The sequence below is a fragment of the Pelophylax lessonae genome, assembly GCF_965119305.1.
Source record: "Pelophylax lessonae genome assembly, chromosome: 2".
Lineage (NCBI taxonomy): Eukaryota > Metazoa > Chordata > Amphibia > Anura > Ranidae > Pelophylax > Pelophylax lessonae.
The window spans coordinates 150174935-150463292 of NC_138769.1; the positions used below are offsets into that span (position 1 = coordinate 150174935).

A 288358-nucleotide genomic window follows, 5' to 3' on the forward strand; every position below is an offset into this window, starting at 1 on the left:
TTTATCAAGTGGTACTCATGTTTAGGGTCCTGTATATTCAGGGAGAAATGCCAGATGGCAGGTCTCCTGCTTTCCAGGCATTCCTCCTGGAACATGAGGCCCTAAATGCAAGTTCCACGAGATACAGCATTCAGCCACAGCCTGCCATTGACTTTGACAGGCAGCGGGCATCAGGGCTGGACACTGCACCTGTCCTTCACATGCGTACTAAAATGCCAAGAAGGGCTCTCAGCAGCTAGAAGCCCCTGTTTGCAAGGGTCCCAAAAGGTATACTATACGTTCACAAATATTGTATTTTTCCTAAAGGGAGCTATTTTATATTATATTTCTTGAGCTGCACCTGTTACTTCTATTTTACCTTATCTAACACTTGTTTTGAAAATGAAAACCCCCTTTCATGCACAAACGCGTGTTTTCAATAGCATGAAACTACAAGTACTGCTAACATTTTGCAGAACTGCCTTTCCAATTTACATTTTTTGCTTTCCTTCTTCTGCTAAATTAACTGAAAATGCTGTCTTTCACAATATGTCTTTTCTAGGTCCGTTTTTAGGCAATGTCTGTATTACATAAAGCAGAGAACTGTATTCTATCAGAAGAAATAACAGAAACAATAGAGCCAGCAGATGCAGATACACAACACACCTGGGTGCTTTGCATTGTGCTAGGACAGGCAGGAAATGAATTTATAGCAGAATTTATAGCTTCCTACTGTCAATGTTATTTTTATACTGTGATTGTTTATTCAGAACAGGGAAAGGTATTGAACCTCAATCCATTAATTTCACAGATCACTTTTGTAATAAGCATCCTTACAGTGACTCATCATATTGGTGGGGGCTTGATTTAGAGTAGTGCGTCTGAAGCTTTGTACGCTCCTACATTCTGCATGTAGTGGCGTTGCTGGACTTGGAAAGAAGACCTGGTTTGTGATGTAGCTGCAGCCTCAGCCAAGAAAAGAAAGTAAAATACATTAAATAATATACTGTACATGGTTCCTGCTGTTGTATTGGTGCACATACCACCAAGGTCAAAAAACATGTTTTGGATGGGTGTAGAGGCATGCTCGGCATTAACAGATAGTCGTGCTTGAGGTTAATATAAAACAGTTGATGTGTACCGCCAACACGTTTCAAGGGGGCCTCCCCCTTTGTCAGGCCTTGTATAAAAGGAAACATTAAAAGCATCATATAAGTATCTCAAGTATGAGGTAAAGTGATTTATGCATTAGTACAGATATATATATATATATATATATATATATAAGATAGATAAATAAGTAGATAAAAGGTACAGTAAAATAATCTATACAGTAGAAATCAATAGAGTCAACAAATTGATACAATAAAAAAATCAATGCAGTAAAAAAATCAAAGCTTAAGATATCAGGTAAATCTGGTAAAACCTTTTTTTTAGTTTTTTTCTGCCTAAGATCTATCTAAGCTTTAAATACTAAAAACAGCTGGTGTCTCCAGGTGTCTGCATGTTACAAACCTTTTGTACGACACCCCTATCCTGCACCCTCAAAAGTATAGAATGAAAATATGCACCTGTATGGGTGGGAGGGGGCAAAACAGGAAGCAGGAGGCTGGTTGGTTTTGGGGGTGCCTGCACAATAGTAAGTCTTAAAAAAATCTAAGATCGTTTCCCACAGCTAAAATTTACAGTAAGTAACCTTATCAGTGTATATTATAATTTTCTGTCTCTCTTTTCTGTCTCTTGTTGTTCAGGATACAGTTTTGTGATGAAAGCTACCATGGAAACATGTCATTAAGAATAGAGCAATAGAATAGTACGGCAGAACTATGCTGTAACCCACTAAAACTAACCAGTAATATTTTACTCTTTTAACTGCTCTACATTCATGCTGTATACACCCTAATTTGTTGCTTTGGTTTACTTATTATTAGGGATAGGCAGTACACCCCCCTGTTCGGTTTGTGCCAGAACATCTCGAATAGAGAAAAATTTCTAGCAAACATGTGAACTCTACTAAAATCTATGGACACGAACATGAAAAATCTAAAGTCCTCATTTTCAAGGCTTATATGCAAGTTATTGCCATAAAAAGTGTATGGGGACATGTATCAATGCCAATTTTTTTTTTTAAAACAATCAAGCAGTGATTTTTTGATGCTTAAAGTGAAACAATATAAATGAAAAATTCCTTTAAATATCGGGCCTGTAAAGTGGCGCATCTGTACAATGTATAGAGCCTGCTGTAGCAATACTGACATTTCTAAAGGAAAAAATGTAATTTAAACTTGCTTGCGGCTGTAATGTATTGCTGGCTCCCGGCAATACAGATTTAAAAAAAAAGGGCGTAGGGTCCCTCCTCAGTCCATACTAGGCTCTTCGGGTCTGGTATGGATTTTAAGGGAACCCCATGCCAAAATAAAAAAAATAAAATGCGTAGGATCCCCCAAAAATCCATATTAGACCCTTATCCAAGCATGCAGCCTGGCAGGTCAGGAAATGGGGGGGTACGAGCGAGTGCCCCCCCTCCTAAAGCATACCAGGCCACATGCCCTCGACATGGGGGGGTGGGTGTGTATAAGGATAATGTGATCTTTATTGATTCCTACATCATAGTGTATAATGATAATAATATATTTATAAATATATTTAGGATGATATATATATTCTCATGTATTTTCTATATTGATTAGTGAGACTAAAATGGCGTTTGTGAGTTTGTTAAAAACATGTTTTTACCAAGATGTTTGTCAGGGGAATACCACCATGGGTAATTGCCCCATACCAATGTCTTGATGCTTTGATAAGGAAACCCTATAAAAGGGTGATCTGAGATCTGTCAGACCAGAGCACATGTTGAACAGCCTGTTATGTGTGTGTGTGCTCTCCGTAATTATAATTTATAATTATGTAACAAATAAATATGATTTGGAACTGTATCTCGTCTGTAAGTATTTATACAGGTTTCCTGCAATTTAAGGAACTTGTGGTAATAATCACTATTCATCCTCCCGGCAATACAGATAAAGAAAGAAAAATGAAAAAAAAAAACAGTGTAGGGTCGTTCCCCTCAGTCTATACTAGGCCCTTCGCATCTGGTATGGATTTTAGGGGAACCCCATGCCAAAATTAAAAAAAAAAACGGCATAGGGTCCCCCCCAAAATCCATACTAGACCCTTATCTGAGCATGCAGCCTGGCAGGTCAGGAAAGGGGGGTACGAACAAACGTCTCCCTCCTGAACCATACTAGGCTACATGCCCTCAACATAGGGGGGTGGGTGCTTTGGGGCAGGGGGGGCTCTGCCCCCCCTCCCTAAAGCATGTTCGACTCGAACATCCAGCCCATCCCTACTTATTAAATCCGAATGCAGATGTTATTTTACTACTTCGGAGATCATTAGACAAAGTGCTTTAACGTACAGAAACTAATCATCTTTCATCCTTCTACCTGCTTGGGTCTGCTCGAGAATGTTTAGATTTGTCTGATGTTCCAGATGCCTCCTGTTGCAGTCCCCACAAAATAAAATAAATTAATAAATTGCATCTAATAAAACAAAAAAACAACAAAAAAAAAAAGGTGAGCTAAACAAAACCAAAGAAATTCGGCGCTTAACTTACTGACCAGCCTGCAAACAATCAAATCATCCTCTCTAACAATATGCGTTAAAAACAGGGGTTTAGATTGCACACATTTGCAAATACATGTGTAAGTTACAGAGCCCCGTCAAGGCACCCCAGTATTTTCTGTGGTCCTAACTCTAAATTTTTAGAGCCTCCACAGTGGAAGCACATGCATTATAATGGATAGGCAGAGGGCAGGTGAACCTGGAGGGAGCACACCCCTCCTTAAAGACACAGGGGTCACACTTGAAACCCAGCACATAGCACTATGGCACTAAGGTGTCCAGTGCATTCCCTTACCAATATTTCAACAGTACAAACAAATGACCACTGCCCTCACCTATAACTGGCTCCCTCCAGGTTCACCTGCCCTCTGCCTATTCATTATAATGCATGTGCTTCCACTGTGAAGGCTCTCAAAATTTAGAGTTAGGACCACAGAAAATACTGGGGTGCCTTGGCAGGGCTCTATAGCATGTATTTGCAAATGTGTGCAAACGAAGCTCCTGTTTTTAACACATACTGTTAGACAGGATTATGTGGTTGGTTGCAGGCGAGTCGGTAAGATGAGATGGGAATTTCTTTGGTTTTGTTTTGAATGCATTACCCTTCCATGTGCTCCTTGCTGTAAAGGCAAGATATAGGTGAGGGCAGTGGCCATTTGTTTTTACACACAAAATGTGAGCAGACACAAGAGTTTGAGTTCAGAGTTTTTACCAGTAGAGATGGTGAAATATCAGTTTTGCATGGCTGATGCATTAATGTTTGTGTACAAATTATTTGTCATGGAGTAGAGGTTTTCTTCTAAGATTGCCCCGTATTTGGCTCCATCCATCTTCCCGTGAACTCTGACCAACTCTGTAGATGCTAAAGAAAAGCATCTCTACAACATGATGCTGCCATCACCATGTTTCACGACGTGTTCAGGGTGATGTACAATGTTTGTTTTCCGCCACACATAACGTTTTGCTTTTAGGCCAAAATGTTCCATTTTGGTTTCATCTGACCGGAGCCCCTTCTTCCACATGTTTGCTGTGTCCCCCACATGGCTTCTCTCAACTGCAAATGGGACTTCCATAAAGGCTAGATTTGTGGAGTGCATGACTAATAGTTGTCCTGTGGACAGATTTTCCCATCTGAGATGTGGATCTCTGCAGCACCTCCAGAGTTACTATGGGCCTCTTGGCTGCTTCTCTGATTAATGGTCTCCTTTTTTGCCCGGCCTGTCAGTTTAGGTGCACGGACATGTCTTGGTAGGTTTGTAGTTGTGCCATACATGATCGATTGAACATTGCTCCATGAGATGTTCAAAGCTTGGGATATTTTTTTATAACCTAACCCTGCTTTAAACTTCTTCACAACTGTATCCCTGACCTGACTGGTGTGTTCCTTTGCCTTCATGATGCTGTTTGTTCACTAAGGATCTCTAACAAACCTCGGAGGGCTTCACAGAACAGCTGTATTTATACTGAGATTAAATTACACACAGGTGGATTCTTTTTACTAATTCGGTGACTTCTGAAGGCAATTGGTTCCACTAGATTTTAGTTAGGGGTATCAGAGTAAAGGGGGCTGAATACAAATGCACGTCACACTTTTCAGATATTTATTTGTAAAAAATTTAGAAAACTATTGAACATTTTCCTTCTACTTCCCAATTATATGCCACTTTGTGTTGGTCTATCACGTAAAATCCCCAAAAAATACATTTAAGTTTTTGGTTGTAACATGACAAAATGTGGAACATTTTAGGGGGGGGGGGGGTATGAATACTTTTTCAAGGCACTGTACTGTTCTCTGCTGTCCCATTACACATATACAATTGTAAAGCAGGGAACGTGAGGAACCCTCTAATAGAGGACAGACAGCAGTACCTGGTGACCTTAAGCCACCAGATCAAAGAGCATACCAGCTAACCCATTGCATGTATCCTCTAAAGGCCCGTACACACGATAAGAAAATCGGAAGTAAAATTTTGTCCGACGAACGATTTGCCAATTGTCGGATCGTTGGTATAGAGTTTTCAACAGCCGAATACGAATTTTTGGATGACAAAAACTGAATGTGCAGGTTATAAAATGTTTATTATACGTTAACACAATGTCCAATTTTGGTTTAATTTGTACAGTTTTCGTCCGAAAAAAAATCGTAAGAGCAAGAATAGGCATGATCGGAAAACAAAAGAATACATACTAAACAATTCGACATATCACATCACTTCTGAATTCGAATTCTGTCGTATTAGAATTTTGGTATGAAAGTAACCTCTTCTCTTTCGATATGAGACTAGCATGCAACTAAAAAACAGACGAAAATTCATCCAATAATCTGATCGTGTGTACGAGGCTTAAGGGTTTTTTTCCTTTTTCTAGAGGCAGAGAGTGCAAGAGTTTCCAATTTTATCAACTGTGGACAAAGATCATAAATCTTTAGGGAACAAAAAATGGATTTCTAATTTTATTAGGGATTTTATTAGGTTATATTTATTATATCTAATAAATATAACCTAATAAATAAATATCTCACCATTGTCACATCCAATTGCTCTATATGTAATCTAGTTCTATACCAATTAAAATAGGACATGATACCAGTGAGGTGCATAACCCTAACACTGAACCAATAATCTGAAGAAAAACTGAAAAAAATAGGGGCAAAACTGCAATCTCGAAGAGTATGTAAATAATTTATTATTACAAAAATATTGCAAAATACTCTGAGAACTTCACCCTTATCTGAAAAAAAGAAAGACACTTTTAGAAATGTTTTATAATGCCAATCTACGAACAGATACTTCTAGATCATTGCAGGCCTTTTATTCTTTGCATAGCTTATTTTTTTCCTTTTCAATCTTCTCTCAGTGGCCTTTTTACTAAAGCCCCGTACACACGTACCGATCGTCGGCCGAACAATCGGCCATCTTTTGTCTGAGGGCTGTCTTGTCTGTTGAAAAGTGCAAAAGACTGCACAAGAATTTTGTCCGCCGACTACAGCCGACTGCAGAAGTGATGTCATGTGATGGTTAACTTTCCTGTTTTTTTTTCTTTTCTGAGCATGCCCAGTCTTGCAAATCTGCTGTCTGTCGGCCGAAATCTGTACTGACTGGCGAACAATCGGCCGCTCTGGTGTCGGCATACAAAAAATTTAATGTTTGCACGACAGATTCTTTTCGACCGAAAGTGCGCTGTCGGCTGTCGGAAGCATCATACTAACAAGCCGAAAATCGGCAGATCGTTCGGCGGCCGAACATTTTCGGCCGACAATCTGCACGTGTGTACGGGCCTTAAGTCTGTTGTTTTTCAAAAGAAGCAGGGGTGCTTACAATAGTCAGCTTTTATTTATTTATTTATGTAAAACCTTTATCCCAAAAAAAACAAACAGTTTGCTGTAGCTGCTTATAAAGTATTCGCTGGAAATCGGCTTCAGTTTGTTAGTATATCCAAATCTGTTAGTCCATCTAACACTCCCCTCCCCCCCAGACTGACAATTCCGCTGTCCAAAGGTGCTCCCTGTGCTCATTTATCCAGAGTGGGGACACTGTAATACAGGAGGTGTGTTACAGGCCAGATCACCAGGTGAAAACAGAGGGAAAAAAGCTTTAAAAAAGAAAATGAATGCAGTCACAACATCTAATGATTGGTAAGCTGCAATATATTACAATTCTGGTTTTTGGTTTAATACCACTTCAATAAATGTAGAAAGGGGAAAGGTCCACTTTAATTCAAAATGCCCTAAAGTAATGAAATGTAAACTTTAATGAGTTGCTATGGGTTACTTATCTCCCCACCTCTATCGCTATATTTATATGCATTGTATAAATGTATGCATCCATGCATGTACAGTGTGTGTAAATCTTTCTACAAGCAGTCTTTGACTAGACACAGGAGACAAGCAGTAACATTTTACTGCTGTCCTATTTATAATGCATGTATTATTATCTCCTAAATGGAATATGGACAAGAAAACACACTGAAAAAGTATGTAAAGACTAAAATAATAAGAAAAAAATAAGAAAGAATGCAGAAGGCTTTTCTACATAATTTATGTCTAAGCCTGTTTGTGGTATTTCTAGATATTATCCACTTGACCTCCAGAAGATTTACCCCCCTTCATGACCAGGCTATTTTTTGTGATACAGCACTGCGTTACTTTAACTGACAATTACGCGGTCATGCAACGCTGTACCCATATGAAATTTATGTCATGTTTTTCCCACAAATAGAGCTTTCTTTTGGTGGTATTTGATAACCTTTGTGGGTTTTATTTTTTATTTTTTTTTGCGCTATAAACAAAAATAGACAAACAATTTTAAAAAGAAAACACATTTCTATACTTTCTGCTATAAAACATATCTAATAAAAAAATGAAAAATCCCAATAAGCGTATATTGATTGGTTAACTATTGGATTTATACTGGAATTTGTATTTTTTTATTTTTTTTACTAGTAATGGTGGCAATCAATGACTTATAATGGGACTGCGATATTGCAGCGGACAGTCTGATACTAACTGACACTTTTCACACATTGTGGGAACCAGTGACACAAATATAGTGATCAGTGCTAAAAATATGCCTTGTCACTGTACTAATGACACTGGCTGAGAAGAGTTTGAACATCTAGGGCGATCAAAGGGGTAATTGTGTGCCTAGCTAGTTTTTTTGTGTACTATGTGTGCTGTTTTTACTAAGGGATCTCATGGATTTTATTCCCTGCATTCCAGGGGAAAAAAAACATCAGATCCCTGCTGACAGAGCAGAGCTCTGCCTTGTTTACATAGGCAAAGCTCTGTTCTGTGTATCTCCTCGCCAAACAGAGTGTGCCGTCTGACGTCCATTGGCACTCGCCGATCGGCTTGTGCTCGCCGGCGGCGTGTGTGCGCCCCCACCTCAACTATATACTTGATTTTGCACAACCTTGGTGCCGCACATCTAAGTGATGCAGTTGGCAAGCGGTTAAATAGCAGCATGTAGTTTGGTTGTCTATGTGAGATCCAAGGTGTAAATCAATTGACATATTTGGAGTCATTAAGGTTTTTGCTTTCTGCTTTGAGCCTAAATTTGTCAAATATGTCTTTGGAGTCTTCTTTGTCAATCTTTGGATCTACCGAACAATAATTTCTAAAGTAGATCTCAGGGACCCTTACATACAGTTTTGGTGAATTCGTCAAAATAGTTCCACCTCTTTGGGATTCTTTAGACCTAAACTAGGAGTCACAATGATTTATTAGAAATGTTTTTTTTTTATTATTTGAACTACTGTTCTGCCTCTTCCACATATTAAAATGCAAAGTCCTAGGTAAGAGCAGACACCCCAAGATGCCTGCTATTATCTTTATTATTGATAAAAAAAATATTTTTGTACTGCTTCTGTCCTCTGCCCCCTCCCTCAAGGAGCTTAGACACCAGGCAAAAGGCTCAAGACGAAAGTTACTTGGCTTTAATAAAAGTGCAAAGGCTCAGCCACTTCTAATGGATATTACCTTTCACGTACTAAACAAACTCGTAAGTGAGAAACAGTAAACCATAGTAGGGAATAATCATTTTGAAAATAATCTTAACTATGAAAACAAGCCAACAGCAGAAACCCAATATGAAGGGGGGAATCTGTGTCCCCCAATTAACTACTGAAGAAAAGGATTTTATGGCAATAACTAACCACGGGATGCCCCCTTCCCATATGAAAACACTGCACCTGCCCCCCTCACCCAGGCCCTCAGTAGGAAAACATGCTCTGATACAGACACAGATGACAATTCATGAAGGAAGTGGTCCCTTCATGGAACCCTGTTTCCACAAACAGGTGTCTAAGTTGGAACATCTTAGTTAGCTTAGGTGGCAAACCCTGTAGCATGGGGGTAACTGAGGTGAACCAGATATACTAACTGCCATACCTTTTGGGCCCAGAGATAAGTCAAAAATGGAATCAAAGAAAGGTAGCTAGGGGGTGTGGGGGGGGGGGGGTTAGGTTAAAGTATCAAAAGTGATTTATCTTGTCCAAGATCAAGCTTGGATGGCACCTGTGGGGGTCCATAACATCAGCATAGTGATGTTCCTGTTTTTGGTATCAGACATGTTGTCAGGCATATGTAACAGTATAAAGAAAGCTGCAGACAGTATCTTCTTGCAACTGTAAGCTACTGTAATCCCCAAACCTGAGGGGGTTAAGTAGAAAGCAGAGTCTTTTGTCTCTGGGAAAGCAATAGGTTGCCAGGCTGTCTTTACAGAGGTGTGTGATTGCAACAAAATCCGAATGGTGCAGTCCTGCTGTATCCCAAGATCGAGTAAGAATTTTATTGGAGCAGAGATATGCAGAAGGCTCTCTTTACCACAAGATGGGCTCTTGCAAAAGCCCTGCCCACTTACTGGTAAAAAGTGTGGAGCTTACAGTAACTGAGAAACACTCCCAAAATGGCAGCGAAATGTCAGGAGCTATAGTTTAGAAAAAGTAGCAGTAACTGCACCAAGGCAGCAGACAATAAATAGGCATAAAAAGCCCACTCCTGTGCCCTTGGCCCTCGTCACACAACCAACTCGTCCACCGATCTCAGTGAATGCACAGTCCTGGAGTCTAGATATGGCACCAACACACAGTGCCTTAAAAATGTATTTATACCCCTTGAAATTTTCCCCATTTTGTCATGTCATTTTGTCAACCAAAAACGTAAATGTATTTTATTGGGATTTTATGTGATAAACCAACATAAAATGGCACAATATTGTGAAGTGGAAGCCCAGCCTGTGAATTTAGGTGGATGGCCATGTCTTGGTAGATTTGCAGTTGTGCCATACTCTTTCCATTTTCGAATGATGAATTGAACAGTGCTCCGTGAGATGTTCAAAGCTTGGGATATTTTTTTATAACCTAACCCTGCTTTAATCTTCTCCACAACTTTATCCCTGACCTGTCTGGTGTGTTCCTTGGCCTTCATGATGTTGTTTGTTCACTAAGGTTCTCTAACAAACAGTGGCAGCTGGTGCGTTGGGGGCGCAGGGGCGCCACCCCCCTATCCATGCGTCCGGCCCCCCTAATCTGCATGCGGGGCGCGGGACGCATGGAGCTCAATGGCTTTTTTTTTTTAATCACTTGATTAGAGCCAGAGGCTCTAATAGGCTTCAGAAAAGGGTGGACCCGGGGTGCAGAGCAGTGCGCTCCAAGCCCACCCATTGTGTGGCAATAGCGAATGAAAATTCGCTATTGTCACATGGATCCTCCTCCTGGCCAATCAGGAAGCGGGTCCGAGACCCGCTTCCTGATTGGCCGAAATGCAAAAACCATGCCATTGGCCAAGAGGCATGCTGGTCACTCTGCATTGAAAGGGGCACGGCACGCTGGTCACTCTGCATTGAAAGGGGCACGGCATGCTGGTCACTCTGCATTGAAGGGGGCACACTATACCTTAATTACTGAAGGCCCCTTTCACACTTTTGTGACCTCAAAGTCACGCAATTTTTTACAGCGTTTTTTGCCGCAAAGCAATGCCTATTACATTTTTCTGTTTTCGCCCCCCCCCCCCCAAACATTTTGAGCACCAGCCGCCACTGCTAACAACCTCTGAGGGCTTCTGAATTCTGGCAATTGGTTCCACTAGATTTTAGTTAGGGGTATCAGAGTAAAGGGGGCTGAATACAAATGCACACTGCACTTTCACATATTTATTTGTTAAAAATTTTGAAAACCATTTATTATTTTCCTTCCACTTCATAATTATGTGCCACTTTGTGTTGGTCTATTCCATAAAATCCCAATAAAATACATTCACATTTTTGGTTGCAACATGCCAAAATGTGGAAAATGTCAAGGAGTATGAATACTTTTTCAAGGAACTTTAGCATTTGTTTCTGCGTGCTAATGTGGGATGTTTGATGAACATTACATTTTACTGGCAGGAAAGCTTTGTTACTTTGTTACCAAAATGTGTTCCTAGGAATCTTCTAAAAGCAAAAGGCATTGATCAGCTGTGTGGTTTTGTAATCAATCCTATGTGCAAGTTAGTGTTCAGTGTATTGGATTACATTTCTCTTCCTTCCATTAGTAATCCTTTTAATTGGATAAGCATCAAGCATCACTGTTTAAGCAGGTTTATTTTGGAACAGAGGATGTTCTCAGTACTGAGCAAGGAAACAAATTTTGGACTTTACCCTGGCTTATATACTGTGTGTGTGTGTGTGTGTGTATATGTATATATATATATATATATATATATATATATATATATATATATATATATGTACAGTATATATATGTGTGTGTGTGTGTGACAACATTTTAGAATTTACACTTTGCTACAATGTAAAGTAGTGAGTGTACAGCTTTCATAACAGTGTAAATTTGCTGTCCCCTCAAAATAACTCAACACACAGCCATTCATTTCTAAACCGCTACAAAAGTGAGTACACCCCTAGGTGAAAATGCCCAAAATGGGCCCAATTAGCCATTTTCAATATTGCCATAAGTGTCAATATTTTGTGTGGCCACCATTATTTTCCAGCACTGCCTTAACCCTTTTGGGCATGGAGTTAACCAGGTTGCCACTGGAGTCCTCTTGCACTCCTCCAAGACAACATCATGGATATGGTGGCTGTTAGAGACCTTGCGTTCCTCCACCTTCCATTTGAGGATGCCCCACAGATGCTCAATAGGGTTTAGGTCTGGAGACATGCTTGACCAGTTCATGCTTGACCAGTTCATCACCCTTACCATCAGCTTCTTTAGCAAGGCAGTGGTCATGTTGGAGGTGTGTTTGGGGTTATCATGTTGGAATACTGCCCTGCAGCCCAGTCTCCGAAGGGAGGGGATCATGCTCTGCTTCAGTATGTCACAGTACATGTTGGCATTCATGATCCTCTCAATGAACTGTAACTCCCCAGTCCCGGCAGCATTCATTCAGCCCCAGACCATGACGCTTTCACCACCATGCTTGACTGTAGGCAAAACACACTTGTCTTTGTACGCCTCAATTGGTTGCCGCCACACACGCTTGACACCATCTGAACCAAATACGTTTATCTTGGTCTCATCAGACCATGGTTCCAATAAACTATGGAATCCAGGCTAACCCCCCACCGCTTCAACCTCTGCAGCAATGCTGGCAGAACTCATGTGTTTATTTCCCAAAGACAACCTCTGGATATGACGCTGAGCATGTGCACTCAACTTCTTTGGTTGACCATGGCCAGGCCTGTTCTGAGTGGAACCTGTTCTGTTAAACCACTGTATGGTCTTGGCCACCATGCTGCAGCTCAGTTTCAGGGTCTTGGCAATCTTCTTATAGCCTAGGCCATCTTTATGTAGAGCAACAATCCTTTTTTTCAGATCCTCAGAGAGTTCTTTGCTATGAGGTGCCATGTTGAACTTCCAGTGACCAGTATGAGAGAGTGAGAGCGATAACACCAAATTTAACACACCTGCTCCCCATTCACACCTGAGACCTTGTAACACTAACAAGTCACATGACACCGGCGAGGGAAAATGGCTAATTGTGCCCAATTTTGACATTTTAACTTAGGGGTGTACTCACTTTTGTTGCCAGCGGTTTAGACATTAATGGCTGTGTGTTGAGTTATTTTGAGGGGACAGAAAATTGACACTGTTATACAAGTTGTACACTCACTACTTTACATTGTAGCACAGTGTAATTTCTTCAGTGTTGTCACATGAAAAGATATAATAAAATATTTACAAAAAATTGAGGGGTGTACTTACTTTTGTGAGATACTGTGTACAGTATATAGTGTATTTGTAGCACAAACTTGCAGTTTTCGAAGAAGAGAATGTATAACTTCTTATTTCCCTTTTCCCTTCCCCACTTGTCCTTTTCCTCTTCCTTCTTTTAGTTTCATACCCATTTTTAAGTTTTTGGTTACTCAGAGTACAGCTCTAGATGTTTGGGAACTCCAAAAAGTTTATTGTTTTAATAATATTAGGGTTATATTCAGTGGAAAATGTTGATGTAAATGGTTTGTGATTATCAATGTATTTTCTCTTTTATATTATAAAAGTCTGGGTATGACAATGAAGGTTCTTTCCAAAACTAAATCAAGAACAAAAATGTAATATATTGCAGGGTTCTCACGGGGTCCTTTAGTCTTTCAGTGGAAGCATCATGGTGTGAAGGTCAGCAACAAGACTGGTTGTTGATTGTACAGAGAAAGTTGAAGCAACCTGGCAAAAAACATTTTGCATATAAAAAAAATTCTATTTGACCCATATTACCTTTGGTTTACCATAATCAGCCCTAATTGACTGCTTATTTTCCTTTTCCCTTAACTAATAATTTTATGCTGATTTTACTTCTTTATTCCTTTTTTTCATTTAGTTTGTTCATATTTTTAATTTTGCATCAAAAAAGCATTAAAAAAACTTTAGTTAATTTGTAGACTTTTTTGCAATGCTTTTTACCAAAATCATAATTTTTCTGACATTTCAAACTGGACAAATTATAGAAAAAAAAAATTATACTTTTTATCTACAGTAACTCTGTAACTAACACCGATCAAAGCAGAAAGCACTTTTTTTGTTTTATTCCTTTTTTGTGTGTGGGATGCATAAAGAATAAAATCATTTTTGCAAGACAAAATCACCAAAAGAAAGCCTTGTCTGTTCAAAGTCAGTAAATGACTTCACGTTTTTATTTCAGGTACTTTTATTATTAATTTTCTGCAGGTATGCTCTCAAACTAAACTGTCCAGCAAAAGTGACATCGATTGAACAAACTAACACCGCCGGGGGTTCTTATACTCATCACCTTTATTCCATTGGTTTAATTTTGCTTCAAAGAATAAAATCAAACAACATACAAGTAGCTGATGCTGCCACTGTTTTAGCACCCCTGGCAGAGTTATAGTTTATCTCAACCCCTGTCATTTCTACTTTGGTTGGACAGCTTATTCTTCCTGCAAATATGGAGCAAATATGGAGTAAATATAAATTAAAGGAATGTAAAATAAAAATAAGAATATAATGAATACTTTAAATACATGTAATAACTACACACAGTTATCAAAATACAATATTTTGCAGTAGTAGACTTCTAAATAAATGCTATTTAAAACATAAAGTAAGATAATAATGTTAGTTCAGATTTTTAATTAATCTGTTATAAGGAAAGGGTACAAAATAGATGTAAAAATGTAAAAATGTTTGATGTTGCGAAATAAAACCTCTTTTCGAATTTTTAATTTAAACAAATGTATTCATTTAACTTTATGAACTCAGTCTTCACTGAGTTATGCTAACCAGTGTTTTTCTTTGATGTTGTAATTTTACTGATTTAATTGTCAGGTTGTTTAATTAATTTTTGCATCCACAGGGAACCACCACACTTTGAATTCTACAGTTATAGGTCACATTTGATCAATGCTGCCAGATTACAGCAGTATGTTAAAAATAATTTTAAATTGCGGGCCAATGTGCAAGTAGTATTGAAGTATTTGGTACTCCCAGTGGTTACAGCACATCAGTGGGGATGTAGCCCCAAGAAAAAGACCACAGATATGGATTCACTGGGGATTTTTGTGTTTTACAACTCAAACTAAACCTGATTGGCTGAGAATCTCCTAGGCCTTGTGTCAGATGGATCTTCCCCTGGATCTGCCTCTGTGAACCCCCCTTCCTTACCCCTTTTGTTTTCTTACCCCTTCATGTTTTTTGGCACTCCTATTTTCACTAATACCCTCCCCCCACAACTTCACCACAAACTCTTCAAACGCACCGTGACCTTATTAACTTAGACATTGACTTCCCCTTTGTTTTCTTTCTTCTTTTTTTTTTTTTTTATTAGAAATGAAATAAGAACACAAGCAATAATTTATTCTGAATATAACTATCTCCTTTATTAGGTTTTCTCTTTGAACAGGACAAAATGTTTCACTCTGGACTCAATTTTCAAGACACTTTCCACTTGGGAAGAAGAGGACGAGACCCAGACTTCACTGTTGTACAATTTTGTTGTCAATGTACCTTTTCTTTGTCTTGTAAAAATGTAAACCTATGGGCAAAAAATGATATATACATATTTATATACACTATATTACCAAAAGTATTGGGATGCCTGCCTACACGCATATGAACTTTAACCACTAGGACCAGGCCAATTTCTGACACTTGTTTAAAAGTCAATTACAAAATCAGTATTTTTTCCTATAAAATTACTTAGAACCCCCAAACATTAATATATATATATATGTATATATATATATATATATATATATATATATATATATATATATATTTAGCAAAGACTCTGCAGAATAGAATGGCAGTCATTGCAATATTTTTTTTCACACGGAATATGCGCAGCGGTCTTTCAAACGCAGTTTTTTTGGAAGAATACATTTCACTGCATTTAAAAAAATCTTTACAGCAAAGTTAGCCCATTTTTATTCTATAATGTGAAAGATAATGTTACGCCAAGTAAATAGATACCCAACATATCATGCTTCAAAGTTGCGTACACTCGTGGAATGGTGACAAACATTGGTACTTAAAAATCCCCATAGGCGACTTTTAAACATTTCTACAGGTTACCAGTTTAGAGTTACAGAGGAGGTCTAGGGCTAGAATTATTGCTCTCGCTCTAACAATCACGGCGATACCATGTGTGGTTTGAACACCGTTTACATATGTGGGCGCGACTTGCATGTGCGTTCACTTCTCCACACAAGCTTGGAAGGACGGGGCACTTTAAATTTTTTTTTCTTATTTATTTTACCTTTTATTTTTTATTTTTACACTGTCCCTTTAAAAAAACATTTGTGATCACTTTTATTCCTATTACAAGGAATGTAAACATGCCTTGTAATAGAAATACGCAGGACAGTTCCTCTTTTATGTGAGAACTGGGGGTCAAAAAGATCTACACTAAAAAGCAAAAAAAAAAAAAAATGAGCCCTTTAAGGCCCTTGGGAGGAAGCAACGCATGACGTCACTCCGGTCCTCCAAGGCCATAGAGTTGAGTGGGGGCCAGCTTGCCCTCACTCAACTTCCTGCCTAGGAGGGGAAAGGACCGGATTGTTTTCCCTGCTAGCAACGGCTCAGGTAAGAGGTGAAAACGACCGGGACGCAGCTGGAGGGGGGGGGGGGGGCAGCTCTCCCACCACCCATAAAAGTGATCCCGCGAATTAGCCGCTGGAACCGCTTTTATGTGAAAGAGGACCGCCTGTCCAGTTATCTGCTGCCATAACTCCGGTATTAAACGTCAAAGTAGCGACGTAAAACTGCAGTGGGCGTTCTGGAAGTGGTTAATGGCGTCCCAGTCTTAGTCTATAGGGTTCAATATTGAGTGGCCCACCCTTTACAGCTATAATAGCTACAACTCTTCTGGGAATGGCGGCATCAGATGCAACATAAATGAGTGCAGCATAGCAGAACAGTGTAACATTTATCCAACACAGCCAGAGATTGGTGAGCAAGCCAGGGGTGGCCACAATGAGAGTGATTGGAGCTTGAAGCATTGATGTCCAGGATGGGCGGGGCCGATATGTGGGGCGCCGGTCCTTTGTTCCATGCATAGACAAACAACCGGCAACGGCGGTGTGTGTACATTGCTGGCAGGGGAGAAAGGTGGCAGGACCAATTGTAACTACTGTATGTGTACTCACAGCGGTGTATAATTCAGATTTATTACACACTGCTGTGAATGCACATACAGCAGTTACAACTGGTCCCACCCCCTGCCACCTTCCTCCCCGGCTAGCAGCTGCTTGTCTATGAACGGGACAAAGGGGCAGAGCCCTACACATCGGCTCCACCCACCCCGACATCAGTGCTTTATTTTGACAGCTCCAATCACTCTCATTGCGGCCGCCCCTGACTTGCCCACCAATCACTGGATGCAGGATAAATGTTATATTGCTGAGGTATTTAGCCTTCCAACCCCAGGCCTTGGGACTCGGGGGTTATAATTTTAAATAAGCAATATGAGACCTGGGGCTTTTTGAAGGCCCACTTGGGGCTACAGCCCTGTTCAGCCAACCCCCCCCCCCCCCAACGCCACTGGCTGACGCCTTAAGAGTTCCTTTCACTGTAACTAAGGGGCCAAGCCCAACCCCTGAAAAACAGCCCCACATCTTAATCCCCCTCCCCAAATGATTTGGACCAGTGCACAAAGCAAGGTTCATAAAGACATTGATGAATGAGGTTGGGGTGAATGAACTTGACTGGCACACTCCTAAACCTTGTGGACAGCCAACTTAATATTGAACCCTATGGACTAAGACTAGAATGCCATTAAAGTTCATGTGCGTGTAAAGGCAGGTGTCCCAATACTTCTGGTAATATAGTGTGTGTGTGTGTGTGTGTATATATATATATATATATATATATATATATATATATATATATATGCATAATGTATCATTGATTAGATCAATCAATATAAGTCAAAAACAAAAATAAACTGTGTTAGTGTCATAAATAATAGATAACCCAAAAAGATAGCTTATAAAAACTGGTGTGCTGTCTATTTGAATAAAGAAAAAATAATAAACAGCAGTGTATGATATGCTTAGTACATCATAAACAATAAATGACAATAGCTAATAATATGCTGTCTCGTTAAATAAAGTTCCGCCTGTGCTATGAAATATCATAAACCATAAATGACAATAATTAATAATGTGATGCTGTAATAATAATAAGACACCACCTAGGAGTGTAAGACCACCTCCAAAAAAGTGGGGCTGCTTACCAAAAAGCTAACCTTCTTGTTATAAAAAGTTTAAGACAGAAGAATTTATCGAAATACCCCAGGCATAAATTCAGCATCCAGTGGAACTCCGCTGGACCATACCGCAGACACCCTTCTCCTTATCTTCAGTTCCCGGAAACATGCCAGTATCACTCAAATGAAAAAAAAAACAAACACATACCATGGCCTAATATCTTCCACATCTAATATTTATTATTAAAAACGGTACTCACAAGCATAGTAGTATAAAAAGCATGCAAATGGCAACACCCACGACCAAAGGCGTGCAAAATGTATTTTTGAATATTTTATTTTGCTTTTTAGTTGGATGTCCTGTTCCCCTTACATTTGAGGGTTTGGTCCTGTGTTTTTTTTTTTTTTTCAACAATAAATTTTTATTGATTTAGTACACACAAACAAAATCAAAGAACAATTCCATTGTATTGCATTAGGTGTTAATGAAACAAAACCAAAAATACACAGGATAAGATTATCAAGTACAACACAGTATCTCCCTACAGTCCGTATATTCGTCTGAGTTTAATGTGAGTATGAAAAACATGTTATTATTACCTTGTCGATATAAAGCAGACCATTGGAAGGGCAGGGGGTGCTCTGGTCGATCCCCCGCTGTCCCATCTCCCCCCGCACCCCTGATGGGTACTAACTGTACGGGAGGGGAGGGAGCGGCGGTCTCCCAACCATTTCTCACCATGAAAAGATACACTCTTCCGAATAGTGAACTAAGCATTCAGTTAATTCTACCCTCTAAAAGTAACCCAGATCTTCCACCTTTCGTCAAAGGCTGCACATGAGCCTTGATTTATTGCAAGTAATCGCGCAAACAAGTGGTTGTGATTAACCGCTAATTTGACATCAGATAAGTTACGTGAATTTTGAGTACCCCAGTTGAGTAATATATTGTGGCGAGCTGCTAATAAAATGTGGCATACAACTTGTCGCATTGAAAATGGGAACTTATCAATTCCAAGGTTTGGTAGAGCCAAACCCATGGAGGGTTGATGTATAACCCCTGTTAAGGTGGAAATCGATTGAAAGACTAGCTTCCAATATCCCGTTAAACATGGGAAATCCCACATAATATGAGTCAGATTACCCACCTGTCCACATTGTCTCCAACATTGGTCAGAATGATGGGGTGAGAACTTAGAAAGTTTATGTGGCATGTAGTGCTATCTGTGAAGCAGTTTAAGTATTGTTTCCCAGTGTCCTACACATCTAGAAAATGATAGTTAGATTGAACAGCCCGTTACCAGTCTGTCAGTGAGTATGGCGCGTCCAGGTCTGTGTTCCATTTTTGAATGGCTACGGATAATTGGAATTCTGATTTATGTTGGAGAGCATTATAAACAAGAGAAATTCCCCCCTTTCTATGTGTTGGAAGCGTGAGGAAAGCCCAGATAGAAGGAAAGACGCATAGAGAAGGTAAGGGGTGTTTTGACAAATATTGTGAAATGCGAAAACAGAGGAAATATAATTTGGGGGGAAGGGAGAAACGGCGTTGCATTTCTGGCCACTTGCGGGGAGCACCATCGGAGTAAAAGTCCTGAATATATTTAATTTCGTAACTAAGTAAAGGTTTGGTGTATAGAAGAGGTATTCTGGATTCCAATGTTTGTATTGGTATGGGGGGGACATCAATAGGGGGTTCCCCATTGGCGTTGGTCAGGAGATGGCGCCAAGCTAATATGGAAGCTTCCATGGGCGGGGAGAGAGAGGAAGTATTGCCAGACACCAGACATTCAATATACAGTACGAAAGCCAGGTCTGGAACATTGCATAATGACCTCTCCATCTCAACCCAACCAAGGCCTATCGGATTTCTGAAACCAGTAACCCAGTTGGTCTATGATGGCTGCTAACCTGTAGTCATTAAGATCTGGAAGTCCCATACCACCCACTTTTTTGTGGGCGATAAGGTTCTTCCTTGCACACCTTGGTTTTTTGTGTAACCAGATGAACTGGGTCTGCGATTTTGTAAGGGTCGTAATATATTTTTTGGGAATAGAAAGGGGGAGAAATACAGAATCTGCGGAAGGATAGACATTTTATATGCCGCTATTCTACCTACCCATGAGATGGCGGAACGTGTCATATTGTTCAGTTGTGAGTGAATGTTATTTATCAAGGGTTCATAATTTGCACTAGCCATTAAACGTAATTTGGGGGTCAATGTTATCCCTAAATAGGGGATACTGTCCTTCGCCCATGTGAATGGGTAGGAAGACTGAAGGTGTAGTTTTACTCTAGGAGTTATTCCCAAGTCAAGAATGAGAGATTTAGAATAATACATTTTGTAGTATGATATAAGGCTAAAGGAATCCAGCAGACTGGTTACTGCAGGAAGGGACTTTTCTGGTTCGGTCAGGAGGAGGATCACGTCGTCGGCAAAAAGGCTGACCACATGATCCTCATCCCCGACCTGAAATCCAGATATCGAAGGGTGTTGGCGAATGGACTCGGCCAGTGGCTTGATCATGAGGTCGAAGATGGTAGGTGAGAGTGGACATCCCTGGCGGGTGCCAATGGAAATTTTGAAAGATTTAGAAAGCAGGCCAGACACTCTAGCAGAGGGGAAGGAGTATAAGGCCATAATAGCGGATTTAATCCCCCCACAAAACCCAAAACGGGAAAGCACCATGTTCATATATTGCCATTCCACTCTATCGAATGCCTTCTCTGCGTCAAGGGATAGCAACAGAGAAGGCGTTCGGTGGGTTTCTGCACAATGTATCACATTCAGGATTCTTCTTGTTGCATCTGAGGGCTGCCTCCCCTTAAAAAAGCCTTGTTGGTCATTTTTAATCAAAAGTGGCATGTAAGTAATTTTTAATCAAAAGTGGGATAATGTCTGATAATCTAAGGGCGATAATTTTTGCATAGATTTTGACGTCTGAGTTTAAGAGGGATATGGGTCTGAAATTAGCCGGTGTAGTTTGGTCTTTCCCCGGTTTGGGAATAGTTATCACATAGGCTTGCAACATTTCTTCAGGGAAAGCGGAAGAGGCAGCCGCCCGGGCAAACACCGAAGACAAATGGGGGGTAAGGAGCATGGAAAAAGATTTATAGTGCTCATTAGGTAGTCCATCAGGACCTGGGGATTTACCCTGTGGGAGAGATGCTTTTAGATTGTAAAAGGCACTATAATAATCAGCAAAATGGTCCGCGATATCTTGGGGGTTATACATTAATTGTTTAGACAATGTGTGTATGAGGTATGCGATTTTATTTTTCATTCTGGCGGATTTTAGGCGGTTAGCCAAGTACTTGCCAGCTCTATTGGCATTGGCATACGTTGTGAGTTTCAGCCGTCTAAGATGCACGTTGTATTTCTGCATAAGATGGAGGCGGAGTTCCTCCCTTAGTCGTAGAAGAGTTTGTGCATGCGCCATAGACGGTGTCCGTTTATTCTGTTGATCTAGGCTATGGATGTCGCCTAGGAGTGATACAAGATGAGAGTTATAGCATCTCCTAAGTTTAGCCCCCTGTTGCAACAACATTCCCCTAATATACGCCTTATGGGCATTCCATAACGTAAAAACATCAGAAGTAGAGGGGGTATTAAAACGAAAGTACTCATTATGATTAGCAGATAACTTCTTAGTACATTCAGGATTTTGTAACAATTTTGTGTTGCATCGCCACACTAGGTTGGGGTTGCCACCCTCTGGACCATCAAAAATCAAGATGGGTGCATGGTAGGACCAAGAGATATCAAATATTCGTGACTGTGAAATCGTTTGGAGCAGCCATTTGTCCGTTAGGAACAGGTCTATCCGAGAGTACGAGTTGTGTCTGGGAGAAAAGAAGGTATAGTCTCTCTCATTGGAATGGTGACATCTCCAGACATCAAATAAGTCTTCCTTGTGGATCAGACTACCAATTTCGTGGCGTCCCTTGGAGGGACCTTTGGAAGCATCCAGGAGTGGGTCAGGTACCACATTGAAGTGTCCGCAAACGAGAATATTACCGCATTTGACACATTGTATTTTTTTGAAAAGCTTGTTTAAAAATCGAATCTGGTGGATGTTGGGAGCATAAAGGAATACAATCGTATATGGCTTGGAATTAATGTCTATATGTGAAAAAAAGTACGCAGGATATAAATCAAGTAAAGCTGCAACCTTAGAACCAATCAGGGAAAATTATGTGTATAAAGAAGCAGGTGCGCTAAACTGATAAGTGACACTTATCAGTTTAGCGCACCTGCTTCTTTATACACATTGGAATTAATGTCGCATGTAAGTATAATGAATCTTCCATTTTCATCAATGGTGGAACTATGGAGATGAAAGATAACTGTATCACGTACAGCAATCAGAACTCCTTTTGTTTTATCACTTGCACAAGAGAGAAAAACATGGGGGAAGTTGTGATTGGAGCACGTAGGACTTTTAGAGGCTGGAAAGTGAGTTTTTTGAACACATAATATGTCCGCTTTATGTGTGACGGCTTCCTGCCACGTGGAGCGGCGTTTGGCGGGAGGATTCAATCCTTTAGCATTGAGTGATAAACATGTGATCAACATGGGAAAGGTGATGTGAAAGTACATGCAAGAGATATTGCTGACTTACTTAGATAGGGGTTCGTGGTGCAGGACTGCCCAGATGCGGCAGTCTGGTAGGTTCTTGACTTTGCTTCAAGGCTGGAGGCACATTAGATAAACTTCGACTGTAAGGTTTCTCAGATGCTCTATGGAAAGTATCCTGTGTTAAATAAAAGAACAAGTACAAAATGGACAAAAAAAGAAAAAAGGTAAAAAGAGGAACCGGAAACAGAACCGGGGATATACTAATGGATATCCTTAAATACATGGGGTATTGTGGAAAAAAAAACCACTAAGGACTGCTGAGATTTAGGTCGGATGTTGAGAGGTTGGAGAAGGGCCCAACTCGTGTCTCATTCTATATGGAGGGCTTCTTCGGGTTACAACTTGCCAGTCGTATTGTGAGGTGCTCCTAGGCTGGAGGGGCATGAAGTTAGGAGAGGAAGACAACTCAGGTATTATGTCCCATTGTCTCAAGAAGGAGAGACCTTCATCCATCGTGGAAACAGGGACAGTGGTACCGTTATATGTTATAAGCAATGTTGCATGATATTTCCATTTATGGGAAATTTGATGATTCCTCAAAGCTTTAGTGATACTGGCCAAATTTTTCCTACGTTGGAGGGTGTGACGAGATAAATCTGGCAGAATTTGGACAGATGCATAAGCAGGGGGTCTCTGATCTATTTTGCTAAACTGCTCCATAATCGCCTCTTTGTTTTTAAAGTAGTGAATCCGCAGCAGGATATCTCTAGGAATATCATTGGCCAGAAAGGAAGACTTGGCGATTCTGTGTACTCTATCCACAGTGAGATCTTGGTCGGTCAGTGTAGGGACAATTGCACAGAACATTTCGTGTACAGATTGAGGAAGCTGGGATTGCAGGACTGTCTCAGGGACTGTCTCCGCCAGCTTGTCTTTAATCCACAAAATATCTTCCGTTTGGGCACTATGGGCATCAAATAATGTATTTTAGGAAGTGGAGTATTCGCCCATTGCCTGTTCTACCTGGTCTACCCTGTCCCCCAGTTCATACACCTATCTGCGACATCTTGTGTCTGAGGCTGTAAGGTCATTGTGGATTGAGTCCCTGAGGGACATTAACATGTCTTTCAGCGCTATGTCTGAGACCGGCTGGCCTGTTGTGGGGAATCCAGCAATAGGGTCAATGATGGTGGTCGCTTGCTGTTTCTGAGGTAGAACACTGCCAGTCTCCATGTCAGGGTCCCAAGTGTCACCTGCGGTAGAGTCTAAACGCTGGCTGGACCTTGCTGTAATGTTCCGGTACCTTTGGTACCCTAAATTACTCTTTTTACAAGTGTATGCGCCCCACCATTCTCTTTTGGAAAGGTGCGCATACACCTTTAAGACTGAAGCTGTCATCACTCAGCGCCGGACTAGATGGCTATTTAAATCGCCGGTTCTCACTCACATGTGTTCGTTCAAACACCCTTACCTGGATGCTAACTTGGCTTGAAGCTTTCGTGCTTGCAAGCATACCTCGCTGACGGAACCTCGCTGCGCTGATCCCTGTATCCCGCTTCCGGATCATCCGCTCCTCCTGAACCAACCTTCGGCTGTATTGCTATTAGTGCTAAGTACCCCGCAGGCGAACCCTCTATAAACTTATACTAAGCTTACACTATCTAGCTCTGCATAGTAAAGACTATTTATCACATCTGCATATCTAGATTGCTAGCTCTTAAGACTACTGCTACTTATTCCTGCACTGGGTTGATCTCTCTTGTATGTCCACCTGCTACTCTGTCATCTGCTACCATACATGATTGCTAAACCTACCTGCATCCATCTGCTACTGTCTTACCTTCAAGTGTCTGTCACCTACCACCTCCACTCAACCTGTCTCTTAAATCTTCATCACTGTGTTACTACATACATAAAGCCACTCTAGGAACCAGCTTGTTGAGTGTGTGTATTTACTAGCTGAATTAAGACCTTCCACACATGATGAGTCATTGAGGTTGGGAATGGTATCTCAGCATCTCTCTTACATGACTACTGAAGTGGAATATTTCTGCAGCTGAAAATCCACACCATACATGAAACGCAGGAGCGTTACACTTGCACGGCTTCTAGTAGATGGAGAATTGGTCCCTGAGTGAGAGCCCTCTTCATTATGTGAGGTGGGAGAGGTAGTTGTAGTATTAGCCCCCAAAATAGATGTTACCTCAGGGCTCTGTCTGTGTGGGTCACCACCGCCATTTTGAGGCCTGTTGCGCGGCCCTGCTCCCTTATATTGCGGCAGCTTATGGGGTTGAATTTGCCCCCTTTCTTTTTTTGCGGCATACCGAGGGGTAATAGGAGTCTCACTGTCCGTTTTTCGGGTGTTTGTGAGCGGTCTGGAGCCCTCTGTGCGGCAGATAAGTCAGCGGTCTGGCGGAGCTCTGTGACTAAGCGTCCATCACAGAGCTCAGGGCCAAGTCCTCCCATGGGGTGCTGTGTTTTTGATGGGAGATAGTGGTGACAATTTAAGCAATTGCTATGATCTCATTATGATGCCCATCTCAGGACAATGCTTGTTCTGGCATAAATGAATGCGAGACATCCTGCAATAGGTCAGTTTCCTAGTAGACATGGCTTACCATGAAACGCGTCAGCAGGAGGTGGTCTTATACTCCTAGGTGGTGCCTTAGTATTACAGTATCAGTGGAGCAGTGGATGGACTTTTATATATGACCTGCATGGACATTCAAAATATGAATGTTGGACTTTATGCACTTATTGAGTTGTTTGATACACGAGACACTTTGGTGGATAATTGTAATCTTGTTTAAAAGCACAAATAGCACTTTATACAAATAGATAGCACATTATTAGCTTTTGGCATTTATTGTTTATGATGTACTTAGCCTATCATATAGTGATTGCAGATTCAGATATACATAGGAGCTGCAGTAGTTTAGACCTCTATTAGACACCAAGCACAGTTTGTTTTTGTTTTTTTTAACAAAAAGATAACTGCTAGCACACTATGAGACTCGCTTCTGGTCGTCATCATGCTACCTGAAGTTACCTGGAATCTAGTCTGTATTGCTGGCTGAAATCTCTAATAATACACAATGTTATGCTCTCTATAGGTAGGTGCAATGTAACATTTTAATAAACCTTGCATACGGGATTTACCACTATGTGGAGTATTTTGTTTCCTATTTGTCCCTGAATGTATTGGGACATGTGTGTTCTGACGGAGGAGTTTTGGAGATATTGATACCTTTGGTCAGCCATCTTATCTTGGGTAGTGTGGAGAAGACTCAGTTGTTACATGGCTGTTGATACCATACAGTATGCTGTCTATGACTTCTCTTTACCAAGAGAGTCATGGGTTTCTGGTAAGCCTGCATTTATAATCTTTGGTGGTGGAGATAAGACTTGGGTGTTAGTTTACCAATTTGATTTCGTCTGGGTTCGACTCACCAGTTGGAAGTTTGGGACTTAGTTTTTCATTTATTTATTTAATTTGCACTATTAACATGGACTCTCTGCACAAATGAACTCTATATCTATATGCGTATTATAAATGAGTAATAATATATGAGGGGACGCTAGCGTAGCGGTACTAGTACATGCAGTAGTAAGTGACTGGCAAGTGTGTCCCATTACTGATAAATGGCACACATGTTGCTGGCCACTCCAGAGACCAATAATCAAGATGGCAAAAAACAGTGTTAGTGAGTGCATGGAACAGCTCCACTACAGACTCACCACCACCAAAATTTTTTTTAACAATTGCGTCTGCATGTAAAGTGGTGGCAAATGTTTTCTGGGACAAACGTGGCATTATTCATATGGATTTTCTTCCCCGTGGTGCCACTACCAACAGTAAAAATTTTACTGTTGTGTTCTCAGTAATGTACATACACGCCAACGGAAAAAAAATAGCTTGGTTTGATCACTAAGGGTGTCCTGTTTCTCCAGGAAATGGCACAAGCTCATACTGCTCACTGCACAATGTGCACATTACAGCAACTTGGCCGGGTGTATTGCCACATCCCCCTTACATCCCGGCCTTGCTCTGAGTGATTTCCACCTGTATGGACCCCTACAAGTGTTCCTCGGAGGTCAGCATTTCAACACTGATGACGAAGTGAAGCAGGCTGTCCTAGGATAGTTCAGGTGCACTAACAAATCTTTTTATGCCGAAGCATTCTAGGCCAGTAATGGCGAACCTATGGCACGTGTGCCACAACTGGCACGCAGAGCCCTCTCTGTGGGCACGCCAGCTATACTGAGAAGCTGCCGCCACCGCTGCCTCTGCTCTCTAATCCCCCCCCCCCACACAGCGGCTGCACTGTGACAAGGGGAGAAGCGAGCGCGGGCTGTCAGTGTATTCCCCCGCTCGCCCCCCTTCTTCTGTTAAGCAGTGATGGACAGGGACAGAGCAGCGCTCGCAGAGATTGCCGCCCACTGTGATTCCTCCTGCCTCCCCTCTGGCCGCATCCAGGGACCAATGAGGAGCTTGACAAGTGCACCATGGGACATGTAGTCCCTGAAGACTGTGGGTCCATTTTAATGTCCACCACTTGGAGAGATAGAGTCATTGCTGAAAGGGAGAGAGACTGGGGCAGCACACTGTGAGCCATGGGACAGAGAGGCTGCGAGGATACCGCCCCTGCAGTGCCAGTTGTGGGTGTCGCCACGGGCAACCGAGTGTGAGTAAACATCTGTTCGGAGCAAGCATTGTTGCTGTGTCGCTGGGATTGGTGAGAGGCCGCTGGGGCCATTATCTGTGGCTGTTACTAATTGCAGTGTTGGCACTTTGAAAAAAATAAGCTGGTTTTGTGAGGCAGTTTGGGCACTCAGGCTCAAAAAGGTTCGCCATCACTGTTCTAGGAATTAGTAAAATGCTGGGATAAGTGTATAAATGTAGCAGGAGAGTATGTCAAAAAATAAATGCAGTTTCCACTTCTTGAAATGTGTTATTTTATTATATAAACTCAAAAGTCCCAGTTTGATTTGAACGCCCTTGTATAATAAATTATAAATGCAGTTATATAAATAGTTACAGTAGTATATATATTATACAAATATTTCTGTGGAAAACTTGTTATCAAACTTCCATAAACCAAAACTCAATGTTTAATCACTCAAGATATATAGCCGTTGAGAAGTCCTTTAATCAATGTGACCAACACATCCATTGGTGCTCTTTCTTCCCTTAGTCCTTCACCTCCGTACACCACATATGTAAATATAGAATGCTCACCAAATTTATTTGACCTCTTATTTCCAAGATGGTCATACAACACCTGATATTCATAGTGTTAAGTACCTTTTGCTCCCCTTCAGGTTAGGTCATTACTTTTCCAACCCTCTGCTCAGCATCAAATATAAAAAGATCCAATCACCACAGTGTAGCGTATCAAAACACATTTATTTAAATGTTATAATTGCACTCACATAAGAGCAGTAAAAATGAGATACCATAGGTACGCTGGCGCATGAGGAAGTACCTGTGACGAAATGCATTGAGGGTGGACATGACGTTAGATGCTGTGGGGAACCTGGAAGTGCAGGGTTTTTCTCAAATAGGGTTTAATTTTTACCTTCAAAATTTCTGTAAATCCTTAGATATAAATTACCATTCAGAATATCAAAAACATTAACCACTTGCCGACCAGTCACGTTAACTGTACTGCGGCAAAGTGGCTCGTTATCGTCTGGCGACGTAGACCTACGTCACCAGACACTCCCCGTTCTCGGCGGCGCGCGCGCGTTGCCGGAGGCTCGCTCCCGCTGTATTCAGTTACAGCGGGAGTCGGGCCAGGGAAGGAGCGGTGGTGATCACCGCTGCTCTTCCCCGATCGTCGGGGATCTAGTGTGGAAATCCGCCCGCTTGTGTAAACAAAGCGAAAGAATCTCCTAAGTGACAGGCAGGGTCAGATTGCCGGGTTCAGCATAGCTGAACCTGCGATCTGTCCCTGTGTCACTCAGTCACCTCCCCACACACACGTCAGTAAGCACCAGGCATACATTAACCCCTCCCCCTCCAATAAAAATTAACTCCTTCTCTGCCAGTGTCATTTTTACAGTAACAGTGCATATGTATAGCACTGATTACTGTAGTAATGTCACTGGTACCCCCAAAAGTGTCAAAAATGTCAGTCAGGGGTCCGATCTGTCCGCCGCAATGTCGCAGTCCCGCAAAAAAAATCGCAGATCGTCGCCATTACTCGTTAAAAAAAAAAACACCAAAAATGACAGAAATCTTTCCCTTAGTTAGTAAATGCAATAACTTTTGCGCAAACCAATCAAAATATGCTTATTGCGATTTTTTTTTTACCAAAAATATGTAGCAGAAAACAAATTGGCCTAAAATGATAAAACATTTTGATGTTTACATTTTTTTGGGGGGGAATTTCATATAAAAAAAATGTAAAAAAATATTGTTATTTTTTCAAAATTGGCGCTCTTTTTTTGTTTATAGCGCAAAAAGTAAAAATCGCACAGGTGATCAAATACCACCAAAAGAAAGCTCTATTTGTGGGGAAAAAAAAGGACATAAATGTAATTTGGGTACAGCGTTGCACGACCGCGAAATTGTCCGTTAAAGTAACGCAGTGCCGAATCGCAAAATATGGCCTGGTCAGGAATGGGGTAAAACCTTCCGGTCATAAAGCGGTTAAAAGTACGCTCATTGAGAATTTTTTTGTCAAAGACATGCAGCTAAATACATTTTGGCCTAAATATATGACAAAAATTGAATATATTGGATATTTTTTAACTGTCAAAGTAGAAAAATATTGTTATTTTTTCAAAATTGTCGCTTTTTTAAATTAATATCACAAAACATTAAAATCGCACAGGTGATCAAATACCACCAGAAGAAAGCTCTGTTTGTGGGGAAAAAAAGTAAATTTACTTTGGGTACGGCGTTGCATGACCGCGCAATTGTCAGTTAAAGTCGCACAGTGCTGAAACGCAAAAAGTGGCCTGGACGTAAGACAGCAAAATCCTCCGGTGGTAAAGTGGGTAAAGTCAACAGAAGAAAATGGCACTAATCAAATTGGTTATGGTCCATCTTTCTTCCCTTCTTCCCATTTAATAAATTCTTTATATAAAAGTAAAGTATTTAACAAAAATAAAGCTATCATTACTTACCTACCTCCATCTTGAACTGTTTACCAGTCTCTTCACTCTCCTGGTGTTGGTCATTAAAAAAAAGCATAAACAGCGGCAGGCTTCTTCTTCTGTCTGTTCTGCCATCCCACTGATGACATTTCCGCCTCAGCTCACGCATGCACCATAATGAATCGGTTGGAAAAAAAAACATTATTTTTCAAAATCTTGTTCATATTGTTAAATCTTGCAAAGTCATGGAAGGGTCAAATGTCATACAGCACATCTGCAAGATGAGGCACAAACTTCATGCACTTGATCTTGCGCATGAATGATGCAACATTTTACATCCCTTTTGAAAAAAAAAAAGTGTTATTTTTTTCAAATTTTTAAGCTCTCTTGCAGTTTTAGGACGAGATTCTGTGGGAAAGCTCTTGTGATTTAACCTTCCCAAGGTGCATCTGTGAGGCCCTGGCTATGTCACAAGAGCCTCAAGAAAACGATGAAGTAGGCTAAGTTGACTTTTTTTCCTGCAAAATGTTTGTTTACAAACTCAGTTCCTCAATTATTTCGCTTAAATAGATGCATGCATGTGTTTTTTTTTTAGTTTTAAAGGAGAAAGGCCTTTTTTAAGATTTTTTTTTTTTTCAACATTTTAATTCTGAAAAAATAAAAATTATTAAAAAAAAAAAAATTAATGGTTGTTAAACATAATGGTTAAAAAGTAACTCTTTCCTATATATGGGAAGTGAATAGTGCTTTTTTCAGTTGTACTGTTTACATGTACTGAATCGAATTATTCAAAGATAAATAGTGACATATGATAAGCTTTTGTACCCATCAATGCATCCTGTAACAAGGTTATAGATTTCAAGGAAAAATAAAAAGCTTTGTGATTCGCCACTTTTATGACCGTTGAAGGCCATTGCCATAGAGATACTGGATGTGATGTTCTATGTACCCTAACAGTCCATTCATAATTTCGTTGGCATTGTCTCATTCTCCAGAACTATCTATTATAAGAACTAAAAACATTTCAAGACTCTGTACCTAACAAATGTTTTTTTTTTTCTTTTGCTCCTAAAAGTCATACGTCACATGTTTTCTCTTTTCATTAAGGCTTCTATTGTAACACCTGCCACACAACAAATTAACAGCACAGGATATGAAAAACAATTCAATGGTTTCACTATTTTAAAGATGGCATTATTCAAAACTGAAAAAAATCTGAAAAATTCTCAGAACAGATCAACGAGCTGCAATAGAAATTGTTACTTATATGCCATTTGTTAGTTGTATTTGATGGTGGTCGTAATAAGGCTCCTTTCACACAGGCGGACCATTCAGATCCGCCTGTCCGTTTTTTTGGCGGATCTGAACGGTCCCCCCATGCATTCCTATGGGGCATCGGATGGCAGCGGAGACATGTCCGCTGACATCTGACCCGATCCGATCCATCAAATCTGGACGGATGGAAACCCTATTTTCCATCTGTTCAGCGGATCGGATTGGATGGGATCGGATGAGAATGGACCGACCGATTTCCCCCATAGAGATGCATGGGGAACTGACAGCTGTGTCTCCACACACAGCGCGGAGACACAGCTGTCATCCTTCTGCTCAGTGGGGGATCGGCGGCTCGATCCCCCGCTAAGAAAAACGGAGTCCGTTTGATGGACATAATGTGTGAAAGAGCCCTTATGCCTCATACACACGCAACGAATATCGGCCGACCGATCGGAGTCTTTTGTCTAGTGTTGTTGTGTTGGTTGAAATGTGCTCTAGACTGCACACAAATTTTTCGGCCAACAACAACCAACTTCAGAAGTGATGTCATGTGCTGGTTTACATTCCGTGTGTTTTTTCTTCTCTGAGCATGCCCAGTCTTGCTCATCTGATTTTTGTCTGCCGAAATCTGTACTGACTGATGAACAATCGGCCGTTCTGTTGATGGCCAACAAAAATTTTATAGCATGCACATCAGATTTTGTTCGGCCGAAAAGTCGCAGTCGGTTGCCGGAAGCATTATACTAACAAGCCGACAATCGGCCAATCGGACGTTGGCCGAAAATTCACGGCTAACAATCGTTGCGTGTGTACGAGGCATTAGTCATAATAGCTAATAGGCTGCAATCGCAGACAGGTGCTAGGTAAAAGCATCTATTTTAGTTTTGCCTGTTACATGTTTCCAGGTGTGATTCACTGGGTCTGAGGGAGTGTCCCCACTGTATCCAATGAGAAGGCTGGTTGGACAGTGGTGGAAACCCAGCCAGTGACACATACTGTTTCAGGGCAGTCCCAGTGGGAGGGCATGTTGCAATGCATCCTGGGATTGGCCATAAATAAGGGGGGAGCATTTGACAGGGCGTCTTTTGGTGGGAGCAAAGTCCCAGGAGGAGGTGGACGGCTGTCTCTCCTCCTACAGAGTGAGGAAGGTGGTCCAGGCGGTCGGCCTAGGGACCAGGAGTGGAGCTGGGCTGCAGAGGATCCAGTGTGCTGACCAGTGAAGCTGTTGGGCAGAGGACTTTTGGAAAACCAGTATCGTCAGTACCAAGGGATCTGCCTAGGGGTCTGCCTAAGACAGGGGACCCCCCCAGAGAAGTCAGGGGATCAAGGAGCCAGCTCACCCAAAATGTTACAGTAAAGGGGGTGCCGTGTAGTGAACCCTGAAGATTAGGAACAAAGGGGGTGCCAGGAAGGGCCCTGAAGTTGTTCAGCAGTACAGATTACTTCAGCAGTACAGTTCAGTTGCTTTAGAGTACAGATTAGTTCAGAGTACAAATTACCTCAGAGAATAACTTCAGTTCTGCATCACAGCTAGTGACAGACTGAAACCAGCCGTGACTGGCTCAATTTCAGTGTTACCCAGCGTTACTCAGCGTTACCCAGCGTTACTCAGCGTTAACCAGCGTTAACCAGCGTTAACCAGCGTTAACCAGCATTTACTCAAGCCTATTGTGCATAGTTTTGTTCAGTTGAGGTATCCCACTCATCCCTTCTCCTATCCAAGTTCCTAGTAGAGCATGAAAACCAAAAGGACTGGACTGATTCTTGTCTGAGGTAAAAGCACTTGGAATATGCCAGATTGTTCTGCTGTTGCTAATGGTGACCCAGGGGGACCCGTGACCAGCTGCTCCCTTGGGAGTAGTGCTACATGTGTGTAAGAATGTACACTATATTACCCAAAGTATTGGGACGCCTGCCTTTACATGCACATGAACTTTAATGGCACCCCAGTCACCCCAGTACACGAGTAGAAATTCGGCCGGGAAATTTCGTCCGACGACCGATCTGCCGATTTTCGGCTTCTTAGTATGGTGCTTCCGACAACCGATTCCGACTTTTCGGCCGAAAAAATCCTGGTGTGCAGGCTATATAATTTATATCGACCATCAAAACCCGTACGATTTTCGTCTCATTAGTACAGATTTCGATGGGGAAGGGGAAAAATCTTATGAGCAAGACTAGGCATGCTCAGAGATGAAAGAACACATACAAAGCAATCCAACACATGACATGACTTCTGAAGTAGAATTCTGTCGTGCGGGAAAATTCGTGTGCAGTCTAGAGCACATTCCAACCAACAGACACCACTCTAGACAAAAGACGGACGACCGGTCGGCGGAAATTCGTTGCGCGTATACAAGGCTTTAAGCTGGATACACACTATACAACTTTTGTTGTTTGATTTGCTTTAGATTTACCTTCAACTATGTTGTGCAAGGGCCTGCCTGATTGCATACAAATTGAAAGTGTTTAGGTTTGACCTAATATTATATGGTTTTGGTAAATCTAAAGGAAAAAACCTATAGACAATTGTATAGTGTGTATCCAGCTTTAGTCCGTAGTGTTCAATATTGAGTTGGTCCACTCTTTGCAGCTAAAACAGCTTCACCTCTTCTGGAAAGGCTGTCCACAAGGTTAAGGAGTATGGGAATGTTTGATCATTCTTTCAGAAACACATTTGTGAGGTCAGTCACTTATGTTGGATGAGAAGGCCTGGCTCGCAGACCCTGCTCTAATTCATCCTAAAGGTGTTCTATCGGGTTGAGGTCAGGACTCTGTGCAGGCCAGTCAAGTTCCTTCACCCCAAACTCGCTCATCCATGTTTTTCTGGACCTTGCTTTGTGCACTGGTGCACAGTCATGTTGGAACAGGAAGGGGCCATCCCTAAACTGTTCCCACAAAGTTGGGAGCATGAGATTGTCCGAAATGTCTTGCTATGTTGATGCCTTAAGAGTTCCCTTCACTGGAACTAAGGGGCCAAGCCAAACCCCTGAAAAACAACCCCACACCATAATCCTGACCTCAACCTGATAGAACACTTTTGGGATAAATTAGAGCGCAGACTGCGAGCCAGGCCTTCTCGCCAACATCAGTGCCTGACCTCACAAATGCGCTTCTGGAAGAATGGTCAAAAATTCCCATAGACACACTCCTAAACCTTGTAGACAGCCTTCCCAGAAGATTTAAGGCTGTTATAGCTGCAAAGGGTGGGCCAACTCAATTTTGAACCCTACGGACTAAGACTAGGATGCCATTAAAGTTCATGTGCATGTAAAGGCAGGCGTCCCAATACTTTTGGTAATATAGTGTATATTTGTGTGTGTATGTTTGCCTTTTTACGGCTCATTCATAATAGCAGAAAGAACTGCTGTCCTCCTAAAAGCTGGGTTGCTTTGCAGAGGCAATTGACAGGCAGTGAACAGACGATACTGCAGCGGCGGCTCGCGGGTTCTTCTCCGGCGTGGCGGCGTCTCCTTCCCAGCCAATGGCATGGGGTTTGCTTTTCGGCCATTCAGGAAGCGCTTGTCGGACACGCTTCCTGATTGGCCAGGAGGAGGATCCGTGTGACAATAGCGAATTTTCATTCGCTATTGTCACACAATGGGTGGGCTCGGGGCGCACTGCTCTGCGCCCCGGGTCCACCCTTTGCTGCATTGAACTCCATGCGTCCGGCGCCCCTGCATGTAGATTAGGGGGCCGGACGCATGGATGGGGGGGGCGGCGCCCCTGTGCCCCCAACACACCGGCCGCCACTACGATACTGTATGTTTCATCCTCACTGCATTCTTTTAAACGCATCACCGTGCCTGAAGCACATGCAATGCACAGGGTTGCGGGGGGTATAATTCTAGCCATGGTCACAGCATGTGTCTATGTCCCTGGCTGTTGCCACTACAAGGGGGTGCAGTTGGGGGTAGTAAAAATGTGGCTCAACCGCATGGTTTTACTGTTCCCTAACCTCATTGGTTTATTTTTGTGCAGCTCTATGCTGCATGTAGAGTAGCCCGGTAATTTCAATTGGCTTCCCTACTTGCAGAAACACAGGGAAAGAAGTCCCTGACCCTTTCTTTTTTTTAAAAAAAACCTCTCGAACTTTACCCATTTTTGTGCTGAAAACATACTAAGTTTGCCGATGCTCCAGGATACCGTTAGGAATGAATGAATTACTGACAGCCCTGCATGTTCTTTAAAAACACAGAATGCGCCTTTTTTTGTGTCTTCCCCTACCAAACTTTAGACTAAGAAGCCTTAAAGCGGAGTTCCAGCCATTTCACTCACCTGTCCAACGGTCCAGCGATGCGGCCGCCCGAAGCCTCGATCCTCTCCCTCGGCGCCGGAATCACTGCTGTGGGCACCCGGCTGTGACAGTTTGCGGCTTCACAGCCGGGTACGCACTGCGCATGCGCGAGTTGCGCTACGCGCCGTGATTGGCCGGCAATCTTCTGGGACCTTTGACATGTCCCAGAAGATTGCAGGGAGGGAGGGGGAGAGGAGAACTTCCGCTCAGTGCGCCGCTGCGCTCCGAGCGGAAGTGGGAGCGGCACCAGTCAAAACTAGGTACCCGCTCCCCCCCCCAAAAAAATGACATGCCAAATGTGGCATGTCAGGGGGTTAGGACCACCTAAAGCGGAAGTTCCACTTTTGGGTGGAACTCCGCTTTAAGACTGAAAATACTTTTCAAGGGCGCCCTGACTGTAAAAAGTTGAGAAACACTGGGGTAGACTTCCGGGAAAATCAGTGATCCGAGCACACAAGTAGGAAAACGCATTTTTGAAGGCGTTCTGTACACCTACTGTATACAGATCACCTTCAGGTAGCCATATTGCATTGCAGTTTACAGAGAATTTAAGTTGCTGCAGATTGAAATGGAAAGGTGATTTTTATTAACATTAAATTACAGTATGGCTTGTGTATCGATTGTACGTGCGAGATATTTTTTGTTTATTTCCTATATTTTTCTTTCGCATAATTGGAGTAACTCTTTAAGTATAATGGCTTGGGTTAGCTGTAATTCTGACTATTTTGCGATCCCGGACCAAGGGAAACTTCTGCCTTTACACAATGTTGAGAGTGAAAGCTTTCCTTTCTTCTCATGTATGATTCTCAGCCAGCTCAGTGAGTGACAGCCACTGCTGCAAAGGAATGATACATTAGAAGTGTCTTCCTGACCTAGTGGCCTCCGTCATTTACTGAGCTTAGAGCTGTGATCAGTTACACAGCCATACTGTAACTCTTCTGGACCAGAGATACTAGCACAAGCCACTGAAATTCCAGATGTAAGAGGTTAGATCCAGATTTGACCAAATGCAGAAGTAAAGAAGAATTCCATCCAGCAATGAAATTCTAGCAATTAGCTGCATTGCTGCATTCTCTTTTAGTTCTCTCGGCAGTTACTACAGTGCTTTTTTTTCACTAGTGCTGGTCCCATGCTTTTAAAAACCGTTAGACTATTCTTAATATACATGTTGGCCCATTCACACAGGCTTTCCGATCAGGTCCGCCTGTCAGTTTTTCAGGCGGACCTGATCGGACCCTCCATGTACCCCTATGGAGCAGGGGATGTCATCGGTGACATCTCCGCTGACATCCACTGCTATCCAAACCGATCCTGACGGATGGAAACCCTATTTTCCATCCTTCTGGAGGATCAGATCAGATAGGATCAAATGAAAATGGACAGGCGGTGTGTTTTCATCCAATCTCCCATAGAGAAGAGCGGGGATCTGACAGGTCTGTCTCAGCACAGAGAGCGGAGACAGACCTGTCATCCTCCTGCTCAGCGGATCGATCCCCGCTGAGCAAAATAGAGTCTGCCGGGCGGAAAGCCCGTGTGAAAGGACCCTTATGCTTTTGTAGTGATACCCCCAAAGGAGCCGCTGGTGAATATGGTTAACTCCCACCCTACACACACATTTTCCACACATGATGGAGTAAGAGATCAGTCCTTGCAGATTGTTTATTTTGTATTTTATTAGGGGGTTTGAACTTGGATGGGGATAGGGTTATTATGGGATGCCCACTTTATCAACAAGGAATTCTTCAGGAACACAATTATATACATCCAGTATATATATATATATATATATATATATACACTTCTCCTCTTCTACCTCCAGCACAATCTTGCTTGTAGAACTACATCTCCCAGGACCAGCGAGCACTGAAAAGCTGATCCAACACAGTCTCAGTCAGATCCAGAGCAAGTGCACTTTGCAGGCCGGAACCCCTTTGGTAGTGTAGCAGAAAATATTTAGCACTTAGCTGTCCTACTCCTGTGGCTATTGATCCCAGTACTACCTCTTCAGGCACTGCCAGCCCGCCTGGTTGCAGCTGCCCCTTTAACTAGCCCTCTTGGCTACTTCTCCACAGTCCTCCCAAACTTATTCTGCATCCATTGCAGATGGCTTGCGCCCAGTCCCTTCAGGCATGCCTCTTAGTCCACTGACTGCAACACTCACAAGCCCTCCTGGCTGTCCTCCTCCCTGGAGATTTGCCCGGCAGTTTTCTCCTGCTGTCCACTCCTTGCTCCTGTGCCTCCTGTCATGAAGAGGGGTCCCAGGCCTGAGTTCACCCCCCCCCCCCAGACTAGGGGATTACCATCAAACGCCTCTGACAGCCTAACACTCCATCTCTATTTTCCTCCCAAACTCCATACTGCCCCCAGCTGGGCTGACCCTGAGTATTTGTTGGGGATTGGTCAGGGCCTTCAGAATACTCTAGGCAGCTCCTCCTCCTATCCTTCTGAAATCATCTGCTAGTTTCCAGAAGTAGGGGAAGGTATTGGAGATACTGCCTGTGAGTCATACCAGCCTCCCTGAGTCACTAACTCGACCCAGATTAAACAACACATGCTTGGCTGTCAGCCAAGCCTGACAATTTACCTACACTGTACAAAAATCCTAACACCGGCACTCTAGCAACACTAGCGGGTGCAACACTTACACTTTGAAAAAAAAAAAAAAAAGATTGGTATAATCAAAGGGACTGACAGCCAACTTGGACCCACAGGGGGACAATTCTTCTGCCTAAATATTTATGATTGATTTTAAGTGTGCAAAAAGAGCACTTTAGGATGCCCAAAAAACATCTCTGTAGCATATATCATGGAAAATCTATACTGCGATTTGTAAACTATGGGAACATGTAACACTCACATTGTGCATCTAATTCTGTACATCTAGTGTGTGCCACTGTGATCTCTGAATTCTATTTACTGTTGCCATAAAAAATGCATTGATGCAGAAAGTATTGATTGCACAGTGGTATACTCACTTTAGCTAAAACCAAAACATGCACTCTCCTTGCACAAATACACTCATCTGATGGTACTGCGGGAACGCTATATGCTCTTTTCTTTTTTGTGTATTAAATGGGTACAGTAAACCCCCGTTATATCACGGTTCAGTTTTCGCAGTCCCGGTATTTCGTGTTTTTTTTTCTGTATGACCTATTAACCACTTTACCACCGGAGGATTTTCCTGCTTTACGTCCAGGCCACTTTTTGCAACTTGGCACTGCGCAACTTTAACTGACAATTGCGCAGTCATGCAACGCTGTACCCAAACGAAATTTGCGTCCTTTTTTTCCCACAAATTAGGGGGGTTAGTGGACAAAGGCCCTGTTACTGTGGTGATCAGTGAAGGGCCCCTTTTGGACTGGGGCTCAGTGAATAAGGGTCCTCTTACATCAGTACAGAAGGGCCCCTTACATTGCTCATCAGTAGAGAAGATTCTCTTTACATTGGTGTTCAGTGAAAGAAGCCCCCCAGATTGGTGCTTAGTGGAAAAGAGCCTTGCTTACATTGGTGGTCAGTGAAAGAAGCCCCCCAGATTGGTGCTTAGTGGAAAAGAGCCTTGCTTACATTGGTGGTCAGTGGAAAAAAATGCCTTATCAACATTGGTGGTCAAAGGAGAGTGAATGAAGGACCCTGTTACATTGGTATTTGGTGGGAAAAATGTTAACTTTACAGAAAGCTAAAAAGATAATTTGTGTTAGTAGTTATTTTCCTGTAAGAGTTGGAAGGGTAGGCACCATTGGTCCCACACTGGCAGTGCTGAGTGATGTTGATGCTTAGGGACCCTGAGGAAATTCTGGAGTAACACTGGTTGAGAAAGACTGACATAACCATACAACATTACAGTACAAGAGGGGCGCGCAGAGCAGCGATCGGGGACGAGGCTCGTCCCTCGGACAGAGTCGATCCCCGATCTAGGTAAAGAGCCAATGAAATTGGCTCTTTACCACGTGACCGGCTGTGTCCAATCACAGCCGGTCACAAATGTCAACAGAGAACACGGTAACTAGCTGTCACCGTGTTCTCCTCCTCACACACTGATCCTGTGTGAGGAGGAGATTGTGGTAACAGCTAGTTACCAACTACAGTGCACCCCAACCACACTGATTGCCCCCCCCCCCCAATAAAGAGCACCTGTCACTAGCCCATCAAAGTACCCGAGTACCTGTCATCAGGTACTCAGATGACAGGTACTCGGGTACTCTGATGGGCTGGTGACAGGTATTCGGGTACTCTGATGACAGGTACTCGGGTACTCTGATGACGGATACTCTGATGACAGGTACTCGGGTACTCTGACGGGTACTCGGGTACTCTGATGACGGGTACTCGGGTACTCTGATGACGGGTACTCGGGTACTCTGATGACGGGTACTCGGGTACTCTGATGACAGGTACTCGGGTACTCTGATGACAGGTACTCGAGTACTCTGATGACGGGTACTCGGGTACTCTGATGACGGGTACTCGGGTACTCTGACAGGTACTCGGGTACTCTGATGACAGGTACTCGGGTACTCTGATGACGGGTACTCGGGTACTCTGATGACAGGTACTCGGGTACTCTGATGACGGGTACTCGGGTACTCTGATGACAGGTACTCGGGTACTTTGAGTACCTGTCAACGGAGTACCCGTCATCAGAGTACCTGAGTACCTGTCACCTACCCATCAGAGTACCCGAGTACCTTCCACCTGCTCATCAGAGTACCTGACGCCTGAAGTACCCAAGTACTTGCCGCCTGCTCATCAGTACCCATCACTACTCATCAGTACTCATCAGTACCTATCACGTATCAGTACTGATCATCAGTACCCATCAGTACAGTATCACCTATCACCTATCAGTCAGTGAGTACTACTCATCAGTACCTATCACCTGCCTGTCACCTGCCCATCAGAGTACCCGAGTACCTGTCACCTGCCTATCGGAGTACCCGAGTACCTGCCACCTGCTCATCAGTACCAGAGTACCTGTCACCTGCCCAACAAAGTACCCGAGTACCTGTCACCCTTCATACAGCCACCATGTCCAAGTCCAAAAAGGTTTATATACGTCGTCCGTTTAAACCTAAATACCGGTGTTATGGCAGCAGATAGCTGCCATAACCCTGGTATTTTTTTAAACGGTGGACGGTTGGCTTTCCGATAAGGGTGGTCCCAGCGGCGGATTCGCCGTGGGATCACCCTTCCGGGATGGCGGAAGAGGCGCCCCCCCCCCTCCCGACGCGTTCCGGTCCTTTTCCCCGCTTACCGGACCCGCCGGCAGCGGGGAAAACGATCCGGTCCCGAATCCTCACAGACAGGATGTCGAGTGAGGGCAAGCTTGCCCTCACTTGACTCTATGGTCTTGGAGGACCGGAGCTACGGAAAATGTTGTTGCCTAGCAACCAGTTTAAAGGTCCTTTTTTTTTTTTTTTTCATTTTATATTATAATTATTTTTTTTTTTTTTTTTTTTTTTCTATCTTTTAGTGTACTTGTGAGATCTGAGGACTTTTTGACCCCAGATCTCACAAAAAAGAGGTCCTGTCGTGCCTATTTCTATTACGAGGAATATTTACATTTCTTTTAATAGAAATAAAAATGATCAATTTTTTTTTTTTTTTTTTAAACGGTGTAAAAATAAAAAATAATAAATAAAATAAATAGTAAAAAAAAAAAAAAAAAAAATTAAAGCGCCCTGTCCCCGTTAGCTCGCGCGCAGAAGCGAATGCATACAGAAACCCCGCCCACATATGTAAACGGTGTTCAAACCACACATGTGAGGTATCGCAGCGATCGTTAGAGCAAGGGGAATAATTTGAGCCCTAGACCTCCTCTGTAACTCAAAGATGGCAACCTGTAGAAATTTTTAAATTGTCGCCTATGGGGATTTTTAAGTACCAAAGTTTGTCACCATTCCGTGAGCGTGCGCAATTTTGAAACATGACATGTTGGGTATCTATTTACTCGGCGTAACATTATCTTTCACATTATGGAAAAAAATTGGGCTAACTTTACTGGTTTCTTATTTTTTAATTAAAAAAAGTGAATTTTTTCCAAAAAAACTGCGTTTGGAAGACCGCTACGCAAATACGGTGTGATAAAAAATAGTGCAATAATCTCCATTTTATTCTCTAGGGTCTCTGCTAAAAAAAAATATATAATGTTTGGGGGTTCTAAGCAGTTTTCTAGCAAAACAACTGATTTTAGCTTGTAAACACCAAATGTCAAAAATAGGCCTAGGCAAGTGGCTAGGATGCATGATGATGCTCCTTGGATGTTCGGCCCCTCTATATGGCTAGGCTGTGAAAAAGTCTCACACATGTGGTATTGCCATACTCAGGAGGAGTGGCAGAATGTATTTTGGGGTGTCATTTTTGCTGTGTACATGCTATGTGTTAGGAATATCCTATAAATTGACAACTTTGTGTAAAAAAAAAAAGTTTTCATTTTTTTCCCACATTTTCCAAAAACCTGTGGAAAAAAATGATATGTTCAAACGACCCATAATGCCTCATAGAATATACGTTGGAGTGTTTGCTTTCCAAAATGGGGTCATTTTGTGGACTTTTCCATTGTATTGGTGCTCTAGGGCCTTGAAAAGTGTGATAGGTAGTAAGAAAGTTTTATGTGTATTTATGCTCCTAGAACGCCTGAATGTGCTTCTTGGACGTGGAGTCTCTTTTTGTGGCCAGGCTGTGTAAAAGTCTCACACATGTGGTATCGCCATACTCGGAAGGAGTAGCAGAATGTATTTTTGGGTGTAATTTTTGCTGTGTACATGCTATGTGTTAGAAATAGCTTATAAATTGACAACTTTGTGGGAAAAAAAAGAAAAAAAAAATTTTTTCTTCATTTTCCCAAGAATTGTGGGAAAAAATTACAACTTCAAAAAACTCACCATGCCTCTTACTAAATACCTTGGACTGTCTACTTTACAAAAAGGGGTCATTTGGTCGGTATTTGTACTGTCCTGACATTTCAGGGCCTCAAGAAAGGAGATAGGCAGTCAGTACATCTGGTGTGATCAATTTTCAGTAATTGGTACCATAGCTTCTAGACTCAATAACTTTCACACAGACTAAATAATATACACTAATTTGGGTTAATTTTACCAGAGACATGTAGCAGTATACATTTTGGCCCAAATGTATGAAGAAAAATTTATTTTTTGCAAAATTTCATAATTGAAACTAAAAAAAAGTGTTTTTTTTTCAAAATTTTTGCTCTTTTTTTGCATATATCACGAAAAAAAAAAACCCCAGTTGTGATCAAATACCACCAAAAGAAAGCTCTATTTGTGTGAAAAAAATGATAAAAATTTTGTTTGGTTATAGTGTAGCATGACTGAGCAATTGTCATTCAAAGTGTGAGAGTGCTGAAAGCTGAAAATTGGTCTGGGCAGGAAGGGTGTCTAACTGCTCTGTATGGAAGCGGTTAACCACTTTACCACCAGAGGATTTTCCTGCTTAACGTCCAGGCCACTTTTTGCAACTTGGCACTGCGCGAACTTAACTGACAATTGCGCGGTCATGTAATGCTGTACCCAAACGAAATTTACGTCCTTTTTTTCCCACAAACAGAGCTTCCTTTTGGTGGTATTTGATCACCTGTGCGCTTTTCATTTTTTGAGATATTAATAAAAAAAGAGCAAAAATTTTGTGAAAAAATTGACATTTTCTACTTTGACAGTTAAAAAATATCTAATATATTAAATTTTTGTCATATATTTAGGCCAAAATGTATTTAGCTACATGTCTTTGACCAAAAAATTCTCAATGAGCGTATTTTTAACCGCTTTAAGACCAGAAGATTTTACTCCATTCCTGACTAGGCTATATTTTGCAATTCGGCACTGTGTTATTTTAACGGACAATTGCCCGGTCGTGAGACGCTGTACCAAAATTAAATTTATGTCCTTTTTTTTCCCCACAAATAGAGCTTTCTTTTGGTGGTATTTGATCACCTGCGCAATTTTTCATTTTTGAAAAAAAGAGCGACAATTTTGAAAAAAAAAAAACAATATTGTTTGCATTCTGATATATAACATTCCCAAAAAAAATTTTAAAAATCACAATTTTTTAACATTTTAGGCCAATTTGTTTTCTGCTACATATTTTTGGTAAAAAAAAATCATAATAAGCGTATTTTGATTGGTTTGCGCAAAAGTTATCACGTTTCTACGATTTTTTTGCGGGACTGCGACATTGTGGCAGACAGATCGCACCCCTAACTGACATTTTTGACACTTTTGGGGGTACCAGTGACATTACTACAGTAATCAGTGCTAAAAATATGCACTGTTACTGTAATAATGACACTGGCAGGGAAGGGGTTAACTTTATTGGTGATCAAGGGGTTAAATGTTTGCCTCATGCTTACTGATGTGTGTGGGGGGAGGGGATTGTGTGACACAGACACAGATCGCAGGTTCAGCTATGCTGAATCCTTTAATCTGTGACTGTCTGTCACAGAGGTGATCTGCCCGCTTTGTTTACACAAGTGGGCGGATTTCCACACTCGATCCCAGACGATCGGGGAAGAGTGGCGGTGATCACCTCCTCTCCTCCCCTGGCCCGACTCCTGCTGTGTCTGAATACAGCGGGAGCGAGCCTCCGGCGGCACGCGCACGCCGCCGGGGGGGGGGGGGCATTGTCCTGCGACGATAACGAGCCACATTGCCGCAGTACCAGCTCAGTGAGCGGTCGGCAAGTGGTTAATATTATTATATTAATTAATTCATTATTAATTAAATATGTTTTTGTGTTTTCCATTGCTCTTGCTCTCTCTCTCTCTCTCTCAATATATTTAAGGCTACATTCACACCTGAGTGTAGCGTTTTCGCGTTTTAGCGTTTTTCTACCGCGATTTTACTGCGATTTTTACAGCGATTTTACCGCGATTTTACCACGATTTTTACCGCGATTTACAGGCGTTTTTACAGGCGTTTTTTGTGCAGGCGTTTTTAGATTGAATAGAAACCAATGGAAAACGCCTGTAATCTGCCCAAAAAGAAGCTCATGTACTTTTTTGAGCGTTGGGCGTTTTGCTTACAGCGTCAAAACGCTCAGATGTGAACAGGGGCCATTGAAATGAATAGGATTTGTCTTGTTGGGCGTTTTGAGAGCTGATCCTAGAGCAGAAAAACTCCCCAAAAACGCCCCAAAACGCCTAGATGTGAACAGAGCCTTATGTGTTTAAATGTGTTTCTATTGTTTTAAAAGTGTGTTTAAAAACCTTAAAATACTTAAATACTTTTAAAAGTACTGTGAAAGTTATAAAAACATGCCTAGGGTGTATTTAAATAGGGTCTTTCTATTTCGCAGATTTTCACCTATTGCAGGTGGGTCTGGAACGTAACCCCCGCGATGGAGGGGGGGTTACTGTATTTTATTTTACAAGGATAAGACATCAAACATTTATGTACAGTTCAAATGTACAAGTCATGAAAATGACAGTTTATGCAATGTGCTCTTTTTATTTGGTGCACACATGCATTCCCAGCACCAATGGCAATTCTGCACTTTCCACCACAGCTTCATGCCGGACCAGTTGGCCCTTGTTGTAGCAGTACATCCGGAGAGGATGTGGACTCTTTCTCATAATAACAGTAAAAAGTTGAGGATAGGTATAAGTGTACAAGTTTGTTTTGTAGAGTGCACTTACCTAAAATGAACATCTTTTTGGGATCAATATTGAATTTTGCTATCACAAATGTTCTGCAGGTCACTTTCATCTGTTGTGATTTTCAAAGAAAGGGGAACTCAGCAGAATCAGATACAATATTTCACTTTGGCTAACAAAGTTTTAATCCAGTTTGATGTTCTGAGCTTATCTTTAGCAGAAATCTGTAATACACATACTTACAGTTATACACAGGGCCATATTTACCATAAGTCAACCAGTGTTTAGGGTAGAAGGGAAGGTGGTACAAGAAGCATAGTGTTTTTAAAGTGATCTTAATCTTGCCTTGACCAAATGAAAGACAGCACTGCTCACATGCTTTTGTCAGATACCGTCCAGTTCACGAGAAGCTGCTCGGGTGCTGGGTCACCGATAAGAGCCCATGAAGCTCAACCATAGAACCACAAGGGTTTCACAGGGCCAGACACCCAAAAAATTAACCACGAAACAAATATTCACAAACTAGCTTGAGTTGGTTCTCCACCCATCAGAAAAACCTCGCTAACGCATTTCACCCAAGTAGGGCTTATTCATAGAGGCCTTTACAGTTAAGTACCACACCCCCCTTCACACAGCATACAGAAACAGAGCTGAGACTTTCAATCACAGGCTGTGTGCTGGAGATCCGTCATCTGTCACCTTTTTTTTCTTAATGTCAGGAAAACCCGTCAGAAGCGACTCATGCAGATAGCAGAGGAACGACGCAGCAGACAGAAATGACACTTAGCGTTAAGGATTTAGACAACCGCACACCATCTAAGGATATGCTTTGTTCATCATTCATGTCAAAGGTTTTCAACTACTGTAAAATCACCTGGGTGATAGAACTAAACTTTGGATACTGTTTAAAAGAAGCAGATGAATACCTACCTTTCCAACAGGTATGAGGCAAATCTTCATTCTCTACAAGAGCTCAGAGCACCAAAGATATCTGGCACTTCTGGGTATGTTGGATATTATACCCTCCTAACAGTTACCAGAGGGGAAACACTATCTCCTGAAAGTGCCGGATAGCAGCCATATCCAGAGCTCTTGAAAACAAAGAATAGCCTTCCCAACTGCCAGAGAAGGGAATATTTATCCGCTTCTTTTAAGACTTCTCAATATTCTGTTGATTGTACTTTTTTGATTGAGCAATAAATAACGCGGGATTGTTGGTGCTTAACGCCAATATCTTTCAATAAATAATGCAGTCCCACTTCATGTTATTTATTTTATTTCAGTTCATGAGATCAGGCTAGGCTCCAAAGCTGTAGGTTACCAGTAAGACATTGGATAGGGAGGTTGACCTTTCTGTGGGCAGAAGCATTTAAATTAGCAGACAGAAGTAGTTGCAATTCAGATGGAAGATTAGTGCAGGCAGCAGACATATGCAGTTGGAAAACAGATGGAAGGTCAACTCATGTAGTTGGCAAGATGTGAGGTCAGTACAAACAACAGACATGTGTAGTTGAAAACCAGGAAGAAAATTTGAAAAGGCAGCAGACATTTGTATTTGGAAACAAGAGGAAATGCTATGGCAGGCAGCATACATATGTGTTTGGAGCAGGGCTTTTTTTCTCTGAAAATAGGTGCAGGAACTCAACCACGACCCCCTCCCCAATACACATACACCCTCCAAACTGCGTCAAATAGTGGGTGTGATCACATTTTACTAACAGTGAGAGGGTCACACAGGGGCATTAAATACTAGGAGTGCATAATGTGCAGAGTTTGTAGGGGTTGGTGTGTGTTACACACAGAGTGCAGAGTTTAGGGGTGTGCTGCAATACAGAGTGCAGAGTTCAGGATGCTCTACACAAAGAGCCGCCCTCCACAGCTGCCTACTTCTGCATCCCCCATCTGCATCTCACTTTTCCCCCTCTTCAGCTCCGACCTCAGCATGCACCCCCCCCCTCCACTGCCCCCATCTCCCCCCCTCCCTCTTCTTAAAAGCTTCACCATCTTCCACATGTCTTACTTTTGTTGCTGCATTAAGATTGAGCTTCCAGTCGGCTACAGTAGTACCTCCCCAAACACTGTAGGTGGTTCCGCCTCTTTCACTTGCAGGGAGACCATCCAATGGCCTGGGGGTGTCGGCATCCACACTCCTCATTGGGCACCTGCATCTCCCTTGTCCCCATCCTGAACCCAGTAGGAGACCCTGAGGAGATCAGATCTGTGGGAGCTGTTGGGAGACAAACTGTCATTTGTAAACACAGAAGCAGTACCTCTGTCTTTACAAGGGATAGTGGTGAGCAGGGAGCAGGGGCCCTGAGCCAGAGGTGGTGGAACTGAGTTCCACCAAGTTCTAGCATAAAAAAAGCCCTGATTTGGAAACCATACAGGCAACAGACATGTAGTTAGAAATCAGATGCAATGTCAGTGCAGGCAACAGACATTTGTAGTTGGAAACCAGGCAGAAGATCAGGACAGGCAGCAGACATATTGCAGTGAAAACAAGATGGAAGGTCGGGGCAGCAGCACATATCTGTCATTGGAAAACAGGCTAAAGGTAAGGACAGGCAGCATGCTTACAGTATATGTCTGGAAACAGAACAGAAGATCATGGCAAGAAGCAGACAGATGTAGTAAGGAACCAGGCGGAGCAATACAGCAGGAGGAAAACTGACCAAGAACAAACCAATGTCACTCAGGATAAATAGCATGTAAATCCGGAACAATACTGAAACCTAAAGGATCTGAAGGAAATCATTGCTAGACCATTGTCATGGAGGACAGATTTAAAAATTGAGTCACCTGGTGATATCATGCAGGCAACAGAGGCTAAAGAGGTATACAAAGAAACTGCATGTACTGTCTAAGTATCAAGATGCCAGTGAGGGAGCAGAGAAAGAGAGCAAAGTAATGGCAATTTTGTGCAAGTGGAAAATACTGGCTCCTTTATACTCTATATTTGACTCATCATGCTAATATAGGATGACAGTCCTAGAGTGCTATGGGTGTCATTTTCGCATCATTATTAACTATAGATCCAAATTTATTAAGAGTAAGATTTACACACAGCTGTACAAATAATTTTACAGGCTACATTAAAAAAAACGCCTTTAGTATGTTTATGTTCAGTAACTAAAGTTACTGTAATTTTTTATTCTATTGCTACTCTAAATCATCAGATTATGATACCGTTATTAAATAATTGCTCATTTGTGATTACATTAACCTCCCTGGCGGTATGATTATGTCAGGAATTACATACCAAAAGCGGTACAATTCTTTTCATGGAAATTTGGCGTTATGTATTATAGGCCTACAATTTTTAGTAATTACTGACTTAAACCTGACCAAAACAAGAGTCTAGTAGACATCCCAGATGTGATAAATTTGAAACACAAACACGTGAATTATAATCGAATCAATAATATTATTTTATTATTTAATATATAATATATATAATAAAATTATATTATTGATTAGATTATAATTCATGCATTATATATTATATATAGATATATGTGTGTGTGCATATATATATATATATATATACATATATATATATATATATATATATATGCATATATATATATATATATATATATGCATATATATATATATATACCGGTGTATATATATATATATATATATATATATATTTATATGCATATATATATATATACCGGTGTATATATATATTTATATGCATATATATATATATATATATATATATATATATAAAATATAAAATGTGTTTTGTGTTTTGTGCAACGTTTTTTTTTTTAAATTTCCCTCCCTAGTTCCGCTCCCATGCAGCATTGCTGCTGCAGGGAACGGAACTAGGAAGTGATCAGAGCGACGGAGACCGACGGAGGAGCGGCGGGACTCTCGGGTGGCGGTCACAGCAATGAGAGATCATCGCTGGAACGCCAGGATAAGGTAAGAGAACACCGCTGCGCTCTCTGCAATCCACCCCGAGCGTGACTCGGGGTTACCGCTCCTGATATGAAAAACCAACCCCGAGTCACGCTCGGGATTACCGCTAAGGAGGTTAAAGCGTAACTCCACTTTTTTTGAGAAAAAAACATTCCCCTCGGGGTGATCTATGTACATTACAAGGAGTTTAACAAACTTTTTTTTTAGATTCCTACCTTTTGTTATTCTGAAGAGATCATTGTTTGTTGCTCTGTGCCTCTGTGCTGAGTGGGTCAAATGGGAGTGGTTTCATAATAATCTATCAGCTGTGGCAGCTTCAGAGCTCTAATGAGGAAAGCTGCTGGGTCTACATCCCTTTAGACTTGTTCCTATTGGGAGTATCTCACCAAAAATGAAATTTTTGTTGCAGGGGATGCCTGAAATCTGACTTGTATCTTAGGCAGACTTCTGGGCAAATTGGTGAGCCAATCACACAAGCAGGAAATGATGTTTCTGGTGTGTGGTCAGTACACATTCTGTGTACAGAACAGCTCAGCTAGCCATATTGGATTGCATTTTCAGAAAATTCAACAGCTGCAGATTGAAAAGGAAAGGTAATTTTTAATAGCATTCAATGACAATATGCTTTGTGTCGCAATTGTATACGTTATATTGTTTTTATATTGTTTTTTTCTTTTTTTGTTTTTTTTTTCCTGTGATTTCAACCTCATCCACCTTGCTAATCTGGAAAAGGAGTTTTACTGATCATTAATAAAAATCTTAAACTACATTTTCCACCTCTTCATTCAATGTAATCCTCATTGCAAACAAAACAGTCATAAAAAATGTTATTGTGATGTAATTATTATTTATGATTGACAAGATCACAGACATTAGAAGCTTGTTTGTTTTATGATCTTTTAGGCGCAATAAAATAGGAAATAGAGAGCCCTATAGTTCTTCCTTTTGTGTTTTTTTGCTATACGGTCAATTTGGTAACTGAGTACGGTGTAAAGGGAGAAAATACGGTGGATCTGGATCAAGAGGAGGAGAAGTGACGAGTCCATACCTTGTTTGTAGAGAGTGTCATAAGCGATTTCCAGAGATGTATAGTAACTAAGTAGAACTACTTCACTACTGTACTTAAGTACCGAAAGGCGGTATCTGTACTTTCCTAGAGTAGAATTCTTTTCTCCTACTTCCACTTTTATTTCACTACATTTTTTCAATGATTTCAATACTTCTACTCCAATATTTTTTTTTTGTGCTGCATAGTTACTCGTTACAATTATAAAAATTACCAATGCCAGAACAGTAGATGGCAGGTTTCATGAAGCTCAAAACATGTGTATTATCAGCGCATACGAAAATAAAAGCTACTGTATGTATAAATAAAAGCTGCATTTGAAATAATAAAAAAACAATATGATGTTCAAACTTTTGACTTCTTTCTTTAATAACTACATAACCCAGTACTTGTACTTGTACTTTCAGTACTTGAGTAGCATTTTTTTTCAAAACTACTGGTACTTTTACTTTCAGTACTTGAGTAGCAAAATTTAAAAAAAAAAACTACTTGCAATACTTAAGTACAAAAAATGTTGAATACTTTAGTACTTCTACTCAAGTCACTTTTTGATCGAGCACTTCCACTTCTACTCAAGTCACTTTTTGATCGAGCACTTGTACTTTTACTCAAGTATGGGTTTCGAGTACTTTATACAACTCTGGCGATTTCTGACCCACATGTGAGGTCTTAGGAGGTGGGCAGGTTTTTCACCTATGGATGAAGGCATTTAAGGCACAAGATAAAGAGTGAAGATTTGTGAATCACTAGTCACCCCGTGTAGTTTTTGTTATAATTATTTGGGACTGAATTGATATGTCCTGTCATATGGGACTGAATCAGTAAACTAATGATTTATGTATGGTCTCAATATATAAGCATTGTAGTTTTTATGTATAATTTGTATTGTTGTGCTGCAATTTTTTGAATATTTGATTGACAAGTAAGTTGTTTAAACCTTTCCCCATTTTCTTGTATCATAAAAATGTAATGTATCAAATCACTTTATGGCTCTTTCACATGTGCAGGTCCCCTGCTGAATCAGAGGCAATTGGGAAGGAGGTCAGTTTTTTTACATCTTCACCTGTTCAGTTTGTGTCCGGTGGGTCTGTGATATCTCTAATGGTGGTCGGATGTAAACAAACTTGTGACCGTTTACAGCAGGCTACCTCTGATTCATCAAAAAAAAAAAAAAAAATATGGTGCAAAAAGTGGGTTAAGGGACAAGGAATGATGACAAGGAAATAAGCATAAATCCTGGACTAGTGAAATCACATATCATATAGTCCATGAGGTGTAATGTCATACGCTCCTGGCAGCTCCCTTGAGAGTGAAGCAATTCTCTGAAAGGCAAATGGAAGACAGCAAGGTGCACCAAACTAAGTGTAGCCGATCAAATCAAAAAAGACATCTAATAAAAGTTGTCAGCAAATTGGCTACTCACATGATGTAAGAATAAACAAAGCATGAGTATAAAATGGAGTTCGTGGTCACTTGGGGGGTCCCGAGGGTCTATAACAGCATAGCAGGCAGTGTACAGCAGGGCAGATGGACGAGACGGCCGGGGACCCTGCTGTACAGTATGGAAACCAGCGTGGAACGCACTCAGAGCCGTGCTGAAAGTGATGTCGGGACACATCAGATGACGCGTTTCAAAGCTTCCGCTTGTCTGAGCTCCTATGTGCAGTCGCTTTTGTGCACAGAGGAACTCAGACAAGCTTTATAAAATTCTGGACTTTGAATATATGTAGAGAATAGAAGACTGCAGATAAACAGCCATTTAGATCTGAAGAAAAAGCGGAAGCTTTGAAACGCGTCATCTGATGCGTCCCGACGTCACTTTCAGCACAGCTCTGAGTGCGTTCCACGCTGGTTTCCATACTGTACAGCAGGGTCCCCGGCCGTCTCGTCCATCTGCCCTGTTGTACACTGCCTGCTATGCTGTTATAGACCCCGGGACCCCCCAAGTGACTACGAACTCCCTTTTATACTCATGCCTTGTTTATTCTTACATCATGTGAGTAGCCAATTGGCTGACAACTTTTATTAAATGTCCTTCTTGATTTTATCTGCTACACTTAGTTTGGCGCACCTTGTTGTTCTCCATTTACCTCTGATTCATCAGGCTTAGGTCCATAAATGTGGAAAAGTTGACAGTCCTTTTAATTTTTTTTTCTGGATCTGAACAGACTCAGAGGTAGGACAAAAGTCAGTTTACATCTGCCTATCCGTAGGATTGCATTGGGCTTCCAATTGCGATCAGGTCTACCTAAAAAACTGACAGGTGGACATCATAGGAAAGCCTGTGTGAAAGGGCCCTTAAATAGAAAGGCTTCATGCAAATGTTATCTAAGTCTTTATAGATACCAGGGGAGGACTGGGCCAGGGGGCAGGGGGGCAATTGCCCCCTGGGCCACTCTGATGCCCTGTGAAAAGGCTGCACCGCTTCTGCCATAGATATGCCTAAAGGATTCCTGGTGAAGAGAAGTAAAAAGTCCCCATCACTGACATACTGAGTGTAGGTTGAAGACAAGGATGGAGCACAGCCCCTCCCCCCAGGCATTGATGGTGTAAACTGTATCTGAGCAGAGGCCGGTTCCATGCCCCACTGGGGACTCGTCTCCCCCAGCCAGCCCCAACCAAGCTGTTCCCCCCTGCCCCCCCCCCCAATGGTCCCCTGCTGGCTAGGTTGGGAACCCGGATTCAGCCGATAAGTAGAGTGTATCTGGAGCAGGGCTTCAGCTTGGAATGGGGGTCAGGAGGAGGATGGGAAGTGGGAGAGAAGGAGGGGGGCCGAGTCACTGCACCATGGGCCTCTGATTTGTACTTGCCCCCTGGGCCGAAGGTTGCCAGTCAGCCCCTGATAGATACTCACTTATGGCATGCACCTGACCTTACACAGTAGTAAAATTATGTTCTCTTCTCTACTTTGTATCAGTTCCTTATTTTATACCTCCCAAAACTACCAGCTTCAGCTACAGCTTTCTAATGTTTAGGGCTGACGCTCAAAGATCTGCACCCAAATTATAGTCTAGGACAGAGGTAGGTAACCTTAAAGAGGTGAAGATCTACCTTAACAACATGGGAGAAGTCAAAGATCACCGGGCACAGTGTCGCCTCCTCATTTAAACCTCTAATTGCTGTACTACCGTGTCGCAATGGCATGCATTGTACGGCAATAAATTGTTTAAATCAGGTGATGATGAACATATTGCCTTCTCCCCACCTGTCAAACACACTCGGATCGCTTTTCAGAGGAGCAGCAGTGCCTGTTGCACTTGTGAATGAGACCTAAGTTGCAAGCACCCTTAGTGCTCATTCATACGTAAAGTTGGGGGTGGTAAAACCCTGCAATTGAATCATGGTTTTACCCAGCCCAGACCCTATCCCCTTTAGCTACTCAGGCAGCAGCCAAAGGTGTACACACGACCCATTCCATTAAATGTTGGACTGTGCACCCAGGCACAGGTGGGGATCACAGTGCAGATTTCCAAGTGATGCCCCATCCTACACTGCATCAATATCTGCATTTTACTTGTTACTTACAAGTGATGGTGGTGAGCGGGGAGCAGAGAGCAAGAGCCGACGGTTGTGAAACAGAGTTCTACCACGTTCTAGCTAAATGAGGACCCTGGGTGTGAGGGCCACATTAAATGACTTGGCGGGCCAGATTGGGGCCATGTTATGCTTGACACGTGCTCTACACCCTTCTGGGAAGAGATAATCTAGAGAGATAATCTGAAAAATCCTAAAGAGATCCTATTAAATTTGAGACTCAGGCACCATACAAATACCCACTTGCTACTCCTACTTTTTACAGTGGGGCAAACAAGTTCTACCCAAAGATTAGTGGTCCTCCACCCCCTTGGGCGGTAGATGGTATAACTCGTTTTAAATGAAGAGATGTCTGCAAACCTTAGTGACAAATAACATAGGCTTGAACAGGTCTGGACCCCTTAGAGTGAATATGATTTACCCCGGGACTTTAATCACTCACTACTTATTATCTGACCACCTTTGTTTGACAGCTAGGCCATACTGCTTGGTCATTGAGTGGCTCATATCCACCCCCAGCAGACTTTCCTTCTCTACATACTTTACCCCTTGCCTCTACCGCCTTGTGTTAGGATGGGGTCATCTTAATATAAGAAGGTAAAGGTTATGGCTAAACCAGTTTTGGGGCCAGTCCCCCAAAACGTCAGCTGGTTATGTCATCCGTTTGTACCTATGAAGTTGGAGGGCAGACTTCTGATGTCTGAATCTATGTTACACCACTATTCACTATTGGTTATGGAGTAAAATTTCTATCTTTCTTCTTTTATTAAAGTGCTGTAGATAATGCACTAGGTGCTTGCTCCCTTTTGTTTTTTTGCGGTTTGTACAGCTAAAGATTTGCTGATCGTTGGAGGGCTGCAACACCATAACCATTCAGTCCGAGTTGCACTGTGGTCACCATATCTGTAAATTTGACACTTAGATCCTCTGCAAATTCTTATGCTGGCTATACACTATATGAAAAATCGGCTGAAATTCAGTCATTTGCCTGTTTGCTGGGTATATCAGATGAAATAACATGGTCTAGATATCACAAGATAATGCTTAGAGAAACGCTGTTTATGGCAAGGAAAACAATCACAGTTAAGTGGATTCAAGTGAAGCCCCCTGCTGTTAAGAACTGGATAAGAGCGGTAAATCAGATTTTACCATTTGAAAAAGTATTGTATATGCATAGAGGATGCTCAACGAAATATAATAAAATTTGGGATAATTGGTGTCAATCAACATTAACCAATGGTTGAATATAAGGAGATAACCAAGAGGATATAGAGGGATGCACATAGTATGATGAGGAAATAAATCTACGAATGCAATGGAGCAAGGGGTTGGGGCACACCAGGACAACGGCGATCAATTAAGCTAAATGGATATACCTTGGCATAAAGAGATTATGAATACTAAGTAAACAGATAATTATTTGGATATTGTATAATTATTTTATTTTATATTGTTTTGTCCCTTTGTTGAAAGGACGTTTGGAATGTTCGTTTTTATGCACATATTGAAATAAAAAGAATTTAAAAAAGAAATTCAGTCATTTGGACAGCTCTTTCATTTTTTTGGCCAGTTAACGGGCACAAAACTGTAATTAGTTGTAATGTTTTTGAACCCAAAAAACGAAGGAAAGGTTTTGAAGTTTTCTGCCGAACGAACGATAAGTTGAAAGGTTAATGTGTTTCTCGTTCAAACTGTATGCACTAGGTATATGTGAAAAAAACAAACAAAAAATGGATTCATTTATGTCCATTGAATGATTTATTGGTCATTACATGATGGCATGTTCGTTTGCTCTCACGGCCGAGCATTCGTTTTTCGAAAATGAGTTTGAACGATTTTTTGTATAGTGTATGGCCAGCATTAGGGATAAGGTGTCAAGTCTTCACTGTTCTAAGCTAACTATCAATCTGCACTTGGATCTGTACACAGGGAGGTTGATGTCATATTGCATTGTTTCATTATGTCTGTGCTTATGTAGTTTTTGAAAATACTTTTTCGCATGTATAAATTAGTGATCGACTGATATCGGTTTTTCGTTGCCGATACTGATTTTTTGGCCAATGCATATCGGTATCGTGGCATGCTAGTCTGATGTTGAAAGTGAAAGTGAAGAGGTTATTTTCATACAAATTTTACCATACGACAGAATTCTACTTCAGAAGTGATGTCATGTGTTGGATTGCTTTGTATGTATTTTTTCGTCTCTGAGCATGCCTAGTCTTGCTCTTAAGATTTTTTTCCGTCGAAATCTGTACTAATGAGACGAAAATCGGACGTTGTTTTGACGGACGACAAAAATTATATAGCCTGCACATCAGGATTTTGTCGGCCGAAAAGTCGGAGTCGGCTGTGGAAAGCACCATACTAACAATCCGAAAATCGGCAGATCGGTCGTCGAATGAATTTTCCCTACAGATTTTCTTATCGTGTGTACGGGCCTTTCCATCCTCTTATATATACAGACATTCATAGGTACAGGTGTGTACACTAAAATTCATTTATGGGTCTTTTTTCCTGAAAATATGTGTTTGATCAATAATTGCGCAAACATTGTGTGTCAAAAGAATTACAGTTATTTCTAGCAAAAAATACAGATTATTAACAAAAAAAGGGGGAATATAACCCTATAGACGGGTGGATGAAGTGTAAGCTGTGACTACAAATCTCCCTTTAATAAAATCTTATAGAAACAAAATATGAAACTGAATGCATCATCCTCAACAATCCCATAGAAATAAACATAGATGTACGCAATACATGATAAAGGGAAGAAGTGGCTCTTATAAATGCAATGATAAAAAAATCAATAAAAAAAAAAAAACGGATGGATAAAAAAAAAGGAAAGGAATGTCAGAGCCCCCCGGTCTATTTGTCTGGTGTCCATGGGATGGGGACGTGTGACAACCAGCACAGAGTCACCATAGCAGGCTCTGGCCCTTTATGAGCTGTGCGGTGATGTGGCCCCGCCCCCAGCTCCGGGGGGTGTGGAAAACAAGAAAGGGATGAGTGTGATGGTGACATTCCCCTCCATAGTGTGACATGGAGAGCGGACCATGCTGACTTCACAGCACGGGATTTACATCACCCGGAACAGCCGACACCAGCAATGATCCCCATCACACAGTAAGTGCTATTCTGGGAGGGGAGGGACACCCAGCCTGGCTCCTCTCCATAGAAAGGACTGCTGGGGACACATTGGATTGTCACAGGGAGGGATCGGAGGACAAGTGCACGTCTATACAGCTTTCTGATGATGGATGAGCCAATCATCCAAGCATTGTGTATACAGTGTGTGATCCCAGCATTGTGTGTATACAATGTGTGATCCCAGCATTGTGTATACTGTGTGTGATCCCAGCATTGTGTATATACAGTGTGTGTGATCCCAGTATTGTGTATACACAGTGTGTGATCCCAGCATTGTGTATACAGTGTGTGTGATCCCAGCATTGTATATACAGTGTGTGATCCCAGCATTGTGTACACGGTGTGTGATCCCAGCATTGTGTATACACAGTGTGTGATCCCAGCATTGTGTATACAGTGTGTGATCCCAGCATTGTGTATACAGTGTGTGTGATCCCAGCATTGTGTATATACAGTGTGTGATCCCAGCATTGTGTATACAGTGTGTGTGATCCTAGCATTGTGTATACAGTGTGTGTGATCCCAGCATTGTGTATACTGTGTGTGTGATCCCAGCATTGTGTATATACAGTGTGTGATCCCAGCATTGTATATACAGTGTGTGTGATCCCAGCATTGTATATACAGTGTGTGATCCCAGCATTGTATATACAGTGTGTGATCCCAGCATTGTATATACAGTGTGTGATCCCAGCATTGTGTATACGGTGTGTGTGTGTGATCCCAGCATTGTGTACACGGTGTGTGATCCCAGCATTGTGTACACGGTGTGTGATCCCAGCATTGTGTATATACAATGTGTGATCCCAGCATTGTGTATATACAGTGTGTGATTCCAGCATTGTGTATATACAGTGTGTGTGATCCCAGCATTGTGTATATACAGTGTGTGATCCCGGCATTGTGTATACTGTGTGTGTGATCCCAGCATTGTGTTTATACAGTGTGTGATCCCAGCATTGTGTATACAGTGTGTGTGATCCCAGCATTGTGTTTATACAGTGTGTGATCCCAGCATTGTGTATACGGTGGGTGTGATTTCAACATTGTGTATACAGTGTGTGTGATCCCAGCATTGTGTATACAGTGTGTGTGATCCCAGCATTGTGTATATATACAGTGTGTGATCCCAGCATTGTATATACAGTGTGTGATCCCAGCATTGTGTATACAGTGTGTGTGATCCCAGCATTGTGTATACAGTGTGTTATCCCAGCATTGTGTACACGGTGTGTGATCCCAGCATTGTGTATACACAGTGTGTGATCCCAGCATTGTGTATACAGTGTGTGATCCCAGCATTGTATATACAGTGTGTGTGATCCCAGCATTGTGTATATATACAGTGTGTGATCCCAGCATTGTATATACAGTGTGTGATCCCAGCATTGTGTATACAGTGTGTGTGATCCCAGCATTGTGTATATATACAGTGTGTGATCCCAGCATTGTATATACAGTGTGTGATCCCAGCATTGTGTATACAGTGTGTGTGATCCCAGCATTGTGTATACAGTGTGTTATCCCAGCATTGTGTATATACAGTGTGTGATTCTAGCATTGTGTATAGAGTGTGTGATTCCAGCAGTTTGTATATACAATATATGTACATCCTTGTGTGGCTGATTGGGATCTCTCCTGTAATCCTGTTTAGCACACAGTAGTAGCTCCTCCTGCCTCTATGGAGCTGATGAGGGGGGATCTGCCTTGCTCTTTCTGCATGGAGAAGGTGTCCCTGTGCCTGGGGGCTGCAAGTTTGTCCTGGATCAGCTGGCCCTGCATTATTGATGGCGGAGCTGCCAGTCCTCCCAGTCCCAGGCAGATGTTGGTGTGCCCTTGTGCTGGGCTCTGGGGGGGGGGGGGGATCAGACATGTAGAGAGAGATGTATGACAGTCACCATCGACCCTGGAAGAGATATGTGTAAACAGCACAGTGGGGATTCTTTACATCGCCAGCATTTCACAATGATGGGAATCATCACTGTACATAAATAGTGCTATCAATTTGTGTGATCAATGTAGTCTGTGTTTCTGATACACAAACTGTGTCCCTACAGAATGTGAGATGTCATACTTACTACAGTTCAGATTTGGAGATTTTATTCATGAGAAGCTTGACTTGATTTTTCAGACTGATTACATATTTTTGAAACAATATATTTTTTTTATTAAAGTTTAAATATATTTACATATAGGCATGAAAAAAAATGAATGAGTCCTAGTGTCCTCGTTGTACGATCTATCATAAGTGATCAATAAGAACGAACCATTACAGGAATGTTGTACAATAATTATATCAGAGACCAGTGGAGTGACTTTTGGAAAGATTTTGTTATTATTATTATTTTATTCAGGATTTACAATATATATATATATATATATATATATATATATATAAGTAGATGAAAATCAACACAACCAAGTGAACAACCAAGTGATCAATAAATTAACAATCAATAAGGTGCACAAATCCAAGTGCAGTAAAAAAATTATAAATATTAAAGAAATTAATATAAATGTATGTATATAGAATAAGCGGCAGCTATCACCAAGTATGTTTTCACTGCATACAATAATCAAATGTATAATCAAAAAGGTGCTGCGCCACTAAAACACTAGTGTATATCAAATAAATATAATAAATAATTAAATCAATGTTGCTACCACCCCTCTTTTGATTTAAAAAAAAAAAAAATGTTGCTACCACCCCTACTGACGAAGTCAACGGATGACGCAACGCGTATAGCGGCGGAGCCTGCTATCGTATGCCATTTCGCTGTCTGTGTTTCCACTGAGCGGATTGTCTGTTATAGCTTGCACAGCTGATTGTGCGCGCTAATGTAAGTGTATCTTTTACATTGCTTCTATTAAATTGTTATACGGAGAGCATTCGATTTGTCCTTCTTTCTTGTATCTCCATGGGATTTACCTGAGCTTAAATAGGACTGAGAGATCGTCAGCTATTGGAGAACGTATTAAACATTATCTACAGGAATACATCCCTATAAGGGAACTGCTAGTTCTGACCCATTGGTAACACATGGGTCAGAATTTAAGGTGAGAGACCATCCAATAGTGCAGTGGTGTCCAAACTTTTTTCGAAGAGGGCCAGATTTGATGAAGTGAACATGCGTGAGGGCCGACCATTTTGCCTGACATTTGAACCATTAAAATTAAACACACACACGCACACACACACATATACCTACATACATACATCCATACACACATACATACACACACACACATATATATATATACAGGGCTCAAAATTTAAAGTCATGAGCTACTAGCCAGGCCTTAAAAGTTACTCGCCACTTGTTGCCCCACCCAAACCCTACCCTGCTCCTCCCCTAAACACGCCCTCGCCAGAGTGACCACAGCGTGCCCCCTTTCAATGCAGAGTGCCCACGCCCCCTTTCAATGCAGAGTGCCCACAGCGTGCCCCCTTTCAATGCAGAGTGCCCACAACGTGCCCCCTTTCAATGCAGAGTGCCCACAACGTGCCCCTTTCAATGCAGAGTGACCACAGCGTGCCCCCTTTCAATGCAGAGTGACCACAGTGTGCCCCCTTTCAATGCAGAGTGACCACAGTGTGCCCCCTTTCAATGCAGAGTGCCCACAGCGTGCCCCCTTAAATGCAGAGTGCCCAGAGCGTGCCCCCTTTCAATGCAGACTGACTACAGCGTGCCCCCTTTCAATGCAGAGTGCCCTCAGCGTGCCCCCTTTCAATGCAGAGTGCCCTCAGCGTGCCCCCTTTCAATGTAGAGTGCCCACAGCATGCCTCCTTAAATGTAGAGTGACCATAGCGTGCCCTGTTAAATGCAGAGTTAGCACAGCATGCAGAGAGACCAGCGTGCACTTACCTAATGCAGCGGCGGCTTCTCCTCAATCCTCCGCGTCTCCCTCCTCCTTGGCCAATGGCAATTGTTTGCCTTTCGGCCAATCAGGAAACGGGTCTCGGACAAGCTTCCTGATTGGCCAGGAGGCGGATCCGTGTGACAATAGTGAATATTCATTCGCTATTGTCACACAATGGGTGGGCTCAGGGCGCACTGCTCTGCGCCCCGGGTCCACCCTTTTCTGAAGAACAATGCAGAATGGCGGCGGCGGCGGTAGGCACTACATTCCTTATACAGCTCGGGGGCCGTATAAAACTAAAGGACGGGCCGCAACTGGCCCGCAGGCCGGACTTTGGACATGACTGCAATAGTGGGTGAAGATGTGCACAGATACTGGATTGAGCTTTGAGACACTTGCACGTTTCCATTTTGGATTGGATCTGTAGTTTTTCACGAGTTTGTTTGCACCTTATTGGGACTCAATTTATGAATTATGGGATTTTTTCACTATATTTATGAATTTTAACAGCACGTTGATTAATTAATTCATTATATTTATTTAATATACACTAGTGTTTGAGTGGCACAGCACCTTTTTGATTTTATATATATATAAATATATATATATATATATATATATATATATATATATATATATATATATACAGTATAGGCCCCCGGGCAATGCAGTGCACTGGGGCCCCGCCTACACAACCACCCACGGAAATAAAAATGCAAATTATCGATAAGGCAATATTTATTGGTACAGCAGTGCCAGGCTAATTACAGCTTCCAAGTTGGGCGGCTGGGTCCGGTGAACACACACACGGACGGGAGTCAGCCTTGACTGTCCTGTGTGTGCCTGTTCCCGTGGAGACAGACAGGCATTCCTGCAGTTGTGGGCTCCCCCTCCACAGCAGTTCAGGGGCAATAGGCACTTGCCACCTGCTAAGTTCGGCGGCAGGAGGCACTTGAGAATCGGGACTAATGCTTGGCTGGGGCTGGGTCACTGGGCAAGTGGGGCCCCCGGGCAACTTCCCAGCGTGCCCATTTGGTAAGATGGCCCTAAATGTGATTACTTATAAAAAAAGGGAAAAAAAGGTATTTCTAATGTTTTTTTAACTATACATAAATGTTTTGCCTTTCCTTTATATTTTAGGGTTAGGCTCCGTTTCCACTGCTGCGGCTACGAAGTCGTGCTACTTCTAGCTCGACTTCGTAGCGAAAGTAAACTGCGGCTTTCAGTGCGACTTGTCCCTCATTATAGAGGGAAGTCGCACTGAAGCCGGCTCAAAAGTAGTGCACGAACTACTTTTGAAGTCGCCACAACTGAAGTCGCGGCAGTGGAAACGGGCCGAATTGAAATCAATGGCTTTTGACTTGCTGTGCGACTTGACATGTGTCAAGTCGCACAGCAAGTCGCACTAGTGGAAACCGGCACTTAATGGGTTGTTTGACAAGGTGATTGTTTACACCACTTACAGTTGGGTGAATGAAGCCTTTTTATAAAGCCTCCAGGCCATAGGTGTGTGCACAGGGTGTGTAAAAAATTTGTAAAAAAAAAATTGTAAAAAATAAAATAATAAAAATAAAAAACGACTGCCCTATTGACACCAATCTCTGCCCGATTGACACTGTCCACTGCTCTACCGACACGGTCAGTATATATACACATGCACACATACATATGTGTTTGAGCTTTGGGTGCACACCCTAATGCACAGGTGTCAAACACAAGGCCCGCGGGCCGAATGCGGCCCACCAGGCCATTTCTCTCCTGCAGCTGCAGCACCCCCCTTGTCTCTGCCCCCACCTTGTCTCTGTAGTCGGCAGCAGAGAGGACAGAACTCCTTTGCCACATCCTGCACTCTCCTCTGTGCAGCTGCAGAAAGGCTCGTCTTTGCCCCCCCCCCCCTTCTCGGCAGTCCGCAGCAGTGAGGAGAACAGAACTCCTACAGATCCTGCACCTCTCTGTCTCTGCTGTAACACCACCTTGCCTCTCCCTCCCCTGGTCTAAGCATTCAGCAGTCTCTGGAAGCTGACTCCAGCCCTCCTCTGGTTCTCCTCCAGACCCTACACTTCTTCCCAGATCCACCTGCATTTTCTTCCTGGCAGCAGCACAAGGTAAGGGGGTGCATTGTGTTGTAAGGAGGGGTGGGTGACTCTTGACTTCTGATGGCGGGGGGGGCTCTTGACATCTCATATAAGGGGGCGTGAGGTGCTCTGGACATCTAATCCTACAGATCTAACTGGCCCTTTGAGGGCAACCATAATGCTGATGCGGCCCGCAATGAAATTGAGTTTGACACCCCTGGCCTAATGCAATAGGCTGTGCACACCTATGATCCAGTAAAATACACAGATGAAATACATATATAGAAGATGGTTTACCTACCAAAAGATTTGTATTTCTATCCATCAAGTCCTGAGATTTACACAGCTCTGCCACACAGCAAAGCCCTGTCTAGTTTGGCAGAAGGCTTGATTTTTATTCTGTTGCAGTTCAGTAGCACTTACAGGTTTTGTCCTTCCCCCCAGCCAGTCTGAGCTCTGCTGTACAGTGGATTGCAAGATTCTGATACCAAGTCATATTCAGGTACCTGCACTGTTTGTAGGTGCAGGGTACATACAGTATAAGCCCTGGTTCAAACCTCAGTGAATGGATGTACTTTTTTCAGAATCGCTCCAACGCTCAACATGAGGATTCCAATTCCAGCTCAGAAAAGTCTTTGGGGGAGAGTCGCACATTTGGGTCCCTATATAGACTTCAGTGGGAATACCCAAAAACCCACATAATGTGTGCTCAGTTTCTTGCCTCTCTGTAATTAGCTTGCTTTTGGCTAAAACAAAAACCCTCGAACCTGAGAAAGCCATATAAACCAATTCTATAATAATAACCTATCATGTGTACAAGCACTGCATGGCCACAGTGGGAACTTTTAGAGCCTGCACAAGCATTGAACAGAGCTAAGGGCTTTTTTGGATGAGCAGCCAGGGAAGGTAAAAACAGGCAGCTGAGCCTTGATTTTCCCGGCCAGTGGAATGCTAACAATACAGCTGGACAGGGCTGTACACATGCTGTGGCTGCAATCATTTGCTTCGTGGTTGTGGCGATTCTAATTCGGAGGACAGAAGGACCAGGCCTCTATCTGACACTTGTTGTTTACAAGTTAAAATCAGTATTTTTTGCTTTAATATTACTTGGAAACCCCAAACATTATATATTTTTTTAACAGAGACCCTAGAGAATAAAATGGAGATCGTCGCAATACTTTATGTCACACTGTATTTGCGCAGCGGTCTTACAAAAGCAATTTGTTTGGAAAAAATACAATTTTTAAATAAAAAAATAAGAAAACAGTAAAGTTAGCCCAAATTTTTTCTATAATGTTATGCCGAGTAAATAGATACTCAACATGTCATGCTTCAAAATTGCTCACGCTCGTGGAATGACGACAAACATTGCTACTTAACAATCTCCATAGGCAATGCTTTAAAAATTTCTACAGGTTACCAGTTTAGAGTTACAGAGGAAGTCTAGGGCTAGAATTATTGCTCTCACTCTAACGTTCGTGGCCATACCTCACATGTGTGGTTTGAACACCGCTTACATATGTGGGCGCGCCTTGCGTATGCGTTCGCATCTGCGCGTGAGCTCGGAGGGACGGGGCGCTTTAATTAATTTTTTTTCTTATTTACTTTACCTTTTATTTATTTTTTTACACTGTCCTTTTAAGGCTGCATTCACATGTCAGCGTATTGATCGCGGGCAGAATCGCCGCGATTCCGCCCGCGATCCGGAAATCATTGCAAATCGCGGGACGCCTGTGCGTTGCCCGTGATTTGCAATAGCACCCCAAACGCTGTGCGATGTTTCCGCGATTTCCGCCTGCCGAATCGCGGTAACATCGCGCAAAAAAAACACTGGCTCCCCCTCTCTCTCCTCCCACCTCCACCTCCTCCCACCTCAGGCCAGTTGGGAAGTTGTCTTCCTTCTCCTCCTACGTTTTTTGGTAAGTGACCCACTCTTACCATTTATCACGGTGGAAATAGAAGCTGCACTGATTATCACAGAGCGAACTGAGAAATCGCCACACTGAGCACTTGCACTTACTGTTTGGGAATAAGCATTGTTTGCACAAGAGACTCACCATTTTATTTTATTTTGGACTTTTAAAATTTTGGGACTTTTCTATGATACTTTCACTACAGTCACCTTTAATGGATTTTTTTGTATGAATTTATTTGTGTACATCACTATATGATACTTTCACTACAGTCACCTTTAATGGATTTTTTTGTATGAATTTATTTGTGTACATCACTATATGATACTTTCACTACAGTCACCTTTAATGAAATTTATGTATGAATTATTTTATGCATATCACTATATATAACTAGAGGATTACTTATTTATTTTATTATCAACATTTTACTGATACACCTCTATTTAAATCATTTTTAGCAAGCGCTATAGGTAGCCTACCATAGACTACTTTCCTATAATCTGTCTACATGTAGCCTTATTCTTCCTGAACTGGCTGCCCAGGACCGTATGTGGAGGACATATGATTGTTTTCTAATCCTATTGTTATTGGTCAGATCAGACCCAGTTATTGCAATATATTGAATTTTTTGTAGGCTGTTAGACTGCAGTTTGTTGTGACCAAATATAACCAGAAGTGGAACCTTAGGCCCCTTTCACACACAGAGTCTGTCAGGCGGACTCCGTTTTTCTCAGCAGGGGATCAATCCGCCGATCCCCCGCTGAGTAGGCGGATGGATCCGCCGATCCCCCGCTGAGCAGGCAGATGACAGCTGTGTCTCCACGCTGTGTGCGGAGACACAGCTGTCAGGTCCCCATTCATCTCTATGGGGGAATCGGATGGGAACGGACATGTCTCCACTGACATCCGATGCCCCATATAGATGCGTGGGGCGTCTGTTCAGATCCGCCCAAAAAAATGACAGGCGGATCTGAAAGGACTCCCTGTGTGAAAAGGGCCTAAGGTCCCTTTCACACATGCTGTCCATTGTCCGTTGACGGATGAAAAATGGACATCACAGCATCTCTATGGAAAAACGGATGTAAATGGATGATCATTCATTTACATCAGTTTACATCCGCATCTGTCATCATCCGTTTTTTTAAACTGATCAAAGCTCTATTTTTCTATTAAAAAAAAAAAGGATCAGACAAAAAACAGATGTAAACTAGTAAATGGTCAGTTTTTCATCCGTTTTTGTATAGGTAGTGGATGTAAAAAAAACTGATTAATAACCGATGACCACTGATGACCACTGATAAAAAAACTGATTATCACTGATGAAGAACCGGCCTGAAGAAGGAGCGCATGCTCTGATAACACGTCGCCGGCGCCATTACGCATCCCGGAAGTGACGTCAGGACGGTCAGTGGTGTGTCCCCGCGATCGGGAAGTTCCGTTCCTCCATCGGTTACAACCCAACGCCCAGAGACCGCTCGAGCCATCCTGAATCAGGACACCGGGAGCTATTGCCTGCACACTATGATGTCTATTATGCTTCTTTTACATACATTCTTGTGAGTACCTTTCTGTTGGTCAACTCTTAACCACTTAAGCCCCGGAAGATTTTACCCCCTTCCTGACCAGGGTTTTTTTTGCGATTTTTTACTGCGTGACTTTAACGGACAATTGCGCGGTCGTGCAACGCTGTATCTAAACGAATTTGACGTTCTTTTTTTCCCACAAACAGAGCTTTCTTTTGGTGGTATTTGATCACCTGTGCGATTTTTACTTTTTGCGCTATAAACAAAAAAAGAGCGTAAATTTTGCAAAAATAACAATATTTTTCACATTTTTTTAAATTCCCCCCAAAAAAATGTAAAAATCAAAATTTTTTAACATTTTTGGCCAATTTGTTTTCTGCTACATATGTTTGGTAAAAAAATCGCAAAAAGCGTATTTTGATTGGTTTGCGCAAAAGTTATTGCGTTTACTAACTAAGGGAAAGATTTCTGTCATTTTTGGTGTTTTTTTTTTAACGCGTAATGGCGGCGATCTGCGTTTTTTTTGCTGTACTGCGACATTTCGGCGGACAGATCGGACCCTTGACTGACATTTTTCACACTTTTGGGGTTACCAGTGACATTACTGCAGTAATCAGTGCTATACATACGCACTGTTACTGCAAAATGACACTGGCAGGGAAGGGGTTAACTTTATTGGGGAAGGAGGGGTTAAGTGTGTCCCTAGGGGCGTGCTTTTTACTGTGATTGGACATGGCTACTAGTGTAGGAACAGTGATCAACGGTCCTACATAGTAGAACCGTATGATCACCATTCCTACACAGGGGAGAATGACAGGCGGCTTGTTTACATTAGCCGCCTGCCTTTCTCCCTCTCCACCGACGATCGCCGAGTGACCGGCGGACATCGGGTCCGCCGGTCACACGCACGGACTTCCTAGGGAGCGAGCCGTGGCGGGCGCGCGCCTCCGCGGGCGCGCGCTCGCCCGCTATTGGCTCACAAGGAAGTGACAGGCTAGTGACGTATATATACGTCACTTGGCCTGGCCGGGGCTGACTGCCGCCGTATATAGTCGTGCGGCTTTCGGCAACCGGTTAATAAATCTCGATATACTGCACTTAGATTGGCGCCTGTGTTCTCCTTTCAGTTCGCCACAAGCCCCTTCTACTTGCCATCAGAGCAGCCTACGGAGTGTGGTGGTTTGAGATTTAATTTATATGGACTTTATTATGGACTTTTAGTACAGTTAGCATTGTGATGATGACTTTACTGTATTAGTGCATGTTCCTGTGTTCACAAGTGGAGTTTGTGAGGTTTTGGACATTTCTTCCCCCGCTGTGCCCCAGTTTTTATCAATTTGATGAAGAACCGATGACCACTGATGAAAAACGGATGAAAAACTGATGACCACTGATACAAAAACTGATGACCACTGATACAAAAACTGATGATCACTGATACAAAAACTGATGATCACTGATAAAAAAACTGATGACCACTGATGAAGAACCGATGACCACTGATGAAAAATGGATGACCACTGATGAAGAACCGATGACCACTGATGAAAAATGGATGACCACTGATGAAAAACGGTTAAAAAAACTGATGACCACTGATGAAAAACTGATGAATACTTCATCCATTTTGACGTGACTGAACTGATGAAATGAACGGTCTGTATGTGTGAAAGGGGCCTTATTCTATCATGCATAAAAGTGGAATCAGCAGTTTGAATGCAGATTGTCGAATTTGAAAGGAAAGCTACACTGTAAGTGCAACATTTCACGGTCCATTATCACCATTGACTTGACTCATTTGTAAACCTCTTACTACAGAGTGCTCCTATTGCTTTCCTATCACCGCAGTAGGCCATCAGGATATCTATTGCCCATTTGCCTAAATGTATGTGAGATCGGTGCTAATAATACACATGGCCCAGTTCTAACTTTGTATTGAAAAATTGCTGTTCTGTACCAATCTCTGCGTTTTTTTTTCATGCGTACCACCAGGAGATACTGCCTATTTGTGCTTAGTTTGAAAACATCCCCTTTTCAATTGAATTAATGGCTGCAGTAATTCCTCGTAACTCTGCCATCCTGGGTGAGTGGTCGTTTAAAGGTTTAATGTATTTATGATAATGACTGGAAGGAGAAGGCAGACTCCACTCTGATCAGCGTACAGCCAGATGGGTCTCAGAGCTTATATTGTACACAGCTGCTTGCTGTACTGTACATCATAAAAGCTTATCACCATTCCAGTATTGACTGCGGAAGTGGAAGACCGGTACCGGCTCTGCGGTCTAGCGGAATGACTTTTCTAGAAAAACCTCCATAGGTGATCATGAATACAGATTTGCTTTCAATGTATTCATCACTGCAAGTATACAGTATGCGTCTTTTATTTAGCCATTACATTCATTTGAGTTATTAAAGTATATGTGAACTGTTACCTTTTAAAATAACCCATTCAGTTTAAAATAGAAATGAAAGTAAAACATTTCTATGTATATATACTGTTTATACAGTGTGTGTGTATATACATTATCTCACAAAAGTGAGTACACCCCTCTCACATTTTTGTAACTATTTTATTTTATCTTTTCTTTTTTTTTATATATATATTTTTTTATTTTTTTTATTTTATCTTTTCGTGTGACAACACTGAAGACATGACACTTTGCTACAATGTAAAGTATTGAGTGTACAGCTTGTATAACAGGGTAAATTTGCTGTCCCCTCAAAATAACTCAACACACAGCCATTAATGTCTAAACTGCTGGCAACAAAAGTGAGTACACCCCTAAGTTAAAATGTCCAAATTTGGCCCAAAGTGTCAATATTTTGTGTGGCCTTCATTATTTTCCAGCACTGCCTTAACCCTCTTGGGCATGGAGTTCACCAGAGCTTCACAGGTTGCCACTGGAGTCCTCTTCCACTCCTTCATGACGACATCACAGACTCGGTGGATGTTAAAGATCTTCGCTCCTCCACCTTCCGTTTAAGGATGCCCCACAGAGGCTCAATAGGGTTTGGGTCTGGAGACGTGGTTTGCCAGTCCATCACTTTTACTCTCAGCTTCTTTAGCAAGGCAGTGGTTGTCTTGGAGGTGTGTTTGGGGTCGTTATCATATTGCAATACTGCCCTGCGGTCCAGTCTCTGAATGGAGGGGATCATGCTCTGCTTCAGTATGTCACAATATATGTTGGCATTCATGGTTCAGTCAATGAACTTTAGCTCCCCAGTGCCAACAGCACTCGTGCAGCCCCAGACCATGACTTTCCCACCACCATGCTTGACTGTAGGCAAGACACACTTGTCTTTGTACTCCTCACCTGGTTGCCGCGACACACGCTTGACACCATCTAAACCAAATAAGTTTATCTTGGTCTCATCAGACCACAGGACATGGTTCCAGAAATCCATGTCCTTAGTCTGCTTGTCTTCAGCAAGCTGTTTGCGGGCTTTCTTGTGCATCATCTTTGAAAGAGGCTTCCTTCTGGGACGACAGCCATGCAGACCAATTTGACCCCCTTCAACCTCTGCAGCAATGCTGGGAGCACTCATACGTCTATTTCCCAAAGACAACCTCTGGATATCATGCTGAGCACATGCACTCAACTTCTTTGGTCGACCATGGCGAGGCCTGTTCTGAGTGGAACCTGTCCTGTTAAAACGCTGTATGGTCTTGGCCACTGTGCTGCAGCTTGGTTTCAGGGTCTTGGCAATCTTCTTATAGCCTAGGCCATCTTTATTTAGAGCAACAATTTTTTTTGCTATGAGGAGCCATGTTGAACTTTCAGTGACCAGTATGAGAGAGTAAGAGTGATAACACTAAATTTAACACACCTGCTCCCCATTCATACCTGAGACCTTGTAACACCAAGGAGTCACATGACACCGGGGAGAGTAAATGGCCAAATGTGCCCAATTTGGACATTTTCACTTAGGGGTCTACTCTCTTTTGTTGCCAGTGGTTTAGACATTAATGGCTGTGTGTTGAGTTATTTTGAGGGAACAGCAAATTTACATTGTTATAAAAGCTGTACACTCACTACTTTACATTTTAGCAAAGTGTAATTTCTTCAGTGTTGTCACATGAAAAGATATAATAAAATAGTTACAAAAATGTGAGAGGGGTGTACTCACTTTTGTGAGATAATGTGTATATATACACACACACACACTGTATATATATATATATATAATTATACACTATATTACTAAAAGTATTGGGGCTTCTGCCGTTACACGCACATGAACTTTAATGGCATCCCAGTCTTAGTCCGTAGGGTTCAAAATTGAGTTGACCCACCCGTTGCAGCTATAACAGCTTCAACTCTTCTGGGAAGGCTGTCCACAAGGTTTAGGAGTGTGTCTATTGGAATGTTTGGCTACTCTTCCAAAAGCGTATTTGTGAGGTTAGGCACTGATTTTGTACGAGAAGGCCTGGCTTGCAGACTCCGCTCTAATTCATCCCAAAGGTGTTCTATCGGGTTGAGATCAGGACTTTGTGTGGGCCAGTCAAGTTCTTTTACCTCAAACTCTTATCCATGTCTTAGAGGGGATCCAGAGATGTCCCTCCTGCCTATCGGATCCCCCCTGCACCGGCCTAGCACCCTCAATCCATCCCTGCTCCCACGGCATCCCTCCTTCCCCTCCCGCCGCCTACAGCTTCTGACCGGTACTGAGCTGCAGGCGAGCTGTCAGCCTGAGAGTGGAGGGGGGATGCAGGTGATGCTGGGGGTTGGGGGGGCTTGGTAAACATGTGTTTACCAGCTCTCCCCCCCCCCCCGTAGTACAGTGGACCGAGGCAGCGATCGGAACTGATCGCACCTAAGTCCAATGACAGCTGATCAGTGGACGAAACGCATCAGATCGAGCTCCCTTGTGGAGTCTCCCCGCACTCTGCGGTCTCTCCTCCTAAGTAGGATTCAAAGAAGAAAACTGACTACACTGGGATGGGTGAGCTTAGAAGTCTAGCATGGTCAGTTTGAAATAGGAAAGGATGCAAGGAGTTTAGTACACTTCACAACACAAGTACAAACATGGTACGACAGAAACGACATCAAGAGTATGAAATATTGGGGTAACATACACCTTTACATCCGTTTCATAAGACCGATGGCCATTGTGCCCTCTTCATCTGGCAACTGGTCTTGTAACTTCCCTGCTGTAATATCTCCTAATAGCACCACATAGAGAGTGGATGTGACCTATCCACTTCCATGCTACCTTCTCCGAGTGCCTGGTTATATCGGCATTTTTTCAATGGTAGCAAAGGCATCGAGGTAAATTTTGACAAAACAGGGCAGTTTTACTATAAATCTTTAGTTAGTAGTTTGTACAAATCTGACAGCCCCTATGGAGCAAGTTTTCACTTATCTCAAAGTTCAGCATTAAAAAACTGCTCAGAAAAAAAATTAATTTAGAGGCAGCCTTTCATTCCATTCATTTTGTTTAATGTGTTAGATTATTTTCCAATCCAGCTAGAATAATTACCTATACTTTGACTTTATATTTAGCTTTATAAATTAGATGAGCATCACCAGTATGATATTCGCTAGTAATTCTAAAGTTATCTATTGACACTAATGATATCAATAATAAGCACTTGTGCCAATATATTTCCTAGTGTGCAGCAACTGTCCCAAAACAAATGTCTAAAAGTACAAATAACACAATATAATATATGTGCTAGACAGGGCTTGCAAAATGAATCACTGCTACTATAACTGTGTAAAAAATCAAATGCTATCATGATCAATCTCAATTCATTTATAAAGTGCTCAGTCCCAAAAAAAAAATAATCGTCATTACAAAGGTTGTAAACCCCCAAATTTTTTATTTTTTATTTTTTTTTAACCTGCAAGAGAAACACATAATGAGCTAGTATGCATCGCATACTAGCTCATTATGAAATACTTACCTAAGAACGAGCCCCCGCCGTGCCGCCCGCTTACCTGTATGACGGGCGACATGTTCAGTCGCCCGTCTTCCGGGATCGCGGCATCCGGCCATCTGATTGGCCGGAGCGCGCGGGAGCCGAAGGTCACGGCACGGGGCTTTGAAGGAATGGCACCAGCGGCCGTTCCTTCAGAGCGCATGCGCCAGTGACGTCACTGGCTGCATGTAAGGTAAATATCTCCTAAACAGTACATGTTTAGGAGATATTTACAGTACCTATAGGTAAGCCTTATCATAGGCTTACCTGTAGGTACAACTTGCAGAGGAGGGTTTACTTCCTCTTTAAATCCAAGGTGAAAGTCCATTGTGACTGTGAAAAGATGTGCTGTGCCTTAACACCAAGATATTGCCCTCTGGTGCTGCTATATCACCGCATACTCTAATGAAGTTCCGCACTCACAAGATGGTGTTGACCCCTTTGTTATATAACAAAAATGGTCAACCTTGCTTTGTGCTCACCCAGGGACTAGATGGTGCCTCATATAATTTTTGTTGTTAAAACACATTTGCTTAACAAGCAAACACAATAAAAAAAAACCTTCTGAGGATGTCACATAATGACAAAATGCATTAAGAAGAACTCTTGGTGCGTCACTTTCGGTCTAGGCGGAATGCGCACGGATGCCCTGCGGCTGCCTGCATGATCGTATGGGTATATACGGTTGGAGATTTTTTATTGTGTTTGCTTGTTCAGCGAACATTTTTAACAATAAAAACAAATACATTTTTACCCTATGAGAGGTTTTCTTTTCTCTCTTTTTTAACTGATTGGTTGCTTTGACACTGGATCTACTGGACTACATTACCAGGAGCAGAGGATACCAGGCAACTGCCGGGATACACCATCATCTGGTCCCTGGGTAACCACAAACTGAGGCTGACCTTTTTGTCATATAACAAAGGGGTCACACCAGCTGTAAGGTTAGTAAAACAGCGATATCAAAATCGATTCAATCATACAGTTTGTAGTGTACATAGGTTTACAAAACAATGGGATAAAGGAATGTGCCTGAACTTTGTTTTATCTCATTGTTACTGTGAAATTGTGTAAATGCATTAATGCAGTGCCTATTATCTCAGCTTGCAGAGCTTGGATTAATTGAATGAGTTTACCAGAAATGTAAATATTGCAGAATATACCGCCTCATGCTACATAACTAAGCTCCTTTTCATGCTTAATAAACTAAATTATTAATGTATCTCAAATAGAAAACTAAAAGCATTTTATTAAAATAAATTTGATAAAAAACAAAAAAATCTGATTTAAATAAAAAAATCCAATGTAAATAAAAAAAAAATCATTTTTTTTTTAAATAAATCATTATTTTAACCACCCTGACTGGATACCAAAAGGAAATTCCAGCAGTTTAAACGGGGAGAGATTTAACTGCTCGTTTCTATCATCTTTCTGTCCAGATTGGTGGACTGTAAAATCCCAGTGGATATCTGCCCATAGTATGCTTCCTCCAATAAACATTCTGGCTTTATGTTTGTAATACAAGCAGAGTTGTATAAAGTACTCAAAACCCATACTTGAGTAAAAGTACAAGTGCTCGATCAAAAAGTGACTTGAGTAGAAGTGGAAGTGTTCAATCAAAAAGTGACTTGAGTAGAAGTACTAAAGTATTCAACATTTTTTGTATTGCAAGTAGTTTTTTTTTTTAATTTTTGATACTCAAGTACTGAAAGTTAAAGTACCAGTAGTTTTGAAAAAAAAATTGCTACTCAAGTACTGAAAATAAAAGTACAAGTACTGTGTTATGTAGTTATTAAAGAAAGAAGTCAAAAGTTTGAACATCATATTGTTTTTTATTATTTCAAATGCAGCTTTTATTTATACATACAGTAGCTTTTATTTTCGTATGCGCTGATAATACACATGTTTTGAGCTTCATGAAACCTGCCATCTACTGTTCTGGCAGTGGTAATTTTTATAATAGTAACGAGTAACTACGCAGCACAAAAAAAAAATATCGGAGTAGAAGTATTGAAATCATTGAAAAAATGTAGTGAAGTAAAAGTGGAAGTAGGAGAAAGAAATTCTACTCTAGGAAAGTACAGATACCGCCTTTCGGTACTTAAGTACAGTAGTGAAGTAGTTCTACTTAGTTACTATACATCTCTGAATACAAGTGATGTAACTGTGGCTCAAATGGGTGTATTATGTGCTGTATGAATGGGTAGCATAATTTACATGTGCATTTTACAGCCTTGCCAAAAACAACTGTAAAATATATGCACAACATTGTTAAACTATGGATTGAATTATTCAACGGTGGTTGACGTGTCCCCTATGTAATTGTAGACTATAACAGGAATTAGTATAAACCTAACCCAAAACAAAACCTTTTCCCACCTGTTGAAATTGTGAATACGTATTTTGTGTGGGGTGACTTAGATGAACAAGAAATGTATTTATCCTTTGGGGGAATGGCTCTGCAAATATTTAGTGGTGGATCCAAGTGTTCATTAAAGTTGTTTTTTGTAGTTTCCTATCTACACATATAATGTACTATATAAAGCATGCTCTGTTTTATGTTTGTAATGTACCAAGTGAGATAGAAATCATGATATCACCTTATTTTGTCTTGTTTTTACCACATGACAGCTGTTTAAGTTAAGGTTTGTTATTTCAGCCTGTACCAGAATCGGGAATTATTTTACATTGCATAGGGGAATTGATATAATGGTTTAAGTAATTGGATGTATTTAGAAAATGGAGTTGTGCTCCAAACATCCGTCCTTTTGACTGTCAGTAAAACAGCCTGTTTTATCTAATGTTGTATAATTAGTGTTGAGCACATATGCTTCGTGAATTTGAATTTACAGTCCCTCGGGGTCAACAACTGACTGGAGATTAAAAACATGAGCACAGACTAGATAGATATAGATATAGATATACACACTATATTACTAAAACTATTGGACTCCTGCCTTTACACACACATGAACTTTAACCACTTGCCGACTGCCTAACGCCGATCTACGTCGGCAGTCAGCCCCTCACAGGCAAAGTGACGTAGGGCTACGTCACTAGCTTGTGAGGGTCTAGGGAGCGAGCGCGCGCCGCCGGAGGCGCGCTCCCGCTCCCGCGTGGTCACGGACCCCCCCCGCGCGTGTGACCAGCGGACCCGATGTCCGCCGGTCACTCGGCGATCGGCGGGGGAGAGGGAGAATGTCAGGCAGCTTGTGTAAACAAGCCACCTGTCATTCTCCTCGCTGTAAAGACACTGATCACACGGATCTAGTATGTAGATCCGTTGATCAGTGTCCTTACAGCTCAAGCCACAGCCAATCACAGTAGAAAGCACGCCCCTAGGGATACACACAGCCCCTCCCTCCCAAATAAAGTTAACCCCTTCACTACCAGTGTATTTTTACAGTAACAGTGCATATATATAGCACTGATTACTGTAGAAATGTCACTGGTAACCCCAAAAGTGTCACAAATGTCAGTCAAGGGTCCGATCTGTCCGCCCCAATGTCGCAGTACCGCAGAAAAATCGCAGATCGCCGCCATTACGCGTTAAAAAAAAAAAATGACAAAAATCTTTCCCTTTGTTAGTAAACGCGATAACTTTTGCGCAAACCAATCAAAATACGCTTTTTGCGATTTTTTTTACCAAACATAGGTAGCACAAAACAAATTGGCCGAAAATGTTAAAAAATTTTGATTTTTACATTTTTTTGGGGGAAATTTCATATAAAAAAATGTGAAAAATATTGCTATATTTGCAAAATTGACGCTCTTTTTTTGTTTATAGCGCGTGATCAAAAAATCGCACAGGTGATCAAATACCACCAAAAGAAAGCTCTGTTTGTGGGAAAAAAAGGACGGCAAATTTGTTTAGGTACAGCGTCGCACGACCGCGCAATTGTCCGTTAAAGTCACGCAGTGCCGAATCGCAAAATACCCCCTGGTCGGAATGGGGGTAAAATCTTCCGGGGCTTAAGTGGTTAATGGCATCCCAGTCTTAGTCTGTAGGGTTCAAAATCGAGTTGGCCCACCCTTTGCAGCTATAACCACCTCCACTGTTCTAGGAAGGCTTTCCACAAGGTTTAGAAGTGTGCCTATGGGAATGTTTGACCATTCTTCCAGAAGCACATTTGTGGGATCAGGCAGTGATCTTGGACGAGAAGGCCCGGCTTGCAGTCTCCGCTCTAGTTCATCCCAAAGGTGTTCTGTCAGGTTGAGGTCAGGACTGTGCAGGCCAGTCAATTCCTTTACCCCAGATATTGTTGGGTGTCTATAGAAGGTCACACAGCTACTGTCTGGCAGAAAATGCTTGGGGGAAATTAAAATTGAAAGCAATATGTAGTTGAGATAGAATACATGTAGAATACAATATCTCACAAAATTGTGTACATCCCCCACATTTTTGTAAATATTTTATTATAACTTTTCAACTTCCCTCAAAATAATTCAACACACAGCCATTAATGTCTAAAAAGCTGGCAACAAATGTGAGTACACTCCTAAGTGAAAATGTCCAAATTGAGCCCAATTAGCCATTTTCCCTCCCCGGTGTCATGTGAATTGTTAGTGTTACAAGGTATCAGGTGTGAATGAGGAGCAGGTGTGTTAAATTTGGTGTTATCGCTCCCACTCTTTCATAATGGTCACTGGAAGTTCAACATGGCACCTCATGGTAAAGAACTCTCTGAGGATCTGAAAAAAAAATTGTTGCTCTACATAAAGATGGTCTAGGCCAGGCATGTCCAACCTGCGGGCCGAGGGCCGCATGCGGCCCAGAACCTCAGGCAATGCGGCCCACTGCCACCCTGCCACCTGACAATTTTTTTATTTTTGCTGGGGAGGAAGGAAGTCAGGTCGGGGGCACGGTCACAGCAGCTTTTAACTAACGGTAGGCAGAGGCTGCCTCAGAGGGGGGGGGGGTGGTGGGGGAGCATAGAGTATGCAGTGTTTCGTTTCTGACTCCTACCGCCATGACCACTTCAAATCATTGAAGTGGTCATGGTGGTTAGAGTGTTCCTTTATTATCGCTCAGAAGAAGTAAACATCTGTATACTGATTCAATTTCATTTGATCATCCTCTAGTTGTGTTAAATTAGTGTGGGGGGCGTGGGAAGGGCACGGCGGCATTTTATTACTTATATACCTTAACTATAGTATATATTTTATATGCGGCCCGAGAAAATTTCTCTACACTCAATGTGGCCCAGAGAAGCCAAAAGGTTGGACACCCATGGTCTAGGCTATAAAAAGATTACCAATACCCTGAAACTGAGCTGCAGCATGGTGGCCAAGACCATAGAGCAGTTTAACAGGACAGGTTCCACTCAGAACAGGCCTCGCCATGGTCAACCAAAGAAGTTCAGTGCACGTGCTCAGCGTCATATCCAAAGCTTGTCTTTGGGAAATAGACGTATGAGTGCTGCCAGCATTGCTGCAGAGGTTGTAGAGGTGGGGGGTCAGCCTGTCAGTGCTCAGACCATACACCGCACACTGCATCAAATTGGTCTGCATGGCTGTCGTCCCAGAAGTAAGCCTCTTCTAAAGATGATGCCCAGGAAGCCTGCAAACAGTTTGCTGAAGACAAGCAGATGAGACCAAGATAAACTTATTTGGTTCAGATGGTGTCGAGCGTGTGTGGCGGGGACCAGGTGAGGATCGAGGAATACAAAAAAAAGTGTGTCTTGCCTACAGTCAAGCATGGTGGTGGGAGTGTAATGGTCTGGGGCTGCATGAGTGGTTCCGGCACTGGGGAGCTACAGTTCATTGAGGGAACCATGAATTCCAACATGTACTGTGACATACTGAAGCAGAGCATGATCTCCCTTCAGAGACCAGGCTGCAGGGCAGTATTCCAACATGATAACAACCCCAAACACACCTCCAAGACGTCTACTGCCTTGCTAAAGCAGCTGAGTGTAAAAGTGATTGACTGGCCATGTCTCCAGACCTAAACCCTATTGAGCATCTGTGGGGCATCCTCAAATGGAAGGTGGAGGAGCGCAAGGTCTCTAACATCCACCAGCTCTGTGATGTCATCATGGATGAGTGGAAGAGGACTCCGGTGGTAACCTGTGAATCTCTGGTGAAATCAGTGCCCAAGAGGGTTAAGGCAGTGTTGGAAAATAATTGTGGCCGTACAAAATATTGACACTTTGGGCCCAATTTGGACATTTTCACTTAGGGGTGTACTCACTTTTGTTGCCAGCAGTTAAGACATTAATGGCTGTGTGTTGAGTTATTTTGAGGGGACAGCAAATTTACACTGTTATGCAAGCTGTACACTCACTACTTTACATTGTAGCAAAGTGTCATTTCTTCAGTGTTGTCACATGAAAAGATAATAAAATATTCACAAAAACGTGAGGGGTGTACTCACTTTTGTGAGATATTGTATGTGTGTTTCATAGTTTCGGTGTACTTTTTTCACTTATAACATTGTTCCATCTGATTTTTTTTGTAAAAATACTTGAAAAAAAAAAGATACAATATAAAAAAAAGTGCCAAAAGTATTGAACAAATGGCAATACTGTAGTCACATAGCTGAAGTTGTAAAAGTAACATCGCTACAAAAGCCAATAGACCATTGGTACTCTGTAACAGGAAGCACCTGCCCGTTATAACATTCATTTGAAATAAATCTATTCTTGTGTGCTCAGGGAGCCCCGAAATGTGGCTGCATATTGTTGGGATATCTGAACCCCAATTTACAGGCCTCAGACACCCCCCCACCCCATCCCATGCAGTTCCGTAGCTCAGCGTGGCCCCTCTCCGAAGCTCCTAAATTGAGTTGTAAACTTTGAGTCCAACAAGTCAATGAGTCCTGGAAAAATGTGTTACTCATTGGATGTCCCAGGATGAGCAGTTCTAAGTGTGGTGGAAGGCATCTCATGGTGCCTCCAGTTGGGAGTTGTGTTTATCAAGTTGTATTAACCACTTGCCGACCGCCGCACGACTATTTACTGCGGCAGTCAGCCCCGCACAGGCAAAGTGACATAGTACTACGTCGCTCGCCTGAGAGCCTCTAGGGGGCGAGTGTACGCCGCCGGAGGCTCGCTCCCGCCCCCGCTCGTTCCCTAACATGTCCGTGCGTGTCACTCGCAATCTCCTGGTGCAGAGGGAGAAAGGCAGGCGGCTGATGTAAACAAAGCCGTCTGTCATTCTCCCTGGTGTAACTGCAGAGATCATACAATCCTGCTATGTAGGATCGTATGTCTCTGTGGTTAAATCGCTAGCCACACCCCTTTACAGTAAGAAGCACGCCCCTAGGGACACACTTAACCCCTGCATCACCAATAAAGTTAACCCCTTCCCTGCCAGTGTCATTTTTACAGTAACAGTGCATATGTATAGCACTGATTACTGTAGTAATGTCACTGGTACCCCCAAAAGTGTCAAAAATGTCAGGCAAGAGTCCAATCTGTCCGCCGCAATGTTGCAGTCCCGCAAAAAAAAATCGCAGATCGCCGCCATTACTCGTTAAAAAAAAAACACCACAAATGACAGAAATCTTTCCCTTAGTTAGTAAACGCAATAACTTTTGCGCAAACCAATCAAAATATGCTTATTGCGATTTTTTTTTACCAAACATATGTAGCAGAAAACAAATTAACCTAAAATGTTAAAAAATTTTGATTTTTACATTTTTTTGGGGGGAATTTCATATAAAAAAATGTGAAAAATATTGTTATTTTTTCAAAATTGTCGCTCTTTTTTTGTTTATAGCGCAAAAAGTAAAAATCGCACAGGTGATCAAATACCACCAAAAGAAAGCTCTGTTTGTGGGAAAAAATATGTCAATTTCATTTGGGTACAGCGTCGCACGACCGCGCAATTGTCCGTTAAAGTCACGCAGTGCCGAATCACAAAATAGGGCCTGGTCAGGAAGGGGGTAAAATCTTCCGGGGCTTAAGTGGTTAAAGTAGTGGTAAAGGCTTTGAAAACAAACCCTGCAAGGTAAAGGCATAATGTGCTAGAATGCATCGGTGCACAGTCACTGCTACAGAGGCTTCCATTTTCACCTGGTCTTCCTTCCAGGTTCACAGGCTGCGGCTGCTTGAATGGCTGAGCCACGATGATGATGTCTCTACACGCTTGCAAGGAAAGGCACGGGTATGCTGCTCCCTAGGAAATCTCCTAAACGGCGCACATTTAGGAGATATTCATTTTACCTGCAATTAAGCTTTATTATCAGCTTACATGTAGGTAAAAATACTGCCTTACTACCACTTTAAGCACCACTGGGTCAATGTAAAGTTTAGCCATCACTAGTACCTGCTGGTGGTTGAGCTAAGCACACAGCTATCTTTGATAATTTGTCACATTTTTTTTACAAGAATAGCACGCAGGGCAAAAAGTATGTACAACCCATGGAAGTTGTTCACTTTTTCAATATTTTTGAATGGGCAGATGTTAAATCTTTGTTCAAACAGTCCCTACAGATAAAGGTCAGATATGTAACCTCTACCTGCCCAGGCCAATTTTCAGCTTTCAGCGCTGTCACACTTTGAATGAGAATTGCGCGGTCATGCAACACTGCACCCAAACGAAATTTGTATCATTGAGACAAAGTTTGAGACAAATAGAGACAGATAGAGGTTTCTTTTGGTGTTTTTATTTTTTATTTATTTTTTTTATTTTGGTGGTATTCAATCGCCACTGGGTTTTTTATTTTTTGTGAAACAAATGAAAAAAAGACCGAAAATGTTGAAAAAAAAGTTTTTCTTAGTTTCTGTTACAAAATTTTGTAAATAAGTAACTTTTCTCCTTCACTGAGGTGCGCTGATGAGGCTGCACTGATGGGCACTGATAGGCTGCTCTGATGAGGCAGCAATGATGGACACTAATGAAGCAGCACTGGTGAGGAGTCACTGATGAGGCTGCACTGATAGGCAGCAATTTTGGGCACTGATAGGCGGCAATGATAGGCGGCACTGGCAGGAAACACTGGTGGGCACTGGCAGGCGGCACTGGTGGGCACTGATTGGCAGTACTGATGGGGCTGTACTGATAACTAGGACACTGATGATCAGTGTCCTGATTATCAGTGTAGATGTTGCCTGTGTGGATTGCCTCTTATCAGCTCTCGCGCCATCAGTATGAAGAGGGGATTGCCGATAACTGGCAAAGCCTGCTTACACTGTGATCAGCTGTGAATGGACATAGCTGGTCACATGGTAAAGAGCCGCTGTGATTGGCTCTTTACCTCAATCTATGATCAGCTGTATATGAAGGACATAGCAATCACAGATTACTGCCGATGCCCGCCTGCAGAGGCCGTGCAGGAAGCGTGACCACGGGGGGAACGTCATGCGACGCTCTTCCGCCAATGTGCGACCGCACTGTAGCTTTCATTCGGCTATAGCACAGTTGTGAAGAGGTTAAATGAAAACAATACAAACTTTTTTGAAGAAAAATTTGCCTTTTCATTTGTTTATACAACAACAATATCAATAGGTAACATGGTGTACTGTGGGGAAAAAAGCAAGTAAACTGTATAACTGCCCATTAGTCTCTGACATGCTTCTGGGTTTCCTTGCATGAAATGCCATTTCAAAATCCACTACAAAATTTCAACGTGAAGCAAGTCAGGGCTTTGACTAGGCTAGTCTATAACTCATTATTTCTTCTTTTTCAGCCATTTCTTGATGGATATAATAGTGTTCTTAGAATCATTCTATCAACTTAAACTTTTGGATAGGTGGCCTTAGCAAGCATATTTTGACTTACTGCAGAATGTGTATTTGACTCGATGACAGTAAGCTGCCCAGCCCCCACCCCTTTGCCCGCAGGTTTCTGGGACACATCATAGTTCCCAGAAGGCTGTGGGACCATTCACAAAAAGCAGTGCGGCTCCCACATGCGTAGTGGGAAGCCGGCTGAGAAGCCACAAGGAGTCACAGCTTGCTTCTCTTAGTAAACAAGCCAGCACCAGGGACCTAAAGACTGTTAAAAAACTGACCCAGGTAAGGAAGGTGCTGGAACCTTGGACAGGTAAGTGTCCGTTGTTAAAAGTCATAAGCAGCTGGTTGTAATGTTCTGGTACCTTTGGGTACCCTAATTACTCTTTCATAAGTGTATGCGCCCCACCATTCTCTTTTGGTAAGGTGCGCATACACCTTTAAGACTGATGCTGTCATCACTGAGCGCCGGACTGGATGGCTATTTAGATCGCCGGCTCTCACTCACATGTGTTCGTTCAAACTGCTTTGTGCCTTGATGCTAACCTGTCTTGAAGCTCTCATGCTTGCAAGCATACCTCGCTGACGGAACCACGCTGCGCTGATCCCTGTATCCCGCTACCGGATCATCCGCTCTTGCCGAACCTCTCCTCTGCTACATTGCTATTAGTGATAAGTACCCCACAGGGGAAACCTCTATAACCTTTATACTAAAGCTTACACTATCTAGCTCTGCATACTAAGGACTATTACTACATCTGCATTATCTAAGATTGCTAGCTCTTGAGCCTACTACCACCTGTTCTTGCACTGGGTTGATCTCTCTTGTATGTCCACCTGCTACTCTGTCATCTACTACCATACATGATTGCTAAACCTATCTGCATCCCATCTGCTACTATCTTACTTTCAAGAACATTTCCTTTCAAGTGTCTGTCATCTACCATCTCTACCCAACCTGTCTCTTCAGCCTATCATCACTGTGTTACTATATACATAAGTCACTCTAGGAAACATCTTATTGAGTGTGTGTATTTACTTGCTGAATTGAGATCATCCACACATGATGAGTCATTGAGAGTTGCAAATGGTGTCTCAGCGTTTCTCTACATGCCTACTGAATATTTCTGCAGCTGAAAATCCACATCATACGTAAAACGCAGGAGCGTTACACTGGTATTGTATTCTGACAGCAGAACTCTCTGCTGTCAAGAAGACACTAATCATCAGCTGCAGCTGCTGATCGAAAAAAGTTTTCCAACATTCAGGTTCAACAAAAGTCCATTATTGTATTCATTTTATGCCTGCAGAACCAACTGAATTTCAATTCATTTATGGCCAGCTTTACCCTATTCCTCACTCATGCAGGCTCCCTCCAACTGTCCCCCACAGCTTTAACTCTAAAGCTGTCCTGACTGCTATTGCACACCTACCGCTCCACATACAATGCAGGACTAATAGTTCTGCATTGTACGCGATGATGCCAAAGCATGGCCTACAGCTCAAAGTAGAAGAGAGTCCTCCTAAGCGAGGGGCAAGGTTCGTCATATAGGCTGTTCCTCTACCCCTTATAATTAATGAAGATTCAACGCTTGCAGTGAGGGGGTGCCCTGCAAGGGTTTTTTGTGTTTACGCAGAGTTGAGCATTAAATAAATCCAGTTGCTGTGAATACACATTCTGCAAGTGTCTTCAGGGAACTAGGAGACTGTGCCTCGAGGCTTGCAGTCTTCTGTCATTAAGTAGATGCAATTTCACAACTCCAAGTGTAATCTCTCGTAAGTCATCAACATAGATCATGTGCATGAGTCACTGGACAAATTAAATTACTGGCTTGGAAATTATAATTGTAATTACTAATTAACATGTTATTATGAACAAGCCCGTTTCTGCAACAAAAAAAAAATTGTCTTATCCAGTAGAGAATTCAAAGGTTTATATTGGTCCCTATATACAGTATGTAAGATATTAAAATGGCTTGCACATCTAGAAATAATTTTTTCATGATAGATTCTAAAATGTCCCAAAATACAAAGTATGTCACAGAACTAGAACATTATGTTGTAATCCTTTTGATCTGAAATTTGGTTGGAGGCAAAGCACATCATCTTCAACTTAAAGAAAAACTATGTTTACAATGTTTTTTCATTGTTCTGCCAACACGCCACGCCACTTCTGACAGTCACAGGAAGGTTGGTAAATTCCCCAGAATGACTGAGGCTGGATTCGCACTGAATATGGATGCGGCTCACAGTCGTGGTCTGGTGCGTCCCTGTTCTTTGTTTCAGGGATGAATCTGGCCAAATTTTGGTTCCCTGTTTCAGGGATGAATCAGGCCTGAATTCGGAACTGAAGCGGTGCTAAAGACCCACAGGACCCCTGTGAAATCCGCTCCGCGGCCGCCAAAGAGATGTGTGAACTGGGTCCGTTGAGAGCCGGGCACACTCTCCTGTCATGCGAATTGGATGCGGAGAAACCAGGATCCAATTCGCACTAGTGTGAACCCAGACTCAATGTGGACCTCAGCATTCAAAATTGCTGTCAAATAGTTTTTTGACCATTCCCACATCTGTCACTCTCACCCCCCCCCCCTCCCCATTCAAGTAGAGGATAGAAACCCCTAAAAGCTGAAAGCTTGTGCTAAAAGTGTAACTTGTACTGCAAATGAAAAAAGTATCACATATTACAGACAACACTCAACATTAATAAGCTAGCTGACTACTGCTGCACTCTTTGTTCTGAATAGAGTAAAGAAGGGTAATAAACCCTGTCAGTTTTTTGTTTTTGCCAACTGTGTCCTATTTTGGGGCTTTTCCTTCACTTGCTGTCCCATGGCTGAAGCAGGAAGCAAGAGGAAATCCTTCCAAAGGGAGTTCACCATAACTAGTGTCCCTAAAGGAAGATTTTTCCTTCTGTTCCTGTTCTGGTGACCACTCAAAGTTTGTGATCTCCTTTCATCTGGACAAATATGGATTGAATCACTTTAATGGGGACACAGGCAGTAATAAAAACCTGACAGGTGTTCTAATATTATAATACCTCTCTGCTCTGATTTAAAATGTTTTGCCTTTAGTTATACTATAGGGCTTCATGCGCACAGGATGTTTTTTTTTTCCCTCCTGTGGTACCCAGTGGTAAAAATGCACCTATGGACAAGATATGGGATAAAGACAGTGAGCTCAGTGGTTGGAAATGGGTTACTGTTGATGTTTGAGGAGCCTAAATGCAAATAGCAGCTCCTTAACTTTTCGGCCCAATTTGAGACTTCCAATCTAGATGTGCGGGTTAGTAATCTGGAATCCTTGCTCAGAGACAAAGACCTCCCTAAAGCCCTGTCTGTTATTTTAAAACAATTATTCATAGATAATACCAAGTTTCTAGCCTCCTGTCACGCTGCATGGTTGTCGGACTTCCCGCAGTTTGATATTGATGATTGGGATGATTTATGGAACTCTACCTTACTAGGTTGGTGTCCGCACGGGATCACTTGATACAGGTGTGCTGCCCCTGGGGCACATTTTTTGACATTGTCCAACCATCCAGCAATTTTGGGCAGAGGTTATGGACTGTGTTACATCGGTCACAACAATTACCATGAGACCTTCCCTAGCATTCTATGATCCATTTGCACCCAAAAAGGTGATCCCTACGCTACTTAAACTGCTCCTGTACTATGCCCATAAAATAATTGGAAGAAACTGGTGGCCCCCACCATCATGGCCTGGAAGGCGTTGATAAATAATACTTTACTACTATACGAAGCTACGTATTCTTATAGAGGGGTACCTGATAAATTTAAAAAGGTGAGGGGGGGTTGGATAGATGATAATTTTCTACAGCATCAGTATAATGGTTCCTTGGTTAAAGAGGAAGTAAACCCTCATAAAAAAATGAGAAAAAAAAAACCTGTAAAGACAAAGGCATAATGAGCTAGTATGCATCGCATACTAGCTCATTATGAAATACTTACCTTAAATCGAAGCCTCCGCAGTGCCGCCCGCTCAGCGACAGGGCGGCCGACATGTCCGGCCGTCCTGCTTACTCGTTCGCGTCCTCCGGCCATCTGATCTGTTCTTCTGTTAAAGCAGAAGCATGACAGTATTTACCATAATGTGCAAATTGTACAAAAGACTTGCAGATTATAGTACACTTACCTCTGGGTGGGATATTGCCCAGTTCTGCGGGGTCCAAGCTTCACTCATCTACTCCATCCCTGCTAGTTCCATGTTCTTTTCTTCTTCTTATGGGTTCACTGTCTTCTTGCTGCACCCATTAGGCAGGTACTGATAATATAACACTTACCATGCATACTGGAGTTACATCATCTTGGCACTCGGCTCTATGACTCTAGTTCAGATCCCACTTGTTTAATCATATTACCTGGATCAGTACCCAACATCACCCCCCTTTACATTTAAAGCGGTTGTATACTCAAAGGGAAAAAAAAAACCCTGCAAGACAAAGGCATAATGAGCTAGTATGCATCGCATACTTGCTCATTATGAAATACTTACCTTAAATCGAAGCCTCCGCAGTGCCGCCCGCTCAGCGACAGGGCGGCCGACATGTCCGGCCGTCTTGCTTACTTGTTCGCGTCCTCCGGCCATCTGATTGGACGGGGGCGCGATTACATCACTCCTGCGCATGCGCGCGGGAGCCGCCGTTCACGGCATAGGGCTCTGAAGGTGCCGTGTGGCCGTTCCTGACGTCATCGGCTGCATGCAATGTAAATATCTCCTAAATGGTGCAAGTTTAGAAGATATTTATAGCACCTATAGGTAAGCCTTAATATAGGCTTACCTATAGGTTTAAGTCTTTAACGTAAGTTTACAACCTCTTTAAAGGTTCGTATTGTGGGCAAGATGCTAAATATATGTAGGCCTTGATGGGCACCTGACTGTTGGTATTTCTGGGGTGATGGGGTCTGGCCTTTGTAAATCTTACTTTATTTCTTTTCATGTACCTTTTTACAAGAAAATTGTCATTATTGTTGTTCTGGGAGCTGCGTTGTTCACTGGTGCTGATACGTTGTAGTGCTGAATGTTGAATATGTTTCTATGTTTGTAACTTTATTTTATAAAAATTTCAATAAAAATATAAAAAAAAAAAAAAAAATGCACCTAAAGCCACATTTTGCAAGCGTGTTTAGGGACATTTAGGCATGTCACGCGTCTAGGCGCCCATTCATTCTATTGGCCAGGAGGAATGCTCATTTATTCTGGCACCTGGAATGAAAGAACATTCAAGCGCTAAACACGCATTGCGCCTAATCGCATTTAGATTTATGCGCATTTATCTGCCTCTAATTGCCTGTAACAACTATGTGTGCAAGGATACCTAGGCTAACATGGAGGGGAGTGTAGAGGCTGAAAAAAACAAAAACAAATGGGAGACTTTCTTGAGGCAATGTTTGCAGAAAATCAATGTGTCTGATATCTTGTTATAAATTGTTGAGTTTCTAGGTTATACCTTGTTGGAATGGTATGTGTCCAATATCTTGCGTTAAGTGGTAATGTCTTGTAAGGATAGTATAATTAATTAATATTGTGTCTAATACCTCGTTGTAATAATATTACTGCTGTGTTTAGTGGTAATATCTTGTTCGAAAAGATTTTTTTTATTTATATGTCTAAAATCCTGTTGGAATAATGTAGTTGATATATTTAGTAGTAGTAATATCTTGCTGGAAAAGTATTAATTTATTGTCTAATATCTTGTAATGCTGTTTTTGCATTTAGTAATATCTTAAAAGAATAGTATTAATATCATGTCTAAATATCTTGTAATATAAATTTTGTAATGTTTATGCATTTAGTAATATCTTGATGGAATAGTATTAATATTATGTCTAAATATCTTGCTGTAATACTATTTTGATGAGGTGATATTACCACTAATTTTAGTGTAAAATCTTGCTGGAATAGTATTAATATAAAGTCTAATATTTTGTAATATTGTTTAGTAGTAATATCTGTAGGGATAGAAATATTATTTCTAAATATCTTGCTGTAATACTATTTATGTTGTGTTTTTTGGTAATATTGTTAAAGAATTCAAATGATTATATTAGAATAGTACTGTTGGGATCTTACTACTAAAATGTCTAGCAATGGTATTTTGCTCAAATAGTATTTTTGGCATGTATAGTGGAAATTTCTTGGTAAGCATGGTATTATTATCATGTTTAATATATTAGTGGAATTGTATTACTTTTAGTGATATCTTGTTTGATTAGTACTGTCAATGTGTCTATTAGTGATATTTTGTTTATAAATGAATTCCGAAGAATTCTATGCCCTGACTCCACCTCCAGGGTTTTGATAGTTTCCCAGCTGCGTACAAATTCCAATCTATATCGGAATTGTCCTGTTTAAATGCTTCTGTCCCTTTAAGGCACAAAATATAGATCAGTGCTTTTGCCATGTCAATTGTTCCTTTCCATGTTGTACAATACTTGGTTGATCCTGCCTGTTACTGTCTTCCCTTGTGTACTGACTACGCTTATCATGGCTGTTGATCCCTGGTAGCACGGTCAGATTATGCACCTCCATTATCCTGCTCTCTCCTTAGTCTCTCTGCATCAACTCCACCGTCTCTCTCTGTCATTTCCATATTCTATGTAAGCCATCTCCTCGCCGCCCCTCCCCTCTCCTCCTGCTTTGATTGAGTATTCTACCGCAGTTGCTGCTCCCCTTTGGTAAAGTGTAAAGTAACATCTATTATATACTTTTATCCTCTCTGTTTCAGGAAGTACAGTGTGTGTATTATTTTAAAATTTTAATATACATTCTTTGCCCAGGGCTGCTGTGTAGTCACATGTCCTCCCTCTGCTAGCTTGAATAAATCAGAGGAGAATCTCGGCCCCTCCCACTGTAGTCCTTAGATCAAGAAGGTGAGCAGAGGGAGGACATGTGACCAAAGAATGTACCGTATTTAGCTTTATAGTTTAAAAAAAAAAGGCACACACTGTATGTAATATGTTCCTAAACAGGTAGGATAAAAAAATATAATAGATGTTTCTTTACAATCACTTTAATACTTACTCCTACTCTGCTCCTCTATACTCGTAGCCTGCAGATAGCTCCAGCTTCCTGTCAAAAAATGGGATTTGTCACTTAGGAGCTCAGAATGGCACTGTGGGCCAAATGCATGAAAATGTCAGGTCATATGATGCCCACTTCTAGTACAGACAGCCCTTCTGAGACACTGGCATTTGATAATTCTGTGTTTCTGTGCACTTGTCTACAGCTACAGTCATAGTTATGTCATATAGTGAAACTATACTTTCAGCAGTTTAAACATTAGATACCAAAAATGACTGAGAAGCTGTTCTCCTTTCTGCCAGCACACACCCAGAATTCCTAAATGAAACTAACTAACATTTGAAATCTATACACTGATGTTTGAACTAAAAAAATAAAACTTCCCTACAGCTTTAGTCACATCAATTGTAATGAGTTATGTCCCATGATGTGCAGGCAGCTGGATCCTGGAGAAATCTTCCCTGCAGGGATGTCTGTCCTCTTCCTGGCTCTGATCTTCTGGCACTGTGGTGGTCATGAACTTTGGGTCTTCATGCAGAATAGTAGTACAGTTTGTCCAGTGTGGCCACACTCTTTCCTTTCTCCTCTTCCAATGAGAAAAGTTATTTTATAATTACACTGCTTGTTTCATGATCTGTGAATGAGGTAGAGTCTGATTAGTCTGAGGATTCTCTCTCCAGTTTACGCACTGTGTTAAAAGCAGTGTAATCAGTGAAATAACGTTTCTTAATGGGGGAGGATGCATGTCCCTTTTGGACCATCTGTACTGCTTTTCTGCCTGAAGACCCAAAATTGTTACCTGGTTTAGTCCCAGAAGTTCAGAGACAGGAAGAGGACAGGCATCCCTGCAGGGAGGATTTGTCCAGGATGCAGCTGCCTGCACAATGTGGGACATACTTCATTACATGTAAGTGATGTGACTAAAGCAGTAGGGAACTTTTTTTAGCTAAACTCCAGTTTAAGGCTGGGTTCACACTGGTGCGATGTCAGGCATCCCATGTGATTCGCACCACATTGCTGTGCAGATCACATGCGATGTCTGTGCGATGCGAATTCAGCCATACAATTCGCATCACATTTGGATAAAACTCGTGCAGGACCCTTTTTTTTGTTCCAACCAGAATTGGATCGCATTGGTGTTCACCAATGGTGTTCACCGATTCCGGTCCGAATTCACAGTTCACACTGCGATCTGCGAACCGATCTGGGGTGTCATTAACTTTGTATTGACACCCGCAGCGGTTCGCATAGGGCAGTGTGAACCGCCAGCAATTCAGTAGCGATGCCGGAACCGGCACTGTGAAAGAGAGGCATTTCTAGGAGAGGGTGAAACCAACTGTCAGTTTTTTTTGCAATCTATGTCTTATCTTTGCTCTCTCAAGTGAGAGGATATCTTTCTAAGGGCTCTTTCACACGGCCGCTCCGCTTGTCCGCAAATCATCCTATTTTTTTGCGGATGATTTGCGGACATAATGTAAGTGAATGGCACTGCGGATGTCAGCGGAATACCATCCGCTGACATCCGATTTTCCTCCTTTCAGTTCTGTTCCGTTTTTTGGAACGGAACAGAACCCTATTTTTTTTTTTTGTAAAAAACGGAAAGGAAGGAAAATCGGATGTCAGCGGTGTCATCCGCTGACATCCGCAATGCCATAGACTTACATTATGTCCGCATATCATCCGCAAACGGATGGGATGATATGCGAGCACACGGAGCGGATGACACAAATGTCATCCGCTCCGTGAAAAAAAAAAAAAAGTCCCGCAGTGGACTAAAGCAGCGGAGCGGCCGTCTGAAAGAGCCTTAATGTGTGAGAATTGCCTCTCAGACAGTCACAAGTGACCCTATTTAAAGATTTCCTCTCCTGGTGGAAACTCAAAATATTGGATTTACCCTAAAGGCCCGTACACACGATAAGAAAATCTGTAGGGAAAATTTGTCCGACGACCGACCTGCCGATTTTCGGATTGTTAGTATGGTGCTTTCGACAGCCGACTACGACTTTTCGGCTATATAATTTTTGTCGTCCGTCAAAACAACGTCCGATTTTCGTCTCATTAGTACAGATTTCGACAGAAAAAAATCTTAAGAGCAAGACTAGGCATGCCCACTGACAGTGGCTCTAGTCCCTCACCACTCTATCCAAAGCTAAAAAAAAAAAAACATCACCAAACCATCCTAAATTATAATGTAAGCATTGAAAAAGTAATATAAGCTAAATATGCACTGTACCAATATCTTACCATACAACACCAGCTATTTGAAATTTTATAACCAATAGAAGAAGAAGAAAAAAATGTTTCACACGTTTTGAATGCTCAGTCCAATTACTTATTTTTCTCAAAGTTCTACAAACAATTCCCAGTAATGACAATGTGAAAGAAGTTTGTTTAAAATCTTTGCAAATTTATAAAAAATAAAAAACCCAAAAAATCACATGTACGTAAGTATATACAGCCTTTGCGCAATACTTTGTTGAAGCACCTTTGGCACCAATTACAGCCTTATGTCTTTTTTGATTGTGATGCTACAAGCATGGCACACCTATTTTTGGGCAGTTTCTCCCATTCTTCATTGTAGGACCTCTCAAGCTCCATCATGATATGAAGCGTCGATGCACAGCCTTTTTCAAATCTCTCCAGAGATGTTCAATCGGAGTCAAGTCTGGGCACTGGCTGGGCCACTCAAGGACATTCACAGAGTTGTCCCGTAGCCACTCTTTTGTTATCTTGGCTGTGTGCTTAGGGTCAATGTCCTGTTGGGAGATGAACCTTCGCCCCAGTCAGAGGTCTAGAGCGCTCTGGAGCAGGTTTTCACCCAGGATATCTCGGTACGTTGCTGTATTCAACTTTCCCTCGATCCTGACTAGTCTCCCAGTTCCTGCCGTTGAAACAAAGCCCCACAGCATGATGCTGCCACCACCATGCTTCACTGTAGGGATGGTATTGGCCAGGTGATGAGCTGTGCCTGGTTTCCTCCAGACATTGCCATTCAGGCCAAAAAGTTCAATCTTTGTTTCACCAGACCAGAGAATTTTGTTTCTTATTATCTGAGAGTCCTTTGGGTGCCTTTTGGAAAACTCCAGGCGGGCAGTCATGTGCTTTTTACTAAGGAGTGGCTTCCATCTGGCCATTCTACCATATAGGTCTGATTGGTGGAGTGCTGCAGAGATGGTTGTTCTTCTGGAAGGTTCCCCCTCTCCACAGAGACATGCTGGAGCTCTGTCAGAGTTACCATTGGGTTCTTGGTCACTTCCTTGACTAAGGCTCTTCTCCCCCTATCGCTCAGTTTGGCCGGGCGGCCCGCTCTAGGAAGTGTCCTGGTGGTTCCAAACTTCTTCCATTTATGAATGATGGAGGCCACTGTGCTCATTGGGACCCTCAATGTTGCATACATTTTTCTGTACCCTTCCCCAGATCTGTGCTTTGATACAATCCTGTGTCTGAGGTCTATAGACAATTCCTTCGACTTTATGACTTGGTTTGTGCTCTGACATGCACTATTAACTGTAAGATCTTACATAAGCAGGTGTGCGCCTTTACAAATCATGTCCAATCAACTGAATTTACCACAGGTGGACTCTAATCAAGTTTTAGAAACATCTCAAGGTAGATCAGTGGAAACAGGATGCACCTGAGCTCAATTTTGAATGTCAAGGCAAAGGCTGTGAGTGCCGGTTCACACTGATGCGCTTGTACTGCGAATGCGTTGCGTTCTAAAAAGTCTCCAATCGCATGCACTTAAAAAATACATTGCATTCGTGACGGTCGTTCACATCTATGCGTTGCGATCTAGATGCGAATGTGATGTGATGAAAAAAAGGATCTTGTGCGAGTTTACAGTGCTGCGTTGCGAATTTAGTCTCCATAGACATCAATGTAAATCGCTCTGAACTCGCATGTACAGTTCAGATATGTGCGAATATGTGTATAGTTTGTCCCGACAGCTACACCCCCCTATTTCCTGTCCCGAGCCTGCATGTGACATCCACAAACATCTTCATCAACAAACATGGCACCCAAACGTGTTGGGATCGACAATGAGGAGCTGATCAGGCTTGTCCGTTCCAGGCCATATATATGGGACAGCCGTACTGCAGAGTACAAAAACAACGCTATGAAGAAAAGAGGATGGGAAGAAATTTGTGCAAGCCTGTTTGAGGACTGGAGTGGATTCACAACTCAAGAGCGCAAAAAGAAAGGTATGTGTATATATTCTCCTATGGGGGGGCCATGTTTTAAGGGGATCTATGTGAGGGGGCCAAGTTTTAAATGGGGATCTATGTGGGGGGGCCATGTTTTAAGGGGATCTATGGGGGGGGGCCAAGTTTTAAGGGGATCTATGTGGGGGGGCCAAGTTTTAAATGGGGATCTATGTGGGGGGGCCATGTTTTAAGGGGATCTATGTGGGGGGGCCAAGTTTTAAATGGGGATCTATGTGGGGGGGCCAAGTTTTAAATGGGGATCTATGTGGGGGGGCCAAGTTTTAAATGGGGATCTATGGGGGGGCCAAGTTTTAAATGGGGATCTATGGGGGGCCCTGTGGAAGACAATGCATGCTCAGTATGTAACCACAGACGAAAAGAAATGCATTACGCAATGTTGAACATTTGAACAATAGTTTATTTATTGAAACAAAGTACAGTAAAAATTAATTAATACTCTTTATTGTATGGAATCAAGCTGCCATGGCACTTGACCAGCAGGACTCATAAAGTAGTCAGTGAAATTCTCCCTGATGTTGGCCCCTCTGTAGTTTCCCCTGGTGTGGATCCACTCTGCGCCTTCCATATCATCCATCAGGGAGTCCTCGAAGAGGTATCCATCTCGCGATCTTACAAAGTTGTGGAGTACACAGGCAGCTTTGACGGCAATTATGGCGTTATCCGTGGTTAGAGTCAGTGGCGTGTGTAGAAAGCGCCACTTATTTGCCAGAATACCAAAACTGCACTCCACAACTCTGCGCGCTCTTGTGAGCCTGTAGTTAAACACTCTCTTTTCAACAGTCAGTGAGCGATTAGCATACGGGCGAAGCAGGTGTTCCGAAAGTGCAAAAGCCTCATCACCAACAAAAACAAATGGGAGGCTTTGCTGAGATGTTCCAGGCAGTGGTCTTTCATGTGGGAGGTCCAGGCTTTTTTCACGCAGCATTTTTCCAAAACTGGAGTGGGAAAAAATACTGGAGTCGGAACTGCTCCCATATGAACCAACATCTATGTAGATGAATGAGTAGTTTGCATCCGCCACTGCCAGCAAAACCAAAGAAAAATATTTTTTGTAATTGAAATATTTGGTGCCGCTACCAACTGGTCTCACAATCCTAATGTGCTTGCCATCTATAGCACCGACACAATTAGGGAAGTTGCAGCGTTGCCAAAAAAGATCAGCTACAGAGATCCACTCCTCTTTGGTTGGTTTTCTCATCACCACATCTCTTAGGACCTCCCAGATGGCAATACAGGTATCACGAACAATTGTGCTCACAGTGGATTTCCCCAATTTGAACTCGTAATGCAGGCTTGCAAAAGAATTACCAGTTCCAAGGTACCTGAAATAAAAAACAGAAAGTTATTATTAGTCATGTTTTTCTCTTACAGAATTACTAATACGAACAAGATGGCGTAGCCTCAAGGATACCCTGCAAAGGTACAAGAGACTAGAACGTGAGGCGAGAAGTGGATCCGGTGCCCCCCCTAAGCGTCCCTATGCCTTTGCCAGATGTCTGGATTTTCTGCTACCGGTTCTAGAAATGCGGAAGTAAGTTTATTGTCAAATTCTCTTTCACTATTAACCCATCCTTCCTTCCCCCTCCCTCTTCACCCCACCCCCAACCCCCTCACCTTCCAATCCCCACCTATCATTCAAATTATATATTGGAGCGGATGATGAAAAGTTGTTTCATGTTTGTCATTGCAGCACACAAGCAAGTTGGGAGGAGGTGGAGAATGTGCAGGAGGAAGGGGAGGAGGAGGAGCATGCAGCTCAAGTTGATGAGGAAGAAGGCGTCGCATTTGCATGTTCGAATAGTAGTTCAAATATTCCTAACGAGTCACAGAGTTGAGTCAGGATCCGCTCAAGAACCAGAACAGGAGTTTGAGGAAACTGACGTTTCCACGCCTTCCACCAGGCCTCAAAGTCGAGGCTCTACATCCCACAGGAGGAGAGTCAGCAGGGCAACTGCTGAGGCGGAAGACGAGCAGACAAAGCACTTAGTGGACATTATGTCAGGCATCAGCCAGCAACTAGATGCACATAAATGTCCTCACACATTATTTGCTCATAGCTTGGTGCCTCTTCTCAAAGAGGTCCCGTCTGAAAGGTATTTCGACATGAGAATGGCGGTACAAAACTGTATACATTCGTTCTCTGTACCACGACAGTTACCGCAAGACACTCCATGGTCCCCTCATTTCACACCCAGTCATTCTGCCATTCCAACAAACCCTTATCCGTCAAGTTTTGACCAATATCGGAGCATCCATGAGACCCCTAGATCCCAAATCCCATATCCTATTCCTTCCCCAATTCCCTCTGTAATCCCCCCCCACACTAGAACACCGGATGTCTCCACTTCTTCCCATTTCCCCCCCTCCAGCAGACCACCACCACCACCATCACAATCTAGTGCATTTTCCCCAAAAATACCTCCACCCTATCCACAATATAGGCCCCCAAGTGGACCGTCACATAGAACTCCATCCCCGCTTGTGCCATGGCTATATCCCAACACCGTGGATCATACACCCTCAGGCTCTTCAACACCACTTGATCTGGAGAGTTCACCAAATTTTTTGGATCTATAGTACACTTGCCACTGTATTGCCACGTTGACCTAAGTTGTCTTTTTTTACCTAATTTTTCTGGATTTTGTTCCTTTGTTCTTGTTACATGCAACAAAATAAAAAAAAAATAAAAACTTTTTTTGAAGTCAACTTTGCCATCATATCTGTCTGCATTCACTGTATTGCTAACTATGGAGAAAAAAAATACATGACTTTTCACAAAATATATCACACTTACCGTAATGTAACAAGCAATCTTTCAGCAGGCACAACACTGTTCCGGAAGGTGGTGTTCTGACGCTCCAAACGTGAAAAGAGCAGCCCAAGTAATTCGTCAAAACTAAAAAAAAACACAACACACGTAAGTGGCAAGCAAAAGGGGGGCGTGGGGAGCTTCAGGAATGATTCGGGGGTAGATATAGGTGAAAACAGAGAGAGAGGAAAAAGAGAGATGGGGAAAAAAGAGATATAGAGGGAAGCAGCAAAAAGAGAGAAGAAGAAGGAGAGACTCCCTCTCACATACTAACCTATTAACAGACATCCGAGTATAGTTGAAAAACTTCTCTTCATGTTGCCGGAGATCATGATAGAGGACATTGAACTGACCTCTCTCTTCCCTGTTTGAAATTATGGGATGAACCCAATACCTTCGTCTTCTCATCATCATCATCCTCATCCTTCTCCTCCTCCTGTCCTTATTGATCAAGACTGCAGCAGTGGCAGTAGCAACTGCTGCCATGACCAAAGGCAAATGAAACATAGTGGCAATACACCAAAATACAGCACACTCTCCACAACGTAATCTCCAAACAAAACCACAGCTCACACTCCACGGTGTACTCTCCTCATAAAGACCAGGAAGTCCACCGGAAGTTAACACCCATTTCATTTGGATTGGCTGGAGCAAAAATCGCACCTGAGCTAATTAACATGATTATACGCAATGCGATTCGCATTGCAATCGCGCTGTACTATGGAAAAACGCAAGGTAAACTCGCACCGCAAATTCGCATTACAATCGCAAGCGCATCAGTGTGAACCGGCACTGAATACTCATGTACATGGGATTTTTTCGTTTTTTATTTTTAAAAAATGTGCAAAGATTTCAAACAAATTCCTTTCATGTTGTTATTATGGGGTATTGTTTGTAGAATTTTGAGGAATATATTGAATGTAATCCATTTTGGAAAAAGGCTGTAACATAAACAAAATGTGGAAAAAGTAAAGTTTTTTTTTTTTTTTGGAAAAAGTAGTTACATCACAATCCACCCCTTTACTTTGTGCTGCTGCCAGGAAGAAGATCGGGTGGATCTGGGAAGAAAGTGCAGGGTCTGAAGGAGGACCAGAGAAGGGCTGGAGCCAGAGTCTACTGAATGCTGAGACCAGGGGAGGTGGAGGCAAGGTGGTGTTGCGGCTGCACAGAGAGTTTCAGGATCTGTAGGAGGTGTTTTGTCCTCCACTCTGCTGCAGACAGCTGAGAAGGGGAGGTGGGGAGAGACGAGCCTTTTTACATCTGCACAGAGAAGCTCAGGATCTGTCAAGGAATCTGTCCTCTCTGCTGCTGACTACTGAGACAAGGTAGGGGCAGAGACAAGGGGGGTGCCGCAGCTGCAGGAGAGGTGCGAGGGCCACATGAAATGGCCTGGGGGGCTGCATTCGGCCCATGGTTCTTGTGTTTGACACCTGTGCATTACATTCTTCCAAAGGTAGATTTCCCAATTAAATGTTGCGATTTTGGTATCCTGTACTGCAAGTCTAATTTCAGTTAGATTACTGTTCTGATCATGTAGTAGAGTAAGGCAATGTTTTACTACCAGTAAATATATTTCCAAAGCAAATACTATGGCAACAGATACATTTGGCAAACATTTTTTTTATGAAAACTAGAAATGATGTGTTAGCCATTGTTTGATGAATTTACTTCCTTCTAACCATCTGATCTGATTGTTACAATGTTTATCATTGTGAAAAAGAAAGAATTATTGAAAAAAGGAGCTTCTCTATTTTCTGTGAGAATCTGCTGACATTTTTTTTCACTTCCTTTAGGCACTTTCTTCGATATATGTGTTGTTGTAAATTGGCAGTAACCCCCAAAAAAACTAAAAATGTATTGCAGCTTTGCCAGGTAATGTGAGGGCTGCATTTTTTTTTTTTTTTGTTAGGCATTTTTACCTTTTTTTTACCTGGGGATCCAACCAGTAAGTCTGTTATGTTACAGCTACCTTTGACAGACAAAACTATCCAGCAAAAGTGGCAGTTAAAGTGATTGTAAAGATTGTTTTTAAAAAAAATAACAAACATGTTATACTTACCTGCTCTGTGCAAGAGTTTTGCACAGAGCAGCCCCGGTCCTCCTTTTTTTTTGGGTGCCCCAGTGGCGCTCCTGGCTCCTCCCCCTTCATTAGGTTCCCCCACGGAGAGCGGCTTTCCATGGGGGCACCCGTGTGAGCGACACGACATTGACACAGACAGCAGGACATAGCCCCGTCCCCCGCTTCTGTGTCACTGGATTTGATTGACAGCGCTGCTATCAATCCATCCATCGAGGACCCAAGACAGTGGCTGGAGCCGCTGGCCTCGTGCTCGTCGCTGGAACGTTCGGGTTCAGGTAAGAATAATGGGGGGTTTGGGGGACAGGTGCAATCAAGGCTTTTTACTTTAATGCATAGAATGCATTAAGGTGAAAAACCTTGAGACTTTACAACTCCTTAAAAGTGTTACTAAACCCAATACCTGCATTCACTATATCTTCTCTCCCACAGTACAAAGAACATGGAAATGCAATTATTTTTGTAAATATAAACAGATAAAAAACTTTTCTCATCAGCAGTATATAGCAGTCTTGTGACTTGTATCAGTTCCTAGTAAAGCTTGTAGGAGGAGTTTTCATTCTCCCCTGATCCTCTGTCTGGACATGTCTGGACAGTGCTGATTGGCCCTGTGCTGATCAAATGCACTCTCCCAAGAAAAAAAAAATCTCTCTAGCAATACACACCAAACTGAGCATTGGCTCTGTAAATATCAGGTTATTTTTTGGAGAAAGTGAAAGAAGAGGAGGATCAGAGAGACAGGATCAAACAGCCTTTATACACAATGCAAACAATTAACCCCTTAGGTTCCTCAAGCATGCTTTACTGCATATTCAGACTACTTTTACTGTTGTGGGTTTAGTAACACTTTAAGAACTTGTTTACTCTTGCAGTTGGAGGGGTAAAAATAGGCAGTTGAGTTGCATTTTTACCAGCATCCCCACACCCCTTCCCTGCTAAGCTTTAAAGGCAGTCAGATAGGGGTTTACACATGTCATGGCCGCAATGCTTTGCAGTTGCAATAAAAATGATAACCCTGTAGCTTTTGGCAGGCAGCAACGCTGACCAACGTGGCCCACTGAAGTGACTAGTCCCATGCCGCAGCTGCCCTACAACAATGTGTAATGCACACTATTTTAGCATGACTGTGCAGCATTTATCGGGTTAAACAGATGGTGAGAAGGTGATATATCTCCTCCTCACAGTCTGTGAAACACCTCTAAAAAGCTTTTCACAGGTGCAGCAATGTTAGCTGCATATCCAACGTAGCCTTAGAGGGCTAAGATAAACCATTTTACACTGACAGGAGGGCTTAGCTTGTCCAAAGATGCAGATCCACATCAATCATGGTTGGCCATAGTTTTTGACCTGGATCTGCTGGACATCATGTTTGTTGATGGATGTAAATCTTGGGATGAGGCCTGTGTGCTCAACAACATAGTGTCAATGTGAAAAGAGAAAACACTGCTCCAGGTTGGTCTACCTCAACTCCGCCGCTACCACACTATCCACGTGCCAGTCCAGCTTGCAGCTGACATGTAAAATGGAAGAAAAGTCCAAACTTTCTTAGAACTCGTTAATAACATCAAAAGCAGTACATAATACAAACAGCGGAGGAAATACAAGCGTTCTAATGCATTTCACCCCAAATTAGCGCTTAACCACTTCTGGACCGGAAGATTTTTTGCGATTCGGCACTGCGTTAATTTAACAGACAATTGTGCGGTCGTGCGACGCTGTACCCAAATAAAATGAATGTCCTTTTTTCCCACAAATAGAGGTTTCTTTTGGTGGTATTTGATCACTTGTGCGATTTTTATTTTTTGCTCTATAAACAAAAAAATTTGTGATAATTCTGAGAAAAAACAATATTTTTCACTTTCTGCTATATAACATCCCCCCCCCCCCAAAAAAAATTTAAGAATCAAATTTTTTCATAATTTTAGGCCAATTATTATGTTATTTAACAAAGTTTTTAATTTCTACTGGTTCCTTTAAGGCATCACTGAAATTGCTGCTCTCTGACAGAATTTTATAACTTTTTTTTTGCTTTTTTTTAACAGTTTACTCTCATTGAGATCTATGGGGTTTCGGTTTTGGCACATGAACTTTAGTGGTGTTCGCTTAACCTGTCTCAAACTGAAACCAGATATGTTTGGCTCATCACTAACAGGCATCTAGACTTGCTATTCAACATGAGCAGTTATTTTACTTTTATGTAAATTACATTAATCAATGTATGGTAATGTATTATAATATTATATATGCTGGAAGCCCATTTACTCATTACATTTGCAGGCTTTTTGCCTAATGTGACAGTCTCTTTTAATGGCTTGAGACATCTACAATGTACCTACTAGACCAGATATCACTTAATAGCGGACCGCGGACTGAGTTACTGTCCTACGTGGACCTCCGCGCTTTGCCCAGTTAGGGCGCAGAATGCACTGTGCATTTCAGGGTGTTCTTCGGGGGCGAACACCTGGCAAACACCCTGCAAATTCGGGTGTTCGACAAATGGCCCGAACAGGCAAATGTTCGGCCCAAACTCATGCTCAGGCCGAGCCATTCGCCCATCCCTACTAGACAGTAACCATGTGATCTAGGTTGCCTAGGCTTAAAGTGTAAGTTTAGCTTTTTGGAAAAGCGCACTATGCTGTCTCATATGGGTGTAGCAGCATTGAGTGATTAATCTACCAGCCATGGCTGCCTTTCTCTTTCAAAAATTAAGTCCACAATGACATTTAGAATAAGCTTCTTCAAATCCTTTGCAGCCAGCAATTGCTCCATCCTGAGTTTCTGTAAGGATGGAACAGTCATTGGGACCAACGCCTATTAGTGTAATGGAAGTGAGTTCCTTTCTTTTGAGCCACATGTGCGCAGTGTGTACTCTCCTTTCACCCATGATCTGCTCAGTGACCGCGTTGGGTGAGAGTACATGCTCTGCAGTCCAAAGAAACAGGACGGCTTTCCATTCCTGTGGCACAAGGGGGCGTTGGTACCGATGGCTGCTCCTTCCCTACACTAACTCAGGACAGAGCCATTGCTCGCTGCAGAGGAATTTAAGAATCTCCTTGTACATGAAAAAGGCTGGTGCACACAGATGCGGCTAAACATCTGGACACAGCAGCACCCTGTTTTAGAGCTAAATACCAGCGGAATGATTTGCTTTGGCCAATTTGTATGCAGCCAGAAACACCGTCCCTGAACTCAAACTCTCTGTGTCTAGGGCCGGTCAGAATGTCAACAGCAGTGGCACTGGCCATTAATTTGTGCAGGGTACAAATCTGGGTGTGCCACTGCTAGCTGCGGTTGTTCGCACAACTGGGTGTGCATGAGGATGAATCACAAATTCTGGTTGGCGGCTTCATGTGTGAATGGGCCCTTAGGTGTTACCTACGGTAACCAAAATGGAGATTGAAGCACCAAACCACTGCTAAGAAGTCCAGATACAACGCTATTCCAATTCTCGTCAGGCCTGCGTTTGTAATCACACTGGAAGAAACAACAATAAAGGTCCAGCGCATTTCTAGTCCATTCACATAATTTGTGTTTAATTAAGCCCTGAATAAAGAGGTGTTTTTGGACTCCTAAAATTAATTGGCTACTCTTTGGATTGTCCCCCCTGACTTTTATTGGAAAAAAAGTTTTATCTGGGCCTCTTAGCAGTGGTGTGGCTCTTTAGTTTTCCATTACATTTCAAGCCAAAGAGATCATGGAGATCCTCTAGGGCAGCCGTCACTAAATGGCGGCCCGCGGTCCAGGAGCGGCCCGCACGATGCTTCCGCCCGGACCCGTCAGGCCGCCACTGTAAGTAGTTATTAGTTTGCTGGGACCGCGGGTGTCATTACGTGTGTGCGCCCCGCCCCCTGCTTCTTTCTTTGGCTCCCTCCCAGCCAGCCGCGAGTTGGGGCGTGACGTCACGAGCGGGCCCTGCCCCCCTGCTCGTAACTGCGGCTCCTGACTCTCACACTCAGCCTAGAAGCGTGCTCGCCCTGCCTCTCTGATGTTCGCTGCTCCTGGCTCCCGCATTTTCTGCTCCCAAAGGTATGTGGGGCACATTTTTATAAAATGCAGACTGATGGGCATATTTTGTTAAGGGGCACACATTTGTGTCCATTAGAGTGCCCCATAAAATATGCCTATTAGAGTCCCCCCTAGCATAAAATGTGCCCATCAGCGTGCGCCTTATTTTATGTTAAGGGTCACGCTGATGGGCAAATTTTATGTTAAGGGGAACTCTAATGGGCATATTTTATGTTAAGGGGAACTCTAATGGGCATATTTTATGTTAAGGGGAACTCTAATGGGCATATTTTATGTTAAGGGGAACTCTAATGGGCATATTTTATGTTAAGAGCAACGCTGATGGACACGTTTTGTTTTGCCCATCAGCGTGACCCTTAACATAAAATGTTCCCATTAGAGTGCCCCTTAACATAAAATGTTCCCATTAGAGTGCCCCTTAACATATGGGGCACTCTAATGGGAACATTTTATGTTAAGGGGCACGCTGATGGGCAAAACAAAACGTGTCCATCAGCGTTGCTCTTAACATAAAATATGCCCATTAGAGTTCCCATTAACATAAAATATGCCCATTAGAGTTCCCCTTAACATAAAATATGCCCATTAGAGTTCCCCTTAACATAAAATATGCCCATCAGAATGCCGCCTAACATAAAATGTGCCCATCAAAGTGCCCCTAACATAAAATGTGCCCATCAGAATGCCCCCTAACATAAAATGTGCCCATCAAAGTGCCCCCTAACATAAAATGTGCCCATCAGCGTTCCCCTTATTTTATGTTAGGGTCACACTGATGGGCATATTTTATGTTAAGGGGCATGCTGATGGGCAAATTTTATGCTAAGGGTCACGCCGATGGGCGCATTTTATGCTAGGAGGCACGCTGATGAGCAAATTTTATGCTAAGGGTCACCCCGATGGGCAAATTTTATGCTAGGGGGCACGCTGATGGGCAAATTTTATGCTAAGGGTCACGCTGATGGGCACATTTTATGTTAGGGGGCACTCTGATGGGCACATTTTATGTTAAGGGGCACTTTAATGGACATATTTTATGTTAAGAGCAACACTGATGGACACGTTTTGTTTTGCCCATCAGTGTGCCCCCTAACAAAATGTGCCCATCAGAGTGCCCCCTAACATAAAATGTGCCCATCAGCGTGCCCCCTAACATAAAATGTGCCCATCAGAGTGCCCCCTAACATAAAATTTGCCCATCAGCGTGCTCCTTATTTTATGTTAAGGGGCACGCTGATGGACACATTTTATGTTAGGGGGCACTCAAATGGGCATATTTTATGTTAAGAGCAACGCTGATGGACACACTTTTGTTTTGCCCATCTTTCTGAGTCATAGCTCAGACTTCTGATTCGGACCTCGGCCCAAAGAAAATTTTAGCAACCGGACCTCCTTGAATTTTAATTCATTACCCCTGCTCTAGGGTGAAGAAACCACCTGCCCAGGAACAAAATTATTTACAATAATATTTTAAGATAGCAATACCAATAAGATAACCTGACGGGTCCAGCGCTATTTTTCCTCTTTCCTCAACTCATAGCAACCAGTCACTTCCTGTTTGCTGATAGTGGTCACTGAAACAGGAAGTTAGATTAATTTTTCAGGGATACCAAGGAGTGGGTTTCACTTGTGAAAAGTCCAGTCAAAACCTCATGCTTATACTTACCTATTGCCTGGACACTCTGGACTGGTCACCTGAGCTCCCCAGGGGCCAACATCAGTGAAGAGGAGAGATCACCAACAATGACTGCAATGCCTATACGGTAATTTCACTCATAGGCTTACTATGGGGCATCCATTGTCGGCTGTCCCTCCTCTACACTGAAGCTGGTGTTGGGACCCAAGCATGTGACTGGACTAGTACGGCCAGAAAATAGGTAATTATAGGCCTCTTTCCCCTACAGGGTAGGTAGTATATGGCTTAGAATGGGGGTGGGAGCAGGATTAAGGCTTGGGCTGGTCTTGTGCTTTAATTTGGCATTAAAATCGCAAAAACACATATGACAAAAAGTGGCCACTGGCCTTACAACACTAACCAATTATTTTGATAGAGTAAAAACATTCATAATTATATACAGAATAAACATACCTAAGTACTGCGTGGCTGAGCACACACACCCACGCAGATGAACTGAGCCCACAGTTGATGTTCAGGGCAAAATATTCTTGAACATTTTTGTTCAGCTTGAAAAATGTCTTTTTTTTTTTTTCAGTATGCATTAAGTGTTTCAAAAGCCTAAAATAGTTTTTCTTTCCTGTTTTATATTCCAACTACTTTTTTTAAAACATTTGTCTTCAAACCTTACGTAATAATGGTGTTTTTGCCTGGGTGCACACCGCCTGCATTATTTTATGCTTAAAACAGACTTTCAGTTCCACTTCTTTCTTGGCCGTTGGGTTAAAAAAAGAATCTTTGCCTTTTCTCAAGTCATGCATAACATATAAAGGCAATGATTGTTAAATCCTGTTATGTGGTCTTTACATATTAATCTTTAGAGCAGCCGTCACTAAATGGCGGCCCGCGGTCCAGGAGCGGCCCGCACGATGCTTCCGCCCGGACCCGTCAGGCCGCCACTGTAAGTAGTTATTAGTTTGCTGGGACCGCGGGTGTCATTACGTGTGTGCGCCCCGCCCCCTGCTTCTTTCTTCGGCTCCCTCCCAGCCAGCCGCGAGTTGGGGCGAGACGTCACGAGCGGGCCCCGCCCCCTGCTTCTTTCTTCGGCTCCCAGCCAGCCGCGAGTTGGGGCGTGACGTCACGAGCGGGCCCTGCCCCCCTGCTCGTAACTGCGGCTCCTGACTCTCACACTCAGCCTAGAAGCGTGCTCGCCCTGCCTCTCTGATGTTCGCTGCTCCTGGCTCCCGCATTTTCTGCTCCCAAAGGTATGTGGGGCACATTTTTATAAAATGCAGACTGATGGGCATATTTTGTTAAGGGGCACACATTTGTGTCCATTAGAGTGCCCCATAAAATATGCCTATTAGAGTCCCCCCTAGCATAAAATGTGCCCATCAGCGTGCGCCTTATTTTATGTTAAGGGTCACGCTGATGGGCAAATTTTATGTTAAGGGGAACTCTAATGGGCATATTTTATGTTAAGGGGAACTCTAATGGGCATATTTTATGTTAAGGGGAACTCTAATGGGCATATTTTATGTTAAGGGGAACTCTAATGGGCATATTTTATGTTAAGAGCAACGCTGATGGACACGTTTTGTTTTGCCCATCAGCGTGACCCTTAACATAAAATGTTCCCATTAGAGTGCCCCTTAACATAAAATGTTCCCATTAGAGTGCCCCTTAACATATGGGGCACTCTAATGGGAACATTTTATGTTAAGGGGCACGCTGATGGGCAAAACAAAACGTGTCCATCAGCGTTGCTCTTAACATAAAATATGCCCATTAGAGTTCCCCTTAACATAAAATATGCCCATTAGAGTTCCCCTTAACATAAAATATGCCCATTAGAGTTCCCCTTAACATAAAATATGCCCATCAGAATGCCGCCTAACATAAAATGTGCCCATCAAAGTGCCCCTAACATAAAATGTGCCCATCAGAATGCCCCCTAACATAAAATGTGCCCATCAAAGTGCCCCCTAACATAAAATGTGCCCATCAGCGTTCCCCTTATTTTATGTTAGGGTCACACTGATGGGCATATTTTATGTTAAGGGGCATGCTGATGGGCAAATTTTATGCTAAGGGTCACGCCGATGGGCGCATTTTATGCTAGGAGGCACGCTGATGAGCAAATTTTATGCTAAGGGTCACCCCGATGGGCAAATTTTATGCTAGGGGGCACGCTGATGGGCAAATTTTATGCTAAGGGTCACGCTGATGGGCACATTTTATGTTAGGGGGCACTCTGATGGGCACATTTTATGTTAAGGGGCACTTTAATGGACATATTTTATGTTAAGAGCAACACTGATGGACACGTTTTGTTTTGCCCATCAGTGTGCCCCCTAACAAAATGTGCCCATCAGAGTGCCCCCTAACATAAAATGTGCCCATCAGCGTGCCCCCTAACATAAAATGTGCCCATCAGAGTGCCCCCTAACATAAAATGTGCCCATCAGCGTGCTCCTTATTTTATGTTAAGGGGCACGCTGATGGACACATTTTATGTTAGGGGGCACTCAAATGGGCATATTTTATGTTAAGAGCAACGCTGATGGACACGCTTTTGTTTTGCCCATCTTTCTGAGTCATAGCTCAGACTTCTGATTCGGACCTCGGCCCAAAGAAAATTTTAGCAACCGGACCTCCTTGAATTTTAATTCATTACCCCTGCTTTAGAGTATATGTAAACTCTAACAATGAATTTTGCTCATTTGCTCCCAATGGGTCTCTTAAAGTGGTTGTAAATCTTCGATTTAAAAAAAAATATATATATATATAAAAAACATTGGTTTTGTCAATTGGGGTTTTGTTCTCGCCATTACACATTTGCTTGCATTAATTGTTTTTAATATTCAATTATTGTTGTGATTTTTGTATTCATATTTTCTATTTATCTAATAAATTAATATTTTATATATATATATGATTTACGATTTACTACTGTGCCTAAAAAATCCCACCCCCAGGGGAATTTTTTTTTGCCTACATATTTAGGGATGCGGCACACTCTATAAGAGACCTCCCGCGGGAACATACCACACTATCTGTGCAATGGTTTTACACAGAGCAGCCCCAATCCTCTTCTAGGTTCCCCTGCCGGTGCTCCATGCCCCTCTTCTATCGGGTGCCCACATGGAAAGCCACTTTTCCTGGGGGCACCCATGTGTGCTCGCTCTCGAGTTCCACTGCTGCGTCAATTGACACAGAGAGTTTGACTCGGCCTCGGCCCCTGCTCCCATATCGCTGGATTTGATTGACTGCAGTGGGAGCCAATGGCTCCTGCTGCTATACATCTGTCCAATAAGGAGAGAGACAGTGGTTTGAGCAGCTGCGCTCGTGCATATCGCTGGATTGGATCTGGCTCAGGTAAGAAAAGGGGAGGATCTGGGGGGGGGGAGCTGTAGCATGGGAGGTTTTTCACCTTAAAGCAGAGTTCCACTTCCTCCCCTCCCCCTCCGGTTCCTCATTTGGCACCTTTCAGTCCCCCCCCCTGCTTTTTCCTCCGCCGCTGGGCCAATTACAAAGCGCAGCGCGCTTTGGCATTCGCAGTAGGGAACCAGCAGTGAAGCTGGAAGGCTTCACTGCCGGGTTCTCTTACTCTGGATGGCGGCGGCACCCGAGAGCCGATACGTAAATCGGCTTTGGGTGCTGACATCGCGGGCTCCCTGGACAGGTAAGTTCTACTATTTAAAAGTCAGCAGCTACAGTATTTGTAGCTGCTGACTTTTAATTTTTTATGGACTTTTTAATTTTTATGGAACTCCGCTTTAAGGCATAGAATGCATTAAAGCGAACTTTACCCATAACAACTTGCTTCTTTCTGGAGGCTGCCATCTTAAGCTCAGAGCCCCCAAACAGTAGTAAATCATAAAGTGGAACTAAACCCATTGGTTTCGGAAAACAGGTACATTTCTGGAATGCTGGCATTGCTAACTGTTACATTGGCTTGTGTTCTCAACCAAACAGTCAAACCATCACATGGCTGGTGTTATAACTGATCATATGTGCAGCACCATGGCAGTAGCAGTTTAAACAAAACTAGCTTCCTTGGCTGTAAAGGATGGGAGGGTTTAAATCTTGCTTTAAGGGCTATAAGCAGATTGTTCTCTACAAACTCAGCAGTGCCTAAAAATGACTAAAGGGTAACTCCACTTTTGTGGGGGAAAAATCAGCAAATAAAGAAAAAACAATATATCAATATAGAATATACAATTGTGACACAAATCATATTGTAATTGAATGTTATTAAAAATGACCTTTCCTTTTTATTCTGCAGCTGTTGTATTTTTCTGAAAATGCAATGCATTATGGCTACCTGGAGCTGTTCTGTATACAGAATGTGTACTGAACACACCCCAGAATCATAATTTCCTGCTTGTGTGATTGGCTCACCAATTTCCCCAGAAGTCTGCCTAAGATACAAGTCAGATTTCTTGCATCCCCTGCAACAAAAATGTAATTTTTGGTGAGATACTCCCAATAGGAACACGTCTAAAGGTATGCAGGCCCAGCAGATTTCCTCATTAGAGCCCTGCAGCTGCCACAGCTGATAGATAATTATGAAACTACTCCCATTAGACCTTATAAAGTATACAGGCAGAAAGGTGATCTGGCTATGTAAACAAGGCAGATTGCCGTTCTGTCAGTAGAGAAGACATTGATCCTGTGTGTCTGCAAAGCAGGAACAAAGATCAATGCCTTCCCCTAGTCAAAGCACCTCCCACTCAGTGAGAAAGCCCCGGCCTAGGAACATGGTTTACCCTTTGATGTTAACCCCTTCCCAGCCAGTGTCATTAGTACAGTGACAGTGCAAATTTTTTAGCACTGATCACTGTGTTAGTGTCACTGCTCACCAGAAAGTGTCAGTTAGTGTCCGATTTGTTTGCTGCAATATCGCAGTCCCGCTATGAATCGCTGATAGCCTCTATTACTGAAAAGGTATCAAAGATCCAAATCGGACAATTTCTTAATATGTAACTGAAGCGCGGAAGGAGCATCAGCAATTGTACCTGTTACGTTGCTCGTCACTATGCCCATCCTGTCTGCCCTCCTCCTTCATTCTTAGAAACTGTAATATTGGTTCCCACAATGAAAAGTGTCCTATGAATGGAGTACGGGTGGGTGGGTAGGTGAATGAAAGATCTGCCCCCTCTATATGCTTATAGCTGTTTGTATCAACTTCTGCAGCACCAGAAGATTAGGGGATTTATGCAAGGGACAGACACCTGAAGATTTCAATTAAGAGACGCTTCAAGAGAGATCAGAGTGACAAGGAGATGATCGCATGAGTGTGCTGCTTCTCCTTTCACTGTCAAGTCACAGACCGGGAAAGGAAAAACCTAGTTGAGTTCTTTATTTGCAGGAAAGAAAAATAGGATCTCCTGCCCTGCAAGACAGATGCTGAGTGTCACAGATGAAATGTAAATTTCATTACTAAATAGAAAATACTCTACAACAGGGGTGCTCAACCTATGGGCCTCATTCCCTGCTAAACAGCTTCTGGGCATGCCCAGAAGCTGTAGAGGGATGACGCGCCCGCACCGGAAGTGACGAGCGGGGCTGGTGCAGGCGCATTCTGGGAGAAGAGGACACGGAAGAGGACGCAGAAGAGGATGCGCTGGCTTCAGCTGCCCACACCTGAGATGGCAGCGCTGGAGAAGGTATTTGCAAGGTAAATGCGACCCGGGACAGTACAGAGGCTATCCATTGTGGAATGTACTAGCCCTGACTGGGGGTATTTTTAGCTAAATTTCACCCCCGAGGCCGGAACTCCGCTTTAAAGTGTTACTAAACCCACAGCAGTAAAATCAGTCTGTATATGCAGTAAAGCATGCTTGTTATACTCACTGTGGAACCTAAGGGGTTAATCCCTTGCATTGTGTATAAAGGCTGTTTGATCCTGTCTCTCTGATCCTCCTCTTCATTCACTGTCTCCAAAAAAAAACGTATATTTACAGAGCCAGGGGACGGGCTGCACATGCTTAGTGTGGTGTGTATTGCTAGATAGTTTTTTATTTTTTGGGAGAGTGCATGTGATCAGCACAGGGCCAATCAGCACTGTCCAGGCATGTCCAGACAGAGGATAAGGGGAGAATGAAAACTCCTCCCACCAGCTTTACTAGGAACTGATACAAGTCATAAGACTGCTATATACTGCTAATGAGAAAAGGTATTTAGCAGTTTATATTTACTAAAATAATTATATTTGCATGTTCTGCGTACTGTTGGAGACCAGATATAGTGAATGCAGGTTCTGCGTTTAAAGGGTGACATAAAAAATGCAGTCCAGGGTTCGTCCTTACATCGTAATAAATTAGCAAAAAAAAAAAAAAAATGGCAGGCCAAAATATGTTAAGGGATTCAACAATCTAAGCTCACATTTCTAAATTTTCTAGAGATTTAGATATTGTATGTTTAAAATTCCATTGAAGCTACATTTGGAGTGCTGGGTGGAACAAATCATTAAATCACTTCTAAACTAATGTTGATGTACACTCTATCTTAAGAATAGTAGCCATCTTTCTTTGTATAAATACAAGTTATGAGTCATGGGCTTTAAATAATAGCAGCTTTGTCCCCGATTCCAAGTGTTTAAAAATATCTCTAGAGATTTATTACTGAAACACATATGATTCTTAAGATAGCCTGTCCTATACTGTTACCCTGAGATGTACATCTCGCAGCAGGAATTCGCATATTTAGTTTACGTTATCACTTAGCTATGCAATATTATTAAAATGTATACATGGAGAAATAAGTTATCCAAACTGGATTAGCTTTATATAAACAAATAAAATAAACATAGATAAAAAAAAACTCTGTAATACTTACCTGTTCTGCACGTGATGCTGTTTCAGGTTGTGGTCATGTGACCATATGCCTAGGCATTGATTATGTGATCTCAGCTAAGGAGGCTTAGTGAAATAAGGCTAGGCTGACTTCACAGGGGCAGCAAACTAGCAATAAAAGCAGGTGCTTGATCTGCACTTTACTGTCTCCCAACCGCCCATCTACAAAATAACATAGTGGCTGCCAGGGTCCTTACACATTGCTGTCACCCACTTTGCGGTGCAGCAAACCTAACTCTGCTGAAGGGGGAAAATGCCAGCTTTTCGACACGTGCTGCTGGAAAGGTAAGCATATTCCCTATTGTTTTACTTGAGGTCTTTTACTTGAGTAAAAGTGATCCTGTGGGGCTAGATGCCCTTTAACCATCTGATGTCCAAATTGCTTTTCAGAGGGTAAGTAAATGTGATAAAAGAGAGTGAGAAAGGGCAGAAGAGGCTGATCAGAGACTCTACCTCGACACTGATTCACCCCTTCAGCTAAAATCAAGTGATCAATGTGCCAAAATCAGGGATTGTTAGGGATCGACCAATATCATTTTTTTCAGGGCCAATACTGATTTTCCGGCCCCCCTTCAGGCCGATAGCCGATATTAGGTGCCGATATTCTGCACATATAAAGTTTTTATTTTTGCACTTTCCTTTTAATTTATTTATTTTTTGATCACTTTTATTGCTATCACAAGGAATGTAAACATCCCTTGTGACAGTAATAGACAGTGACAGGTACTCTTTATGGAGGGATCTGGACAGGTACTCTTTATGGAGGGATACTGTAATTTTTTTAAAATCTGGCACCTTTAAGGCTCCAGTAACTGGAAGTGATGTCATGACATTGCTTCCGGGTTACTACATCAGAGACCCGATTAAAGCAAATTCTGGCTTTGTTTGGGGTTTTCGGCCAGCAGGCGTACCAGTTGGTTGCTAGGGCCTCCTGGTGGGATGGGAGACCCAGGCGGAGCAGCGACGGGAGGGGGGGCGGGCGTCCCCTCCCGCTCCTTGTAATAATTGTAACAACCGAGTAGCCGATTAGTCGGTTGTTATTATAAGAAAGCCGACCATCGGTTCTAAAAAATGGTACCGGGGTGATGTCCGTAGCTGCAGGCATCACTCCGGTACAACCATTTGAAGTAATACCCGCCAAATCGGCAAGTTTGTGTCCGATACCGATACTTCAAAAAAAGTGAGTACCGGTCCACAATAATCAGCCCCACTGATAATAGGTCGATCCCTAGTATTTATTGTTATTAAATGGGCAATGCATGGGGAAGATGTGATTACTAAGTAATGAATAATCCGATCCTCAAACAAGTTTCTGATTGGCCAAAGCACACAGCCTAAGATGGTTATAATGATTAGCACGGCTATCTCTGTTTATCTCCATTAAACCCAAATTCACACTGATGGAGTGAGAATTGGGTGTGAATTTAACACACACAGTGCTAATTCGCATAGTGACTCTTTCACAATGTAAATCCTGCTTAGCATGTGCGGTTTCCATGCAAATTTAGTGCAAATCCTTGGGGAGAGGTCACTGCTGTGATTTTATTTTCTGTAAAATCTAGGGGAAAAAAACGAATTTGTGAACATTGGACTGCAAATTTAATCCAGTTACATAGAAGTCTATGGAGCTGAAATTTGCCCCACACCACATTAAACTCGCTAAGGACCCATTTTTAAAACCGGATCAAATTCAGTGAACAGCCTTCATTGAAAATAATTATTTTTTTACATGACATCTATGCGTCTCGGAACACATCTGATCGGCATAGAATTTGCATAAGTGTGAATTGGGGTTTAGATGTGCAAATGACTGGACTAACATTTCCAAAACACTGATTGCTAACCAACTGCAGTCTGATGATATACTTGGTCTCTCTCCATAAAGATGGAGACTTTTGCACAATCATAATTGTATAGTACAATTCATCTCTACCAGTATGTGGCAATCTTTAGACATTCAGGGCGAACAAAAATAAACCTAAGGTTTTTTTTTTTAAGTCTCTTTCCATTTTGACCTTATGCACATGGAGTTTTAAAAAATCTGCTTATACAGGCATTCAGCTTTTTTTATGCCTGTAAGGCCCCTTTGACACTGGCGGAGTCCACCTGCGGTTTGGCCCACTCTGCAGGGGATCTCTCTGCTGATCCCCACTGAGCAGGCGGATGACAGGTCCGTGTCCGCTCCACTGATACAAAGTGGAAAGGGAAGCAGCCTGCATTTTTTAATGGGCTGTCCGTTTGTCATCTGATCCGCCAGTCGGATGGGGAACAGATCCCTATCTCTCTGTTTTTAGTGGACCTGATCGGATCGAATCGGAAGTTGGCGGGTGTCAACGGTCACTCATCTGTTGACATCTGTCACTCCATAGAGAGCAATGGGAAAACTGATCCAACAGTTCAGTCAGTGTGAAAGGAGCCTATAAGATCCTATGTTCCTGGTCATGCACACACATAGGCATTTATAGAAGTATTTGAAGAGCAGTGTTTACAGACAGAAAAAAACGCCAAAGGTGCATTCTGTGAGGAGCTTTTGAGCAGAAAAGTTGTGGGTATGTGTGTAAATGCTGCTTATTTTCACAAGCCTGTGTGCATGAGCCCTTAACCTTAGGTACACGCTGCTGTGATCCAATTGTGATCCAATTTTTAGCACCATTATGTAGTGCAACTTGCATGCAACACGGATGTGCTTTGCACATTCTTTGGGGCCAAAATCGTGCTGGAATCGCACCAAAGTAGAACAGGCAGCTTTTTCAAAATAGCTCTGTGCTGAGCTGAATTGATGTGAACGGGGACCATTGAAAACAATGTGATTTCCATTGTCATGTGATTCTGTGCAATTCAAGTTGTATCTGAAATCGCACTAATGTGAATGGGGCCTAAGCCTCTCTTTAATCGCCCCCTTCCTTGTATTAATCCTTGTGCTTTTATATAAGGCCATCCATAGACAGACAACTTGCCTTTTGTAACGATATTATTTTGCCCATCCTCAAACTGATCACACTTCACAAAATAGGGCAGCAGTAGAATAGCAGTGCACTTATAATTGTGCTGGGGAAAATCAGCTAATACATAGCAACTTTAGGCATACCTGGTGGCTTGTGAATTCTACACTTCCAGTATTAATCATTCATGGGGCCCATCATTCTTCACAGTGACCTGTTCCTCTAATGCAAACAGAAAATATGTTTTTTCTCCTTTCCCCCTTGAAACCTGTTTATTCCTTTTATTTTTTAGCTCATCAAAAGTGTAAATTTGTTCTGTATGTTAACTTCTTTATAAAATGTTTGAAAATTTGAACAGTTCAGAATATCTATTGCAACATATTGCTGCAATTCTAAAGGGGTTGTAAAGGCAGAAGGTTTTTTTATCGTATAAGATAAAAAAAACCTTCTTTGTGCAGCAGCCTCCCTCAGCCACCCTAATACTTACCTGAACTCGATCTTCCTCCAGCGATGTGCACAAGAGCCTTCGCTGTCTGGGACTCTCCCTTCTGATTGGTTGAGACACAGCAGCGGTGCCATTGGCTCCCACTGCTGTCGATCAAAGCCAGTTAGCCAATCAGGAGAGAGAGAGGGCGGGGCCGAACCGCAGCTCTTTGTCTGAAAAGACACAGGAAGCTGTGGCTCGACTTGGGTGCCCCCGTGGAAAGCTGCTTGCTCTGGAGGCAATCGACAGAAGGAAGGGGCCGGCCCGGGAGCACCGGTGTGGGACCCGAGAAGAGGAGGATCCAGGCTGCTCTGTGCAAATCCACTTTACAGAGCAGGTAAATATAACATGTGTGTTTTAAAGAAAAAAAAAAACAAGACTTTACAATCACTTTAAAACCAGAGCCAGTTGCTAAATATGTATTGTATATACATTTTTAAATATTCTTTATAATTGCTATGATTATCTTCACAGGGTTGCAGTACTTTTTTTATTTGGTAAATATAGTCTACAGTGGACCTAATTTGGCACTTTGTAGGATCATACTTGTTTTTTTTTTTTTTTTTTTATTTATTTATGGATCAAAAATTTGTATTGAAAAATGCAAAATGCACCTGGAATATGCATCAACTGCAACCTGCATAGGTGTAAACCAGGTCTAAAGGGCTCTGTCCTTAAAATAGGAAATAAAACTGCTGTAGGTAGAATGTTAGGGCATCTGCATATATCTGCAGCTTTCCAACCCCTCCCATCATACCCTGATCCTGATCTGCTGACAGAAAATCTCTAAAATTTCAAGGGGGCCGTTGAAGCTAAGCCCCACACCCACATATTAATGTTGGTCCAATACTATAGAAAGCACTTGACGTAAAAGTATGGGAAGATACTAAATAACTAGAATCCTCATCAAATACAGTACTAGGGTTCAGTGAAAACTGCACAGTACACTCCTATAGAAAAAAATGCCAAAACATAGTGAACCAGCTCTACTGTGAAACATAAATCTATGTTGATACATGAATGACGAAACAGATAATATCAATATAGTGAATATTATGTGTCCATCATAGTGACAAACTGTTCAAACAGTCCAAGCAAGGTCTGGTATATAAAATAAAAATATATAAAAAAGAATAATTAAAAAACATAATTAAAAGATAAAACGTATTTTTTTATTTTAAATACACATATTTTCATTTATATATGAAAAGATGAGGATTCTAATTATTTAGCATCTTCATATAGTTTTACATTTTGTGTTGGCTTTTTTTTTTTCTGTATAGTAGCTGGTTTTTGTGTTTCACTGCATAGGTACAGAAATTTTGTTTCTCTATCGCTCATTGACAGACGTAGTCTTCTTGATTCTCAAGAGCTGGGTTATGTTGTCTCCGCAGGAGTAGGACTAGGCAGAAAGACAAAACGTTCTGGCTCCACCTTAGGGGCAGTCCCTGAGGGTATATCCTCCCTCTCTCTGCTACAGGGAATCAGTTTTTTTCTGTCTAGTCAGGAGTAAGGACCTAAGTTCCTTGCTGGGATCTTTTGGTCCTGGCAAGACTTTTTTTCTTTAAGAAAAAGACATTTTTTAGGTAGTTTTCTCCAGTGTTTTTTCCTGTGAGATCTTCAAGCAAAAATGCCGGACTGGGCGACACTTGTGGTCACCCCAGCCGGCCTACGAGCGCGCGCAGACCATGGCATTGCGCTTGGTCGGCCGCGACATATTCAAGTAAGTATGCGGGGCCGGGCGACGGGCTGGATGTTGAGATCCAGTGGTCACCCCGGTTTCTGCCTACGAGCGCGTGCAGACCAGTGCGCTGGGTCGGCCGCGACGGAGTCCCAGTAAAGGGACTGACTTTGCGAGTTAAAAGTCTCGCTTGGACGCCAGGTACCAGAGAGTCGAGGCGTCCACAAACCCCCACCCCGGTGGAGAGGGTATTGTGAAGAGAGGGTGCCTGTCGGTTCGGTATGGTGAGTAAACGTTCCCTTTTTTCCTCATTATGAGGCAGTATATATTATGGGCCCCTCCATATATGGTCAGTATATATCTGATACTTACAAGTCCCCCTTGTAATACAGCATGTGTTTGTGGGAAGTGGACTTGGTTCAAGAGCTAACACTCTACCCAGCAGACTGTAACATTACAGCAGACATAGGAGGTATAATCCTACCTTATGTGCAGTGTATCTCTGTAGATCCATATGTCACCTCGTAGCAGAGTGCAGGTGGATGTGCTGGGAAGACGATATCGGCGGTCCGCCGCCATTTTGCTGTAGACCGAATGCATGTATGTCCTCAGGTCACGCCGGCCGCCATGTTTTTGGAGTCTTATGTCTCTTCTATGGGGGCGGCCATGTTTTGTGAGCCCAGCTACCTCGTGGAGGGCTGGGAACGCCGGAAGGCGTACACAGGGGGCGGAGCCACGCCTTCTGCCCGGGAAAAAGCAAACAGTTCCAGTCTGTGTAAGACAGACGCTGACTGCAGTTTGTTGGAAACTGCACTGCATCGGTTGGTGAGCCTTGGGGGTCCCTCTCTCTCTCTCTCTCCGGGATCGAGAAGCAGGTACTCTGAGGGGCGCTATTGCGCTAGGGGGAGACACACAAAAAAAAAAAAAAAAAAAAAGTTTTTTTGTTTTGCTGGCAAAGGTGTCCTGTATTAACATGGACCCTGCCACTCATGTATCTCCTCCGGATCCCCTCGAGGGGTCTGCGGGATCCTCCAGCACCCCATTGACAATTGAATCTTTGTCAGCTATTATGGAAACTTTTGTGTCCCGGGTGGAAGTGGCTTGTCAGGGACAGGGCGCAAGAAAGCGACCCCCGCCTAACCCCTTATTATCTGAAACCTCGGATTCAGACTCTGAGCCTATTTCTGCAGTTGCAGGTACTTCATCTGGTATTGGTGTCTCGGGTCCTGTCTCTTCAGACAGTGAGGAGGATGTTTCGGCATCCGCCATAGCCCGAGAGGAAGCGTTGGTAAACGCACTCATTATATCTGTTCAAGAGACTTTAAGGTTACAGGGTATTCCATCAGAAATAGCTGAAACTGAGATCCCTTTTGGGACTAAAAAACGCATCAAAGTGGCGAAGGTTTTTCCATTGCCCAAATGTTTTGGCAATCCAATCGAAGAAGAATGGCGTCTGCCAAAACGCACCTTTAATATTTCTAAACGCATTGACAGGCGTTATCCGTTTGAGGAAACCCTTATTAAGAAATGGACAGAACCACCTGTGGTGGATTCACCTATTGCTAGATTGAATAAAGCCACGGTTATTCCTTTAGAAGACGCTCCGTCTTTTAAAGATCCAGTGGATCGCAAGATAGAAGCTATGTCTCGCACCATGTTTTCCTTGATTGGATCAGCTTTCAGACCAATAATTGCTATTGGTCTGGTTTCGCAGGCTGTAACTGAATGGACCAAGTGGTTACGCCGGGATTTAGAAGAAGTCCCTCAGGCGGTATCAGATTTGTTGGAACAAATGATACAGGGGTTACAGTTTGTATGTGATGCGGCGTTAGACGCCACTCCATTAATGGCGCGAGCATCAGTCTCAGCAGTGGTTCTCAGGCGTACACTGTGGCTAAAAGGTTGGTTAGCCGACCAAGATTCCAAGAAAGCATTGGCTAATATCCCCTTTTCAGGAGAGCGTCTATTTGGAGCCAACTTAGATGAGATCATTAAGGATCTCACCGGTGGAAAAAGCACCTTTTTACCGCAAAATTTTAAAGGTAGAGGAACTCGTCAAAGACGAGGGCCTTCTTTTTCTGCTCACAAGAGGTTTTTTCGTCCAGCGGGTGAAAAAACTAAGTCCTCCAAAGCTCCTGCAGGAGGCGTCAGGGGTCGTTGGTCGGGCAAGCAAAAGCCCGCCCCCTCCAGACCTGAAGATAAACCATCCAAAGCCTGAAGGTGCGCCCCCACCCATAACTGGGGTGGGGGGACGTCTTCGCCGGTTCCCGGATCCATGGCTTTCCAGAATCCCGGACAAATGGGTTTGCGAAGTCATAAGGTCAGGGTACAAGATCGAGTTTCGATCTCTCCCACCGGCGCAATTCTTCCCTTCCAATATCCATCTATCCGCAGATCGTTTAGAAGATCTGCGGAGAGCAGTCACAGATTTACTACAACAAGGAGTGGTAGTCCACGTTCCTTGGACAGAACGGTTTCAAGGGTTTTATTCAAACCTGTTTACAATACCCAGGAAAGAGGGCAAAGTGCGTCCAATTCTGGACTTAAGAGCACTCAATTCTTTCGTCAACATAAGAAGATTCAGAATGGAGTCCATTCGCACGGTAGCAGCCTTCCTGCATCCAGGGGATGTCCTAGCGTCCATAGACATCAAGGACGCCTATCTTCACATTCCCATTTTCGCAGGACATCAGCGTTTTCTACGCTTTTCCGTAGAGGAGAACCACTATCAGTTTGTGTCGGTCTCGCCACGGCTCCGCGGGTCTTCACAAAGGTGTTGGCCCCAATGTTGGCACTTCTGCGCCAAAGAGGTATATCGATTCTAGGTTACCTAGACGATCTTCTGCTTCATGCAGAGTCTCCTCAGACCTTGCTACAAAACATAGAAATTACTATGATTTCTTTACAGGAATTCGGGTGGCTGGTGAACCAGCAAAAGTCATTTCTGGTTCCCACCCAGAGGCTCGAATATCTGGGTCTAATTCTAGACACAGTCAGGACGAGAGTTTTTCTTCCGGTAGGGAAACTCCGAAAGATTCAATCAGCAGTCCAGTTGTTACTGTCCAACAGCTGGTCTTCCCTTCGGACTTGCATGAGGGTTCTGGGGTTGATGGTGGCTTCGTTCAAAGCAGTCCCATTTGCCCAGTCCCATACCCGAATTCTTCAGCAAGAGATTCTTCTCAGATGGAATCGGAATCCGGAATCCCTGGACAATCAGATACGATTGAGCAAACAGACCAGAGAGTCTCTGGTTTGGTGGCTTCGGTCTCCAATGCTCAGCCAGGGAAAGTCATTTCTGCCAATATATTGGACGATAGTGACCACGGATGCCAGTCTATCCGGATGGGGAGGAATTCTTGGTCAGTTATCTGTCCAGGGACTTTGGTCCCCGGAAGAATCCAGGTTACCGATAAATGTATTGGAACTGAGAGCGATCAGACTTTGTCTGATTCACTGGACCGAGCAGCTCCAGGGCAGCCCGGTTCGGATCCAGTCGGACAATGCCACGGCCGTGGCTTATGTCAATCACCAGGGGGGCACCAAGAGTGTCCGAGCGGCCAAAGAAGTGGCTTGCATTCTTCGCTGGGCGGAACGATTTGTTCCAGCAATCTCTGCGGTATTCATTCCGGGGGTGGAGAATTGGCAGGCAGATTATCTCAGCCGTCAGACCCTGGATCAGGGGGAATGGTCCCTCCATCCAGACGTTTTCCACCAGTTGTGCCTACGGTGGGGCACCCCGGATGTGGATCTGTTGGCATCACGATTCAACAGGAAAGTTCAGAGATTCGTGGCTCGCTCCCGCGATCCTCTAGCAGAAACCGCAGACGCACTGATCGCCCCGTGGGGGCAATACCAGCTAATATATGCCTTCCCTCCTCTCGCGTTACTGCCAAGACTTCTACGCAGGATAGAGGAGGAAGGAATCCCAGTAATCCTGGTAGCTCCGGACTGGCCTCGTCGAGCTTGGTACGCCGACATGGTCAGACTGGTGGCGGACGTCCCGTGGAGACTTCCTCTCAGGGAGGATCTACTGTCTCAGGGACCGATCTTCCATCCTGCTTTACGATCGCTGGCTTTAACGGCCTGGCTATTGAGACCCAGGTGCTGAAGGACAAAGGATTGTCAGCTTCAGTTATTCCTACTCTAGTTGAAGCAAGGAAAGCGACTTCCAGAAAGATTTATCATCGCACATGGAAGTCCTACATTGCATGGTGTGAACCTTTGGGGTTCCGTCCTCGGTCTTATTCGATTAGTCGAATATTGGCTTTTCTGCAACAAGGGGTTGAGCAGAAACTGGCCTTGAGTACTATCAAGGGTCAGGTCTCAGCATTAGCCATCTTCTTTCAGAAGCCTTTGGCTACTCATTCCTTGGTGCGGAACTTCATCCAGGGGGTGCGACATCTGGCTCCGCCAGTGCACGCGCCGTTACCCCCCTGGGATCTTAATTTAGTGTTGTCGGTTCTTCAGAAACCTCCCTTTGAAGATATTAGGGAGATTCCTCTACCCACGTTGTCCCAGAAGGTGGCCTTCTTGGTGGCTATTACTTCTGCACGCAGGGTGTCAGAACTGGCCGCATTATCTTGTCGTTCACCATATCTGGTGGTTCATAGAGATAAGGTGGTTCTTCGTCCGAATCCATCCTTCCTACCAAAAGTGGTTTCAGAATTTCATCTGAATGAAGAAATTGTATTACCTTCCCTGTGTCCTAAGCCCAGTCATCCTCGGGAGTTTGCGTTACACTCCTTGGATGTGGTCCGGGCGATCAGGGTATACTTGAAAACGACAGACTCGTTTCGCAAGACGGATTCACTTTTTGTGATCCCAGATGGACCCAAAAAGGGGTTGCCTGCATCTGCCGCGACCATTTCCAGATGGATCAGACAGACGGTAGTACAGGCTTATTCTATTAAGGGTCGGGAGCCCCCGTTCCCTGTTAAGGCGCACTCCACTCGGGCACTTAGTGCGTCATGGGCCTTTCGTCATCAGGCGTCAGTGGTCCAGGTGTGCAAGGCGGCTACCTGGTCGTCGGTGCATACCTTTACAAAACATTATAAAGTTGATGTAATGGCATCGTCTGATGCCTCGTTTGGCAATTTGAGGAGACCAGTGGTCTACCTCGAGGGTTTTTTTCCGTTGGAAAATTTTTCTTTAGTCTCATTCTTTGTTTATAATGAGCCTTTAAAACTTCCAGTTTGGCACCGGTTGGGCCTTCTAGATTGGATTTGATTTTGTCAATCCCACCCCTCATTTGTAGCACTGCTTCTGGATGTCCCAGCTCTTGAGAATCAAGAAGACTACGTCTGTCAATGAGCGATAGAGAAAAATGGATTTTTGTAAGAACTTACCGTAAAATCCTTTTCTCTTAAGCTCATTGACAGACGTAGTACCCGCCCCTCTATCATTGAGTTGGGTTGGGTTAAATTCTCTGTACTGCTTTAAACAGAACTGATTCCCTGTAGCAGAGAGAGGGAGGATATACCCTCAGGGACTGCCCCTAAGGTGGAGCCAGAACGTTTTGTCTTTCTGCCTAGTCCTACTCCTGCGGAGACAACATAACCCAGCTCTTGAGAATCAAGAAGACTACGTCTGTCAATGAGCTTAAGAGAAAAGGATTTTACGGTAAGTTCTTACAAAAATCCATTTTTTATTTTTATACATTTTATTTAAATATTTGTGTTTTTTTCACAGTAGAACGGGAGAGTTGGTATTATTATAATAAGCACTTGCTAATAGAAATGTGCAATAGGCAGAAAGGGGCAGGAAAGCTTGGTACCTATTAGGGATGCACCGAAATTTCGGCCACCGAAATTTTTGGCGGAAAATGGGCCTATCCCATTTTGGCCGAAAATGGGTTAAAATGCCGAAATTAATGGCCGCTTGAGGAAGGAGGAGGGCGCAGCGCAGGTTTGAAAAGACACGCCTCTGGCCGGCAGCCCGCCTCTCAATGATGTCCCTACTACTGCGTTCTCTGCATTAATGAACTAACAGACCGGGCGGGAGGGCAGGGGGAGCGGCCGCTAATAGCTGTAACTATGTAAGCTTCACTTCACTTCCCTGTCAGCGGACGATGTCCATGAATGAACTGACACTCCGGGCGGGAGGGCGGGGGGAGTGGTCGCTAATAACTATATGTGAGCCTTCACTTCCCTGTCAGAGGAGATACATGCATGACAGGGAAGTGAAGGCTCACATAGTTATAGTTATTAGCGGCCGCTCCCCCTGCCCTCCCGCCCGGAGTGTCAGTTCATTCATGGACATCGTGCCGCTGACCGGGAAATGAAGTGAAGTGAAGGCTCACATAGTTATATCTATTAGCGGCCGCTCGCCCGCCCTCCCCCCCGGTGTGTCACTTCATTCATGGACAGATCGTAGTAGTAGTGACATCACCAGGAGGCGGGCGGCCGGCCAGAGGCGCGTCTTTTGAATAATGGACACCGGAGGAGCTGAGTGAGTAGGAGAGGGACGCTGAGGCAGGGGGGGGGGGGTGATAGCTGAGGCGAGCTTACCATTGGTATTAGTATTATGCAGCATGAGGGGGTTAATGTATTGTCACTGCTGGTCACTGCTGCATTAGTGACCAACCAGTGGCAGTTAATTAACCCCCTCATGCTGCATAATACAAATACCATTGGTAATTAAATTAACCTGTTGCCAACCCGTCACAGTACATATACTGTGACAGGGTGGCAGCGACAGGTGTACGTCGCTGCCTATTTTTGCTGTATGCCCCTGTTTTATCTATTTTAAAATTATTTGGGGGAAAAAGTCATTTTCGGTTTCAGTTTTCGGCCAAGGGCATCCTGCATTTTCGGTTTCGGCCCAAAATTTTCATTTCGGTGCATCCCTAGTACCTATCTATCTCTTATAAGCTTTAGCTATTAGAATGATCCAAGATTCGGTCATGACAAAGGAATCAGGGAGGCTGCTGCAGGTTTCTCTAGGTTTCTGTACATTATAGCTGTAGCATTCTTTTAAGACAGACTCTTTAAATCCCAAGGGCCGAAACAATGCAGGGTAATGCATGCTATGTGCGCTAGCATGTTTTGGTGCCATTCATTGTTCCATAAGGCAATGCAACTCCAACTCACATGTAATTCAATGCACCACAATGCATGGTAACGCACCCCCTGCATTGTGGTGCAATGTGTCACTATAAGTGCTGCATGTAATTTTTTTGGTCTGTTCCTGTGCATTATTTTAAATCTGCTGAATTAACACAATGCAAGTTAGCAGGCATGTGGTAGCATGAAGCACAAAGAGAGAAGAGTGAATTCAGCCTCAAAAAAATATTTGCTGGACAATGGTGCCAGGAAAGCTAATTTGAGAGCAGTCCTCTCCTAGGCATATGATATTTCAGACTTGGTAAATGTCACCCTAGTTGGGCCCTAAAAGTAAATGTACAGTATATACACCCTATCAATAATTTTCCTTTTAAATTACACCTATAACAAATTCTACCCATAATATATAATGCAAATTACATCTATATATACAGTATAATATTAAAGTGTATGTAAACACCCCCCCCCCCCCCTCACAAATTTTACTGTGTCCACTCGTTCCTCCCCAGATAGCAAGGATACCTTGGTACAAATTTGTGACAGTGTTGAATTGTAAGTCTGCTAACTTGCTTCACATTTTCACTAGCAAGTTGTACACTCGCAGAGCACTTGAAGCACAAGTTCTAGTTGCCACTTTTCCAATTTGTAGCAAATTTGTGTGGCAAGTCTCTAGAAAAAGCAAAGATGCAGTGGTGAGTCTACAGCAAGAGCTCTGCAAGACTACAGCATGAACATTTAGCCACAGTGACCCCTGTGGTGGGAGGACTATTGCACAACATAACTGAACCAGAACGTGCAGACTTGCAGAATGTTGGAAAGGAAGTTGATCTGAAGACATGCAATGTGGACTTGCTGCAATTGTGCCACAAACTTGTGGAGTCTGGCGAGGCTAGCAATAGTTTAGCACACTTTTTTAAAATTTGCAGCACGATTGCTTGTTATCTGGGTCACTGATCATTCTATTTACACCTGGATTAAAATCAAAGATAAATATCAAGCCCCCACAGTGAACTTTTTGGATTCCTAAAACTGAAACACTGCTTAACCTCAGTACTTGCTGATAGAGACCCAACTGTCATTTTTTGAACACATATGTCATCGGACGCCAGGGCCGGTTTTAGACAAAGTGTGGCCCTGGGCAAACCTAAAAGTGGGGCCCCAAATTTTTTTATATTCTACCAAAAATATAGGCGCATTTAATCAATTTAGCCAAATAAAACATACAACTACATGAAAATATGCTTTAATTAAATAACATTAAATAGAATAAATAAAATATAACAAAATCAATGCAACTATGAATTTTTCATCAAGAAAAAATCCAGTGTAGACAAGGCTTTAAAGAACAATATAACAATTATTATTAAACTAAACAATCCGACGGACGCCTCTCTCTCCCAAACTTATATCTACTCTCTATTCGCAGTTGAATAACCTCCAAAATCCCAACAGCCACACTTTCGTTTCCAGATTGGAAAGGGACCTTACAAGCACTAAGAATAAGGGAAGCTGGTCACAAATTCAGACAACACTGGCTTCATGCTTCATTAACACTCTCACTACTGAATTGGCCTTCAAAACTGTCACGAGGTGGTACCTGGCCCCATCCTGTCTGGTACATCTTCACCCATCTGCTCCTGGCACCTGTTTCAGGGGCTGCTCTGCTGCAGGAGACATCCTTCACATATGGAGGACATGCTCTATGATTTCCCTTGTTCTGGACAAAAGTCCTCAAATCTCTTACAATCATAATTAACCTACCCCTTCCCAAGTGATCCGTGGCAGGAACTGTTACACCTGAAACCTCCGGACCTCACCAAATATCAGTTCAATCTGGCCACCTATGTACTACTGGGGGCAAACAAACAATAGTAAGAGCTTGGAAACAACAGCTCATACTCTTTACAGAAGTTCGCTGCTGCCTAGACTTCTTTTCACTAGTGAGAAGCTCTCTGGTATCCTTTTAGATACAGACGGAAAATGTCCTAAAATATGGACCCATGGATTCAATACGCCCGCAATTTTATATCAACAGCCAGCTACACATTGCTATGAGCACTGAGATCCTGGGGTTCCAGATGGGGCGCTCTTGATGTCCTATACCACTTCCCTCTTCTCTTTTCCCAGTCCTCTTTTCTTTTCCTACTTTTTTAGGCTCTTCCATAGGGACATTTTTTTTTTCCTGTGCACTCCCTTGTTTGTCTTTGTATAGTGAATTTTATACACTGACATCTTATCCACCAGCCCCTGTTTCCCTGGTATAGGCACATGAATTTTCTCTACAATGGTTCTTTAATGTGCTTTTATCTGTATACCTGACAGCGGTCACAAGCTGTATTCTTTAAAACTTTTCAATAAAAATGTAAAATGTGAATATAAGCGAGATTGTATGTAAACCATAAACCAACGGCATGCACAGATCTGATTGGCAGGCCAGTGGCCAAGTAAAGGTGTATACATGGCAGGCTGACAACACTGCTGCTAAGTATAAGGCAATGGCTTCAAGTAGTCAGCCTGAAACAGTTAGTGCTGTTACTGGCCAATTTTGCAGGCAGGAAACTTTGAAACAGATTCACAATAAATTATTTGTTTCAGATAACTGTGTGTGGTGAAGCATGATTTTTGTTTGCAAACACTTTATTGTTAGTTACTTCACTTGCACGGTGTCCCCAACATTACTCAGCATTTCAGGAGTCCTTTAATTGGGGAAACCACCCTTGGTCACGGCTGGAGCCTGAGGGCTGATTGATTTTTATACAAAGCACTGTTCCTATTATCCAACATGGCCAGAGAAAGCCCGGTATTGGTAAACCAATTAACACAGGCAATCCCATCAATCTCTGATACTAATTGGCACTCCTTAGCTTGTTGGCAGAAACCTGCTCTTCCAGGAATTACTGTCATAAATTCAATTAATAGCCAATATCAAAAGCAGAACATGTTATTATACATTATATTGTTCTTCTGTTAAAGCAGAAGCATGACAGTATTTACCATAATGTGCAAATTGTACAAAAGACTTGCAGATTATAGTACAGTCACTTACCTCTGGGTGGGATATTGCCCAGTTCTGCGGGGTCCAAGCTTCACTCATCTACTCCATCCCTGCTGGTTCCATGTTCTTTTCTTCTTCTTCTTCTGGGTTCACTGTCTTCTTGCTGCACCCATTAGGCAGGTACTGATAATATAACACCTACCATGCATACTGGAGTTACATCATCTTGGCACTCGGCTCTATGACTCTAGTTCAGATCCCACTTGTTTAATCATATTACCTGGATCAGTACCCAACATCACCCCCCTTTACATTTAAAGCGGTTGTATACTCAAAGGAAAAAAAAAAAAACCCTGTAAGACAAAGGCATAATGAGCTAGTATGCATCGCATACTAGCTCATTATGAAACACTTGCCTTAGAACGAAGCCCCGACACGGACCCCCGGACATGATCCCTCTGCGTCTCTCCCGGGTTTGGTGGCTCTGGCGCTGTGATTGGCCGGAGCCGCGATGCGCGCGGGATTTATTTTCCGGCAACTTCCTGGCAAGGAACTCTGAAGGTCCGCCGGACCTTCAGAGCGCATGCGCCGCTCGCGTCAGTGGCTGCATGCAGCGCAAATATCTCCTAAACCGTGCAGGTTTAGGAGATGTTAATTGTACCTACAGGTAAGCCTTATTATAGCCTTACCTGTAGTTAAAAATCACAAAAAGCGGTATACTACCGCTTTAAATGACAACACAGTATTGGGATTAAATGGCCAGTTGGGCCTTTTATTAACCACTTGCCGACTGCCTAACGCCGATCTACGTCGGCAGTCAGCCCCTCACAGGCAAAGTGACGTAGGGCTACCCGCGTGGTCACGGACCCCCCGCGCGTGTGACCGGCGGACCGCGATCGGCGGGGGAGAGGGAGAATGTCAGGCAGCCTGTGTAAACAAGCTGCCTGTCATTCTCCTTGCTGTTAGGATACTGATCACTCGGATCTAGTATGTAGATCCGTTCATCAGTGTCCATACAGCTCAAGCCCCAGCCAATCACAGTAGAAAGCACGCCCCTAGGGATACACACAGCCCCTCCCTCCCAAATAAAGTTAACCCCTTCACTACCAGTGTATTTTTACAGTAACAGTGCATATATATAGCACTGATTACTGTAGAAATGTCACTGGTAACCCCAAAAGTGTCAAAAATGTCAGTCAAGGGTCCGATCTGTCCGCCCCAATGTCGCAGTACCGCAAAAAAAATCGCAGATCGCCGCCATTACACGTTAAAAAAAAAAAAACAACAAAAATGACAGAAATCTTTCCCTTTGTTAGTAAACGCGATAACTTTTGCACAAACCAATCAAAATACGCTTTTTGCGATTTTTTTTTTACCAAACATAGGTAGCATAAAACAAATTGGCCGAAAAAGTAAAAAAATTTTGATTTTTAAATTTTTTTTTGGGGAATTTCATATAAAAAAATGTGAAAAATATTGCTATTTTTGCAAAATTGACGCTCTTTTTTTGTTTATAGCGCGTGATCAAAAAATCGCACAGGTGATCAAATACCACCAAAAGAAAGCTCTGTTTGTAGGAAAAAAAGGACGCCAAATTCGTTTAGGTACAGCGTCGCACAACCGCGCAATTGTCCGTTAAAGTCACGCAGTGCCGAATCGCAAAATACCCCCTGGTCGGAATGGGGGTAAAATCTTCCGGGGCTTAAGTGGTTAAACAAAACCATAAATAACAGAAAAACATAAAACAGTCAAACCAATCCAGATCAAAGAATGGTTGCAGATCCTTGACGATACCATCTCTCACAACTTTGGAGTCTGTGGTAACATTAAGTTAGGTTCTGTCCCCAGCCGCCAAAATACTGCCTCGAGGAATATCCTAACTGACCACTGACCACAGCGTAATTGGCTCCTGCTGCTGTCAATCAAAATCAGTCAGCCAATCAGGAAAGAGAGGGGGTGGAGCTGGGCCACGGCTCTGTGTCTGAATGGACACAGGGAGCTGTGACTGGGCTTGGGTGCCCCTATAGCAAGCTGCTTGCTGTGGGGGCACTCAACAGGAGGGAGGGGCAAGTAGAGCTGAAGAGGGCCCAGAGAAGAGGAGGATCCGTGGCTTCTTCAGGGGATTACACACGGCCAATAGTAAATCCCTGAAGAAGCCACGTGATGCGGAAGTGGCGTAACGCGTAGGGACGCTAGACCGGAAGTGACGCACACACGCGGAAATGAGGACCGCGGTCTCACTCGAGTCTCCTATCTTGCGCATTGTTTTTTGGCAAATGTGAGTGTTTTTAATCTTTATGGAATACAAAACCTTTTATGCATGACAATATTGCACTATCTTGAGCCTTTCTAATTTGAGATTCGCTGGGGATTTGGAGAAGGATAGGAAGCTGTTCCATCCTAGGCCGCCCATACAACAGTACCCACTGGTTAGCAGAGCAGGAGTGGAAAGGAGCCCCCTGGATATCTGATAAGGCTTATATTTTCAGAACTTGAGGTGAGTGACTAGCACACACAGAGGGGCATAGAAGAAGCACCCCACCATTTAAGCACGGTGTTAGGTGAAGGGGCATTACCTTTGAAATTTCTCCACCTGGATACACTTTTGGACTATTTGTTTGATCTTCTCTGATTTTTTGGAGCACTCAGGACACTTTATTTATTTATTGTATGAATTTATGCACTTGTTCATGCACTAAGCACTTTTACCTGTCACGGAATGAATTTAGGGCACTTTAACCACTTGCCGACCGCTCACATGGAGCGTACTGCGGCAAAGTGGCTCGTTCCCGTCCAGCGACGTAGACCTACGTCGCTGGACTCCTCCCCCTGTAGGCGGCGCTCGCGCGCCGCCGGAGGCGCGCTCCCGCTGTTTTCATTCACAGCGGGAGTCGGGCCAGGGGAGGAGCAGCGGCGATCGCCGCTGCTCTGCCCCGATCGTCGGGGAATCTAGTGAGGAGATCCGCCCGCCTGTGTAAACAGAGCGGGCGGATCTCCATAGTGACAGGGACTGACAGATCGGAGTGTTCAGCATAGCTGGACATCCGATCTGTCCTTCTGTCACTCAGTCACCCCCCCCCCCACACGTCAGTAAGCACCAGGCATACATTAACCCCTCCCTCTCCAATAAAATTAACCCCTTCATTGCCAGTGTCATTTTTACAGTAACAGTGCATATATATAGCACTGATTACTGCAGTAATGTAACTGGTACCCCCAAAAGTGTCAAAAATGTCAGTCAAGGGTCCGATCTGTCCGCGGCAATGTCGCAGTCCCGCAAAAAAAATCGCAGATCGCCGCCATTACTCGTTAAAAAAAAAACACCAAAAATGACAGAAATCTTTCCCTTAGTTAGTAAACGCAATAACTTTTGCGCAAACCAATCAAAATACGCTTATTGCGATTTTTTTTTACCAAACATAGGTAGCAGAAAACAAATTGGCCAAAAATGTTTAAAAAAATTGATTTTTACATTTTTTTTGGGGGGAATTTCATATAAAAAAATGTTAAAAATATTGTTATTTTTTCAAAATAAACGCCCTTTTTTTGTTTATAGCGCAAAAAGTAAAAATCGCACAGGTGATCAAATACCACCAAAAGAAAGCTCTGTTTGTGGGAAAAAAAGGACGTAAATTTCGTTTGGGTACAGCGTCGCACGACCGCGCAATTGTCAGTTAAAGTCACACAGCGCCGAATCGCAAAAAGTGGCCTGGACGGAAGACAGCAAAATCCTCCGGTGGTCAAGTGGTTAAGTGGTGTTGTATATCCTAATTTTAATTTGTTTATTTTTGATCACAGTTTACCCTATGTTTGATGATTTTATACATTTACAGTACCTTGATTTATTTATTCATCTTATTAATTACATGAACACACGTGATTGAATCAAGAACTTTTTATATTTTGTATACTTCATTTTTATATTTCACCACTTGGAGCACATTTTTATATATTTATATTATCCAATTCACATTTCTATACACTTTAATTTGATTATATTTTTAGAAGACTGGTTATTTACGTCCCAGAAGCGCAGTATCCCCCACTCTTTACCATATATATATATATATATATATATATATATATATATATATATATTGTCAATGTCTTTTTAGATCTAAAAATTGTTTGAATCCATGTTAAACCCATTTAAAGTGCTCACTTTATAAATATATCTAAAAATGAGTAAGGAAGCAATTTAAATCTATATCAATATTTAACCCATATGGATGTAAAGTGCCCATTTTTTATACCCATTGTGTTTCTTTCTGGGATACTTCTTTCATTTTATCTATTCTTTTCCAACTCTCTTTAACTTTATCTATCCCATAAAAAGTAAGTAAACTGGGATCTTTATTATGTTTCAATTTAAAGTGTCTTGAGACGCTATGTTTGTCAAATCCTTTCTTGATGTTATTACAATGTTCACCTATTCGGACTTTCAATTGTCTTGTCCTTCTCCCTACATACTATAGGTGACATGGACATTCCAACACATATACTACGTGTGTGGAGTCGCAAGTGATCAGGGATTGTATGTCATAATTCTTCTTGGTGTTGACCGCTTCAAATTCTGTAATTTTCTTTTTATTCCCATTTGTAGTCCGACATGCTTTGCAATGGTTACATCTCAAGAATCCTTTTATATCAGGAAACATTTACACTTTTTGGGGAGGGTCTAAGATGGTATGTACAATTCTATTGCGTATTGATCAATTTTTTCTATAAGTAAACTTTTGGCGACTGGGAATGATCTTTTTCAGTTTCATCTTGCATTAAAATAGGCCAATATTTCTTGATGACTCCTACTTTTCTAGACTGTAGGATATAGTCTGTGATAAAATTACAACTCATATCTTTTCCATAAAAAAACAAAACAGTAAAATTGGCCCAATTTTTTGTATAATGTGAAAGATGATGTTATTCCAAGTAAATACATACCTAACATGTCATACTTTAAAATTGCGCACGCTCGTGGAATGGCGACAAACTACCGTACTTCTCTATAGGCAAAGATTTTGAACATTTTTACAAGTTACCTGTTTAAAGTTACATAGAGGGTGTAGTGCTTGAATTATTGCTCTCACTCTTACGATCGTGGTGATACCTCACATGTGTGGTTTTGAACACCCTTCACAAATGTGGGCATGACTTACGTATGCGTTTGCTTCTGCGCGCAAACACAGAGGGACAGTGCGCTTTAATTTTTTTTATCATATTCATTTTACTTTTTATTTTTATTTTTACTCTATCCCTTCAATTTTTTTAACACTTATATTCCTATTACAAAGAATGTAAACCTCCCTTGTAATAGAAATAAGCATGACAGGTCCTCTTTTTTAAGAGATCTGGGGTCAAAACCCCAGATCTCTCATTTACCTTTAACCACTTGCCGACCGCCGCACGACCATATACTGTGGCCGTCAGCCCCTCCTGGCAAAGTGACGTACCGGTACGTCACTTGCCCACGAGCCTCTAGGGGGTGAGCGCACGCTGCCGGAGGCACGCTCCTGCCCCCGCTCGTTCCCTGACATGTCTGGACCGATGTCCGCCGGCCACTCGCGATCTCCCGCTGGAGAGGGACAAAGGCAGACGGCTGATGTGAACACAGCTGTCTTTCATTCTCCCTGATGTAGCTGCAGAGACTATACGATCCTGCTATATAGGATCGTATGTCTCTGTGGTTACATCACAAGCCACGCCCCCCCCACAGTTAGAATCACGCCCCTACAGATACATTTAACCCGCTGATCACCAATAAAGTTAACCCCTTCTCTGCTAGTGTAATTTTTACAGTAACAGTGCATATGTATAGCACTGATTACTGTAATGTCACTGGTACCCCCCAAAAGTGTCAAAAATGTCAGTCAAGGGTCCGAACTGTCGCAGTCCCGCAAAAAAAAATTGCAGATCGCCGCCATTACTAGTTAAAAAAAACAATAAAAATTACATAAATCTTTCCCCTAGTTAGTAAAGCAATAATTTTTGCGCAAAACAATCCAAAAAGGCTTATTGTTATTTTTGTTTACCAAAAATATGTAGCAAAAAACAAATTGGCCTAAAATTCATGCAGTGCCGTATCGCAAAATGGGAAGGGTCAGATACCACTCATATACAATAAAAAGAGTACCTGATATTTGTATTCCTGCATAGCTGGGTGAATGGGCTGCAGTTAGTTGAATATTTTGAGTTTTGGGAGGCACTATTAAAGGCTTTGAGTGTAGAACTAGTTGGTGTGACGTCATTATTTGGTGGATGGATGGATTGTAAACTCAAAGAGTGTCTGTTGCAATCAATACCTCTTATTAGGTTACAGGAAAAATAGTCTTGATACAGATCAGGCAGGCCCATCTATAGATCCTCTGGAGCAGGGATCCTCAAACTACGGCCCTCCAGCTGTTGCAGAACTACACATCCCATGAGGAATTATAAAACTCACAGACATGGCTAGGCATGATAGGAAATGTAGTTCCTGAACAACTGGAGGGCCATAGTTTGAGGACCACTGCAGAGTCTAGAACTTTGAAATTGCACAAGTCTGTGCTGATGGTTAATTATCAATGACCAGTGTGTATTTGGGAATTTGTGTCACTAACTTTTTATTTTGTTTTATTTTCTCATGCCTTGCATTGAAAAATTAAATATTGTACTCAGGAAAATAGCTTTTTACCCAGCAGTACTTTAGTCTTTCCTTTGTATGAACATCTTTTAATGCTATTATACAAATAAACTCACCGAATACGTATTCTTTAACATTATACCCTAGCTCAGGGGTGTCTAACTCAATTTCATTGCGGCCTGCATAAGCAATATAGTTTCCCTCAAAGGGCCAATTGTATCTGCAAGACTATATAAATGTATCTACTCTTAAAGGAGTTGTAAAGTCAGAAGGTTTTTTTATCCTAATGCATTCTGTGCATTAAGATAAAAAACCCTCTGTGTGTAGCAGCCTCCCCAGCACCCCCTAATACTTACCTGTGCCCCTTCTCTGTCCAGGGATATCCACGAGTCCCTCTGTCGTCCTGGGACTCTCCCTCCTGTTTGGCTGAGATACAGCCATGGCGCCATTGGCTCCCACGACTGTCAGAGTCAGTGAGTCATTCAGGAGAAAGAGGGGGCGGGGCTGAAACTGCAGCTCCATGTCTGAACGGACACACGGAGCTGCAGCTCGGCTTGGGTGCCCCTATAGCGAGCTGCTTGCTGTGGGGGCACTCGATAGGAGGGAGGGGCCAGGAGCAGCAACGAGGGACCCGAGAAGAGGAGGATCCGGGCTGCTCTGTTCAAAACCAACTGCACAGAGGAGGTAAGCATAAGATGTTTGTTATTTATTTTATTTATTTATTTTTTTTAACGAGACTTTACATTCACTTTAAGCATATTAAATAATTACCTCTGCATTTGATTATTCCTGTAATTTAGTTATTTATTAATAACTATTTTCCGCATACATGTAAAAATCCTAATTCCTGGCAATAAAATAATTGAACCCCAGAACATATTTTCTGAAAGCAGAGGCCCTGTAGAGTAAAAATGTGATAGTTGCACATTTTTATTTCACCTGATATTGCGCAACTGTTTATTAAACGCAAATTTTCAGGAAAAAATATTATAAAATTAAATTTTAGTGCAAAATCATACCATATAATACCCATTTTTGATTAAACAATGAAAGATGAGGTTGCATTAAGTAAATAGATACCAAACATTCCATGTCCTAAAATTGCGTGCGCCCGCGATATTGCCAAAAACGATGGAGCCCAAAAATCCCTATAGGTGACATTTAAAAGCTTTTACAGCTCATCATTTTAGAGTTAATAGTAGCTCTTGTGCTAGAATTATTGTTCTCACTCTGATGTTTGCGGCAATATGTCACGTGTATGGTATGACTGCGACTTACATGCTCGTGCACACCCTGAGCTCCCGTTTGCAAATGCGCAGGTGTGCGGGGCTATGGGGGTTTTCAGCAATTATATTTATTATAATTTTATTTTTTAAACTTTTTTATTTTAATATTTACTTTTACTTGATTGCTATTAGGGAGAACCCAATGTCTCCCTTGCCCTTCACACTATCTAACAAAGCACAGATCAGCTTGGTTAGATGTGTCCCCTGACTGTGCTGGCCAAGAAAGGGTGCATCTGAAACCGGAAGTGACATCACTATCAGTTTCACTGTTTGCGTGTAAGATCGAGGCATGGATTTGCCTCGGTCTCACTGCACTCTCTCTCCCCCAACTGTCAGCTGTGTTCCTGGGCACTGGTGAGCACGGGAAAGCCCGGTAACCATGGGAGGACATGGGGGGCTGCCGGTGCGAGTAGGGGAGGTACCGCCCAAAGAGCTGAATTTATTAATGCTTAAGCTGTGAAGAACATGGGCAGACCAGGACGGAACCCACTCACACTCCTGTGTGATGATGCAAGTCTGAAAAGGAGGATCGCAGAGAGAACATAATTCTGCCATGTTGTTCTGTCCGAGCAATCTTCAATAAAGTTTCTTGTAGATAATTCCAGTGGTGTGTGACCATCCAGAAATAGAATTGTATTATTCTCATAATAGTAATAAACAGATGACCAGATCACCCACCCCCCTTACATCAGATCTCAAGAGTACCCCACCCTCCCTTACACCACAGTGCACCCCCTTACCTTGTGCTGCTTTCGTGAAGAACCTGGGGGCCGAGCTGGGAAGCAGAAAGTGCAGGGTCTGGAGGAGTACCAGAGCAGGGCTGGAGTCAACTGCTGGAGTCTGCTGAATGCTGAGACCAGGAGAGGTGGAGACAAGGGGGTGCTGTGGCTGCACAGAGAGGCGCAGAATCTGTAGGAGGAATTCTGTCCTCCTCCTTGCTGCCAACTGCTGAGGGGGGGGGGAGGGGGCAGAGACAAACCTCTCTCTGCTGCAGTACGGAGAAGTCCAGGATCTGGCAGAGGAGTTCTATCCTCCTTTCTGCTGCTGTTCTCAAAGACAAGGTGGGGCGGAGACAAGAGGGGTTCAGAAGAGGTGTGAGGGCCACATAAAACGGCCTTGCGGATTAGGCCTCTGGGCCTTGTGTTTGACACATGCGCTTCAGCTGATTTTCAAAATCTAGTGCAGTTACTTACAACAAACAGATTGCTTGTTTGACGGTGAAAACGAATTGTCTGCTATGGGCATTTGTTTTTTTTTTTTGTTTTTTTGCAGCCGTTTTTTTGCCCCGGTTTTTGAAAATTAGCCCCACAGAGTTAGAGTCAAATTCACCCTTGCAAAGAAAGACTTTTCTTGGCATTTAAAGTAATTATTGCTTTCATATGTTAGCTATATAATTACAACATCATTAAACCTATAGGGCAGAAAATAATGCACACGTTATCAATTATGAATGTTGTTTTCTAAGGAAATCAATAAAAAGATATTGATCTCTTTCTAGATCAGACAGGAAAGAAAGGAGATTAGAAATTCAAGCTAGCAAAATAAATCCAAGCGACAGTGTGGAAAAATAGCTTGAACAAGGCGTCCTGTCAAAAAGCCGAGGAATGTACAACTGTGAATTTTACGGTTTGCTACATACATTTGAAAACCAGATGATTACCACAAGGCGGGAACACACTGGAGCAGTTCTGTGTGGGGGGCTGTTAAGTGGCATTGCTAGGGGCCACTGATGAGACTTCAGCATGTGCATTGCAGTAAACATTGAATAAAAGATGAGCACATAGACTCCATGCCAGCATCTAACTGGAGTACAGACCACAGAAGATACTAAGGCCCTAGAGAAGAGCTTACAGGCTGGAGTTTATCCAGGCTGCGTTGTAATGCATGTTTACCGTCCATAAGAAGGAACACACTACAGGACAAGCCGACATGAAAAGGGCACTATTCTCAATGGAAGAAAGGGCTGAACTACCTTTACAGAGAAAAGTTGAAGATTAGGAGTGGCAGGAAAAATACACTGGAAGGTAAATTTTTGTAGAGTATGTACATTAAACCCAGTGGGGTTGATTTACTAACGGTAAATAGGCTGAAAGGACGTTTTCCTATGAGCTTAGTGAATTAGGTAAAGCTCTGCTTACTTCCGTTATCCAATCATGTGCAAGCAAAAGTGCTGTGTTTTTTTGTTTTTCCTTGCATGTGATTGGATATTCTTTGCAAATTGAAATTTAAGCCCATTTACTAAGCTCTTAGGCAAATTCCCCTACAAACTGCAATATCTGCCAACTGAACAGCCTATTTTCCTTTAGTAAATCAACCACAATGAATAGTGCTATAGCGCAGTTATCATCATGCATATGAAAAAAAAACTGGAGTGACGGAAAGGTGGTGGGTCAGATGTGCTTCTTGAAACCAGCTGCTCAATATAATCTGGTTACTGTAGGCAACACCTTGTCTTCTCTACTGTTATTTATGCATGAAGCTCAGGAAACCCTCATTCTTTAGCATCTCAGCCTCTCAATATGAGTCTGTCTCATCAAAGTGTGAGCAGCCCAGAACTCACACGGGCCCAAGTCTTAGAACTGTATGCCAGAGAAAGGAGGGTATTGAGTAGAGAAGGCTCTCGTGAAACACCAGTTGGCCTGTATGTCTGTGAAGGATCTCATTTATTCAGGTTATGGTATAGCCATTAGGGTTGCCACTTTTTCTTCAAGCCAAACCCAAACACTTTAGACGTGCACAGTATATCCTATCCTATCTAGTATACACTATGAGATTATGAGATTAAAACAGCCCTGGAACAAAGAGAATAGTAATGCGGTGCACATAGTGCCCCCTCACCCTCCTGTCAAGCCCTGTTCCGAGCCACATTCCTGTCTGAATAATGTGTCCAGGTTTCGGGTGGACTGAAACCTGGACACATGATTCAAAACCCAGACTTGGACAGGTGGCAGCCCTAATAGCCATAGCACCTAACTGTCCCTGATTTTGAAGGACTGTCCCTGAGTTGGAACAAAGTCCCTCTGTCCCTCTTTCCTCCTCATGTGTCCCTCATTTTGGTCTGATCCAGTTGTATAGTATAGTTGTATATAAAAAGCACTTTTTATCTTTCAAAAAGTGTTTCTCAGTGCTAAACCTTTCATCTAATTTCTAAATTGCTGCATTTGTAACTTTCAAAAGCCAATATAAAGGAATAGTAGTGGTAAAAAAACCACTCGTGGGTTTAACTAATATTTTTTTTTTATACTTCTCTTTTAGGGGGCATGGCACGGTGTGTGTCCTAAGCCTATGTGCTTTTGCTAATAGGAGTCCCTCATTTCCATATCAAAAAGTTGAGAATGTATGATATAGCTAATAGTAGTTAGTCACAGTCAACTGAACTTGTTCTGTTTTGGTAAAGTTGTTTTAAAAACCATAAAAGCCTCTTATTCAATGGCTTTGATAAGTTGGTAAATGTCTTTAGCATTATAGTCCACTTGAATGTGACTAATAAACTATACCAGCTGGCCAGGTCCTCTTAGAAAATGAGTGGTTACTTATGTGTACCTTCTTAAAAGCCTTTTCTTGATAGCAGTATCTAATGCTCTCAGCCAAGGCCAAGGAGTATGGTTTATCATACAGAGATATTGGCGTTGATTTACTAAAGGGAAATAGTCTGTTCACTTTGCAATGAAATTTTCCCCAGAGTTGAATAAATGTTTACTTGGAAAAGAAAACCCAATCATATGCGAGGAAAATAAAGAAAAAAAGACAGCATTTTCTGCCACATGATTGAATGATGAAAGCCAGCAAAGCTTAACCTCTTTATTCAAGCTCTGGGGAAACCTCCCTTTGCAAAGTGCAACTTCCCATGAAAAGTGAACAGTCTATTTGTCTTTAGTAAGTCATCCCCAATGTTTTTATCTAGTAAGGTCAACTTCTCTGAAAAGAGACGCAACAGTCACCCATTCTTCCAGATTTCCTCAGATGGTGCTAGGTTTTAGTGGTAGAGGAGCCATGAGTTGGCCAAAAAATAGTAAAATCTTTGGCAGAGGTTATATCTATCTATCTATCTATCTATCTATATATATATATATATATATATATATATATATATATATATATATATATATATTTGTGCTGCTAGCTTGGTTAGGTCCGAGTAGAAAATAATTTGTCATACAATTATGGTTTCTTTTTTATTTTGTTTTTGCTGTGAAAATCTAAAATAGAACTCAGGGAATCATATAAGGACACATGGCCTCTCAATAACTTATCATACATCACCTTGTATTTGTAGTTCCCAGGTTGTTGAGCCATTAGAATAATCATAATGCAGATGTTTTCATCCTATGTTTTTATTGCATCTATAGTTGACGAGATGCTTATAGGTGTAGCAAAGTGAGGAGACTGGATTTGACTGAAGACCTTAGTCTTTGTCACCTCTGGTACTGTATTTCTATTCAAAAAGCAACCATGTTTTCACCTTTGTTTTCTTCTATTAGCTTCACAATATAATACAATCTGGCATTTGTTCTAATGATAGATGGAAAATTGGTTGTTTATGAGGAATATTTTTTGCATGGTATCTCTGCTTGCACTTTCCCTGTAAAAAATAAAACCTTGCCACTGACCTAGTATTGTTGCAGCTCCCAAATAGCTTCATCTAAAGAAATGTATAACCCTTGGCATATTATGGAAGTGGTGACAATATTTCTATATAAATAGTTGAATAAAACTATTTTTTTTCCTCAGACTTGAACAGCAACTAATTTTCCATAACCTATTAATTTATACATTTAGGGAAAATTTTAAGAGCAGTTGCAATATATTCTATATCTTAGACACCCATACTTTATTATTGTTATCATCGGGGCTTTTTTTCTCAGAAAGTAGGTGCAGGAACTCAACCACAACCCCCCAAATCCCACCTCCCCCCTCCACACACCCTCCAAACTGCATCAAATAGTGGGTGTTGTCCAATTTCACAAACAGTGGAAGGGTCTTACAGGGGCATTAAATACCTGGAGTGCATTACGTACAGAGTGAAGAGTTTGGGGGTGCGCGACACACAGATTGCAGAGTTCGGGGGTGCGCTACACATAGAGTTCAGGGTTGCGCTACACACCGAGTGCACAGTTCAGGGGTGTGCTACACACAGAGTGCAGAGTTCAGGGGCGTGCTACACACAGAGTGCAGAGTTCAGCCTTCTTCCACAACTGCTTACCTCTGCATCCCCATCCACGTCTCACGTTCACCCCTCTCTAGCTCTGACCCCTACATACAAACCCCCCTCCACTGCCCCCTACCCCCCCCCTTTAAAGCTCCACCATCTTCCACATGTCTTACTTGTGTTGCTGTATTAAGGTGAAGCACCCAGATGGCTCTAGTAGCCGCCCAGTCACTGTAGGCGGCTCTGCCTCTCTCACTTGCAGGGAGATCATCCAGTGGGGTTGTCAGCATCCTCACTACACCCTAGGTACCTGCATCTCCCTTGTTCCCATCCTGCACTCAATGGCAGCCACTGGGAGACAAGCTATCACTTGTAAACACATAGGTCGGACTTTTATATTTACAAGTGATAGTGGTGAGCAGGGAGCAGAGGGCCTGAGCCAGAGGTGGGGGAACTGAGTTCCACCAAGTTCCAGCTGGAAAAAAAGCCCTGGTTATCAATTTTACACAGGATTTATATAGCACCAACAGTTTGCGCAGCGCTTTGAAACTTGAGGAGGGATCTGCTCCTTAGAGCTTACAATCTAGGAGGGAGGGTCAAGTGATACAAAGGTAATAACTGTGGGGGATGCTGATGGAGAAAATTAAAGTACAGTTGTTAGGTGGGGGGGCAGGCTAGGCCCTAATAGAAGGGTTTTCAACGATCTCCTACAAGTGGACAGAGTAGGATATAGTCAAACAGATTGGGTTAGAGAGTTCCAAAGGATGAGAGAAGCTCGGAAAATGTGCTGGGAGAAGATGATGAGGGGGCTAAAGAGCAGGAGGTCTTGAGAGGAACAAAAGCAATTTGGTTGGTATTTTGAGACTCGGTTAATGATGTAGATGGAGGCAGAGTTGTAGATGGCTTTGTAAAGTATTGTTAGAATTTTGATATTAATTTGTTTGGGTGAGTAGAAGCTCGCAGAGAGATTGGCAAAAAGGGGTAGCAGACACTGAATGGTTGGTAAGGTGGAGGAGTCTGGCAGCAGCATTCATGACGTAAAGGGGGTTAAGTCTATGTAAAGGTATTCCAATGAGGAGGGAGTTGCAGTAGTCGATGTGAGAGATAAACAGGGAGTGAATTAGAAGCTATATGATGTCATTGGTTAAGAAGGGGCATATTTTGGAGATGTTATTATATACCAGAGAACAACTGCTGGATTGAAGTGTAAGATGGAGCCAGATTCAGAGCTAAAAAAAAAAAGATTATGAGTCTGTATTTAATGATACTACAAACTAGGAAGATAGATGTATACCGAAAACATCATCACTTTGGTGAAAAAAAATAAAGATTATTATAAAGCTATATATTAATTCAGCTGATAATATTTCTGTGTTCTACTTATAAAAGAAAGCCAAAGCATCACCCAAGGCTGGACAAAACCCAGGAGCTAGGTGGGCAATGTACCATAAAAATCACATCTGGTTTCTATGCTTTTGAGCTCATTCTTTTGAAGGCCTTTGAAGAGCATTGTCCATGACTGCTTAAAATAGCCCTGGCTACAAATTTCACTGTTGGCTCTTGAATTAGAAAATAATTTGTCAGCCCTGTGATTACCATGGATATTACTAAGCGTATATATAGATTATATTAGTTTATTAATTCTTAAAACAACAAAATAGGTCACAAAGAGAGGGGGGAGCAAAAGAAACGGGATTATTGCGGTGCAAAGAGGTCCACAACAAAACTTTCTTTAGTTAAAATATAAAGCATTTTATTAATATCAGATTTAAAATATACCGTGAAGACAACGGCACAAGGCAACGCTTGCCACAGCACTATTTTCAACAAATAATGAAGAAAATGAACAACCATGCATTTAGGTCATAATTACAGAAGGATGGTGCTCCGAATTATCCCAACATCATCTCAACAATGTTTAACATTGTCCTTCTGCAATTTTGACCTAAATGCATGGTTGTCCATTTATATGTTTGTACATAATTTCTTCATTATTTGTTGAAAATAATGCTGTGGCAAGTGTTGCCTTGTGCCGTTGTCTTCTTATACGGTATATTTTAAATCTGATATTAATAAAATGCTTTATATTTTAACTAAAGAAAATTCTATTGTGGACCTCTTTGCACTGCAATAATCCAGTTTCTTTTGCTCCCCCCTCTCTTTTTGAATTCTATTATTCAGGGATGAGGTGCTTACTTTAACAAAGCTACTATCTGCCAGCATACTATCTTTAACAAAATAGGTCAGTTTTGTATACAACATGAATACCAAATGTAAAAGGTATAAAGTTCCACTTTAAAGTAGACTTCAGTAAACTTCAACTAATGCCTTGTTTCCACTGAGTGGTACGGTACGGTTTGGTTCAGTACGGTACGGTTCAGAACGGTACACCTTGCGTTTCCACTGCCAATAGTACCCTTTCATGATAGGCGTGGTGTAGCAGGAAAGCTGTGATAGACGATTATCTGTCAACCAATCAAAGTTCTGCAGAGTGTAGCTCCACCCTGTTGGTACGGTACTAATGTGCTTGGTACCCCAACGAAAGGGTCCCAAAAAAGTGGTACGGTACGGTTCGGAATTAGGGTACCATTCACAATGGAAACGGCAAAAATAGCATACCGTACCGAACCGAACCGTACCGCTCAGTGGAAATGAGCCATAAATGACATTTTGTTTGATAAAACAAAGTGTATAATAAATATTTTCCCTTTTAAAAAAAAAAAATGAATAATACTTGCTTTCATCCTTTGCTGCTGGTCTCCTTGCAGCCACATTGTAGCTTCTTCCTTTTCACATACATGCACTCCAGGGTCAGTTGCGTTATATATCTCAGACTTACAGTCTCCATCAGAAGCCTATGTGACAGGATGACATCACAGAAGCACAATTCAGAGAGAGAAAAAGACAGAGCATTGTCACCATATAATAGGAAGTGTCTGATCGAAGACCTTTAGGTTAGGATTGCCAGGTATTTTTTTATTGAAAGCTACAGAATTAAAAAGATTGAAAATTACAACAAACTTCCATCAAAAGATGGTATTGTAAAAAAAAAAATAAACACACATACTCACCTAGATGGCTGCAGCATTGATCTGATGCTGCAGCTGTCCCTCGCCAGCTCTACACATAGAACTAGGCTATCAAGAACCGCTGACCAATCAGTTCTCGAGTGGTGACTGTCAGTTGTGCCAAATGTGCCAAAAATGTGGGACAAAATGGAAGTGTATGGGAAACTGCAGGTGACCCACACGAAAACCTTGGGAACACTGTGCTTCACCCATGCTGTGTGCAAACCGCAGTGCGAAACAGCCTTTAATGCAAGACAGCTCTATCTCCCTGTTGGACGCATTGCATGCACAGTGCATCTAGCACAAACACAGATATGCATAAATGCGGCACCACAGAATAAGGCACTTTCACAGTAACATGCTGCCATTTGGCCGCAGTATGAGTACAGCACAGTGTGCCCGCAGTTTTCGTGTGGGTTACCTGCATGCTGCATCTTTGATGTGCTTTCAGAAAATGCACCATCTAATAGAGGTCTATGAAAAACTGGGTAACCCACACGACAACCACAAGTACATTTTGCTGCACCAGTGCTGTGGCTAAACCTCAGGCCCACTTCAGAGAGGCTGCATATGTGTGTACATTGATCGGCAAGGGGTTAACATGTTAAAGATTATGTAGCGCACACCTTTCAGGAGCTGCTAGTTTGGTAATCCCTGTGGAGTTATCCTGCGTTCACTGAATTGAGTGGTGTAATACCTCGACCACTCTGTACACAAAGAAACCACACCAGTTTAGAATGACCTTGAGTATATTGAAGGTGAGTCAACAAAGACAAGGTTATACAACTATTATCACAACCCTATAATAGTTTCCTTATATGCAATGCTGTCATGAAACGGCCTAAATATGGAGATTTTTCACTAAAGGTGAATAGGCCCAGATTCCACACGTTTATCACTTGACTTGTAACAGGATCACCAAAGTCCAAAGAGAGTAGCTACAGGAAAGTTAAAACTTCAGGGAGCTAAGCTACCTCTGAGAATCAGGGATGGTCCTGCTAAATCGAACTTGTCTGCAGGTCTGCAAATATCTTGTTTGATATTAAAAAAAAGGATCTTTACTAAATTAAATAGTGAAAGAAGTGCTAATAATTAGGACAAGAGGAGATTGTCCAATTGTCCTCTAACTATAATTTTTGTTTTCTTCTTTCTTTCTTTTTTTTTTTGCTAGCTTAGTTGGGGCCCTTATTTGATAGTGCAAATGTGGTAAATCTTGGTTAGGATTGTCAATCCTTCTAGAGGTGTTTGGAAGGTGATACTTTAGTTAGGAATCGGAAACACCGATAGATGAAGATAGTTTGAAAAAAAGGGAGGAGAGATGAGGAAGAATTATATTTCTTTTGAATATCTTAGGACGTGATATAGCAGTATCTGTTTCAGTAAATTGTGTGAAATGGGTTTGACAACCCTTTCTCACCAATCCTTGTTTGTTGGCCTTAATAACGGAGGGACCCTTTTTAGCTTAGTAGCGCGAACTCCAGGTAGACTGACCTAATGTAAGAGGTATAATGAGGGAAAACCAGGTCCATACTGAGATGTAGAGACTGCAAGTGACAATTGACAGAATTTACCATGACACACTGAGAAGTCACAATAATTGACTGGAGTCCTCGCCTTAAATGACTGATGGGCCTATACAGAAATATAATATCAAACTCTCTTCAAGAAATTACCACCAACCTTGTTGTTATGGTAGCCACTGGTGAGAATGACAACTCATGCTGGGATTGTTAACGACTGTTAAAGATGGCTGCCATCCACTCTCTGAGGTAATGGTGAACTCAGATGAAACTGACAGCTTTGTTGACTGTTAAAGATGGCTGCCGTCCTGTCTCTGAGGTAATGGTTACCGCGGCAGGACAGGAAAATACACCAGGCTCGGTACTCAGATCCCTGGGTCCTTCCTTTTCTCTCATCTGATGTAAAGTTTACCTCACTCCAAGCTATACAGAACCTCGAAAACAGCGCATGCCCGGTGCTCCTCTAGATGTGCCGGAGCCTAGAAAACAGCACATACCTGGTGCTCCTCTAGATGTGCCGGAGCCTAGAAAACAGCACATCCCCGGTTCTACTCTAGATATCCCAGAACCTAGAAAATAGCACATTCCTGGTGCTCCTCTAGATGTTCCGGAGCCTAGAAAACAGCACATCCCCAGTTCTACTCTAGATATCCCCGAACCTAGAAAATAGCACATTGCTGGTGCTCCTCTAGATGTTCCGGAGCCTAGAAAACAGCACATCCCCGGTTCTACTCTAGATATCCCGGAACCTAGAAAATAGCACATTCCTGGTGCTCCTCTAGATGTGCCGGAGCCTAGAAAACAGCACATCCCCAGTTCTACTCTAGATATCCCGGAACCTAGAAAATAGCACATTCCTGGTGCTCCTCTAGATGTTCCGGAGCCTAGAAAACAGCACATCCCCGGTTCTACTCTAGATATCCCAGAGCCTAGAAAACAGCACATCCCTGGTGCTTCTCTTGATGTGTTGGAGCCTATAAATAAACAGCACATCCCCAGTTCTACTCTAGATATCCCGGAACCTAGAAAATAGCACATTCCTGGTGCTCCTCTAGATGTTCCGGAGCCTAGAAAACAGCACATCCCCAGTTCTACTCTAGATATCCCAGAGCCTAGAAAACAGCACATCCCTGGTGCTTCTTTGGAGGGTTGGAGCCTATAAATAAACAGCACATACCCAGTTCTCCTGTAGATGTGACCAAGCCTAGCTATATTTATATGAGGTCAATAGTTAAGGTTTACATATATTTTTAACAAAATAAATAAATATTCCAATTTTTAACATTTTGCCCTTTGTTATGTGTAGAAAATGTGGAAATGTACTGCTTCTGTATTACAATTTTAATAGAGGGACACAATAATTAGATTTTCGCCAAAGGTATAATTATTTCCAAAAAAATAACCTATCAGGGGGCTTTTGTCCTTTCTGTGCTTATCAGGTGTTTCAACACTTCACTGGCTGTTTGTTTCAGCCCAGTGACCTATGAGGTAGCAAAGCAAAGATGAGGAGGACAGAAGTGTATTCTATATTTGTATTTATGACAATTTCCCCTTTGAGGTACTGTTAAGGTCTTCTTTGATAATAAAATATACAGTGGGTACGGAAAGTATTCAGACCCCCTTAAATTTTTCACTCTTTGTTATATTGCAGCCATTTGCTAAAATCATTTAGGTTCATTCTTCTTCCTCATGAATGCACACATAGCACCCCATACTGACAGAAAAACACAGAATTGTTGACATTGTTGCAGATTTATTAAAAAAGAAAATCTGAAATATCACATGGTCCTAAGTATTCAGACCCTTTGCTCAGTATTTAGTAAAAGCCCCCTTTTGATCTAATACAGCCAGGAGTCTTTTTGGGAAAGATGCAACAAGTCTTTCACACCTGGATTTAGGAATCCTCTGCCATTCCTCCGTGCAGATCCTCTCCAGTTCTGTCAGGTTGGATGGTAAACGTTGGTGGACAGCCATTTTAGGTCTCTCCAGAGATGCTCAATTGGGTTTAAGTCAGGGCTCTGGCTGGGCCATTCAAGAACAGTCACGGAGTTGTTGTAAAGCCACTCCTTCGTTATTTTAGCTGTGTGCCCAGTCTGAGGTCCAGAGCACTCTGGAGAAGGTTTTTGTCCAGGATATCCCTGTACTTGGCCGCATTCATCTTTCCCTCGATTGCAACCAGTTGTCCTGTCCCTGCAGCTGAAAAACACCCCCACAGCATGATGCTGCCACCACCATGCTTCACTGTTGGGACTGTATTGGACAGGTGATGAGCAGTGCCTGGTTTTCTCCACACATACCGCTTAGAATTAAGGCCAAAAAGTTCTATTTTGGTCTCATCAGACCAGAGAATCTTATTTCTCACCATCTTGGAGTCCTTTAGGTGTTTTTTTTAGCAAACTCCATGCGGGCTTTCATGTGTCTTACACTGAGGAGAGGCTTCCGTCAGGCCACTCTGCCATAAAGCCCCGACTGGTGGAGGGCTGCAGTGATGGTTGACTTTCTACAACTTTCTCCCATCTCCTGACTGCATCTCTGGAGCTCAGCCACAGTGATCTTTGGGTTCTTCTTTACCTCTCTCACCAAGGCTCTTCTCCCCCGATAGCTCAGTTTGGCCGGACGGCCAGCTCTAGGAAGGGTTCTGGTCGTCCCAAACGTCTTCCATTTGAGGATTATGGAGGCCACTGTGCTCTTAGGAACCTTAAGTGCAGCAGAAATCTTTTTGTAACCTTGGCCAGATCTGTGCCTTGCCACAATTCTGTCTCTGAGCTCTTCAGGCAGTTCCTTTGACCTCATGATTCTCATTTGCTCTGACATGCATTGTGATCTGGAAGGTCTTATATAGACAGGTGTGTGGCTTTCCTAATCAAGTCCAATCAGTATAATCAAACACAGCTGGACTCAAATGAAGGTGTAGAACCATCTCAAGGATGATCAGAAGAAATGGAAAGCACCTGAGTTAAATATATGAGTGTCACAGCAAAGGGTCTGAATACTTAGGACCATGTGATATTTCAGTTTTTCTTTTTTAATAAATCTGCAACAATGTCAACAATTCTGTGTTTTTCTGTCAGTATGGGGTGCTATGTGTACATTCATGAGGAAGAAGAATGAACCTAAATGATTTTAGCAAATGACTGCAATATAACAAAGAGTGAAAAATTTAAGGGGGTCTGAATACTTTCCGTACCCACTGTATCCTATTACATTGAAAGCTGTCTCTAGAAGAGGAATTAAAGCTGGCCATACACTGTTTGAATCTTCTCCGTCTCCTGATAAACTGGCCAAAATTAGCTTGGTTGACCCTCTCCTGCCTGACATTCTTTAATTTAAAAAAAATTGAAATGTATCAGCTGAACAGCAGCAGCATCCAATCAGATGCAGCTGGTGTATGGGTATTCTGCCAGTCATCGGTAATAGCTGTTAAAATACATGAGCCCAGCAGGGAGATTTACCTACCTATGCTGTTAGCATGGATGGAGTGATCTATTCCTGAGGGCTATTTGAAGCATGTGCAGCTAGCTCAACACCTTCCAGCCTATATCAGAATGACAGCCAGGTGCATGCTTTATTATAATGTACATATTATGTCCTGTCAGAAAGCGCTGCTCGTGTTGCCACACGGCAGCGCAGTGGCATGATCTGTCACTGCCTGTGTCCAAGGGACACAGCTGAGGACTGTTCAGTGTACTGGCTCGCTGTTGGTACCATGTGACCGCCGTAACCAATCACAGCAGGTACAATTGTACACAATGGTTGGCTTCCTCTCATGCCATCTATTGTGTACAATTGTGGTTTTAGCTGTGATTGGTCAATTTGATCACATTGTACAGACAGGGCCAATCACAGCCCATCTGTACGATGTGACTAGCTTTGACATATCAGAAGTAATCACAACAAAACAAACTGAATGAATCAGTTTCATTCAGTAAAATGCTTGCTTATAGCAATGTAATTCAGTGCTATAAGCAAAAAATATATATATATATATCTTGATCACTTCCCCAGAGTAGTGCAATGTTACTATGCATTATTTTGTGCTGGTCAAAAATCGTATAAAAAAAAAAAAAGGAAAAAAAATTATGAAAAAAAAATTATGAAATTTTTTCTTTTTCGTACTGTACTGTCACCATTCAGTGTCCCTGATCATGGCCACAGCAGTTATATAATGACAGTAGGTAAACAAAAAAATGGTGAAAACTTTTTTATTTTTATTTTACCAAAAATTATGACAAAAAATGACATCTTCAAAAAACCCACCATGCCTCTTACTAAATATCTTGGACTGTCTACTTTCTATAAAGGGGTCATTTGACAGTATTTGTACTGTCCTAACATTTTTGGGGCTCAAGAAATGATCAGTTTTTAGATAAATATATACCATAGTTTGTGCACTCTATAACTTTCCTACAGACTAAATAATAAATAGTGATTTGGGTTATTTTCACCAAAGAAATGTAGCAGAATACATTTTGGCCTACATTTATGAAGAGCAGGTATTTATTTGAACAATTATATAACAGAAAACAATGAAAAAAAAGTGTTTCTTAAGAGCCGGTTCACACTAGGGCAACCTGTGAGGCGACCTGGTCGCCTCACAGGTCGCCTCCCATAGGGAAGCTGCGAACCCGTTCTAATAGGAGCGACATAAGTCGCTCCGACCTAGAAAAAGGGTCCGGAGCTTCTTTGGGGCGACCCGGAGGCGACCGCCATAGACTTCAATGTTATGAAGTCAGTGGCGGCCGCTCCGAGGTAGCGGCGCGCTGCTCGCACCGCGATCTCGGAGGTCGCGGTGCGAGGTAGCGTCGCTGCAATGTGAACCGGTGCTTAAATTTCAGTCTTTTTTTGTTTATTTAGCATAAAATAAAAAAAATGAATAAAAAAGTGGTGATTAAATACCACCAAAAGAAAGCTTTATTTGTGTGAACAACATGATAAAAATGTAGTTTGGGTACAGTGTTTTATGACTGCGCAATTGTCATTTAAATTGTGACAGCACTAAAAGACAAAAATTGTCCTGGGCAGGAAGGGGGTAAAAGTGCCCATTATTGAAGGGCTTCTACTGTATACATTGGCACTATCCAAACAAATAAAAATAATGCTATAGAATGGTAGACTATCTGCACAAATGAATGAAATGTAATATTAAGTACAGTTTTAACAAAGTGATCTGTTTATTCCAATCATGAAAGCGATCTAAACATATTAGGTGGATATATTTATGGTACAATTTGTGCTCCATGGGGTGGATTGCGGCGAGGCATAATGTTTTCATAATGTCCAGGGTGTCCTGCACCCATTTTTTTAGAAGTTGAGCTGAACAGCTCCTGACAGTGTTTTCTGTGCCAACGCTCCAGGTCATCCTGCTGATATTTACAGCTATTAAAATTGAATGTGATTCAAATAGGTTGCCCGAAGCTGGCAGGAAAAGCCTTTTTTCTTATTATTGCTTCTGTTTAGCATATACCGTATACACTGAAGCAATTATTTTTCGAGCCAATTAACAAAATATTACAAGAAGGATGGAGCAGTGAACTGTGCTCCGCTCATTGTGAAAAGAACGTTGCTATGCATAGTGGAAGTAATGCGATTTTCTGCTGTTTATTTGTTTTAATGCAAAATTTTACTTGGATAAAGAACATCGCTTAGCATTGTTTGCATTCGCACTGACCATGGACATTATTTATATATAATGTTTTTGACAAAAACAAGACCACTTTATGTTAAAAACACTAGTTTTGGTGTTGTCATACTGAAATAGTCATGTATATGTGTAACTAGGCAAGTCAGAGCTAGAGCTATCCAATAAGCAGAAAGCATAATACTGATAGCAGAGCTGTCATTCTGACTCAGCGGGGGGTGTTAGACCTTTGCAGAGAGACTACTGCTTCCATAGGGAGAACAAGGTTCTTCCTCTACAGTATGCTGGTGGCAGGGGACAGGCTTTTCTGCTCAGGCTGTGGCTGTTTTCTAAAAAGAATTAACGGTAAGACTTTGCTTGCCGTTTATTCACATGGAACGTATTTTTCTGCTTTATTCTGAAAGTTCAATTTGGCTTTAAAGGAAAATTATGCAGACTGACATTGCTGAACTTCTTAAAATGCTAATTATCTGGGTTTCTATCTTATCCAGTGGCATCACTGCATTCTGGGTCCCTAATCCCCAAAATAAGTATGCAGCCATTGAAATCAGAATGAAGCCCAAAATCCTGATCATATTATTTATTGATTACAGAGTCTCTGTAAAGCGGCAAAAATAATTTTTCCGGCTATTGGGCCATATTACTACCTCTGGCGGCTTTAGAAAATTTGATAAAATTGTAATATTTGAAAATCTAATCTTAGAAAGCATGGAAACATTTTTTATTACAGTTGGGCTCTTTGACAAGATGATCTGTGAATTACACTAGCAGAAGAAAACAATCAATTTGCAATTGCTCTGCCTCACTTCCTAATGGCTGTTGGGAGAAGAGGGAGAGCATTGTTTGCAGTATTAGCTGACTCATAGACTTGCCTGCAGTAAAGTGGAAGCATTGCATACATTCATGATAAGAGTAATGTGTTGTGTAGCACTGTGACAGAGGAAGCATTGCCTATATATGTAATAAGAGTAATGTGTTATGTAGCACTGCGAAGCAGGAAGCATTGCCTACATATGTAATAAGAGTAATGTGTTATGTAGCACTGTGACAGAGGAAGCATTGGCTATATATGTAATAAGAGTAATGTGTTATGTAGCACTGTGAAGCAGGAAGCATTGCCTACATATGTAATAAGAGTAATGTGCTATGTAGCCCTGCGAAGCAGGAAGCATTGCCTACATATGTAATAAGAGTAATGTGCTATGTAGCACTGCGAAGCAGGGAGCATTGCCTACATATGTAATAAGAGTAATGTGTTATGTAGCACTGTGACACAGGAAGCATTGCCTACATATGTAATAAGAGTAATGTGTTATGTGGCACTGCCAAGCAGGAAGCATTGCCTGCATATGTAATAAGAGTAATGTGTTATGTGGCACTGCAAAACAGGAAGCATTGCCTGCATATGTAATAAGAGTAATGTGTTATGTGGCACTGCGAAGCAGGAAGCATTGCCTGCATATATAATAAGAGTAATGTGTTATGTAGTACTGCGAAGCAGAAAGCATTGCCTGCATATGTAATAAGAGTAATGTGTTATGTGGCACTGCGAAGCAGAAAGCATTGCCTGCATATGTAATAAGAGTAATGTGTTATGTGGCACTGCGAAGCAGAAAGCATTGCCTGCATATGTAATAAGAGTAATGTGTTATGTGGCACTGCGAAGCAGAAAGCATTGCCTGCATATGTAATAAGAGTAATGTGTTATGTGGCACTGCGAAGCAGGAAGCATTGCCTGCATATATAATAAGAGTAATGTGTTATGTAGTACTGCGAAGCAGAAAGCATTGCCTGCATATGTAATAGGAGTAATGTGTTATGTGGCACTGCGAAGCAGAAAGCATTGCCTACATATGTAATAAGAGTAATGTGTTTTGTAGCCCTCTAGAGCAGGAAGCATTGGCTACCTATGTAATAAGAGTAATGTAATATGTGGCTCTGCGAAACAGGAAGCATTGCCTACATATGTAATAAGAGCCGGTCCACACTAGCGGGACTTGTCAGCCTGACAAGTCGCGCTCCCTCGCGCTCCATTGACTGCTACAGGACCCGTTCTAATAGGAGCGACACAAGATGCTCCGACTTAGAAAAAGGGTTCTGTACTACTTCGGGGCGACCTCGGAGCGACTTGCATAGACTTCCATTTTGTGAAGTCCCTGTAAGTCGCTCCGAAGTCGTGGTGCATGGGAATGCACAAGTCGCCCCCGAAGTAGTAAGGAGTCGTGTCGCCTTAGTGTGAACCGACTCTAAGAGTAATGTGTTATGTAGCACTTCAAAGCAGGAGCATTGCATGCATATATAATAGGAGTAGCACTGTGAAGTAGGAAGCATTGCCTACTTAAGTGAATATGACTGCACCCATGTACAGTACATAACATAAATACATCCTATACCTATACACAGAGATGAGGTTTTTAGACATTGGAGTGTGTGTGGAGATGAAACCTCTGATTTCATTTTGAATAGAGTAGGCATGGGTTAGAACCCCTGTCAGTTGTACTGTGTCCTTCGGGGAAAGTTCACTTTCTCTCTTAGAGACTCAACAACAAGTGAGAGAGAATCTGTACATAGTGAAGGCAATTCCCTATTCAGACAGTTGTCATTGGAACAGGTGTCCCGATTGGAAGATTTCCCCTGACCTATGATTCTGTTGACAGTGGTCACCAGAATAAATTGGGTGAATCTACGGAGTGGGGACACTGCAATAAATCCTTATAGAAATTCTAACCCTTCCTTACTCTATTCAAAACTAACAAAGATACACTTCAATACATACTGAAAAGATTGTGTTTACACCCAACTGATTTCTGTCACATAGATATCTAAGAAAAAAATGTTAAAAAGTCGTTCTATACATTCCTTTTAACACAAGTAGACAGCTAACATTTTATCATGTAACGACAATCTGTATGAAAGACATTTCTTAGCTTGCTGAATGTCTGTTTGCTAAACTGAAGACACCGACATTTGCTGCACAAACATCTCATAAAGAGAAAGGAGATGTTGTTTGGAATGTGATGAAAAGCAACTGATAAAAATCGTATGTGGCTATAAATAAAGCAATTATTTCAAGCAATTTTCCAGATTTGAAGCATTGCTTATGATAAGTGCAGTTTCTGCTTTTCTAGGAGGCTAAATAAAATGCTATAAAGTATGAAGCAGAGGAAAGTATCAAAGTCCCACAAATGTTTGAGGATGAGTAGATATCTCCCAACCATCATTCTCATACAGATTTGTACTGTCTGTGGCCACCACACTTGCCCATAACCAGACAGATGGTGAATGTACATGATGCCTACTAAAGCCCCGTACACACGTACCGATCGTCGGCCGAACGATCGGCCGTCTTTTGTCCAGGGCTGTCGGTGTCTGTTGCAAAGTGCAAAAGACTGCACAAGAATTTTGTCCGCCGACTACAGCCGACTGCAGAAGTGATGTCATGTAATGGTTAACTTTCCCTGTGTTTTTTCTTTTCTGAGCATGCCCAGTCTTGCAAATCTGCTGTCTGTCGGCCGAATTCTGTACTGACTGGCAAACAATCGGCCGTTCTGGTGTCGGCATACAAAAATTTTCATGCTTGCAAGACAGATTCTTTTTGGCCGAAAGTGCGCTGTCGGCTGTCGGAAGCATCATACTAACAAGCCGAAAATCGGCCGATCATTCGGCGGCCGAACATTTTCGGCCGACAATCGGTACGTGTGTTTTCGGCTTGTTAGTATGATGCTGCCGACAGCGCACTTTCGGCCGAAAAGAATCTGTCTTGCAAGCATGAAAATTTTTGTATGCCGACACCAGAATGGCCGATTGTTCGCCAGTCAGTACAGAATTCGTCCGACAGACAGCAGATTTGCAAGACTGGGCATGCTCAGAAAAGAAAAAACACAGGGAAAGTTAACCATTACATGACATCACTTCTGCAGTCGGCTGTAGTCGGCGGACAAAATTCTTGTGCAGTCTTTTGCACTTTTCAACAGACACCGACAGCACTGGACAAAAGAAGGCCGATCGTTCGGCTGACGATCGGTACGTGTGTACGGGGCTTAAGAAATAGCCATACAGCCACTCCACACCTCAGTATTTAAGGGCACTGAAAGATTCATGACTGCTACAATAATTTACCCGCAGAAGTCAGATACATAGGACTGGCAGTTCACTGTTTTAACCCATCACAGCGAGCTCTCAGTAAATAGAGAATAAAAATTACAATTCCAGCCAGTTGGAAAAGTAGAAATGATCATGGTATTCAAGCAAAAGATGTTTTAAGTGTATCTAAAACCAATAATTAAAATTAATTTATTACAGCTTACCATTTCGTAGATGTGGTGGCTGCATTTGCTTTTTTTCTTTATAAGTGAAAAAAGTGTATATACCGCGCTAACCATAAAAAAGAAAGCTGCTAGCACTACCAACTGACAAAATTGATTGGTAAAAAAAACAAATAAAAAAAGTGCAGCGCTAATGTGAAATTAACAAGATTAAATGTTTATATATATGGTGAAAGGGCCTTGAAAAGACTCATCCATAAGAAATTCCTAAAGAAAAAAAGTGGAAACAGTCCCACAAAGTGCCAGTGCCAGAATGCACAGCTGAGCCAGTCCAACAGACACAATAATCTGTGTTAAACAGACCCAGGTGAGTCTAATTAACTTCGATATCCTGTGTGAAGACAAAAATTATATATATATATATATATATATATATATATATATATATATATATATATATAAAAAAAAGTCCAAGCAAATCTGTGATAAATTGAAGAAAATACGAATATCTTGATTTTCGTTATGGTGGTAGATAAGTGCGTTTACCAGAGCGAATGGACTTACAATACCCTACAGTATGCAAGTCAATTGAGCCAAAAAATGGATGTAGAAATAACTTTGAAGAGGGTATCCTCAGGCCTTATATCCTGGATGTGCAATATTCCAGAGACGAAAGATAAGGAATCCCTCATCCAGACCAGGTTGTTGTATACAGGAAAAGAAAAAATATAATAGTGTGATACCGCCAACAACGTTGTGTCACATACATATAGTCGTGAATCCCTCAGACACCAGGTAAAAGTGTAGAGACCATTCACAAAAAATGAATTAACCCAGGTGAAGTGCAATAATTAGAACAAGCCGTCACCAGATGTGAAAATATATGCAATTACCAGAGTTGATAGATGACATGAGGATGTAATAGCCAAACAGAAATATTTGTCCAGAGGAGATGTTGCACCCTCCAACAAATCTTTACGCCTTAGAATCCCAACACTATCACCGTGGGAAAGATACCTTGTATATATGCTTACCAGATAGTATGAGCCTATACTACTATATAGCAAATAGGCTAGATAGTTTTTAGATACCATCCACATGTAACTGATTGTAGATCCGTGAAAAGGAAAAATCAACCCGATAAGTGGTATTCCATCACCAAGATAAGATAAATGCTAAATACTCTTACCAACAGAAATAGACCTGTGTTACCATACAGCAGACAGGTCAATCAGACATAGCAGGTAAAAACAATGATTCCTTTGAGTAGCTGTTCTTATGGGGTAGAGAATCTCACAGGTAAAATTGGATATGGAATGATGAACTCCGCATTCAATGCCCATATAAGTAAGCCAAATAGAGGTACATAGTGTAAAACTGCTTTGATAAGTTTTATTTATAAAAAGACATGTACTTACAGACATCCATAAGCAAACAGCATAAAAGATCAAAACAGGCCAATACTGACGTGTTTCGTTTCATAAAACATTCTCAAAGGATGTAGCCTTTTTTTTTCTTTACCTGGCCACCCATCATGTCTTAGGGTGGATATAATCACTCACACAACTGTATGTATAGAGGAATCATGGTTGTCACCCTAGCCTGCTCTCCTGTCTCCTGTTGGGATTGCAAGCACATCTTCTTTTCATCTCCATTACATAGGAACATGGGGAAATTTGTAGTTTACAGAAGATAGCTTGAAATGAAGAGAACATTGATTATGATTTCCGTTAAAATGAACTTTACCTATAGCAGCTTGATAAAAAAAATGTTCTTTAGCAAGGAACATGCATTCCACCTTAATAATTATGCTACCAAAATATATGTGTGCTGTAAATTGCCTCCAGCATTGCTCCTGTTTCTTCTTGCTGGAGGCTACCAATTTGCTGAATCCTAGAGCCCCTGAACAGCAGTAAATCATAAAGCGGATTAGCTGGTTTAAAAATACAGGTACATTCCTGGAATGTGTCAAAAAATAGCCTTTGGGGTCAGGGCTACTTACAGCGCTTGCTAGTAATTAATGTGCTATGTGCAATTGGTGGAGTTAAATAACTGTGTAGATAATTTATATCACAACTAAAATCAATAAATAAATATAAATGTGCAAATGAGCAAATATAGTACAATAGAATTGTTAATTAATAACTATATAAAAAAAATTCCTGGAATGTTGGGAAATGCAAACTGTCTCGTTTGATTGTGTTCGAAACCAAACGATCAGCTGGTGTCAAACCATCAATCAGCTGGTGTCATAAGTGGTCACATGTGCAGCACCATGACAGTTGCAGATCAAACAGATGCAGATTCCTTGGATGTAAAGGAATGGAGAGTTTAATTCCGCTTTAAGGCTCAGTTCACACTGGGGTGACTTGTCAGGCGACCACAAGTCGTGCTCCATTCAGTGCAATGGAACCGTTCTAATCGGAGCGACTCAAGTGCTAGCAAGGGCAACCATTTTGCTGAAAATGTAGCCTGAAAGCCTTGCAAGATAAAAGTAAACCAAGGACTGGTAAGCTTGTACATTCTTTACTGAGAAAAAAAATATATATACAGTATCTTTAGAAAAGGACAGCTAATCTACAATATATTAGGTGTTCACATCTAGGCGTTACTTTTTTTACAGGTGTTATTTTTGGGCATTTTACAAGCATTTTTTGCAACATTTTTGTGCAGCCATTTTTAGGTTGACAGGTGACCAATGTAATCTGACAAAAAAGAAGCTCATGTACTTTTTTGAGCGACGGGTATTTTGCTTAAAGCCACAGAATGCTCACATGTGAATAGGGGACATTTAAGTTAATGGGATTTGTCTTGATGGGCATTTTTAAAGCTGAGGCTTAGAGCAGAAAATTGGCCAAAAACGCCTAGAGGTGAACGGAGCCTTACATTTTTTTCCTTTGGTTTAGATACAGTTCAGAAGAAGACATATGGGACCATCCTGACAGGGTGATGGAAAATTCCAGAAAACAGGCATAGATTACCTACACAATTGCCATACTCGAAGCACTTTAAAGGATTTATAATAAGTAAATATCATGAGTTAGATAAAGTTTCCAGAGTGTATATTAGGGCTGAAGTTTACAGATTTTTTGTTTAAATCAGTACCAAGGACAGTACTTACAGTAATGGAGAATGCCCCCTGTGCTGGAGGCTGCTGTATTAAGTTAAAATCTTCTGACCTCTGCCACCCCCCACCCCCTGGATACCGCCGTAGCCGTAACCTTAGTCTTTTTTCTTCAGTTTGCTTTGATATAGCTTTGATTTTCTTGTAGGTTTACTTAAAAAGGTTAGCGAACAAGAACAGCAAATGTTTTTGTACTGTATAAGATACATACAAGTACCGTTGGGAAGATTTAGCACCAATGCTATGTGGCTCAGGTATCATCTCTGGACTGATGGATTACTATGTACTTCTTTCCGCATAGCAAATGGATGTTACAAATGTTATTTAGCCCATACTGCTAATTTGGTGATCAGGAACAATATAGCGTGCTTGTATCCTTGACCAAAAGTGTATGGTTTGTATGAAATGTATAAAATACATACAGCTGTAAAATGATTTCAGCTGGGGCAGATACACTGTATGAGTACTTATTTACAATCTTTTTCTCCTAAGAAGGTATCAGCTTCTTAAAGCGGTTGTATACTCATGGAATGGCAGGAAGGATGCTATGCTCTAAACACTATTATATCTATCATATCACTATAAAAAAATAAACAAAAAGGCACATCAGACACTTGGGTTGGCAAAATAAGGCCGCGGCCGTTTATTACTTTAAGCAACAATAAATAAACATATCAAAGTAATTAACATCTCAAACAACCCAGTCATCACAACTTGGGTTGTACCAACCACATAACATATTTACAAATTTTTATCCATAAATTAATACAGAAAATTACATCGCCCCCCTCAACAATATAGAGGTGACCTTACCACATAATAATTTGGCCGCAACAAACAAAGGGAGGGAGGGGGAAAATGGGATCAGAGGATTTTCAAAAGGATTGAGCCTTTCAGTCTTGGTCAGCTGCTTAAATAGCCCCAAAAGCTGACACGAGCTTTTGGAGCGTGAAAAATGAGCGGGAAGGACTCCCATTCGTATTTAAAAATAGAGGTAAGTAGGGATGCACCAAAAAGGAAAATTCTGGGCCGAAACCGAAAATGCAGGATGCCCTTGGCCGAAAACCAAAACCGAAAATTACTTTTTTCCCCTCAAATGATTTTAAAATAGATAGAACAGGGGCATACCCCAAAAACAGGCAGGGAGGTACAAATGTCGCTGCCACCCTGTCATAGTATATGTACTGTGTCGGGTTGGCAAGTGGTTAATTTAATTACCAATGGTATTTGTATTATGCAGCATGAGGGGGTTAATGTATTGCCACTGCTGGTCACTGATGCATTAGTGACCGATCAGTGGCAGTTAATTAACCCCTTTGTGCTGCATTAGTGCAACCAGTATCAGTGTTAACACTGGTTGCACTGATACTGGTTGCACTAATGCAGCACAATCATTAATATCGGCATCTTTAACCCATTTTTGGCCGAAATGGAATAAGCCCATTTTCGGCCGAAAATTTTGGTTGCCGAAATTTCGGTGCACCACTAGAGGTAAGCCTAAACTACCTAGATACCTGGCTAAAACTGCCTAGCTACTAAAAAAGTGGGAATTTGAGGCGGGAAAAGGTGCTGACTTGTCTTAGGAGTCAAAAGTTCAAGTAACCTTTTGGTTTAGAATATCTATGATAAAAAACCATACCCTAATATCAATGAATTGATTATTAATTAGTTTAATTAACCCCTTCCGCCATCCCATAAGAAAAGGGGGGGACTACACGCCTCCCCTTTTTCCAAATTCTGATCACTTTTCTCTAAATGAATAATAGCAGGCTTTGTTATTTATTGTAAATTTTTATTCTCCTCTTACCGGCTTCCTTTCTGAGTAATCATTGTTTTTCTTTTAAATGACATCACCCGCGCATGCGCCGTTAGCCCTAATTTTCTGGCAAGCTTCTGCTGCCAGAAAAATGCTGGGTCTGTGACCCTACTGTGGTCGTCAGCCTCGAAATCCCACGAGACTCTGGAGTAAGGCAGCAACAGGATTGGCTCCTATTCCCTGTATAAGGTTTCCTTAGTAACTGGGAACGAAAACGAGGCTTGTATACGGCGAATAGTGCGCATGCACAGGATTATGGCCAGGGAAACATACTAAGGGTGGAAAAAAGGTACTGCACAAATGGGGAAGACCTCAGTTGTGATGGCGGCGGCTAGGAGCAAGCAGGGGGGTTTCACAATCTCTTTATTTGTAAAAGTAAGAACGATTTTGATGCATACTATTAGTGGCTTTTTAATTGAAAACAAGTAGTTTCATTGATACAATGCTTAAATGTGGTATGAATGTCAGAGTTTACTACTGCTTTAAGATATAAGTTTAATGAAAACTTACCATAACTTGACCTTACTTCATTTTACTAATGAATTATTATATAATTTATATAACATTTTGCTTTAAAGGGAACCCGTACTAAGAGAAAATCATAGTTGGTAAATGATGCTATCCTGAAAACCTGACTTTAGGATTTAAGCTAACTATACACTTTTTTGTATGCAATAGTGCTGCGCTATAAATATAAATCAAATGACAATAACTACTGTATGTCCAAAAATACCAGACAATATGTATAATCAGATAATAGCACAACTGCATGCTTGGACAAATAAGGAATAATACTGCAAATCCCAAACAAATAAAGTCCATTAATAATAGCCCCACTGTGTAAAGTAGCTGAGGTGTCCAAAAAAGTCAAAAAGAGGTGATGTCAAAATTTTCTATGCAAAGCCACCACCAGAAGACCCCCAAGGGTGTATGCTCACCTAAACCGTCAGGCCCCAATATTTGGGGCAATAGAAGCCTTATATTGCATAAGATGGTAAATCAATAGCTGCGGGTAGATGCCTCAATGTATTTAAAAATCGGCATGACAACAATCAAAGCTTTGCTCAAAAAGAGGAAAACAGCCTCGTAAGGCGGACCATATTAAAACATGACTTTATTTAAAGCATTTATCCACTTGTCTTCTGGGAGTGTTTAATTATTTTCTTTGCTGGCCCAGCTCCTTCCCCTCACCTTCCTTCATAGCCCCTTATGAAGCTGCCGGTTGAAATAAATGGTTCGGTGACACAGTCTCTTTAAAGGCCTTGAACTGCAGCAAGCATGCAGATCAGCAAATCCCAGTATGTTTTGTATATACATTTTTAAAGTTACAATGATTGTGCCTTAAAATGTTTTTTTTTTTTTCATTTCAGATTTCTGAGAGTGAAATGGAACAGCCATGAATGGTGATGCACTTAATCAAGACTCTTCCTCCCAGCTTCCCGACTGGAAGGAGTTCTGTGAGCTCCATGCACAAGCCGCTGCAGTGGATTTTGCCCAGAAATTCTGCCAGTTTTTGAGAGAAAACCCTCATTATAATGTCCCAGGAGCAGAGACATCCTTCTCTCACCATTTTGCTGCCAACTTTTTAGATTTCTTTAGTTTTGAGGTGAGCAGGGTATATGTATCAGATTCTCCAACAAAATATAATATTGTTCCCTTTGTTGGACTACAAAATTGCCAGGTGCCTTTAGCAAGGGATTTTGTCCCCAGGAAAGAAGAGACCTCCACCGAATCTTTAGACAGCATGGACAATCCTGTCACAAACAAATACTTAAGCCGGACTCAGGCCCGAGTCCATAAGGTCTCCTCCTATGGCCATTCACGAAGCTCTGAGGATGTTTCAGTCCATGGGAGCTCCAAGCCGAAATTTAAGAAGGGGTTCTCACTGAGAAACATGAGCTTGTGTGTGGTAGATGGCATGAAGGAAATGTGGCACAGGAAGTCTTCTCCAGAGCCAAGTCTGGATAATGTGCAGATTAAACGGTCTGAACGTGAACATTGCACACCGGGTAACAAGGAACAAGTGGAGACACGTGAAAAATGGACTCACAAGTTACGGCTGTCTAAAATGCAGGCAGCTAAAATCGATGTTGTAGACATTCAAAGGGAAGGAACTCTCAGGTACATGGTAGCGGATGACACAAACTGTGTTGGTAGCTCTCAGTGGCAAAAATGTCGTTTGCTTTTGAGAAAAGCTGTGAAAATGGAGGGAGAAAGATTTCTACTTGAATTTTATGTGCCTCCAAAGGTAAGATATCTTTTTTTATTCTTACTTTATTACTTATTATAACAATGTTCTGTGTCATACTTAAATACTTACTCTAAAAAAGAATCCTCTATTGGTGGGACTCTACTGCAAAATATATTTTAAAAAAATGCCAAAAGCAACAGCCTATGAGCAGTGGAAGTACTGGACTGCTGTAAATGTATTTTTGGTTTGAACCTGCATGTTAAATGGGAATACACTTTAAACAAATTGCAAAATCAGTACACCTATTGTAAAAGACCCCCCATCCCCTTCTACTGTATAAATCCCGATCTACAATAAATTCTCTTGCAGCACTGCAACACCACCCTTGAGAAAATAGGTAATTGTACTTGTGTAAAATGTATTCAGCCATGTTTATCTAGTGCATCATATCTGAAAAGATGGGTAGGCAAAGGCCATTGTAAAGAAAAGCAATTTCCTTGAGGTTGAAAGATCAGAGCAATGACACATAGATTAATAATTATTAACAAGTAGTTAAAGAGGACCTAAAGAGAGGGTGCAGAAAGCATACCGGTAGCTACATAAAATAAATGAAGCAAAACCAGAGACATCCTTGCACTGCTAATCTTCTGGTTCAGCTTTCTCTCCAGCAAGGAGAACAGTGAGCAGCACTGTAGTGACATTACCAAATCTCACTTGAAATCCTGTAAGACTAGCAGTCACTGGCAGAAGTGCCTTAGATGACCTCACACTGCAGATATCCACTTATGAGGCTGAAGGCACAGGAAATGCATTTTGGTGTACTGCGTAGGCAAAATTTACATTTCTAGATGCCCCCTAAAACATAGCATTTTCGAGTTCCTAGCCATTTTAATAAATATCATGGTTGATAAAAAGTTACTATGTTTTTAAAACACTGGGCCCAGTTATAAATGTCCTTGGACTTTAATATTAAAGTTGAACTAAAATTTGTTAAAAATAGCAGCCATATAATTAGAGCAGACCTTCACAATGAAAAATAACAAGAATGATGTGCCTCTGTCCTGGTGCCTCCTAGGATTTGCAAGGTATATATCCCAGGAGGCCACACCTTCTATACAGTAGACGGAAGAGGTGGGCAGGCTTGGCTGTATGTCCAATTTTAGCCAATATATGTAAAAATATACCATGTCTAAAAATCTTCACTTCAGAAGATATCTCTAAACTTACTCTTTGAAAAGTCTAATAACCTCTTGGAGCATGTATATATTGAAGCCTTTCAATACATCTTCATATTAGGAAAAAATTCACCGCTCCAAGGTGATTACTCACTTACTGCCTTGTTGTCCCATTGCTGTGTGAAGGTGCTTAGCTCCTTTCCTGCACATAGGAACACAAAGCACCAATTTTGAATGCTGCACTTTTCTTCAGGTTTATTGTAGACAAATGTTTTCTACGTTGTAGACAAAAGTGCATATTCATACCTCAGATAGGTACGAATAAGCCCATGTACAGAGCGAAATGCATTACCAGTTGCTCTGTTCCCCACCATGGGATGTTTTAATCTATTTGTCTACAGTAAAGCTGAAGAAGAGTGCAGCATTTCAAATTTGTTTCAAATTTCAAATTAACAAGCCGAAAATTGGCCGATCGGACGTTGGCCGAAAATTCACAACCAACTATCGATGCGTGTGTTCGAGGCATAACAGGTCTCTTCCGTCAATCCGTGAGTGGACAGTGAAAAGAGAAGCAGCAGGCTGATGAGCTCAGCTCTCTGATCTCACATATTGTCAAGATTCAAGTGTATAGAGTGTTTCCATGTACAAAAATACATGTAATAATCTATTAATGAATGCAGAGCTGCAATTATTTTGGTCTTTTATATCTGCCTAGAGTTTTGTTTTAGGTTAAAAAAGGCTTGAGCATTTACTGTGTACTGTTGTCCCCCACAATGCACAGCTCAGCAGAGATTGATTGAGAATTATAGAAAGTGTAATACAGCATTATCAGATACTATCTGCTTACCAGTAGGAAAATCAACAAAACATCATTGTTTATTAGTGAATAATCAAAGCGGAAGCAGCATAGTGAAGCTATTATAACCTCAAATTGGCTGTCCCAGTGGTACGCTGGGAATGTGTAGGGGATAGTTTCGAGGCGGGTCCTGGCTGAGAATTTGGAATATTATGAAGCCAAGGAGACCTGCGTCCAGCTGCTGAATAGCTGTGGACCTCCTACACTAGCCCCATAAAACACGGAGATATGTTACAGTATGCTTTGTATAATAAGCACATTATTTTGGGTCAAGTGTGTGGATAGACTAGAAGATGATGTCACAAAAGAACCCTGTGTTGCATGCTTTTAGCATTAATGTCCTGTTTGAAGCTGGAAAGAAACACAAAATAATACTAGGAGTAAATAGACATTTTGACCAGCACTCTGCACTTTATGACAAAACTTGGACTCTATGAAGAAAAAGGATATTGTTTTAAAATGAGCTACAACAGGGCACTACTTTGTTTTTCCGGAATATGTTTTGCTTATATGCTTTAAGCCTGTCTTGCAATTTCTAAGCGCATCATGTTCCCCATGGCTTAAGGAATACACTTTCAACTGAACTATAAGTACTTAAAACCTTTATTTGCTTCCTGTATGCAGTCAATGACCTGATAGCCTATATAATTGTGTGCCTGTGTCCATCTGTCCAATACATCAAGTTGATTGATAGCATAGTTTACACCAAGTAAAACAAGCCCTTGTTGTGTCATGAATGCAGAGATAGTTAAAACTCATCCAAACCCAGGAACCTCGTCTCACGTAATGAGGATGTGACCAAAATCTTGTAGATTCAGGATCTGAATTTACAATTCTATCTACTCTTTCGCAGAGACCAACCTGACTAAGTCCCCGCAACAAACACTCATCGGACACCTTGCTGGGAGATCCCCGAGACCTACCCAACGCCTAATTTCTTTCACTTTTACAGCAGCCAGAAAAACTATCTGTAACGCTCCTGCGTTTTATGTATGATGTGGATTTTCAGCTGCAGAAATATTCCACTTCAGTAGTCATGTAGAGAAACGCTGAGACACCAATCCCAACTCTCAATGACTCATCATGTGTGGATGATCTCAATTCAGCAAGTAAATACACACACTCAATAAGATGTTTCCTAGAGTGACTTATGTATATAGTAACACAGTGATGATAGGCTGAAGAGACAGGTTGGGTAGAGATGGTAGATGACAGACACTTGAAAGGAAATGTTCTTTGAAAGTAAGATAGTAGCAGATGGGATGCAGATAGGTTTAGCAATCATGTATGGTAGCAGATGACAGAGTAGCAGGTGGTCATACAAGAGAGATCAACCCAGTGCAAGAACAGGTGGTAGTAGGCTCAAGAGCTAGCAATCTTAGATAATGCAGATGTAGTAATAGTCCTTAGTATGCAGAGCTAGATAGTGTAAGCTTTAGTATGAAAGTTATAGAGGTTTCCCCTGTGGGGTACTTATCACTAATAGCAATGTAGCAGAGGAGAGGTTCGGCAAGAGCGGATGATCCGGTAGCGGGATACAGGGATCAGCGCAGCGTGGTTCCGACAGCGAGGTATGCTTGCAAGCATGAGAGCTTCAAGACAGGTTAGCATCAAGGCACAAAGCAGTTTGAACGAACACATGTGAGTGAGAGCCGGCGATCTAAATAGCCATCCAGTCCGGCGCTCAGTGATGACAGCATCAGTCTTAAAGGTGTATGCGCACCTTACCAAAAGAGAATGGTGGGGCGCATACACTTATGAAAGAGTAATTAGGGTACCCAAAGGTACCAGAACATTACAGTATCCTATGATCCCGGAATTCCCCGGTGCCCACCTTTTGACCTCTTAAAGAACAAGTTGTCCTGGAAAATGTTAAACAAACGCCTCTCTGCCATTGTGCAGGACAAGCTTCCCCAATTTGAAAAAAACCTGGGACCCCTGGATCACCTACCTGATGGGGACAGCCTCGTCAGATCTAAAGCTAACCTCTTGGTGCCCCAGGAGAGACTCGCTGTCTCTTTCCCCTTTCTACTTCCTTTATCCCTTTCTCTTTCCTTTTCTTCCCTTTCTCCCTCTCCCCTTTATTCCTACTTATTAAACCCTTTGATAGTTTAAGGAGTGATGAAGGACTGCTGGTAGACCACCATTGGTCCCACTCCCTGTTTGCGGGCTGAGTATTCAAATATAATGACCAGCTACCGTGATCAGTTTATGGCCAAGATGATCCCTCGTCTTAGATAATAGTGCCCCAGTCATGCAGTTCCTTTTCGGAGGATGTATCTTCTGTTCTTCAGAGTTATAATCATAGGCCAAAATAGCATTATACCGGTTCCTTGCCGACCAATGCTGTATGTCAATATTGTCATCACGTTCCAGTACTGCTCTGTACTGTATTGTATGGTTTTGCATCTGTATGGTTTATAATCTTAATAAAAACAATTGGAAAAGAAAACTCAAGTAAACCCTTGCTGGTGCTGGTGGACATGTTCAAACCGCTGCAGAGTCAGGCTGTTGTTTTTTGTTAAAGAGATTCAGTCAAACTCTCCTATGTGCTGAGCGCACAAGTATTTTAAAACTTGCTGCAACACTTAGCAGTTAAAAAATAAAAGAGCATATTTATTACTGTATTTGTAGACTGACTGAAATACAGTAATAATTATCAAGGATTGAATTGGGCAATACGTTTTTCCTGATTCCAACCTGGCCTGCTATGGCTTGCTGTAGAAAAGAAATGGCCACGTGTTTGTGCTAAAGGGACCCATTGGAAAATCTCAGAACTTTCTGAGATGATAAAGTGAGACACTTATTAGTACCCCTGTAGGAGCCGCTAAGTAGTTTGCCTGAATCTCTTTCCCAGTTGTTTCCTCACAGCACAACACACAGTTTAATCACTTTTTAGGCTCATTTACTAGTCTAGGGGTATGCTTTTTTTGATGCTTTATTGTAGATCTTGAAAAGGTAGTTAATGGTAGGATACTCCAGTAACCCCAAGCAACGATTTGAGGACTCAAAGAAGTAAAGAGTGGACTGGGCTTTAAAGTAGCAACTTGGGGAAATGTATCTTCCTCTTTCTGGAAAGTCCAAGCAAAGTCCTTTCACCAGAAATTTAAACAGATTAAGCTCTTTAGGACAAAATGTCCCCTATGAACCCGCTGACTTGAGTACACAGTCTCCAGGATCTCTCTCACCAGTCTGTACTCACAAATGTCCTTGGAAAATGTATGCCTCCTTCCAGTATCCTCATGACACTACCACATCATGCTTCCAAAATAGATCCTCAGACGACAGTCCCTTAGTCAGCTTTCGTCAACTTTCAGCAAAGCAGGCCTCCAGGTCGGACATTGCAGAATGGTCTAGGGCAGTGGTTCTCAACTCCTGTCCTCAGGACCCACTAACAGGCCAGATTTTAAGTATTACCTTAGAGAGATGCAGACTAGAATACTGCAATCACTGAGCAGTAAATTATATCACCTGTGATGTATTTCAGTTATCTTGCAAACCTGGCCTGTTAGTGGGTCCTGAGGACAGGAGTTGAGAACCACTGGTCTAGGGGGTTAGCAGCCCCCTAGGCTGTGATCTCCTCCTCAGGGAAAAAGACCAAGCTGCTCTCTGACTCAGAGTACTTATACAGACTCCAAGTCACCATCTGGGCACCTCTCCCCAGGGATTGGACAGGGCTGTATGAATATTAAGCTGCTGATTAGACTCTTCCTGCCCACTAACTCCTGGAACATTTCTGGACCAGCCAGGGGAAAGCAATCAATTCTGCAGCCACTGAGACATTAGAACAGGCCAGAACAATTAACAAAGCCACACTGGTTACAGTGAGCCAGAACTTAATTTGCCTAGCCTAACATCGAACTGCAGCCCCACTGGAAACAGTGAGCCAAAACAAAATGTACTTAATCCTAGATCCTATTTACCTAATCCTAGCACCTATCTAGGAGGGCACTACAAAAGTATTCAAACACTCCTGTCTCACCCAATTATGTTGAGTATGAAAAATGATGATGCAGACAATGTTTGGTTAAAGCAGAACAAAAACCACAAATACTCACCTCCAATCCATGTTTTGATGCCCCGTGGTCCCTCACCTAAATTGACTTCTTCTCTGCTTCTTCTGGGTGGCTGGTCAACAGCTTTTCTAAATAAATCCAATCATTTAGAGGCTGGATGAAAGGTTTAGTGTAGTGTATCACTTTTGGTAAGTAAATAGTAGATTACTTTATAGAGATCAGACCAAAACCTTTTGGACCACAGGAAATCTGGATCACTGAAAATCTTAACCACTGTGCTCTTTGTGAGAGTAGTTGTACAGGAGCGCACAACTATTACATAAGAAGAAAAAAAATCTCTGTCCCATACCTTACTTTTGATGCAGCCTGTCTGCATCCCTGTTATATGAAAAGGTGGGTTTACATTGTTCTCAACACTCCTAAGTAGTTCATTGCAAATAAGGCACCCATCGGTGTTAATTTAGTTAACTAAAATATTTTCGCCTACTGAATAACACGACTTTAGTCGACTAAAATACAACTAAAACAATTCAGATGACTAAAATACAACTAAAGCTAAAATGGCATTTTAGTCAAAAGACTATGACTAAAGCTAAATCAAAATTAACTGCACTACCATGTAAAAATAAAAAGGGGGCATCTACTAAGCTTCCTATTTTCCTAATTTTTTATGTTGGTAATATATTCAGCTAATACGTACAAAGACGTTACAGCCAATAGAGTTTAATGGTTTTTGTTTTTTTTTATATTTTAAAGTTGCACTTCTGTTTGTCAAAAAGCAATATTTTTGTGTGTTTATAAAACTTGGTTCTATTTATAAAGACGTTATATATCACAATGGCTAAGAGCCGGTTCACATAGGCGCAACCCGACTTTGCCGGGCGACCGGAGCGGCATGCACGGAATTCATATCATTGAAGTCAATGTAGGTAGCTCCAGGTCGCCCCAAAGTAGCTCAGGACCCTTTTTCTAAGTCGGAGCGACTTGTGTTGCTCCTATTAGAACGGGTCCTGTGCTAATCTATGGCAGGCGACTTGTCAGGCGACCAGGTCGCCTGACAAGTCGCCCCAGTGTGAACCGGCTCTTAATCTGTGTCTGTAGTGCATTTTCAAACCTTAATACCATAAATAACATCCTATTAGATTTTTACTTCAGGAGTATATAATGAGTTCGGCAATTCTAGAGAAATGATTAAATGATGCATTACAATTTAAGTAAACCCATTCGATGTTAGTCGACTAAAATGGACTGGAGATTTTAGTTGACTAAAATACGACTAAAACGAAAACAATTCAGATAACTAAAATACGACTAAACCTAAAATGGTATTTTAGTAAAAAGACTATGACAAAAACTAAATCGAAATTTGACATCAAAATTAACACTGGCAGCCATTTTGTTCTGTGAACCAGCTTTTTTTACTTTTATTATCTAAATGACTAGTCATTTTATGTTTTCATGCCTTATTGGTGACTCTAGTTGTAATGTTATAGCCTGAATATTGATTCCAACCATAAAATGGTTGCCTGTACTTTCTGAGCAATATGGGATCACGTTAGTAGTGTTGAAGCATAAGAGAAAAGAATTGTAGCCATAGTCAATCGTTAGTGTAGTGTACTGGGGGTGATTGACCTCCTACTTGCAATATGTTCCATGAATGGCGCTCCGTAAATGTATCCCAAGACTCCTGGGAACCGGGGGTCATTCCTCATTCATGTTCCGCTTTTATTTAACTAATTTACCATCTGCTGGCTCTGATTCACCACCTGACTCTGCACTCTAATAAATAACACGCTCATGTTTGGACTGGAGACCTTAGTTGTAGACATTCTCTCACATTTTCACATCCTATCCCAGTATGAGTTGTAATATCTGTTGACCAATGTAAGCATGCAATCGCATCTATTTGTTAAAGAAAATGCCTTTTACTCCTTGAATGAGCATTTTACATGTGTTCTTAATGCCCTCCAGTGTTACAAGCATTACCGTTTATTTCTATGTTATGCGGATTTTCGTTTAATACACGCTTCAAAACGCCATTCTTTGAAACCGCACTGCACAAAAAAATAAAGATGAGAATTTATCAATTCATAAGAATGGTACCTATCTTATAAAGTGTTTTACAGGCATTTTAAATGTGTGTGTAAAAATTCAGGAAATTTAAATGCATCCTAAATCTTTTAAAGTGACCCTCTTACTTAAAGCAGAAATGAAATTCTGCTGTATTAACCTCCTTAGCGGTATTCCCGAGTGTGGCTCAGGGTTAAATTTCAGTGCAATTAGCGGTAACCCTGAGCCACACTCGGGGTACCGCCAGGAGCATCGCTGGACCCTGAAAGAGGGGTTACTTACCTTATCCCCGGGATCCAGCGATGTATCCCGGCGGTTTGCGGCAGCCGGATCTTCCGCCCGATGCTTGTGAGCCCCGGCTTCTGTCTCCTGTGACGTGACGCTCGCAGGGGGGTGGAATTGGCGGCAAATTCAAAAAGTTATACACACAAACACACTGATTACAATACAAAATAAAATAAATTTACATTAGTTTGCCCCCAAGTGCCCTTTCCTGCAGTTTTACTGTACTTTATATATACATATATATATATATATATATATATATATACGTATATCTATATATATATATATATATATATATATATATATATATATATATGTAACGGACCGTTTCAGCAGACAAGGGGTTAAAATCCGTTTAGTAGATATGCCCCTTTCTGCTAGACAGGCACAGCTACTTGCAGGAACACCATACTCCCGAACTGGGTACAAAATAGCACTCCAACCTGGAACCTCACGAATAGCTGCTAGCAGATGAACAGGAAAAGCATACATCAGCTTACACTCCTGGCAATCAGTCTCGTACAGCATACAGTGAATCCCCCCAAGCACGAGACAAGGCTCCGTGTGAAGTTCAAGCAGTGGACTGTTTATTAAATCCCCACAAACACATTATATACACTATCAGGTAATGTGAGTCTCATTGCATTAGCATATGCAGATAGATTTGTAAACAGGCACAAAATAACACTAAACTAATTATCTAGCCACCTGGCCAGAACAATGCAAGGTCATTAGCATGGAACAGGAATACTTAGCACACCCGACAATAGGTGTGGCAAAGCCACCTCATGCCAAAAGCAACATTTACATAACTTCTAAAATATGCATCACATTCAAATAAAACGTACATTTTCAGAATCAGCATACTTCAAATGCAAACATAACCAAAAATCATAGAAATCCCTCCAGGCGTTAAAAAGTTAGACGTAAGTCCTTTTCTGACCGACCGCAGGCACATTTTCATGCCCAAATACAGTCTTAAATGGGTAAAAGCCCCTAGGTCCATAGTCATATTGCAGCAGGCGGGCAACCAGGCTCCTCCAATGCAATGTGGCGAGACTGGTCTCGTCACATCTCTCCCCCTTTCCAAAAAGACTAACAGGGTACCTGACCTTCTGCCGGTCAGTGCCCTTGTTAGTCCAGCAGCCCACCCACAAAACAGAAACAGCAGTACAGCCCACCCAAAAGAACTGGCTACTACACCTGGGTAGAAGAGAAATTTGTCCATGTCCAGGTGCCTCACCTTGGCTGTGTGGGAGACTGGCAGACTGCCTTGGTGGGTTGCTGAGTGGGCAGAGACCAGCGGTACTCTGCCCTGGTGACAGCACTACCACAGAAGTAGCCTGGTTGGAGACGGGTTGTTGGAGGGGGAGACCGACTGTCTCCCCTTTGGCTAAACAGCCCTGTTGCTGGGGGTCAGGACCGACTGTCCCTACCCCCTGTGCTGTGAGTGCAGAGACCACGGTCCCATCTGCACTGTTGGGGGGCTTACTGTCTCCCCCTGGTATGTTAAGCTGCTGCTGTGGGATGGAGACTGGGCTCCCAATTCCCAATAGCTCAATCTGCCACAGGGGGACAGGACCAACTGTGTCTGCCCCCTGTAACTCAATCTGCCGCTGAGGGATGGAGACTGCGCTCCCAATTCCCTGGATATCACTCTGCCAATGGGGAGAGGGGGTAACAAGCTCCTCTCCCAAATATACTTCCAGCCCCTGGGGAGGGAGACCGACTGTCTCTGCTCCCAATACAGTGTCCTGTTGCTGGGGAAAGGAGACTGGGCTCTCTATTCCCTGTAGGATACTCTGCCGCTGGGGCATGGAGACTGGGCTCCCAATTCCCGGCACATCACACTGCCGCTGGGGAATGGAGACTGGGCTCCCAATTCCCAAAAAATCATGCTGCCGCTGGGGAGGGAGGACACTGCTCTCCTCTCCCTGCACTTCACACTGCCTTCCTGGCATATCACTCTGCTGCTGGGGGGCAGGAACAACTACCTCTGCCCCCTGTAACTCAGCCAGCCGCTGGGGAGGGAGGACGCTGCTCTCCTCTCCCTGCACTTTACACTGCCGCTGGGGAATGGAGACTGGGCTCCCAATTCCCTGCAGGACCGGTGGAGAGACCTCGGTCCCATCTCTACCGGCCACCTGGGGTTCTTCCCAGTAAAACTTTACCACCTCGTCCCCTCTGAATGGGTCTGGCTCTGGGTCTGTCCTGCTTCTCTCCTGCTGAGCCTTCTCATAGTATTGGAACAGCTGCTGGTAGCCCTGTTCTAGCTCCATCTCCCGGGTCACCAGGTGGACCAGGTCTTGCTCAATTTCGTGAGCGTCGTCCCAGTCATACCTGCTCTCCCTCCACTCCAAGAGATCATTGAACCGGGCTTGTGTAGGGCTTCCAAATTCCAGCTCTGAAAAAGACTCCCATAACAAGCCAGGACCATCAAACTCCTCTCCCTCTGGCTTGTCATGCTCGGCTGTCCAGGGCAGGTACTGTGAAACACACCACCACAGCGCCTGGTAGGCATCCTCCAGCCACATCTCCTGCCATACCCGGAGCTCCAATTCTTTTACCCATTCCTCCCGGGGCTGCTCCCCCAGGAAGGGCATCCGCAGGGCTACTCGCTTCTGCAACCGCTGGTCTTCCTTGGGGAGTCTCTCACCCCGCTGGTACTCCACAATGCCCAGTGCCTGGTACCAGATGCCTTTACGGACTGCATCTCGGTCATCCATGGCACCCTCATCGAACTCCACTGCTGGTTCCATGCTGGTGCTGTCAGGGTCGCTGTACTGGGACATGCGTTGCCCTCAATTGTAAAATCCAGAGCAATGGTGTCTCCTGTAGCTGTCCTTCTGGCCGTAGGAACGATCTCGCCGCTTGCCACCAAATGTAACGGACCGTTTCAGCAGACAAGGGGTTAAAATCCGTTTAGTAGATATGCCCCTTTCTGCTAGACAGGCACAGCTACTTGCAGGAACACCATACTCCCGAACTGGGTACAAAATAGCACTCCAACCTGGAACCTCACGAATAGCTGCTAGCAGATGAACAGGAAAAGCATACATCAGCTTACACTCCTGGCAATCAGTCTCGTACAGCATACAGTGAATCCCCCCAAGCACGAGACAAGGCTCCGTGTGAAGTTCAAGCAGTGGACTGTTTATTAAATCCCCACAAACACATTATATACACTATCAGGTAATGTGAGTCTCATTGCATTAGCATATGCAGATAGATTTGTAAACAGGCACAAAATAACACTAAACTAATTATCTAGCCACCTGGCCAGAACAATGCAAGGTCATTAGCATGGAACAGGAATACTTAGCACACCCGACAATAGGTGTGGCAAAGCCACCTCTTGCCAAAAGCAACATTTACATAACTTCTAAAATATGCATCACATTCAAATAAAACTTACATTTTCAGAATCAGCATACTTCAAATGCAAACATAACCAAAAATCATAGAAATCCCTCCAGGCGTTAAAAAGTTAGACGTAAGTCCTTTTCTGACCGACCGCAGGCACATTTTCATGCCCAAATACAGTCTTAAATGGGTAAAAGCCCCTAGGTCCATAGTCATATTGCAGCAGGCGGGCAACCAGGCTCCTCCAATGCAATGTGGCGAGACTGGTCTCGTCACAATATATATATATAAAATATATGTATACATATATGTATATATATATAATATATGTATACGTATATATATATATATATAATATATGTATACGTATATATATATATATATATATATATATATATACGTATATATATATATATATATATATATATATATATATATACATACATACTATAACTTATTTATAGTTATTTATTATATTATAATTTATGATTTTGTGTTTCAAACTTTATCATAACCTAGATGTTATAAAGAAGAACGCACAGTAAAAAAAAATCATATATAAATAGTTGGTTTGGGCTGCTCATCATTAAGAATTACATGCAAAATAATGGTACCGCTTTCAGCACCTAAAATCAGAAACAATCATACCGCCAGGGAGGTTAAACAGAAAGTAGGCAGGCTTTTTATGTAAAAGAGACATGCAATGCAATAAAATGCCCCTACCTACCTGCTTGCTAGCTTCTCCAGTGTTGTAATTTAAGCTGTGCATGCGCAGCTCAGCTCCCAGCACCAGAACAGTCTCTGTATGCCAGAATTACGTCATCCTGCACCGGCCAATGAAGATGGCCGAAGACCGGCATACTGTACAAAATGTTGACGCTGGTTAGGGACCGTTGAAGAAAAGTGAACATTAACCCCATTATTTCTGCCTTATAATTAAAAAAAAAAAAACATCCAGTGTTCTATGAAAAAAAAAAGAAAAAGAAAGAGGCTGGATACTCTCCCAAAGGCTGTACTGCTGTAACAGTCAACAGAAGGAATGACAGTAAGAAAAGAAGGGATGGTGGCGCTGCCTATAGTTAAAACAAAATGTATCAAATTGGTGCTGGTAATATTAAAAAATGTATAGATAGTTGCTCATAGCTCATAAATATAAATGACAATATAAACAATCCTGTGTAAATAATATAGATCACAATAAATAATTTAAATATCAATGTGCAATATATAAGGTGCTCTTATAAAGTGACTGGTGCATAAATCTATAAATAGTGATAAATGACAATGAGCAACACTTAGCACTCAATCAGTGTATCAATTTATACATGCAAAAATATATAAAGTGCTAGTGAGAAAGGTGCAATAGTGTCATAAGAAACAGTTCAACTCTGTAATATAGTATCAAGGTGATATAAAGTGCCAACAATAAACGGTATTCAGTATACACCGCAGAAAAAAAGTGCAATAGTGTCATATAAGACAGTTCGACTCTGTAATATGGTATCGGGGTGATATAAGGTGCCAACAATAAACGGTATTCGGTGTACACTGCAGAGAAAGTCCAATATGAATAAACAGTCTATATGTCACATGCAGTGACCACAAGCAGGTATGTGATCCCCAATCCAATATAGGTGACAACACTCTGGTGAATGATTCAAAAAGAGGGGTGACTCCGTGGTAAGTGGTAAGTGATGAGGTGCTAGGTGATCCTTTCTGGTAAGAGAGCCCACTTACCAGAAACACCCACCCCACACAGGGGTATATAGCGGGTTTATTAGAGCAAATCCAGCAGCCCAGCGATATCCACTTGCGCCTTCCTATGGCTCCTATTTAGGCTCCCAGTAACGGTATGTTCCAGAGTACCCACCGGTATCACTCAGAAGTATGTGCCAAAAAGTAATGAACAAGGGACATAGTGTAATACTGTATGGTATTTATTTATCACAGCACCCAGTGGGGGCCACAGAATGACACAGCACAGAATGACAGCACCCAGTGTTGGCCACACTACTCGACACACACGGAAATGTCAGATAACAGGGCCATCGATAACTGTGAAAGAAAACAAAGCCTTGACTCCCCTTCTGCTGGAGATGTAAGCATCTAGCTTCTTCTTTCACAGGATGCTACAGGCTGCATTTTTTATACAAATGTTGCTAGTGTTTGAATCTGCTGAGAGGGTGATAACAAGCACCTTTTGTAGTTGGAGGCATCAGATTGATTATTAGATAGATTTTGCAGCTTGTTGAAAATCTTCCAGTGAGTCTGCCTGATCCTTCACTCTTCTTTAGAGTAGAATGAAGGGACGAAGCAGGGTGTGCTTTTGTAGGTGAGAATTGCAACATATGCTGGTGCTCTTTGGAGGATATCTGGAGCCAGATATCTCATTGTCTATCTTAGGCAACATATCAGCCCACATATGGGTAGCTGTATCTAGCAGCGCAGAAAGCAAAAAAGATATAGAAAACAATCAGATTTATCTCATCAGTTTGTAGGCTGGTTGAAATGTGTTAGTTCTAGTACGCTAGAGGCTGGCCCAGGCCGGGGAAAGGGTTAACTGTAATATCAGTTCTCGGGCGTTTTGGTCCTAGCCAGCCCATGCTGGAAGGCTGAAGTCCAGGGGGCTTCCAAGTTGAAATGGTTGGTTCTGTTCTGCTTGTAGTCTTGGGGATGTTGTGCCTTGCAGTCCTCTGAAGACCCTGTACTTTCTGAGACATCCAAGCCATGGACAATGCTATACCTCACAGAGGTATGCCTGGGCAGCCACACTACTATAGTTAGGGTTAGGGGAAGGACATTGTTCATGTTGAACTTTTATGCCACTCTTGTTCAGTAAAGTTACATTCTAAGCCTTGTCTGAAGTTATTCAAAAGGGCATATCCAAAAGTACCAGGGATCTGTAATGTACAAAGGGGTATAAAGTAACATTGTTATAAAGAGGGTTAACTTGGCAAGTCAAGAAGAGGAGTGTAGTTGTTATGGGTATCCAAGTGAAGGAACAAACTACAAGCAACCAGGCGTGGTACCTGGTAAGGTGACAGGTTCTCTGCATGTCTGGCTTTCTCCCTAGTGGTCGGTATCCAAAAGCATCCAGATCCGAACTCGCATTACGGAGATCTTATTCCTGGTCAGGAGGTACGGGAAGTGAAGAGTTCTACGCTAGGTGCACGGCCAGACCCCATTCTGTTACGGAGTGTGAGGTAACAGAGGTACGCTGGACTGGTGGAGTGGGCTCAAGCTCAGCATGTCCCTTCTAATGCAACCTTCATTACAGTGTGTAGTGACACGGGACAGCACTTTTCAGAGGAATTCTGTATTTTATTGCTGCACTCAGTGAAGGCTCATCTCTAAGTTGGGGAACTGCCTTTATGTTATATTTTTCACATGACCAAAGTCTCCACCTGGTCCCGGACATTGATGGATGTACTCCCTACGAAAGGTTGCCCCGCGTGCAGGACGAGTAGGTCCTGCCCACAAGTTTATCAGCTTTCCTTGTCATCAAACTACCCAGCCCAGTTCAGTTTTCCTTACATCAACTGGGCTTTCTGTGTCTCTGTTAATAGCATAGTAGCCCATGCAGCTGCTATGGTGCCTGGGGTTGGTCTATTAGGGAAGGTGTTAAGGAAAATTAAATAGTTGGGTTTTCAGTATAGAAGGGCTAAAGGATCATTGCTAGTCATAGATTCCTTGTGTGCAGTAAAAAGCATTTGCTTAGCTGTGTAGATTAATTGCACTAAGAGATCGATAATATTTTAAAAAACATTGGCCCATCCTAATGAGAGATCCCATGTTGGCCAAAATATTACCATCTAAGCCTAGTTTTAATAACAGAAGAGCACCGGGTATGAGAACAAACATTTTAAAAAATGTACAGAATCTGAGTGTACTGAAAAATAATTTCTATCTTTCTGGATAAGGTAGGCTTTTACAGGTGTAGAAGATGCCAGCCATGTAGAATTAGCAAACTTGATAACAGAAAGCATACTGCTTTCCAATTTAAACACACAGGGAAACAGTATGAAATAATTAAATTTCTTTGGATAGTACATTTGTTACCTACATGATGGAGTGCCTGTGCGGCCTCCAGGGTAGGACTACCAAAAAAATTTCAAAAAGAATTAATGAACATATTCAAATATATGCATAAGGGTAGGGCTGGGCAAAAAATCGATTAAATCGATAAATCGATTTTTTAGTGTAAAACGATTTTATTTTTTCAAACTCAAGTTTTTTGCCACTATAGTTTTTTCCATAGCGCGATATGAGCCAGCCCCCGCCCCGCGTAACCATAGACAGTACACACACACTAGAGCACTAGAGGTCACTCAGGGGCCCCCATGGCCTGCATGCGGGACACTTACCTGTACAGGCGGGCCGCCCTGGGGACCAGCCAGCTCCTAGTCCGCTGCACACCGCACAGCCAGGCCCGGGAATCGGCAACAACACGCGAGAACTCCCCAGTAACCGGACTACCGCCGCTGCCGCTGCCATCTCTGCTCAGAGTCTACGAGGAACGAGCCAATCAGCGGCCACCGCCAGGCCTGGATGTGACGTCAGCTGACGGGAGAGGAAGCGGGCGGTGCGTCTGAGGGGAGGCGGGGTTATACCTGTACAGGGGCTGTGATAGGTACAGACAGAGACTAGCTACACCTGTCCAGACATAGAGCCAGACACAGATCCTCTTGAATGGTGGAAGCTGCATCAGCCCAACTTTCCAAGGCTAAGCTTACTGGCTAAAAAATATATCTTTCTATTCCAGCCACTATTGCCCCCTCAGAGAGGGTATTTAGTGTGGGTGGGGGAATAGTTACCTGCAACCGGGCCTGCATTAAGCCAGAGGTTGTGGACAGGCTCATCTTTCTTGCAAAAAATGTTTAGAATGAGCATGCACAATGTTTCAGAGATCTAACAAGCATGTGTTTTGTTGTAATAGATAAAAGTTTACATTTGTTCACTCTTTGAGCAGGCTATATGTCTGCCACAGGCATGTTTCATTTTTTATATTCACAATTCACACTATGAACTGAGACGAGTTTATTTTTTTAATTGTAATGTTATATGTTACAAAATTTGTAATTATCTGATTTCTTGAACAGTAAATTTAAGCTACTGTGAAGTTGTTGCACTTTTGCTTAAACCTGGGTTAAAGCTTGAAATTGTTGAATGACAGAGCCTCATTTACTTTTTGTTTTGGGATTCTACGCATTTTAACTCTTGAGGACAATCATAGCAATAAAGTTGCACTTTTGACACTATATCTGATGTCTGCAGTCATTTTTTAAGTGCATTGAAAAAAAAATCGAAAATCGAATCGAAACTCGAATTTTTCTTTAAAAATCGAAGATTTTTTTTTTAGGCAAAATCGCCCAGCCCTACATAAGGGTTATCAAAAGCATAGTGTATCCAACCTTTTCTGTTTTATTTCATAATAAGGATCACAGTCTATTACATTTTTTTTGGGCAAAGATAAGGTCAACAGACATTGGAGGGGGCCAGACCTCAAGAAAATGAAACATGTTGGATCTATGAATTAGACACCTTAACTCCCCATGGCATGAGCATCTATATAGATTTGGACTGTTTTATCACAGATTTGAAAAATTAGCACTAGGTCATTCCTCCTTATGAAAAAAAATTGCATTAGGTTATCCTTATGGGTATCCTACTAATTTTTAAATAGTTTTATTTTATTTTATTTCACTCTATTTTTAATGGTTTTAAGTATTGTTAGCATTTTCAATAGGACAAAGATGGTATGACCACACCATATTTGTCCACAAGATGGCGATAAAAATATGTTTCTTAGGTTTTTACATATGTATAATAAAGTGGCTTTTAATGTTATTTAGTATTATTATTATTATTATTATACAGGATTTATATAGCGCCAACAGTTTGCACAGCGCTTAACACAATGAAGGCAGACATTACAGTTAAAATACAATTTGGAACAAAGAGGAATCAGAGGGCCCTGCTCATTAGAGCTTACAATCTAAAAGGGAGAGTACCCCTTTACACTCTTATTATTTGCCGGCATTAAAGTAGAACCATAAGCAAAACTTTTTTTTTCACTTTAGAAAGAGTAAGGGATAGTTATAACCCCTGTCTGATTGTTTTTTTTCGCCATCTGTCCCATTGCGGAGATTTCCCTTCACTTCCTGTCCCATTGCCAAACAGGAAGTGAGAGGAAATCCCTGCAAATTAAGGGAATTTCTTAAGGTCACAATAACTAGTGTCCCCAATTAAAGATTTCCCCTCTATTAATTTTCTGGGTACAACCCAAAATTTGGGATTTTTTTTAATTTTCACTTTCAATGATAAACAGCACAAATAGAGAGGGTGAATCTCCCTAACGAGGGCATAGTCATCAGTAAAAACTGACAAGTGTTCTAATCCCTCTTCACTCTTCACCGTATCATTCCACTGGTTGGAACACACACTGGCTCCTGGATGGTCTGGAGCAGAGGTACTGCACTATGATGGCTATTTTGGTTCCTTCTCTTGTATAACAACATGAATACAGAGCACACTGGCTTTTGGAGAGCCTAAGATAGATCAGTGGTCACAGCATATAATGACCTCCCTAAGTATAGGCTTAGATGGTCAATATACAGTATTCCGGTGAGTGCAGTCCCACGTGAGGGCACTGGCGGTTGAAGGATTAGGGGGGATACTTGGGAGGAGCTTCTTTCTTTGCACAGCACAGTCACTTTGGTGCGGAGAAAAAATTGCAAGAATTTTTCGAAACACTTTTTTGAAGCACTTATTTTGAAGCATCTTTTTGGGTGGACTGTTTACACTTTGAAAGAACTTTGCACGTTATTTAGTAGCACGGAGCACTATCATCTAGTTTCATCTACAAAAAAAACAGTACTTATTAGCATCACCATTTTAATTGGAGAGACTCTTTTTTGTTGCACTGTGTAGATTTATTGAACTCTGAATTTCTATAGTCTGAATTGAATAATGCAGTAAAAAGAATCCCAGAGTTTTTCCTTGGCTAAAACATTATAGGACAGCCAATATCATTATATTTATTATTATTAATATTGCTAATACAACTTTACCTCCAATCTATAGCACTGTACCCTTGTAGTGTACTGACTATGCTGACAGCTCTCTTGCTGCCTGTCCTTGATTTGGGTATATTTATTGTTAAGATTAGTGTCAGGTATTGTCACAATTGATTGACACTGCAAGCTTCTACAGAGAGAGAGATGGGGGGCCCTATCAGAATTTTGTTATGGGTCCCCATGATTCGTAGCAGTGCCCTTGACAGGAAGTGAGGGGAAATCTACCCAAAAGGGCAATAAAAACTTTGCAGAGGTTCTAACCCTTCTCTTCTCTATCTAAAAAAAGTTGTCTCATTAACAGAAAAAAGTTATAAAAATAATGCATACATTTTTCTGAGCCATCCCCCTCCATTTATCATGATCTGTAGTACCTGATGTTTTCATCTGGTAACACTGCTATTAAAATGTTCTATCTATCTATCTATCTATCTATCTATCTATCTATCTATCTATCTATCTATCTATCTATCTATCTATCTATCTATCTATCTATCTATCTATATATATATATGAACGGTGTAGGAATTACAACAGTTGGTATATGTGCCTCCCACTTTTTAAGGGACCAAAAGTAATGGGACAGATTAACAATCATAAATCAAACTTTCACTTTTTAATACTTTGTTGCAAATCCTTTGCAGTCAATTACAGCCTGAAGTCTGGAACTCATAGACATCAATAGACGCTGGGTTTCATCCCTTGTGATGCTCTGCCAGGCCTCTACTGCAACTGTCTTCAGTTCCTGCTTGTTCTTGGGGCATTTTCCCTTCAGTTTGGTCTTCAGCAAGTGAAATGCATGCTCAATCGGATTCAGGTCAGGCGATTGATTGGCTATTGCATACCATTCCACTTCTTTCCCTTAAAAACTCTTTGGTTGCTTTCGCAGTATGCTTCGGGTCATTGTCCATCTGCACTGTGGTTGCTTTCGCAGTATGCTTCGGGTCATTTTCCATCTGCACTGTGAAGCGCCGTCCAATGAGTTCTGAAGCATTTGGCTGAATATGAGCAGATAATATTGCCCGAAACACTTCAGATTTCATCAATAAATACAAGAGAACCAGTTCCATTGGCAGCCATACATGCCCACGCCATGACTCCACCATGTCTCACTGATGAGGTGGTATGCTTTTGATCATGACCAGTTCCTTTCCTTCTTCATATTCTTCTCTTCCCATCACTCTGGTACAAGTTGATCTTGGTCTCATCTGTCCATAGGATGTTGTTCCAGAACTGTGAAGGCTTTTTTAGATGCTGTTTGGCAAACTCTAATCTGGCCTTCCTGTTTTTGAGGCTCACCAATGGTTTACATCTTGTGGTGAACCCTCTGTATTCAGTCTGGTGAAGTCTTCTCTTGATTGTTGACTTTGACACACATACACCTACCTCCTGGAGAGTGTTCTTGATCTGGCCAACTGTTGTGAAGGGTGTTTTTCTTTACCAGGGAAAGAATTCTTCAGTCATCCACCACAGTTGTTTGGTCTTGCTGAGCTCACCGGGTCTTTTGGTGTTGCTGAGCTCACCGGTGCATTCTTTCTTTTTAAGGATGTTCCAAACAGTTGATTTGGCCACACCTAATATTTTTGCTATCTCTCTGATGGGTTTGTTTTGTTTTTTCAGCCTAATGATGGCTTGCTTCACTGATAGTGACAGCTCTTTGGATCTCATATTGAGAGTTGACAGCAAAAGATTCCAAATGTAAATAGCACACTTGAAATGAACTCTGGACATTTTATCTGCTCCTTGTAAATGGGATAATGAGGGAATAACACACACCTGCCCATGGAACAGCTGAGCAGCCAATTGTTCCATTACTTTTGGTCCCTTAAAAAGTGGGAGGCACATATACAAACTGTTGTAATTCCTATACCTTTCACCTGATTTGGATGTAAATACCCTCAAATTAAAGCTGAAAGTCTGCAATTAAAGCACATCTTGTTTGTTTCATTTCAAATCCATTGTGGGGGTGTATAGAGCCAAAAAGATTATAATTGTGTCGATGTCCCAATATTTATGGACCTGACTGTATATATATATATATATATATATATATATTTTTATTAGAGCTGTACGATTAATCCTTAAAAAAATCGCACTCTCGATTCACCCACCCCCCCCTCACGATCTTAAAACAGCATGTCCTCGATTCATACAGAGGAGAGCTGTTCTCTGCTCACTCACAGCTGTAAAAAACAAAAACAGCCTCTGGCACATGTTTTTCAACATTCTTTAAGGCCCTGTTCACACCTGAGCGTTTTTCAGCTCATGAAACGCTCATCTTTGGAGTCTAAAAACGCCCAACAAGCAAAATCCTATTCATTTCAATGGTCCCTGTTCACATATGAGCGTTTTGTCGCCTGAAGCAAAACACCTAAAGCTCAAAAAAATATATGAGCTTTTTTTTTTGGCAGATCACAGGCGTTTATGTTAGATGTTAAATGTTAATGCCTGCTTCCAAACACCTGCAAAAAATGTCTGGAAAAACACTTAAAAAAATGCTTGAAAAACACCCGAAAAAAACCGCCTAAAAACGATACGCTCAGGTGTGAATGGAGTCTTAGGTCAAAGGAATGAACATCCGTCTGTAAGTGAGGGCAGTTTAACCTCTTTAAAGCGAAGCCTTTTTGGGACACTTGTTGCTTACAAGTTAAACTCAGTATTTTTTGCTAGAAATTTACTTAGGACCCCCAAATATTATATATTTATATGTTTTTTAACAGATACCATAGAGAATAAAATAGCGATCGTTGCAATATTTTATGTCACACCGTAGTTGCGCGTGGTCTTTAAAACGCAGTTTTTTGGGAAAAAAATTAATTTTAATTAATTTAAAAAAACTAAACAGTAAAGTTATCCCAATTTTTTTGTATAATGTGAAAGATGATGTTAAGCTGAGAATTGTGAGTCACACTGTATTTTTAGGTAGAGACAGTTATCTTGGTAGAGCAGCAGGACTCCTCATGCTAGTGCTGCCTTGGATTCCTCATGTTAGTGCTGCCTCTGCCATGGCTGGTGATCTGATGAATGAGGGGTAATGATCTAGAAGCAGCGGAAGGGGTGAAAAAACACATCTACAAAATAAATAAAGTATAGGCAGGGAATCCTTTCACTGCGTGTCCTCTGATACAACTTTATTTCCTGCCAGGGAGCAGCACAGTAGTGACATCACCAAATCTCATTCCACATCTCCTAAGACTAGTGAGTAGGGTTCTGCTTATAGGCACGCCTTGTGAGACTAGCAGTCAGAGGCACCAGTGTGTTAGCCCCCTTTCACGCAGGCTTTCTGATCCGATCCGCCTGTCAGTTTTTCAGGCAGACCTGATAGGGTGCTCCATGCATCCCTATGGAGCAGGGGATGTCAGCGGAGACACCCGCTGCTATTCGATCCCATCCTGCCTGTGAAATCCGGACTGATGAAAACTCTATTTTCCATCCGTCTGGAGGATTGGATCGGATAAAATCGGATGAAAAAAGACAGGCAGTCCGTTATCATCCGATATCCCATAGAGGAGAGCGGGGATCTGACAGCTCCGTCTCTGCAGACAGAGCAGAGACGGAGCTGTCACCCGCCTGCTGAGCGGGGATTGGCGGATCGATCCCCGCTGAGCAAAACGGACTCCGTCGGGTGCACGGCCCGTGTGAAAGGAGCCTTAGATTATATCACACTACAGATATACCACTATGAGGTTTAATGCACTGGAGTACCTAGGCAAAGGAAGAGCTCTGATTCTTTTTAGGAGGCATCCAAGAAAAGGTCAAATTTTCAGGGTACTGGGCACAGCTAGCATTTCTAGATGTTCCTTATAAGACAGCAAATCTTCATTATTTGAATTCAGGTCCACTTTAAATTAACCTGTCATCAGGTCTGATCATGTGAAACCAAAGGTGCTACCAAAGGGCAAGCATCAAAGTGCCTTCTATTACCGTATATACTTGAGTATAAGCCGACTTTTTCAGCATGTTTTTTTCATGCTGAAAAAAGACCCAACCCCCGGGTCACGGTCTCACGTACCTTTTCCCCGGTCAGTGCGCATGCCCCGCCGCTCGGAAAAGCCCGTACACGTTCGGCTATTCCCGGGAGCATGGCGCATGAGACTCCTCCGCAGCCCCAGTATCTCCTCAGGAGATGCAGTGCTGCGGGCATGGTACGTACCATGCCCGCAGCACTGCATCTCCTGTACCATCTGTGCCATGCCTGTACCATCTCCTGCGCCATGCCTGTACCATATCCTGTACCATGCCTGTACCATCTCCTGCACCATGCCTGTACCATCTCCTTTACCATACTTGTACCATCTCCTGTACCATGCCTGTACCATCTCCTGCACCATGCCTGTACCATCTCCTTTACCATACTTGTACCATCTCCTGTACCATGCCTGTACCATCGCCTGTACCATCTCCTGTACCATGCCTGTACCATCTCCTGTACCATGCCCACAGCCCTGAATCTCCTGTACCATGTCTGCAGCCCCTGTTTTGGGTCTCGTAGTGGTCCAGTTGGGTCCGGTAGCTTCTGCATTTCCCACCCTAGGCTTATCCTCGAGTCAATACGTTTTCTCAGTTTTTTGTGGTAAAATTAGGTGTATTCGGGTCGGCTTATACTGGAGTATATACGGAACTTTCCTTGCCCAGATAAAAACCTTTTCAGTTCCCTGTTTGCAATTGTTTTCTGCTTGCTAAGTAGGCCTTGACTTTGGGAATATGCTTTGACTTTGGTATTAAAGGAAAAGGACTGAAGCCCGCTCTCTGCTGACATCACTGAAGTCGGTCCAGGGACCGCGTCATCTCCATAATGGAGTCTGGATCCACCAGGTGCCTGGGCAGACACCCGGCTCAGCCTCTCAGCAAGCCGCTAAGAGCCTGAGCCGGCCAACTCCCCCACAGCCCAGCGCTACAATTAGTGAGGAGATGGCAGAGCAGAGAGATGCTGACTTACAGTCAGCTCTCTGCTCAGGGAGCTTTTAGAACCGAGCAATCGGCGGTGTTCGATCGCTCGGTTCTCAGTGTAGAGGCATTGGGGGACAGATGCAGCATCCACCTAGGTAAGAGATAATCTAAAAAAAAGCATAAACCTATACTTCTCTTTTAAGCATCACCCAATTACCACCACCCACCTGCTATGTCTAAAGCTCTCTATATACTAATAGATTTTAGAATGAATGTATGAGTTTGATTAATGAATGTTTTGTACATTTGATAACTGAACAAATGTCATTCAAAAATAATTACAAATATTATGTGCTTTTAACAAAATTGCTTAGGTAATGAATAGTGATTTCCCAAACAAAAATCACATTCACTGTTAGAAATTTGTTAGTTCGAAGTTTCCTCTGAAGTTTCTGCATGCATTGCACAAAATTTTGGGGCGGTTGCAGAGCAGCCTCATTCACTTGAATGGGTTTCATTCAGCAGGCGATACTGGCCTCTAAAAGCGACATGGAGTATAAATCTTGCTGCAACACTAAGCCCCGGTTCACATTAGTGCGATCGCGGAGATCGCATGTAATTCGGAGCGCACTGCTCCTAAATTACATGCGATCTCATGTGCGGTGCAAATTTCAGCCATACACTTTGTATGGCTGAATTCGCACCGCATCCGCACTAAACTTGCACATGAGGCTTTTTTTTTTATCCGCAGCAGAATCGGATCGCATAGTGGTTCACACTAGTGCGATCCGATTCTGTGGGAACTTGCAGATCGCACTGCGATATGCAATCGCAACTGGGGGTGTCGTTAACTTTTAATTGACACCCCCTGTGTATCGCATATGGCAGTGTGAACTGCCAGAGGTGCGGATGCGATGTGGGATCACGCTGCATAATCGCAGCGTTCCCGCATCGCACAAATGTGAACCGGCACTGAAGCAAAGCACTGCGGCCGCGGTTTGTGTACACTTGCTGCAGATGTTAGTGTGAACAAGCCCTGATAGTGTTTAGCAAGCTTTATGCATGAGCACGTTGCCAGCAAAGTGCTCTCAGTGGACAGAGATTGGCGCCAGGTAGCTTATAGACACGTACAGCAGGTTAAAACATTAGAGATTCAATTTACAGGAAGGCTGACATTTCCTTGTTATCAGCACTATTTCAATATCCAGCTACTGTTTTTTATGGTTTCAAGTATATATTCTTTGATTGTCTGTTTGCCTCTTACATTAAGGCTTGATTTCCTAAGTGCCTTTTATATGCCTGACCAACACTGGAACTACTCATTGACTCATTGTATGTATACAGTTGTATCAGAGCACACACGAGCCAAACAGATTTTTCCCGCACACAAAGAAATCCAGCCAAATATTCAAATTGCTTGTCTTGGCATCAGCTGCACTTCTCGGAGCCATATATGCTCACCCTTACTTTCCTTTGTGGTCGGACTAATTGATCTGGGTGGGAGTGCCATGAACTTAATGGCAGCCTTAACAAATGGAGGCGAAGAGGCAACCCTGCTATTTACATTTCAAAGTAAAAACCTGTTTAATCTCCCTTGTCTGCCAGATCATTAGGGAAATGTTACGGTTCTATCCAGTAGAATATTCACCTTGTTTCATACACATAATACAAATAGAATGGGCCTAATTCGATTAAACTTTAGGCAGATACTCATAATGATTACATGTATATTTTACATTTCAGACTTCACTTTTGTAATACTGAGTCTGATTTAATAAGAACACTGATGCCCAGGGCCATTATTGAGATTTCAGTTGTTCCTAATGGGGAATTGCAAAATCTGATAAGGACAATACCCTTTTCTTAAACAAGAATAATTATTTCATCTAAACAGGGAAAATAGACTATCATCATTAATAATGATGTTGACAATTTTAAAAAATGTAATTGATATAAATTATAGTTATAAAATTAAAATATACAAATATATATATATATATATATATATATATAAATATAAAAGTTATAAATTACAGTTATAAATCCATCATTGAAATCATTCAATTATTTTTTTTTTATTGTAGCTAGTGTAAGGCTCGATTGCTGTCGTGTTTTTTTGTTGTGCTTTCCACGTGTTTTTTTTTTTTACCGCGATTTGTGTTTTTTATGCTTTTTTTTGGGGGGGGGGGGGGGTTAGTTGTTGGGCAGAATTAAAAATGAAAAATGCGAATCGCGGCAAAATCATGGAAAAGAGACACTACAAGCTTTTCTGCAGCTTCTTCACTTACGTTTATTGAACAAAAAAAAGCACTGTTTTGCATTTAAATAAAGTCCCTGACCCTTTCCAAAAATGCAGAGACACAAAAATGCATTCATGTGAACATGTTCCATAGGATCCCATGTTAAAAAATTGTTGTGCATTTCTGCAAAAAGCATGAAAAATGCATTGATGTGAATGAAGCCTTAAGCCTAGTACACAGGCAACGAATTTCCGCCGACCGGTCGTCCGTCTTTTGTCCAGAGTTGTGTTTTGTTGGTTGGAATGTGCCTAGACTGCACACGAATTTTCCCGCACGACAAAATTCTACTTCAGAAGTGATGTCATGTGTTTGATTGCTTTCTTTGTGTTCTTTCATCTCTGAGCATGCCTAGTCTTGCTCATAAGATTTTTCCCCATCGAAATCTGTACTAATGAGACGAAAATCGGACGTGTTTTGACGGAGGACAAAAATTTTATAGTCTGCACACCAGAATTTTTTCGGCCGAAAAGTCGGAGTCGGTTGCCGGAAGCATCATACTAACAAGCCGAAAATCGGCAGATCGGTCGTCGGACGAAAATTCCTGGCCGAATTTCGACGCGTGTGTACGAGGCTTTAGTACCTGAATTTGCTGCTTTTATGCTTCTTGTAATTCCCTATACAGCAGTAGGGAGGGGCAGCACCAGGAGCCGATTCGCTGTGTTACATACACATGTAATTTCCCAATTACAGGCTGGGTGCAAGGAGGTGACTAAGCTGTATTATAAACTCTTACATACAGTATACCCAGTGAAGTGACTGGTCTCAGTTGATACACAGAGATAATACAAATCCTCCTACATAAGCTGTACCTTTTTATCTGCAGTAGGGATAGACCGATATGTTTTTTTCAGGGCCGATACCGATATTTTGGTCACAATGTATCGGTATCGGCCGATATGGTCCGATATTTTGTACATTTAAAGATTTGAAAAATAAAGACAATTTTTGACACAAACCTTGTACTGAACATGTTAATTTTTGTTTAATGCTTAATGGCTGGCTTGCTGGTGCCCTTTGGTGGGTGGATGGCTGTCTGGCACCCTGTGGTGGGTGGCTGGCTTGCTGGCACCCTGTGGTGGATGGCTGGCTGGCACCCTGTGGTGGGTGGCTGGCTTGCACCCTGTGGTGGGTGGCTGGCTTGCACCCTGTGGTGCATTGCTGGCTGGTTGGCACCCTGTGGTGGATGGCTGGCACCCTGTGGTAGATGGCTGGCACCCTGTGGTGGGTGGCTGGCTGGCTGTCTGGCACCCAGTGGTGGGTGGCTGGTTGTCTGGCACCCTGTGGTGAGTGGCTGGCACCCTGTGGTAGGTGGGTGGCTGGCACAGGGACTGTGGGAGACTGGCTGGTACAGGGCCTGTGGGCGGCTGGCTGTTACAGTACATGTGGCTGGCTGGTACAGGGCCTGTGAGTGACTGGCTGTCTGGCACCCTGTCTGTGGGTGGCTGGCTGTCTGGCACCCTGTGGTGGGTGGCTGGCTGTCTGGCACCCTGTGGTGGATGGATGGCTGGCTGGCTGGCACCCTGTGGTGGATGGCTGTCTGGCACCCTCTGGTAGGTGGGTGGCTGGCACAGGGCCTGTGGGTGGCTGGCTGGTACAGGGCCTGTGGGTCGGCTGGCTTGTACAGTGCCTGTGGATGGCTGGTACAGGGCCTGTGGGTGGCTGGCTGTCTGGCACCCTGTGGTGGGTGGCTGGCTGTCTAGCACCCTGTGGTGGGTGGCTGGCTGTCTGGCACCCTGGAGTGGGTGGGTGGCTGGCTGGCACCCTGTGGTGGGTGGGTGGCTGGCACAGGGGCTGTGGGTGGCTGGCTGGTACAGGGCCTGTGGGTGACTGGCTGGCTGGTACAGGGCCTGTGCGTGACTGGCTGGTACAGTGCCTGTGGGTGGCTGGCTGGTACAGGGCCTGTGGGTGTGGTTGGCTGGTTGGCACCAGGCTGCTGTGGGTGGGTGTATGGCTGTGATACACTCCCGGGAGACTAGTCCCGACTCCAGACGAGGCTGTCCAATGCGAGGGAGGCGGTCTAAGAAGACAGAATTACGTCACAAAAATATTGGCCAGTTCCGGGGGCCGATACGGATATATCGGGTAAGCGCCTTGCTGATAATCGATCAGTCCTCTCTTTTCTACAAGAGTTCAAAGTGCATAATTCATACAGCTTGCTTGAGCTTTCAGAAAGCAGGGGGTGAAGAGCTGTAGTTTCATTCTGCAGAGCCCAGTGAGAGCTGATTGGTGGGTAGTTACACATCCCTCTTTACATAGCACACAGTAACAGAGCTGAGGCTGTCAGTCACAGGCTGTGTGCTGGAGTTGGAAAACTAAAAAATAAGGGAGCGCTTCACAACCAGAAGCGCTCCCTTATTTTTTAGTTTTGCCTATTGATCAGACTCTGACCCCAGGAGTCCCTCAAGGAGCAGCTGAGGTTTCAATACAGGCCCTTTTATTCACCGGTCATATTGGGCGCCTTGTTTCTCTTTGCTTGCTATTATGTGTACTGGAGTTCCACCTTTTTATCTCTTGGTGTCAGGAAAACTAGTCAGAAGTGACTCATGCGGATAGCAGAGAGAGGAGGCAGCAGACAGCAATGACACTTAGTGCTCTGGATTGGGACAAGTACACACTGTAGAAGAATATGCTTTATTCATATTTAATGTCTGACAGCCACTTTAGGGCTCCATGCACACTAGCTTAATAAAATGCTGCTTGGAGCAGCTTTTGAGAATTTTTTTTTTTTTGCTTCTGGCTAGGTTCACATATGTGCAGTAGGGTACACCACTTGTGATTGCGCTGCATTCCTATTCAAATCACATGCAGTTATTTGCAGTGCGATTTGAGCCGATTCATTTTGTATGGACTCAGTTCACACCAAACCGCACAAAAAGATGAAGGCAAAAAAAAAAAACGGTGAAGGCATCTTTTTTTTGCCGCTTCAGAATCAGATCACATGGGTGTTCACACCCAGGCAAACTGATTCTTGCAATCACACTCCATTTTGCAAATTGTTTTCCTGGTGCCTCCATGGCAGCATACAAGTGATAGAGCTCCGCCTCGACTCCTCCCTCAGGACTAGTGCATAGCATAAAAGACAAGAAGGTCCCTTCCCCCAGCATTCTCCTTTTTTTTCCTCATACCTCTGGAGCTGGTGAAGAGTTAGCAGCATGTCCCTACCTCTGCCTTACTTAATTTGGCAGCTTCCGCTGGGTTCAGCCTTTCCCAGACGCAGTCCCTGCTCTTGGGTCGCTCATAGCACTAATAAGGCAGGGAACCCCTTCTGTGGATCTTTTGGGGTCAAAAGCAGAGTTTCCTCATAGGAACGCAGTCTGCAGTTTCTGAAAATTTATGGATGAGTCTTGTCTGCAAAACAGCCGGGTCAGGTGTTTCCCTTTATTCTATCATTTTATTATAAATTTCATTGTTTTTCCTGAGGATGGTATATGTATTAACTGTGTCTTGTTTTGTTTGTTCCTTTCCCTTTTTAACACTGATATGAGTTAGGCTGGAGTTTTCGTTATCTCATTTGCCAGGGATTTATTGTATTCTTATTTTGTTTTTTTCCAAAAGGTTACCTGTTTTTTCTGTGCAGAGGAGGCTCGGTCCTCCTTCCTCGGCAGCAGTGTTTTCCTCCGGTGGACGGGGTGGCGGGGACGAATGCGCGCTCCGCGGCGTCCTCGTGGAGCGGCGTCGGGTGCGCAGGCGCATGCGCAGTGGAACGGTCACGGGAGTCACGGTGCATGCGCGGGCGCATGCGCGGGCGCATGCGCAGTTCCATAATCCTGCATCAGGCGGCCATATTGGTTAAGGGAAAGCGATACTCGCTTTCCCTTACAATTAAGTTAAATTTAAAACAGCACTTTTCTCCAGTGGCCCTCCCTTTTTTCTAAATAAAGGCATATATAAGGAGGCAGTTTAATTAAATGTGTGGAGCTGCCTCTATCAAGAAGCCCTGCAATTGCTTTCCCGGCCCTTAGGTACAGCAATTTTCCTTTTTAATTATATGCGTGTTCATCTGGAATTATGTAATGTATGTGTATATATCTGTATACATATGTTTATATGTGCGCACTAAGGGGAGGGTTTGTGTATATGTATATATGTATGTATATGTACCTATGTGTGTGTATATATATCATGAGTCGCTCATCTCATGCAAAAGATCCTCACACTTCTGATAGGTATGGGACCAACTTTACGTGAGTATTTAAAAAAAAAGAGAGCATGTGTCTTTGAGTGATGGGAATTTTCCCTCTCTCACCAGCCCTGTCCATTCCAAGAGATCGGAGAAATCTTCAAGATATCGAGATGACGAGAGTCCATATAGATCCCGATCCTCACATCATAGATCTGGAAGATCAAGATCAAGGACTATTCCCCATCTTCCCCTCCTTATACTTCCAGGAAGAAGTGTTGGGCTTGTGGCGCAAATCCCCTCCCGGATAAATTAGTCTGCAAGGACTGCTTGAGAGATTATGCGGCCAATCGGGAGCAGGAAAGCAAACAAGTAGTAGACTTGATCAAACAGACAGTTAAGGATTCAATTTCAGAACTAGCATTGGCTCCGGCCCAATCTGTTTCAGAATCTTCTGCTCATTTTCCAGATACCGAAAGGCCCGGTCCCTCCGCAACTATCACTCCTGTGCATCCGGCAGAGCATCCAGCCAGGGAGTCAGACTCGGACGGATCTTCAGAAGAAGGGGATCCATCTGGGTTCCAATATTCCTTGGTTCAGCCCTTCATTCAGGCGGTCAAAGAAGCTATTGCCTGGGAGGAAGTGGAAGATCCCACCCCTCAAAAATCCAAATCCTATTTTCCATTCCTTAAAAGGAAACAGATCTATTTCCCTTTAATGGGAGAAATTAAGGAGGTCATTGATAATGAATGGCGGAAAACGGATAAGAAATTTTCGGTGGGACGTATTAACAAGCTATACCCTTTGGCTGAACAGGATAGGCATTCCTTAGCCTCTATGCCAGTTGTAGATGCAGCAGTGGTCCGCCTAGCAAAGAACGTTACATTACCGATGGAGGACTCTACTTCCTTCAAGGATCCTTTAGACAGAAGGATTGACTCGGACCTGCGAAAAACTTATCTGGCGGCAGGTGCAGCTTGCAGATCAGCAATTGCCCTCACCTCGGTTTCCACCGCTATTAGGTCTTGGACAGGAAACATCGAGACCGCCTTACGTCAGGACGTCCCAAAGGAGGACATAATCAAAGCCCTGGAAGAGCTCAAGGTTTCGGCAGATTTTGTGGGAGAAGCGGCAATTGATACCATCCGCTGCTCAGCCAGAGCCATGCTCCACTCTGTGATGGCAAAAAGAGCTTTATGGCTTAAACCATGGATAGCCGATCTTGCATCCAAACAGAACTGGTGCAAGATTCCATTTGACGGGAAAAATTTGTTTGGGGAACAACTAAATACAGCCATCTCTAGAGTGTCGGGCGGAAAATCGGGCATGCTTCCACAAGACAGAAGGGCTCGCAAGTCAAGGCCATTTACAGCAAGATTCCGTCCATCTAATGTGCGGGATTACAGACAGCCAAAACAGGCCAGAGAGGGCAGGAGGCCCTGGAGAGGCACTCAAGCTTCCTTCCTGAATTCCAGAAAAAATAAAATCCTTACCGCTCCCCAAGAGGTGTCAAAACCTTTTTGACGCCAACTTAGCCTTGTCCCTACCAGTAGGGGCCAGGCTAAAACAATTTTTTCCAATCTGGTCAAGCCACTGCCAGGATCCTTGGGTTCTATCGACTATTCGTTGGGGCCATTTTTGGAGTTTTTTGGGTCATCCTCAAGATTCGTTCCAACAGACAACTTGGCCGACCTCCCATCAAAAGGCACAAGCACTGTCTCATTTCTTGACATCTCTCCAGCTTCAGAGAGCGGCCGTTCCTGTTCCCTCGGAAGAGCGCTTCAAGGGATTCTATTCTACCCTTTTTCTGGTCCCAAAGAAAACAAGTGGTTGGAGACCCGTTATAGACCTAAAGAAACTAAATCGACACATTCTTCTCGAAAAGTTCAAAATGGAGTCCCTGCAAACGATTATCCACGCCATTCAGCCAGGGGATTGGATGATCTCTATCGATCTGCAGGACGCGTATCTGCATGTCCCAATTCTTCCCTCTTTCCAAAAATACCTGTAAGTCGCAGTGGGACAATTGCACCTCCAATTCCAAGCCCTTACCTTCGGCTTATCCACCTCTCCACGAGTCTTCACGAAGATATTGATCGCATCCTTGGCTCCACTTCGAGAAAGAGGTCTAAGAGTCTACCACTATTTAGACGATATCTTGCTTCTGGCCTCCAACCCAAACCAGATCATAGTCCACAAGGAAATGTTAATGCAGGAACTAATGGAAATGGGATGGTTGATAAACCTACAGAAGAGCCAGTTAATACCTACTCAAGAGATGATTTATCTGGGCGCCTTATTCAACACGAAACAAAGTTCAGTTTCGTTGCCTCCTCAGAAGAGGGAAGCCATTATTCAGAAAATGATCCGAGTTCGGCGGTGTTCCTTCCTGACAGCATCTCAATGCATGAGTCTAATAGGCACTATGTCGGCCTGCATCTCTTTAGTCCCCTGGTCTCATTGGCATCTGAGGCATTTCCAAGTAGCCTTTCTGGCACAGTGGAAGAGACTACATCTTTCCCAAAAGATCAGCGGACAGGGCTGGGGAGCCATTGCGGGGAGATAAGGGTACAGGGAAGGTGGCCTTTCCCTACCAACGGGATTGTGTCGAATATCCTAGAAATCAGAGCGGCTTTTCAAGCACTGTTAGCCTTGACTTCCATCATCAAAGGTCAGAGAGTCTTACTGTACTGCGTCTGGACAACAGAGCAGCCGTGTCTTATCTTCAGAGACAAGGGGGTACACACAGCAGATCCCTTCTCAGGGAAGTGGAGCCAATACTCTTATGGGCAGAGAAGAATCTCCTCGGCCTGAAAGCCGTGTATCTTCCAGGCACTTTGAATATGGAAGCAGATATGCTGTCCAGGAACTTCACGGACAGCAACGAGTGGTCTCTACACCCCCACATCTTCCAGCAGATAGTCAATCTCTGGGACTATCCTCAGGTGGATTTGTTTGCCTCTCCGAGCAACAACAAGTTTATCTGTTTCTTCTCCCGCTTTCCTCACCCATCGGCCGAAGCAGTGGACGCTCTGGTATGCCCATGGGTCTTCAAGACGGCTTATGCCTTTCCACCTCACCCACTGATTGCAAGTTTTCTCTCAAGACTTCTGAGGGAAGAAGTCCAAGTCTTATTAATACTGCCCTATTGGCCGAAGAGACCATGGTTCCCTCTAGCCATGTATCTCAGCCTGGAACCGCCGACGAGGATCCCCTCCTTTCCTCCCCTGTTATCCCAAGGCAGGATGTTTCACCCGAATCCCCACAAGCTGGACCTTCGGGTTTGGAAGCTGAAAGGCCGAGGTTTGAAACCTTAGGCTGTTCCGCAGAGGTCATCTCTACCCTTCTAAAAGCGAGAAAGCCTTCCACAAACGCAGTTTACAACAAAATCTGGAACAAGTTTCAAACCTTTGCTTCTGGAAAAGGATTCAATCCGATCTCTCCTTCTACAATTGACGTCCTCAGTTTTTTACAGACGGGTCTAGATTTGGGTCTCGGTCTGAGCTTCCTAAAGGTTCAGATAGCAGCAATATCGGCCGCATCCAATAGAAGATGGGCAGAAGACCCCTTAGTAGTGACCTTTCTGAGAGGAGTTTTAAAGATCCGCCCTCCGGCCAGGCGCTCCTTTCCAAAACGGGATCTTTCATTTGTTTTGGAGGTCCTCTCAGATCAGCCGTTTGCCCCAGTAGAGCAAATTTCACTTTGGAATCTTACCTTAAAAACGGTCTTTCTCTTAGCCATAACATCTGGAAAGAGAATTTCGGAACTCCACTCACTAGGAATTGGTGAGGAACACATTTCCTTTTTCCCGGGTAGGGTGGAACTCCGTCCGATTCATGGCTTTGTCCCCAAGTGGCGTCATCAGCTTTCCTAAGAGAACCCTGGGCATTGCCAGTTTTTACTGACATGGATTCAGATACTTGCAACGAATTAGACATCGCCAGAGTGCTGAAAGCCTACTTGGCTGCCACCGAATCTTTTAGGATATCGGAAAGACTTTTCATCATCCCTCACGGGAAAAATAGAGGGAAAGATGCCACTAGCAGAACTCTAGCCTCCTGGGTAGTGAAGCTAATCAAAAAAATGTACATATCCAAGAAGTTGGTGCCTCCAACACAGGTGAAGGCTCATTCCACGAGGGCTGTAGCAGCTAGGGCCAACGTCTCCTTAGAGACGGTATGCAGGGCAGCATCCTGGTCTTCTCGTAATACTTTCATTAGGCATTACAGAATTGATCCAGGATCCCTTACAACTGTAAACTTTGGAAGGAGAGCACTAAGCTCGGTCATGTCCTCTGAATAAAAATGTTTTCTTTTTGTGTGCATTATCCCACCCGTGTCAGCTATTTATTTATCATTGGTATGCTGCCATGGAGGCACCAGGAAAACTGAAAATTGTATCATACTTACCGTAATTTTCCTTTCCTGGTGCCTATCCATGGCAGCATACGCCCCCACCCTCAGTATTCTAAATTACAGGAGAATGCTGGGGGAAGGGACCTTCTTGTCTTTTATGCTATGCACTAGTCCTGAGGGAGGAGTCGAGGCGGAGCTCTATCATTTGTATGCTGCCATGGATAGGCACCAGGAAAGGAAAATTACGGTAAGTATGATACAATTTTCCGTTTTATCTGACCTTAGTCTACAATTTATAACATCCTTGTATCCTGGACATACTGTAACCTTCCGGAATACACAGATCTCTGGGCAACTGAACTTTATGTGATAATTACACCAGAAGACTGGGCAAAATCTTTTACACATATCCAGCCTATCCTTAGCCAGCAGAACTCATGAGACTACTTTTAAACTCCTAACTATTGGCACTTTTCCACTGCAAGTACCGGCTCGGCTCCATTCGGCACTGCTTGGCCCATCTCGGCTCAGTTTGCTTTTCCGCTGCGTGGTACGAGTTGGCACGTTTCAGCACTGTATAGGCTCTACTCGGCTCGGTTTGCTTTTCCACTAAAGTAGTAAGTGGGTGGGATTACAACGATTCTCTGACCAATCAGTGGCTAGAAGTGACAAACAATCAAGGCTGCATGCAAAGGATTGTGGGATATGGTATAGGTACGGCCCGCTTGGAACCCCAACCGAGGTTGTACTGTTTAAGCGAGCTGTACCGAGCCGTACCATGTAGTGGAAAAGCCTCTGTACCAAACCGTACCAAACCGTTCTTACACGTACCATGCGGTACCATGCAGTGGAACAGCGCCAAACCGAGCCGTACCATGCAGTGGAAAAGCGCCTTATGTAATATAGTCCAATTCTTCTCCACTGACTTTATCCATCTGTGACAGAACTCTGTTAGTAATGCCAGCTAAGCCAAGGCACATTGACCCATATTTGGTGTGCCTGCTCCCACTGTTCATAGGCTCTGGACTTTGATCTTAGCGTTATATGCTAAAATCACAGATGCAGCCTTTCCAAATCCCTACAGATTGCTAGCGATCATTACTGGCTCCATTAAAAAGAGCATTCTGCGACATTTCTTAGCAGTGGTGCGGGCGATTTTTCTGCATAATTGGAAGTTTATGCGGGTTCCAGCCCTCCTAGAATGGATAACTGAGATGGATCACATTAACTATTTTGAGACTTTTCTGGCCCATGAATTGGCCACCTACAACCTGTGTCATTAAACTTGGCTGTCTTGGAAGGTTTTTAGAGAATCTCAAGAATTAAAAGACCTCCTTGCTGCAAGCTAAAATGATATGTAGCATCCACTTCTGTATGTTGATGCTCCCCTGGGAGTCCCTCCCCTCTTCCCTCATCAGCCTTTTCTATCCCCCCTAAATATGTATATTTTGTTTATTTTTCCCTTCTATTTGTGCCCTAGTCACCCTATGTTAACCTTGTGTTTTGGTTCTTAGGTGTTCCTAAGTGGGGTCAGTGTTTCTACCAGTCCTCTGTAAGTGGACATTTTTGTTCTTGGAGGAGTTTCTTCTGATATCCACTTTAACTTGCTTATGGATTGGAAAGGCATTTGCAATTGCCATTGTTATCTTATCCTTACTCATATGTGATCTCAGTATTATCCTCTATTTGATTGTGGATGATATACCACTTGACTTTTACATGTTCTAATTGCAAAATGATATCTTTCTTTATGTCGTAACAATATGGACTTGGTATCCGTTTGCTATGTTTCTTTGCTTCTTTTATATTAAAGGACTTTCAATAAAATATATTTTGAACATAAATTCATCCAAATTCACCAAAAAAAAAATACCAGACCAAATAAATGAAAAAAATAAATAAAAGAGAAGTACGGGATTAAAAAAAAACAATCATACTCACCTATGTGGCTGCACTATCAGTTCAACGCTGCAGCATCTGTCCCGCCGCTGGCTCTAAGACCAAGAACTGAGCTATCACACGACCGCTGATTGCTCAGTTCTCGGGCTTCACTGAGCAGAGAGCAGTAACTGTTAATAACTGGTTCTCTGTTCTAACCCTTCCAGCGTTAACTGAAGCGCCAGGCTGTGGAAGGGGCGGGAGCAGCTGGCTCAGACTCTCAGTGCCGCATTGGGAGGCAGAGCCAGCTAACAGTCAGGCATTCTTGATCACAGGAGTGCAGAACTAAGTGCTTTGCCCATACTTTTCCTTTAATGATAAACAATGAAAATATTGGCTAAGAGAAGAATGTAATTCTTCTTGACTATCTACAAGCGTACTTTTAACCAGGAGAGGCTGCATTGTAAAATCCTCTCCTGCCATGTAATATTTGCTGATAATAGTGAAAACGGGAGAGATGGTAGAGGAGCTGAATGTTGGACATCTTAGAAACTTTGTTTGAAGTTTTTCTTGTACTTGCAAGGTCTTTAGAGGGATACAACATGAAAAATGTGTGTCAATTTTTTTTTTTTGCCTGGACAAAATGTATGGCGTGATTTTATTATTGCATTTATTTAATAAGTATACTATCTTCTCAGTCCAAAAAAAAAAAAAAAAACACTACAGGGACAATATATACAGCTGTAAATATAATATGTTCTGTACAGAAACCGTATAACTATCTGACAGTCATTTCACAAATGACTTTCAAGCGAATTCCACACTAAGGGCTCACTTATACTTGCGTTGATCTGCAATGGATGGCTATTTTGAGGGCGTTTGGCTGCTTTAACCCCTTAAATCTTGCACCACTCATTCAGTTGAATGGGTCACATTGGGTGGGCAATAATGCCTGCCAAGAATGACAGTGGGGATAAATTTTGCTGTGCCGCAGCAAATGTACACCCCAGTCTGCTGCTTTTGTGGTTTAAGAGGGAGTGGTTGGGGTTGGTAAAAAATGCAGCCAGTAAACAAGGCCTAATTTATTTATTTTTTTGTATACGTCTAGTGGGACACTAAAAAAAAAAAATTAGCCCAAAGTTAGCCTTCAAATAATTCTGTCTCTCATTTTTTTTATGTTATAATGAAGCATATTAATTATTCCCAGTTATGGCAACATGCATAAGTAATTTTCGATGTGTTAAATTTTCTTTTACAGTCATCCAAACCTAAAGTAAGCATTCCACTCTCTGCAATTATCGAGGTCCGCACTACAATGCCACTGGAAATGCCTGACAAGGACAACACATTTGTTCTAAAGGTATATTGTTTCAACTATATTGTTACATGTGCATTTCACTATACATTAGTATTTGTTGCTGAATTAGAAATAAAATACATTTCTCCAGCCCATGTCATGCAAAGTTTTTGGATTCTAGCACTTCCAGGGCATCCCAAACACCAGCTAAAACCACTGAGTGAACATGATGTTACCCCTAGAGGAGCTGGGTGGGAGTTGGCCCTTCATTAAACATGTGGAAACATGCGTCTTTGCTTGTGGATGTACAGTATCTCACAAAAGTGAGTACACCCCTCACATTTTTGTAAATATTTTATTATATCTTTTCATGTGACCGCACTGAAGAAATTACACTTTGCTACAATGTAAAGTAGTGAGTATACAGCTTGTATAACAGTGTAAATTTGCTGTCCCCTCAAAATAACTCAACACACAGCCATTAATGTCTAAACCACTGGCAACAAAAGTGAGTACACCCCAAGTCAAAATATCCATGTGACTCGTTAGTGTTACAAGGTCTCAGGTGTGAATGGGGAGCAGGTGTGTTAGATTTGGTGTTATCGCTCTCATTCTCTCATACTGTTCACTGGAAGTTCAACATGGCACCTCATGGCAAAGAACTCTCTGAGCATCTGAAAAAATAATTTTGCTCTACATAAAGATGGCCTAGGCTATAGGAAGATTGCCAAGACCCTGAAACTGAGCTGCGGCACGGTGGCCAAGACCATACAGCGGTTTAACAGGACAGGTTCCTTTCAGAACAGGCCTCGCCATGGTCGACCTAAGAAGTTGAGTGCACGTGCTCAGCATCATATCCAGAGGTTGTCTTTGGGAAATAGACGTATGAGTGCTGCCAGCATTGCTGTAGAGGTTGAAGGGGTGGGGGGTCAACGTTTCTATGCTCAGACCATACACAGCACATTGCATCAAATTGGTCTGCATGGCTGTCGTCCCAGAAGGAACCCTTTTCTAAAGATGTTACACAAGAAAGCACGCAAACAGTTTGCTAAAAACGAGCAGACTACGGACATGGATTACTGGAACCATGTCCTGTGGTCTGATGAGACCAAGATAAACTTATTTGGTTCACATGATGTCAAGCGTGTGTGGCGGCGACCAGGTGAGGAGTACACAGTCAAGTGTGTCTTGCCTACAGTCAAGCATGGTGGTGGAAGTGTCATGGTCTGGGGCTGCATGAGTGCTGCCGGCACTGGGGAGCTACAATTCATTTAGGGAACCATGAATGCCAACATGTACTGTGACATACTGAAGCAGAGCATGATCCCCTCTCTTCAGAGACTGAGTAACAGGTAAGAATTCCATCATGAAATGACCCCATACACACCTCCAAGACGACCACTGCCCTGCTAAAGAAGCTGAGGATAAAAGTGATGGACTGGCCAAGCATGTCTCCAGACATAAGCCCTATTGAGCATCTGTGGGGCATCCTCAAACGAAAGGTGGAGGAACGCAAGGTCTCTAACATTGACCAGCTCTGTCGATGTCATCATGGAGGAGTGGAACAGGACTCCAGTGGCAACCTGTGAAGCTCTGGTGAACTCCATGCCCAAGAGGGTTAAGGCAGTGCTGGAAAATAATGGTGGCCACACAAAATATTAACACTTTGGGCCCAATTTGAACATTTCCACTTAGGGGTGTACTCACTTTTGTTGCCAGCGGTTTAGACATTAATGGCTGTGTGTTGAGTTATTTTGAGGGGCAGCAAATTTACACTGTTATACAAGCTGTACACTCACTACGTTACATTGTAGCAAAGTTTAATTTCTTCAGTGTTGTCACATGAAAAGATATAATAAAATATTTACAAAAATGTGAGGGGTGTACTCACTTTGTGAGATACTGTATACTGCTATATGTTACTGTCTTTCACAAACGGGTAAAAAAAAAAAAAAAAGCCAGATGATCTCTCTACAAGTTATGAATAAAAGGCAGCAGGGCACTGAGCTTTGTAAAGGCAGTGGATTTTATGATAGGTCACAGACCTAGTGGTTCTAAAGCCTTAAGGTTTTTTACCTTAATGCATCCTCTGCATTAAGATAAAAAAAAAAAAAAAAACTTCTGTTACCAGGATCTGCCCTCCCCCTTATACTTAACTGAGCCCAATCTTGAGATCTTGATCCAGCTCTGTGCCCTAGACCAGTGGCTTTCTCTGCTCTCTCCCTCCTCACACTTCAGATTGATAGCAGTTAGAGCCATTGGCTCCTGCTGCTGTCAATAAAATCCTATGAAGAGGTGAGGCCAAGCTGTGACACAGGCAGCAGGGCTCGGAATTGAGACTGCACGAGAGGAAGCGGCTTCTTATGGGGGCACTCGCTGAAGAGCAGGAGCCAGGAGCCCTGTCTGGGGATCTGAGAAGAGAATGATCAGGGCTGCTTTTTTCAAAACCATTACACAGATCAGGTAAGTTAGTATAACATTTTTATTATTAAAACAAAAAAAATGAAAGCTTAGAATCCCTTTAAGAGTGACAGCAAGGGCTAAGCTGTATCATACACCCAGCAACATAAAAACAACTGTGCAGCTACAATTATTTACACAATTGTGCCATCAATTGGCCATATAATGTATGAAGTCTGAACAAGGACGATTAGTTTGCTTTCTTAGGCTGGCCATACATTGATTTTTTTCTTTTTTTTATCATTCCCCCATCCACACAAACAAGGTGGATGGAATTATCCTCCCATCTTTGCTATTGTATTCTGACAACGGTGACTGTTCCACTTGTAGAATACAATGTTCAGTGCTACAGGCACTGGCTCATTGAAAGTTTTCTAACAGTGACGTTCTAGTGAAGTCAACCATTAGAGCGGTAACGGCCATAGATGGATCGAAATTCGTCTTGTCTTTTCTAAACCAACTGAATTTTGCCAGTTTCAGTTTCCTATTTTTTTTTTATTTTTGTTTACTCCCCCTTTATTTTTACCTAATGATCCTGCCAGTTACACCCTTCCTTCCCCTAGAGTTGGGATCTCCAAACTATGGCCTCCAGCTGTTGTGGAAATACACGTCCCGTGAGGCGATCTACTAACGGCCAAAACCAATGGACACTATTCTGTACTCCTATTTCTGGACCTTTCTGCTGCCTTTGATACGATTGACCACATCCTCCTCAAAAAAGTACACGCCTTTGGTCTCCGTGACTGTACTCTTCACTGGTTCTCTTCCTACTTATCCAACCGCACCTTTAGTGTTACTTACAATTCTACTTCCTCCTCTCCTCTTCCTTTCTCTGTTGGGGTCCCCCAAGGTTCTGTTCTTAGACCTCTCCTATTTTCAATCTACACCTCCTCTCTGGGACAGCTGATAGCCTCCCACAGCTTCCAATACCATCTCTACATGTATCACTAATTTACTATCAGATATATCAGTCTGGATGTCACACCACTTCCTCAAACTTAATCTATCCAAAACCAACATTATAATCTTTCCTCCACCATGTGCCCCTTCCCCCGATCTCTCTGTCAATATCGATGGCACAACTATCAGCCCATCCCCGCATGTCAAGGTCCTAGGTGTTGTCCTGGACTCTGAACTCTCCTTCAAGCCCCACATCAAATCACTGTCCAAATCTTGCCGCCTCAACCTCCGCAACATCTCCAAAATACGCCCCTTTCTAACCAGTGACACAACAACGCTCCTAGTTCACTCCCTGGTCATCTCACGCCTCGACTACTGCAATTCCCTTCTCATTGGCTTATCTCTACACAGGCTATCCCCCCTTCAATCCACCATGAATGCTGCTGCCAGACTCATCCACCTTACCAATCACTCAGTGTCTGCTACTCCTCTCTGTCAATCCCTCCACTGGCTTCTATTCACCCAATGAATTAAATTCAAAATACTAACAACATCTTACAAAGCCATCCACAGCTTAGCCCCCAGCTACATCACTAGCCTAGTCTCAAAATACCAACCTAATCGCTCTCTTCATTCCTCTCAAAACCTCCTGCTCTCTAGCTCCCTTGTCACCTCCTCCCATACTCGCCTCCAGGACTTTTTTAGAGCCTCTCCAATCCTATGGAACTCCTTACCCCAATTAGCTCTGATTATCTCCTACTCTATTTGCTGTTAGACGATCCCTGAAAACCCTCCTCTTCAGAGAAGCCTATCCTAGCCACACCTAACAACTATACTTCCATTTTTTCCATCAGCTCATCCCCCACAGTTTATTGCCTTTTGTTTCACATGACCCTCCCTTCTAGATTGTAAGCTCTAATGAGCAGGGCCATCCAATTCCTCCTGTGTTGAATTGTATTGTAACTGTATTGTCTTCCCTCATATTGTAAAGCGCTGCACAAACTGTTGGCGCTATATAAATCCTGTATTATAATAATAATAATTGTAAAACTCTCACAAACAGAACTGGGCATGATGAGAATTGTAGTTCCTGAACAACTGGAGGGCCGTAGTTTGGAGACCCCTGTTCTAGAGTAACATCACACACTCACTGCCCTGTATCTATGGAGTAGCAGCTTTGTCACTTTAGGTTGTCTTTATTACAAGCACACTGAAATTCAATAGTTTTTTTTCTGCACTTGCAGAAGATATTCTTAGGCTAAAAAAAGGAAACAAATGCAGCCACATCTAAGGAATAATAAGCTGCAATATATAACATATTTTTTTTTGGGGGGGGTGGGTTAGATGTTTAGCTGTTATCAAGCTGTTTATGGACAGTATGCAATAGTGTCTGTTCAATATCCTGGCTGTTATCAATTAGACATCAGTGCCAGCTGGTGAAAAACATGATAATCTGTTTATTATTCCCTCTCTGCCTCCACTGTGATAATATGGGTGTACTACATACTGTTCACAGTCTGGGTCCTTAGCGTGACTGCAAACGCTTGTTGTGCTTCTGCCATTAGATGTTCCATAAATCATGACCTACGTTATCAGAATAAATAAAATGTGTGAACTTCTGACAGTCAATGATTCAGGAAAGGAGTGGACCTTGCATATGACCAGGATAACGTTTCTGATGTTGATGAAACTGAGGCTTGGCAGCGTCTATCAGTGCTTATCACCTAGGGACTTAGGGCCAGACATGCCAGCCACACTATAGTTCACCAGCCAGGCCTTTGGTGAGCAGAGGAATGGTCGCATACTGGCATTTCCTGATGTGTGAAAGAGCCTTAACAAGTCTTCAGGGTGAAATAAGGATAAGCCAGACCACAAAAACCTTCATCAGAAAATGAACATGCATAAGATATCCAACACGTAAACAGACAGACTGAAATATATCTCCTGGCTGCATAGTATTATTATGCGATGTGATGATATTATGAATATTAATACAGCAGCTACTACTACTACTATTACTACAAAAAGAAAAACGTGTTTGGCTAAAGACATAGATGATCAGTGTTAAGACCCTGTAAATCTAAAGGCTTAATCTGAATGTGGAATGTTGGACCCAAATGTGGAGTTTATTGACTATCTACTGCTGTCCTCCAGTTGACAATAAAAACAGAGCACAAGAAGCCATGTGGCGGGCCCCTCTGTGTCGTCCTAGTAAAGACAGACCGAATCTGAACTGTATAAATATTTTTTTATACATTCCACAAATCAATAGTAAGATCTGCCCAATCCCTGATTGAATGTTCTAGTATAAAAACTCTTGGTGGTCACTGCTGTACTTTTTGAGTGGTAAAGGGCTTCATAATTAGCATTAGAAAAAGCATTAGTTAAAGCAGATTTGGTCTACTATTTGGTAAATGTATAATGCTAAGCTCTCACACTTGAAAATAAAGTTCCAGACTCTAATACTCTACACCAGGCATGTCCAACCTGCGGCCCACTGCCCAATGACAATTTTTTTATTTTTTATTTATTTGCTGGGGAGGAAGGAAGTTGAGTCAGGGGCATGGCCACGGCGGCTTCCAACTAACTGTAGGCAGAGGCTGCCTTGGAGGGGATCATCCACTAGTTGTGTTAAATTAGTGCTGGGGGGGGCACGGCAGCTCGGGAAGGGCGCAGCTGCGTTTTATTACTTATATACCTTAACTATAGTATATATTTTATATGCGGCCCGAGAACATTTCTTTACACTCAATGTGGCCCAGTGAAGCCAAAAGGTTGGACACCCATGCTCTACACCAAGGATCTCCAAACTTTCGTAGCAAAGGGTCAATTTACTGTCCCTCAGGCGTTAGAAGGGCCGGAATGTGGCTAACAGCTGTAGAAAATGCCTTGGCATCAGTGCCCCATCATTAGTTTTAATGGGAGAAATAGTGCCCCATTGATGGTGTCGGTTGGAGGAATAGTGCCCCAAGGGCCAGATAAAGGCAAGCAAAGGGCCACAGTTTGGAGACCACTGCTCTACACCAGTCATTCTCAACTAGGGTTCCTGCAAAGATTTCTAGGGGTTCCTTGAAGTGTGGCTAATTTCCTCCCATTTGATGGTGCCTACATAGTCCTGGGGGCCATGCCACTTGGCAAAGCCAACAGCATGAAACCAATTATCTTTTTAGCTGTCTGTAAGGGTTGCATTCTGCCCACCACTGTACGTGTTGCTGCCGGACACAGGATTCCCTGTGTCAGTAGGGACTGCAGGGGAGAAGAGACAACGCTCAACAACTGCTGGGAAATCCGGAAGCAGTCACATAACCCATAGGCTCTCATGTCCCATCCATTGTTGGTGCTCCCTCCTCTCCCCTGCAGCCACTGTTGACTGACACAGGGGAGCCAGATCACGTGATCAGAGCTGGCTGAAAATAGGCAAGTATACACATGTTTTACACAGGTTAGACAGCATAGGTAGCAGGAGAGGGAGGGGACTTTTACATTTTTTGATTTAACAGCGTACAACAGACACAGTAAAACGTAGATTTTACATAAATATTGCCAGGTTTCATAATGTTTAAGTCATATTCGGGAACGCCAGGGCGCCACTGTGAGGTATGTATAAAATAGGTACATTAAACATCCATCGTAATGTGCAGCTATAAATACAGAATAATTCAACAGATGGTATAAATGAGGCAAATATAGACAGACGGCCCTGTCCACAGTGACATTTTTGGGGGCAATCCCTACACAGGGGACCTTTTTAAAGCTAGTTAGTGTTAGGCAGAAATTCTACTTTAAGGCATCCTAAATGGTATTGCAGCTTGATGAATAAGGGCATGAGGCCAGTTCACATATGTGCAAATTGGATGCGGGTTTTCTGGCATCCAGTGTGACCCGCTCTCAATCTCATACAGTTCCAGGCCGGCCACGATCTACATTCCAAAAGGGTCCTGTGTGTGTGTTTGGGTCCAGTTCGAGTGCAAATTCAGGCAAAAATCGGACCTGATTCGCACCTGATCCGGTGAACTGTAATGCACCGGACCCCATGCTGGGAACCGCAGCCGCACATATGTGAACCCGCTTTAGATTTTACATGTTTAAAATATGGGCTGAGAGATGTTGGTAACAGGGTTTAACACATTGCAGTGTTTTTTCTAACTATTCATGAAAAGAGGTTCTTATTAATGATAATGTAATTTATATATGTAATCTTTTGTTTTATAGGTAGAAAACAGTGCAGAATATATCTTAGAAACCATTGACTCTCTCCAGAAACATTCTTGGGTTGCTGACATACAGGATTGCATTGATCCTGGGTAAGCAGATTTTAACATGCATGTGAAAATTTGAATAGTTTAAATCAGCTCATTTAATGAACTCCTCTGCATTGCAGGTAAAAGATTTTTAAAGGATAGGTTCACATTTTGAACATGTCATATGTTATACCCATATTTACGATGTAACATGTTCAAACAGACCCCCATCTTCCCCACCTTCCCTGTGACTGCAGGCAGTGGTTCTTCTCTCCCACAGCTACTGTCACATTCAATATCTGAGTGGTTGTGATCTGTGAATGAATAAACTTCAAGCCCCATTTTCCACTGTGGCACGTGTATCTTCAATGGACTGCGACCGTGCTGATCAGCAGATCCATAGTTCTTTCACACTTCTTACAGCTCTGAAGCGGACAGCCTGTACAGAGGTACAGAGGTGTTGGCAGTGTCTGCAGAAGCCTGACATTGCACCCGCAATCCACTGATTGCGGGTGCAATGCTCTGCAGGCTCCTGTGAAAAAATAATAAATTAACATTTTTTACCTGCACAAATATGTGCATTTATTTTTTTTATAACGGTAAACCTACCCCTTCATTTGCCCTTTTTTTTGAGGGTAGAATTGTTTTTGACTGCAAGGAGCACAGTGAGTGTTTATATTTAACAAATGTAATAGTCTTTAAATTTTACATTCATTTTGGAGGTGCATATCTTGTTTTGTAAAAATTATTAAATATGCCCTAAAGTGGTTGTAAACCCTTACATATACCCAGTGAGGTGGCTAGCCTAAAGTGATACACAGAGATTAAACAAATCCTCCTACATAAGCTGTACCTGTTTATTTGCAGCCTCTCTTCTCTACAGCAGTTCAAACTGCATAATTCATACAACTTGTCTGAATTTTCAGAAAGCAAGGGGCGTGTAACTCTGAAGTTACACTCTGCAGAGTTCAGTGAGAGCTAATTGGAGGGAATGGACAAACCCCCCTTCACACAGAACACAGCAACAGAGCTGATGCTGCCAATCACCGGCTGTGTGCTGGAACTCCCTCCACTATCACCTTTTTTCACTTGGTGGCAAGAAAACTTGTCAGAAGTGACTCATGCAGATAGCAGAGGTATGAGGAAGCAGACAGAATTGACACTTAGAGCTCTGGATTGCGATAAGCACATGCTATAGAAAGATATGCTTTGTTCATATTTCATATCAGGGGTTTACAACCACTTTATGTATGCATATTACTTTGACACAGAAGAACCCCTTGTACAGAATACATAACCCGTGAGTTTTTAAAGTTTCACCTGTATTCAGTCTGCATTTTGGGCATTCCTTCCTGGGTACATACTGCCCTAAATGTTAGTGCCACTCAGTACCCCATCAAGCCACAGCAGATTTCACCCTCTTGTAGAGTTTTACATGCTACTGGACTGTATGACTGTGCCTTCTGCCCACACCAAAAAGCCAGGATCTCATGCCCAGGGGCTAATTCTCCAGCGTACATGAACCCTAAGGCTTGGTGCTCTCAGCATTTGGCACTCCGTAACAAGCCAGTGTTTCTTTCTGTGCAATCCACATGGGGACACATGATGAGGGATGTCTGTTTCTTGTCTATGCCAGCACAGAGTACTGCAGTGTGAGGGATGAAGCACTCACAAATATATTTCTCTTTCGTTCATTGACGGACACAGCTCCTGATTTTCTAAAGCTGCGGCGGAGACGCAGGTTCCCTTTGGCATTGACAAGCCATCCACAGCGGAAAAGGTGTTTCCTTTCCCCTCCTATTTTGACAGAATTGTCACTAAATAGTGGAGACGACCAAAGCGTCCCCTTGGGGTCCCTAAGCGATTTTGCTAGGTGATACCCCTATAAGGAGTCCCTTCTTAAAAAGTGGACTGTGCCACCGGTGGTGGAGTCTCCTGTTTCCAGATTAAACAGGGCAACCATGATTCCGGTTAAAGAGTCTCCGGCCTTTAGGGACTCGACGGACAGGAAGGAAGAGGTTGTGGCCCGCAATATGTACACCCTGGCTGGCTCGGCACTGAGGCCGATATTCCTCATTGCCCTGGTGTCGCAGACTCTGACCGAATGGGCTAGGCTTTTTCACCGTGACCCAAAGGGGAGTAGCTCCCTCCTGCCTTTGCTGAGCTGACGGACCAGCTGGTCCAGGTGCTGCAGTTTATCTGTGATGTCTCTTTGGATGCGGCTCCCCTAGTGGCTCGCTTCTCTGTTTCAGCAGTGGTCCTTCGTCGTGTCTTTTGGCTCAAATGCTTGTCTGCGGACCAGGCCTTGACTAATCTTCCCTTTCAAGGACATCGCTTGTTTGGTGCTACCCTGGATGACATCATTAAAGGTCTCACAGGGGGGAAGAGTATCTTTCTACCGCAGGCTACTAAGGGCAAGGACTCTCATCATAGACGTGGGCCCTCCTTCTCAGCTCATAGGAAGTTTTTTCGTCCCTCAGGGTCGACTGACAAGGGATCGGAGCCCTTTGTGGCCTCCTCTGGAGGATCCAAACGAACACGGTGTGGCAATTCAAGAGCGGGCTTCTCCAGAACCGCAGACAAGGCCCCTTTAGCATGAAGGTGCACCCCCTTATCTGTACCTGGGGTGGGGGGATGTCTTCATTGGTTCCCGGACCCGTGGACTCCCCTGGTACAAGTCAGGTGGGTCCACAAAGTCATTCAGTACGGCTACAAGATCGAATTACGTACTTGCCCTCCGGTAAGGTGCTTCTTTTCAATATGCGACTGTCCCCGGTCCGCTTACAGGCTCTTTTTGGGGCAGTGCAAGACCTTTTACTTTAAAGGGTGATGATCCCGGTTCCAAACGTTTTCAGGGGTTTTTACTCAAACCTGTTTACAGTCCCCAGGGAGGAAGGCAAGGTGCGTCCAATTCTAGACCTCAAGGCGCTGAACTGTTTTTTTGCGGGTGCAGAAGTTCAGAATGGAGTCAGTTCCCACGGTGGTGGCTTTCCTGCATCAGGGGGATTTTTCTTGCCTCCATCGACATCAAGGGCATCTACCTTCACATTCCAATATGAGTTGGTCTCCATTGCTTCCTCCGCTTTGCCGTAGGAGAGGAGCAGTATCAGTTTGTGGCGTTACCCTTTGGTCTCGCTTCTGCTCCTTGGGTCTTCATGAAAATGTTGGCTCCGGTGCTAGCAATGTTACGCCAATGGGGGATTGTGGTACTAGGCTACTTGGGTGACCTCCTTCTGCGAGCGGAGTCTCCTACTGCTCTGGTGGAACACCTGGAAATCACCATACGAGCTTGAGGGTGTTTGGCTGGATTCTGAATTTTCAGAAGTCTGCTCTGGTTCCGTCCACAAAGCTGGACTATCTGGGTCTGACTCTGGACCCGGCCTTAGCCAGAGCGCTCCTTCCTCTGGACAAAATCCAGAAACTGCAGGCTGTAATTCGTCTCTTGCGGTCAAGCAGATGGTAATCCCTCCGGACTTGCATGCGGGTGCTGGGCCTGATGGTATCTACCTTCGAGGCGGTTCAGTTTGCACAGTTTCATACGAGGCCCCTGCAAGAGAGATTCTGGCCAAATGGGACAAGAATCCGCAGTCTCTGGACAACAAGATCTGGCTGAGACGGGGAACGAAAGAGTCCCTGATATGGTGGCTTCGTTCTTCGTAGCTTCAGCTGGGCAAATCCTTCCTCCCCTTGTATTAGACAGTGGTCACCATGGATGCCAGCCTGGCTGGGGAGGCGTCCTCTTCAAAATTTCTGCTCAGGGGGTCTAGACACTGGAAGAGTCCAGACTACCGATCAATGTTTTGGTACTCCCAGTGATAAGACTTTCCCTGGAACATTGGACGGATCGTCTTCAGGGATGTCCAGTGTGCATTTAATCGTACAATGCCACGTCCGTGGCTTATGTCAATCCCCAGGGGGGCACAAGAAGTGTCCTAACGGCTCTGGAGTTAGCCGGCATTCTAAGGTGGGCAGAATGGTTCATCCCAGCCCTGTCTGTCATACACATTCCCGGGGTGGAAAACTGGCAGGCGGATTACCTCAGTCGGCAGGCGTTGGACCAAGGAGAGTGGTCCCTTCATCCGGAGGTGTTTCATCAGTTGTGTCTCTGATGGGGCATCCCGAGGTGGATCTGTTGGCGTCCCGGCTCAACAGAAAGGAGGTTTGTGGCTCGGTCACGGGATCCTCTGGCGGATGGATGCGCTTGTGGCCCCCTCACGGGATCAGTATTGTCTGATTTAGGCCTTCCCTCCTCTCAAGCTTCTGCCAAGACTTGTACGCAGGATCGAGGCAGAAGGGATTCTGGTCATCTTAGTGACCCCAGACTGCCCCCCCCACCCCCCCGGGCTTGGCACGCCAATCTAGTGCGGCTGGTTCCGATGTTCCTTGGAAGCTTCCTCTCAGGGAGGATCTGCTGTCCCAAGGATCTATCTTCTATCCTGCTTTACAGTTGCTGGCTTATGAGGGCTTGGCTGTTGAACGCCAGGTGCTTATGGATAGAGGTTTGTCTGAGTCAGTGATCCTAACGCTGTTAAAAGCTAGGAAATCTACTTCTGGGAAGATCTACCATCATTCGTAGAAGATGTACATTGTGCAGTGTGAGTCTCTTGAGGTTCATCCTTGCTCTTTTTTCGGTAGCTCGGATCTTGACCCTCCTTCAACGAGGGGGGGGGGGTTGAGCAGAAACTGGCCTTGAGTACTATCAAGGGTCAGGTGTCGGCCATAGCAGTCTTCTTTCAAGGGGCCTTGGCCACATACTTCTTGGTCCATACTTTTCTTCAGGGAGTTAGGCACTTGACCCCTTTAGTGCAGTCTCCAGAAGCCTCCTTTTGAGAATATTCGGGAGATTACCCTGCTTACGCTGTCCCAGAAGGTTGCCTTTTTGGTGGCTTTCACCTCTGCACCGAGGGTGTCGGGATTGGCGGCTTTGCCCTGTTGTTCACCTTACTTGGTGGTTCCTCGCCCCTGTCCGTCGTTCCTTCCTCAGATTGTCTGTGATTTTAATTTGAATGAAGACATTGTGTTGTTTTCCCTGTGTTCCAGGCCAAAACATCCAGGGGAAATTGCTTTGCATGCCTTGTATGTGGTCTAGGCGAATAGGGTGTACCTGGCAATTACAGAGTCTTTTAGGAATTCAGACTCACTGTTTGTGCTTAAGGATGGGCATTGGAAAGGGTTGTCCGCTTCCTCTGTGACCATATCCAGGTGGATCAGACAGAAGGAGATTTAGGCCTTTTCCATCAAGGGTCAGGTTCCTCCTTTCCCTGCCAAGGCACACTCTACTCAGGTGCTCTGTGCCTCCTGGGCCTTGCGTCATCAGGAGTCAGTGACGTAGGCTTGCAAGGCGGCCACCTGGTCGTCAGGGCACACTTTCACAAAGTTCTATAAAGTGGATGTGTTGGCATTGGTGCGGGTGCTTCCTTTGGCCGCAAGGGTTTGCAGGCTGCTGTTTAGAGGACCTGGTCCTCTTTGAGGGTGTATTGTATTTTTCAGGTGAGCTCCAGTTGTTTTGGTTGAGCTCCTGTTTACCTGGTTGGCTATAGTTTGCCTTGGGAATTTATTTTTCGCTGTTCCCACCCCTCATGTTTACCACTGCTTTGGGACATCCCAATGGTTAAGAAGATCAGGAGCTGTGTGCGTCAATGAACGAAAGAGAAAATGGGATTTTTGACTTACCGTAAAATGCATTTCTCTGATGTTCATTGACGGACACAGCACCCACCCCTCTGTGGAGTTGTAATTCTTCTGACGGTGCTTGTAACAAAACCGAATACCTATAGCAGAGAGAGGGAGTATACCCCCTGGGACTGCCTATAGGCGTAGCCAGATTTTTTTTTTTCTGCCTAGTGTCCTACTCCTGTATTGGGCAGTATAACCCAATGGTTAAGAAGATCAGGAGCTGTGTCTGTCAATGAACATCAGAGAAATTGGTTTTACGGTAAGTCAAAAATCCCATTTGTAGGGCATTCACAACGAAGTCAGTAACAAATCATAACATATCGGGATGCAGGATTGTAAAGAGATAAAAAGTTGCAAGACTTTATGGGGCAAACTGCAGTAAAACTAGAGTGGGTGAGAGTGGACTCCTTTTATTCCTGAATGTGAGCTGATTTTCATCAATATAGATGAGGTCTTCTGCTGGGTATGAATCCTAAATCCTGAAGACCATATTGTGGTTTGGATCCCTATCCCTTTATTTTCACACAGCTTGCTTAGTTAGACAAGGTTATCTGGTAAAAAAACTCTTAAAATATAACGATGCCTAACGATAACTGTTTTCTTGCAGGGATAGTGGGGATGACATAGAACTTTCTTCTTGTGAGCAGGGAGCATGTCTGCCTGGCCGAATCTCATCCTGTAGCTGTGAGTTTCTTGCGGAAGGTATGCAGTGCAGTGTAAAGATAGAACTATCCTCCATCCAAACTCTATAGAATTTGATATACTTTAATTTACGCTTTTTATCTCAGTTCATCCAATCCATTTGTTTGAGTATTTACTTAATCCCCCACAGGATCTTACCGCCCTCTGGATATGTGTGGTCAGGATGCAATATCTGCCACACTTCCAGCTACTGTAGCTCCTCAGACAAGAGGCCGAGAACATGCCACATCAGAGCATCTCATGCAAGTCCCCCTGGAGAGCTTCCTTCAGACCTTGGAGACTGCAGCTTCCAGCCAAGGGCCAGGTAAACTATGCAATACAGAAACTCTGACCTTCACTGTGTTCTTTAATTATGGTTATACCATATTGTTATACCATGTCCGGTGGAAAATGTTCTCCAGACCTCGGAGACTGCATCTCCCAGCCGTGGGTCAGGTGAACTATGCAATACAGAAACTCTGAACTTCACTGTGTTCTTTAAGTATGGTTATACCATATTGTTATACCATGTCCAGTGGAAAACGTTCTCAAGACCTTGGAGACTGCAGCTCCCAGGCATGGGCCAGGTAAACTGTGCAACACAGAAACTCTGAACTGCGTTCTTTATTTCTGGTTATACCATGTTGTTTCAAAAAGTACCAACATGTACATGATAACAAATTACCCATCAGAATAAATGCTTACAGATCAATAAAGGTCTCTGAATAGAGCAATCTGATATATGCTAGTGGGTAACTTATTACGTGATCATTAATGGAGCATTTAGTGGTCTAAACCCTCAGAATGAAGCAGAAAGTAGCTGATCTTATGGTACTGCTTGCCTGGCTGGAAAAGTATAATTATATCAAATTAAATTAGCAGCATAAGCTGTATTCTACAGAATGTGGTATGTTTATCCTTACAAAGCAGTTCGGCCAGGAGGAATCAGAAATCCAAGTTAAGGCTCCCTGTAAGGCCCTGGCGATTTTCTAACAAAAATCTGAAGCAGCTACAAATTTGCACTCCTTACACCCCATTCACACTTGAGAACGGGGCTAACACCAATTACAGGTGAGAACCCTGGCAGGGTTGAACACAGTTGAAGGATGCCAGCTCCCGTAGCTAATGGTGGCCGCTCACATGTAATTGCTTATGGAGAGATCACCTGTGAGTGATGAGCCCTGGATGCAGACAAATGTGAAGGGGTCTTAGGGTTTTTGTTGGTAGAGAAAAAAATAATTGAAGTAAATAAAATGTCTTTTTCAATTTCAAACAATCTGTAGCTCAGTCCCTAAGTGACTGATTTTTGCAGTGTTTGGAGCTAGTGACAGAATCGCCACCTTCAGTAGCTACTAATACTACCCCAAGTCAGCTGCTGATGGTCATGGCACACCATTGATTTGTAGCTGCTTAGATAAGCATTGTAATAATATAGAGCAGCAACTCTGTATGCAGCTACAAATGCCAGAGAAAAACAACAGAGAGATTTGTAGCTGCCACAAAGTTACTATTGTGAAATGACCCTAGGGCCTCTTTCACTCATGCAGCTGAGGGGCTGTAAAAAAGGTGGTTGATCCAAGTTTTCACTGCTGCGCGTCACGTTTGGCAGGTAAAACCTCTGCCAAACACAACCCATTCAAGTGAATGGAACAGCACTGCTTTTGCATGTAATGTATGTGCTGCGATGGTATTTCAATGGTAAAACAGGCATTTAAAAGGCAACATATTTACTATAAGCCACCTGTCAACTGATTCTGAACAGCGATCCAACATGGATTGCTTCACAAGAGGTGGTAAACTCCACTGCACACCTAAATGAGGCTTAATATGAAAGGAATTGATCTCACTCCCTGGAACACCTCCCATCTTTTCCAGTACTGCAACCTCAGTCAGTATCTTCAACTTTCAACACTTCTGCTAGTGCTGGATGCCTGTGCCCCTACTGTGTTTTTCTCCTCCAGCTCTTACATCACTACTAGACTCAGCAGAGATGTAGGGGTTGGGGAAATTAGCCATGGCACACTACAGGGAACACAGGCTTTTGACGAAGAAGCAGACATGGCCACTGGAGAGGTGAGTATAATGCCTTTTATCTTACAAGGAACCTTTATATGGATTTTTAATTCCCCTGACAAAGTTGCTTTAAATAAATTGTGAAAGACAGGATTGGATAAATCTACAGGTAAACTAGAAACTACCCTTTTATATCTCAATGCCCATGAACTGAGCCTAAAGAAAACACTTATGGTTGGATTTTTATGACAAAAGAGACCCTATTAGTTTCTTCTGTCACAACTACTTCTCCCTGCTTGTCAGCGCTAATGTACACTGAGCCGTGCGCAGCTCAGCGCACATTTACAAAATTGTTCTGTGCTCTGATGATGTGACTTCTGTGTCTATGTGTGAGAGCGACATCATCACAGCCTGGCCAGTCTAAGACTGGAAGATGGAGGGGCAGGGCTAGGAGTCCTCTTTGCACCTGTAGATATTTTTTGGTGTGTTACTGCCCCTATATTTGCTGAGAAGGCTGCGAGCTGGGAGGTGGCTCCACCGTGTTTCTAAAGTCAAACACTGGAAGTGTCCCCTTCCAGGTTGTGTTGTTTTGGCAAAGGTACTGTATATGAATCACAACACTGACTATACAGTATTACTAATTCTGTGGGAAATTGGACAAATTATACACATACTCAGGGGAATTCATAAAAGGTGTTGTAGACACCCTTTAGAATTCTGTCTAGGCGCAGCACCAAAAGTCCCATCACAAACAGGTACATGAATTGGGCACAAGCACTGACTTTTTCAGTGCTGTGCCTCAATGGAATTCTAAAAGTTGTCTACAGCCTATTCTGAGTACTGGTGTACCACTGTATATCGGCTCAGAGTTGGTCTTAATCACTGCCAATTTCCTAATCCGAGCACCGGTGGTAATTCTTTAAGAACTTGTCGATGCCATAGTAATAGATTCTTAGAGTAGCAGTAGTGAGAACTACCTGAATTTGTTGCATGTGTCAGTAATGTTAGTGACACTGACGCAAATGCCTGTCTGAATTAGACTCAGGTAGCTCCACTTTTGTTGAGAAAAAATCATTCGCCTCTGGATGATCTACGTACATTGCAAGGATTTTAAAAAACTTTGTTGCAAATTCCTACCTTTTTTTTATTCTGAAGGAATAGCTGTTTGTTTGTCTGTGTCCATATCCACAGTAGGCACCTGCAGGGCTCTAATGAGGAAAGCCAGTGGGTCTGCATCCCTTTTTAATGTGATTTCCCTTTGAGAGTATCGCACCAAAATTACATTTTCATTGCAGGGGATTCCAAAAATCTCACTTGTATCTTTGTTCAGACTTGTGAGAAAACCAGTAAGCAAATCACACAAGCAGGAAATTACATTTCTGGGGGGCATTCTATACACCATCTGTGTACAGGTAGCCATATTGCATTGCGTTTTACAGAAAATTACAGCACTGCAGTTTGGACAAGAAAGGTCATTTTTTTATATTTATTTATAAATAAGTATATTTATATTTAGTAATATTTGCTCTTTTTTTTACCCCCACAAAAGTGGAGTTACCCTCTAAGGGAACTACTGCTAGGAAAAGTCTCATTAGAGCTGTGTTGAATTCTTCTGACATAATCTACTGCATTGTGACGGATGTGAATCTACAGAACTAACGCAGACGAAACGTGTCTAGAGTTGCCTGAATTTATAAACATTCTCCTATGACTTACTATTAGATTACCTAATTTAGGCTTATCACATTTACTTTATGTATATTCAAGTTCTATTTTGCTGGTTTTGTACCACTGTAATAGTCATTCATCTAATCCCCATTTTTTATCTTTCTGCTGTTTACGTCATAATGCAGATATCATGTATGGTGGAACTACTCAATGGCTTCTACCTTTTTGGGTCAAATCATTTAGTTACCTTCTACTTTATGTAAAACAGACCTTTCCTCACATCTCTTAAAGTTTTGAAAAATGGGAGTGCCACATCTGTGGCAGAAATCTCCAAAAGAAAATTTTTTCAAAAATCAAGAATATTTTTTAAATAATGTATATGGCTGGGAGGGGTATAACTCCTTCAGTAATAACTTTCCATCATAGGCCCCTATAACATCAAAGCCCCATTTCACATTAGAAGAACCCCCCACATCAGAGTCATAACAGAGTCAATGATTGGTTGTTATGGTGCTGGCAGGTGGCCCGTCAGCACCATGAAACCAAATTATATAAATACAGGCCAACCTGTTGCAGACCTGGTAAAATCATGTAGAGTGCTGGATGTGGCCCACAGGCCATAGTTTGGAGACCCCTGCAGTAGAAAGATTTCTCTGACTTTCTGTCCCAATTACAGTGATGAATGACAGAACACGTTCAGTTACCCTACTTAGGCTACCAAAACAGCAAGAGCCATGGACTAAATAAAATACCAATTTGCCTAATTGATCTCTGATGGAGTATTTAGTGCACACATACACATGGCCTTTGCAGATTTATCTTGCTGGTTCATATTAAGGTTGTCTTTGTAACTTTCATCCTGTTAATGAGACTCATTCATATATGCCTAAGGCTATGCTCACACTGCTCCGACATGAAAGTAGTACAGTGAGGGAAAAAAGTATTTGATCCCCTGCTGATTTTGTACATTTTCCTAAAGGCAAAGAAATGATCAGTCTATCATTTTAATGGTATGTTTATTTTAACAGTGAGAGACAGAATAACAACAAAAAAAATCCAGAAAAATGCATTTAAAAAAAGTTATAAATTGATTTGCATTTTAATGAGTAAAATAATTTTCTCTTTCGTTCATTGATGGACACAGCTCCTGATCTTCTTAACCATTGGGTTAAACTGCCCCCTACCAGAGTAGGACGCTAGGCAGAAAAAAAGTCTGGCTATGCCTATGGACAGTCCCAGGTTTGTATTTTCCCTCTCTCTGCTATAAGTACTAGGTTTTTTTCTGCCTAGTCAGGAGTAAGGACCTAGTTTCTTGCTGGGATCTCTGGTCCTGGCAATTTTCTCTGGTCGCCAACATTCCTTGGAAGCTTCCTCTCAGGGAGGATCTGCTGTCCCAAGGACCAATCCTCCATTCTGATTTACATTCACTTGCTTTAACGGCTTGGCTGATGAACGCCAGGTGCTGATGGATAGAGGTTTGTCTGAGACGTGATTTCAATGCTGTTAAAAGCTAGGAAATCTTCTTGGAAGATCTACCATGATACGTAGAAGATGTACATTGCGTTGTGTGAGCCTCTTGGGGTTCATCCTCGCTCTTGGTGGCTGGGATCTTGACCTTCCTTCAATGGGGGGTTGAGCAGAAACTGGCCTAGAATACTATCGAGGGTCGGATATCGGCCTTAGCGGTCTTTAAACAGGCCTAGGCTACATATTCCTTGGTGCGTACTTTTCTTCAGGGAGTTAGGCACTTGACCCCTCCAGTGCAGTCTCTGTTGCTGCCTTGGGACCTCAATTAGGTGCTCTCATTCCTCCAGAAGCCTCCTTTCGAGAATCTTTGGGAGATTCTCCTGCTTACGCTGTCCCAGAAGATGGCTTTTTTGGTGACACCTCTGCGCGCAGGGTGTCAGAATTGTCGGTGTTGCCCTGTCGTTCACCTTACTTGGTGGTTCACAGAGATAAGGTGGTTCTTTGCCCCTGTCCGTCATTCCCTCCTCAGGTTGTCTCTCATTTTCATTTGAATGAAGACATTGTGTTGTCTTCCCTGTGTCCCAGGCCAAAACATCCGAAGGAAATTGCTTTGCATGCCTTGGATGTGTTCCCGGGCGATTAGGGTGTACCTGGCAGCTATGGAGTCTTTTAGGAAATCAGACTCACTATTGTGCTTAGGGATAGGCTTCAGAAAGAGTTGTCCGCTTCCTCTGCGACCATTTCCAGGTGGATCAGACAGAAGGTGATTCAGGCCTATTCCATCATGGGTCAGGTTCCTCCTTTCACTTTCAAGGTACACTCTATTCGGGCGCTCAATGTCTCCTGGGCCTTCCGTCATCAGGCGTCAGTAACGTAGGTTTGCAAGGCGGCCACCTGGTCGTCGATGCACACTTTAACAAAGTTCTATAAAGTGGATGTGTTGGCATCTGTCGATGCTTCCTGTGGCCGCAAGGTTTTGCAGGCTACTGTTTAGAGGACCTGGTCCTCTTTCCGGGTGTATTGTTTTTTTCAGGTGAGCTCCAGTTGTTTTGGTTGAGCTCATGTTTACCTGGTTGGCTAAAGTTAGCTTCGGGAATTTCTTTTTCACTGTCTCCCCCCCCCCCCCCCCCCCCTCATGTTAAACACTGCTTTGGGACTTCCCAATGGTTAAGAAGATCAGGAGCTGTGTCCATCAATTAACGAAGGAGAAATGTGATTTTTGACTTACCGTAAAATCCATTTCTCTGATGTTCATTGACAGACACAGCACCCACCCCTCTGTGGAGTTGTAATTCTTCTGACGGTGCTTGTAACAAAATTGAGTACCTATAGCAGAGAGAGGGAGTATACCCCCTGGGACTGCCCATAGGTGTAGCCAGACTTTTTTTCTGCCTAGTGTCCTACTCCTGTGGGGGCAGTATAACACAATGATTAAGAAGATCAAGAGCTGTGTCCATCAATGAACACCAGAGAAATTGATTTTTACGGTAAGTCAAAAATCTTGACCCCTTCTCAAAACATGACTTAGTACTTGGTGGCAAACCCTTGTTACCAATCACAGAGGTCAGACGTTTGTTGTAGTTGGCCACCAGGTTTGCATACATCCCAGGAAGGATTTTGTCCTACTCTTCTTTGCTGATCCTCTCCAAGTCATTAATGTTTTAAAGCTGATGCTTGGTAACTCAAGCCTTCAGCTCCCTCCACATATTTTCTATAGGATTAAGGTCTAGAGACTGGCTAGGCCACTCCAGGACCTTAATGTGCTTTTTCTTGTTGCCTTGGCCTTGTGTTTTGGGTCATTGTCATGCTGAAATACCCACCCACAACCCATTTTCAATGCCCTGGCTGAGGGAAGGAGGTTATAACCATAGATTTGATGGTACAGGGCACCGCCCATTGTCCCTTTGGTGCAGTAAAGTTGTCCTCTCCCCTTAGCAAAAAAACACCCCCAAAGCATAATGTTTGCACCTCCATTTTTGACAGTGGGGATGATGTTCTTGGGGCCATAGGCAGCATTCATCCTCCTCTAAACACAGCTAGTTGAATTGATGCCAAAGAGCTCGATTTTGGTCTCATCTGACCACAATACTTTCACCCACTTCCCCTCTAAATTATCAGATGTTCATTAGCAAACTTCGGATGGGCCTGTGCATGTGCTTTCTTGTAAGCGCTGTAGGATTTAATTCCTTCACGTTGTAGTGTGTCACCAATTGTTTTCTTGGTGACAATGGTCCCAGTTACCTTGAAATCATTGACAAGATTCTCCCATGTAGTTCTGGGCTGATTCCTCACTGTTCTCATGATCATTGAAACTTCACAAGGTGAGATCTTGCATGGAGCCCCAGACAGAGGGAGATTGACAGTTATTTTGTGTTTCTTCCATATGCAAATAATCGCACCAATTGTTGTCACCCGAATAACTAAGCTGCTTGGGGATGGTCTTGTAGCCCATTCCAACCTTGTGTAGGTCCACAATCTTATCCCTGACATTCTTGGAAGGCTCTTTGGTCTTGGCAGAGACAATGGAATCTGATTGATTGACTGCTTCTGTGGACAAGTTTCTTTTATACAGGTAACAAGCTGAGATTAGGAGCACTCCCTATAAGAGAATTCTCCTAATCTCAGCTCATTACCTGTATAGAAGACACCTGGGAGCCAGAAATCTTGCTGATTGATAGGGGATCAAATACTTATTTCACTCATTAAAATGCAAATCAATTTATAACTTTTTTGAAATGCGTTTTTCTGGATATTTTTGTTATTCTGTCTCTCACTGGTAATATAAACCTAGCATGAAAATTATAGAATGATAATTTCTTTGTCAGTGGGAAAACGTACAAAATCAGCAGGGGATCAAATACTTTTTTCCCTCACTGTACGACTTTCAAACCGACTTTGCCCTGCAACTTCAGTCCAACTTTGATCCAACTTATTGTGACTTATTACACTCTATAGCATTGAAGTCGAACCAAAGTAGTGCAGGAACCTTTTTGAAAGTCGGACCGACTTGTGTCGGACCAATTAAGACGGCTCTGATAGGAAACCATTGATTTATACACATCATGCAAAATGTGCTCTCAAAGTCGGAGCATATGTCGCACCAGTGTCAAACGGGACTTAGGCAGCATTATCTCTCATGCAGTCCTGAACAAATAGAAACATGATTATCCACTCTCATTATAATTTGGTCATCAACAAACACTCTCCTGTCACTGCCCATAACTGACATAATGCATAACAGGAAAATAACACTGAACTTAAATCTGAAATCTATGCAGATATAAAAGACAAAAAGTATGCAGCCCTGTAATCATAAATAAGTTATTAAGTGCATTTTTAAATACAAGCAGCGAACCTGAATTGGACCTGTTAGCAGCCTCTTCCTTTCCCTGTAAAAAAGAGTAAGAAGCAGCACAAGGAGCCAGTCAGTTCATGTACTGACAGGAAGCATGCTAATGTGAGGAGAAAGCAGAGTGAGAGGACCAAGCTCATGACTGTGCTACTTCTCCTTTCACTGTCCTTCTACAGGTTGGGTTGGGTCTAATATGACCTGGGCTCACAGAAAATGGGTTTACTGATGCCAATTCATCAGACTGGTGATATATTGTGGCAAAAAAAGGACTTCAGGGTGTAAATGTTTGGATTGAACCTTTCATATTGCAGCAAAAGCTGATTTTATTTTTTATATTTAATTTGGCTTCCTATTTTATTTTGCTACTTTTGCCTGGAGTTCTGCTTTAAAGTAGAAACCCTTATAAGTAAGTATGCATTTTGTAAGCATTGGCAGAAATCAGTTATATTTAAACAACTTCTTTTACTTTTCAATAGGAATGATAACATGTAAGCAACAAAATCTGTTATTGTACCATTCATTTTTTATTTAATTTTGCTGTGTCAATAGGTGATGATGGTGAGAAATCTGAAATTAATCTCTTTGATTACCCTTGGTTCCATGGGACACTGTCAAGGATCAAGGCTGCTCAACTTGTACTTGCCGGTGGAACCCGAAGCCACGGACTCTTTGTCATCAGGCAAAGTGAAACCCGGCCAGGAGAATATGTGCTGACATTCAACTTTCAAGGCAAAGCAAAGGCAAGTACTCTATTTATACTACTTTAAAAGTGCTTATACATGATACAACTTTTATTTGATGATTTGTATTCTTTAAAGTAAGTTCTACACAAGAAAATAATTCTCCTTTATTTTCACCTGGTGATCCTGCCAATAACATACTTCCTGTACTATGGTGACAACACAGGTAGTTTGTTAGGACTGCAGAACACTTCACCCTTTTTTTTTATTATTCATTGAGAGATATAACATTATAACATGACACTTAACAAGCCAAAAATGAGCAAATAAGAGAGGTTCATTGTTAGGATTTGCATGTTTTAAAGTGCATCTGTAGCTTGGCAATATTAGGTGCATGTACTTACCCTGTACTTGATCCCCTTATGTTCTGACAGTTCGGCCAGTGGATATTTAAGCACCAGGTTCTACATTGTGGGGAGCCAGTGTAGAGTTATATGTTCTCCTATATTCTATTATGCATTGTACCTTAGATGCAAAGCCATACAGCACTGAGCTTGAGTTAGACAAGTGTGAAGCAAGGTAAACGAAATATCATTAAAAAAAAAATCGCATTTTTAAATTCTTCCGTGCATGACCTTCAATTTTCACTGCACCAAGGGGTATGGAAATTGTTTAAGAAACTACTGGTCAAAGAGACTAACTCAGGATCCCAATCAACTTGTCCCTGATGACATTCTACTTGTCCTGATCAAAAAAATTATAATTTTAACCAAAACAGTATTTAGATTGCTGGTGCAATGCAAGACTCCTGCACACTATCAGTGTCATCTGTCTGACCCTTACTTTATATGAGCAGGCAGTTTTACACAGATGGCAAGAATCCATGAACTACCACGGCGCTCAGCAGTGCCGTGGTAGTTAATTGAGAGCTACAAGGCAACAGCCGCAAAGGATATCGGTACTGAAAGCAGACACCCTAGAGCAGTGGTTCTCAACTCCAGTCCTCAGGACTCACTAACAGGCCAGATTTTAAGTATTACCTTGGGGAGATACAGACTAGAGTACTGAAATCACTGAGCAGCAAATTTGATCACCTGTGATGTATTTCAGTTATCTTGCAAACCTGGCCTGTTAGTGGGTCCTGAGGACCAGAGTTGAGAACCACTGCTCTAGAGAATAATATAATGGTAGTTCCAATTTTTTATGTCACACTATAGTACCGCAAAATTACACAATTTTTTGCTAAAATATAAAAGACGGGATTGCACCGAGTAAATAGATACCCAACATGTCAAACCCTAAATTTGCGTGCGCCCGTGAAATGGTAACAAACTTAAGTACCCTAAATTTTATATAGGCGACATTGTAAAAGCCCCCTATAGGTCATTAGTTTAGCGTTACGTAGGAGGTCTGGTGCTAGAATTATTGCTCTCATTCCGGTGTGCATGGAGATGTAACATATGTATGGCCATCAACGTTTTCATGCTTAGGCGTGTGCGTTTACATTTGTACATGCAAATATGTGGGGGGTGGGGCCTAAAAAATGGGGGGGGGATTTTATGTGCTTTTTAACCTAAAGTGGTTGTAAGCTTCATTTATAGAATTACAAGAAGAATGAAATACCACTCATACATGAAGGATAGATAGTAATTGTATAGTGGGTCAGACTGCCAGAGACTTTAAAGGAGAAGTACAGCCAAAGCCTGTGCAGTTCGTTTTGCACTCCTGTGACCCATTTTCAGCAGAGAGAGGGCTGATGTCACAGAGCTGGTCCAGGCTCGGGCGTCATCCTGACCATGGAGTCGGGATCCGCCCACATGCCTGGACGGGCTCCCGCCCTCTCCCCTGCCCAGTGCTCCAGTGAGTGAGGAGGGGGGCAGAGCAGAGCTCTCTACTCACGGAGCTGTGAGAACCGAGCAATCGGCGGTGTTTGATCGCTCGGTTCTCAGTGTTAGAGGCGCCAGGTGGGACAGATGCTGCATCCACCGAGGTAAGTATGATTCTAAAAGAAAAGAAAAAAAAAAACATACATCTCTTTTAAGGTTTCATAGAGAAAATGGGCCATGTATTTCTAACTCCTGCAAAATTAAAAGGTTGGAGTCATGAAAAAAACATAGCACTTCATATTTTCTTTTCTTTTTCACTTTTTCTATAATTCCTACATTTGTGCCCACCAATCCCCTATCTCCACTTCTCTACTTTTACCTACCTTCCATTGGCTTCCCTACCTGTCTGTCCATCCACCAGAGTGATGTAAAATACCTTTTATGACCAGTTATAGGGAGCATGTGGCTCTTTCCATTTCCTCCCACAATGCAGTGCTGGGTGTCTGAAAAGCCAATTGTCAGGCCTGATTGTTGTTAAATAGAGGTAGGATTAGAGTCCTCAGCCCTGTGTAAGCTCCCTCTATTTCAGCTTGGAGCTTATATGGGAGTTTTTAACTTTGTTGTGGCTGGAAATAGAGAAGCTGTCATTATTTATCTCCCCCCAGTAATTTCCTGGATGTCTTGCTGATACAGAGCCTTCAGTACTTTCTAAGTTACTGGCATAAAATTGACCATGCTTGATGCATGCATGTTCAATGTCAGTGGCTTAAAATGTAGTGAACCCAGAGACAGCCAGGCAGTTAGCATTTTTAGAAGGAAGTCAGTAACAGCAGTCCCAACCCACAAACACACTGGTTCTCTTCACCCTCTGTTGCCAGGTGTTAGGCTGGTGGCTCTCCAGCTGTTGCGGAACTACAAGTCCCATCATGCCTCTGCCTCCAGGAGTCATGCTTGTAACTGTCAGCCTTGCAATGTCTCATGGGACTTGTAGTTCCACAACAGCTGGAGGGCTGCCACTTTGACACCTGTGCGAGTGGTGCTGCTCTCTGTAACATGTTTCTGAAAACCCAGGGCAGGATACCAGCCCTTGATGCTCTGGGCTCATAGGAAGTGGATTAAATAACACTTGGCATCATTAAAGATGGAAGAGGAACATGTGAGACTGCTGGGGACAGCTCTGGAGATAGTAAACAAAATTCCCATAGCACACATTCCTGAAATGGGCTAGGAAATAAATAGGGGCTGCAGCCATAGGCAGTTGGAAGCTGGTAACACTAACATCACAGACTGACATACATATTTGTCTGCACACCATGGATCTTCAAGTAACATCCATGTTTTTATTGAGTGTGCACATCACAGCGAAGGAGTGCAATGTTGCAAACCCATGCAGAATCCTTTCGTCTGGCATGTGATAATCACATGCCTGACAAACAGGCCCTGCGTGGCTTTGAAATGATGCATTATTCCACTGTGATGTGATCACTTTGAATAAAAATGTTTGGACCTTACTAAACCACTTCTGGACCAGAAGGATTTGCCTCTTTAATGACCAGGCCATATTTTGCCATTCGACACTGTGTTATTTTAACAGACAATTGCGCGGTCATGCGACACTGTAACTAAATAAAATTGATGTTCTTTTTTTTACCCACAAATAGAGCTTTCTTTTGGTGGTATTTGAACACCTGTGCGATTTTTATTTTTTGCGCTATCTACAAAAAAAGAGCGACAATTCTGAAAAAAAAAAAACAATATTTTTCACATTCTGCTATATAACATTCCCTGATAAAAAAATTAAAAAAATCAAAATTTTTTAACATTTGAGGCCAATTTGTTTTCTGCTACATATTTTTGGTAAAAAAATCGCAATAAGCGTATTTTGATTGGTTTGCGCAAAAGTTATCACGTCTACTAACTATGGAAAAGAGTTTTGTCATTTTTATTGTTTTTTTTTTTACTAGTAATGGCGGCGATCTGCAATTTTTTGCGGGACTGCGACATTGCAGCGGACAGATCGTACCCCTGACTGACATTTTTGACACTTTTGAGGGGACCAGTGACATTACTACAGTAATCAGTAAAAATATGCACTGTTACTGTAATAATGACACTGGAAGGGGTTAACACAGTAAGTGATCAAGGGGTTAAATATGTACCTAGGGGTGTGTTTCTAACTGTGGGGGGGGCGTGGCTTGTGAAATGATCACAGAGACCTATATAGCAGGATCACAGGGGTTCTGTGATCATTCCAGAGAGAAGAACAGTTTACAACAGCTGCCCATCCTTCTTTCTCAGCAGGGAACGATCGCGGGCCTGCCCCATGCATCGTGATCCCTGCTGACGAGCGGGGGCGGGAGCATGTATACCTGCAGCTGTTTGTGCAGGAACGGCTGCCTGCCGCAGTATAACTGCGGCAGGCGGTCGTTAAGCGGTTAAAGATCCTTGGTGTGCTAGCAAATATGAATAGTGAGCACTGCCAATAGGTTGAACATTGCAGCCAGAGCTGTTTTTTAATCCTTAAGTGCTCCTAGGACTAACATTTAGTATGTTTTGCCCAAGCTGGACTCTAAAGTAAAATTTATTTTTAGGGATTAGAACACCTATTAGGTTTTTATTGCTGTCTGTGCCACTGTTAGGGAGATTCACCTTATTTGTCCTGTGTACTATTATCATTGAAAGTGAATACAAAATAAAATCCCAAATTTTGGGTTTGTCCCCAGAACGGTAATAGAGGGGAAATTGTCCAGTGGGGACACTAGTTCTGGTGCCCAATGATTTCCTTAAAGTAAAATTAAAGTCTCAGTTTTGTTTTTGTTAAAAATAACAAACATGTCATACTTACCTGCTCTGTGTAGTGGTTTTGCACAGAGTAGCCCAAGTCCTCCTCTTCTCGGGTCCCTCTTCGGTGCTCTTGGCCCCTCCCTCCTGCCGAGTGTCTCACAGCAAGCAGCTTTAAATGACAACAGGGGGAGTCAATGGCGCTTCTCTGCTGTCTCAGCCAATGAGAAGGGAGAGTCCCAGGCAGCCAAGTCTCTTGTGCAACATCGCTGGGTTGGGATGAGGCTCAGGTAAGTATTAGGGGGGTTGCTGCACACAGAAGCCTTTTTATCTTAAAGGGATTGTAAAGGCAGAAAGTTTTTTCATCTTAATACATTCTATGCATTAGGATAAAAAAACCTTCTGTGTGCATCAGCCCCCTCTAATACTTACCTTATATCATTTTTATCCAGGGATGTTGCAGGAGTGTCTCAGCTGCCCCGGACTCCCCTCCTCATTGGCTGAGACAGGAGCGTGGCACGATTGGCTCCCGCTGCTGTCTATCAAGGTCAGTCAGCCAATCAGGAGAGAGAGGCGGTGGGGGCAGGTTTGCGGCTCAGTGTCTGAATGGACACAGGGAGCTGTGACTCAGCTTGGGTGCCCCCACAGCAAGCTGCTTGCTGTGGGGGCAGGAGCAAAAAAGAGGGACACGAGAAGAGGAGAATCAGGGCTGCTCTGTGCAAATTCAACTGCACAGAGCAGGTAAGTATAGCAAGTTTGTTTTTTGGTTTTAAAATGAGACTTTACAATCACTTTAAAGTGGATGTAAACCCTCACATATACCCAGTGAAGTGAACAGCCTCAGATGATACACAGAGATTAAACAAATCTCCCTACATACGTTTTACATGGATATCTGCTGTCTTCAGCTTTCTATATGCTTTACAAAGTGCACATCATGTTAGAAGTTTTTCTTCCTGTTTCAGCAGTGGGAGGGAAGTCTGGGTATACACTTTGTGTGAGCTGATTGGAGGAAGGGCACACACCCCCCTCCACATAGGCAGAGGAATGAAGAAACTTGCAAAGCTGTGCTGTGAATAGACAAGCTCTCTGCTTATCTGTCTCGAAGTCCCTTCCCTACATACATTTTCAGCTGCTTTTATCTCCTGTGTCGGAGAGCCTGGCAGAAGTTATCATGCTTATAACAGAAGGACGGAGCAGCAGAAAGACATGGGACTTAGGGCTTTGGAGAGAGATAGGTAAACACTACATATATGTGTGCCCAGGTCAGATTTCATGAATGGGGTTTACATCCACTTTAATGCATAGAATGCATTAAAATAAAAAAACCTTCTGCCTTTACAACCACTTTCATTTGCGGGGATTTCCTCTCATTTCTTTTTTCGGCTATGGAACAGGAAGTGAAGGGAAATCTCCCCAATGGGACACAGATGACAAAAAAAAAAAATGTGATGAGGGTGTGACCCTCCCTTACTCTATCCAAAATTTAAAAAAAAAAAAGTTTTTGCCTAAAGTTCTACTTTAATTTTCATTCAAAATTCTGCGCTCCAAAGGGTCCTGAAATTGTGAAAATGCAGGTCCCTACTTTTTCCTAGATCCTTTTTGCCTTGATTTGGAAGGGGGCAGCTAATTTCTCTGAAGCGATCTGACAAAAAGCTAATATTTTTATATATTGTAATTGTATTGTAATTCTTATTTTTTAGCACCTGCGGTTATCTCTGAATGAGAATGGACAATGTCATGTACAGCACCTCTGGTTCCAGACCATTTTTGATATGCTGAAACATTTTCACTCTCACCCGATACCCCTAGAATCTGGTGGCTCAGCTGACATCACCCTGCGCAGCTATGTTGTTCCACAGCATCCGATACCTGGTGAGGCTTTTATCTATCTTACTATTCACTGCTATTCAAAAAGCTATGGTAGGCTCACATTTATCATATTTGCCCAAACTCCTAACTCGTAATAAAGATTTTTAATTTACTTTAATAGCTATGAATGACTTCTACAAAAAGTAAGAAAAATGAATCTGAATTTTATTAATTTAGTTTTTGGTAACAGTTATATCAAGACAATATTGCCTGCTATATAGCACCTTTCTATAGCACATTTCTATATGGCACCTTTCTGCCATATGCCCTGCAATGCGATTTTATAGGTTTACATTCATTTGACTCAATGGGAAATTGTAGCTCACCAAACCCCAAACTGCAACATGTAAAATGTTTCTAAATGCCCTGCAGTGCATGGGTCTTGAAAAAACAGATCCATTTCAAGGACTTGGCAGATAACTGCTATTACACCCATTTTATGTATATTTTTGCGTAGGGACACTTTGTACCTTCCCGCTTGCTTTCTTTTTTCCAATCAGACTTTATGAAACTGCTGCAGGTATAAAGTGCAGGTACCTAAAGGTTCTGATACCCTGCTTTTACAGCTAGATATCAGGACATTCTGACAGGCAAAGCCTTGGCACCCCCTGATAGGGATGCAGCTTGCCCACTTTTGCTTGCCTTCTGCACATTCCTATCAGGGGTTGACGTAAGGGCAAGCTCGGAAACTACTTTAAAGTGTCAGAAATTTGACTGCCCAGCATTAAGCCAGCAAGGTATTAGGCAGGTATTAGGCTGCTGGTAGATGTATGTACTATACCCGCAGCAGGTTGTTTTTTAATTCATGGCAAAATCTCTCTAGGACTAGCCATACACTTTGAGATTTCTCTCATTCAGCCATGCCAGCTGAACAATAGATTTCCCCTATCCATGCTAAACAGCATAGATGGAAGGATCTCCCCTGCTGACTATTGCATTCTAACAGATGCTGCTTCCACGGCTGTCAGAATACCCAAACAGTGACTTCATCAGATTGGCTGCAGTTACTGTTCGGTCAAGAATTTTCCGCTTAACCCATTTTTGGAAGGATGTTTGCTGGCCCAGATGATGCCAACAGGCCACCCAAGACTCCAGTTTCAGCTGATTTACCAGAATTTAGTGTATAATCACAAGCTGTGTATGGCCAGCATAAGTACCAGGCAGTCTTCCTTTGTAAAAATAATGAATACAGTAAACCCCTGTTAGTTCAGTTTTTGCGGTCCTGGTATTTTGCGTTTTTGTTTCTGTAAGACCTATTAATATTATTTTACTAATTAAATCATTGTTAATTTAACATTTTTGTGTTTTCCATTGCTCTTGCTCTGTCTCTCAGTATCTTTTATGTGTTTAAATGTGTTTCTATTGTTTTAAAAGTGTGTTTAAAGACCTTAAATGCTTTTAAAAGTACAGTGAAAGTTATAAAAACATGCCTACAGTGTATTTAAATAGGGTCTTTCTATTTTGCGGATTTTCAATTTTCGCGGGTGGGTCCGGAACGTAACCCCCGCGATGGAGGGGCGTTTACTGTAAATAGCAAACTACTTGAAATCACATCTGGTGTATATGAGCCCCTATATACAGTAACTGTCCATTCATGTTTTGTAACCCAATATTTGTTCCCTTTATGCAGTATCTATGCATGCATCAATGTATACCAGCATAACATATGTACAGAAAAAAAATCAGATACAGAGAACTAAACACAACATAAAGAATACCTAGAGAGGCTCATAAACAGAGACATACATCCAGCGTGAATAAACAAAAAATAGTACTAATACATATTTATATGCAATTGTAAAACTTTTTAAAACAGTAACATACACATTTACTGCATTTTACACATATAAACATATATTTTCCAAAATATGGGCCATCTGGGAACAATACAGAGGGCTGAGGAGGAATCAGAGGTAAAAAATGTTACGGTAGCATGGCATTGCTGTATAGCTAACTAAAGTTTGGAAAGAGCCTTCAGTAAAATAATTCATTATTTAGAATCTGTGTATAGTGACCATAAGGATACCAGTTACACATGAAAGAATGGATCTCTTCTTTTTCTTTGCTTTAGAGCCTGGACCTGCTGTTCCTAGTTTCCAGCAGCAGAGCTGCAGAACTGACACCCAATCTCAGCACTACTTCTCCAGCTCTGGGGCAAGTAATGTGCAACCTGTGACTCCTCCAGACAACCCCACTGCCAGCAGCCACCCAGCATATCACAGAGTAGATGGGACCCTTGCTGCCAGAAGCCGAAGCAACAGTGCAGAGCTTTTGCTAGAATCACCAAATGGAAGCACAGAAGACTACCATGAAAGCGATGGGTCTCGGAGCCGCACAAGAGCCGTCGAGAACCAGTATTCTTTTTACTGATGAATCCTGTTTTAAGCCACATCACTACTAGTTTAACTCAAATCAAATGTCAGCATTATGGCTGACATACACAAAGTCCTTGTGTGTTACAAGAATTCTTCCAAGAACAAATGCTGTTATGATGATACACACAATCTTCTCCCCGAATAGCAAAAACGCACTATGATTTGGGGGCCTGCAAAGGAAAAAGTACAGAGAGCAATAATGTAAGCTACCATTTCTGACCACCTTCTGAAAATGCCAGTTGACTGCCTGTCTCTGGGTTAAGTACTTTCTACGTCCTGACCTGGGATAGGCATGCAGTTAGAAATCCAGAGGGAAGTCAGGAAACGCCTAATCTGCCTACTTGTTCCAAGCCATTGATGTAGAAAGCATGGAAGTCATTGGGTCAGCAAGACAGCTAGCAATTTCAGAAGGAGAAGTAACCAGTGGCAGCCTACTTAATTCTCTCAATGCTAGTTTGCTGCACCTAAAGCTATTAAAGGACCACTATACTCAAGATGATATTGTATGCATTAGGTGAAAAAGAGTGTAATTACATGTACAACTACCATATCATGTCCTACACATTGGTGGGCCCCAAAATGACATTTGGTAGAATTCATCCATGAAATAAGTGGACAGGAAGTAAGCTTTGTGTCGCAAAATTTTATTTTTGATTTGGGTACTCTTCTAAAACATTTACTTACTTATCTATGCATTAATATTAACACAACCTATTTTACATAAATAAGTTTACAAACATTTTGAATAGTGGCTTTTTAATTTTGCTTTGCATCCAGGGTAATAGGAATACACTGGGGTTGATTTGCTAAAACTGGAGAGTGCAAAATCTGGTGCAGCTATGCATAGAAACCAATCAGCTTTTTTCTAGTTTTTTTTTTTGGCAAAGCTTAATTGAGCAAGCTAAAGATAGAAGCTGATTGGTTTCTTTGCAGAGCTGCACCAGATTTTGCACTCTCCAGTTTTAGTAAATCAACTCCACAGTATGCAGTTTCATACAAACCTTTCGTGTTCTGAAATTCAGTTTATGTGATCAGCAAGCAGATTTTAAATTAGTAGGACCCCATATGTCAAAATGATCTGTAGATCAAAAGATATGTTCAGCCAAACATAACTCTGTATCTCCAACCACCTAAGCCTTTAATGTGATGGGTGACCTCTTTGGTCAGTAGGGAGACTTAGGTTGTGGAATGTGATAAGGTCAAGATAAACTTTTACAGGAAAAGTCAGGATTTTTATATAATCTCAGCTCTCTAATTGTCTGCATTTACACATTTTGTAACATACAGTACCCCCGATCATGCATTTTTTTTTCTCATCATATGCTTAAGTTGAATTTTGGAAATTTGTAACAGGTTTGCTTTAACTTTGCAGCCTGTAAAGATTCAGCACTGACAGTCTGTTTACATTGCTGCTTGTGCTTTTGTTTCCTGAGAGTATTCCCCATTCCTCATGTCAGTAGAGCTGACACCAAATCCTGTGTGATCTCAGATTACTTCTAGAATTCTACAGATGGGATGTGTGTCCTGCTAATGGTATTAAGGGGCTTGAAAGAAAAACAAAATTGATCTCCAGGGTTGAAATGTTTACTAAAGCCTCCCACCTCCAACCCCCCTTTCCCCACCTTATCTTTAGTTCTGCTGTTAGCGGGCTTTTGGAATGGCACATTTTAAAGCTGAATTCCAGGTATGGATGTTTTTTCATAGTTACATCCACTTGGACCATTGTAAGTTTGCATATGCCATAGCTGTGGGACCGCTGTGGAAGTGGAGTATCACTGTAGTAATCACCGCTACTACCGTATTGCCACTGTCTTCTGGGTCCCGTGCTGAGTAGCTCCCTCACTGCATAGTGAACACGGGGTTGCTTGCACTGCCCAGGTGCCATTCACTGAAGGCCTTGCATTTTTTTTCAATATAGCTGGTGTGATTGGATGAGGTGGGCGGTGGCGTCATGATCTCCACCTCTTCCAGTCAGAGAACACTTTGCATTTGTTGAGGAAAAAGCAAGTTGTTTTGTGAATGGTACCAATGCTAAGCGACATGGGACCCAGAAGAAAGTGGCAATCCCTTTAGAAGCAGTGACTACTACAGTAATTCTCCCTTTCCACAGCAGTTTCACAGGCATGGCATATGCATACTTACATTGGTCCAAGCTGGACCAATGTAACTATGGAATAAAATCCATACAGTACCTGAAGTTCAGCTTAATCCCTTTACCACCAGCCAATACATAAGGCACGTAAGACAAAAGGGTAGACATTAATGCCCACATGCCATACATATGCATTGCTGGATGGTTGATATTTAGATGCTTAGAGAATACTAACTGCGCGCTCACGGAGCTGTCAAGACAGCTCTTGGTCCGGACTGAAGATCGGTGGCCAGCGGGACTGGTTTCTGATCATGTGACCACTGTGACAGTCACATGATCCTTTCCACCCCACAGGCGTTCAAAACTATTTAAAGGATGCTGGGGTGGGTGGGAAGGTGTTAAAACATGTTTACCTGTTAAAAAAAATGTTCATGTTTACTCTAAATGTTATTTTAACGCTATATTACATAATTTCCTGTCATTATTTGGTTTTATTACTCAAATATTTACATGTTTTAATGACAGTCCAGCAATATCAATTTAAATATCTTTATCTGTTTTACCTCAGGTGTCCAACCTGTGGACCATGGGCTGCGTGTGGCCCAAGATGGCTATGAATGCAGCCCAACACATAATCATAAACTTACTTAAAAATGTGGATTTTTACACTTTGCATCCACATGCAGCAAAAGAAAAATCTGACAGTTTCTCTTTATTGGACTTCTACAAAATGTATCTTCGGAAAGAAAAATATCCCACTCTTCACAATCACGCCTTATTCATGTCATCAATTTCCAGCAGCACCTATATTTGTGAGCAATTATTTTCAAAGATGACGCACATAAAGGGCAAAATTAGAACCAAAATATCTGATGAGCACCTTGAGAATCCATTGATAATTGCTACTACATCCATCCAACCAGACATTGATGCCTTAGTTTATCAAAAAAAAGTGCCAAATATCGCACTCGTTTTATGTCGCCATCTTTTATTTTTATCATAACAACAATTACAAAAAAAAATATGTTTTATTACTCAGATAGGTACATTATCTATATTAAAATCATGCAGAGTCCCAGTGTTAATAGGTGTCCATATAAACAGATAAAAGTCTCCAGTGTAAAGTGGTCCTAGGGCAATCCCATAAGGTGCTTGTCTCCACGAGTGCTCATGCAATCCCACCACCTGTTCACACTGCCGCTCACCTTAACAAAGAGACCCTACAGGGTCAACCAGCATTTCATCTCAAAATCAAAGCATCCTCACACTTTCTTCCTTAAGCGTAGTAAATGATTACACCTCCGATGCACTGTCAGCTCCTCAAACAAGGTTACCAATATGTGTAGGAGAAAAGAAAGAACGATCTAATGCTCTCTGTATGTAATCAAGCACTCTTTAATCCATATAAGTAAACAACTCACATTTTTGAAGAAAATAACAGCGCATATCTGCAGAGTTTGCAAGCAGGCGTGCATCAGGTCCACCAACCCGGAAGAGTGAGAGGCGGCCGCGGGTCACGTGACATCCCTCGTACGCGTTGCGTCCGTGAAAATAAGCAGGACTTCTTCAGCAAGGGTCACGTACCATACTGCGGACCCGTCTTTTATGACAATATGATCACCTTGTCATATTGATCATATTGTCATAAAAGACGGGTCCGCAGTATGGTACGTGACCCTTGCTGAAGAAGTCCCGCCTATTTTCACGGACACAACGCGTACGAGGGATGTCACGTGACCCGCGGCCGCCTCTCACTCTTCCGGGTTGGTGGACCTGATGCACGCCTGCTTGCAAACTCTGCAGATATGCGCTGTTATTTTCTTCAAAAATGTGAGTTGTTTACTTATATGGATTAAAGAGTGCTTGATTACATACAGAGAGCATTAGATTGTTCTTTCTTTTCTCCTACACATATTGGTAACCTTGTTTGAGGAGCTGACAGTGCATCGGAGGTGTAATCATTTACTACGCTTAAGGAAGAAAGTGTGAGGATGCTTTGATTTTGAGATGAAATGCTGGTTGACCCTGTAGGGTCTCTTTGTTAAGGTGAGCGGCAGTGTGAACAGGTGGTGGGATTGCATGAGCACTCGTGGAGACAAGCACCTTATGGAATTGCCCTAGGACCACTTTACACTGGAGACTTTTATCTGTTTATATGGACACCTATTAACACTGGGACTCTGCATGATTTTATTATTTTACCACTAGGATTGCGCTGCACTATTTTTCTATTATGTATTCAGAAGGTGTTTTGGAGATATTGCCCTTGAGTGCTTAGCTGCTGGTCCATTTATTAGTGGTGTGTACAAGAGTCCAGCGCTGAATATTTCTCTTTATTTGACATTATCTATATTATTGATCATTACCTTGTGATCTGCCTGATTTTTTCTGCTCGTTAGCTATCCTTATTGTTATTCTGTATTTTTTGTGTGTCCCAAGACGATTCCCCTCCTCCAATGTGGCCCAGGAAGGTCAAAAGGTTGGACACCCCTGGTTTACCTGACCTATCCTTTGTTGGCGTGCAGATGTGCTAGACAGGTACTGAGCATGGAAGGTCAAGAGATGTTCTGTTCTGGTCCATTTTCTCACTCTGTCACTATGCAACTCAGATTCGCTTTCAATAGATGAAACACCACAAATACACATACAAAGTACAAATACAGTACAAGAATAGACTTATATTAGCAGTGACTCAGTAATAGAAGCATCATAGCTAAACTAGTTATGGTTAGGGTGGAAGTATTAAATCTTACTCCTATAGAAGTGCTTTTGTGCTTTATAGATGTGTTAGTGTGATGCTTCATGACCACATAAAAGCATGCATATAATGGAAAACTCTTTAGACCTATTTTTTCAACTCCAGTCGTTTGGGCTCCTATAAAAGCAGCCATTAGGCAGCTCACAGTACTGTTTCCCGAGAAGTGACAAAGTAAATAGCTTCTTTCATGCTTCTAAATTAGTAAGCACTTAATAGAGAATGGATGTTTCCTTCAGAACTTTCCTACATAGGTGTTTTGTGATGGATTTAAATTAAATGATTGTATATTGGTAAATGGAGCTAGAAAACTGTTAGAGAATGAAGGAATTTTCAAGTACCCAAGAAGAACTGATACACATATAATAAAAACCATTATAATTAGAAGAAATAAAACCATTTTTGTCTCAGTTGTATAGACATCCCCTTCTAGTATACATTAGCTATTAACATAATTATACAATTAATTCCTTAGTCCAATACTAGTATATAATATACATTTTACAATATGTTATGCTAATCATGTGATGGAAAGGATACCTTGACATGTTTCACAGATGCTATATTTTGCTTCTTTAAGATTATAAATGAAGTTATCTCTTAAAGAGAAATAAATTTATATTAGATACACATGTACAGTATATTACCATGCTGTCTGGGTCATTGCATAGACTTCCTTTACATTTGATTACATAGCTGTGCGCTCAACTGGGTACAGTCACTCCAAAGTGTCCCCTGGATGAACGTCTATGTCATTGCATAGACTTCCACTACATTTGATTACATAGCTGTGAGCTCAACTGGGTACAGTCACTCCAAAGTGTCCCCTGGATGAACGTCTGTGTCATTGCATAGACTTCCCTTACATTTGATTACATAGCTGTGAGCTCAACCGGGTACAGTCACTCCAAAGTGTCCCCTGGATGAACGTCTATGTCATTGCATAGACTTCCATTACATTTGATTACATAGCTGTGAGCTCAACTGGGTACAGTCACTCCAAAGTGTCCCCTGGATGAACGTCTGTGTCATTGCATAGACTTCCCTTACATTTGATTACATAGCTGTGAGCTCAACTGGGTACAGTCACTCCAAAGTGTCCCCTGGATGAAAGTCTGTGTCATTGCATAGACTTCCCTTACATTTGATTACATAGCTGTAAGCTCAACCGGGTACAGTCACTCCAAAGTGTCCCCTGGATGAACGTCTGTGTCATTGCATAGACTTCCATTAAATTTGATTACATGGCTGTGAGCTCAACCGGGTACAATCACTCCAAAGTGTCCCCTGAATGAACGTCTATGTCATTGCATAGACTTCCATTACATTTGATTACATAGCTGTGAGCTCAACCGGGTACAGTCACTCCAAAGTGTCCCCTGGATGAACGTCTGTGTCATTGCATAGACTTCCCTTACATTTGATTACATAGCTGTGAGCTCAACTGGGTACAGTCACTCCAAAGTTTCCACTGGATGAACGTCTGTGTCATTGCATAGACTTCCCTTACATTTGATTACATAGCTGTGAGCTCAACCGGGTACAGTCACTCCAAAGTGTCCCCTGGATGAACGTCTGTGTCATTGCATAGACTTCCCTTACATTTGATTACATAGCTGTGAGCTCAACTGGGTACAGTCACTCCAAAGTTTCCCCTGGATGGACGTCTGTGTCATTGCATAGACTTCCCTTACATTTGATTACATAACTGTGAGCTCAACCAGGTACAGTCACTCCAAAGTGTCCCCTGGAAGAAAGTTTGTGTCATTGCATAGACTTCCCTTACATTTGATTACATAACTGTGAGCTCAACCGGGTACAGTCACTCCAAAGTGTCCCCTGGATGAACGTCTGTGTCATTGCATAGACTTCCATTAAATTTGATTACATGGCTGTGAGCTCAACCGGGTACAATCACTCCAAAGTGTCCCCTGAATGAACGTCTATGTCATTGCATAGACTTCCATTACATTTGATTACATAGCTGTGAGCTCAACCGGGTACAGTCACTCCAAAGTGTCCCCTGGATGAACGTCTGTGTCATTGCATAGACTTCCCTTACATTTGATTACATAGCTGTGAGCTCAACTGGGTACAGTCACTCCAAAGTTTCCCCTGAATGAACGTCTATGTCATTGCATAGACTTCCATTACATTTGATTACATAGCTGTGAGCTCAACCGGGTACAGTCACTCCAAAGTGTCCCCTGGATGAACGTCTGTGTCATTGCATAGACTTCCCTTACATTTGATTACATAGCTGTGAGCTCAACTGGGTACAGTCACTCCAAAGTTTCCCCTGGATGAACGTCTGTGTCATTGCATAGACTTCCCTTACATTTGATTACATAGCTGTGAGCTCAACTGGGTACAGTCACTCCAAAGTTTCCCCTGGATGGACGTCTGTGTCATTGCATAGACTTCCCTTACATTTGATTACATAACTGTGAGCTCAACCAGGTACAGTCACTCCAAAGTGTCCCCTGGAAGAACGTTTGTGTCATTGCATAGACTTCCCTTACATTTGATTACATAACTGTGAGCTCAACCGGGTACAGTCACTCCAAAGTGTCCCCTGGATGAACGTCTGTGTCATTGCATAGACTTCCATTAAATTTGATTACATGGCTGTGAGCTCAACCGGGTACAATCACTCCAAAGTGTCACCTGAATGAACGTCTATGTCATTGCATAGACTTCCATTACATTTGATTACATAGCTGTGAGCTCAACCGGGTACAGTCACTCCAAAGTGTCCCCTGGATGAACGTCTGTGTCATTGCATAGACTTCCCTTACATTTGATTACATAGCTGTGAGCTCAACTGGGTACAGTCACTCCAAAGTTTCCCCTGGATGAACGTCTGTGTCATTGCATAGACTTCCCTTACATTTGATTACATAGCTGTGAGCTCAACCGGGTACAGTCACTCCAAAGTGTCCCCTGGATGAACGTCTGTGTCATTGCATAGACTTCCCTTACATTTGATTACATAGCTGTGAGCTCAACTGGGTACAGTCACTCCAAAGTTTCCCCTGGATGGACGTCTGTGTCATTGCATAGACTTCCCTTACATTTGATTACATAACTGTGAGCTCAACCAGGTACAGTCACTCCAAAGTGTCCCCTGGAAGAACGTTTGTGTCATTGCATAGACTTCCCTTACATTTGATTACATAACTGTGAGCTCAACCGGGTACAGTCACTCCAAAGTGTCCCCTGGATGAACGTCTGTGTCATTGCATAGACTTCCATTACCTTTGATTACATAACTGTGAGCACAACTGGGTACAGTCACTCCAAAGTGTCCCCTGGATGAATGTAGAGGTAAGAGAGTGAGGTTTCACATGTAGGGAAAAACAACTGGTTCTCTAATACCTTCTTCTGGCACATACCTTTTCTTTGCTGCCCACGGATCCAAGTTTCTTTCTGGGAGCCAAATAAAAAGTTCCATATAGTTGCTTACACAGGGCCCAAAGTTTCTGCCCATCCTCATCTGATCCTCTAACTAAGCATCAGCACTGTCACATGAGAGGGAGGGGAATCACCTGCTCCTCCATACCCAAAAGTACAGAATGGGCAAACCATGAGATTATTTTCAATATCTACAATTAATAAGGATAAAGGTTTTTGAAAGACACAAGTTCTCAAAGGATTATATGCAAAACACATAAATTGACACTAACATATCTGCTACTGAATCATAAAGTATGTCTTTGCATGAAGATTCCTTCACCAATGATCTTCTGCACCTCAACTAGCAAAAATGTGCCCATTCCAGGCCCAAGAGGCATTGGGAATCTTATCAGAGACTGGTAGCTCTGTAACAATTTCTTATTGAGTTGCACAAAATGTGACCCTTTACCCACTGAGGTGTGTTAAGTCTTGATCCAATGGTCCAACCTGTTTTAACCCCTACAGGATCAAGCTCTTCCAATGTTGCAGACACACACTGTCACTTACAGATTTGAGCAGCATTGCAGTCTGTCAGTTAAGTTGCATTATCATTGGCAAGGTCCAGGGCTACAAATGACAAGCAGATGTCTCCTCGCCCATCATTCTTATATCTATTCTGATTATTCCATTAATTGATCTTTTCAATGTTCTGAAGAATATTACATTCATTCCTTATTGATAATTTTTCACTGCCATTTCGATTCTAAATGGTTTTTAAAGCATAGTTCCTCTTTTGCAATCAGATTTGATTAAACCTCACTATATGTTTATTATGTGATCCCATTCACACAACATATCTAAAAAATATATATATATATATATTTCTTACCTTTTTAGAGGTTTCTCAGGAGGGGGTGCTATGGCTAACTGCTAATGGCAACATTTTGAGCAATGTTAGAGTGAGCCTGTCCCAGATCTGCCTCTGCCATCGTCTAGCCTGCAGTTTTCTGTTTGTGAAATTCTTACCTCTTTGCAGTAGTTCTGCTAGATTTGTAATTCCATTCACATGAAATGCCCCTCGATGTCTAGCAGTCCAGAGGGTCGGTTATGTAAAGTTGCTTTTCATGGTCCCCTGGGCATAAAAATGTGGGTAACCCTTGCAGCACAGGTACAGTCCCACTGCATGGGAGCTGTATTTAATTTTCTGGAGTTGAGCTTTAAAACCACATCAGATTCATTTTAAAGAGGCAGTTATCATAAGAGTAATAACGTATTTCTGGTTGACTGAATCACCACTTAGATTCTCTTATCAGTCAATATGGCATAATTGAATCTCCTGTACCTATCCACCAGCACAATCAGCAACACCAAAATAACCAGAAGTATAATGTATTCATCTCTCAACGTTTCACCATTGACTTTCAAATTCTACCTGCTGTTTTCTAGGACATGACCAGTGCTGTGTTCCTAATACTGATAATTGAGGCATAACACATAAAGGTCCTCTCTCTCACTTGAGCAATAAACTCTTACTCCTGCTGCCACATTCTGCATTCCAGACATTTAAATATTGCAAAGGTAGAATATAAACCCTTCATTTTAGCAGCAGCCGATGAGCAAAGCTGGTGCTTGGTTATAGAGATTTTGCTGCCGGAGTCCCTGAGAGGTTGTAGTACTCTGATGGGTGATTCCAGAACTGAGAATTGGTTTTGCGTGGAGTTATTTTTTTTTAGGTTTTCCCATGTGCTGACATTTTGGAGGTTAATTAGGCTATTTCATCTATTTTGTATTAAAAAAAAATAAAATAAGTGTTTTACAGGTAGAAAACTGCATATTGCTGTTTCCTAATGCTTTATGGTGGGGAGTTGCAGACATATGTATATCAAAGGAAATAAATCTTGCTTATGACATATAGCTTTTAACTTTAGATTACCCCTTTACTTACAAACAGAGGAACATATGTTCTAATGGTGTCTGCTCTAAATTGGTGTAAAACAGGAAATAAATAATAGTACTTGGATATGTAAAAGATAAATATAGCACACAATCACCCATGTGTAAGAATGCTCACTACGATGACTATATAAAGCTTCTATGGAATATGGCTCCTGAAATGCTCCCAGCGAAGTTATATGGGATAAATGTTGTATGCTCAGATGTGTATCACTGGTTGATTATTGGATTTGTTAATACTTCAGCACTACTGCCGTTGTCCTTGACTTCTGATTTGATCATGTTAAATGGTTTGCTATTTTGTGCTGCTACATAAAAAAAAAAAAAAAAGATAAAGCCACAGTTAATTTAATACAGACTTTATTGTGTGTGTGCGTGTTGGGGGGGATTGGGTTATGTATTGCCCTGCTGAACAAACAGGTCAACCTTACTGTCCTTGGGTTGTAGGTCAGAACACAAATGCATTACATTAACTGTGTAAATGCGTGCAAAGCTCAAGTGTGCCACCTTATGTTTTCTGTGCTAATCCAAAAGTTTTTTTGTTAGTACTAAAAGGGATCCATTAACAGGTTTCTGCAGCTGGTAGCTCTCCAGCAAATACATGTAGAGGACCAGGTGACACTGCCAAAACCCTGTTGGCAGAGGAAACTGGTACTTTTGCAGCCTCTGCTAAACAGTGATCAGTGGAGGGGAGTGATGAGAGTCTAGTTTATAACACCTTATCCTACCCATCATTCAGACTGAGACTTCGGAAATTTCAAAGCCTCTTGGCCTGTCCCTTATACAGGGGTTTCTAAACTTTTTAATCTGAGGACCCAAATAGAATTATTACCAGACTGGAATCCAAGAAGAGAATTTTTACCAAAATGTCACTAAAGCCATAAAAGACAAATAACAATGGTCACCTATTAAAAATATAAATAAAAAAAAAAAAAAACGCAAAAGTTGTTATTAATGTAGCACTATTTTTTATAATACATTATGGGTGACGGGGAGTGCAAGGACTACACATCAGGACCACTGCAGAACAACATTGCTTAAATTAGTGTTAAATACTACCCATAGCTATTGTCTTACAAGCTGATTTAGCCTCAAACAAATTAGCTTTTCGTAAGCTGGATACACATTATACAATTTTCTTGTTCAATTTCCTTTAGATTTACCTTTAACTGTGTAGTGCAAGGGCCTGCCTGATTGCATACAATTTCAAAGTGTTTAGGTTTGACCTCATATTGTATGATTTGGGTAAATCTAAAGGAAAAATTGTATAATGTGTAGCCAACTATAGTCAAAACACTGTTTTTATTGAAGTGTTCTTCCTTGCCGTTGAAGTATTTCTTGTTTTATTGCTGCTGGTGTTATATTAAAAAATACCTTTTTGCTTGGTAAATTTAAAGTGGTTGTAAACCTCAGACATGAAATATGTGAGCAGCATATCCCTCTATAGAGTGTACTTGTCCCAATTAAGAGCACTAAATGTAATTTCTATCTGTTGCCTCGTTACTCTGCTATCAGCATGAATCACTTCTGACAAGTTTTCTTGACACAGAGAAAAATGGTGACAACTGAGGGACCTCCAGCTGATTGACAGCATCAGCTCTGTTCCTGTGTGCTGTGTGGAGGGGGTGTGTGTCTCTTCTCTCCAATCATCTCTCAGAATTCTCCTCACTGAGCTCTGCAGAGTGTAATCTTAACTGTCCACCCACTTTTTTTGGAACTCTCAGACAAGTTCTAAATTCTAGACTTTGAACAGATGTAGAAGAGAAGACTGCGGATAAATAGGTACAACCTATGTAGGAGGATTTGTTTCATCTCTGTGTATCACCTGAGACCAGTCACTTCACTGGGTATATGTAAGGGTTTTCAACCACTTTAAGGCTTTCATTATTTGTAAGAATGTCACCATATTGAACATATTGTAGACAATCTTCTTCATTTCTGTAAGCTTTAGCAAAGCCAAAAAAAATCTTAACTGTGCGCTCTTTTATTTAGTAGACATTTCCAACTAGCATTGGCTTTCTTGACATCACAACCTTGCTTGGGTAATGCAAACCCCCCCCCGTACAGTGTGCCATCACTGACAATGATCTGCTGATTTTGTACTTGGAAACAAAGTCAAGTGGTGACCCATCCCAAACATGTCTGGAAACCAATTTGGGTCTTGACTCATTGTTTAAGAAGCACTGCCTTATAATGTATTCACTAATTCAAACTTGTTCAAAGTACAACAAAGTAACATCTGGATGGTGCTGTGAGTTACACCCTTAGCATTAAATCAGTACTTACTGAATTGTGTTTCAAAAGAATCCCATAGTCGTCAGCCCTATGAGCGTTTATGGCAACCTCACACCCTAGAAAGGGAGACTCAGAATAACAGGTTTCAGAAATATACAGACTGGAAATGTGTGGGGTAATTTATTCCAACTGCTAACCTCATCCTCATAAAGTTCTTTACCCTGTAGAAGTGAAAGTTTTTAAAAGGAGTTTGATTGAGAAGGTTTTGAAGTGATGAAGAATGAATAAATCATATGGCATTAAGTCAGTGTTAAGTTTTCTGAAATGTATTCACTTTTGTTACTTGCTGACAAGCAAATGCATTTTCTGTACAAACTATGTATTGCCGCAAGGTATTCAAGAGTACCTAGACATTTTGTTTCTTTTTAGATAATCTTGTAAACATGTAGAACAAGTGTTTTTGTGTTGTAGTATAATTGTTACATAATTTAAAAACTGCCAAAATACACACCACCAAGAAATAAAGTCTATAGGTTTTGTTAATGTAATAAACATTTGTATGTTTTCTTTCCTTTGGTGGAAGTCCTTAATAAAAGATACTTAAGTAAACCCGTCTCATTTTACAAAGAAACACCCATTGGAAGATAAATTATTTGTTTATATGAGGATTACTGATTTTCTTTACTTATCTTATGTTCGACAGGACTGATTTATTGGGACTGTGGATACCTTAGTAAAAGTCTAAAGTGATATTAAACCCTCAGTTTTATTAAAGGAGGTGTATGGGATATATTAAAATACAAACACACGGGAGCGTATTCGGATGTGGAAGGGAGCAGACGTCTTGGTGAGAGCTCCCGTTTTTTTCATCACAAAATCCTTCATCCTTTATCCTTTCCTCCTTTCCATTCCTCCTTTCCATCCTTAACTCTTAAGCGATATCCTACCGTGTGTGCTGCTAATATAAGGTAGGGGATCACCCTCTGATCTCCTTAAGCAGGGACACGTGCGGCGGCCATCTTGCCTCTCTCCCCTGAGGCTGAACAGGCAGAGGCAATGAGAGCAAATCTGCTGAGGCTGTTTCTTGACATGGTATCTGACATGGGAGAGCCCTCACAGCCTGTGGCTGTGGGACCCCCAGAGAATGATTCCTCCATTGCTACCTTCCTCGATGCTATCGAGGCTAGTAAAACCACCCTGATGGGCAGGATCAACACACTGGCCATTGAGTACAGCCTCATCAGGTAGGACATGGACAAATTCAGAGGATGGGTTTCGGCAGCGAAGGCTCGTATATCAGAAATTGAGGATGCTGTTGGCACCTCTAGACATGAAATCTCTGAGCTACAAAATACAGTGAAGCTTTTAATGGCAAGATCAGAGGATACTGAGAACCATCTGCGCAGGAATAACGTTAGAGTGGTGGGCCTCCCGGAGGTCTCTGAGGGAGCTAATCCTGCTGGTTTTGCAGAGAATTTTTTCAAGGACATCCTCAGTTTGACCCAAGTATCCTCTGCTTACATAGTGGAATGTGCCCACAAGGTGCAGACGGGTCCTAGGCCACATGGAGCACCACCCAGACCGTTCCTAGTGCGCGTTTCCTCAAATATCGTGACCGAGACCTCATCCTGGCTAAAGTAAGGAAACAGCAGCAGCTTAAATATGAAAATACCACCCTGCATTTCTTCCCTGATTTCTCTCCTGAGCATCAGAGGCGTAGGAGATCATTTGGGGATGTCAGGAAATGGCTGAGAGAAAAGGTGCTCACATATGGCATGCTATACCCTAGTAAGTTATTTGTGGAGCATATGTGATCGGAGAAATTCTTTGAGAATCCGTCGGATGCCTCTGAGTGGTTAGATACCCTTGCTTGATTTTTTTGCAATCTGTGGTTATATTCCTTTATTAATGTTGGGGCCCTCCTTTGATGGCTGTTGAAAGGAGGGAATATCGACCTGCCGGGACTTGCGGCCAAGGTCTCCATCAAGCTCAGTGCTATGCCTTACATCGGAAACGTACCCCTTTTGATGCAGCTTTCTCAAAACTCCTTTTTTAAACATTATGCGGGACTCAGAGTTCTTCTCAGGAGCCTTGGAGCAAAACGGACCCTAGAACTTTGCATCCCTCCCCTCTATCTTCTGCGGAGTGCATGCAGTAACTCCTCAGTGGAGCAGTTCGGAGTTCACGGGAATAAAGTCTTCCAGCTAGTTTTGATATGCCAAGTTTGTTATGCTGGTGAGACAAGTAACGACAATTTTACAGTTTGGGGTTTTTTCTCCAGTTAATGTGCAATTTTTCTATTTCTTTTTTTTTTGCAGTTTTTGGTACACTATTGGAGACTGGTGCATTCAAGTTTTGTGCGCTCTCTCAACCTTATCTGTGCACAGGAGAAGGATTTTTCCAACACTTTTATCTTTAGTGAATGTATTATGTGTTACCTACTGTATCCCTTGTGTTTAACTTCTCATCCAGAATAGATTTGGCCTTTGCCAATTAGGTTCTTCTAACTATGGCGCATGATGTTACTTACCTTTCTAGGGGTATATCAGGCCACACCCCACTTCAGATTACCTTGCAGATTGGGGGTCATAGGTCCAAGAGGTCCTAGGGACTGTCCCCTTGGTGGGTGGGGGAGCCCGTGGTGGAGGAGATATTTAAACAACACATAGATTTATTCTTGGAGATTAATGAGGGGTCAGTCATAGGACAGATTGAATGGGACGCATTCAAGGCTACTTCCAGAGGGATATACATATCAGCTATCAAGACAGCAAGGGAGGAACATAATCACACGCTGGCAACCCTGCAGGACAAGGAACAAGAATGCAAAGGCACATTCTAATACCCCTTCTCCTGATACTCTGACATATTTGCAAGGTGCTTGGAAAGATTTACATCTCCACTACCAAGACATAACAGACTGCTCCTTGCGACGGGGTGCGGAACACATTTTTGAACAGGGAGACAAAAATGGGAAGCTACTAGCATTATTAATGACTCAGGACAAATCCCGGACAGTAATCCCATGCATTTCCTCACAATCTGGATCATTACTTACAGATAGAGAAGATATATTACAAACATTTGTCTCCTTTTACAGGGACCTATACTCACCTGTACCCCCTATGCTGTAGAGGACCTGTCGGCTGTCCTAAATCCCCTGAGCCTGCCTGTTATACCTGAAGAGATCAAGGAGATTTTAGAAGTCCCATTTAAAGAGGAAGAGGTAACTTGCGCAATAGGCTCCTTCCCTAATGGGAAGGCCCTGAGTCCAGATGAATTACCTATAGAGTGGTATAAACACGGAATGCTTTGAGGCTGGTTTCCTCCCTTCCTCCTTCTATGAGGCACACATAGTGTTTTTAGCCAAACCAGACAAAGATCCCACTAAGTGTTTTTCACATAGGCCTATCTCTTTGCTTAACCTAGATTTAAGAATTATTACTAAACTGCTAAGTAACAGGCTCATGCCAGTATTTAATTTCCTCCAATCAGACAGGCTTAATGCCGACAAAAGCTACGGATATCAACCTACGCAGGGTATTTACGCATATGCAACTAGGGCTGGATGTATCCAGCGGAGGAGTTCTTTTTTTTTAGATCTGGAAAAAGCCTTTGATTTGATAGATTTGCAATATATGTCTGTGGTGTTGGAGGTATATGGGTTTGGCCCCAAGTTCAGGCAGTGGAAAAATATTATATACCACAATCCAACTGCAGCCATTAAACCTAACGATCTGATCTCTAAATTTTTTCCGGTGAGATGGGGTACCAGACAAGGGGGTCCGACGTCCCCTGGGCTATTTGCCTTGCTAATTGAGCCTCTGGTTGTCGTACTGAGGGCCTCTGCGGTACCCGGTATTCAGGTTGGAAGCCTGACAGAAAAGGTGGCATTATATGCAGATGATATGGTGCTATATTTGAGTGATTCTGATGCTTCCCTTCCAGCGGCGTTATCAATTTTGAATTCTTTTGCTAGCCTCTCAGAGTTAAAAGTGAATTGGAGCAAATCTCAAATTCTTCCTTTAAAAATATACCCACCCTGCCCTACAGGGTTGCAGCTAATTGCCCCTTACTGCAGGTAGACAGGGTTAAATACCTGGGCATTTATATTTCTAATTCAGTCTCAGACTTCCTCACCTTAAATGTTACCCCTTTATTACAGGCATTAAAGTGTAGATTACAGGCTTGGCAAAACTTACCCTTGACACGCATTGTGAAAGGTAACCTACTAAAGATGAAGTTCCTGCTGTTATTCCTGTATGTATTCTGTAATTCACTGGTGTGGATTTCCGAAACATATATTCTGGAACATTGACAGTCTGGTCTCTGCTTTCTTATGAAATGGACTAAATCCTAGGATCAAATTGCAGGTACTCCAGCAACCATGAAAATAAGCGGGACTAGCAATATCAAACTTCCTTCGCTACTATCTGGCTGGACAACTGGTGTTCACTCTTAGGTGGTTGACCCTCCCAGAGGACGATGCGGCGGTTGCTCTGGAGGCTGCGATAGTAGGCTCCTACAAGGCTCTGTCTCATCTGCTGCTCAGAGATAGTAAAGCCCCTTACCCAATCACTACCTCTATGAATATAACAATTAGAGCTTGGGTTGTAGCTGGCAGGGCAGAATCTGGAAGCACCCAGGTAATATCACACTCCCCACACCTGGCAGGCGCCTGTTTTGCCAACCTCTTGGTATGCCCCTGGTACAGAATTCTCTTATGTCACGCTAGCCTGAAAATATGGGAAGGTTGTAATGTTCCTATACACATATATTAACCTCTGAGCTATATTGTGTGCCTTGTGCTGAAGCTTCGCTTGTTGTTGTTAATAGTCGCCTGATATTCAGGCTGTTTTGACCTCCTGTATGGTCTTTTGTTTTTGTACTGTTTTATAAAAACAGCAATAAAAATAATTTTCTAAAAAAAAAAATATATATATATAACACACATACCTCTATGCTCAGTTTGATGCTGCAGCTCTTCCCCTGCCGGCTCTAATACTGAGAACTGAGTGGTCACATGACCGCTGATTGCTCAGTTCTTGGTCTTCTCAGAGAGGAGAGCACTGACTGTCAGTCACCTCTCTCCGTTCTGCCCCTCCAGCACTCACTGAGAGGTGGAGCTAGCTGTCAATCAAGCAGCTGAATGGATCTCGACGATATGGTTGAAATTCTTCCAGAGCCTAGTGTGGCTCTGCGACGTCAGCTGACAGCGGGCCCTAATTAGCTGTTAGCTGATTCTCAATCAGAGGAGAGCTAAAGTAAGTGCACTTCTGTGACATAGAAGAGGGGTGTAGCACTCTACAGGTAGGTGCTAGGTAAAATATATAGTGGGCCTTGTCTGCCTAACAGCAGGGCTGTGATTTGTTAGGTAGGGTGTCAGGGCTTCCAGATGTGACTCCTGCGGGGAGAAGTATCCCCACTGGCTCCTGTGAGAGGCTTCCCAGCTTGTAACTACCCCAGAAAGCAGATTAGGCTGCAAAGGATTCTGGGACTGGGTATAAGTTTGGGGGGAAGTGCGTGACAGATTGTCTTTGGCAGGAGCAGAGTCCCAGGTAGGAGAGTGCGGCTGTCTCTCCTCCTGTCTGAGGAAGGTGGATGTCTCGAGGTGTCGTCTGAGAATCTAGAGAGTGCTGAGTTGAGCTGAGGGGATCCGGTGTGCCGAAAGCCTGCGGAGACAGAGAAGGGTCCAGTCCCAGGAAAGCCTACAAAGGTCGTGAGTACTGCGGATTGCCCCTGGGGGTCTGCCTAGAGTCAGAGGGGACCACTCCCGAAGAGGTTCGGGGATCCAAGGTCAGCTAGCTGTAAAGGGGGTACCTAGGTTGAGGACCCTGAAGTGTAAAGGGGGTACATAGTCAGTGGACCCTGAAGAGTTCAAGGAGCAAAGGGAGCACCTGCAGTCTGGGCCCTGAATTGCATTGCGTGTGCCAGTTACCGTGTTAGCTATTTGGAGTTCTACAAAATACTACCTCAAGCTGTGCCAGGCGGGGGGAAAGTATTCAAAGACTTACACAGTGAAGCAGTGTCAGGAGTTCTACAAATCTCAGTCTTGGATCTACTGGACTATAGGTCGGGGATTCAACACTTCCTCTGTTTTACAGAGTGTTCTTAGAGTCAGTAAGCGTTGGCTGGCGCTGGCTAGCGTCAAGGAAGCGCCAACGGGTATTTTTCCAGGATCAAAGTCCCAATTGTAATTAGTTCAAGCCGAGAGGAGTATCCCACTCATTCCCTTCTCCCATCCCCTTAATTTATAATAAAAACCACAAACAGAGATGCTGGAATTGTCACTGTTTCAATTGTCACACCTGGGGACTCAGCTCACATGGGCTTGAGAGGATTGCGGTACTAAGGGCAGACCCACATCAGGCCACAGGCCTAGAAACCTTGCTACATTTGGGGGCTCATCCGGGATTTTGCCATTAGCTCCTGGGCCGGCTGCCCTTGGCAACGGCACAAGAAAAAGTCCAAAAAATCTATTTTTGTGTCTGGAACTGCTACATCAGCATTAGGCCGGGTGTGAGACTGTGACTGCGGGAGGCAGGGAGAGTAGACTGAAACTAGGGGCCCACAGAGAGGGATGCTTGTGGCAACGCAAATGCTCCAGAAAAGACTGTAAAATGACCAAGACTCTTCATATGGATTATGAGATGAATTCTGCTGTCAGAAAGTGGAAAGCGGGAGACAAGTATGTCAGGATGCATGAATGCAGGAACTGCCTGATAGCAAGGAGTCCTAGTGTGGACAGTGCAAATGGCGTCAAGGGTCCAAGGAAGGACAGAGAAATGTACGCCGGAGGTCCCAGTGTGGACAGTGAAAATGGAGGCCAGGGGCACGGTAAGAGAGGTGCCAGGGGCCGGGTGGTGGTGCAAGCTATGTGGAAGAATGTTGATGTATCTGATAGCGGGAAATGTATTCTTTATGGCTGGTGCACACATACTGTGGGGAGTGTAGTCGGCCAAGCCAAGGAGGGCTGTGGAGCTAGTCCTGGAGCCAGTATGGAAGATGTTAATTGCACGTGTGTGGCAAGGAAGAGGCATATCGACCGTGCAGTCGGTGGCGGGATGCTGCTCTTACCAAGCAAGAGAGGGCGGCTGGCTTTAGGCAAGAAAAGCGCAGTGAAGGCCCTAGTGCAATTTAGGTGGGCGGATGTATGTCTAGAAAATGACATACTCCGCTTTGCAGTTACTTCCCAAGTGTTTGCGGCACAGCAGCATGGCAGGGGAAGAGTTACAGTACCGCGCAGGAAAGCGCGCCACAAACAGATCTGCCCAAAGGGAGGAGTCACCGCCCAACATGGAGAATGGGTGGAGATAGCGGGAACTTTTGGCCAATCCGGTGCGACCCAGGAGACTCTATTAATACACCCTCCTCTGGGCACGGCCGTGCGGGAGATACCTGTAGGAGAAGGAGATATGTCGTTCACCAGAGGAGCGAAGAGTGTTCCCGCTATGGCTACCATCGTGGCTGAAAACCCTGCGGAGAGCCTAGAGCAGATCTACCCGCCCAATCCCCCGCTAGTTTGGGATACCAGTATGCAGATGGTATCGGACAGCGGACTCACGTTATGCACCGGAGGAGGTCGGGAGTTCCTGGGAGTGGTATGTCCTCAATGTGCCACTATTACTCTGAGGGTGCAGGCGTGGGTTCAATGTGGGCAATGCAGAGATTTGCTGCTCAGGGCATAGAAGCGCGAGGGCCGTCCAAAGAAGCTTGCAGTTATGTGGGAGACAGGCCTCACTCAGGAGATAACGGGGAGTGAATCAAAGTTCCTCCACGGAGCAGGGAGAGGCATCTTCAGGCTGATGATGCAGATGGAGGCCCTGCCTGAAGTTGGTGGGTTCCCAGTCTGCCGGAGGGGGGGTTCGGTCGCAGAGCATCCTAGGGAGGGGATCCATGGCCACTCAAACAGTAGGGGCCTGGTCCGAAGCACGGTCGGTCAGGGCCATCACGGAGTCCGCCCCTATAAGTATTCCTTAGCCTGTCCAGACAGAAGTTGCCCAGGTGTCTTCCTCCTTCGTCAGCAGTGAGGGCGAGAATTGCCCTGTTTGAGTGGACTCCCCAGCCATCTATCTGAAGCATGGTTCTGTGGAAGAAGGCATGGATGACTGGGGATCCATTGAGGAGACTGAATGGGAGTGGGGATCGAAGACTGGAAGTAGCTCCCCAGGTCCCAAAGTTGTTGCACCCCTAGACCCGGAAGCCAAGGAGGCTATTGAAAGGGGGAAACTGGCTCAACAATTGGGGTTCTGTGAGGCCTATGTTACAAGGGTCCCAGACCTCATCCCACCGGCAAATATTGCTTGGGCCAGGGATCAGAACACTGCCTATGAGGAGATGATACAAAGAGTGCATACCCCATTTTCTCCACCAGGGAGAGGTAACCGGAAAACCCTCCCCGGATTGTCAAGAATGCAGAGGTGGATGCAAAAGAAAGTTGCCTTGGAGTATGGCTATGACTACCCATATGCTCCAAGGGAGGTCATGCTATTAGTGGGAAAATACAGAGACTGGTGGTGCAATGAACTTATCTTTTTGTCCCTAAGCGGTACCGAGATTCTCCGGAGGAAGGATTGAAGGAGAAATTTAAAAAGGTCAAGGTTCAGTGGTATTATGGACGCTCCATCTACATAGATAGGGTTGAGGTCCGTCGTCCAGATCTCTCCAGACAAGCCTGGTCCATCCAGGTCAAAAATGAAAATGGGGAATATGTTCAAATACCTCATCTGGAGTACTATATCTGAGAGAAAATAAATTAATCAGTATTCATCAGTGGCTAGAGGAGGAAGGAGAGACTTCACAAGAAAATATGTGTGGCGGGCCGGCTACTACAACTGACCAAGGAAATCTTTTGTTCATACGACAATAGAGTGCTGAATTCAAGTTGCATCTGCTAAAGTGAAATAGACCCCTTGGGCCATCGGGCCAGGGTTTTTAGAAAAGTCAAATGTTGTGTTTCTAGACCTTTTGGGACCATCAGGGTCGGGGTCTTTTGAAAGCTAGATTTTGTGTGCTGGATCCTTTGGGCCATCGGGCCGGGATATGTTGTGGATTACAAATGGCTGTGTGAGATTTCACCCACAGTCTACACAGAAGAAGAAATTGTTGCAGAGTTTGTGAGGGCCAAGAGCTTTGGTGTGGGGTGCCCTGCTGGACCTCTGTGATATTTCCCTGATTCAGCAGGACTGTGGGTCATGATAGACTGTGACCTGCCCTGTTTCCTTACTGAAGTGTTCAAAGAGACAGCAGAGGACGCTGTGTTTCACTTCATACAAAGGACTCTGTCTAGACAGTCAGTGTTAGGGGGCAAGCTCCTTCAAGTTCACATGGGCTGGATAGGATTCCGGTACTAATGGCAGACCCACATCAGGCCACAGGCCTAGAAACCTTGCTATAGGAGTATGACCAAAAAAGCTTTAGCCATACTTCTCTCTTCTTTTAAACAATTTCAGCAGCTGAATTAATCATGTACTTAGCATTCAACTTCTTTAGCTTTTAATCCTTGCCTATGTTCCTGTTTAGGCTGGTGACATGCAGCGCACTATGGAGCTGCCCTTGCATGCAGGGACTAGAATCATGTCTCCCTACACTATGCATCATTTTCAACATACATCAATAGCCTAGGATGGCAGGGTATTTCCTGGCATCTCCCTCATCTTGCTCTATTGCCCTTCTCCAAGCTAACAGACTAAGGCCCCTTTCACACCTGTACAACCTGAAAGTCATGCGACTTTGACATGACTTGAAGCAATGCCTTTGTAATCTTGAGGTCTATAGACCTTAAGTTGCATCAGTTGGACCAAAGTAGTGCAGGGACAACGTTGAAGTCGCTGCGACTTGAAGTCGGACAGATATGAATGGTACTCATTGGAAATCATGGGGCACGGCTTGTCATGCAACTTTGCAGTCCCAAGTCACAGGATAAGTCGCACAAGTGTGAAAGGGGCCTAACTCGACTGTCCATTGTTAAAGTGGTTGTAAAGGCTGAAGTTTTTCTTTTACCTTCATGCATATGCATGAAGATAGAAAACCTTTGGTGTGCTGCTTCCCCCCACAGGCCCTCCCTTATACTCACCTGAGCCCTCTCTCGATCCAGCGATGTGCACAGGAGCCTTGGCTATCCTGGGTTCCCACTGCTGTCAATCACAGTCAGTGAGCCAATGAGAAGAGAATGGGGGAGGACTGAGCCGCAGAGCGAGCATGCACCAGTCCACCAATAGCAAGCAGCTTGCTATGGGGGGGCAATCGTCAAGGGGGAGGAGACAGGAGTTCTGGCAGCGGACCTGAGAAGAAGAGGATCGGGGCTGCCCTGTGCAAAACTATTGCACAGAGCATGTAAGTATAACATGTTTGTTATTTAAAAAAAAAAAAATCTTTGTATTCACTATAACTCTTTCCCGTGAAGACCTAACATTCAGGGAAGAAGCACTAAGAGGGCAAGAGCCATCAGCACTGAAAGTTGTAAACTGCAAGTACTGGGGTAAAAATATTACTAAAAAGTTCACTGGTGAATATTTATTTTATTGGGCCAAATGCGTTAAGCTAAAAATGCTGTGGTTTAAATTTTACTTTAAAGCTGGAGCTGGCAGATATAAAAGGCACAAAAAATACAGCTCTGTAAGCATTAGTCCCGGTTCACACTACCGCGACTTGTCAGCCTGACAAGTCACGTTCCTTTCAGTGCAATTGGAGCCATTCTAATAGGAGCGACTTAAGTCTTAGAAAATAGTTCCTGCACTACTTTTGACCGAAGTCGGGGCGACTTGCATTGACTTCCATTATGTGAAGTCCGTGCCGAAGTCGCGGTGCACGACGACTTTACTAGTCGCTCCCACGCAGTTGTGTCGACATAGTGTGAACCGACTCTTAAAACTTTATTGAATGTTTCTTTTTTAAAGTAAGCATTGTAGCCACCAAAGTTTCAATGAAGAAAAAAAAGCATCCAAGAGGCATTGGGACTTTCTGCTTGATTGTTTAGGAAGATGATGGCTAGTAACTGCTAGCAATTCCCTTCCCTACAAAGATTCACACAGGAAAGCCCTATTGAAGTCTATTCAAGTTTCCTATTTTAACTGAAGCCCTGATGAAGGGGGGGGGGGGGGGGGTCTTCTGGCCCCTGAAATGCAAACCAGCAAATCAGTTTGGACTCCATTAGGGCTCTTTCACACGGGCGTTCCGTATGTCCGTTTTTCATCCCATCCGTTTGCGGATGAAAAACGGACATAATGTATCTCTATGTAAATACAGATGTCATCGGATGATCATCCTCTGACATCCGTTTTTTGTCAGTTCAGTTCAGTTTTTTTGAACGGAGGAGAACCCTATTTTTTCTTCCTTTCAAAAAAACGGAACTGAAGCAAAAACGGATGTCAGTGGTGTCATCCGCAGACATCCGTATTTACATAGACATGCATTATGTCAGTTTTTCATCCGCAAACGGATGGGATAAAAAACGGACATACGGACCGGATGACACAAGTGTCATCCGTGTCCGTTACAAAGAAAAAAAAAAAGGACCTGATCGGGCAAAAAAAAAAGGAACGCCCGTGTGAAAGAGCCCTTATCTGGCAATTCCTTCATTGGTGCATGGATATTTTTGGTAACTACTTAAATTTGACTTGGTATCAGCCTATTGCAGTGCCTTCATACACAAGCACAGGGAGGGGGGAGAAGCGGCACAAGGAGCTAGTAAGGTTTGCTGCAGTGCAGAGCATACTGACTGATGCCTCGTACACACGTGCAGATCGTCGGCCGAACGATCGGCCGTCTTTTGTCCCCGGGCAGTCGTGTCTGTTGAAAACTGCAAAAGACTGCACAAGAATTTTGTCCGCCGACTGCAGAAGTGATGTCATGTGATGGTTAACTTTCCCTGTGTTTTTTTTTTTCTGAGCATGCCCAGTCTTGCAAATCTGCTGTCTGTTGGCCGAATTCTGTATTGACTGGCGAACAATTGGCCGCTCTGGTGTCGGCATACAAAAATTTTAATGCTTGCACGACAGATTCTTTTCGGCCAAAAGTGCGCTGTCGGCTGTCGGAAGCATCATACTAACAAGCCTACAATCGGCCGATCGGTCGTCGGCCGAATCTTTTCGGCCGACAATCTGCACGTGTGTACAGGGCATTAAGTAGAGATGAGCTCAGTCTGCTGCTTCTTCTTTTACTGCTCAATCTCATGTAGGGGTGGAGAGGAGACCTGTAAGTGAAAGCAAAACTGCAGCAGAGAAAGATCAGATCCCCTTCCCTGCTAAACAGGGATGTGCTGTGTGGTGGGACTGTGTTAATCTCAAAACTGGATGGACAAATTAATTGGCAGGTGAAACAGCTTTTATATTTGTATTTTAGTCATTTGCCCAGAGATTAGTTTCTAAAAATATTCCAAAAATGATAACTTGTATAAAATCACACCACATAAATATTACCATAATATATGGTACAATACCATAATAAATATATATATATATATATATATATATATATATATATATATATACAGTATCTCACAAAAGTGAGTACACCCCTCACATTCTTGTAAATATTTTATTATATGTTTTCATGTGACTACACTGAAGAAATTACACTTTGCTACAATGTAAAGTAGTGAGTGTACAGCTTGTATAACAGTGTAAATTTGCTGTCACCTCAAAATAACACAACACACAGCCATTATTGTCTAAACTGCTGGCAACAAAAGTGAGTACACCCCTAAGTGAAAAAGTCCAAATTGGGCCCAAAGTCTCAATATTTTGTGTGGCCACCATTTTTTTCCAGCACTGCCTTAACCCTTATGGGCATGGAGTTCCCCAGAGCTTCACAGGTTGCCACTGGAGTCCTCTTCCACTCCTCCATGACGACATCACGGAGCTGGTGGATGTTAGAGACCTTGCGCTCCTCCACCTTCCGTTTGAGGATGCCCCACAGATGCTCAATAGGGTTTAGGTCTGAAGACCATCGCCTTTACCCTCAGCTTCTTTAGCAAGGCAGTGGCCGTCTTGGATGTGTGTTTGAGGTTATTATCATGTTGAAATACTGCCCTGCGGTCCAGTTTCCGAAGGGAGGGGATCATGCTCTGCTTCAGTATGTCACAGTACATGTTGGCATTCATGGTTCTCTCAATGAACTGTAGCTCCCCATTGCCGCCAGCACTCATACAGCCCCAGACCATTACACTCCCACCACCATGCTTGACTGTAGGCAAGACAAACTTGTCTTTGTACTCTTCACCTGGTTGCCGCCACACACGCTTGACACCATCTGAACCAAATAAGTTTATCTTGGTCTCATCAGACCATGGTTCCAGTAATCCATGTCCTTAGTCTGCTTGTCTTCAGCAAGCTGTTTGCAGGATTTCTTGAGCATCATCTTTAGAAGAGGCTTCCTTCTGGGACGACAGCCATGCAGACCAATTTGATGCAGTGTGCGGCATATGGTTTGAGCACTGACATGAGGCTGACCACCCACCCCTTCAACCTCTGCATCAATGCTGGCAGCACTCATACGTCTATTTCCCAAAGACAACCCCTGGATATGACGCTGAGCACATGCACTCAACTTCTTTGGTCTACCATGGTGAGGCCTGTACTGAGTTGAACCTGTCCTGTTAAACCACTGTATAGTCTTGGCCACCGTGCTGCAGCTCAGTTTCAGGGTCTTGGCAATCTTCTTATAGCCTAGGCCATCTTTATGTAGAGCAACAATTCTTTTTTTTCAGATCCTCAGAGAGTTCTTTGCCATGAGATGCCATGTTGAACTTCCAGTGACCAGTATGAGAGAGTGAGAGCGATAACACCAAATTTAACACACCTGCTCCCCATTCACACCTGAGACCTTATAACATTAACGAGTCACATGACACTGGGGAGGGAAAATGGCTAATTGGACATATCATAGTGTAGTATGTTCTGATAAAATGCTTTATTAAGTTAAAAATATTGCACTCATTTGTTAACAGAAGTCAAACATCAAGCATGGAAACCAAATTTTTCCAACCAAAAAGATGGCCACTGCCTTCTGATACACAATGTCACAACTCCTCCCAGGAGGAGGAGGAGGGAGGAGTTGTGACGTGTGACATCATCACATGCCAGGACGCGATGGCCATCTTTTTGGTTGGAAACAATCGGTTTCCATGCTTGATGTTTGACTCATTCTGAGTGCAATATTTTTAACTTAATAAAGCATTTTATCGGAACATACTACACTATGATATGCTATGATAAGTCCTTCCGACAACTTTGAGGGTCCTGACCACGCATAAAGAACAGTAGGTCACCCCTATAATACCAAAAATGTATTTTCATTGATCCGTATTGGGATTTAACTCCAAATAATTTATACTTTGTAGAATCTACCCCAAAGGGGGAGGGGTCAGCAATTGGACACCCAACACTACGTCCACTAGGAATGCTATCATCCAAGTAAGTTTTACCACTGACTGATTTAGCCAATTGAATATATAAAAACCTTCAAACCTACCCCATGTCTCTTATCTACATAGGTTAGCATTACACGGTCACAATAAACCTGGGACTTTTACCCTTATAAATAAAATCCCGATACAACTATCAAGAGCGGGCCCTGTAATCCTATATTAATACGTAAGACTATTTATTGTCTTATTTCAGTTGATTTATCAAAATATCAACTTACAAAACACTTACTCAACATAATTCCCCTTACCCAGGCACTGATCAGGACCAAACCTCAGGATCTCGCTGCACTCTAGGGAAATCTGTGTGGCTATACGGACTCCATTCGCTTACTCCAGTTTCGCAAGGTATACCTAGGCTTTTTCATATTCCCTCTGAAGCAACAATGTAATGAAAGAAAACATGTTGCATTGATACAAAAATGTTCAATTTTGTTTTCAACGTATATTGCTGTATCACTAATGCTATAATTGTTCACTCTTTTAGAATTAATTGTGGTGATACCTTGACAAAGGCTATATTTCTACAGCCGAAACGCATTGGAAAACCGTCTGTTTGACTCACATCCAATCCGGATGTCTACACAGTTTAAACAACGGAATCACCCAATAGACTAAAGCATAAGTAAAATAAGTGGCATTACCGCCACCATTGTCTTTACCGTTTTTTCATCTATTGTATGTTATTTTGTAAAATAATTATAAATCTTTTTTAAGCTATGTTTTTGCCTACACAATCCCATTTCTCTTGGTTTGAGGAACCGACACAACACAGTTCTAGTATCCAGGGATGACGGCAACCACCCATACTTTAAGTGTTTCCATAGACACCTTACAACATTAACAAATTGTAGCCATACTCCAGCTCACACTTTATAATCAGACACTGTTTTTTTTCCTTTTGGGATATTTTGCACAAATAAATAAACGCTGATTGTTTCAGTGTCGGTTCACATTAGTGCGATGACAGAGATCGCATGTAAGTCGGAGCGCACTGCTCCTAAAATTACATGCGATCTCTGTGCGGTGCAAATTCAGCCATACAGCGTATCGCGTATCGCATATGGCAGTGTGAACTGCCAGGGGTGCGGATGCGATGCGGGAACATGCTGTATATTCGCACAAATGTGAACCGGCACTTAATCACACCTGCCAGTGGGTAAGTGGTTTGTCTCATCCAAGTAAACTGATACATTCTGTTGGAGAACCTAATGCTGTGAAAAAACAACAGACTTGCTGGCTTGATCACCAGATGAAAATAGAAGAAAGAACGCCATCAAATCTAAGAACTGCTAAACTGAAATATAATAAATGTTTGCTTTCGTGTGTAATACTACTTTATTGTGGACCAAGTAATTAATGAGGGAATAATCCCAGACCAAAAACTACAGATGATCATTAACTTTAGTGACATGTGAAAGTTCGAAGCTTTGCATAAGCAAAATATAGGAATTAAAGAAGGAAATGCCTATACAAGGTGTGGCAATCCAGCGTAGCTACCCACATCCACTATTCAGGCTCTAGGAATTCCATAACAATATAATCTGGTATTCATACCTTTCTTATCAATATTTCACTTCCTCCTCCATTCCACTATCTGTTAATGATTCCTTATCTTGGCTTTTATGTTTTTATTTACAAAAATGTTACTCACACTACTCAGTTATTCTTACTGGTTCTTGTAAACGCTTACAGAAACATAAGAGAGTTGCGGCAGAAAAAAAGATCAAGTGGTCCATCAAGTCTGCCTCATTCAATTTTTTCATTTTTTTTTTAAATTTTTGTCTGAGTGTACTGTAGATCTATGTTTGTCCCACGTACATTTAAATCCACTTACTGTTGAATTACTTACTATCGCAACTGGGCATTTTTTCCAAGCATCAAATACTCTTTTAGTAAAATATTACTTTCTAAGATTAGTTTTGAACTTTCGCAACATCTAGGGGCAGGGGAGGGGGTATGAGTAACCAGAAAACCACTCCAACACCCTGGGAGTTCTGGGGCGTGAGGGTGTGACACAAATAATCAATTATTTCAAATACCTGACGGTATGTGTCCGGTGAGCCACGCAACTGAAACCATATAAAGAACAAAGAAAAAAGAAGTTGCACAAAATGGCTCAAACATTGGTATTGAAAAGATAAAATTGGTACTTTATTGTGGAACAATTAATCAAACAATATGCAAAAAATGAGTAAAACATTGCAAACCTACAGCTACAAAATGCTCATGGACCCAAGGCCAAGCAATGATGATAAAGTGTCCCTCCTCATATAAACCGCTGGTGTTACCTCAAAGGCTCCACCCACCACCCAGACCCACAGCCACCAAGATCAATTGAACCCCCCCCCCCCCCCCCCCACAAGAACAGGTATGTAGAGGCCCCAATGGTGAGTCTTGATGAAAGATTCACAGATCATGGAGAACATCAAAATGTGAAAAAGGATTAATCAGGGGACTGAAGATATGGTGTCCAATAACACTTGTGAGGCTCCAATTCATTAGAATGTGATCCAAAGGCTGAAATCCTCCCAGATGGAATCAATCAATGGAGAGGCTCAGTGTCTCTAAATGCCCGAGCCTGGGACTGAAAGATATTGGTGAAACAAGTCCTTAATAAGCACTTATTCAGGCAATGTGAGAAACCCATTTGCAGGGGAGACAGCACACATTCATCTTAAAGCATAAGCTTATTGCAAGCAAGCAAGACTTCTTTTTTCTTTGTTCTTAATATAGTTTTGAACTTTTCCCTGCTGATTTGCTTATTTCAAATTCTAAGGTGTTTCATCATTTGTTTAGCACTGAATGTTGTAAAAACAAGTTAAAGGGTGACTTTTATGGTTCTAGGTAAATTTTAAGTTTTAAAATTGATGTCCTTTTGCCTTATAAGCACACTCACATAATATTTGCTTTACAAACATTTTATACATGAATGAAGATTCCCAGAGCACTCTGAAGAGACAGCACAGCAAAAGCAAGGCTGACTTTTGGCTCCCTTTGTTTGATGGAGTTGACTGATAAAGGGTGAGTAGCTCCTCTGACAAATTTACCTGTAAAATAGAAAAAAACAAACAGCAGTCTAAAGCTCCACCTGCTGGCTGGATAGAAGACTACATAACATTCATATTTAATATTTCATATTTACCTGAATGAAAGTGATTGTAAGTGATCACTTTTGAAAACAACCCATTCAGTTTAATATATACATGAAAGGCAAAACCTTTGTTTATAGATATAAAAAAAAACAATGTAAATACTTCCCCCCCCCCCTGTTTTATAAATGATCACATTATTTCTGTCCCCTCTGCTCTAAGCTGCATAAGAGCTGGGGGGGGGGGGGGACAGCTGCAGCACACTTATCTTTCCAGTGACATGCTGTGCAGCAGGGAAAGGAAAAGTCTCATCATTGGAGGAGAGTAGGCTGGAGAACTGATCATGGTGTGCCCTCCTGCTTAGTGTGGTCAGTTTTCAATAGAAGAGCAGAGGGACTGGCAGGAACACCGGGGATTTCACACAAAGAAAACAATACAAAAAGAACAGGAAACTTTTTCATTCAAGTACATGGTACAGCAGACACATATCAGGAATATTAAATGCTGGGGTAACAAACACTTGAAGTGCTGAAAGGTAAGCCTTTGTTCCTACACTGGGGACCTCAGCAGGGAATGAAGAGGAGACCGAAAATTTGATATTTGGATTGCAATCGGAGATGGAAACATTAAAAAAAATGTATAAACCCATGCCTGTGGTTTTTTTTTTTAAATATATTTTTTCAAGTGGCAACCTATTTGTCCATTATGAGTAGACAGATAGGGAACACAGAAGCACCATTTGAATGCTAAAAAGCCTTGCACCTGTCAGCACTAGGCATCAATGTTTTGGAAGAGGTATCCATTTTTTGTTTTTTCCCCCAAGTCAAAGCTCCCCCCTATGTTGAAGCATTTGGACTGGACATTTGTTGCCCCCTTGCAATGGGAATACCAGCACATATGTCTGGTGTACCATGTTGGTAGGGTGTGCTACATGATGGTTTTGTTTTACTGCTTCTTAACATGCAATGGCACTGTGCTGGCCGATGCCGTGATAGGCATGTGCTACCTGTCTGGCCTAAATGTGATATCAACAGTTGTTAAGAAGGGAGACCGATTTAGTCAAATACAGAATTCCCTCTAATGTTCAATTTTAAAATATCTTTTTTTAAGTGTACCGGACTTTAGTGGACGTATACGTTGTTGGCTCAGATGCCCTTCCTCATTAAACTTGAAAACAATGAAACATAAAACGTTACCATCAGGAATTGCTATCTCCATTTACTCCAAAGGGTGTACTGCTCAGTAGTTCTGAATTTTCATTTGGATGAATAGAGATTTTTTAAGCCACAGCACCGAAAGCGCAGGGTCCGATGGTGAAGATCTTCATCAAGAGGCTGTGCAGAGCCTAGCTGGACACACAGTAAAGATCTTAGTGCTGCTGGAATAGGTAAGTGTTTGACAGAAGAAGTGAGCATGGAGGCCCCAAAGTGTAGGTCCACCAAAAAAGGACTAATACTTTAATGCAGTAACAAAAAGTAAAGATCAAGCATTTAAATCTATGAGGGTCATGTCAAAACGACTCTAAATTTACCCTGTGACCATACAGGGAAAAGCAACAGGTTCAATTTAGAGGGGTTGTAAAGGTTCAGATTTTTTAAAAATAACAAACATGTATACTTACCTGCTCTGTGTAATGGTTTTGCACAGAGCAGCCCCGATCTTCCTCTTCTGGGGTGCCCCGGCGGTGCTCCTGGCTCCTCCTCTTCATCGGGTGCCCTTACGGGAAGCCACTTTCCCTGGGGGCACCCGAGTCCTGCTGCTGCATCCATTGACACAGACAGCAGGACTCCGCCATGCCCTCTGCTCTTGTGTCACTGGATTTGATTGAAAGAAGCAGGAGCCAATGGCTTCCACTGCTATCAATCTGTCAAATGAGATGAGAGCAAGCGGCTGGAGTGAATGGGTTCAGGTAAGAAAAAAAAAAGGGGGGGGTCTGGGGGGGAGCTGCAGCAAATAAAGTTTTTCATTTTACTGCATTAAGGTGAAAAACTTTGAGACTTTACAATCCCTTTAAAGTGGTTATAAACCCTTATATACACACTGAATTGACTAGCCTCAGGTGATGCACAAAGACTAAACCAATCCAAGTTGAAAATATAAAAGGAGGGATAGGTGGCGCTGCCTAGGGGGCGAGACAGAATGTAATAGGTGAAAATAAGGTAATATGACAGATATCAGTGGTAAAAAGAACAAATAAAGTACTTGAGTACAAAGAATATATACACAAATATATATAATGAATATTAGTTCAAGAAAAAGCAGTAAAAATTGCACCAAAATAAAGTGCTAGTGCTAGAAAATAAAATTGAATATATATAAACCCAAAAAAAGAAAAATATCAATAAAGTGAGGAAGTGCCAAAGGTGACAATGTGTACAAAAAAATATTTTATACCATATACAAATGTGCACAAAAGATCTTATTCAATAAAAAAAGTCCGAAATTTAAATGGAAGCCATAAAAAAAAAGGGTATATATATATTTACATTTGGCGGTCGTGCGACGCTGTACCCAAACAAAATTTACGTCCTTTTTTTCCGACAAATAGAGCTTTCTTTTGGTGGCATTTGATCACCTGTGCAATTTTAATTTTTTGCGTTATAAACAAAAAAAGAGCGATAATTTTGAAAAAAAAAAAAAGACAATATTTTTCACATTCTGCTATAGGACATTCCCAAAAAAAAATTTAAAAATCAAAATTTTTTAACATTTTAGGCCATTTTGTTTTCTGCTACATATTTTTGGTAAAAAAAAATCACAATAAGCAAATTTTGATTGGTTTGCACAAAAGTTATTGTGTCTACTAACTATGGGAAAGATTTATGTCATTTTTATTGTTTTTTTTTTACTAGTAATGGCGGCGATCTGCGATTTTTTGCGGGACTGCGACATTGTGGCGGACAGAGCGGACCCCTGACATTTTTGACACTTTTGGGGGTACCAGTGACATTAATACAGTAATCAGTGCTAAAAATATGCACTGTTACTGTAAAAATGACACTGGCAGGGAAGGGGGTAACAGTATAGGTGATCAAGGGGTTAAATGTGACCCTAGGGGAGTGATTCTAACTGTGGGGGGCGTGGCTTCTGAAATGACCACAGAGACATGTGATCCTATATAGAGGGATCACATGAGCTCTGTGATCATTTCAGGGAGAAGGACGGTCGGCTGTGTTTACAACAGCCGACCGGCCTTCTTTTTCTGCAGGGAGCGATCGCGAGTGTCAGGCAGCAATCGGAGCTGCCTGACAAACGCACTGGCTTCCCCGCTGACGATCGGGGGCTCCTCCCAGGCGAGCGACGTAGACCTACGTCGTTTTGCTTGTACGAGCCAGCCTGCCGCAGTAAATATAACGAAAGCGGAACTGGTTAAAGACCCTGGATATATAAGTTCACTTGTTTGTCTGATAAAGAAGGAAGCTGGAAGATTATTGGTCACTGGAAATGGATGATCATCTTTTATACTTTACAAAAAAATGAAAATTATATTGAGTTTTTGTGCAATCAAATTAATTTAAGTGTATATCTTCCTGAAAATTTGTGTTAGATAAATGACTGTGCAAATATAATTGGAGCACATATGCAAAAAGCAATTTTGCTCGCAACGTCACTTTTGTTGCATTTTCTGATAATTAGCGGTATTTAGCTAGAACAGCCACAAAGGAAGAGGCTCCTCTTCTATCAGAATACGGCTACCTATCAGATTCTGCAACCGGAAGTGACGTCAACAACTTACTGCGCATGCGACATGCGTTCCAACATGGCCGCTATGCGTTCCAATAGGTTTCCTAATGTGACAGAACACAAAGCAGCGGCGAACCTCTTCTTACACCCACAAAAGTCTTGCATTTTACATTTATTTTAGCAGTAAATACTATAATAATATAAATATAATACTGGTATTCAGTCTATAAGGTGTTATAGACTGAATACGAGTATTATATTTCTATTATTATTGTGATATAGTAAATATAGCTAGAAACCTGCAGGTAGAAGGTGGCGACGTCCATCTTGGTACACCCTGCACTGCTTAGCGACAATCTGATTATATAGTGAAATAGACTATTTCAATCGCTCACGGAGAAATCGTTTATTTTAATATATAAGGTGAGTTTACAGCTAAAATAAATGTAAAGTGCAAGACTTGCGTCGGTGTAAGAAGAGGTCCGCTTCTGCTTCGTGTTCTGTCACATTAGTAAACATATTGGAACGCAAATCGGCCATGTTGGAACGCATGGCGCATGCGCATTAAGTTCTGTGCTCGTCCGATCGCCACTTCCGGTTTTATTCTGATGGAACACCCCTGCGAATAGGAAGCGTTCTGAAAGAGATGATGTCATCGGTCCGCGCCGATGTAAACAAGGAGTGAGTATGGCGGCAGAATCTGGAGCTTCGAAACCAGCTCGGCCCAAAAAAGAGCCCCAGCCTTTGGTCATACCGAAAAATGCCACCGACGAGCAGAGGTTGAAGCTGGAGCGGCTGATGAGGAACCCGGTAGGTGTATGGCTGTGATTGGTCACTGTAATGAAAGAGATGTGATCTCTGGTGATGAGGAATGAATCGATCACCCCATACAGAGCCTCTCTATAAACCTGCATGATGAATTATAATGCACTCTGTATTCCTAATAAGATCAGATCCGAATCAATGAAATCTTATACCCCATACATGACTCCCAACTATAGAGCATGACAAAGGGGGGCACTATAGGGAGAGGAGGACCTTGGTCACGTGTAGTGCGGTGGAAAGTGGGAATAGCTTTAAGTGATCTTGGAATCCCTTCGCCACTTCTAAATGGCAGTCTGCAGTGACACCTTCCTTCCTGGCGGATAGCTCAGGTGGGTTCACACTAGTATCTGAACATGTCTGAGCTCAAACCTAAAATAAACTAAATTGACCGCCACTAATTTAGAGTCTTTAAAATAAACTGCCCAAAATAGTAATACTTAAAGGGACTTGAGAAGAAAAACAATCTCTGCCATTTGCAGTGAGAGTGACATTCCTCAGCTCTATGAACACAAAGCATGTGCAGATTGGATACACCCACCCACTCCCCATGAAAGTGCTCGCCTTCTCTAGTGCACACAGCTGGGTGCGCCTGGCCTACATTTATCCATAATACACAGTCCATGTCAATGACCAGCGCTGATCGAGCTAGTCTAATTACCAAATAGGGGGTGGTGCGTGCGTCCCACCATCCAGCTTTCACTGACTTCTCCTCAATGCTGGCCTGTTTGTATGTGTGACATCATGCAGCAGGCATGCATTCTATAGTCCTAATATACAGCACGTCCTGAAAACATTGTTTAGGATAAAACTGCAGATTTCACAGGAAAGCACCAAATATATGGCAGAAAACACAATAGAGGACCCCATCTCAGATGAAGAGCTAAGACTCAGGACTGGAGTGTCATGTGATACAGGATTTTCTTTTTTCTTATGCCAGAAATTGGTGGGGGAGGGGAGTGTAGGGGGAGCCCAGAGTTCAGCATTCGGTAGACCTGTTGCAGGGACCAACAACTGCATAGCAGGCACTCTCACGTATCCAAAATGTATTCTCAGAATTAATTTTCCTTAACACTGTCGCTGGAGACATAAATGTGTAAATTCCACATTCCAATAAAATCTGCACAGGAGGATGCCTGCTATACATGGTGACATCAACACTATTAAAATATAATATCTGGGTTTGCAATGGAATTTGTTGCACCCTAGGGCCTCTTTCACATGGGGCGGATGGGAGTGGGGAAGTGGTTTTCATTGGAAAAACAGGCAGTGGATTCATGGTTTGACCATCCACCTAAAGCCAGAGGGGATTTTTCACATGCTTTGGCAAATTTAGCATGGCGTGCCCATTCACACTGCAGCTATAAAACACTTGATTTGCAGTTGCGTCACTTTAGTGCCATTGAAAATTGCTGTACAGAAATAACAATAAAAAGGCATTCAGGGGTGCTTAGCCACACTCTGAGCAGCAATCCACCACGGATTGCTTTTCACAGAAGGTGCAAATGTGAACCTAGTTTACACAACATTCCTATGACAAGTTATTGTTTACAAAGAGTCGGAGTGTCCCTGAAAACCAGAGACAAGTGGAAAAACCGGCAATCCCAGCTATAGCATAGCAGCATCATATGTAACCGCGGAGTTGTGTATAAAAATCCTCATCTAATGAGAATGACTATCCTCTGTGTTACAGGACAAACCTGCCCCAATACCTGAAAGACCAAAAGAATGGAACCCAAGAGCTCCACCAGAATTTGTCAGAGATGTTATGGGTAAGTATCATTTCTAGCTGAACATTCTTTTATTACTAAGTTTAACCACTTAAGGATCGGAGGATTCGGCTGCTCAATGACCAGGCCCTATTTTGCGATTCGGCACTGCGTGACTTTAATGGACAATTGTGCGGTCGTGCGACCTTGTCCCTAAACGAAATTGACGTTCTTTTTTTCCCACAAACAGAGCTTTCTTTTGGTAGTATTTGATCACCCGTGTAATGTTTTTTTTTTTTTTTTTGCGCTATAAAAAAAAAAAGAGCGACAATTTTGAAAAAATAACAATATTTTTCAATTTTTTTATATGAATTTAATTTTTATATGAAATTCTCAAAAAAAATGCAAAAATCAAAAATTTTTAACATTTTAGGCCAATTTTTCTGCTACATATTTTTGGTAAAAAAAAATCGCAATAAGCGTATTTTGATTGGTTTGCGCAAAAGTTATTGCGTTTACTAACTATGGGAAATATTTATGTCATTTTTGTTTTTTTTTTTTCATTTTTAAAGTAACGCAGTTGCGAATCGTAAAATAGGCCCTGGTCATTGAGCAGCCAAATCCTCCGGGGCTAAAGTGGTTTAAGACCATGCCATCTCTAATCTACCTTTGATCTACTTTATTGTTCTAGTAATCTGGTCCAGTTCATCACCATTCTTAACCTTATGCATAACTTCCTGAATACATCACAGCTATGCTTTAGTGCTCCTCTCAATAGCCCTTAGCTCTGATGCAAACATTTAGCTGGCTCGTGGGAGAACGTATGCAAATATTAAAATGCCTTGATGGGTTGATGCATCAATCTGGAAACGTGGGCATTCCTAAGCAGATTGTATTTACATGCAGACCGTCCCAGATATAACACTCACATCTGACACATAAACCCTTCATGATTGTAACAACTGATATCCAGTAAATGAAAGGGCAGGGCTAGTGACAGTCAGGAAGGGGAGGAAAATATATAAAAAACAAATAGTAGGGGTACATTCTACCTTAGTACTGAGACACAGCACATAAACCACCTAATGATACAGTTCAATCACATAATCAATTACATTCACTTAGTGGTATAATGTCTAACGCACTGTGCAAAGTTCCCCAAACCATCACATCATGCATGATTCCGCTTTATCCCGTAAGCATTTTGTAGCCCCTAAGGTACCATTGTATAAAACACTTTAATAAGTATCATCCATGATGGGGGATAGGGAAGAGGGATAAGGGAGGGGGAAAGCGTTCACAGGCCTGAAGCTTTATTGAAGGACAAAGGCATATAAGGGAGAGTGAGGGAAGGGGAAAACGTTCTTATATGTCCTCGTCATCCTTAAAGGTTATTAAACCCACAACAGTAAAATCAGTGTGTATAATATGCAGTAAAGCATGCTTGTTTTACTCACTGTGGAAGCTAAGGGGTAATCCTCTGCATTGTGTATAAAGGCTGTGTGATCCTGCCTCTCTGATCCTCCTCTTCTTTAAAGTGGTTGTAAACCCACTTTGATGACTTTTAGCTATAGGTAAGTCTAAAATAAGGCTTACCTAAATTTGCACCGTTTAGGAGATATTTACATTGCATGCAGCCGACGACGTCATTGGTGCATGCGCTCTGAAGAAACGGCCGCCCGGCCGTTTCTTCAGAACCCTGTGCCATGACTGGCAGCTCCCGCGCGCATGTGCAGGAGTGACGTCACGCGGCTCCGGCCAGTAGTACAGCCGGTGTCCACGGGTGAAGATGGATACGGTCGGCAGCAGAGACAACACGGGCTCCGTTGCAGGTAAGTGTCACATAATGTGCTAGTATGCGATGCATACTAGCACATTATGCATTTACTTTGCAGGGGGGGAAAAAGGAAACATTTTTTGAAGAGTTTACTTCCTCTTTAACTGACTCCAACCCATCTCGAGATAGAACAGAGCATTAGGAGTCAGGCAGCGCATGCTCAGTTTGGTGTGTACTGCTAGAGTTTTTTTATTTTTTTTGGGGGAGCACATGTGATCAGCACAGGGCCAATCGACACTGTCCAGAAGGAGGGTCAGGGGAGAATGAAAGCTCCTCCTTCAACCTTTACTAGGAACTGATACAAATCACAAGGCTGCTATATAATGCTGATGAGAAAAGGTATTTTGAAAAGTTTTTTAAAAATCTTCATCCGGTCTTCTCCCCTCCGCTCTTCTGCTCTTTTGCCCTCCGCTCTTCTCCCCTCCGTTTATTATTCCTCTTCTTCTGGTCTTCTTCTTTCTCCAGTCCTCCTCCGACGCTGTCTCCGGTGATTATGCCTGTCTCCGGTCTATGCAGCTTATTATATAGCCATTAGTGGCGTGACCTCCCGGTGACATCATCGGGAGAGCCCGCCCCCTTATGTCACAGATGACGTCATCTGTGACATAAGGGGGCAGGCTCTCACGATGATGTCACCGTGAGGCCACGCCACTAATGGCTATATAATAAGCTGCATAGACCGGAGACAGGCATAATCACCGGAGACCGCGTTGGAGGAGGACCGGAGGAAGAAGAAGACCAGGAGAAGAGCGGAGGGTAAAAGAGCAGAAGAGCGGAGGGGAGAAGACCGGATGAAGATTTTTAATAAACTTTTCAAAATGTCTCCTGTCATTATTTACATACACTGCTTTTTATGGGTGAATGGGTAGGGGTACAATGTACCCCATATCCATTCACATAGGGAAGTGTCCGGGATCTGGGGGGCCCCCTTGTTTAAGGGGGCTTCCAGATTCCGAGAAGCCCCCTGCCCGCAGACCCCCACAACCACCGGCCTGGGTTGTCGTGAAGAGGCCCTTGTCCTCATAAACATGGGGGCAAGGTGCTTTGGGGCGGGGGGGTGCAGAGCCCCCCCTGCCCCAAAGCACCCAACCCCCCCATGTTGAGGACATGTGGCCTGGTATGGTTCAGGGGGGGTGGGTCTGCTTGCTCGTCCCCTCCCGTTTCCTGGCCTGCAGCGCTGCACACTTGGATAAGGGTTTGGTATGGATTTTGGGGGGGACCCCACGCTGTTTTTTTGGCGTGGGGCTCCCCTCAAAATCCATACCAGACACCCGAAGGGCCTGGTTTGGAACCTGGGGGGGACCCCCCACTCCGTTTTTTTTTTTTTTCCCAATTTGGCGTGGAGTTCTCCCTCAATATTCTCACAGCGCAAGTTGCACCGCAAGTCGGATGATCCCGATTCGACTTGCCATACGCCTTCCATTTAAATCAATAGGCTCCCATAGGGAACCATTGATTTTGAATGGAGGCAGAAAAAACGCTGCTAAAAGCGACGTGGCATAACGTGCAATAACGCCAATAGAAAAAGCTACTGAAAGCACGTTTTTACAGCTGCTTTTTCCTGGTTTTAGAAGTTGCTCTGCAGCTCGTTTTTTCTGACGCCCTGTGTGCATGGGGCCTTAATGTATTTTACTACTATAGTAATTCTGTTCTTCTCTATTGTAAGAGTGGAACCTTAGCACTTGAAGTGGTGGTGGGATGTTAAAGTATGCATTTGTGTTTATTATTTCAATTCTTAAGCAATGCAAATGTCATGAAAATCCTCAGAGCAAAGTAGACATAAAAATACAGTCCGATTAGTTATAAGACGCCTTAAGTGAGTTGAGTGTGTGTCTGCGCATGCTTCACAAGCAGTGTACACATATGAATAAAAATTACAAGGGGAAAATATGCAAAGTCTTTTACCCAAAAAAAAGTTACCACCTATCTTTTTTCTTTTAGTTCCACTTCAGCTTCAAGTGTTGCATCTATAAAATTGAAATTCTTTTACTTGCGTATTATACTTTTCTAGGTTCCAGTGCTGGGGCTGGCAGTGGGGAATTTCATGTGTATCGCCATCTGCGTCGCAGAGAGTATCAGAGACAAGAATTCATGGATGTCATGTCTGAGGAGGTCAGTTATCTTTCCTTCTTAAACAAATAAGTGAACTAGTCATTGTCCAAACTGCATTCTCACCTTTCTTTACTTTAGCAGGAAAATAATGATAGTACCCTAAAGTGGAACAGCACTGCATCCAAGCACCACAAACCAAAAGTGCTATTTAATTACTTTTTAATATTTAAAGCGAACTCCCCCATCCATCCATGTCTCCATTATTTATTTCGCAAAACACCCCCTGGCATTTCCGGCAGTGGCCATCTTAATTAAAGGGCAGATGATTCATGTACTATTTACTTCCTGGATTCCTGGAATCCTATTGCCCTTAGCTCAGGGATAGGCTGAGCTTAGAACCCCCCTCCCCTCCTGAAGATAGCTGGGATGTATGACAAAATTTGCCTAGGCATAGAAACCGGGAAGTAACTAAAGAAATTAAAAAAAAAATTAAAAGAAGTATATATGATATATTTTAATGCTAGCAGCATAAGGATTAAAAATAGTTAATGTTGATTGAGAGGCTCATTAAAAATGTGAGGAATACCTTGAGAAAAAAAGGACAGCTATATGTTTGTTTTTCTTTACTGTAAACCCCATATTTGAGAACTTTGCCTCTGTGTTGAAACTTCCTTTAATGAAGACCGGTCACTGCTACTCTCTCTCCAAGTGCAGGGTGACTGGTCTTGCCTCCGCCCCCTCCTGTAGTTTTCTGCATGGAGCCTGTAGTGGGTGAAGACTGCTGGGTCCCTCCCCCAGCTTTACTCTCTGCATAGGATATTTACAGCACCTGCTACCTTATGTCACTGCTACCTTATGTCACTGCTACCTTATCTAGGTTTGCAAAGGCCTTTGGTACAAACAAATTGGATTTATATCCTTTTGTGGCTATTGAAGAATATATTACATGAAAGTTTTTGTGATCTGAGTTCAGCTTTATCTTTATCCTAAAAAAATCCAAAGCCTATAACCACACTTGGCACTACTGGATCAGTTCTACTCAGTCAAAGGGAAGCAACTATTGGCCAGAGAATCCTAATCGGCCACCCTGCATCACCATATATAAGGCATTGTGTTCTCTTTATTTATTCTAAAGTCACAGAAGAGATAAACGTGAGCTGCTCTGGGTAAGCAGTTTTTTTTTTTCCCATGACGTGCAGAGTTATTTTTGATGTATGTGTAACCTCACCCTGCTTTCCTTTCTGATGTTCATTACACTTTTTTTCAGATTGTTGTTAAAAAAATGAATTTGGAAAAAGAAACCTATAGTTTATGTAATATGTTGTATGGATCAAACCAACTGACTATATTACCTTTATTACAGCAAAAACTGGATGAAGAATTTAAAAAAAAAATGAAGGAGAACCAAATAAAAGCAGAGGAGAGAACAGCAAAACGCAGATTAAAAAGGTAATTAAGTTCTGCTTTGTTAACAAGAAACAAATTCCTCTGGGTGTAGGAGTAGGATCCCATACTGTATTATAAAGCAAAGGACTTTACAACTACTCCATTTTTGGATCATCTTCCAGTGTTTGTTATTCTGTATACATGTGCCAGTTCTTCTTTTTTTTTTTCTTTTCTTTGCACTTACTGCTGTCCTGCTCTGTTGGACAGATCTACATCTTTATCTTTGGCACTGTATTAATCCCAGAGATGTTGAAAGTGCAACTCGCATTGATAAATACAGCACATTCATATTTTAGATTTTCTAATAGAGAGACTTTATGTATTGGCTGTATCTGGGCTCCTGTACACAGGCTTATTTACATGCACTCACATTACCTGGTATGCTGATCTTAATCTGACACCAACATTTTGGAAAAACCTTTGTCTTGAGATGATACTAAATTAATTTCCAAGTACTATATCGAGCTGCACATTGTTTAAACATCTCGTACTCCTCTAATTCAATCCAAATGGCATGATATTCTACTACAGTCGTTCACAGAGGATCTAAGAAAATGTTGAGAAAACCTATATGTGCTCAGTTATTTTCTCCAAAGATAAACTCATTCAATTCAAACTTCATCAGATATACTATACCCCTCTGTGGTTATATAGTCTAAAAATTAGACATTTTTCCTCTGCTTTTGTCTCTGTCGTTAATGAAGTGGTTTTTATTTTAGGCAATATGCTCCTGCCCTAAGATTCAATTAATCTGGACCCAGGTGTGTGGATTTATTGAAATCGTCTTTAGGCCCGTACACATGAGTGGAAATTCGGCCGGGAATTTTCGTCCGACGACCGATCTGCCGATTTTCGGATTGTTAGTATGATGCTTCCGACAACCGATTCCGACTTTTCGGCCGAAAAAATCCTGGTGTGCAGGCTATAAAATTTTTGTCGACCGTCAAAACACGTCAGATTTTCATCTCATTAGTACAGATTTCGATGGGGAAAAATCTTATGAGCAAGACTAGGCATGCTCAGAGATGAAAGAACACAAAGAAAGCAATCCAACACATGACATCACTTCTGAAGTAGAATTCTGTCGTACGCGAAAATTCGTGGCACATTCCAACCAACAGACACCACTCTGGACAAAAGACGGACGCCCGGTAGGCGGAAATTCGTTGCGTGTGTACGAGGATTTAGGCCTGCCTAATTTAAAATGTCCCAAGGCAGGCTTCCCAAGGCTAGTGAAGTATTTTCAAAAATCAAAAAATGTAATGATTAAAGGCACTGTGCTTTTTTTGCCCCAAAAAAAATTGTATTTACCTGGAAATTTCCCTTTTCTCCAACTTTGGAAAAAGTTGACCAATTTGGTTCTCCCCATTTACTAACTCACCCACACTACTAGTGGATCCCCAATGAGTTTCAACAAGATCTGGGGCCTCTAGTCCCGTTCCCTTCTTATAGCCTAACCTCAATATGGTTCTCGGGAAACCGCAAGTTTGTCTCTCTATTCATTTGTTATACGTCAATGTACAGCCTACCATTGTAACTGTGATATTCTTCACTGTTGTATTACATGTTTAAAAAGCAATAAACAACCTCAAAAAGAAAAACTGACAACATTTAAAAAGTCAGATTCAGCAGTCAGTGTTTCAGTGTATGTTTGAACGTGTGAAAGATAAAAATATGAACTGGATATGATGTCCCCTGTTGTCAGCAGATTAGTTAAAGTGAACCTATGCACAGTTTATGCACACCAAAGTATTTACACATTCCGAACCAACAGTAAAGTAAAATAGTAAAGACACATTAAAACAAGTCGTCATGTACCTCTGTAGCCTTAGGCATCGTGGAGAAATGTGTCTTCAAATTTCAAACAGGCACTGACATCTCAGCTTTTTTCTATTACGTTATACTGCTAAAGAATCTTGTCAGTCTGCCAGCCACAGCAGGTGTTTAGCTGCTAAAAAACAGAAATCTGATTTTAGAGTCTTTGTTATGATCTCTGAGAATTAAATACTTCATAGTACAAGTCACAAGAGAGGTCAGAGATGACTTGTTAAAAGCTATTTTACAGCTTGTTAGGAATATGTAATAATTGAATGTCCATAGTCTGGGCACAGGTGCACTTTAATAACTGTGAACTGTAAAGGCAGAAATTTAGCATACATTGTTAGGTGAAAAAGGGAAGAGAAATGGGATAAGATTGTATTACTTCATTTGTGCTTGACCGTCTCTCCTGTTTACCCTTTTAAGACCAAAGCTTTTGAAGCTTAATGCTCAGACTAAAGCCTTGTACACAATGCTAATTCTTTTCACATTCAACCCAGCGGGCTTACCGGAAAAAAAAACTGACACCTCAGGAGGGGTCACTCTAGCAGATTTTGTATGTTTGCCCATTTACAAAGAAATTAAGGGTCTATCATTTTTATCATAGGTGTATTTTAAATGATAGAGAATATCAACCAAAAATCCAGAAAAAACACATGATACATTACAAATGTTATAAATTGAGCTGCTGTTCAGTGAGTAAAACAAGTATTTGATCCCCAAGCAAAACATGACTTGGTACTTGGTAGTGAAACCCTTGCTGGCAAGCACAGAGGTAAGATGTTTCTTGTAGTTGGTTACCAGGTTTGCACTTAGCACACATCTCGGAAGGGATTTTGGTCCACTCTTCTTTTCAGATCTTCTCTAAATCCCTAAGGTTTTTTTGGCTGTCTCTTGGCAACTCGAAGTTTCAGCTCCTTTCATATTTTTCTATAGGATTAAGGTCTGAAGACTTGCTAGGCCACTCCATGACCTTAATGTGCTTCTTTTTGGGCCACTTCATTGTTGCGTTGGCAGTATGTTTTAGGTCATTGTCATGCTGGAAGACCCATCCACGATCCATCTTCAGTGTTCTGGCTGAGGAAAGAAGGTTCTCATCCAAGATTTTACAATACCTGGTCCCATCGATTGGTCCCTCAATGTGGCAAAGTCGGCCTGTACCTTTTAGCAGAGAAACAGCCCCAAAGCATAATGTTTCCACCTCGGTGCTTGACTCTAGGGATAGTGTTCTTAGGGTTATAGTCAGCATTTTTCTTCCTCCCAAAGACAGCAAGTCGAGTTTATGCCATAGAGCTCAATCTTGGTCTCACCTAACCACAGTACTGTACTTTCCCCCCCATCCTTCCCTGAATCATTTAGAAGTTCATTGACAAACTTTAGATCAGCCTGTACTTGTGCCTTCCTGAGTGGGACCTTGCAGGCACTGAAGGATTTCAATTGATGGCGGCGTATTGTGTTATCAATGGTTTGTTTGGTGACTGTGGTCCCAACTGCCTTGAGATCAGTCATAAGCTCCTCCCATGTAGTTCTGGGCCGATCGCTCCCTTTTCTCATGATCATCCTTATGCCATGAGGTGAAATCTTGCATGGAGCTCCAGATCGAGGGCGATTGATGGTTATTTTGTATTTCTTCCATTTGAGAATAATCACTTTAACAGTTTGTCTCCTTCTCACTAAGCTTCTTGATGATGGTCTTGTAGCCCATTCCAGCCCTTTGCAGGTCTACAGTATTGTCCCTGACGACCTTTGACAGCTTTTTGGTCGTGCCCATGATGATGGGTTTGAATGGAAGAAAGATTTTGTGGACAGGTGTTATTTATACACATAACGAGTTGTCATTAGGAGCACCTTCTTATATTGACAGGACTAATCTGTGTACCACATGAGCACATACTGTAGCCAGTCTGTGGGAGCCAGAACTATTGTTGGTTGGTAGGGGATCAAATACTTATTTTACTCACTGAACTGCAACTCTATAACATTTGTATCATGTGTTTTTTTTTTTTTTTTTTTTTCTGGATTTTTGGTTGATATCCTGTCTCTATCTTTTAAAATACACCTATAATAAAAATGATAGACCTTTCATTTCTATGTAAGTTGGCAAACTTACAAAATATGCAGGGGATCAAATAATTATTTTCCCCACTGTAACTATTCAATGTTCATACAGAGATCTCCGCTGCTGTTCTGACAGGGGGGCAAGATTACATTTAAAGGATAATGATAACTTCATTTTTTTAAAAAAATAATAAACACTTTTTTTTTTTTCAGGTAATGCAGGTGCATTTATTATTATTTTTTTTCTAAACAACATGCAGAGTATTGCACTCTCAATCAGCGGGTACGGGCAGGCAGGGATCAGCTATCTGAGAGCAGGAAGATCAATGGACTACAAGAGCACTCACCAACACCCTTGAAACTCATTGACGACTACAAACTATGAGCCACAATGGCTGATGGTACTTGTAGGCATTTATTCACAGGAAACTGAATGAATAATGCGGCCGTGTGGGCAGAGCCCTGTACAGCCACCCTGTATTCAAATTGTGACAGTGGGTGCTGGGAGAAGATCTCCTGCCCGCTGTCACAGGAAGGGGGGGGGGGTCAAGGGGAGAGGCTGCAGGTGCTGGAACATGTTCCAAAGGTCCAAATCTACTATTGCGTATACAGCCTCAAGAATGCACTGCTAAGAGGATGTCCCTATTGGCCTATTCACATTAGCATAAAATTTAATGTTTATTTCAGTATTTCATTTTTATATTGTATGTGAAAATCATAATATAAATGCGTGGCACTATATAGACTAACTTGATCTTCAATGTGATTTTCAGACAAAAACTTAAAGAGAAGAAAAAGGCTAAAAAAACAAAAGAAGAAAACAATGGTTTGTAAATATTATTATTTGTATTTTTTTTACTGTAATATATATTTTAATTCATGATTTACTATAAATGATAAATCTAATTTATCGCGCATTAACTGAAATCCTAATAAAAATATCTGCACCAATTTTGTTATATAGCACAAGTACAAATAATTTTATTCATTAGCAATCTATTAAAAAGTATGACTTCTTCTACAAACAAATGTACAAGGTATCACCAAACATTACTGTAGTAGAATACATGTCCCAATATACCCATAAGACTATGATCCCTCTATTAACAGAAGCCAGTCTAATAATAACCTCTAATCAAAAAAAAAAAAAAGTAAACCTGAGCCCAATTAATCAAGCGAATTCTGATATGATCCAGGTCACAAACGTAAAAGACGCCATACAATCTAGAAAGCTATATAATGCCTCAAATGTGCAGTTAAATGATATCAGCGCATGAAAAACGTTTGAGGGGAATATTATCACTACAACAGTATTTACAATAAAATGTATCTAAATGCTAAGAAGTGTGTTACTTACACTTTTATTGGGCGTATATTAACACTCCCATATGGTACTACACTTGAGTGAAGCCAGAGTTTAGTAGAACTGTTCGAGGTGTTCAAACGTCCAGATGGCATCAGGAGCATAAGAACTCACTTACTATAAATGATTATTATCTGCTCTTGTGCTAAACCACCAGCAGATTTATTCCAAATGTATCCCCATTTATACTATGCCAACTTTAACCACTTCATCTCCGGAAGGTTTTACCCCCTTCCTGACCAGGCCATTTTTTGCGATACGGCACTGTGTTGCTTTACCTGACAATTGCGCGGTTGTGCGACCGCGCAAAAATTGTTGTCCTTTTTTTCCCCACAAATAGAGCTTTCTTTTAGTGGTAATTGTTTACCAAGTTTTTGAAAAAAAATAAAAAAAAAAAAACTTTTTTTTTTTACTTTCTGCTATAAAACCATAAAAAAAAAGTAACAAAATCTAATTTCTTCATCATTTTAGGCTGATTTGTATTCTGCTGTATATTTTTGGTAAAAGAAAATCCCAAAAAGTGTGTATTGATTGGTTTGCGCAAAATGTATAGGCTCTACAAACTATGGGATAGATTTATGGCCTTTTTATTTTATATATTGTTTTTACTAGTAATGGCGGCGATCAGCGATTTTTAGCGGGACTGCGACATTGCAACGGACAAATCTGACACTAAGTGACACTTTTTGGGGACCAGTGACACCAATACAGTGATCAGTCCTAAATACAATGCACTGTCCCTGTATAAATTACACTGGCAGGGAAGGGGTTAACGGGCAATCAAAGGGTTACCTGTGTTCCCTGGGTGTGGGGGATGGACTGACTGGAGGAAGAGAAACATCTGTGTTCCTGGTTAGCAGGAACACATATCTCTCTCTCCCTCTGTGACAGAACAATGTGCTGATGTAAAACAAGGCAGACCGCTTTTCTATCTCTTCCTACGAACGATCGGAGGGTCCTGGCGGCAATCGCGGCCAACGGACCCACTGATTGGCTTCCGCTGTGTCCAATCACAGCCTGAGTGGCAGCGTTCTTCCTGGTCGACAGCCCCCATTTCGATGGAGAGGAGGTTCTGTCTGGAGTGGTGCCCGCTTGGTTCCTGGTATAGTAAGTAACTGTACCCCCCCCCTCCCCCTGGAGAGTTTTGGGGTGGACGTGGGCCCCTCCATGGGACGGTCGGACCCCTAAATTCCCCTCCTTCCTATTAGGCACTCCATTCATCGGTCTGGTGGTTCCTGTGGGCCATCCCGCCCCCTTCACTGACGCTGGGGTTGTGGGGTGGCCTTGTTCACCACCTAGGGTGGGGCAAAGTGCTGTGCTGGTGATGGGGGGGGGAGGGGGGGGAGTGCGCTGCCGGCAACTGGGCAATCAGCTGTGGTGGGGGGCTCCTGCCAGGGCCCCCCTCCCCTTCCTGCCTGTGCTGTTTTCTGAGGCCTAGGAATCCCTCCAGGGTCCCTGGGAGCCTGGTGGGGCTGCCATTTTCTTGTAGCCTGTGTGCTTAATGCATAGCAGCCATATTTGTGTAGTCCGGCAGCCATTTTTCGGTGGTTTGCCATTGAAAATAGCGGGGGCCATGACAGTGGAGCCCTCTGGGCGTCTATTTCGGTGGTGGGAGCCCCTCCTCATCCCCTGGTGCTGACTCCTGGATCTTTTCATTTTCTGATCACCTTGCGTGCAGTGCAGATTCTCCTGGTAGCTGCAGTGCCTGGATTCTGCAGAATGGTGAGTCTGGTGGGGTCCTCTCCCTCTCTACTGAGGATCGATTGGTGCTCTGTGGCTGGCAACCAGGTGGGCTGCCAGAGTGGTGGGGGTTGTCCCTTAGCAGTGTCTTTACACTTTTTTTTTTTGTGGGGTCCCCCTGGTGACTTATGGAGTCTTTGGAGCACATCTCCCCACCTGATCCCCCTCTCTCAGGCTGCAGGGCCTTCCGGGTCCCAACTATCCGGTCCTGGAGTCCTTGGTGTCCCGGTTGGAGGTATCTTTTTGGTGATAGGCTTGCAAAAAGCGCCCCCCGCCTTCCCCTGCCTCATCTGTCTCATCAGATCCTGAATCTGATTCGGCCACCGCGGATTTGGGTCACCCTGCTGGGTCTGCGACCACTCGCCATGATTTCTCAAATAGTGAGAAGGACTCCTCCACTTCTGCAACCGCGTATGAAAAGGCTCTGGTGGACGCACTGATTGTAGCTGTGCATGAGACCCTATAGATGTAGGATGCAGTTTAGGCTGCGGTGGAGGTGCAGGTTCTCTTTGGCATTCACAAGCTATCCAGAGCTAAAAAAGTGGTCCCTTTCTCCTATTTTGACAGAATTGTCACTAAATAGTGGTGACGACCAAAGCTTCCCCCTGGGGTCCTTAAGCGATTTTGCTTGGCAATACCCCTATGAGGAGTCCCTTTATAAGAAGTGGACTGTTCCACCGGTGATCGGTGATGGACCCTCCGGTTTTTGGATTGAACAAGGCAACCATGATACCTGTTGAAGAGTCCCCGGCCTTTAAAGCGGAGTTCCGGGCACAAAAACAAGATTTTTTTTTTTTGTGCCCCTCCGCTAGGTAGACCTCACCTGAAAAGGAATTGGATAGTTATTTTTTTATTTTTTTTTGTTTACTTACCTTGTAATTGAAGATCGAAGATACTCACCTCAGAGTACTTCCTCCCTCGGAGCCGCGGCTCGCCCCGTCACTTCCTGTCTCGCTATGATTCCTGGGAGCTGAACGTCATAGCTCCCAGGAATCAATGCGACGGCACCGGCCCCGCTCGTCATTTCCGGGCGACGCCGCATTCCCCTGCTAAACAGCTTCTGGGCATGCCCAGAAGCTGTGGAGGAATGCAGCGCCGCACCGGAAGTGACGAGAGGGGCCGGTGCAGGCGCATTCTGGGACAAGAAGACGCGGAAGAAGACACAGAAGAGGACCGCGCCGGCTTCAGCTGCCCACAAGAGAGATGGAAACACTGTGGAAGAAATTTTATAAGTAAGTATTTCTTCTAAAAGGTAAGTGCGAACCGGGACAGATCAGAGGCTAGCCATTGTGGAATGTGCTAGCCCTGACTGTCCCGGTGGCATGTTTAGCAAAAAATGACTTCTGTGCCCGGAACTCCGCTTTAAGGACCCGGCTGACTGGGAGGCGGAGGCTGTGGCCCACAATATATACACTCTGGCTGGTTTGGCACTGAGACCGGTATTCACCTTTGCCCTGGTGTCGCAGACTCTGACTGAATGGGCTACGTTTTTGCGCTGTGACCTGGAGGGGGAGTAGCTCCCCCTTTCCTTTGCTGAGTTGGCAGGCCAGCTGGTCCAGGGGCTGCAGTTTATCTGTGATGTCTCTTTTGGACGTGGCTCCCCTAGTGGCTCGGTTTTCTGTTTCGGCAGTGATCCTTTGGCTTGTCTTTTGACTCAAATGCTGGTCTGCGGAACAGACTTCTAAAAAGGCCTTGACTGATCTTTCCTTTCAGGGAGATCACCTGTTTGGTGCTACCCTGGATGACATCATAAAAGGTCTCACAGGGGGGAAGAGTACCTTTCTTCCTCAGGCTACTAATGGCCGACTGAGAAGGGATTGGGTCCCTTCGGGTCTCCTCTGGAAGATCTAAGCGAATTTGGTCTGGCAAGTCAAGAGTGGGCTTCTCCAGACCCGCGGACAAGGCCCCTTCAGCATAAAAATGCGCCCTCACCCGTATCTGGGGTGGGGGGATGTTGTCGCTGGTTCCTGGACCCGTGGACTGCCCTGGTACAAATGAGGTCACAGGTGGGTCCATGAGTTCATTCGGTCCGGCCACCCCTACTGAAGAAGTCGTGCCGTCTAGGATGAGTGACGCAACGCGTATAGGGGGCAGAGACTTCTGGACGAACGGTAACCCGGCAGCTGGCTCCCTTACAAAAGAGATAAACGATGTAAGCCCGCACAGCTTTGAAGTGAAACCCCATGTAAGTCTTATCTTTTTAGTACCAATTAAGTGGATTTTTAGCAGAGAGCACTAGATTCTCATTCCTTTCTTACGTGTACATTGGATGATGCAGGGAATGATTTGAGATTGAGGTAACTAGTAACCACTACCCCATTAAGTGATCCCAGAGTAATAGAGGAGAGATCCATATCCCTCAGGGGAACCGCTTAATTAGACCTGGTGGGTACTTGCAGGCTCCGTAGTTGCGGCTGGGTGGATTGGAGTCCGGTGCGGGGGGGACATGGGACGGGTGGCTATTTGCCTTTGTCTTCGGTCTATTTTTCTCTTGGACTCTTTTCTTTCTGGCTTTTTCCTTCTTTTTTCTGTTTTTCCTGATTTCCTGCATGGTTAATTCTCTTTCTACCCATAGAGATGTGGGCTGTTCTTCTCTTCCTTTTCCTTTTGCTCCTCTGCTTTTCCGTTTCTTTACTCTCTTGGGGGTCTGGCTGCTGAAAGGGTGTTCTTGGCTCAGGCTCCGGAACCCTGGTTTGGGTTTTCTGCTAGGGGCCAAGGATGCTTTCTACTATTTGGCCGTTGGTGGAAGCCGGTTGGTTTCCCCTTCTGGGAAGGGAGGCTGGGGGGGGCTTCACCCTTTCGTGGACACAGTTTGTGCCCATTGGGGGTGTCTGGGGGGGGGGGAGCCCTCTGCTGGCTGATATCTTATTGGAGTTTGGTGAGTCTTCTGGACTCTTGATGTGTCTCCGGTGGAGGGGACTACGGCTGTTGCGATTTAATGTATTTTGCTGTTTATTTTTATCACTGTCTGCCTGGTTGCTAATACTGTCTGGAGCCATATTTTGTTATGTATTGTCCGGGTATGGAGTGCCTTTTCGCAGGCCAACCCCTTTTCTCTTGCCTATGTTTTCTACATTTTCTATTTATGCTGTATTACTGCAATATGTTGTTTAAAATCAATAAAAAACTATTGAATATTAATTAGACCTGGTGGTAATACACGGGTCTAAGCATAAGGTGAGAGGCCATCTTTGGGTGATGGTGGTGGAAGCACTAGCACTTTGAAGCACCTGTCAAGCACACATTTCAGCATATGTTGCACAGAGTGGATTAAGCTCCTTAATGGACTGATATATTTTGAACATTTCACTGCACTATTATAAGAATTGTATTCTTTATATGAATTACTTGCACATCGTCACCTTGATGCATTTATATGTAAAGGAATTTTTCATTGCATTTTATGACAATATTTTGCACTTTTTTTTAGCACATTGTCACTTTGATTATTTACAGACATTTTACTCAAACCTGTTTACAGTCCCCAGGAAGGAAGGCAAGGTGCGTCCAATTCTGGGCCTCAAGGCGCTGAACTGCTTTGTGCGGGTGCAGAAGTTCAGAATTGGGTCTGTTCGCACAGTGGTGCCTTCCCTGCATCCTGGGGATTTTTCTTGCCTCCATCAAAATCAAGGGCGCTTATCTTCAAATTCCAATATGTGTAGGTCTCCAGCGCTTTCTCTGCTTTGCCGTGGGAGAGGAGCATTATCAGTTTGTGGCGTTACCATTTGGTCCCGCTTCTGCTCCTCGGGTCTTCATGAATGTGTTGGCCCCGGTGCTAGCATTATTACATTATTACGCCAATAGGCGATCACGGTGCTGTGCTACTTGGGCGACCGCCTTCTGCGATCGCAGTCTCCGACTGCTCTGGTGAAAAACCTGGAAATCACCATATGAGCTTGCGGGTGTTTGGCTGGATTCTGAATTTTTAGAAGTCTGCTCTGGTTCCGTCCACAAAGCTGGACTATGGGTCTGACTCTAGACTCGGCCTTAGCCAGAGTGCTCCTTCCTCTGCACAAACTCCAGAAACTGCAGGTTATAATTCATCTTCTGCTGTCCAGCAGATGGTAATCCCTCTGGACTTGCATACAGGTGCTGGGCCTGATGGTGTCTACCTTTTTAGGGCGGTTACATTTGCACAGTTCCATACGAGGTCCCTGCAAGGGAGATTTTGGCCAAATGGGACAAGGATCTGCAGTCTTTGGACAATCCAATCTGGTTGAGTCCCTGATATGGTGGCTTCGTTCTTCGGAGCTTCTGCTGGGCAAATCCTTCCTCCCCTTGTATTGGACTGTGATCACCACGGATGCCAGCCTGTCCGGCTGGGGAGGCGTCCTCGGCAAAATTTCTGCTCAGGGTGTCATTCCTGGGGTGAAAAACTAGCAGGCGGATTACCTCTGTCGGCAGGCATTGGACCAAGGGGAGGGGTCCCTTCACCTGCAGGTGTTTCATCAGTTGTGTCTCCGGTGGGGCATCCCTGAGGTGGATCTGTTGGCATCACGGCTCAACAGAAAGGTTGCAGAGGTTTGTGGCTCGGTCACGGGATCCTCTGGTGGATGCCACAGATGCGCTGGTGGCCCCATGGGGTCAGTATTGTCTGATTTACGCCTTCCCTCCTCTCAAGCTTCTACCAAGATTTCTACGCAGGATCGAGACGCAAGGGATTCCGATCATCTTGGTGGCCCCCGACTGTCCTCGCCAGACTTGGTACGCCAATCTGGTGCAGCTAGTCGCCGACGTTCCTTGCAAGCTTTCTCTCGGGGAGGATCTGCTGTCCCAAGGACCAATCTTTCATCCTGCTTTACAGTCGCTCGCTTTGACGGCTTGGCTGTTGAACACCAGGTGCTGATGGATAGAGGTTTGTTTGAGTCAGTGATTCCAATGCTGATAAATGCTAGGAAATCTACTTCTAGGAAGATCTACCATTGTACGTGGAAGACGTACATTGCGTTGTCAGTCTTTTGGGGTTCATCCTCACTTTTTTTTTTCGGTGTCTCGGATCTTGACCTTCCTTCAACAGGGGGTTGAACAGAAACTGGCCTTGAGGACTATCAAGGGTCAGGTGTCGGCCTTAGCGGTCTTCTTTCAATGGCCCTTGGCCACATACTCCTTGATGCGTACTTTTCTTTAGGGAGTTAGGCACTTGACCCCTCCAGTGCAATCTCTGATGCCACCTTGGAACCTCAATTTGGTTCGCTCAGTCCTCCAAAAGCCTTCTTTTGAGAATCTTCGTGAGATTCCCCTGCTTACGCTGTCCCAGAAGGTGGCCTTTTTGGTGGCTTTCACCTCTGCGCGCAGGGTGTTGGAATTGGCAGGGTTACCCTGTCGTTCACCTTACTTGTGGTTCACAGTGATAAGGTGGTTCTTCGCCCCTGTCCGTCCAACCCTCGGAAAGGGTTGTCCGCTTCCTCTGCGACCATTTCCAGATGGATCAGACAGACGGTGATTCAAGCCTATTCCATAAAGGGTCAGATTCCTCCTTTCCCTGTCAAGGCGCACTCTACTCGGGCGCTCAGTGCCTCCTGGGCCTTTCGTCATCCGGCATCAGTGACGCAGTTTTGCAAGGCGGCCACGTGGTTGTCGGTGCACACTTTTACAGAGTTCTATAAGGTGGATGTGTTGGCATCTGCGGATGCTTCCTTTTGGCCACAAGGTTTTGCAGGCTGCTGTTTAGAGGACTTGTCCTCTTTGAGGGTGTATTGTTGTGTTTTTTTTTTTTTTTTTTTCAGGTGAGCTCCAGTTGTTTTGGTTGAGCTCCTGTTTACCTGGTTGGCTATAGTTTTAGCATTGGGAATTTCTTTTTTGCCTTTCCCACCCCTCATGTTTAACACTGCTTTGACACGTCCCATCGGTTAAGAAGATCAGGAGCTGTGTCCGTCAATGAACGAAAGAGAAAATGGTATTTTTGACTTACCATAAAATCCTTTTCTCTGATGTTCTTTGATGGCCACAGCACCCACCCCTCTGTGGAGTTGTAATGCTTCTTACACTGCTTGTAACAAATACCTATAGCAGAGAGAGGGAGTATACCCCCTGGGACTGCCCATAGGCATAGCAAGACTTTTTTTCTGCCTAATGTCCTACTCCTGCAGGGGGCAATATAACCCGAAGGTTAAGAAGATCAGGAGCTGTGTCAGTCAATAAACATCAAAGAAATTGATTTTACGGTAAGTCAAAAATCCCATTATTTCAGCTTACCAGTCTTTACATGTGGTGGCTGCATTCATTTTCTGTTAGACTTTTTTCTTTCTTATTTGTACCTGATGCTCCTGCCAGTAATACTCCTTCTCACTCACTGTATTGTATCTATAGAGGGGTTATGTTGTCACCTTTAGAACAGGAAGTGTGTTGAGACTACGGAACCCTTCTCCTCACCTCCGTAGCATATGGAGGAGGAGTTCTGTAATCATCCGCAGAGGTGATCTGGTCAGGACTGACAACATTGATTGAGATAGCACTGCAGAGAGCACAGGAAATAATCAGCTCATTTAATTTTGGAAGGATATTATTATTATATTTTTTTTATGCGCACTTAGAGCCAATTCATATTGCAACGCAGAGTGGTAGGAGCGATTCACTGCTCTGTGTTGCTGGCTGCACTAGGGGGCAGTGTGGTGCAGGATTTATCACATTGCACTGCTCCTTTTTTTTTTCGGTAAGAGCTTTATTTGTACAAGACATACACTTTATTTACTGAAATGTCAGGACATTGAAGTGTGATTTGGGCTGGTGCACTGCTATAAAATGCAGCATGTCTGCATTTTATCACAGCACACTGCAGCGTGAATGGAACATATAGGAAACAATTCTTTCCTGTTTGCTGGTTATCCCATTATGTTTTGGCTTTCTAAAAAAAAAAATATGAAATTGATAAAAAATTCATGTTTTTTTATCATTCTGCCACACATTTTGCAACCACAAATGAATACAAAATATCCAACCTTCCTGGTCGTTTTCCTACAGTAGGTACTGAACTGAAAATTAATTAAAAATACCCAAATATGTTTTAATTTCCGTAGATGTAATTGAACAATCAGATTATCGAGCCATTCTATTGAAAGGTGTGGACATCTTTCCATTGAAAAAAACAATGATCTGTAAAATGCACCCTAAATCATTCTATTAGATAGACATTCAAAGCTAATTAATTAGATGGACTATCTAATGGAACGGTCCTGCATAATACACAGGCACGTTTTCTGTTGCTGGAAGAATCCTATCAATACTATCCAATACTCTCAGTGTTCACTGTGATCTTTTTGGTGAGTAAAAATGGTTTCTGTCCTTTTGCCCTTTTATAATATAAACCCAAAGATGACTGATTGGAGGTGGTGAGAAATAAAGGACACAATTTTGTATGTATCATTTTGGCAGACTACATTTTTGTTTTTAAATCATAATGCAAATTGATTACTTTTACTTATATTGACCCTTGAATCTGAATACTGCTATGTGCATTTTAAATAAATATGCTATGTGCCTTTTGATTTAGGAACACAGAAGGATCCTCAAGAAGTGGAAGATAAGGAGATTAATGCTGAAGATTCTGAGGAGGATGAGTCTGATGAATAGACGTTTGAATTTGACGTTTTTTATTAGGAGCCATTTATGGACTTTTTTTCCTTGGGATGAAGATCTTCCAAAAATAAGGATTTGAACATTACTGGACTTGGATAACTGCAGTTAGTTAAAACTGGATGCTAAAAGACAGCAAGTCATACAATAGCAACAGAGTGACAGACCCAATATGTATACTTTATTTTGTAGTAGTTACAAGTCCTATTTGTATAAAAGAAGCCATCGTCCATGAAAAAAATCCATATATCATGGGGTCCATTGTTTACACACAAGGCAGATATTGTCATTGGATGATTTTGACCATGCATTAATAGTCAGTCAGTTTAACGTTGTTCTTCCATATATATTATAAAGGTTCCCTATATGTAAGGATTATTCCAGAAACACTAGAGAGCCTGTCACAATTGACCTTATGTAAAAATATGAAAATCCAGCCTTGTATAAAAACTGTGCAGGCATAATTATGAAAGATGTATATTTTCACCCTGGTTTCACATTATCATGTCAAGTCTGACAATTGCGTTAGTGAATAACAGTATTGTTTACCAAGACCCTGTATACTCAATTACACCTAACTGCATGGCCCCATTATTTGACACCGTTGAGTACTCCTAAGATCCAAAAGACAGTGGGGTTCATTTACTAAAACTGGAGAGTGCAAAATCTGGTGCAGATCTGCATAGAAACCAATCAGCTTACAGGTTTTATTGTCAAAGCTTGATTGAACAAGCTGAAGTTAGAAGTTGATTGTCTATCATGCACAGCTGCACCAGATTTTGCACACTCCAGTTTTAGTAAATCAACTCTAGCATGTGAGATTAGGTAGGAGACAGGGCAACAACTGTGGACTTTAGAAAACCAAATCAATCAATCTGAAGTTTTTTTTTGACAAACAAGTGATGCTTGATAATGAAGCTAATTTGATTCTTTATTAAAGAAGCTTAAACAATTCTGATCATGTAAAGTGTATCTGAAGGCAATTTGTAAAGTGGTGAATGGTCAACCCACCCCCCCCCCCCCCTTTGTTTTTTCTTTGCTGTCTGTGTCCCATTGGGAAAGTTTATCTTCTTGTCCTGGAGACCCAAGAACTTATATGAAATCACTCCAAAGTCACTGAAACAGGTGTCCCTGCTGAATAATTCCCATTTATTAATTTTCTAGTACCAGCTCCAAATTCTGAATTACTCAACACTTTCTATTGCTGACAGCTGTCACCAGAATAAATATAAGGAGCCAATACTCCACAGCGGGCACACAGACTGCTACAGGGAGTGCAGAATTATTAGGCAAATTAGTATTTTTGAGGATTCATTTTATTATTGAACAACAACCATGTTCTCAATGAACCCAAAAAACTCATTAATATCAAAGCTGACTATTTTTGGAAGTAGTTTTTAGTTTGTTTTTAGTTTTAGCTATTTTAGGGGGATATCTGTGTGTGCAGGTGACTATTACTGTGCATAATTATTAGGCAACTTAACAAAAGTCAAAGATACAGTATACCCATTTCAATTATTTATTTTTACCAGTGAAACCAATATAACATCTCAACATTCACAAATATACATTTCTGACATTCAAAAACAAAACAAATCAGTGACCAGTATAGCCACCTTTCTTTGCAAGGACACTCAAAAGCCTGCCATCCATGGATTCTGTCAGTGTTTTGATCTGTTCACCGTCAACATTGCGTGCAGCAGCAACCACAGCCTCCCAGACACTGTTCAGAGAGGTGTACTGTTTTCCCTCCTTGTAAATCTCACATTTGATGATGGACCACAGGTTCTCAATGGGGTTCAGATCAGGTGAACAAGGAGGCCATGTCATTAGCTTTTCTTCTTTTATACCCTTTCTTGCCAGCCACGCTGTGGAGTACTTGGACGCGTGTGATGGAGCATTGTCCTGCATGAAAATCATGTTTTTCTTGAAGGATGCAGACTTCTTCCTGTACCACTGCTTGAAGAAGGTGTCTTCCAGAAACTGGCAGTAGGACTGGGAGTTGAGCTTGACTCCATCCTCAACCCGAAAAGGCCCCACAAGCTCATCTTTGATGATACCAGCCCAAACCAGTACTCCACCTCCACCTTGCTGGCGTCTGAGTCGGACTGGAGCTCTCTGCCCTTTACCAATCCAGCCACGGGCCCATCCATCTGGCCCATCAAGACTCACTCTCATTTCATCAGTCCATAAAACCTTTGAAAAATCAGTCTTTTTCTTGGCCCAGTCTTGACGTTTCAGCTTGTGTGTCTTCAGTGGTGGTCGTCTTTCAGCCTTTCCTACCTTTGCCATGTCTCTGAGTATTGCACACCTTGTGCTTTTGGGCACTCCAGTGATGTTGCAGCTCTGAAATATGGCCAAACTGGTGGCAAGTGG

General features: G+C 42.6%; 3 protein-coding genes across 3 annotated transcripts; 2 read left to right on the forward strand and 1 right to left on the reverse strand.

The window, feature by feature from the left end:
• Positions 1-45267: 45267 nt before the first annotated feature.
• LOC309547999 (uncharacterized protein) lies at positions 45268-94235 on the reverse strand (the record flags this gene model as incomplete). Its single annotated transcript, XM_082247984.1, has 2 exons — positions 45268-45342; positions 93651-94235. 2 exons carry the CDS (start codon positions 94233-94235, stop codon positions 45268-45270), a joined length of 660 nt encoding a protein of 219 aa, XP_082104110.1.
• On the forward strand, positions 56634-230469 carry SH2B2 (SH2B adaptor protein 2). The gene is made up of 9 exons (XM_082244944.1): positions 56634-56771; positions 159443-160320; positions 197903-198004; positions 205514-205605; positions 211826-211920; positions 212051-212224; positions 220949-221139; positions 227390-227561; positions 229630-230469. Exons 2-9 carry the CDS (start codon positions 159469-159471, stop codon positions 229926-229928), a joined length of 1977 nt encoding a protein of 658 aa, XP_082101070.1. The 5' UTR covers positions 56634-56771; positions 159443-159468; the 3' UTR covers positions 229929-230469.
• A 33755-nt stretch (positions 230470-264224) lies between these two features.
• PRKRIP1 (PRKR interacting protein 1) lies at positions 264225-286272 on the forward strand. Its single transcript, XM_082247850.1, has 6 exons — positions 264225-264375; positions 266081-266159; positions 269945-270045; positions 271349-271434; positions 276081-276133; positions 285900-286272. Exons 1-6 carry the CDS (start codon positions 264253-264255, stop codon positions 285977-285979), a joined length of 522 nt encoding a protein of 173 aa, XP_082103976.1. The 5' UTR covers positions 264225-264252; the 3' UTR covers positions 285980-286272.
• Positions 286273-288358: the final 2086 nt, after the last annotated feature.

What these genes read in the sequence shown, in the direction of transcription:
- PRKRIP1 (XM_082247850.1), top strand. Translation starts at nt 264,253, where the DNA reads ATGGCGGCAGAATCTGGAGCTTCGAAACCAGCTCGGCCCAAAAAAGAG. An exon ending in ATTTGTCAGAGATGTTATGG is followed by an intron (nt 266,160 to 269,944) that starts GTAAGTATCATT and finishes ATACTTTTCTAG; the next exon opens with GTTCCAGTGCTGGGGCTGGC. An exon ending in TGGATGTCATGTCTGAGGAG is followed by an intron (nt 270,046 to 271,348) that starts GTCAGTTATCTT and finishes CCTTTATTACAG; the next exon opens with CAAAAACTGGATGAAGAATT.
- SH2B2 (XM_082244944.1), top strand. Translation starts at nt 159,469, where the DNA reads ATGAATGGTGATGCACTTAATCAAGACTCTTCCTCCCAGCTTCCCGAC. An exon ending in ACAACACATTTGTTCTAAAG is followed by an intron (nt 198,005 to 205,513) that starts GTATATTGTTTC and finishes TTTGTTTTATAG; the next exon opens with GTAGAAAACAGTGCAGAATA. An exon ending in ACTTTCAAGGCAAAGCAAAG is followed by an intron (nt 221,140 to 227,389) that starts GCAAGTACTCTA and finishes CTTATTTTTTAG; the next exon opens with CACCTGCGGTTATCTCTGAA.